The sequence below is a fragment of the Melospiza georgiana genome, chromosome 3 (genome assembly GCF_028018845.1).
Source record: "Melospiza georgiana isolate bMelGeo1 chromosome 3, bMelGeo1.pri, whole genome shotgun sequence".
Classification (NCBI taxonomy): Eukaryota; Metazoa; Chordata; class Aves; order Passeriformes; family Passerellidae; genus Melospiza; species Melospiza georgiana.
Window position 1 is genome coordinate 40,635,549 of NC_080432.1, and position 274,659 is coordinate 40,910,207.

The 274,659-nt window shown below is 42.2% G+C and overlaps 2 protein-coding genes and 1 long non-coding RNA gene across 8 annotated transcripts; 2 read left to right on the forward strand and 1 right to left on the reverse strand.

The window, feature by feature from the left end:
* Positions 1 to 26,400: 26,400 nt before the first annotated feature.
* LOC131082011 (uncharacterized) lies at positions 26,401 to 41,747 on the forward strand. Its single transcript, XR_009114307.1, has 3 exons — positions 26,401 to 26,492; positions 41,097 to 41,244; positions 41,364 to 41,747. It is a non-coding gene; the product is annotated as an uncharacterized LOC131082011 (long non-coding RNA).
* A 15,681-nt stretch (positions 41,748 to 57,428) lies between these two features.
* Positions 57,429 to 62,458, reverse strand: MCFD2 (multiple coagulation factor deficiency 2, ER cargo receptor complex subunit). Its single transcript, XM_058019561.1, has 4 exons — positions 62,348 to 62,458; positions 61,465 to 61,616; positions 60,638 to 60,797; positions 57,429 to 59,594 (listed from the first exon to the last, which is right to left on the reverse strand). The coding sequence occupies exons 1-4, from the start codon at positions 62,417 to 62,419 to the stop codon at positions 59,463 to 59,465; spliced, it is 516 nt and encodes a 171-aa protein (XP_057875544.1). The 5' UTR covers positions 62,420 to 62,458; the 3' UTR covers positions 57,429 to 59,462.
* Positions 62,459 to 64,045: 1,587 nt separating this feature from the next.
* TTC7A (tetratricopeptide repeat domain 7A) lies at positions 64,046 to 234,075 on the forward strand. 6 transcript variants are annotated; one of them, XM_058019555.1, is made up of 20 exons: positions 64,046 to 64,205; positions 66,687 to 66,850; positions 68,393 to 68,561; positions 84,900 to 85,030; positions 87,009 to 87,130; positions 93,514 to 93,592; positions 96,624 to 96,784; positions 97,215 to 97,278; positions 107,123 to 107,260; positions 108,331 to 108,414; positions 119,136 to 119,240; positions 128,007 to 128,124; positions 134,022 to 134,079; positions 137,466 to 137,538; positions 143,951 to 144,111; positions 175,269 to 175,385; positions 179,023 to 179,120; positions 184,036 to 184,170; positions 194,925 to 195,127; positions 230,298 to 234,075. In XM_058019555.1, exons 1-20 carry the CDS (start codon positions 64,046 to 64,048, stop codon positions 230,517 to 230,519), a joined length of 2,562 nt encoding a protein of 853 aa, XP_057875538.1. In that variant the 3' UTR covers positions 230,520 to 234,075. The 6 variants fall into 6 exon arrangements, with proteins under 6 accessions (XP_057875538.1, XP_057875539.1, XP_057875540.1 ...); XM_058019556.1 differs by lacking the exon at positions 119,136 to 119,240; XM_058019557.1 differs by lacking the exons at positions 64,046 to 64,205; positions 66,687 to 66,850; positions 68,393 to 68,561 and adding an exon at positions 69,296 to 69,348.
* The last annotated feature ends 40,584 nt before the right edge of the window (positions 234,076 to 274,659 follow it).

The window sequence follows — 274,659 nt, forward strand, 5'->3', positions numbered from 1 at the left end:
ACCTAATAAAACGGTTCACAATTTATTGGCAAGTTTGGGGCAAGTTCAATCATTCTTTTCTAGCTCCTTAAAAAAAAAAAGCAAATTACAATATAATTACATGCACAGCAATAGTTCAGTCTAAGAGACTTCTTGAATGCTATTGGGAGACATATCGTATCCAAATGCTGCCAGTGTTAACTAAAGCTTCAGAAGCCTGAGCCAAATGGAGAGACACAATTTTTCCTTCCTTCCTCCTTCTATTTTTCACTCTTTTCCTCATCACTGCAACTAAAAATAATGTGCCCTGCTTGCCTCATTTGCTAACTAAAACATGTATACCTGCTTGTTAAACTGTAATTTTAGCTTCACTTTGATTGATAGCTTGAGTAGGAAAGGTTTGAATTTTTGTCTTGTACAGACACATTCAAATTGCATGGCAAGGCTGTTAAATGCTTTGCTTTTGTAGTCATCATGCAGACTGGAGCTTCCCCAGCGACTGGAAAAAGTTTAAATGAATTTAATGAATTTGGGGTTCATTCTCTTTTTTCCTAGTTTTTTAGTTAGAGCTTTAATAAAGCTGTGGCTGTTTTGGAATGGGGAGTGCATACCTTCTGAGTGAAGCGTAGCCAGGGCTGCAGCTGCAGCTTTCTGCCTGTATGTGCTGCTCAATGGGCTTGTGGGAGCTGCTGGAGCAGACTGCTGGGACTGCCAGGTGGGACAGCTCCACTGTTGTTGCTGGCCTGGGCCCAGTTTAATACCTCGGAGCTGAATGGGGGAGAGATGTTGAAGAGGTGTTACTAGAAAAACGTTGCTTTAAAATGGGATCCCTGAAAACCAATGATTATGTTAATGTTTCTTCTAATTGTACACTCTGGAGCATCACGTTAATACCCAAGGAGGCAGAGACTTTCTATTTGTAATGGCTTCCTGCCCACTTATAGCCAGTGGGGCAAGTGCTTTGCCTATCTGCCAGTCCATAAAGGGTCTGGATACTTGGCCAACCCTGCACCTACTGTCTGCTCTGGGTTGGTGTACCAGGCATGGAAAGGACTTTTGTGACTTCTAATGAGGTACTAATAGTGCTGTGACAGATGGTGGTTTTTGTTTGGTAGAAGTGGCAGGAACTGGTTTTTGAGCTGGAGTTGCCTTGGGTGCAGTTCAGCCTGGATAGCTGTGGGGAACTATTTGGGTTCCTTTCTAAGGCGACTAGAAAACAGCAGAAAGAGATAAAAGGCAATAGCCAAGTGGTCCAGAGTGAGTCTGAAGCCTGTATTCACTTACTGCTGTTTCTGAATCACTGATGCAGAGCAGCACTGGCAGGACAAAAATGGCCTTACTGGGTCAGGGTAATGCCCTGTGGGTGACTGTGGCTAGCACTGAATGCTTCAAGGTGCATCTGCAGACATCCTTTCAGCATCTGGACCATCCAGCAAACAATGGATCTGCCATCCATCAGTGTACTTCATTTCAGGAACACAGTGTAAACTTCTCACCACCACAGCATTTTGTGGACAATGAGGATTAGAACTAATCCCATTTCATTAGTCAGATACAGGAATGAGTTGTATATTTTTATAGTTGATAGTGTGAAAAAATTTCTTTGGCTTTTTATTAGACTTGCAGACAGAAACTGTTACCATATACTCAGTGTTTGTTTTACCAGAGGGATGGTTTTTTAAAAATCAGCTTCTCCATTAGAGACAAACTTCTACCCAGTCCTGCTGTTGAAAAATATCAATCCACTTGAGATAAAATTAGCTAGGATATTGTTAGCAATGTGGATAGTAATGTCTTCAGATCTTAAAACCAGATTTGGAACAGAATATCTGTCCAAGCCTCATACTGTGAAAAACAGTTTTTAAAATTAAAAAAAGGTCTGAATGACTTTCACTGGACTGATACAGCTGAGCATCTCTCTGATATAAAAACTAATTTGTTGCATCCTTTTTTGTATTTGATTGGGCTTTGTCCTTTCTGGGTATGCTATTTTTTTTTGTCTTTTAGTACATTTTCATCCTCTCCAGCTGAACAGCTGATGTCTCCTTGAGTGTATCTTTAAATGCAACAATCATGCAAGAAATCCTGGTTATAAGTGGGCGAAATCACAAGTCAGTTCATTTCCCTGCCCCCACTTCTTTGTAATCAGAAGATAAAGTCACTCCAGAAAATGCAGAGGAGGCTCTGCTATCCACGGCATGTCGTGCCTACAGTTAGCACACATTTTAAATCACAGTTCTGGAGTTTATTTATACAGCTAAATGTCATATGTTTAAAAATAATGAGTTTATTCAGAAAGAAAAATATTCCTCTGAGTGATTAATTAATGGAGACTCATTCCCAGAGTAACAGCCAGCTAGAATTATTCCAGGCCTTCTCTTGAAGTCAATTACCTGTTGGAAAATCTATTCAATCCACCAAGTTGGTCCAAGTTCAACAGCTTGAAATAATGAATGGGATATAGAAAGAAGCAGTAAATTTTTCCTAATTGCTTATGCATCTCACTGTAGCATGTCAGTCACACTCAAGGGCAACAAACTGTTTTGGGAGTTTAAAGATAAAAATAATAGGGTTTAGACAAATAGTGGCATAGATGTTTTTCACAGTGAAGCAGGTTTTTCCTAACGTGTGTGAGCCTTCCTAAAAAAACATGTGACAGTGATGTTTTTAAAACATGTGATATTTGTTGACTCTTCAGCATCTTGCCTATACTGAATTTAACACAAAAGAAAATGGTTGTGCCATAGAACACTATCATAAAATTGCAATTGCTGCTCTTCAGAATCCTCACCTCAGTTTGCAGGGAGCTGTGAAGCAGTCAGGCTCACCTGGATGCTCTGGTCTCCCAAGAAAGCTTCTTTATTGGTTTTTTCCTGATCTTTCAGCTAATACATTTGTCTGGACTCCAAATGAGCAGGATCAGATGAACTGTAGCTACAGTGAACTGTTATGCTGGATGGTGACTACAGCCCAATATCCCTCCCAATTTAGGTTTGCTCTTTGGCCCCAGCTCTTAGAGTTTCCTAATGGAGTAAGGGAGATGTAAAAAAATATTTCACAGTGTAACTTGGCAAAGTGGCAGCCAAGAAATTATTTTCCCTAGTAATTTTAAAAGCATCAACACAGTCAGTGTTAAGATATTCTAAGAAACAGAGGATGGGGGAAATAACAGCATTTTAAAAGCTTGATGTCTCATGTTGATGTTCATAGGGAGATGTCATTTGTCTTTTGTTCATAAAAAGATCTGATATCTAATAATTTCAAAATATTAATGGCATACTACATAAGCAGCAAATGAATATATTGACTAAAGCTGGGACTGATCTTTTCCAGTGGACTCCTAACATGTCTAGTAAAAAGAAGAAATCTAATTGAAGGAATTTATGCAATTGATAGGCCAGAAGAGCTCTGGTGGAGATGCTCTTGTCTCTGAAGTAATAAAATGCATTTGTAAAACTTTTTAATTACAGACTTACACAATGAACTCTCCTGATTCTTAGGGTAAACATACAGGTTTGGGGCTTGTTTTGGTTTTTTTGGGTTTATTTTTTGGGGAGGTGGTTGTTTGGATTTGTTTGAGGGTGGTTTTTTTGGTATTTTTTTTCATTGTAAGTACTGAATTTCTGATAGAAGCTAGAAGGGTTCACCCAGGAAATTCAAAGCTATCCATGGCCACGAGCCATCAGCTATCAGTCCTTCTACTTAAAAAAGTAACATCTATGTCAGGCACAGAGTAACTTAAAATTGTTTGGAAGGAGCTGCTTTTGGTTGTACTGTCAGGTCATTTGAAAAATATTTTCGATATTTGGGGGCAGAGGCAAAGAGACCAGTTATATTTTCTAGTTTTCCTTTGGAGGAGAGTAGTCCATAGTGCTCTTGCACCCAGTTAAGATCTCTTTACTTGAGATCATGTGTGTGCCCAGGGAAGATGAGGTGAAAAGACACCAGAGAAGAGATGGCAGCTGAGAAGCAGCTGTTGGTTTGGAAAAGCAGAAAAGCATCAAAGCATCAGGTGGGAGCCAGTGGGGCCTGGGCCGGTGGTGGGGTAACACAGGGGAGAGGCATATGCTGTGGGAGGTTCAAATGTTTTTTATATATATATATATATATATATATATATATATATATATATATAATCTTCAGACAACTAAAGTTCTCCCTTCTTTTAGGGAATGTACAGAATACTTTTACTTTCTTTCTCTTCTGTGAACATACTCCTACTTCATGCTTTTCCTAAGATAAAAATTAATCCCTGTATGACAAAGAAGTTTGTTTTGAGATATTTTTAACTTGTGGTAAAAAAATAAACTGGTGCCATTTTTTGTTTTCTGTCTGTGCCTGTAAAATTAGAAGAACCCTATTGATTCACACAGCAGTGATGCATTTGTATTCTGAGGAGGGTGAAACACAGTCACCCATTCAAAGGAAAACATATTTAATGAATCCACTTATATTAATTTGCCACCAATAGAGATTCTTCATAACAAAATGGATGATTGCTCACACGAAGGCGATGACTAAAGCCAGCAAAATACATGTTCTATGCAGTAAGCACCAAGGGAGACAATGCTGTGTAGATTTTTGTGATTTATGGTGCTCTGTTCTATTGTCTTTTAGGCTTATACCTGATAAGAAAGGAAAATTCCAAGAGATGGCAACAACCTCCTTCTTTTTCAGCTGCCCAGTTTTTTAATATTGTTCAAAAGATGATTTCTCAGACAGATATTACTTAGTTTTCATTCATATCATTCTTAAAATATGCAATAAATATTTAGTGAAGGCCATCAATGAAAAGAAAAAGGACTACAGAACACTCTTGAATATGCAACTTATTATTTTTGATTGCTTTTCCAAAAGGACTGTACTTTAAATAATAGGCTGCTTTTGTAGAGCATCTCTCAGATGCAGACTTCAAAACGTGCTAGGCAAATTGTCTCAACATGTCTGTGGGCTAGGTAAGTACTATTAAACCCTTTTTACAGATGGAGAAAGCTGAACATCAGAGAGTCAAGAATATTGCTTTCCAGCTTTGGTGTTACAAAAGGACTGTCAGAGCAGAGAGTATTGTGTTAAATTCCACCCACTAGGTCCAATTTAGGCTTTTGCCTTTCCAGAAGAGGAGTCTGTTACAGCTCCATCTTTTCAAGTCACAGGTTATAAGGCAGGGATGGGTTGTTCTTTTCTGACACATACAACGTGTATCTGAAGTGAACTGAAAGCTTCTAAGTTAAAGGTTTCATAAATATGTCAGAATGCAGGTAGTCCCTCCTGCTTGAGGGACTTGCAAGTTCCTCAGCTTGAGACTGTACAAACCACCACCATGTTTCTTGTGTTCACAGTGTGAATATATGACCCTCCAATGTTAACAGTTAGTGGTTTTTAGTAGTTAGTGTAGTAGTTAGTGTTTTTTACATATCACAGGCAACCTGGGTATGGATTACTGGATGCATCTAATCAGCCACCTTACTTCATGTGGTTTCTCCAACAGATATTAAAAAAAAAGGCCAGAGACTAACAAGAAAGTTAAGTTCATGGTGGAAAGAGAAACCTAAAAGCACAGGAGTCTGTGAAGGCTAAAAGTCTAAAAGTAATTTTCAGTCCTCAGAATAAGTGTTTTTTCTACATAGAAGGGGAAATATTTTGAGGTAGACTTGCTTGGTGGGATGAAGATATACTTTGATTAACACTTCTATGATTGTCTCTTGCTGAAAAATGAAAAAAACCCTGTTGTTCTGGAAACCTTAGGCTTCAGTTAGGATGCATGCAGATGGATTTACCCTGGAGTGGGATGTCTGCAGCAAGGGCTATCTACAGCTTCAAGTTGCATTGTGTGTAAATCCAGCCAGACTGCAAGGCCTCTCCCTCTCTTCTGTCCCACAGGTATGTTGGGTGCTCTGTTAATGCCTATCAGGTTAAAACCAGCCTGTTTTTCACAGTATTTATGAGAGTATCCATGTGACCTGGGAGTTGCAGGCTTGCTCACCAGTGGCAGCAGCCATTGATAAAGGAGCCTGGAGGCTGCCCTGGCACGGAGAGGGTCGAGCCTTTCGGCGCACTGGCAAAGGGCAGGAGCAGGGAGCTGCGTGTGCAAGGCACTGGATCGTGCTGTTGTTTGCAGCTTGGTGCTGCCTCCAGGGTGCTGCCAGGTACCCTAAAGCAGCAGAGCTGGTGGGAAACAGCCCTGGCCTTTGCAACAAGTGTATTGCAGTGGTGATATTTAATCTCACTGGAGCAGAAAACAGTGCTTTCTCAGGCTTGTCTGGAACCATGGAAAAAAATTCCTGTAGGACTTCAGCCCTTTCCTGGACTTTGTATGCAAAGGTTTGCCTTTGCCCTGCCCATGCTAACACAAACCACACCACACATAAAGTTTATTCATGTAATAATTGTTCCACAGACAGTCAGCCCAGGGATAAGGTGCTTACCGTGCTGTGGGATGCTATCCAATATTGTGCATGGTTTGGGTAAGCTGTTAGGATGCAAGGAGGGTGGTTTAGACCTGACAAATTGAAAAGCACATTGAAAGCACAGGGTAGGTTGTGTGACAGAGGCTGGAAATGTCACTCCTTCTTTCAGAGCCTGTGAGACCCAGTCTTAGCGCTGGCAGAAAAGGAGAAAATCGCAGCAGGTTTTACAAAGAGCTTGTGCTTCAGAGTTCAAAGCTTTTCAAAAAGCCAAGTGGTGCAGGTGACAACAATGCAGTTTTCTGAAGGAATGGGATTTTGGAAATAGGCTTGTTGAAAATATTTGAAAATCTCATTTGTTGTCTTTTAGGTGTACTTTTGGACATCCACAATCTCCCGCTGAGAAGTTTTGTGAAGTTTGCATAGCCCAGAGGAGCTGCATGCAGAGAGGATTGCAGAGTTGGCTACAGGAGAGCTCACACTGGGGTATATTCTTCCTCTGGCTGATGGGGTGGGTGGTGGGACCCTCTAACCCTGGCCCATGAGGATATGTGAGCTTTAGCATGCCTCATCCAAAAGAAATGGTGGGATGAAAACTTAAACATTGCTAAGGATACAGAGAGTAGTAAAAACTTTGCCTGGTACAAGGATAGACAAAGGTGAAAAGAGCTGTCCTGTGTATTCTGTACATCCAAATTTTTTGAGGTAAAACTAAAAAATAAACAGAAAAAGTGGAAGTAGTCCCCAGAGTTGCCAAGAGAAAGAAACAAGATATTTGTTCATATATTCTGTGAACTGGTCTCCCTACTTTCACAATAATACCACAGCTCATGTGCAGCTGTGGGAAAGAAAGAGTTGAAAAGGATGAGAATATCTTTAAACACCTTCAACAATTATGCTGCAGTGAGGGCTAAAATGAAGGAAAAAGATCCCCTTCTTTCCCTCACCTGTTTTGTTTTTTTTTCATTCCTCATTTAACATAAACAAATGAAAAGTTGGGAATAATTACTCTCTAGAGGTAGGTTTTATTTTCATGATAGTTAGTAGATCTTAGTCCTTGTATAGAATTGGTTATACTAATAATTATTGTCTTCCTCACACTTCACACTTCATTTGAACAGAAGAATGAAGTGTGGGCAACAGGACATGGTAGTTTTGAGTGTTTGTTTCCCAATATTGGATCCCTAAAAAAGGGAGCTCAACATGTTGCAAGGTAGTGGGAGCAGTGGCGTTGTCTTCAGGGCTCACTGAAGAAGCTCTTAAGAGGCAAAGAAAGAGAAGCTGGTTTTGAGTTTTTTGTCTCTTTCATTACTTGTTTAGGTCTCTCTAACAATTTTTGGGACCTGTGTAGTTCCATCCAAAGTATGGTAATACAAAAGCACTAAAAATAAAAAGGTGAGCCATGAGCTCATTAATCCTGCCAGGAGAAAATAAAAGAATTAGCAAAGTCTGTGATGGGCAGAGACAGCCAAACCAAATGCCACTTCTATGAAGATAAATGTGCTGCAAACACCAAGAGCCTACAGTATTATGACCTTTAAAAAACATATGTTTCATAAATGGAAAAATGAACTGAAGAAGCTGCTGGTGAAGCTATTGAGAAGCTGGACTGTTCTTTTGTCCACTAGCATTACACAGGGTTTGCCAGCTGAGCCAGGAGGCAGAGCTGACAGGGCCTCCATGATTTCCTTTTCTTACAAACCTGCACCAAAGCTGGTAGCCATGGGGAACACGTACTGTAGGACATGATTTTTTGGTGCTTGTTAAAATTTTTTTTACAATATTACAATTGCCTTTGATGCCAGCCCCGACCATCAGTAGTGGGTCCAGTCACAGCATTGATATTTGCCACTGCAAGGTATGGAACTGTGTGGAAAAGCCCAACCAGGCAAACAGAGCTGTGCTGGTGGAGAATGGGCAGAAGGAGGGGAGAGCAGCCATCAGCCTTTGAGGTGAAGGGAGTTGTTTTAAGCAGGTGCATCTTGCCAAAGCTGGGGGCGAGAGCGATGGAACAAAGCGCAGGTGGCAGGTTCTGGGCTAGTGATAAATGAGCAGTGTGGCACTGTGCAATACTGAGTGTGTGCATTCACCATGCCTGCCTGCAGGGCCCAGGGCTTTTCATGCAGGAGCAGGGATCAGGAATACAGCAGCTGCAATGCTGCTCTGACAGGCCATGATAAATGCCAGCTTTGTTAGTGTGTGTGGCAAGTTACCAGGAGCTCAGTGAATTCCTGTGCTTGGAGAGCCTCGCACTGGGAAGAAAATATGAGCTGTGAAGTAATAATGATAATAACAGGATTCAATGAGGCAGATGTAATCCACATTTCTTCAGCTGATCCTGGCTTGCAGCACCAACTTTGCTTGACTAAATTGTATTCACAGGGATCATTTCAGAAGTTGGTTTCAACAGCTGAGCTATGGTGTGGCTCAGGTTAGTCTAGAGCTGAAATATAGCAATGTTTTTCTTGGAAGTCATATTCACAGAGTACTTAAGTGAGGCAAGTACCTTGAAACATTGTCCACAAGAATTAGTAGTCTGAGGAGAGGTTTCCCTCTTATTTTTAACACTGCTAAGTTAATTTTTGCTCTTTTAGCTTATCATCAAAAAGCCTCGGTAGTGCTGAACTTCATGCAAATATGTATTTATAGCAAGCACACAAGAGCCTGAGGACAGTGAATATTGACCCTCTTCTTTGTCAACAGAAAAGGAAGTGCAAAAACTGGCTGTGGGAAGATCAAATTTCATTTTCAAAATCAACATTTGATGTATTCTTTCTGCTTTCAGCGCGACTTGATACGTAGGTGCTAAGAGACTGGAATTCCTCCTGCTGCAGTTTGCCTCTGTGTGAGGCATTGGTGACATGTCAGATTCTCTGGGATGCTCAGGATCCTGACAGGCACCACACACATTCTTCTTCTGACCCACAATGCTATCTCTCCAGCTATCTCCTGCAATTCAGTTGAGACACCCTCCTGTAGCCTTTGCATACCCTGGAAAACGCCCTGCAGGGCTTGGGCACTTCCGAAGGTGAGCTTTCACATCTAGAGTTTTCAGGTCCACTACACCTCACTATCCTTTCTGGACAAGAAATGTCAGCTATCTGTGGTGAAAATCACTGTTATTTCAGTTAGACTGAAGTACAGCATAAGCAGAAGTAGTTATTTACAGTATGCACAGTAGGAAAATCAGTCACAGTTATTTGTGTGAGTCTTTAGTGGAAAAATCCAGCGCACATGCTTGGACCTTTGAGAATTCATCTTGTTGTGCCACCTGGCTGATGCCCTCCTGACTCATCCTTTGCTGGGGGCTTTGCTTTCCTTCCTTAACTGTGGCCACAGGTCACTACAAAGAACAACCTTACCCTCTTTCTGTGCTTACTCACAGAGTCTATCCCCCTTCTCTCTCCTCCTCTCTGGTGGCCTTGGACATGCTGTGGGGTCATGTACTGGTGGGGGCTAGACCACCCATCCATGTTGAGACTTACCTTATTTTTTGTTGCTTTGAGTTTATCTTTCACAGGATCACTTATTTTACCCTGTGGACTGTGAGGCTGTAGGAACACTTGGGGCAATACCAGTAAAGGGGCAGGTGAGGGGTAGGAATGAGAGGTGTTTGCTGGGCTGGGGTGGTTTAAGGTCTCTATGAAATTGTGGCCTCACTGTGTTTCTGCCTGAAGCATTTCCATGTTTGAAGCCAAATATTTGGTGTCAATCTCTCAGCAGAGATGTTTGATACAGTTGTCTAAATGACTTAGATGTGAGTAATCTCTGGCTCTTGATGGAGAAAGGACGTGACAGTGATTAGCCACTTTGGAACAGCTTGCATTTGGAGAAAGATGGATCTGATGTGATAGTTGGAAATCTCAGAGGTGTGGGAGCCATCCGCCAGGCAAGGTTCAAACTAAATATAGGGCTTGAACTCTTTCCTTAACTTCAGAGACCTTCCCCTCCAAATAAATCTGAAGCCCATTGGCAGCTGCTATACATAAAAGTTTGTGGTTATATTCCTGTCTGCTGGGCAGTAGATGTACAAACATGGCCAGCCATCAAATCTCTGCAATATACAAGCTACACTTCTCCAGGTATTATTGAATTGCCAGTCACTGACCAGCACACTTTTGTTCACTTTGTTGACAAAAGCACTGCGTTGTTTTTTTCTATGTAATTGTAAAAGGTCAAGGCAGGTTGTTTTTCTGCATCTTTTTAAAGGTAGCTGAAGCCACATGGGTTCCTAAAACTTGTTCTGGGGAAAATCTGGTAAATTCTGGAAAATCTGGTTTAGTTTTTTGCCATCTAGACAGTACCCACCAACATCATAGTCAAGATTTGCCAGTGAAGCCTAGGAAACTGGATGCGGACCACAGTTTTTCTTTTCTGATGTGAAAATATGTGTACTTTGAACCTGAGAGACAAAAATAAATTAGGAGTAATGTGAAGATTCCAATTTCCTCTAATTTCACTTAAAGTAATTGACCACATTAATGTTTGGTCAGAAAGAGAGTTGTCCTGGCATTTTGTTTCAAATGTGTTGGATTCACAGAGACCAGCAGGAAAGATCTGGGGAGAAGTTTTGCAGGAATCACGGGAGGCTTGTTCAGGTTGACAACACATTAGCAGACACACAGGTCTGCTGTGTTTCCCCAGAGCAGGCAGGCTGGGCAGGCAGTGGGGTGAGGGCTGGATATAAGGCAGTGCAATTCCAAAGTATAAACTAGGAACGACCTCTCAACAACTGCATTTGTAGGCACAGGGAGACAAATACATCTCGATCATGTGTGTGTTGTTGGGGCTTTGAAAAATAAAAATGAAACACCCAGAGCATGTGAAACGGAAGAAAAGGTTTCAAGAGAACCAATTTCACCTGGAAATGTATTGCCTGGCAACCCAAGTCTCAAGTCAGTTCAAGTGTCATAAGGATGCTGCTGTATGAAAGAAATGCTAAAAAGAAAAACAGGAAAGTCACAGGAAATTTAATAAAAATTCTGGTGAAGCCATAATCCATGTAGCTGTAACATAAAATAAAACCCGAGACTCGAGTATTGGAAAAAAGTCCCTGTTTTTTGGGGTTTTTTTTTCTTTCTTTGCAAAGGTTCAGCTAATGAGTGACTCAGCCTTATATAAGAAAAGTCTGGCTGGGACATAATAAATGTGAGTCACTACAACAAATTTTCAGATTTTGCTTGGGATTCTTCCTTACAGGATCCTTGTATTGGGAAAAGGAAAAAGATAGGGAAAAACTTGCATCAATATTCATATAGCTATGAATACAGATGAGATTATGCAACTGCAAGGGAATTACATTTGTCTCCCTTTGCATAAATGGGTGGTAAGAATACTTACAAGGCAGTTTTCACAGAAGAAGTGTAAGACTATGGTAAAAAAAGACCAGAAACACTATAGACATGAGATTTGAAGGTAGGAGAACTAGACAGGGAGTTTCATTGCTTCAGCTTTTTGGAAAAGGACTGACTCTGCAGCTGTTCAGTGTATGATGCACACAGAGATCAGGAGTTTTGAGGATGTTATTCCCCAGGTGAGCAGATGTTTGCTGAGTAACCTTTGCATACTGCTGGAATAGCCACCTGTGCCTGAAAGCTGGGTAGTAAAACTAATGCTCCCAATCCAGGCATATCTTATAGGGCCAGGATAGACATTGAATTTATATTGCTTTTGAGGTTTGTTTATCTGTCTGAAAGGTTTGTTAGATGACAACCCCCTTGGTTTTTGTTTTTTTTTTTCATTCTACTGCTCTCTCAGATTTTCTTTCCTGTCCCTACATTTAGGATTTGAAATACCTCTTTATGTTGGAAGATGATTGTAAAGAATGGATTGGGCCACAGCTGAGCCATAGTCTGAAGTTTATAGTTAAACCAAAACCAAAACCCAGCCCAAGAAGCAAAAACGAAGGGTAAACTTAGGGTCTGTCCTAGCTGTCCAGCCAACACAAACCTGTTAGCCTTGAGGTGATTCCCATTCATTTTAATGTGAAATGTATTTAATGAATTAATAGATGTTACTTTTATGTCTCAAAGTTGATACCAAGTTTGAGTTGTTTTCTACTGAAAATCATAGTCTCCTAGGGCCAAGTGGCTGGTGCTGTTGTCCTTTTCTGCCTCACATATTAAATATGATAGTCTCATTCTTCTAGGAGAGTTGGCCACACCCATAATGAGCACTTCTCAGAATCAGTCCTGCTGGAACTCTGCACAAGTCACCTCAAATTAAAATTCCTTGTCAGAAAACAGCTCTGGAAAGGTAACACCAAATCCATCCATTAGGAAGATAGATGCCTGGCAGCAAAATTAGTGATTAGAGTCCAGCAGTCGACTGGAAAGTACAGTTCAGAGGATCCTGGTGCATACTTGCTCTTAATTTTCACTTGCTTTCTAACTCTGAAGAGCAAATGAAAATGTAACTGGTAAAACAAAGTTCCTAGAGAGAAACTTAAATTCCAGATGGCTGATGCCACCCAGGCACCAGCTGTGAGGAGGTAATAAACTCTGCCTTTAAAAAGAAATGGGCAGTGCCAAGCTGCTATTTCTGCAGTTGGGGCATTTTTGTCTGCTGAATTCAGTTGGTTTTAAGGGCCACACACACCCAGGGATGGCACAGTCCCTGTAGGAGTATCCTCATCCCTATTGCCATCAGACTATGTAGCATGTACTGAAAGAAATGTTATTTTGGTAGGAGTGAAACTTTTGTCAAGCCATGCCAAGGAGTAGCAGCAAGTCATTTAGGCACTGGATACATTTTCCCTGGACACAAGCTCACAACACTTCAAAAGAATCCATAGCAGTCTCTGCAAGGTGAGAGATTGTCTTACCCAAATTTTGCCTCATTTTAAACAACTGCAATTGTTGCCTTTTTTTTTTAATATTGACAAACTGTATTGACCATGATGTGTATAGGGATATCCCATCCTTCAGATATTAGCTGTCAGAGGGAATGAGCAGGGAGGGGGAGGACTGGGGAGCAGACAGGAGCTGTTTTTGAAGAAGCATCTGGCTGTGTCCTGAGGAGGTACATGGTGAGGCAGGGAGGGAAAATGAGATGTATTGACTGTGGCACAGGGGAGAGGAGGCAGCAGAAACTGAGAGCACAGCACAGAGGCTGAATGAATGGCTGCAATTTTAACACACAGATTTTTCAAAGGCAGACTTGCTCAGGAACGGCACCTTATTTCTGGACATCAGGCATCAGAAAGAGCCAGGCATTCAGGTCCCTCTCAGCTAATAAATGGTTTGGGATAGCCTTTAGACAGACATAATGATCTGTTCCTGACACTACTGAACTAGAAGAAGCTGTGTTTTGATGCTGGACCTCCTGTGTTTGGACCTGCACATTCCAGGTGTGCAGACTGAGCCCCACTCCTGGTGCTGGCTGTACATCACTGTGCCGGGGCTGTTGCATCCTGAGCACTGTGTGCAAGGGCCTGAAGAAACAGGTGGTGATGTAAGGGGTGAGTGCAACAGCTAAGCACATGCGCTCCTGTGCAATTGCATGTGAACTGGTCTCTCCCTTGTGCCAAGCACAGCTCAGCAGTAGGAAACCAGGTCTCTCTAAATTCCTAGATTTGCTAATGTTAACTTGTACCAGATTATTCACATTAGAAAGTTATGAAGGTTTAGGGCAGACTCTGAAAAGAGAGAAGATATAAATGAGATTGTGAGGTTCCTATTCTGCTGCTGCTATTGTCACAGAAAGACAAACTAGCTACTGCTTGAAAGGACAGATTTCTGCTCCCCTGACCAGGTCATACAGAGCCAGAAAAAAAGTGAGATTTTGAAGAATTACGCATCATGTAGAGTAGAACTTGCCCTGTGTTCTTTAAAAAAAAAAGTTTTCTTTGTTGTTCCCTAAAAGAAATAATTCCAGTGTTTTTGACAGAAAACTGCCTCTCTGTTTTGACTCTCTACTGTGAAGCATAGATATTTGTGCCCCCTGCCCTGTATCCATTTGCTGGGGTGTTTTTGAAGAAAAGTTTTTAACTTTTGTTTGTCATTTGTAAGTCTAAACCTATTCATTTAATTTTAATTAAATGTTTCAAACTGACCTGAAATCATGTCTAGTTTTCCTTTTTGCATTGTTTAGAAAGAATATTTTCCATTTAGCTCACCTTTGCCTTTGGTTGGAAACTTAAAGCTATCAGTATTTGCCAGCTTTAAGTGAAAATGAGCAATTATTCCATAGCCACTGGGTGAGATCTGTAACTGGCTTGGAGCATTATAATCCTGGTGAAGTCAAAGGAATCAGTCTGATTTATACCAGATGGTTATCTAAACCTCCAGTGGAAATGAAATCAGTATCACAGATTAAATTTACCATAAGTGCAAGAAGACCTGTTTGCATTGCTAAGATTTCATCTGTGGTTCCTCAGAGATAAATTTTGTCCAAGTCTCCATTACCAATGTTGTCACCTTCATGCTGCAGACTGTGCTTCAAACCAGCAATAAAACCCCAAGAGGTTTTTGCTGGAGCAATACTTCAGCCTTTGGGCCCAAGATTTGCACCAGTGTTTATATGACCCTGGATTTTAAGTACTTTGCTATCATTTATTCATTGTGAGTGTTGGTGCCAGAAACAAATTTGAAAATCAGAATTAATCAAAATTCATGGGAAGATAATTGTTACAGTTGATTATTTTTTGGAGGGTAGATACAATAGTAAAGAAAAATAATTGGGCTTTGCCAAAGAAAGCTTAAATAACAGGGATAATTTGTTTTGACATGGATAGGAACAAACTGTGAGGAAAGACTTCCTGAGGTACTGCATTTGCATAGGTGAGGAAACTTGCGGCTTGAAAAATGAAACCTGCGATTTATGAGCACAAAGGACTTCAAGTCAATATTTTGTTCCCCTCAGTTATTCAGTAATGACTTTGACAGTTCCTCTGAGTTTGAAGAGATGCAGGTTTTTGGGCTGGCAGGATGTAATGTACTAGCTGATTTCCAAAGCTGTCACTGATCTTTGATTTATATCTTCTATATTTTCATTTTTGGACTAGCTAGTACCATCAAACTCTTCCCTTCCTTGGCTCTGAGCACAGCAGTCTCTTTCCAGGGTAATTCCAGGATGGTTTGTCCTACATCATCTCAAAGAGGCTGCAGTTCTCCTTCTGTCTTGCCCTGTCATGAGTCAGTTTTAAATCCAAAAAGAGCATTAGAATTGTGTCCGAACTTTGTGCTGGGGCACATGTTGAGCTCCAAGCACTGTTCCTAAATTTCCTTTAAATCTATGTTTTTAGCAGATGAGGCATCAAATTTGTGTCACTCACCATTGCTAATGGAGAGTCTTTGTCTGTTTGAGTAGCATGAGCATTTCTTTCTGTAGCATTCTGCCCTTTTTCTGGCTCTAATTTAGTTATATACATACTTGAAATTATTTAAAATTATAAGCGTGGTGGAAACTGTCTAGGATGTATAAATTGCTGTGAATTATTTCAAATTAGAGAAGAAAGTGAGGAATGATTACTCTTAGCTGTAGTATCAGCATGATCACCAATTTCATGGACAAATCCCTTCATAAACACAAAGTGCTGTACCAAGGCTTCCTTATTGCTTCCCCTCCAAGGAGCACAGTAAAATCCCTTTTAGCAGGGTTACAGGGGAGCATCCTCATGGTTTCAGGCATCCATGAAACAGGTGCAAATCAAACTTGCCTGTCTTCCAGGTAGATTCTTGAGCAAAAAGAACTGACTAGCATAGATAGCTATTTTGCTGACATAGAAAAGTGGGTGAATAGTTTTAAGGACCTTTTTATTTAAGCATTTTAGAGCAGTGTTTGTTAAAGTCAATGACAACTTTTTGAAGCATGCAGCAAAAGATAGAAGGATTTGGGGACCTTTTGTCAATGCAGTTCCTGCAGTGCTGTGACTTCCTTTATCAGAGAGAGAATATCAGATCCAGCTGGCATAAATATCCTTCATGTTTTTTCTTTCTGTTATTTTCTTCCCCATTTCCTCATTTCTCTATACCACCAATATACATTGTATAGATTGAATAATGAGATTTTGCTAGAGCAGGGTGTGAAGGGCAACTCTATAGGCCTTGGGATTATTTAGCATGAAGCTGCTATCAGGCCGTGTTTTTAAAGAAAAAGTTTTCCTCACAGGCCTGGTACATAAAGAATTTCTGGTTGAATCTGTAAGTTCCTGCAGGGACATGTTGATCCTTTGTCTAATGTTTGTTTTACCTGCTTCCCACTGGAGCATATTGCTAGTACATGAGTAGATTGCTGTCATCTGGCCCCAGACAAGTTGCTTCAGAGAGGAATTCTATAGCTGCTTGAGAGGGAAATTGTATTTATTTTTTACTAATAACATGTATGTTTCTTGTAATTTGAGAGAGGTTACTTTACCTATGAAGCCAATGACAGAGGTACTATTTTTTCACCACCCAAGTTTTTCAACTATATTAACAGTACCAAGGGAGCCAAATTTTCTCATTTTCACTCTTTCCTAAGTAAAGCACTTGCTCAGATGAAGACAATGAATCTAGACTGACATGAATCTAGACTAACTGGGGAATTTTTTCATAAAAATTTTGAGAACTAGATCTAGAAATGCTATATTACTATGCCCATTTCTTCTTCCCTGCTGGAAAGCCAGCAAGAAGACTAAGAGGAAGGAACACTGGATGGGAAGCAGAAGTGGGTGTGAATGACTCTGGGTCTGTAGCACTAGCATAGATATTGGGTGCAACTGACCTTTAGTTGTAAATACTCTCATAATTCCTGAAGCCCAGATGGGGTCATAACCCTGAATTTGGGAATGGCTGGACCAGTGCTCAGTGTCTAGGGATGGAAGTGTCTCACTCCATCCTAGGTCAACTCTTCTAGTGACATAAAGATGACCTGACAAAAGTCACTGAGGCTTTTTTGTTGGGATACTGACAGGGCTTGGAAACTTTTGTTCCTCTGCTCACAATGTTACAAAACCATTACTGGCCTGAAAAAGCTGACAGAGTGGGTGAAGGTGCTGTTCCTGACACAGACAGCCCATGATTTTAGAAACTGATGCTCAACCCTGACTTGTGCTCAAGAACATTCTCTGGAGTGTGTAGGCAAAACAACTCTTTTCTTCATCTCACCATTCTTCCAGCTTGTGTTATGGTCTCACCCTGTTAAGGGCAGAGTGTTCCTACAGGACTGGTGTATCTGCTATACCTCCAGAAGGTAGCTCTAGCATGTGGAACAGCAAGAGTGACAAAAGACAAGACACCCTCTATAAAATGCTTGTGAAGTCTCCAGTGGTGGCAGGGTGATTCTGGCCTAAAACAAATGTAGTATTTTGTTATGCCACTTCTCTGCCTCCTGGCTACCCAGGTCCCATGGGAAGCCACAGCTGTCACAGGAGCTCCCTGAACACATAGGCTGATCTTATTCTAAGGAGCAAGAGGAGCAAAAGGGCTTTGGAAGGTGTGCATCCTCTGGCCTCAAGGCTGCTGAGGTCAGGAAAAATTACACTAATGGCAGGAAGACTGAATATTAATGTGTTCCAGAGGGGCTATCTTGTACAATTATTTTCTTACAGAAGCTCTGGTCTTATTGGGCACTCTGCTGTGTGTGCCAGTTAACCTAAGGTTTGTTTGTGATGGAGCATGCTTGCTTGTATAAGTTCCACTACCTTTCTGCTCTAAATGGCTGATTTCACAAAGGAAACCTTTTTAAGCATTAATAACATTTCTTGTGATGAGCTCAACAAATGAAGGAGTCCCTTAAATATCTGCCTTCCCAACATCCAGCAGCAACGAGGGCATGACTTTGGGAGTTATTTAAAGTAATAGATTTTTAATTGCATCCTCTAGCTGGGATCTTCAGCACAATTCCTTTCAAGGTGACCTTTGCATAGCCGTGTGTTGTCTGGACAAGCCATGTTGTCACTGTTAATAAGGACACTCATTGGAAAAATAGCATCACCCATGTTAGGTCTGCTGGCATCCTGTAAAAATGCAGTGGCTGGTAGGTGTCAGTATAACTGCAATGAGACTCTCCTCCCATGGAAGGCAGTGGTAAAATTCCTACAGTGCCTAAATTAGCCAGGGCTTCCTTGCTTAGGCTTTCATTGAGGGGCGTGAGGTGAGCAGCACTAGGGGGGCAACAGTTCTACTGTCACAGACATATTTTATGAAAAATACTTTTGCTAAGATTTTTTCTCCTGAGAAGCTGAGAAGCCTCAGAGGAAAAGAAAAACAATAATTATCTGCTGCTGTGGAATGCATCAGGTGCATCTTTGATTGGTCTCATGTGGATTGTTTCTCCTTGGTGACCAATTACAGTCCAGCTGTCTCAGACTCTCTGGTCAGTCACAAGATTTTATTATCATTCTATTCCTTTCTTTGGTAGTCTTCTGATGAAATCCTTTCTTCTTTCTTTAGTATAGTTTTAATATATCACTTTCTTCTAATATAATATATATCATAAAATAATAAATCAGCCTTCTGAAACATGGAGTCAAGATTCTCATCTCTTCCCTCGTCCTGGGACCCCTGGGACCACAGTTTTACCCTTGTGTCATGCAGTTGAAATACTGTGCTTGTCACTACCCTCTTGTCCTTGACCAGAAAGTCAGGGACAAAGTTCCTCAGTGTAAAATGAATATGTTTGTTGCTTCAGAGTCTATCACACAGTCTTAAAGACCAATATGGAGGCAGAGCCAGTCTTTTCTCTTAACTGATTTTACATACCAGAACTGCCTCAAGGCTGGTGTGTGCCAGGTAGGGAGCCTGCTTTTCCTCAGCTGCTGGTTTTGACCAATGATTTACCTCTATGTAAGGCAAGTGGTTGTGGAGAGATAACTGAGTCAGAGTAGTACTTTTCCATGCTTTGCACTCCCATTGACCGAAAAAAACCACTCAGTTTTAGGAAAAGTTTTTGACCGATAGATTTCTGGCTCCTCTCTGAACTTGGCTGCCAGTTGATGGCTGCTTCAGGAGCTGCTGAGATTATAGTTCAGTTCCTGTTGACAGTCGTGCACCTTATAACCTCTGCAGCTGGCAGTACTGGTGGCAGGCACAGCAGAGATGTCCAGGACTGAAGGAGGAGGAAAAATAAACAGCACACTCAGAACAGGATGTGACTGTCCTGCTTCTATGACTCATGTTCTGAGCAGCATCCCTTGGACCAGTACAGCCCAGTGACCTGGTCCTTGGCCCACTGGTTTCTCTTTGAGGTCCAGGAGACTTTCTGATATTAGTGTTATTTACAAGGTGGCTGCTTTTGGCCTGTTTTTTCAGGAACTCCTGCTCTTGGCTTTGTTGTAAGGTGAAAATTTCTGCTTCAGCAAAGGCTCTCAAAGAGGCTTTGTAGAGCTGCAACATTACCTGGGATTTTGAGGTAAGAGTCATTTAAAATTAGAGGCTGCCTCATCTTACAGCATTTCCTGTAGAGCTGGTCCATGCATTCATGAGGGAGAAGTGTGGTGAGGTTTCTGGTGAAATCATCCAGTGTCGACTTCCATACAGTGCCAAGGTCTCCCTCCTCCCATGCTGTCTTCTGCTTCAGCTTTAGCATTTTCTGGCTGCTGAATAGTTACAGAGCTTTGTCAGGGAGCTTTTGGGATGGCACATCTCTGAGGGCACCAGGCTCCCCTCTTGCCCATTGCTACCTCTTGTTTTCCTGTCCAGCATCTGAGTCCTTCTAAGTAGATTTTGGTTCTTCTGAACAACCAGAAAATTTTCAGCTGCTGCTACACAAACTTGACTGCCATTTTCATGCTCTTCCTTAGTTACTATCCTTATTTACAACCCAGAGAACGAAAGAGGAAAGTTGAAGATAGTTATTTGTAAGGGATGCAAGAGGAAAATGAGTTTTTATGGTGTACTCACAGTGTCAAAACCCTCTAACTTTTTCTGATGAGTATCTACTCAAACAAGCCATGAAAACATACAGATGTCTTTTCTTCTGGTCTCTTCAACCTCTAAAATTAAGGACTCATCCATTTCCCTGAAAATAAATAATTTTATGGCTATTTTATAATTGTTTGCACACCTCCTTTTGGAAAGACCAAATCCTTATGACTCCCAAGAGGCTCTGCTGCACCTGACAACAGTTACAGTCTGTTTCCTTTTCCACAGCTAGATTTAGCTCTTGATTTTTGTTCATCTTATCTCCCAAGCAGATCTCACAAGTAGTTCAGGTGTTTGTGTTTTCTTCCTGCCTGTGTCACAAAGTTTGTAGAAATGAAGTGCAAAATTTTATATCAGATTGGTGTGACAAATATCAAAAGATAAAGGAAAACCAAAAATCCTCTCTGAAGTTTCCATGCCATTGAAATACTCACAGCAGAAGATGGCTTTGCTGAGATGGAATTTATCAATCATCATGGAAATCTCTGCCAGGACTTGAATTTTTCACGTATGTCATGTGAGTTCCTTTTCCAAAGAGTCCCATGTCACTAACTTGGCTGCTGACCTGTATTCATGTCATTGCAGTGTCTGTGTGCATTGAAGATCTGCAAATAACCAACAGGACAGGCCTGCCTTCAGATTTTCACAATGGAGATACATGGCTGGGGAAGCAGTCAAGGAAATGAGCGGCTGTGGAAAGGCTGAACTGTCAGTAACAGAGCAGGAGTGAGCAAGGGAGGAGAAGTAAAAGCTGTTGACTGTCAGTCACAGGCTGCCCTTGACATCTGTCTGTTCCTTTCCCATAGACAGTGTTTTGCAGGAGAAGCAGCAGAGAGACAGCTTTGAGGGATGTTGCTTTGAGGGCTGTGAGCTGGCACGTTGGAAGTGGATGTTGATGCTGGTGTATGGAAGGAGGAGGTGATTGCTTTCTTCTGGGTCATTTGGCAGGGTGCTAACCCAAACCAGTAAGGCTGCAGGGGTGAATCTCACAGTCTCTGTAGGGCTGTAGGGTCTGTCCATGCCCCTGGGGAAGGCTAGGGACCCTGTAAAGTGATTGAATCTGCAAAATCAAATAAGGGGAAAATTTTAGGATCACAAAATGTTCAAGAACTCCTCACCATGATTGCACTGCATGAGTTGAGAGAGAAAAAAAAGCCTGCCTGGAACAGAGCAGCAGATAAAAAAAGATCTGAACTCTCCCAACAGTATCCTATCTCAGATAATCTTTTTATATTACACTGATTTCCTTAGGCAGAAGATTTAAATGAATTGTAGTGATTTTAGTTTCTGCTCTCCTTGCATATTGCTGCAATTATCTGCATGGTCTCTTAGTTGCCCTGCTGCCATCACAGAGCTGAAAAATTTAATAATGGTTCAACCAAAACTTGCTCATTCTGTGTTTGTGTCTGATATGTCAGTATCCCATGGAATGGGCACCTCTGCTATTTAGATGGAATTAATTTCATACTCCTACCCAAAATGGGCGCCTCTGATATTTAGATGAAATAATTTCATACTCCTACCCAAACTTCTAGTTTGCACTTATCAAAGACCTTCCAAGGTGAACTTTAGATGGAACTTGTAGTGGCTTTCTCCTTCAGGTAAGTTCTACTTTATTTGGACCACTGTCTCTAACTCCCTAGATGACTCAAGTGTGTCATCTAGTAGTGTCCTAAAGGCTGTTTTAAATTAATGATGAAAAATGTATCTGATCTGGGGTCAAGGTGTTACAAATCAAAGGCAGCATTCAGAAAAAACATCCTAGCTACAGACTAGACTGAAAGGATAACTCAGGAACTTTAATCCCAAAATGAGAGATTGAGCAAAGAAGTATTTTTATTAGTTCTTAGGTGTTATGAGGGCATACCTTTTTAGCCTGTATCCCTCAAAAGAAGAGGTATCACAATCTGCACTAATGCTACAAACAGCTTTAAGAGCTATATTGCTGGAGGGCTTCTTCAGGTTAGCATGTCTGCAAGCCACTGCATCGTGCTGCTTGGATTTACTTTGCCAGGCCCCAGCACACAAAGGGTGGCCCAGCTCAGCTGCCTGGAGGACCTCAGTCACATGAGATGCTCTGATACTTTCTCACCAAGAGTTTCTACTCTCTATTAAGGCACTCCAAACTGATTGAATCTAATGAGAGTTTTTCCACTGACACCATGACTTTGATTTATTCCCTTAGTACATAACACATTGTTTCAAATGTGAGTCTTAATATCCTTATTCAGTCTGCAGCTCTTCCAAGTTAAATACCAATAAAGAGAGAGAAGGAAAAAAATCCACAAGACAAGTTTAAGAGGTTGCTCTGTGTCTGCTAGAGACAACCCTTGACTAATGTGAAGAAGCAGTAGGAAAGGATGTCTTTGGCCTAGGAATTCAGAGTCTGAGGGACTCTTTCCAAACAGAATGTTGCACAGCTGAGTTATTTTCTATCAGAAATGGCAACTAAACCTCTCATGCAATAGTTAGACCAGTAAGAATGCTAATGGCATAAAAACCTTGTATGTTTATGTTAATTAAATCTGTCAGCCACAGTATTTTTCTTCTATTTTTAGTGTGGTTTTCTGAAGAAATGAGGCTTGTACAGTTGCCATGGCTGTCTGTCCATCTGTTGGTCCCATCCCCCCCCCCCCCCCCCCAGCTCCTCCACATAACTTTTCAAACTGTCAGCAAATTTCAGCCAATCTGGAAAGAAAGAAAAACCTCTCAAAGACATTACCATTTTTATGATTTTCATGAAGTCTGGTGGAAATTTTCCAGAGGCTTGATTAATACCCCCTCAAGGTAAAGCTGTGGTTGTTCAGCCATTGTCCTTCCATTTTGTCACAAATGTACAAAAGCCATCTGCCCTCATTGTGTGAAAGATTTTAAACCAGCTAGAGCATAGGCTGTTGCTTGCTTGCCTCAAAGCAATGGAAAAGCAAAGGTTTTGTGGGAGCCAAAGATGTCACTGGAGACAGGTAACTACAGGGTGTCAGACAGGAAAGAGAAATAGGTGAGACCACCAGGATAAATAGGCGACAGCAGTAAGGGAGGGATGCCTATAAGGTATTATTCACTGTCAGTTTTTCAGGGACTATGACTATTTTTGAAGGATGAGTAAACATCAGAAAACTTGAGAATATTGTCACTGAGGGGTGCAGAGTAAACCCAAATGTGTAACAGGGTGGTAGGAAGCTGGTTTCAGCAGTTTTGTGGGGTTATGTAACAAATCCATAGGAAGCTGAGTTTCATTAGCTCAACTGCTGACAGAAAAACTTGTCTTAGTGAGCTTTTTGTTGGCAAGGTTAGACGAGGGAATGACTGAAGTTATTCAGAAAATATGTTCTCATGATTTCTTTGGGGCTGTGCAATTGCACTGATAGAGATAGCAACTCCTTTTCATGATAAATTATGGCCAGAAAGCATGACTACCCTCTGCTGCTGCCTTCCTGGCAGCGCCCACTGGCTTTCCTTGATTCCAGGACTTTCTTCTTCTCAAAAGGACAATTGTCTTGCTGTGCCACAAAGGTGGAGCTGCAGGGATTAAATGGCGTCTTTGTGAGCATCTCCTTGGATGGTGTGAGGCGGACCCTGCTTTAGAACTCTGGGGAAGCTTGTGTTGCTTGGATGGCAATCAGCATGCCTTGGTGGATGAAGCACTGGCTGGCTGTGCATGGTTAAGGAGCTCCAATAATTCAGTCCAGACAGTAAACAATGAATTGCTGACACTTTCAGCTCTGCAAGAGCTCAGAAATACCAGCATGCACATCTGAGCCGTATCAGTGGAAGCACACAAGGATTACATTCTTTTGGTGATGGCTGCATTTTTATGTGAGTAATCTGATGGGAGCCTGATGGTGTCCAACACATCCATTCTTGCCTTGTGGTTCTTTTGCCATCGCAAATGTTGTTAGTTTTAATGACACAATTATCCTTTATATATTCATTTAGACATGTGGGTTGCATCCTGCCCCCCCAACCCTTTTTTTGGAGTTATAATTAGTTTCCCTGAGAGGCAGCAGCTTTAATGCTTGGGTAGTTTTCTGAGAAGCTGGGACTGAAAGAAGCTTTTGGGAAATGACAATTATATGTCCATGGCTTTTATTTGATATGCTTTATTTCAGTCTTTGTCTAGGCTGAAAGCTCTTGTTGACTGGCAGAAGCTGCATTGAATCAGTGAAATTAGGCAATTTCGGTGTCATGACCCCCCAGTCATACAAAAGACTTGTATATTGACTGACAGTAAAATGCAATTTTTTGCTGAATTTATAAAAATTACTGGTGCAAAAAAAATTTATACTCCTTTCCCCCTATTCCCCAGGTCATTGATTGAATCCACATGAATTTTGCTGAACTTTTATAGAAGTTTCTATGCTATGAACAGAAATTTCATAATGTTTGTATCAAGATGTGACTATTTAATCAGTGTATCTTGGCAAGCAGAAAAAAAATTGCTAGTGGCTTGGAAATGACCTTGAAATCTTCTTTTATATTCCCCTTTCTGTTGTCAGCCCAAGGTGACCCATGTCTGTCTTGGGGATCTTGTGTTACCCCATAAAATCCACTCCAGGACTACCTATACGGATGCATAAAGACTCTGCAGTAGGTTTAAACAGTAGCAAAAGAAAATATCTGTAGAAACTTGTCAGAGATCATATAAGCTGTTATCTTTTGAAGCTTGATATTTGCAGTTAGTTGCCCTTTTGTGGTGTCTTGGTTTCATGGCATCATTGGGAAAAAACAAAAGAGAGCAATTTTCACAGTTTGTGAAGCTCCAGTGGGGATGCACTGAAGTGAGGGCTCCCAGCACCAAGGGAAAACCTGTGGGTTTACCTGTAGTTTATGGTGCCTCTTTGCACAACAAATCCAAGGAAGAAGTTTTAAGAGAGTATGAGAGGTCTTGTATGCTCTGCCTGAGTGGAAAGTTTTATTATTATACTGGGATGATTAAGAGAAGCATTTTATTTCCAAGACAGAATGGGGACACATCTCCCTCCATCTTCTCATAGTGCAGGGAGCAGCACTGACTCCTGCTGCACTGACTGAGGCAGCTTCCCTCCCTCCTTCCCTCCCTTCCATGGGACAGGCTGCTTCCTTGCCCACTGTGCTCCTTGCAAGAGATACACTGGGGATGATGTGAGGTTTTGCTTCTCCTCAGCAGCTGGTTTAGCCAGTGTGGAACCCCAGGGAAAGTCAAGCACTGCCCCCCACTCTGTTCTCTCCACTTATGTCTCTGCCTGGCCCTGGCTGCTGAGGAGCAGCAGAGGGCCCCTGTGGGCCAGCATATTAATTGAATTGACAGGGAGACCAATCAACCAATCAGTACTTCTTGTAAGTACTTCCCTTTTCACCTCTCCAGTTAAGCTCATCTTCAAGTCAGGACAAAGCCAAGGTTTCCATCACTTCTGGGAGCAACTATTTCTGTCTAAGAAAGCCCATAGCAGCTAGATGAAAAAAAAAAAAAAAAAAAAAAAAGCGCCTTTGTAGGTCCCTTGGTTAATCTCTGACTCTTGCTATTTTGTCTTTTTTTTTTTTTTTTTTTTTTTTTTTTTTTTTTTAGCTATTTTGGGAATGATGTGTCTATGCTAGTTTTACCTGTCTCTTGTGAAGGGTTTCTAATCCTTTATTTTAAATGAAGCAGTATTCCCAGATGAAAAGGCTAATCTACTGGCAAAGTCAATGATATCATTTGTTTATGTAGATTCTGTGCCACTAGAAGGTGGGGGTGGGAGAGAAGAAAATTCCTTCACCATCTTGTACTTTTTACTTGTCAGGTTGTATATGCTGTCAGTGAAGCTGTGCTCTGGAATGGTCAGGGATGGTGTGGCCCCAAAAGGCTGTTGGTAGGGAAAGGGGAGTCAGGGTATCTGCACTCTGGCTTGAAGGAGTGTACCACAGGGTTCTCATTTTCTGCAGGCATGATTAAAATTAAAGGAAAAAATAATCTGGGCTCTAGCAGTTGGAACCACACAGATGTAAACTGAATGCAACACTGATTTTATTTTTGCCTGTATGTCACCACTTCCTGTGACCTGAAGGATAGGTTTGTCTCAGAGTTTTCTACAGCACAGGCAAAGACATTAACTACCCTTTTTAGAAATAATGGAAGAAAAAACCCATATTCAGTATTTCATTATATACTTTCTGTGTTTTACTTTAGGTGAGTCTAACAGCTTTCCAAAATACCAGATCTGTTGGAGATTTTATCCATTCCTTTCTTGGAAGTTGAGGATCCCAAGCATTTTCCAAAACTGATTGATGTCACCTCTCATAAATCCTGGTAAGGCATGGGCACAGACCATGAGGAAAGCACACATGACCTTTTGTGCACTTATATATGTTGTATGACCCTGTTTGGTCATGAGATTCATAGATGCCAGCTTCCTCTGGTCATGAGATTCATAGATGCCAGCTTCCTCCCCAGTCAGGGGACTCCATCCATGCATGTGCATGGCCAGAAACATTTCTATTGTGTCATTAAACACACATCATCTCTCTCTCCTGAGAGTGTTTCCTGAGGATACATTCTCCCAGGGGCTCAAAAGCCCTGCCAGCTGGGTGGGTGCCTTGGGGGTGTATCATGGCACAGCAGAGGGATTTCCATTAGCTGTCCATGCCTCAATGGCCCACAGCCCCTTGTTATGTGTGTGGTATCCTGCTCTATACACATTCCCTGCCTTTTCACCTTCACACAGCATGTAGGTATCAGCAGGCATCAATCAGTCTGGTGCAAATTGCCTCCTTCCACTGGCTGAGCTGCAGCTCTACACCAGCAGAGGCAGAAAGCCTCAGCCTGGAAAGCCAGGCACTTCACATGGTGCCTTTACATGGGGTTACCAGGATGAATAGGCTCGAGTTTCACTTCCAAGGAAGTGAGTTCAAATTTTGGTTGCTGAGGGAGTTATGTTTAAAGATCTCTTAAGCCCCTGGGAAATTTTCCAGTTTCTGGGGTTATCAGGTTAATCATCCCCTCAGCCCAGTGCAGGGTTCTCTCTCAAGTTCTCTCTCAAGATGGGGCTTGTTCAGGGACTTTTATGGATTTTTTTTTTGTTTGCATGCTTGCTCTGTAAGTGGGACTCTTTCGCAATGAATTTGTTTGTTAAAGGTATCTGCTTTCAGAAGATTGCTGAGAGTTTCTTATGTAGAGAAACTTAAACATCTGTCCTCCTGGTTAGAAGATACATAACACCAGAAAATGTAACTGGGAGAGGGAGCAAGAAGCACAGAGGAGCATGGGGAACATGTTGGCATAAGACACAGTTGACATTTGACACTCAGAGGAACTTTTAAATTGACATTCTTTGGACTTTGCTTATTACATGAGTATTACATTTAGCTAGTGCAACGAGGGATGGAAATATCTGGTGCTGTAGGCCAGAGCTGGTATAGCCATCTTTTTGCTTGCTTTTGCCTATTTCCCATACTCAGAGGTATAGTTATGCTTTTGAAAGAGGAGTTCATCCAGAAATGTAAGGTATGACCAATGCATCAGCCCCTGCCTGCACCTTGACATGTAAGTTCTGGACTCAACAGTTCTCCATTTATGACACAACAGGAACATATTTTGTTCTGCTCTAGTAGCAACACTCAGTTGAATGTTACTGACTTGTTGGGAAATTAGATGATTTGTCTAAAGCTCTAGGCATGGGACACATTTTAAAAGGAAGAGTAGAGTGTTCAAGTGATGCCAACATTTAGAGTGTTCAAGTGATGCCAACATTTAGAGTGTTCAAGTGATGCCAACATTCGCAATCTGTAAATTACAGATGAGGTGCACTGAGCAAACAGTGTGTTATCTCTCCTAATACTTCAATTTCGGCACATTTTGGCAACTTCTTTAAAGAAGACGAGCTGGACTGTCAGCACTGATTTCAGTTTTGCATCGCTATGGCTTTCTATTTATAGTGGTCCTGAAAGAGGTCCTGAAGGCAGCATTTCTTGTCAGTGAATTAAAGATTCCCTCATATCTGCAGTGTTTGCTTTAATTTGAATATTTGTAATGGTTAATGAAAAATAGTCTGAGAAAGAGGGAGTAAACAAAGTTTTTCGGTTCTCATCAGCTTACTTGCATCTTCTTATTAGTGGCCAAAATTAGAGCCCTGTTTGAGTGGCTACCATGCTCTGTGGATGTTAATCTGGGAAGCCGCTCATTGCTGTGGGGATGTCACTTTGTGTGGTTATCTTACAGCCTGTTAATGTGTAGACTCTGTTAATGTTAATGTGTAGACTCTGGCCTGTCTTGCTTATAGCAACTGATCAAATATAAAGCACCATCCTCAAATCTGAGTTGGCTTCCTGATGTCACCCCAAAGTGGAGCAGGAGATAGCCCCAGCTAGAAAGAAGCAGTGCAGGGCTCTGGCTGTGCTCCAGCTGCAGAGCTGCCCACTGCTCTCTGGTGCAGGAGCTCTGTTCCTGCCAACCAGCCAAACTCAAGTCACTTAATAAGCATCACAGGCTTCTCATATTTAGTTGCCAATGTATACCTTTGGGCAACATTCACACTCTCCAGTGCCTGCTAATTAATTTGTTTTCTTACACTTTCCTGGGATTTGGATTGGCACCAAAGCCCCAAAAGGAAGATTCTAGCTGTCAAAAAGTGAATATTTATAATGAGCGTAAGGTGTAGATGGAAACCACACAGTTGTCAAACAGCAGCTATGACATAAAAGATGCTATTTCTTCCATGCTGTTTCCCATAAGGGAAAGAGATATTTTGGGAGGGCAGAAGATGTGATAACAGAAGACAGCTACATGGAAGCTGTCACTGAATGCTCCACATGATGAAATAGAGTAGTGTGCAGGAACAAGGCTCTGAGAAATATTTTAATAAATATTAAGTCCATGAATGACTAACAGAAATATCTAAGTATTGATTAAACATGACTGGCTAGCCATTGTCACATTGTCCAGTTGAGGAGCACAAGATTCAGAGTGGGAAGGTGATGTTGTCCTCCTGGACCTGAAACTACTGTTCTCTAAGGCCTCAAATTATATTTTCCTCTGATTTCATACCCTTCAGACCAGCAACAAGTGCTTCAGCTTCCTCATTTCATAAATGCTGCTGTTTGCTAACATACTCCCAGACCATTGATTGTAAGTTATATATAGGACCCAGGATTGAATATTATGGAAGTATGAGATATTAATTAACCATCATTGTTTTTAGGCTCCTGGTCCTTTGCTGAGTGATAGCAGACTTTGCAGCCCTGTGGGAGCTCTGCATAGAGACCAAGATTCCCTTTCTGTGTCTGGGACTTCTCCCATCAGCCTCAGAGCCCTGGTGCTCAGGGCTTGCCGGCCTGCTGTGATGCCACCCCTGTTCCCAGGCCCTGCACCCTCACACCTAGTGCCAGGATCCCACAGGCAGTGTCAGCTGTTGAAATGGCTTATTGATTAACTATAGGGCAGCACCTCTTCAAATCTGGAATTTATCTTCATGCAGCCTGATGACCATACAGAGTAATCATAGCATCTTTCTCTGTAATGGCACCACATCATGGGTCTGCATATCAAGGAACCCTTTGTGCTCCCTGTTGTCAGCAGATACAGTGAGCTCTACCCAGTTGCTCTTGCAACATCCTGTTTCCCTCATGATGCTTCAGAGAATCTCTGATATCTTCAGAAGTGCCCTTGAAATGGTTTAAGAGAAGTAAGCAAATCTGTTTTAAATATGCTGTACTACTGAAGATGGTCTGAATGATGAAACAAAAGACAAAAGTGTGCAGGTGACTAGTAAATGGCCAAGGACATAAAACAGAAGGCTGATGTACAGCTCATTTGGCACCTGCAAGTACTCTGTGTTGAGTGCAAACCCTTGTCAGGCAGGAACCAACACCTCAAGCCTCCTTGCAACGAGTGGAGTTGCAGGGAGGTGGTGGCAGTCATTTGTGTGACTGATTTTTCCTGTCCCCACTGTGTAACTGCAGAAATACCAAGCTGTAGTCTCTGGGCCTGCACTGGAAACACAGAGACAGCCCTTGCCTGGGATGCAGTGGGAGGTGTGGGGGCTGCCTCCTGCTCCGTTTTAGCAAGAGAACATCTCTACAGCTCCCCATACCACCTTCTGTAGAATGACAACCAACATATGACTTGGGATTGAAATCCTTGCAGCTGATGGAAAAACAATTAAGTCTCATTAAAATTCTACGTAGAGAGCCAAGAAAAGGAAGATAATGTCAGAGGAAAGGTGATACGTAGGACAGTACAGAGAATTCTCTTAAGTTAAGCCTGTCATTAGGCAGGAGCACAGAAGGTGCTAATTGTACAGTGCATTTCATTCATCCCACAAAGAATAATTAACACTTTCCCTTCTGCCTGCACTGAAAGGAATGGATTCAGTACATATGCTCTCTTGTTGTGGCAGGAGTCCATGCAGAAGAATTTTACTGCTGAGTTTCTTCACCTGCTGACTGTTGAAAAGGAAACATTATTAATCATGTGAGAGAATGCTGATTTCATTAATGTCTTTGTGTGTTTTTATCTCTTGCTGTTACAGAAATTCTTGACCCAAGAACAAGCATCAGAACTGGCCTTCAGGTAAACACAGGATTAAATATTTCCCTAAATAGGGAAGAGCTGACCAGAGATTGCTCCTACCCTGAAAATCTGCATAGATGTACTGGAAGGGATGGAGAACGGTGCAGACAAGGACTTCTTGGGCCCGTGTGGGCTTCCAGCAGCCTAGAAGGTTGCTGGGGATTTTTCTTAAGATTTATTTTCAGGCTGATTCAGTTATTGACAGAGAAACCAAAACTCTTAGAATGTGTAGACTGCCTTGCTACCCTGATCACTCCCAGTCCTGAGCAGTGTTGTTGTGACAGAGCGACAACTGCTCTGCAAAGCAAATTTGGTCCCACCAGGTCTAGTTTGAGTGTTTGCACACAGCTTCACTTTGAAGTTTCCTCTTGAGCCTCCCACACTCCTCATGAAAATGAACTACAAGCAATAAGTCTTCACTTCCTTTTGAACTTGAGAAGATGTCATTGCATCTTACTACCCAGCTGATGCTGTACTCCAGTGGTGAGTACGCTCCAAGGCTGGAGTGAAGTGATCAATGTCTATGTAGTCCTTCTATTTCACAGAAATAATTCAGATTGACTAGTTAAAGATTACAAAGCAGTCTGACATTTTTGGATGCAAATTCTACAAAGAATAAGATACTCTACACACTCTGATACTTTTGCCAGAGTCTTTGCAAGAGAAGGTATGTGTGTACAACCTCATGTACTTTGTGTTAACTGGAGTTGTCCATCCCAATTCCTGCCAGAGACAGCCCAAAGAACCACGAGCTGGTCTACCTGTGACTACATAGCCATTATTTGGACTTCAACCAGTTTCTTTTCATTCATAGACTGCTCACCATCCATCTGTGAAGCTTATTTTCCTCTGAATGCACCAGGAAGTAAAAAGGCGATGTAATGTGATAATCAGGCAGGGGAAGTAGGGAAGGAGGTGCCTTTGGTTCTTTGCTGAAAGTTAAAGTGGATGTGGTTACTGGTGGTGAGAGCAACTGAGTAGGTTCTGGTGGTAGAGTATTGATAGGCCTAGAGGGATGTCTGTGAGGTGTGAGCAGTGAGGTGTTCAGGGTGAAAGCATACAGACTGCCACTCTAGGAGATGCCCTGTCAAGCAATGAAGAAATCCCAGGTTTTTGGAGTCAAGGATCTGTTGGTTCATGGGATCAGGAAAGGTTTCAGGTATAGTTCAGCAACCCGGATGTCTCCAGACAGTCTTACAGAGGGACAGAAACAATTAGAGAATTTCTTAGGCAAATGCGGAGCAATTACCCATCCCAAACTCTCCAAGTGAGGTTCCTGTCTTGGTGTCATTTCCTTGTAAGTTGAAACATCAAAAAAAGTCAATGAAGCCAAAACCTAAAGGTTAATGATGCAAAAAACAGCATTACAGGTCATAGCATTACAAAAGGACATTGTGATTTTAGACCCTATTACCATGTGTCAAATGAGTATATTCCATAAGAGTTGTGCATGGAACTCAGTTGCCAGTGTAGGGGAAGGAGGATCACTGTTAGTTTAGGGACAGGAGACCACCAGCTTCCAAAATTTTGTAAGTATCAGTGATTTTTGCATGCTTAACAGTAAAAATGTCTCATGCTGGGCACCCAAATCCTGAGGACACTTCTAAACTTTGTTTTATTTTTCTGGTTGAAGTGGAAGAAACATATCTAACTTGTAGTCCTTTCCTACAGGCACATTGACTTGAAAGTTAATCATAGTTCTGGCCCCAGATGGTTACAGTGAGTCTGCTTCTCTGTCTGTGGGAGTCCTAAAGGATACTTGATAGCTGTCCAAGTAAGTGCTTAAAAATTGAATCATAAAGGCAAAGTAACTAGATAGCATAATCCAGAATGATCCCAAAGGAAATGGAGGTAGAATTCAGTGTTTCAAGCCCTCAGCAGTGTCCCGCAGATTTCACCTGAAATAGAGATAATTGTATGGCATGCATGAAGAGTTACTCATGGTGGATGTGCCCTGAAGATGTACCTTCATATTTTCATCAGGGAAATCCTGTAGAAAGATACTTCCTGCTTTACCATGGACAGGAATCTTAATACTACATGCTACATAAAGAAATATAAGCAAAATATTTTGCAGCCATATATCATATAATATATCATATCAGTCATCATCATATGTTATGTTATACTGTATGTGAACTTGGTGTGTCTGTCTGTATGTCTGTTTTGCAAATTCATTTACAAACAGCTAGCACTGTTTCCATACCAGAAGCCTTTGATAAGTCAAAGGGAATAGTGCAAGCTACTTACAGTCTCCTTATGTCCTCCCTGTAATCCCAGGCAAGATAAATATAGAAATCTCTAGGGCTGAGATGTGAGATGCAATATTGATGAGCAAATGTGGAATTGGCCTCAGTCAAAATATCATTAGGTCAACTGGTGAATTAAGATGGAGATGGAGCTAAGTGAAATCCTGCTGAGGTGAGGAGGGAGGAATGTGTGGTGTGTGTGTGTGCTGCTGGGTTCCTTGCAGGCTTGCAGAAAGGCCAAAACCAATGAGGTCTGAGACTGTGGAAAGTTTCAAGTTTTTATGAAGCTTAATCCAAAGCTCAGTGAAGCTGAAGAAAATCCCCTATGGTGCATGAATATTGCATGTGTTATGGGACTTTCTTTTTTTGAAGTGGAATTACCTCAAATTCAGAGACACAAGAATTCCACTAAACCTCAGTCTTACTCTGCATAAGGGTTACAATGGATAAGAAGGGAGGAAGGAGCTGCTTTTTCTCTCAAGGTGAAGATGATAGAGTTAATTTCTGGAACAATTTCTCAAGTCACATCCAAGTTCTACACTAAGTTACAAGAGTTGAAGAAGATAAGAAGTCCATATGCAATACCTGCCATGAGCAACCAGAGAGGGAAACAGGCATGACCCCTTGCCTCATCCTCACCACATCTGTTCAGGAGCAGCAAACCATCACAGACAGTCAGAAACTGCATGTCTGTCTTGGATGCAACACATTTTCTCTCTTCTGGAACAAAATGTAAGCATGAAATAGTGCAAAGTTAGTAAAACCTTTAGCAAATGTTGAGTTTTACAGCTACACATACTAATGCCCTGTAAACAGGAATCATGTGCTTTGCTTTGTCATTGTAATGACCAATGGTATTTGGAAGTTGTTCTATCAGCACAGAACCTCACTGCTGCAGCCTGGAAAACCCTCTCTTTCTGTTAAGGCTCCAAGAAGGACTGTTAGCCATGTCTGCCCATGACCACTGGGCAAATGACACAGCTCAAGTCGATTGGGCTAACAGGCCAAGTAGGTACATGGAAATTAGCAAGTTGTAATATACTACCCTGGGAATAAGTAACCTGGAATGTGACACCTCTGGGGACCAAATAGTAGTGCAAAATATGCATGCAGAACTGTGAGCAACCCAAAGGGATAAGCATCGGTACCTACAACATGCAATTAGTAATTTACAATTACTAATGCCACACTCAGCAATTATGTTTTAAAATTGGTATTTTTTGCTTAACATGTGGCTGAGGACTGATTTATTATTTGATTTCAACTCCTTAATGAATTGCAGTAATTCTGGCAGTTATTAATTGTGAAAATCGATGTGCAGGATTTTATCTCTCAGTATCCAGTCTGGTTTTTATAGCTGCTATTTTATTCCTCTGTGATTGCTCCAGGATTGACTTTGCTTGCCAATAGTTACAAGTTAAAACCAAGTTTTAATATATTTCTTGGCTTAAGTATAAGATTGAGGGCAGGGGTTGTTTCATTTGTGATTTGTGTGAGGTTTTTTTCTCTCCATCTTCTGGTTTTTTCCCTATTAATTTCTAATTCAGTTGCTCCAAGTCTTTGGTACATCGATCTGTTTCATATTAAAGGAATAATAGCAATTTTCCCTGAATAAGCAACATTTGGTGATATGTGTTCTATTTAGGCAAGAAGGAAGAATCCAAGCAGAAACTTGGGGAACAAGGGAAACAAGGGAAGAAATGTCACCAGTGAAACACCATAGCCCTGCTATAAGGATCTCAGCCTAATGGGGCTAGTGGACAGGAAAATATTGGCCTTTGCTGACACTGAATCTCTCTTCTTGAAGGGATGTCTCTGCTGCAGAGGGCAGCAGACAGAGCCAGAATCAATATCAGGGATTGAGGAATCCACAGGAAAAGAGGAATTTCTACTCTGCCTACAGCAGAGTGAGAAGATCACGATTAGCTGCCTAAATCAAGGTCAGATGCTCTCTAAGAGAATATTACAGGCATCATCTGTGGGGAAGAATCACAGCATGGGTAAAGTTGGAACAGACCACAGTGGGTCGCTTGGTCCAACCTCCCTGCACCAGACCTAATTAACAAAGAGCATAAACACGAAAGGAATACAAGAATGTTGACAAGTAGAAGGTCTCTAATTGCTGAAACAGTTACAAGCCAGTGGGAGAAATGGGAAGAAGAAATCTACCTGATTGGAAAGTGGAGGTGGAGGAGATTATCTCAAGTCTGTCTGGGTTTTGTGCCTCTGACAGATTCAGGGCTCAGCAGTTTGCCTGCACTACTACCTGAAGGCTGCCCTGTGGAATTATGAGGTCCTGATACTTTGTGCAGTTTCCCACCGCCCTCCTGATCTTCTAGTGCCAATGTCTGCAGAAGGCATTATGCAGATCCTGCCTTGTAAGGATCTTGGGACTTTCCAAAGGGCTCTGAACTGGTCAAGAGCAGACTGAATTGATAGTCAGCCCAAGCTGGGGTGAAGGGAGCCTGGACTTCAGATGCTGGAGATTTTCAGCTTCAAAGCACCCTTGTGTGCAGTCCAGCCAGCAGAGCCTGGACAGAGCCTGGGAGCCCCAGCCCTTTGTGAGCTTTGCAGTGGTTAGTTATGGTGAGTGGATGTTCTGGGTCCTGTGGGTTTCCATGTGCTTTCCAGTCTGATGAGTCTAAACTCAAGAATTCAGCAAAGAACATAAATGGGCTTTGCTGAAGTGGGAGAAGGCTCAGACTAGATTTCTGCAATGCCCTTGTACCTCTGTCCAGCCACCAGCCAAAAACTCCTTGTACTCCTTGTACCTCCATCCAGCCAAACTGTGTGAAATGGGTTCTTGATGTCAGTGTAGAGTGGCATGTGATTCCCTTATAATTTGGGGTGAGTTGAGGCTTTAATCATGGAACCTCATGGACTGGGACTCTGAGGAGAAGGGAGAACATGCAATATTCTTTCAAAAGGTTGTAAAGTTTCCTTAATATCTACTCCCTAGAGCCATATGGAAAATTCACTAAGCTACCTAAATGCTTTCCAGAACTTTTGCTGCATGGAAGCATCCTCATGACTGTAGTGCATGCTTTGACTTATATTCAAAATTGGTATTTCCAATAATAATAATAATAGGCTGGTTGATTACTGTCATCAATTCCTGGCTGCTAGAAATGACAAAACTTTTTTTCAAATATTTTTCTAATGACAGGGTAGAAAATAAAAAAGCCCTACCACTCTTGAACCAAAATATGAGTTAGGCTAATTCTAAAAATGAGAGAATGAAAAATTCTACTTTCAGCTCTTGAAAAATTGTTTTAAAAATATGAAGTCACTATGTAAAATGTAATAGAGTATGTGAACATAATCTTAGTGGCTCAGGGATACAAAGTAAAGCTGTGGTAGAGTGACTGGTAGCAGCCCTTTGGTAGCTATTGCTTATCTCAGTATATTGATGTCTCTAGTAGGCAACTTGTTAGACATGACACGCCAATCTCAGAGTAGATTACTGCAGTAGCTGTTTGCCTTAGGACATAGAAATTCGATCATTCTAACTTCACCACAGGTATATTTTTATGATACATATGAATTCCCTGTTGTGTACATCAAAACACAACCATGACAAGACTGTCAATACACAGAATATGAGGATGTTTTGTAGTTCTTTCATACTGCTGGGCTTGCTTTTCTTTCCCAGCATTTGTATATATATTTTTATAAGGAGAGGAAATGATAAGAGCCTCATATTATGTTGAAAGACAAGAAAACATGAGAGTATTTGTATTGGTCTAATGTGGTGCAGAATAGCCTTTCAGAATTGAATAGAACCATGCTCTTTTGTCTTGAACTGAGGCAGACTCAAAAAGGAATATTGGCATTGCAGAAATTATTTCCACATGCATGAGCTGCCTAGGAAACACAGGCTGAGGGAAAGTTTACAGAGATCACAAGAGAGAAAAGAGTGAATTTTAAATTTCTGGAGGAGAAAGTACCAAGAAAACAGTATGTCCTCTCCTGCTGAAGGCTTAATCAACTTTGGCCTGAGCCTTCTGGCTTGAGGAATTTTGGATCCTGCTACCTGAAGGATCCAAAATGTATTTGTTTCAGAAAGCCTTGCCTGGTTGTAGAGCGCTGCTGACTCTCTGACTTCTTTAAAAGAAGACAAGGGCTGGCTCTGTTTCAGCATTGAACTCATTCACTGGTCTAGGCAATGGAGTGGCTCCAAAGAGGGATGAAGGAAGACTGCAAATCATGAACAAGGATGGAGGCAAGGATGAATCTGCTCATCTTCACTGAATATTTTGGAGGGAGAGGTTTTTTCTGAGAATGAAGAATGTCAGGAGACTTGGTAGCAGTGAGAGAAAATAGCGTCTGTATAAAGTTGAATCCAAGTACTTCTAAGAGGAAAACAGTGATAGGACAGGACAGGAGACACCAAACACAATGTGGGAAATTCTCCCTTGTTATTAGGATGTTTTTTTCACTGGAAGGGTGATGTAGCACTGGAATTGATGGCAGGAGAGTCTGCAGCATCAGCCACCTTGGAGATAACCAGATACTGACTGAATGAAGCCCTGAACAAACATGACCTCAGCAGACCTTACTCTGAGCAAGTAGCTGTCCCAAATAACCTATGGAGGTCCCTTCCAGCCCAAATTATTCTGAGATTCTGGGTCCTACAGCTTGTGATAGAGGGACATTGGCTATCATGCTTGAGGATGGAGCAGTGTGAGTGTCTGACTCATGATTAGGTTGGAGTCACTCATGAATTCAGTGTATTTCATGACAGAATGTCAAATTCTGTGGGGAACACAACAGCTACAAACTCTCTGACTTTCCAAGGCAAGAGATTATTTGCTGACTCATATCACTAATAAATGCTGGTACTTATTCTATCCAGCACTGTCAGATGATCCCTTTGAACTTATGATGCTTTGGGCCAAGGCAAAGAGCCTAGCTCCTGTGAAAAGGCAAAGGTGTTCTTTGGCCCAAATTTTCAAGCCCTCTAGTTCTTCATCTAAAACTTGGTCTGCAGGGGAAGAGCATCAAGCAAATGGCAGTGGGATGGATCAAAGCAAATGCTCTTGGCTACACCCTGCTCTTGAGGGATGCTCTGGAGACAAAGATGTCTGCTGGTACTTCATCACAATGGTAATGCTCTAGGTTGCAGTGGATGAGTTGATGGATTGCTGTTTACATTAATATTTTCTGCTGAAAAGCAAAATTCAAGGAGCAGCTCTGATATTTTATCTTATTTTTGTGGGAACACAGCCAGTGTTGCCCATAATTCATACTATGGTAGGACTAGGACTCTGGTAAGTCACACAGCATTTCAAAACTGAGACTGACAACTTCTAAATTTAAGCTTAGTTATGCATGTGTTTTGTTAACCATATTATGCACTTATAGCAGCTTTTTATAAGTGAAGAACAAGATGACTTCTCATTTTCTAGCTAGATAAGTGTCACCAGTAAAAGAGCAAAAGAAGTTTAATTTGTTCAAAAATCTCTGTTTCAGTTATATTCAAAATACAAAATTTCATGGAGATGTGTTTTCATTTGCATTTCCATAGCATAGAAAGGAGGCTGGAGGCACCACCGGCAGCTGCCTCTGTGTTTGTACCCCAAAAACATTTCCTTGTTTTTCCTTGTGTTTCCTTGTGTTTCCTTGTCTTGTCATGAGTAAGTGCATGTGTGTGCCCTGTGTGCAGACAGTTTGATTACTCCTGTCATGCAAAGGCTGGCAGAGGTGTGGTGTTTCCTGCATGAACTGCCATATCTTCCCAGCTCACAAGTGAAAGGCTAAACATTGAGCAGAGCTAACAAGATTTCAGTTCTGCAGCACATTTTAATTTTCAGCAGTTTGTATTCTCCCATATACTCAACAGTCTTTCCTAAGGGAAAAAAGCAACATAATTAACATGGGATAGATTTCATTCAGTGTACTCTGTTTCCTTCCATTATTGTGTTTGCCAGAGGAACTATTTAGTGAGAAGCTTTCTCACGGTATTTTTGTACAATTCAAGTGGTTTTAGTTTGTCAGGGGATATTTTTTTGTTTCGTTGGGGTTTTTTTAATTTGTTTTCAAGAAAGCACTACTTTAGAGGTTACATTTTCTGAAGCCACTGGATTTCAGTCATTTTAGATACATAGTGAGAAGGGAGCAGACAGTAAGAACTAAATAAGATTATTTTTCCCATTACTGGTAAGAACATCCTCATCTGAGTCCCATTAGAGAGGTAACTACCCACATTAATAAAATAAACCAATATATAATTGCTACCAGTCTTAATTCTGGGGCTGAATGACCTAATTTAGTAACTCATTTATGATGTGTTTTAGTAGCGTGGCCTCTCTTGTGTTACCTGAGTAAATAGAACAGAAGCAGATGCTTGTCAGAGGTTCAGAGTCTCATAAATTTGTCTTACAGGCTAACCTGAATGTCCCTTATAGATTCACTGGTCCTCACTTGCTGGACTCAGTCTTCAAAGTGGGCATGAAAGCTAGAAATGCAATATTTATACTTACAGTTCCAATTGTTGTAACTCAGGGCAGCTGAACAGCAAGAATAAACTAGAGAAACAGGAGTAGCACATAAATCACCTCTTTTATTAATAATTTTCCACTGGCTTTAATGCAACTGTCTTCTTCATCATCTCAGACATGGTGAAAAGTTATTGCACTGTCTTTGTAGAGGCCTTTTCAGTCTCTTACAGATCTAATTACCTAATTGAGGGACAACTAGTTTAGAGATGAACAGAATTTTTGCTCTGTGGTTTGTTTCTTTCTGTGGTTCCCTCTGAGATTTCTGTATTTTTTCTTAATGACAGTATCCATCTTTCATGGAGTTGACTGTGTGCTTTGGAGTCCATTTGCTGAGGATAGTGAGCAAGAGCTGCTGTGTGTCAATAAAAGCACATCCAGTAGCCAATCCAGTTCTCCAAGAACAACCAATGAAAGTAAATGGATGTCACCCTTCAGCCCCTGTGCCACGAGTGTTCCCAGGTGAAGGCAGGCAGTGCTTGTCTTAAGCAAGCCCCTGAGTGTGCTGATGGCCGGTCCAGCCTCACAGCAAAGTTACTGGGCACAGTCCACCAGCAGTTTAGGCAGTATGGCACCTGTGTAAAAGGCAGCTGGGATGCTGGGGTGGGCAGAGACACCCCAACGTCCTTCTGTGCTTCAGAACAGTCACAAAAATTTCCAGGGGACTGGGACCCACCAAGGGTGACTGCTCTCACCACTGCTCAGCATCATCTCTTTGCCAGTGGAAGAAATTATGACATGTGTCTCAAGACTTGTCTTTTTAATGCCAGTAATGTAATTTCTTCCTCTTTCAAAATTGATTCATTTGAAGCCCTAACTTGAGGCTGGTTTTCCATGAACATGTTCATTTTTTTAGAATGAAGTCAGGTTTTCCAACTGCCTTCTTGATTAGTCTAATGAATTTTCCTCAAATGCACTTTCCTGGAGGATGGGACAGTTCATCTTTGAAGGAAAATTATTCTTCTGTGACAGACAAAGTTTTAAATGAAGATTTTGAAAATGCCTGATGATTATGGGGTTCTCAATATTTCAGGTACTCAGTTCAAAACATTGTAAAGTGACAGCAAATGCTGATTACCTGCCCTCTGTTCCCTGATGCTATTTACTTGAGGTGTCCTAAATTAGCAAACAAGACCATCATTCATTTTTGACCCAAAATATGTCTCAGACATTCAAGCTTCTAGTTCTCTCCCAGTTCAGAAGGCTGTCTGAATGTTGCCAAGCATGAAGTTTAAGCAAACAGATAAATAAATACTTGGCTCTTTTTAATTGCTTCTTGTTCTCTGAACTTTCCAGATTTGGAAAGAATTGAAAGAAATTTGGAAAGAATTTGAAAAGAATTCCAGAATTCTTTTTGGAGAGAGACTTCTGTCTCCCCTTGCTTTCTAATTAACTAGCTAGGCTAAGGTGCTAAAAAAACTTGCACAACAGAAGGAACTTCAGTAAATAAGTCTGTCTTCAGCCTTGGCCTCAGCACAGAGACCAGAGCCTACACTCACCTTGGCTCTGCATCCCAGCTAGCACCAACTAGTCACTGTACAAGTGAGCTGGCAGATACTCTTCTGTGCTTGCCTAATGCAAAGCTTCATCTTTCTGCACAGCATCTCCTGTGATCAAGACTCAGTCCCTGTGGTGCCCAGCCGCTCATTTTTGCCCAGACACTCTGCAGGTCTCCATCATTTGTCTCAAATGTCTCAAATTCCATGGGAAAGGGACTGGGGGAGGTAACTCCCATGCTTCACATATGAGGTACAAATTAAATTACTTTTTACCTGTCCTACTTAATATAAATCAAGTATTTCCTTTTTGTAGATTTATTATTTACTCTTGCTAGAAAATGGTGATGTTAATGCTCACTTCCTCCCTAGGCTTGGATACCCAAAGACACAGTGAGTTTTCACCAAATGTTCCTCAAAGAACAACTCAGTCTGAGAAATCCTCCCACAAATCCTGCACTTAGGCGCGTGATCAGCCCTGCCAATCCACTGCAGACTGCAAACAGCCTCAGACAGGACTCCAAACAGTTAATGTCAAATAGCTCATTTTCTCTCATCTCCATACAAATTCCTGTCATGTTGCATTACATGTAAACAACTGAGAAGCTTAATGGCATGCCTTTCAGTCAAAAATTCATATGGCTTTTCAGTCTGAGCAGATTAATTGCAGTTTGTAACAATATGAAGTAATTCAATTTGATTAGAATTTCTATTGTTCTTTGAGATAAAATATTTTATGTGAATGTAAAGCCAAGTTTTCTGCTGGCACAACTTTATTGACTTCTGTGGAAATATAAAATACTCATCTAAAATCCATAGTATATCATTGTTGGTGTGCTGTTACAGTAAATAAATTTTATAAGCTTCTGTAAATTCTATGTGCCAGATCAGATTCCAGGCCCCATGGAAATCTCATTGTCAATTAAGTGAGGCAGTAGGAATATTTGGCTTTGGAGGAGATAATTCTGAATGAATCTTTCAGGTTTTTATAATTTTGAAGGGTTTTTCTATTTCCATTTTTTCAGCATCCCTGTCTTCTTTTTGATGTCTTGCTCTTAAAATCTGCTTGCAATTCTCTTTAGTTTCATTCCTATGTACTCTAGGGTTGTTTCTCTGTTCTTGCTATGGACATTGCTCTGGTGTTCTGTAGTCATCCCACAGACCCAAGCCCAGAAGCCCTGCAACACAAGTTCTGCTTGCTGCCAATAGGGATAATGTGAAGAACTTCCATGAAACCTCTGTGAGTACATCCCTCACTGAACAGTATGTACCTCAACCCTTTAGGATGCTTTTTGTTTTTTAATTTCCAGCTCCTCTCCTCTTTTTTTAAAAGCAAACTATTACAGAAACGATATTTAAGTGGATAATGAATGCATGGTTTGCTTTGTTTGTTTGTCTGTTTTGGTTTTGTTGGTTTTTGGTTGTTTGTTTTTTTGGTTTTTTTTTTTTCTTTCTTTCATTTAATAATACCAGTTTTCCTTAGTTTAGTTTTTTTGTAAAGTTTTCCAGTTTGCAGAATAACACGTTTGGGGGTGATCATTGCTCAGAGAGGTCAGAAGTTGTTTCTGGTGTTTTGAGTCCCATGGAACTGCACTGGGAGGGGGATTGAAATTTTTTTTACAAGTTTGTGTGCTTGCCAATGCAATTTCACTCTGTCCATGCTGCTGGACTAAAAACAAAGTTTGCAAATATTCTGCAGAAACTGCCAATGTTTGGCCTCCTACAGAGTGATCAATATTCCAGCAGAGTTTCACTTCTACAGGACTAGCACATTCTATAGAGCAGGAGATGTTTTTTAGTGTAATATTAACAATATTACATTTAGCCGTTACAGTACTGCCTGACACAGGGGACCAAAGCAAAAACACTGTATGGAAAAGTACAAGCTGCTACACTTGGAGCTGAAGCTGTGTGTATTGGAAAGAGGAAGCATGTAGTTCATATCACCAGTGGGATGTGTTACATACAAATCACATTAAACCAGACTGCAGAATTGAAGATGTTTAAGTCAGCATGGTAAAATCCTAAAAATGTATTAATAAATGAGGAAAAAAAAATCATTATCGAAATACTAAGTCATTACTTTGGTATGTGTAGAAATCCTTTCTACATAGATTCTTCATCCATTTCTCAAAGACTTATTTTTTATATGTCCACTCAGTGCATAGAAGCTTTTAGTTTTGATGGGAGAGATTTTGAAATACACTATTTTCACACTGCATGTAATAGCGTGATTAGGAGGACAATTACTGCAAATTCTTTAATTTCTTGGTGTGAAGATCTCCAGAGGCAGCAGGAATCACTATTGTTACCCATGTGTTTTGTCACTTGGGGGGTGGGATTTTAAAATTTTATTTATCTAGCCTATCTGCTTGTAAGCCATCACTCCTTAAGAAGTACAGTTTTGATCTCAGATTTCAGTCTCAGATTTGGGTGACCTAATTACTTTGATGATTATTGAGGCTTCAAAGGCATGCAGCTCAAACTAATGAGAAGGTGGGTACAGGAGATCAGATTTACTGTCTAGTCTTGGAAAAATCAGAATAATTTTTTTTCTGTTTACATCAGGATTTTTTCTTTAAAATAGATAAGAATATTTTTTTATTTTTAATAAGAAACCTGAAAATTAATGCCTAAAATCAATAAGCTACAATCCCGATGAGAATGGCTGATCTGGAGTAGCTGGGTTTATATCCTCAAGGGAGAGGCTGGAGAAAGTTGAGGGAAAAACCAGGAGTACATGATTGTTTCTGTATTGATTCACAGATCCGTTTGCCATCAGTGCTGTCATTGTGGTGGTGACATGGGCTGTTACTGCTAAGAGCAAAGAATGCAGAAAGTGAGGGGGTTTGACCCTACAGCTTGAAATACTCAAAGGTTCAATGTTTTGAGTAAGGCGATAATCCAAAGCCTATAAAGGCAGAAGAAAAACAGCCTTTGGCTCCAGGGGGCATTGCATCAGGCCTTCAGATGACTGGCAATCAGCAGACTTCATACTGTGTAATTCTCTATGAAAGAAGCACTAGTTCTCCAACATACAGTCAGCTGAGGAGGAATAACATGCTGTGTCTTTGCAACTCACCCTTCTGGCCAGCAGACATCCCTGTCACTGCAGGCCATGTGGATGCTCTTGCACAGCTGGTGGAGAGACATCTAGCTCTGCTTTGCAACTGCTGCTTCCTGCTAAGCCATCTCCAGAGAAAGAATTAGCAGAGATTCCATTGTCACATACCTCAAATCTGAACCCTAGGTTATATTTAAACGAGCACAGGAAAGAGACTGAAGATTCTGTGACCCCTGTGAACTGGGGGATTGGTTTTTCTAAACTGGAGGGCAAATGTCAGAAGATCAGATTACAAGTGTCTACCCGTGTGTTTTCACTGTGTGGTGGGTCATCCGGAGTTCAGGCTCTGTACATTCCAAGGAGGTGGTTTCCAGAGCAGTTCAAGCACTTCAGCAAGTCCTAGCACTGGTGGTCTCAGTTTGGGAAGGATTTCCTAACATATCTGAAAGCCAAAAGCTTCTTTGCTAATTTAATAAAGAAGAGTGAACCAGTTGGTAAGTCCATAGAAGACAGAATAAATCAGGCTAATTTGTTATATAATCCCTTTTTAATGGGGAGAATTAAGGTGACAGCAAGATGACTACATGTTTAATTCTCCAAATAATTACTGGTGTGTATTGACATTAAAGGTGAGAGAGAGCAAGTCAATTTCTGCTTGTAGTTTTCAGCACGTGCCAAACTCTTACTTCACACCAGTGAGAAAAGGCTGGAAGTTGTATATTGCATATGCATGAAGTAACAGTTGGCACAAATCACCAAAAGGAGAAAATTAAAAACCACTAAAGCCCAGCAGCCCAAACTGTCACTTGCTGACAAGATTTTTAGTCTCAAAAAAAAAAAAAAAAAAAAAAAAAAAAAAAAAAAAAAAAAAAAAAAGAAGGCCTCAAACAAAGTATTCCACCTGAATAAACCTGGGTGTCTGTTTAGGTCCTCCTCAATGCAAATAAGGTGTGAGAAGGCAGCAATAGCCTCACTTTTCCAGCCTCCTCCTCCTCTACACCTTTCTGAAGCGGTGTCATGGGCAGCCCCAGACTGGGCAGGAGAGGGTGACAACACTTGCCTCAGGTTGGTCCTTTCTTCTGTTGGTATTCTTGGCCATGAAAAACCCATCCCATGAAAAACCATTGATAGGAATGGAGGAGCTTGGAGCTGCTCTGCCATGTAAATCAGAATAATGGAGTTTTATGTCTTCCCTTTGCTGGCATTATTAAATTTGACCCAAAACAGCTGGAGGTAGCTGTATCTGCACAACCTGCCTCTAACTCATGTGTCCTTACATAGGCCTTGGGATATCTTTGGCATTTATCTGTGTCTGCCAGTGCTTCAGAGGCACGAAGGGGTTCTAATGTCCCAGCCAGCCCCCTGCTCAAGCTGCCCAAGGACCTGCTGCCCCTGCCAGCTCCCTGAGCCCACCAACCTCAGTGGTGCTGCAGCAGGGCCAGGCTCCAGCTGCCCACAGCCCTGCCTGGCCAGGGCCCCACAGAGCCAGACCCACATCCCATCCTGCCACCACAGCACATATGGTGCCCTGGCAATGGCCATGGGTTACAGGAGTTTTCCCACATGTTTTCTGTTCAACATGATGTCCTTTGCTCACAGGATTCCATGACCATCTAAGTCTTTCTGTCACTTGCATAAGTACACATGTGAGTAAGTATACTTATTGAGAGTCAAGGCATGTGTATGAAATGTGGGATAAAGCACACAGAAGTATTATATATTGTGACTCTAAGGTTGCCTGCCTGTCCTGCAATGTCCCTTCCCCCTCTAGTTTGGTGTCTACAGGGAAGAAGAGAAGCTGGGGGTGAAGTGAGGCAGCTTGTAAAGCAAGGAATGACAGGCAAATCCATATCAGGAGTTAATTTCATTATATTTTATGTCAAATCACTCAGGAATCACAAAAATTTACTCCTTTATTCCTATTTTCTTGATGGCTAGAACATTACTTCTAAGCCAAAGCTTTCATGTTCAAATCACTCCCTTATTTTATTTTTAAAGAAAGAATCTGTGTCGCAGTTTGACATGTTTCTTGTTTTCAGACTTGATTTCCTGTTTGGTTAACTCTAGGCTTCCTACAACTGTCAGCTTCTGAAAATTATGCATGACTTCTGGGATTCATCTATCAAAAGGAGAGAGCCCTCAACACTCTGAGAAGTTGGTACCTTCTCTCTAGTTATCTGGGTTGATGGTTGTTCAGTGAACCTATTAACTGCCTGGGGTGACTTGCATCTTTACAGGTATGGGACTGTATTGTCTTTCTTTACTTTGCTTAAATGGCAGATGCTACCCCTGTGTAGTGTCCTGGTTTAACTTTATCTCTGGCCTGGTGGTTCCAAGTGCAGCTGGCTATGTTCTCATTGGACAGTAGACCCTTCATGTGCCTGCAGAAGTAATGGCTGTAGGGATGTTTCATCTTCCCCTTATCTCACATTCTCTGACAACTGTCTCAGTACAAGGTTTATGCCTTTCAGTGGAGCATTTAAATACACACTTAGCTCTAAGCACTTAATTCCTACAGTTTCATGGCACAGGGATGGATTTCAGTGCCTACTCATAGTCCATGGCTTGCCAGCACTTCAACAGTTTCTTTTTCAGTGGCCAGATAAAAGTGAGGAGTCAGCCCTGACAGTCCTGTTCCTGGGGGTATGGTTTGCTTTCTGGTAGTGATGGACAATGCCATCCAAGCCTTTCATGACAATCCCACATAGAGATTGATGGGGCCTGAGGTCCAGCTGCTCACTGAGGATTAAGGAAAGGTGCTCTCCAGAAACCGAGGTCTGACCTACAGGGAAATAGGAGAGGGAAATATTCCCCTACTTTCTCTAGTTGTGGCTACTGGTAGCACCATGCTCTCTGCTAGACCAGGTCACCCCACAGCACAGTAGGTGTCAAGCCTTTATGTTGTGGTCATAATATATCAATCTGCCAGCACATCCCTTCCAAATCCTATGCCATCATCTCTCTCTAGTCACCCACACCCACTCTTCTCCGCTGTGTCTCCTCCCAGGACCAGCTCACCCTTAAAAGTATGTTTAAGGGCAGCTCAGAAAGGGAAAAGAGAGGGAAAGCATAATTCATCTTATTTATGACGTGACTGAGCTAACAAAGTCTGAGCACCTTGTCCACACTGGGATAAGGTCATAAGAAATAACTGATCACAAGGATAAGAGAGAAATAAATAGGCCATATTCATCTGAATAGTAGAAATAATCTTTGTGGGTGATGCCAAAATGTAATGGGATGTGTTGAAGTGTGGCCAGTGATAGATTCCAGATTTTCACTCCGGTTACAACAGAGGGAAGTTCAGAAGCTGTACCTGTCCTGGGAGGAGGGGTTGTAAAGCGTTGTGAGGTAGTATGTAATAATCAGTATTAAACTGAGACTTTTCAGAGAGTTTTTAGCTGGAATATGGAAATATCTTTGGAAGCTTTATAATGATTTAATTTTATTGGAATTTGTATATGTTAACATTTTTTATTTTATGGCAATGCAGAAGGAGTTTGGCTTAAGACTAGCTGCCACTGGCTTCCCAAGAATTATAAAGCCAAGCAAATAAATGACCTTGATCAGATGGCACACCTCACTCTTGTCCCCCTGTGGTCCTGTTCCAGTCAGTTTCCAGCCCAAGCAGCTGCTGGGGCCAAGTGAACTGCCATCTCCAACTGGCAGAGCTGTGACCAGCTTTATTTATAAAGGCTTGTGATAGAGCACATTCTGCTCTCATTTATACCAGGTAAAAACATGATATGAGTTTTTAGCCCAGTTCTTGTCCTTTTGTGCTGCTGCAGCAAAAGAAAGGTGTCAGGAAATGCTCTCACCAATAATGTCTGAAGAAGTCATTCTGTAAAGGAGCAGCTTGGCTTGGGCAGCCCCAGGCCCCTGCTCTGCTCCTCATGCTGAGAGCATAGCTGAGTGCCTCTGAATGTGGTCACCCAAACACTCTGGGCTGCTGGCAGGGGCTAAGTGGCTTGGCTCTGCAGAGGAGCCCTGTGGCTGCTGTCTTACCAGCTGCTGGCAGTTTAGGACAAGCTGCACTTGTGCCCCTATGCCACCCTGGTTTTAAATGTCGCCACCTGGGATGGCTAAAACTGAGGTGAATAATTGGACTACTTTTTTGACATGTGACTTTTAAGTTGTGTAGGTAATGATGGACAAGGTAAGTCATGGAGGAAGGGCACTAGTCAGCCACCTTGGGAATCCCTCTTTCTGAGCATGGGTGGTATCTTTTGTGGCACTGCTTTGCTGTTTTGTGCAAATTCCCAGCTCTTTAGAGATCCAGTCGACTATCAGACAAAAGAACCCTTACATTGTATGCCAGTCTGGGTACGTACTTGATGTGAATGAATACAAAGACCTATTCATCACTCCTAGTGCTCACATAACTGACAGATTAAATCACTCTCTGGCTGTGAAGATGACAGTGGCCCAATAGCTAATGCTGTCTAACAGCCTCCATTAGAAGACCTTGTTTCTGATTGTTTATAATTTTGCCAGACTTCAGCTGCTTGAGCTGGATTTTCCCATGCCATATGTCACCAGAAACTGAAGGTTTGTATGTGGAAGGCCTAGATGAATAGTCAAGGCATTGCCAAGCTCATGTATCACTGAAAAGTCACTTGAACGCAAATTTTTAGGGAGTAACTGTACATTTCTCCTCTCTTGAGGGAGAAGGAAAAACATCTGGAGTTATATGCTCCCCAGTGGTTTGTGTTCAGGCTGAAGTTGGAGCTGCTGCTAAACAGCCCGAATGCAAGAAGTTCCGTGTCAAAGGCTGTCAACTTGCTAGATCTTGTTGACTCTTTTAACCTTTTGCAATGTCTTTTGAGGCTGTACTTTGTCCACTGACATACTTAGTTCCATATTGTACCCATGTTTTTGACAGGAGGTTATGCTACCAGGGAGCACATCTAATGGTTTAAGTTTGAGCACATCTCGGGTTTGTGTATGTGTGCTGGCTTTATAGCTCCCCTCTGCTCAACCTTTTTGTTCTTTACTGCTGTTCAGTTGTTGTATTTCAGATCAGCAATCCCTGTCATATAGGATTAAGAACAAATTTTCAAATCTCCATGCTACTCTGAGTACCAGGCTGAAGTTGCAAGTTACTAGACATGACTTAGCTCAGCAGTTTTTAGAATGACTTTTATTTGGTCCACTGAATCAATGTTGGTACATTTTCCTCTGCATTTCCAAACAGCGAAGGTCAACAGGAAGAGTTTTCAGGCTGAACAGTCCCTAGTGAGGTGGCTGTGTTGGGAGGACAGTTGGTCCCCAGAAATAAGTGGTATGGATGTGGGTCAGGGGTAGGATGGGGTTAGAGGACCTAAAATATCTTTGAGAATTGTGTGTAATATAATTTCTGTAATATTTGCACAGGACAGCTCAACTGCACACTGGGTGGAAATGTGCTGACTGGCCTGCAGCCTATATAACCCTTTCCCATTCCCCACAGAGAGTTTTATTAAGTGAACTTTACAAGGACCTAGAAACGGCCTGTCACAGAATCTGTCACAGAAATCTGCAAAGGACATTGTAAGGTCCCCAAGGGGAGTTTTCTCTTAAACATTACACAAACCAGAAAATTCCCAGATCTCCGTAAAAACTGTGTGGGCTATGTTTTCCCAAGCTGGGCAATTTGAATTGCAGAAGCTATTGCCTTGGAACTATCTAGAGGCAGACTTTATAACCACACAGAATATTTTCATTTAACTACCTGCACTACTGAACCATCATATCATTTAGAGCTCTGACAAACCTGAACTCCCATCAAACTAGATAGCTTGGGTCCATTATTCCAGGAAGACTGTTCAGGGTGGCCTGCCAACAGCAGCTGGCCATTGACTGAGCTCTGCTTTCAGAGTGGTTTTGCAGCATGCTGTGATGTGTAATGGCAGTACCTTGGCTAATTTAATGCTTTAGTTTGGTGTGTCAATGCCATGCTGCAGTTTAAATAAGGTCTGTGGTAGAGGCACATCTGCAGTCAGAAATTGTCATCATTCTGCACTGCCAGCATGGTGTAATGCACTGCACAGATCCTCAAGCCAAGATTTTAGAAAATTAATCTGGATCCTATAAACATTTTAATGGGCGGAAGCAAAAATACTTTCATGACCTGACAGGTCTTTCTGTCTCCTAGGCAGGACTTCATATGGAGGAAGTGGTCTTTTCCCTTATTGACAATAAAAGCACTTTGTATTTTTGCTGCAATGGAAAGATCATGTATTATACAGATCCCACTGAACAGTATTCAGCATGCTGCAAATGTCTTTAAGTTTCCATTATTAAACTTGACTTTTATTCCTCCCTTTGCCAAAATTAGCCCTATCCACCTACAGCTTCACAGGAATAATCTTATTATGGGACAGATTTTTTGGAAGAGTTGAAGGAAACTGGTCAAGGTGTTTAAAAGAGATGATGGCTAAAAAAAATGAGTTCATCTGCTTGGAGATTTTCCTAAAGACTTTTTGGCTTGTAACATCCAGAAAATTCATTTGCCTAGAGATTCAAAAAATATTTCAGATCTGTTGGTCTTGGCTAAAAATGGTGGCTTTGAATAGTTTTAGGCTGTCTGGTGACAGAATTATTTGGTTACTGAAAGTGGTCCCTGCCTCCATGTGTTATGCACTCTTTGGAGATCTTAATTCAACTAGTCAGTACCAATATGCTTATAAATTCATGGTAGCAATATAAGGTTTATAAACAACTCTGCATCTATCCTGAACAGACACATTCCTTATCTGAGGCTGCTCCCGTCTGCAAGTACTGTGGTCTAAAATCCTCAGGTGTATGTTTCCTGATTCCCACTGCAATCCAGGCTGAAACTGACAGCATGGTTTTACAGTCCCTTCTGCATACTCCCTGGAGGCCTTTTTGAAAGGGAGCAGAATTCAAAGTTCGGTCTACTCATCTTTGTGGTTTTTACTGGGTCAAAAAATTCATACCTACAATTATTTGTGCCAATATGGCTGCAAGCCACACATGATGAGACTTTAAGCCAGTATTATTTTTTAGCATAAGTGTTTTTGGACTTATTTGGGGTTTTATGACAAAGTAAGTTCTGAGGCATAATATTCTATTCTTCAAGAGAATTCATTGCATAATATGCACTTAGAACTTTCTCATAATTGGGAAATTTTTAAATATGGTTCTTGAAGTATGACCAAAACCATAGGCAAACATTCATTAGACTATTTTCAGCATCCCTCACATTAGGAAGAATGTGACATCTGCAAACAGTACAGCTCTGCTATAGCACTGCACTGATGTGGTCTCCCTGGATGATTCCCTTAGCTCGCACTGGAAGTTAGAGCAGAGCAATGTGAACAGTAAGGTCTGCCCAGCACGGACCACTGACAATGGGACATGGAACATGTTCCCTGAGACCTCGGCTTTGCTTAATAATGTTCCCAGACTTTGACATTTAAGCCTTGATCATTCTGAGCTCTGGACATCAGTTGGTTTCACTGTTGTTGAAGCCAAGTCCCAAATCTACAAATTGCTGGAGCCTTGTATGTATTTTGGAGAAGTATGACATCATTCTTTCTCTATTTATTATTCCATCAGCATCTATCATTGACCACTATTTGAAGCAAGCTCTAGGGCTAGATGGACCTTGATTTTGACTCAGTATGGATGTTCTTACACTATATTCTCAGCGTCAACAAAAATAGTTGACTATTTGTTGAAAATAGGTCTAGAGATTTACTTTGTCATTTTAAAGACCTAACAGTCTTTACTGTTTTGTTTGGGGGTTTCTGGTTTTTCTCTCTGTGCGCTGGAGCTAGGACTTGAATCCCAAATGAAGCATTCCTTGTAGTCAAAGTGTTCACTTCTGGCTCTTGACAGTCACATTTTGAATGTGCTCAGTAGAAACTGGGAAGGGTTTGGCACCTCGATGCCAGTGATTATACCCTGACATAACTGAGCAGGGGGCTGCTGCTTGCACACTGCTCTGCCATGCAGCACAGGAACTGACTGCAGCAGGATTGTCTCACTGGCCATTGTCTTCTGGGACTGAAAGAAAAGTGGCCTGACTGGAAGGCAGAAGTGCTGAGTAAGTTTACAGGAGAAACTTTTCAAGAAGGAAAACAGGTTATGATGGTAAGAAGAAGAGATGCAAAACTGGTATCCAGATGGATTAGTAGAAAACTAGAGTATGACTGGCTCCATGATAGTCTGCAGAGATGATAAACAGAAGAGGTAGGCCTTACAGCAGAGAGAGAGTGGGACAGTCTGTGTGATCTTGGGGAAGATTTCTCTGAGACCTGGAGCTGAGCACAGGCTCCCTCTGTTCGAGTCCTGTGTTCAGCTCTTAGCTGTGGATCCCATCATAAGGGATTTCTCCTCCCAAATAAGTCCACACAGATATTGAGTCATTGACTCACTCAGAGATAGGCTTTCACTGGAGGAAATCTGGAAAAATTAACTATACCTTTCTATCCCACAACCAAGTTGCAATCATGTCACCCCAAGCTGCAGTATCTTATTGTTGATACAGAAGTTTTGTCCAATGTCTAATCTAAATCTCCCAAGCTGTTTGGTTTGTGCTTCTTCGTGGTTTATTCTTCCTGATCTTTCCATCAGGAACATGTTAGTTCCTTATTCTTTGCAATAGCTTTTTAGTTGAAGAATATTAACCTTCTGTCTCTGTTGTTACTTCAGAGAAAAAAAAAGCCACATTTGAAGTCTTTCCTCATGTTTTCTGGACCCCTGACAATTTTTGCTGATCTCCCCTGATGACTCTTTCATCTCTTACTTGAAGTACAGTGCACTAAACAGGTTGTGGTCTTCCAGGTGAATCTTTTCCTATAGGAATCAGCCTGTTCCAACGTAGTCCCTGGTATTTTCTCTTGTGAACCTAGACAGTTTTGCAAGAACAGATGAGTATTTCTGTGTAAGCATTTTGCACTATTGTATTCCATCCATTTTAGATTATCTAAATCATATCAAGAACATTTTAGATTCTGATTTTTTTAGTACCTCTAACATCTGCAGTCCTTCCTTGTTCCATCTGCAGGATTCATATTCATACTTCATATTCAATCTTCTATGCCTTCACTGAAAACATAAAACCTTATACAGGACCAAGGCCCACAGAATTCCTTACAAAACATGCACATTTTGATGTTAGGATGGAATTACTCTGTGGATACAGAGTTATCCACAGAGAATTATCCAACTAGACTTGACCTCCTTCCCCTTCCCACAGCAGTTTCATTTAGAACACCATTCACTAGTGTGTCCATGAGGATATTATAGGATATATCACTAAAGGCCTTGCAAAAAATTATATAAAATAAATTCAAGCTTGTGACATCACCAGCTAGGTACTTCAACTTCCATTTAAAACTCCTAAAGTGAAATTGCTTAGGGAACTGGAAGACATGTAATGTGATATGTTATTCTCTAAGGCAAGTTTTGCATATTTTAGGCTGAAATTTTGCCCCCTAAATAACTGCACTCTCTAATTGCTTTTGATCTTTTAAGTAAGATTGATGAAAAAGGGAGAAAAAAATGGAATTAAACTCTTCCACTTCCTTAACATCCTCTGCACTTATCTGTCATAGAGTACTGGTCCAAACTTCTCTTTGTTTTTCTCTTCTTACCTGTAAAACTTATTTTACTTTTGGTAAGTTTTGCTAGTTGTATCTAGTCTATCTTTAGTAACCGTTTACACCCCCTCTACACCTTCCCATGAATGGAGTGTTGTGCTGGGTTCTCAACCAGCTGTACTAGTGTCTATTTACAGATATCTCTTACAACTGAGGTCTATTAAAAGGTTGTGAATTAGCTGACATCTGCTGCATTTCCTTACTTTCCTCTAAAATGCCATAGTTGCACTTGGCTTATTACTAGCATTTCTTGAATGAATTGAAGCTGTCCATAATCTTTTTCCTTTCTTATTAGATCTTCCCTTCCCATTCTCTGAGTTTATTGACATCAGCCTTCTTGAAATCCAGTGCTGTGGGTCACTTGGATGAGATGGCAGAAGGTGACACTAGGTTCGCTGCAGTGCTGATTTCTTGTAAAATGTCCTATGTGGCAGCAGACTTGGAGTTGTATGTTACACTGCCCTCTACCTACGTGCAAAGCTGCAGTGCAGCTGAGGAAGATTGTGACACTTACAGTGTGTACTAGGCCTTAAGATTTAGGCTGCTCTTCAGAATTTACAAGACAGAATGAGCAGAAAAAGGTAACTTCAGAGAAACTTCCTGTAAGGTATTAATAACTTCCCTTGTAATGAATCTCAATGTGGACAGAGGACCTGTGCTAATGAAGTGTTTAGAACACAAATTCCTTGTGATAACAAATATTCCAGGCTAAGGTATGCAAGGATGCTTGCCCTACCTAGTTTAGAAAAAACTTAGACAATTATGTGGTGATTTCATGTTGCAATGGACAGACAGTGAAACTTACATGCAATGGAGGAGAGGAGGAAAAAAGGCAATAAACTTCACCTTAAGCAGAAATGGCTGATCAGACCATACTGGACCTCTGCCTTGTACCAACTGTGACAAAAGCTCTTATGACTAATGCAAAAGCAGTAAAACTTCAGGTGCTACTAAAACCCTCCAATATTCTTTAACATTGGTTGAGACCACTGTAGATACATCATGGCTCCTCTCAGAGGTAAACTAGAGATGGTCAAGAAGTCAGACCAAGCTTGATGTTTATATTAGAAAGCCTTCCTATTACACAAATATTTTTACTGACAAAATTACAATGAGAGTTCCTTTACCACCACTTCAAGTTAATTTGGATTCCGTAAATAATGAAAATTAATTACCAGTAACCAGTCCCATCTGTAGTCAACTTTTATGACAATAAAAGTTAAAACCCAATAAAATTTGTAAACCAATAAAAATGCAGGCATCATGCAGTCAATGTGGTGGTGTAAGATAGAGCAGCAAGCTGTGCCTGCAGTCAGAGTGGTGGTTTAGGGAATTGCTTTAGGGAAATGCAGGTTGTTGGATCTCTGTTCCATACTGCAGGGAACTGATGTGCAGTGCCCATACGCTATCTAGTGGCTCTGTCGATTATGACATTGCCCCTGAATTACTCTTCTTTCACCTGTGAACTGCAGGATTAAAAAATACTTTAGACAAAATTGGAATTTGTGAGTCTGTAACCATTCCCTAATGAATCTAAGACATTTTGAGGTCATAAGTGATTAATGAAGAAACCCAAAAAGGTCATAAAGGTTGTGTGAATGTGCAGGCAAAACTCTTGATGGGAGGGCTTCTAGGGTGTCAGTCCTGTCATTAACAGAAGCCTGACAAGCAGTAGTCAAGTTGTTAAGATCTTTCTCTTTTCTGTACAGACTTCGTTCTAGACTTATTACTAAAAAACCCAGTCAGTTTAGGAGTACTTCAAGAAAAAGTTTATGTATCTTCTTTAGTTGCTAGATTCTGCAATATTTTGTGAGGTAAAAGCAGATAATCCAAACATTTTAAACTGAGCACACAGTAGACAGAAATGCAAGGCTAGATGGGGTCTCTCCAATGGGGAATGCTAATCTTTATCCCTTGAGGTCATGGGCTATGAAGACGTGAAGATCACACACAACAGCATTCTCCTGATCTTCTGTTTCTGCCAGGGATGTGATTGATCTTCAGCAAAACCAATACCCCTTCCGTTTTGTTATTTACCTGTGAAATGGAGATTGAACTGTTCTATGGAAGCTAGAACTGTTTTATAGATGAGTACTTCTGTTGTAAAGGCCCTCTTTTCTATATCTTATATATATGAAAGAGAAAATACTGTATTTATATACAGCCTGTGCCAGCACATTTAAGGGTATTATCTGAGCTACAACTAGCACACAAATCAGTTATATTTGAAATAAAAAGAAGTCTGATTCACCATCACTCTCAGCAATTTTGTGCTTTTCTACTTAATAACTGAGAAAGCTCCCTAGACAGCTCTTAAAACACTTATCTTTAATTGTACTAATTACACATGTGTATTTGTTTTAGGAGGCTGAGTAAAGACATGACAATGCAGGTTTCAGCTTGGGTAACTTTTCTTGAACTGTTCTTTATAGGAAAGCAGAAATTTTATTTTGTTCTTCATGCATATCAAAGGTACCAGTTTTGTTTTCCCCTTTCAGTAAATAATTTTTTGTATTTATACTTCTGGACCCTTAAAACAAATTTAAAATAGCTGGCAAATAATGTTCATATTACCAGCATTTATGATTTCCAATATGAAACTTCTATGGTGTATGTCTTTTGCCACATACAGTAATAGCAGTAAATAAATATTCACATGAATACAATAGAAGTACATAAATGGACTTACAGGTGGTTGCATGTGATGAGAAAACCATGTGTAAGAGTCATGCCCTTTCATCTCAAATAAACCCAAAACTCAGAGCCTTAAGTATTGTGCTAATTTTGGCTGGCAAAGAATTAATTTTCTTCACACTGGCTAGTATGGAGCTGTGTTTTGGATTTGTGCTGAAAATAGAGTTGGTAACACAGGGATTTTTCATTATTGCAGAACAGAGCTTACACAGATCTTTTTTTCTGCCTCTCATCCCACCACACCAGTGAGAGGTGCACAAGGAGCTGAGAGAGGACAGAGCCAGGATAGCTGACCCCAAATGACCAAAGGGCTGTTCCTGAGCACATGGTGTCATGCTCAGCACATAAAGCTAAGGATGAAGAAAGAGAAGGAGGGGTCTATTTGGAGTGGTGCCATTTGTCTTCCCAAGCAATCATTATATGTGATGGAGCCTTGCTCTCCTGACAATCACCTGCCCATGGACAGGAGTGAAGAAATTCCCTATTTTGCTTTGCTTGCACTCAGGGCTTTTGCTTTAAACTGTCTTCATTTCAACCCCCAAATTTTCTCACTTTTGCCCTTCTGATTCTCTCTGCCATCAGACCAGGGGGAGTGAGCGGCTCTGTGGTCCCTTGCTGCCAGCTGGGGTTCAACCACAAGAGCAATAAGCATATAAGAGTTGACAGGGCTACAGGCAACCTGCTTTAAGTGCTCAAGCTGAGCAGCTTAACCTCTTCTGCCCTTTTAGCCACTAGCATTTCCTACACTTTCTTCCGATTCAACATTCGCTCCAGACCATTCAGAGGCTCAGAAGAGATTAAAAAAAAACAAAACAACCAACCTTAAAACCCAAAAAAACCCTCTTAATGTAACTGAAAGAATTTTCTTTTAAATGACTGTGAGTAAGAGAGACAAGCTTAAAAACACATCAGCAAATGAGGTGCATTTCTTACTAGCACTTCCAGCCTTGTGTATCCTATCGCCATGCACAAACCCCAGCCTAATTTTATTGCTTGTACAACCAGCACAAACTTGGCCACAAAGGTTTCAAAATAAATAGTTAGTACAAAAAAAAAATCCAACACTCAGGCTTCATTGCACAAACATTTAAAGAGAGGAAATAATTTCTTTTACAATGTGTTTCTCTTGTATAAGAATAATTTTGTATAGAAAATAGCTCTTTATACATTTTACAGAAATAGGCTAACATTTAGATTCTTTATTAATGAAAAATCATTGAATGCAATTTAAGATTTCTATTATGTTTCAGTCACCAAACATCAATCACACAGCAATACATCACAGCTCTAATATTCTTAAACTGCTTGACTTATCAAGTATTGAGTCAAGACAGTGAAAACATTCCTAGAGCCATAATTTGAAAACACTCAAGTAGCTTGAAACTGTTAAATTATGAAATACTTCCTGAAAGTAATACCATCATTTAGGTGTCAAGGAATATGAACTTAAACCTTAACAAGGCAGCATTACTTGCTCTCTCCTGCTGGCTAATACTGCAAAACCCAAAATGAACAAAAGCTTTAATATTAAAACTGGTTTACTGTTAATGTGACCTTCAAAACAGTCCTGAAGGATAAGATGCTATCCAGAAGCTGGACAAGCTTGAGAAGTGGGCCCACAGGAATCTCATGAGGTTTAACAAGACCAAGTACAAGTTGCTGCACCTGGATGGAGCAGCCCTGGTATCAACACAGCTGGGGGATGATCAAGAGCAGCCCTGGGGACAAGGACTTGGGGGTGCTGCTGGGTGAGAGGCTGGACATGAGCTGGAAATGTGCCCTCACTGCCCAGAAAGCCAAACCTGTCCTGGGCTGCAGCCAAAGCAGCGTGGGCAGCAGGGCCAGGGAGGGGATTCTGCCCCTCTGCTCTGCTGAGACCCACCTGGAACCCTGCATCCAGCTCAGGAGAGACATGGACCTGCTGGAGAGAGCCCAGAGGAGGCCACCAAGGATGAAGCACCTCTCCTGTGAGGAAAGGCTGAGAGAATTGGAATTGTTCAGCCTGGAAAAGAAAAGGCTTTGGGGTGACTTAACTGCAGCCATCCAGTACCTGAAGGGAGCCTACAAAAAAGATGGAGTGGGACTCTTTACAAGAGTATGTAGTGACAGAGGCTAGGTTTAGATTAGATGTTAGGAAGAAATTCTTTACTGTGTGGGTGGAAAGGCACTGGAACAGGCTGCACAGAGAAGTTGTAGATGCCCTAACCCTAGGGAGGGAACATCTGAGCAATGTGGTCTAGTGGAAATGTGTCCCTGACTGTGGCAGGGGTGTTGGAACTGAATGATCTGTAAGGTCCCTTCCAACCGAGGCCATTCTATGGTTCAAAACCAGGTAGCAGAAGCTTTCTAGCAAATGCTATACAGCATTAACACAACATGTAATAAAATACTTCAATTTTCTTAAAAAATGGAAAGTAGATAAAAAACCCCACTAAATTAAGATATAAAAAGTAAATTTGTAGAGGACAAAAAATTGAAAAACACATGTATATATATTTATATGTAATGGTATGCTAGGAAGTACATATATTTAAAAATACTCAATTTATTCAAAGGCTGTTTAAGTTCATATGGTGTCATGTGGAACTCAAACATAACTCACACTCAAATGCTTTCCCTCTACAACTGCTGTTTCAAGCACCTGTACTTATCTACAGATTTTCTTGTAAATTAGAGAGAAGGTAAAGGCATTTCCCCTTGGAATAGAACTATTATGCAGTAATCATTTCATTCAGGTATAATTTTAAATAGGAGATGTAAGCAAATAAGAACTATAAAACCCAATGACTGAAAACCTGAAATTTAGATGCTAATGACTCTATTTAGTATTCATACAGAGCTGCTCAGGAGTTTGCCAGCTGTACCCTGTGTGAGTACTGCTGGCACTTCCATCTTCCATGCTTCACAAATCAAATGTGTAATATGTTTAGTCAAACATGGCTCTCACTCCAAGTTAGCAAAACTCTTGACTCATACAACTTTCAAATAAATTTAGGTGGAACTGGAACACCTCTACTTCTCACAGCACAGGGGTTGATACAAGACAGTAATGAATCACATTATACTGGTTCACATTTTCATGTGGTTAGAAGGAGAAACAAACCCTTATTCCAGTGATTTTGCAAATTCTGCATAGTCAATGTATCCATCATTGTTCTTGTCATCATCTCTCAAGACATCATCAATTAGACTAATCAGCTCTTCTTCCTTCATTGCTTGGCTATGTTCACCACCTTCCTACAAATACAAAACCACAGGGAACAGTTTAGCAGTCTTTCTCATCTAGTAGCACGTGTGACAGATTACTGACAACTAATTTTTTACAAAGCTGCTCATGTTTGGTGCCTAATTTGGAACTAAGATTTATGTAATCATTTATAACAATGTAAGCAAATTTCATCAGATGGAAGGTTTGAAGTCAAAGTTCTTTGGATTCAGAACAAGCATTCTGCAGTCAACATTCTTGGTCAGAAGTTCCAAAAGCTGAATACCACAATGTATAATGATGGACAATCATCTAATAAATGTATTCTTAATTAGGATCTTGATGTAGTATAGACACTGTAGTTTCTATTCACTACAGAAACACCTTACAGTAACACAGAAGTGAAAAAATTCAGCACTGTAGCTTCAAGTCAGTAAAATACTTAGTAACTCTCCTTATGGGAACACAAAGAGGTGCCTTTGCACAAGAAAGAGCCACTCATATTCTGTTCTTGGCTCACTATTTTTTACCACAGGTTATTACCAGGAAGTTATGCTATTCTGAATTGTAACTTCCAGAAGGTCAATATGAGATAATGTGTTTCTATTGTGTTCCTAATGACTGGAAAGAGAAATTGAGTGTAGGAAGAGGCAGACCATAGCAGGTTCTTCTAATATAAATTTTGTGCAAGAGGTTTTTTAGTTTGTGTACAAACAGCAGTTACAGTCTGAAGCTGAAAAGAGTGTCATATCATGATATTTCTACAAATTCGTATGCCTCATTTTGGATAATTTCCCTTTCTCCATCCCTACCTGCCTAAGTCCTCTGTAAAATGATTTTCACTCTGGAGCCCTTCCCGATTCTAGAGTTTAAATCAAAATGGAAACTTCCTAAAAACTGCAATGTGACACGAAAAGCAGTGATCATTTATAAATTCAACCAGAACTATCAAGAGAAAAATACTCTCATGTTCAGGAAAAACTGTAACCGCACCGAGGATGTGTTGCAACTGCTCTGCTGCTTTTAGAGTCAGAACTGTTTCCAAGCACATATGCCCTTACAAAACGACACCAACCTCTTTGTGGACATGTGAGATAGCAGTAGCAAGTTCTAACCCATCTAGCAAATTATTGCCATCATAATCATGCATTTTGAAGTAATGGAGCTGCAACTCTTGTGGAGACATCTCAGATTCCGGTTTCTCGATAACACCTTCCAGGTGTTCCATGATGTGTCTAAGAAAAACAAAACCCACAACATTTCCATCAGTTAAGATTTAATGCTCTGTTTACAGAAATTTAGTCTTTGATCAAATATTGTATGTCTAAAAGCACCCTGGACAACTAAAAGCTACAGTTTGATAAAGGGGACACAAAGGTTGTTTGTTAGAGAGGCTGTAGAGGCCTCTAATGCCTTAGATAACAATTTCTATTTCTTCTGGCCTACTTAACAGGCTATCAAAACAACTGAAGCAGAGCCCAAAATCTCTTTTTGGCTGTCTTCCAAGCACAGGAACTGGAGGAAGATCTTTCCCAGTCAACCATGAACTGTTCTAAGAAGTTTTACTTGCTGCTAGAACTGTTCCACATTTGTGAAGAAGCAAATGAAAAAATAAAGAATGTCTAAATTCTTTGTCTAAAGAATGCTGCTATGGGTAGGCAGGATTTCTGTAAGAAATTTTTTATAGCATAAGTTGGGCTAAAGGCTCCAGGGAAAGCCTTTCTAGGTCTCGTATCTCTACAAATGTATCAAGCAAGCATGTCTCATATCTGGCTTTAGCTAATCGTACAACATTCTGAAAAAACAGGGTGCTCTAGGCTTAAGTCCAACTCGCATAACACTTCAGAGATAAGAAAATAATTAAGAAGTAAAATTTACACTTTTAGAACATGGGAAACTTACTCTTTATCTTGTACCAAATTCTTATCAAGGCGAATATTTGGATGTTGACTCTCTCCTACGTGTTCCTCAGCTAGGGCAGAGATGAAGAATGCAGCCATAGCAAAGCAGAACAGCAAATGTGTTCTAAACATCCTTTGGGGCATTGTGATCTCCTGCAAAAAGGAAAACATACCCCCCAAAAAAACAGATGAAAAATGTGATCTACTTTCAACAGATTTAGATAGTGCTAAACAACCCCATTAAGTTTCAGAATAGAAAAACTTGTTGCATTGGAAACTTGGCAAGCAGAGAACCAGAGAGTTCCAATTAGGAGTTTTTATGAGGGCCCCTATTTTACTGAATTATGCAGTAATTTTCAGATATTTTTTTCCTCATAGCTAATGTGCACACCTTAGCCAGGCCTGGGTTTTCATATACCTTCCAGACAAACAAGCAACCATGCCCCCTGCCTCAGGCAGACCTGCCCCACTGCTATGGGAGCAAAGGTCGCTCAGGGCACGGAAGCGGCTCCATGTAATGAGCAGCTCTGTTAAGGCTGGCGTTCCCAGGGGCGCACAGCTGGGAAGCCGTCACGCAGCCGGGCATGTGCGCGCTGCACGGGCAGGTGACAGGGCACACAGCCGCACACGGGCCGGCCGCGCTGCCGAGGGCAGCCACGGCGCGGGCTGGCGCCTTCCGCTCCCGTTCTTCTCCCGGCCCCAGCTGCAGCTACCCCCGCTTGCACCCGCCAGGCTCCCACCCCGGGCTGGATCCCCGAGGACGCGCCCCCGCAGCGGGATGGGGCTGGGGCTGGGACTGGGCCCGCCGCCCAGGCCGCAGCACCCCCGCTCCAGCGGCAGCTGTCGGGGCGGGCGGAGAGGCCCCGCCGCCACAGACTACGTACCCTCGGGCGGGTCTCCGCCGTGCCGCGGGCTCCGGGCTGGCCGCGGGCTGCCCACCATTCCCGGGACACCATCCCGGGATCACCCCTGACCCGGCGCTGCCCCGCCCGCTCCACCGCCCATTGGCCGATCCGCTCGGCCCCGCCCCGCCCCGCCTCGCGGGCGATGTCACCGCTCCCGGAGCTCCACGTGGAGCCCTCGCGGCGGCGCAGGTGCGGCGGGGCCGCGCCCACCGCGGGGCGGGGCCCAGGTGGGTGATGAGCCGCCCGTGAGCCAGCAGCGTGTGGTGCGGGGCTGTAGGAAGAGCACTGACAGCAGGTGCAGGAGGTGATCCTGCCCCTCTGCTCAGCCCTGGTGAGGCACATCTGGAGTGCTGTGTCCAGTTCTGGGCTCCTCAGTACAAGAGAGACGTGGGGCTCCTGAGTGGGTCCAGTGGAGGGTAACAATGATTATAAAGGGACTGGAACATCTCTCTTACCAGGAAAGGCTGGAGGAGTTTGGCTCCTTCAGCCTCGAGAAGAGACAACTGAGAGGGGAGCTCATCAATGTGTACAAGTTCATATATATCTATATAGTGTACACAAGGGGGAGAGCGCCAAGAGGATGTAGCCAGGCTCTACTCAGCAGTGCTGAGGAAAAGGACAAGAAGCAATAGGCAGAAACTGATGCATAGAAAATTCTAGCTGAACATGACCAAGAACAAGTTTGCTGTGTAGGTGACTGAGTACAGGAGCAGATTGTCCAGAGACATTGTGGAGTCTCCATAAATGAAGATACTCAGAAATTGCCTAGACACAATCTTGTGCCATGTGCTCTAGGATGACCCTGCTTGAGCAGGGGAGCTTGGACCACTTGCAACCTGGCCCATTCTGGGCACTGTGGGGTCTCCACAACCCCAGCCTTTGATGCAGACAGCTCCTTCCCAGAGGACGCATTGGAGGGATCTCACTGGTGATACCCTGGGCAGAACCTAGAAGGACTGCAATGGTGGAGCTGCTGGCACTGAGGGTCAGCACGTGTCCCACTGCTAGGGCAGTCCCCTGCCCTGGGTGCTTCCCTCCACCCCCTTCCGTGAAGGACTGCCATGGTTCCTGCCCTGCTGCTCGAGTGGGAACTGCCATACCCTGTCCCCAGTGCCCACTGCTGACCGTGCTCTGTGCTTCCCCTCACGCCCCGGGTCTCGCTGTTTCCATACTCGACACCTACACACCACAGCTTCGGCCTCTCAAGGGCACAGCCCTCGAGCAAAGCCGGGCCCCGGGGCGGCTTTTGGCCCGTTCCTCACACGCCGCCCGCGGGTCTCGTGCGGGGGCGGCTGCTGGAGGGGGCGGCTGCTGGAGGGGGCCGGGGATCAACCGGCGGAGAGCCCTGGGCTTCGGGTGACTTCTGAGGGCGGCGGTGGGGGAACGGCCTTCCCGGCCGGTCTCGCCCAGGAAGGGAACGAGGGGCCACACCCGCGGTGCCGGGACAGCGGCCGCTGGTGCAGGACGCGGCTCCGTGCCCGGGTATCAGGCGAGAGGCGTCAGGGAGTGGCGGCCATGGCTGATACGCTGTCTCCGACCGCAGCCTTCGGACAGCACGTCCCGGCCGCGCCCGCCCTCCAGCACCTGGCGGATCTACGGCCCCGGCCGCCGAGCTCGGGAGGCGCCGCCGGGGACTCCCCGCGGGCCGGGGCGGGGCGGGTCTCTCCCGGCGCTAAGATGGCGGCCAAGGCCTCGCACTCGCACGTGAAGCTGGAGGCGGAGATCGAGCGGTGCCGGGCGGAGGGGCACTGGGGGCGGCTCCGCCACCTCGCACAGCAGCTGCTGCCGCCGCGGCCCCCGCGCAAGACGAAGGCGGCGAGGGGCGCGCAGGACGCGGGTAAGCGGCGGCGGGGGGCGGGCGGGGCGGCCGCCGGTACCGACCCGCGCGGGGCGGCGGCGGCGGGGCCGGCTGCTCGCTCCCTGCCGCCGCCGGTGTCGGCAGCCCCGCGCCGGTGGGCTGGCGTGGGCGGGAACTGCGGCCGCCCCGGCTTGCGGGGCGTCGTTTGCCGTCCCGTGCCGGCGTCCCGGCTCCGCAGCGCTCGGGAAGGAGGGATGCCTGGGAGAGGCGGCGGGGCTCAGGCAGCGGCGCTCGGAGGGATCACTGCGCTTCCTTTCCGTGTCAGCGCTGCCGAGCCCGCGGGGCAGCGAGGGGCGCAGGTGGCGGCCGCCGGTTCCGAGCCCGCCCCGGGTGCCGCCGGCCCGTTTGGGCTGCGGGCGGGCCGCCCCCGCTTGGAAAGGTTCAAATCAGCTTCTCGATACGTGCCATGCTGCTTCCCTCTTGCCCCTGCCCAGCGCTGTTCTTGGGTGGGTGCCCTTGTGTTACCTCTTTCTGTTTCCGAGGGGCACTGCTTTACTGGAAGGCTTTCACGTGTAAAGCAGGTTTCGTAAATAGCAAGTATATTAGTATTTTTTCCCTGTTACAACACACTGATTTGCTGCCTTTTTTATTTTTTTTAATGAAATCTTTTGTAACGAGGGAGGCAGCCTAACTCAGTCTGAGGTGAGCAAGTAAGTTGTGAGCAGGAGCTGAGTCTACCCGCGGTAGTGGTACAAAGGTTTTGCCACCGAAGTCAGAAGAGCTGCTTCTGGGAATAAACCCCTTCTTTAGGGGATCATGATCAGAATATGGCCCTAGCGTTGAAGCTTTTTGGGGTGCCCTAAACTTCACAATGGGAACCATGATAGGAGAGATGCTGGTAGTTTAATACATGTTTATTTTTGAGGCTTTCTTAGTGTTTACATGATACAGGTTGAACCCTGTGCTGAGAATCATACGGCCAACCTTTGAACTTCAGTCAGGTTTCAGCTGTGTTTTCCCAGGTGCAGAGATCACCATGCGCTTTGGGGGCATTAGTAGTTGAAGAGTTCACAGTAGTTTCTTCCCTTGTAATTAAGAGGTATAACAGCAGTATGATTGCTGTAAAAACATGATTTGTTAATTTGCTGCCATGTCATCATAACTTGGTAGTTACGAGAGTAATGCCTTGTTACTGCTACAGAACTTCTTTCAGCAGGTTTTGTGCTTTTAGAAATGATTGTGTGCTTGGATGGGATTTTTTTTTAACAGTAGTATTTGCTTTGTGAGGTTGTGTATATTTATTTCTTAATTGTCTATGTTCTTACCTAATTCCTTAAGTTTGATTAAGGGATTAATGACTACCTGAAAGCACTTTAGTGTGTAGAAATGACTGCATGCAAAATTCGGGGGGGAATATACTTGAACTCTTACACTTCTCATTTTATGTACCTGTACTTTGTTTAGTTGCAGACCTGCAAACAAGCAGGAAGAGCTTTGATTATAACTTGATATGTAGCTGAACACTTAGGCCACAGCAACAAAAAAAATCTAAACCACCATACAGTTATTACATGGTGTATAGGTAGAAAGTGGGCATAAGGTGTCTCCTGGACTGAAAATACAGAAATGGATGCACTACTGTGTTCCTCTCATTCTCAAACTTCAGCCTTTGAAACATGGAATATATATGAAATGTAGGGCTGGGCTTTTGGGTATTCAAAGATTTCCTTACCTGGCTTGACCCACTAGTCTGCTGATGGAGGTGCTGTTGTTGTGAATGAAGGAACTGCAGAAATGGGCCTGTCATGTAAGAGCTCTGAGTACTCTGGCAGATTAAACTTTTTTTTTAGCATGATTGCCACATTCCATGATGCTTCATGCTGTATCCATTGCTGCTACCTGTGTTTGAGTGTACACTTCTGTGGAACTGTGAACAGGGATGGATTTTAATGTAGAAAGAGTTTTATGTGGCGTTTTAATTGCAGCAGGGGGTCAGTCCTTGTGTGTCTTTAGTAATGGACATGTAGAATCTGTATAATTTATCTTTTAATTTTTTTTCCGTATGCTTTCAGGAAAATTGTTGAAATTTTTGATGCAGTTACTGCTATTACTTCTCTGTAGTCTAAAGCATTCATATCATGCTAGTACCTTTGTAAATAAAAAGCATCCTTTGAAATGTTTGCAGACTTTTTGTTCTTGCACTTTTGAAAGTGAGTTATGTGATGAAAATGCTTAACTGTTATATTAGTGACAATGTAAGAAGGAATGGTGCTGCCAAAATTAAGGGATTAAGGAGGGACAATCTTCAAGTTACAACAGTGTTGTTTCATTTTTCCATACAAAATGTACTGTTTCCACTAGATAAAAGTTAATGGAACTTTTTTTTTTGTGTACGAGTTCTTCCTTATCCCCTCATTTGAGTTTATCGTCTGTCTCCAAGGTGTGTTGTTTTGTTTTTTTAATTCTGTTTATCATCAGTATAGCAGTAAGCAATGTTTCTTGTTGGTTGGTTGTTTTCAGAGGACCATGGGAGTTTGCTGCTTGCAGAGGCTCTGCTGGAGGAATGCTTGAAAGAGAATTTTGCCAAACTGAAGGACTCCATTCCACTGTCAGAGAAGAGTGAGCCCAAACTGGGTGAAGCTAAACAGTATCTGACCAATGTCTTAAGCAGAGGGAAACTAAGAGTAAGTGGGCTCTATCATCCTAATTCCTGCCAGTTCCTGGATACTTCTTTGCTGTGATTATTAGTCTGATACAAGGTGTGGGTGTTGCCTGCTCGTGTCCATGGATATACAGTGCTGTATTGTAGGTGATACTGAGAGACTGGTAATTCCTCTAGGCAGGGTTTTATGTTGTGAGACTTGCTTTTCCATATGCAAAGAAATTATGTGCTACAAGGGCATATCCTCTTTATTTATTTTTTTAATTGGAAGGAAGCAGGATAAATACTTAGAATTGCTCTCAAGTGGTGGGGTGTGGGCCCATAAGGGTGCTGTCAGGCCAGCACAGTAGAGTGACCTCCTGCTGCTCCAGATCTGAGGGAATATTGCACAACTGGTAGCTCCTGATTGGAGAAAAATGTGCTACAAGCTGCTGTCAGGATCTTAGGGTTGTGTTGGGAGGACTATAGCCTTGCACTGCCTTTGGTATCTATTAGAGAAGTAATGCCTTTATTTTGTTTTATGATCTGGGTGTGTGGCCAGTAGCTGCTTGTTGACTCGGTTGCAGAGCTTCAGGAGGTTTTAAAACTCTGCTTTGATGGCTGCTGCTGCTGCATTGGTGTCCTTTGACACACAGTTGCATAACTGTGTTTAGATGTAAGTGAATTACACCAGTCTGCTCCAGACTCCTATTACTCCTGGTCCTGAAATTGCCAGGCTAGGTTAGTTAAGTTGAAAATGCATATTATACTTTCACCATGTTAATTTCCAATGAGCAAGGTCAGCCTACTTAGAGCATAAAATGGAGAGAGTAAGGAAGGGGGGGGGAATCTGTCCAACCCTCTTTATAGTTTAACCCCATTAACAGTCAGAACTACTGAATTCTTCCATTTCCTTGTGTTTAGTTTGGCTGCATGAATTGGCATTACTGTTTCTTAGCTAGTGGTGACTTAGCTACTGATGCAGTATTGACCCTGTATTGATTGCATGTATTTAAAACATGGCTATGAAGGCTTGGGAACCGTTTCATGCTTTCCAGAGGGTCTGAACAGATGTGTTTTACTGAGGTTCTGTAATATTTGTTTTAAATCCTTAAACAAAATGAGTCTGAGAAATAGCAGGTGTGCCTTCTGTTTTTTCACAGTTGCATGAAAATTCTTTGACAACTAAAGAAAATTTGAGACTTTTCTCACTCTTTAATTAAATATACAGACGAGAGGGGAGCTTACTTGTCTAAAAAGTCATGTTTACTGTCTAGTTCAAATGCAGGGGTTTTTCTTAGTGTGTGTAGGTAATTCTGACAGTGCCAGCCTTTTATGTGCTCTTTGTGGCTGGTGAATCGATAGAGCAGGTCAGCTGAGACCAAAGAGTTGGCTTACAAACTGTATTTCAAATCTGAGCTCCAAAGTGGTTGCCTGACCTTCATTGGCTACTGCTCTCATGAGGTTAACCTTTGCAGTTGTGAGAGGAAAGCATTCTGAACCTGCCTAATTTGCTGTACAACTTCATTCTTCCTGTCTGGTGTTTCACCCTGTGAACACTTTTTCTCTCTCTGCTCCATTTCAGCCGAAGTACATGACAGAAGCTATGCTGATCCTAGGAAAGCTGCATTATGTGGAGGGATGCTACAGAGATGCCATCAGCATGTATGCAAAAGCAGGAATTGATGACCTTTCCACCAAAGAGGAACCTCTGTACATGCTGCGTTTGATAACTGAAGCCTTTGTTATTAAAGGTAAAGGACCACGTGTGTATATTTGCAATATGCTGGTTTGAGGTTGTAGCTATTTCTCCAAGTGGTTTGGTTGGAGCAGGATTAGGGCAAGGATGTACGCTGTAGAAGATCCTACATGGTATGGTCTGTGTAGTTTCAAACTTGAAGGCATTATGGAGTCTTAGTCCATGGTTTTTAAACTTGGCTGGCTTGTAAAGAAAAGCTTGAAATTGGAAATCTTGTGGTAACTCTTGGCTGTAAGTCAGCGATGTACTTGAGCTTGTGTGTCCATTTTGGGAAAATCTAAATCAAGAATCAAGCTCTTGGCTGGATTGGGGCCTATGCTTTGGGTTAGAAAGAATTCATCTACTTGTACATATCAGTGATTTCTGTGAATTAAACAACAACGATGTCTCCAAGTTTTAAACTTTGGACTAACAGCGTATGTGCTTTCAAAGCAGGTAGTGTATTTTTGCAATGCATGTCACACAGTATCAGATCTTATGTACAAACAGGAATCTCTCCTCCCCCTTGTAACTCTGTAGACATTGCACTGTTTGAGAGATTCTAATTAAAACTACCTCTGTGGGTAGTGAAATTGCATTTCCTTTTTGAGTGGGGGAAAGACCCTTGTCAGTTTTTGACTTGAGGGGAGAAAAAGATCAGTAATCTTCTCCTTCATTTGCTTTTGGTTCCTTTATAAATGTTGCTCAAGTACTGCTACCTATCTACTGCTTTCTACTCTTTTCAGCATGTCCACCAGCTAATTAGGTGAATGAGAACTCTGATGATCAGATACCTTCAACTGGTATGTAAAAGAGTGAAACCAAATCAACCCAAAATACTGTTTGACTGGGCTGCTAGTATTACTGATAATAATTTGAGTCATTCTGCTTTTTTTGAAACCCTGTTTGTGCTGCTTTGCTTGCTTTGATTTTTGTTTCCTGTGGTACTGATCGAATCTGCTTCATTAATGAGCTTCTGTGGAGCAGGACTAATTTACTTGTGCCTCACACTGACACTTGCATGGCTCAGAGGTGGTTGCCAGTGCATTCTCAGCAGTGTATTTGAGAGCAACTCCTGGTGCACTCCAGAGTCTGAAGGAGATGCACTGTCCTTATTGGGAACCAGGTATGACCCTTGGTGAGGTGTGAGTGTAGTGATGATGTGTGTGTGGAAACTGATGGAATAACCCTGTTGTTGTAAGAGCCCTTGTGTTGTGTTGACTGCTAACTTACATATGGCAATGTTGGAGGCGTTTGCCTCAGAGTGTCAGGCAATGTTTTGGTTTCTTTCCCCGTGTGGTTTAACATGGAATGTAAATACTGTGTTGCCCTGTAAATCATATGGAGTCTCTGTCATTGCAGAGAAACCTCTGTGCTGTTATGGTTCCACAGTCTTTATACTCCATGATGATTATTTTCATATTAGCTGAGATATCAAGAGTGTAGTAAATCACTCAGTATTCTACCAAAGTTGGTGGTATAAAGCAGTCCAGCAGAGTGGAGCTTGTCCAGCTGAGTTTGGAGAGGGCACTCGCTGCTAGGATCACTGTTCCCTCATGCCATGTTCCCTCAGCTACTCTTGTGTTAGCACTTTGTGCAGGTAGCTATGGCAATAGCAGCGTAGATGTAAATTTTCATTTTATAACGTGTGTCCAGGCTGTTTCTGCAGGGCAAGTAACAATATGGAGTTGAATTATTTAAAATGTATTGATACTTTATGTCATAGATTTTTCTTATTCCCCTTTTTAATTTGGTATCTCTCCAGAAATTGTGTTCATTCATACTATGTTACTGCCTTTGGTTGAACTACTGGTTGTTTATGCAATTTGAAGCCTTGAATGTTGCTCGTAGTAATATTTTTGCAGGGGCCATTTAGGCAAATATCCAGAAAAGCCACAGTCCTGTCTATTTCAAGGCAGAAGTTAGGTTCCTCAGTCAATTTCTTGCTCACATTTTCAGAAATAGGAGAAAGCTGTTCGTTTAATAGAATACCCCTGTTCATCTAGCATTAGTTAAAAGCAGCAGAACTTTGTATCACCTCATATTGTGAAATTGTAACTGCCTCAGTTTTGTGTAGGTAATACTGCTGAGTAATGCCTGTATGCAGAATGGCAGCATAGGGTCTCAAGCACTCAGGATTAGGCTGGAAAGGTCATGGAACAAAGAACAGTCAGATAAAAGGCTTATTTTTTAAATGTTGACACCTGTCCTTTTAATGTTGGCAATTAACAAAAATGTAGCAAGGAACGTGGGATACAGTGGGAGGAGTTGCACAGATAAAACCAGTTGTAGAAATCCAGCAAAAACAATTTTCCTTCCTTAGAGCACCTGTTAACCTTTGCAACACTGAAGGTGGATGTTGAACTAAATCTCTGGAGGTCCAAAGCAGGTAGTGGGTTTATATTATGGCAAGAGGCAGTATGGATTTGTACCCTTATGTTTGGATTGAAGAAGTTGAGCAGGGAAAAGAATTCTTGCTTGCCTTCTCGCTAAACTTCACACAAGGTGAGTTTCAAGAAGTAAATTTTGAAGTTCTTTATCAGTATGAGGGGTTGTGCAATTGACAAGTCACAGGAGAAATGGGAGAGAGCAAGATTCTCCAGTGTCTCATCTGACTGCTGCTTCCTGTTCTGTTTCTAAATCCCTGCATTGTGAGGAGACGACAAGTTTTGTGGACGCTGTGAGTGGAGCTTTGACAATTGTTTGATTTTTCATTATGACTAATTTTAACCTCTCTGGTTAGTTAATAGGTGGTTGGTTTGTACTTGTGTCCTTCCTCCCCATCCTTCATGAAGTCAGTCCTTCCTTAAAATTTTACTTCTTGCTCAGTTCATATTACTGCTGGTAATCTCTGATGCAAGTAGCTCTGTTGTTGCATAAAACAGTATTGAGTAAGCAAACTTTGCTTCTAATTCAGTTGGGATATACTGTGGCTTTGTTACCTGATGGTGTCCATTTGAAACAGCAAGCAAAAAAGACTTCAGAACAAACTGTAGCTGTTAGAGCCCACTGGTTTCCCTCTGTTTGTGCTTGATGCAGAAACTCTGCAGATATCCCTCTTTGAAAGGAGTAAACCTTCCTGGTGCTAGGTTAGGCTACTACCTGACCCTCACAGAGCACTGTGTAGCTCTAGCCAGGGCTTCAGCATACCTGAGCTCCAAGAAGGAAGCTTCTGTGATGTTGCAATGTTTGCTGTGCTGCTGAGAGCAGGAGAGCTGCTTTACCTGAGGCCAGCCTGGGTGGTGAAGTCAGGCAGGGCCCATGTGTTGTGTGGGTCCTGTTTTGTACTGACTGAGAGGGGCTTTAGCTTATGCTCAGGGATGTGTCAGAGCTGCTGCAGTCAGGCCAGGCTCTGGACTTGTTCCACCTGAGTGGGGTAGCCTGGAGATGGCTACCTGTCTGTATTTGTGCAGCAATGCCATAGGATTGCACAGGCTATCTAGTTTCTAAATGGATTTCTAGGGAGTTAAAGCTTTAAAAGTCCCACTGCCTGCTTTTCTCCTTTTCTCCCAGTCCATCCTGTAATTTTTGTAACTTAGTCATTTTTTGTTATTATTGGCCATTTGGCATCTCAGGGTGGGTTTAATTTGTGCAGGTTCAGTCTGAACTCTCTGTAGAGTCAGAAGTTGGCTGTTCTGGGGTGATTCATCACATCTGACACAGCTGATGTGAATGGTGGTGTACATAGAGCCTCTTCTCTGGTGACTGTGAGAGAAGACTGCAGACCAAATAGAGATTTATTCCTTGTAATTTTGTTTCTAAGTGGTTTTGTTCTCGAGTTTTTGGGTTTTTTTAAGTTTAGAAAAGACATCCATTTTATCAAAAGGCTGCAATGTGAGCTTGGTCTTTTTTTAGATCTTCGGAAAGGTGTGGAAGAGAACAAGGTGATAATGTGCCTGTAAGAAACCTTGGTGTAGTCTGCATTTTATTGTAACAAATCCAACCACAAGCCGTATCTAGGAGGAAATGAGACTCTGCTAGTGGTTCAGAGCTATCTGTATTTTATCCTTGGACCCATTTTAGTCATTTAAGCATGCTTAAGATCTGTGGTGTGACACTTTTGAGAAAGCAAAGATAAAATCCTGAAACAAACATTGCTGGATTGAGCCACTGAGCTTTAGAGCTCTGCTAAGATCTGTGAGTGATATTTTTCAAAGTAAAACCTCAAAGCTACCACGTAGGGGTTTTTCCTGAGTTTGATAATGATAAACAGACTGGAACCTGCTTCCAGCATCCTGAGTTCAGCACATCTTGTTTTGGATTATTTTGTTTTTGTTCGGTCTTAGAACAAATTGCTGAGCTTATGTGTGTTCCTGTTTCTCTTGTGGTTGTATCTTTTAAGAATTCAGTGGTAATGAGGTCTGTATACTTTGAATTATATTGTTCTGCTTTCTGTCCATGTGAAATGATTGTCTTGGGTTTCCAATACTGGAAGTGGATTGTGGTTGTTTGGAGATTCTGGTGGTGTTCTGAAAGGAGAATGGTGATATCACACAGAGATAAACAAAAAACCTGACCTTTTACTCAGCAGGTTTGAAAACTATTTGCTTGGTTTTAATCATGTTTTTAAATTGACCAAGTGAAGCCTCAAAAATTCAATAAACTGTTTTAAACTTCTTAGTCATTCTTCTCTTAATTAGTTTCTCATTTTGTTGGCTTGTACTACTGTTGAAAACAGTAGGTTTGCATACAGCAAATGCAAACTTGGTATTAAAGTTGTTCATTCTAGCTAATCAGAGGATGTATCATGCACTTGTTTATATGCTTAATTGGAGTCTTTCATTTTGACATTTGCTTGTGTGTCATCCATTTTTCTAGTACAGTTTTCTACATGATGAATAATTTCCTAGGTGAGATTTGTATTCAGTTGCTAATTTTCAGTTTGAAAATGAGAATAAAATGTAGAGTTAAAGACAGCTTTATTGCAAAGCTATGTTCTGGTAAATCTACTTTTCCCTCCTCTCTAAAGAATTTGGTTAAGATTTTCAGTTCACTAAATGAATTTATTTAACTCAGTGTTTCTGATAAGCTTATAAATTTCTTGTCATGTGTGCACTTTCAAAAATTCATAGATTAAAATGGGAAAAATAAACTTTCCTGTTTGGTTTTATTTCATTCATTGTTGGTTTATTGAACTAAATAATTTAGAGAATTGAAAGGAGGAAGGTAAGGTTTGTGGGTTTGGCAATTTTTTATATTTTGTTGGTTTGATTTTTTTGTTTGTTTTGGTTCGGTTTTTTTGTGCTCTTCACAAGAGAATACCTCTGTTTTAAAGACTATTCCAGTACTTCATCAAACTCTTATTTCAGATCCTAAGCTACTAACTTTTCTAGTTCAGTTCTTTACTAAATGCTGCCAGTCCCATGATGCAAGGATTTATTCCTCTCAAGTAACATTAATGGGTTATTGTGTGTTATCCTCTTAACTTATGTAGCCTTACTTTTAATTAGAATTTCCTGTTAGCTTCTCTGGAATGAGATTTTGTCCAGTTAGTTTTTGGTCAGTGAGATCATAGTATCAAAACTGTGGAGGGTCCTAGAATACAGACTGTGTAGAATGATTTTGAGTACCAGTAGTTTGAACAATTTCAAGTGTAGATCAATTGAGTTTAGAAACATCATATAGTTTTGTAGGGTCATAATTTAATTCATAAGCTTATTTTGAAGGTGAGTTTACACTTCTAACTTCTTTTTTGCCAGAAGCATTTTTAATTCAGGCAATGTTTTATAAACCTCTTAATGGAGTATATAGTATATGTACTTTATGTGCTTTCTGAGTCTGACCCTCATTTCAGAGGGCATAGCACTTTTCAGGATGTCTTCTTTTTGCAGACAGTGTTTGGAATACTGTTCCACTTCTTGTATGCCAAAAACCCCCTCCCAGTGGTTATACATAGTCTTGTGCTTGAGATTTTTACTATAGGATAATTTTTAAGAGCTTTTGAAGTTCCTTAAGAAAAATTCGCTGTAATGCCTAAAAAGAGATGATGTGTGTGTATATCTTACAATGTAGGAAGAAAATACCTTGTCTAGTCCACTGAGTCAAGCACAGAAAATGGATTAATGGAAGGTTGAAGACATTCTTTCCATGTTCAACTAAGTAGTTTGCCTTATATTCTCTTGGCATTAATGGAGAAAAGTAAAAGCATGTTGCAATTGCCCATGTCAAGATAAAGATGATCCATTTCTGTATTGTTGTTTAGGAGCCGCATGGCTACAAGGAAAGTACTCAAATCTGAGAGTGATAAAAGCTGAGGGAACTCAGATCTTCACCTCCTTGCAGCACAGCTGGCCCCACCCTCCCCAGAAGCTGAGTTTTCATCCTGCCTGCGTTGCTGTTCCTGTCTGACCTGAGGGCAGTGTGCTATGATGGACCCATTGAGCAGAAATGGGCAGCAGGGTGTAAGGTACAGGGGAAAAATCCTGAGCCTGAATTTCCTCCCTGTCTCTGCCCATTAATTTCAGTGTCAAGTATCATGTTGCTTAGGACTAGTGACATTATGCCATAGGCTTGTACTTGGAGGTCTAAATCTTCTATACTTTAATAATCCCATTTAAACCAGAAGGGTTGTTACCTTGGTGTGTTCTGACTTCTCAGGGGTCCCAATCCACTACTGCCTGGAACCTGCCCACCTTGGAAGTGATGATGCTGACTGAGGCACTTGAGTTCATTGAAGTGTTGGGAAGGGTACCTAGAACCTTCCTAAAGACAGCACCACTGTTTTTCATTGGTTTTAGGGAAGCTTGTTGATCATGAAGAGCCAGCACTATACTGGGCACAAAGCTGAGATGGGAAGAGCATATTCCCCTGGGTGATAGTTCAGGGGAATGTTACCTAAAACTTTGATTTTACTTTTTCATACACAGATGTAGCTTTTCAGTGATAATGGGCTTCATGAGGATGATGAACACTTGCCAGCCTGCAACTGTTGACCTACATGCTCCTTTTAAGATTATGTATTTGCTTGCAGTTCTCTCTGTTACTTTACTGCTGTTTCCTCTACTAGCAGCTCCTTGGTGAGGTTACTGTTGTCAGTAATTTCAGCTGCTGATGTGACTAAGTAGAACTTAGTGGGACACAGTAGAAGAGTAGAATTTGTGTTGGGTTTTTTTGTTTTGGGGTAGGTTTTTTGGCGGGGTTTTTTTTGTGTGTTTGTGTATGTTTTTGGTTTTTTCTTTTTTGTTTTTTTTTTTTGTTTTGTTTTGCTTTGTTTTTTGTATGTGTTGTTTTGTTTGTTTTTGTTGTTTTTTTAAAGGATCTGGCAGGGGCAGGGCATGAATTCCTTTGTTGGAATCCTCTCATGACTACAAAAGGTTGAGATTTATCTGTCTGAGAACTGAGATCTGTGGGAGATGGGTTCCTTTAAATAGAACCTAAATAATAAAATTAGTTTCTTTGCCTGGCCATTAGAAAAACAGAGTCCCAGCCAAAAGGATGTATGATACAATAGGACATTATAATTTAAATAAAACATTTTGTTGGCAGAACTTGTTTTTACTTTTGCTTGGCAAAAGATGCTTCTTTTAAATGTTAATCCACATCAGAGGGGGAGAGAGAGACTTTTTTCTATACCTGGTATGCACCTCAAAGTGCTGGCTTTCACAATTCTGACAGCAAGACAGGAAGCATGCTGTTAATTCATGCTGGCATCACAGTAGCTGTCTGATAGGCAAAACCCCACTCTGTAGATGTTGATGTCTTGATAAAAGGACCTAGTGTTAGTATGCTTTATTTGGGGTTTCAGAAAACCATTTTTAAGAGTCTGGAGTTGCCCTTACATTGTCACAGTGCCTTTGAACCTATTGAGTGTTGGTGAATTGTGTGCCGTTGTGCCACTGCTTTCCTGCTTGGATGTGAAAGAGTTGCCAAGCCCAGCCTTGGTGTTCTTGGTGCACTTAGGCTTTTCTAAGCCTTTGATGGACAAAGACTTTTCCTTTGTGCTCCATGAGCTTTTCTCTGCTGTTGGTTCTGATGGTTTACTGTTCCAGAAGTAGTTTGCACCTCTAGCACAGAGGAGTTAGATGCAGGCCACTAAATGCAGATTACTGAAATTTGAGAAGTGACAAAAGGGAATAACTTCTGGTTCCTTTTGTTAATGTGACTTGGTTTCTGCAGTGGTAAAGTTTAGTTATTCTACTCCCTTCCCCACACACAGTTGAAGATGGTGATTGCACGCATGCATAAAACCTTCTCCACCTTCTGCACTATGGCTTAGTTCTCTGAAGGTGTGGGGTTAGCAGCATCAGGAGGTGGAAGAGTATTTGCCATGCTTTTCTGAGGAACTGGAACAATGTTTATGGGCTTAAATGAAACAACATGCTACACTTACTTTCACTAGAAGAGAACAAAGACAAACATACTCACAGATCGCCTAAGCTAGAGGTAGCTTTTAGATGGCTGTGTTGTGTAGCATGGGATGTGTCCAGTGGCTGTTGGAAGATTTCCATGTGATGGTTTGCCCTGGAGTAAGCTTCAAATGCCTCTGTCTTTCAAGTGACTGGGCAACAAGCCTGTTAGTCTTTGCAGGCTCTGTCCAGAATTGTGTTGAGTGCTTGATACAAATCAGCATAGTAAAACATGAATTACCCTTCCTTTCTCTCCCTTCTGCTCCCCAAATTCACATAGAATCATTTAGATTGGAAAAGACCTGTAAGATCATGAAGTGCAACCATTAACCCAGCGCTGCCAAATCCAGTAATAAACCATGTCCCTAAGCACTACATCTACACATCTTTGAAATACCTCCAAAGATGGTGACTCCTGGGCAGCCTGTTGCAGTGCCCAACTGCTCTTTCAGTGAATCAATTTTTCCTGATAGCCAATTGAGACCTGTCCTGGTGCAACTTGAGGCCATTTTCTCTTGTCCTGTTACTTGGTGTGTACTTGTAGAAGAGATTGACCTCCACCTTGCTATACCCTCCTTTCAGGTAATTGTAGAGAGACACCTTTTCCCTAGCCTAAGCACCCCCAGCTCCCTCAGCTGCTCCTCATAGCACTTGTACTCCAGACCCTTCACCCACGTTGTTGCCCTTCTCTGGACATGCTCCAGCACCTCAGGGTCTTTCTTGTAGTGAGGTGCCAAAAAAATTGAAAACAGGATTCTAGAGCTAGTCTGATTCAGTGACTCTGCAGCTAGAAGAGAACTTTCTTGCTGGTGATGTTGCTTAACTGTAGTGCAGGTGAACTCAAGCTGAATAAATTCCAGTGCTTAATCATCAGTACCATCTCTCCCCTGTGCCCCTTCAACTTAGCTTTTTTTCTCTTCTGCTTCTTCCTGTTGTAGTTAGACCATGGTAAAACAAGAGTAATTTCTGCAGTATGCCATGAAAATTTATAGATGTGGATCGTGCTGGCAAAGCCTTTAAATGTGGGGCTGTAAGAGATTGCTGATCACCCCTGTGTTTGCTGTGCCTCAGAGCATTGCTCTGTAGATGTATCTTGATGTCACAGAATGGAGGCAGCCTCTTGTACCTGGACAATCAGTATGTTATAGCAGTGGTCCCCAAAGTGGTGCTTGTGCCCCAGGGGTTGAGCAAGATAATCTACTGTGGTGCAGAAGAAAAGTATTATAGCTTATATTAATTTTTTTTCTTAAAAAATCCACCAGCAAAAAAAAAAAAAAAAGCATCTCACATTGAAATAAATCTTTAGTATTTTATTGAAAGTGGTTCCCTGACTTAGTCTGTATGTCAGAGGGTCTTGTGTCATGTAGAGCCTGCAAAAGTGTTTTAAAAACAGTATGTTTCACACTGCAGAAGGGCTTCCTCACTATTTAATTCACTTACAATGTTGCAGCTCACTTATGCCTACTTAAGTGGATTTATGTAGTATATTGTCTAGTTTTAATTAAACTAACCCTAATGAAATAGACATGTAGCTTAAAGATTCTCTTAAAAACCTGTGGATTTCAGGTAATACTAGAAAAAGGAGCACAAGTGAATGGTAAGAATGTCAGAGCTTACATTAATAGCACGAGCTCTTCAATCACATAAAAGCAGTGACAGTTGGATTGGATCTAATCAATGAAGTCTAATGACACTCAATTAAGTACTTTCATTTTTAGAAGCCTCTCTTGAGCTTTCTTATGTAAAAGCAAAATATGAAGAAAGTATACCATTGGGGAGACACCTGTTCTTCCTACTGTGGAAAAATGGCTGAAATAATGTGAAAAAAACCTATATGGCACCAAACTAAAATGCTTTCCTTTGAAAGAGACACAGAAGACATTGCCAAAGACTTGGAAAAAATAGGTATTAGAAGAAATTGGGCAGTGTGGGAGGCTTGGTATGTAATAGCAAGGAAGTATAAATGTTTCTAACATACCTCACCTAAAGGAAGTTGCCGCATTCTGGTTCAGTAATGAAATACATTAAGAGCTGCTTAGGAGCACAGTTTGGCCCAGAAATGCACAAAGTGCTGTAGGATGGTGTGAGTGAGGTTGACTTTATATAAACACAAGCCTCAAATGGAATCTAGTTTGTAATGAGATGGGGAATGACCGTGAAAATCTGTACATACTGCAACTCAGTGGTTATTTCATGGCAAAATGGTTAAAATACCTGTCAAACTTAAAGGTGAATTGCTGCCTTTTTGCTTTTTCAAAAAGTCAAGTGTTCTGAATTTGCAGGGCTTTTCTCTGCTGACAGGTAGCTGTCAATAGAATGTTATCTAGAAGGCATTTTTGAAAAAATAAACAAATATATAATATATAGTTTGTGAAGCAATGTCTTTATATAGCTATATGCATACATTGAGTACACATGCTCAGATTTTTTTTCTTAATATGGTCAAGGAATTTTGGAGACCACTGTATTATAGGCTAAAGCAAGGATTAAAAGCCATGCCATGGAGGTTAAGAACAGCCAGCTGAGCAGGTCTATGCTCCAAAGAATTAGTGTCAGTGGATTAAAGTTGCTGATTTCTGTATGCATAGGGTATGTGGTGTGATGCAGAGCCTGTGCAGTATTGACTGGGGGCAGGGCACTGAGATTGCGTCTCCGGGGAGTGCTTGCTGCCTTCTGCCTTCATAGCCGCTTGATCAAAAAGCTGTCCTAATTTTAGCAATAAACTTGAGCTGTAATTACAGGTCTAACCTGATAGAGTTCTTGCTTTGAAAATAATTGGAGTAACATTGTTAGCATTGGTTTATTGCATCTCGTAGGAAAGTGGGAGAAGGAGGTCTTGAGTTCTGTATTGACCAGCCTTTACAGGTTGCTTAAAGTTTAAGCTTCATTCCCAGCTTATAGTTAGGTCTTCAGATAATTGTACATGGGGTTACTGGAATTTTCTGCCTTTTTACCCTTGAGACTTTTACATGAAAGATATTTCAAGATTGTAACAGTTTGCCAGAAATGTACAATAATCCTGAACAATGGGAAGCATCAAAGAAGTATGCAGCTTTCTTGAACAGCAAAACTGGTCTCTTTGTCCCCACCTTTCATGGGCTGCAGTATGAATCAATGTGTTCAAAATCAAGGGCTCCTAGGCCTTTCTTCCCCCTCTTCTATTTCCACTGCAAATAAGTCCTGCTGAAAAAAAATAATGGTTTAGTTGCTGGGGAGAAAAGTGTCTAGACTAGGTTGTGAATTATTTAAACTGCTGTGGATTGTGGCAGAAATAATGCATGGTGCTGGGTCTTGCCTATGTATAACTAATCCCAAATCCTGCTTCTTGGGGTTTGGGCTATTTTGCTTTCCAAGACTCTGTAATGGAATAGGTTAGTTGGGGACTGTGCTCTTGAGTTCAGACCTTAGCTGGCAGGGCAAACTGGTAGTAATACCATCTCTAGAGTGGTGTGGTTGTGCTTTTGAATTTTGTCTCTGAAGAGTGTTTGGTATTCTGATGAATGTTGATTAGTCAGCATGCACATGGATATGTTTGAAGTCTTAAAAATAGTCTTGTTTCAATGCTAATTAATTTCCTAGAGCCACATTTGTGAACTAGCCTGAAGGCCACGTGGTAGAAGTGAAGTGCATCCTCTGCTTGGGGACAGTGACCCAGAATGACCTGGCATTCTCCAGGATGGGAATGTGCACACAACCAGTTTCCTTGCTGTTGCCGTGCAATACCATCATGCATGGCTTACCTCAAGACAAATGACTTACCTTCCTGTGCAGAGAGTAAAACTATTGCATGCACTTATCTTAGCATCACACCTGTCTTCTGGCCAGGCTGGCCTGTCTGTGTGGCCCAGGAGCACAGACAGTGGAACCTTGCTCTGCAGACTGGGGCTGGTGCTGTTGGCAGGGCTGTAAGTTCCACACTAAGATGTCTTTTGCTTCTGCTGTCCATAGGTGTGTTCAACACATAGCACTGGGATGCAACATATGAGTTTGGGTTCATGCTCTTCATGCTGTTGCTTTTCTTTGATCTCTTCTTCAGCTTGCAAGGCAGCTCTGATGCTCCTGGCCATGGGATTTTAGCAGCTGCAGGCTAGCACTGTTGGTGAAAGTGATGACCCCGAATTCTTGCAACTCTTCCCTGGCTGTCTAAAATCATCCAAGTATAGAAAGCTTGAAGTCTGTAAAAAGGAAAGGATTGGTACATTGTTCTTACTTGGAAGGAGGAGTGCTGCTGTTTGGTGAGCTACTTTATGAACCATAGAAATGTAAAGCCACTGTAGTCTCCTCCCTGGTCCAGTGCAGTCTCTGTCTGTGCACTGAGGTTTTCAAGACCAAGCTGGGTAACACCCTGAGCTGGCCCTTCTTTGTGTAGCAAGTCAGACCATGTACCTTCAAGGATTCCTTCTAACATGACTTTTCATCCCATTTATGTTGCTGAGACTCTGATATCACATGTCCATGTGCACAATAGATGTTCCAGTTCTGGTAATAATACCACCTCAGAGCATTGGAGCTATAGGATATCAATGTCTTCCCTTAGCCAGGCATGACTGAGATGAAAGTGGAAATACACCTTCATAAAATTTCCCCTTTCAGATTTCCATATATGAGAGCAGTGCATTTCAACTCAAGGAAGAGATTAATTACAAACCTTATGGATTTGAGTTTTTTCTTCCATAAATGCAGCCTAGAGTTGGGGGCAGGGAAGAAGGGGCAAAGATTATAGAATGGTGAAGAGCCAGAGATGAATCATTGGGAGAACTAGAGGAGGTGAATGGAAGCTTTGCCTTTATGCAGGAGAGAAAAGCAGCATTTTTATACATGGAAAGTTACTTCCTCTGAAGTGGGTAGAATTTGTTATTTTAAAGAATGATAATCTGGAAACAGATCTCAAAATCTTGAGCCTGAGCCATACTCTATTAGAAAACTGTCTGCACTGCATGATAAACTACTACAGTATATAGATATGTATCTATTTAAATTTGGGCACCTGATTCATAAAAGAAAAATCTTAGGATAGGTAAGCTTTAAGTTGGTATTCTCTTGCCACAGCTGATTATGAAAAATACCTGAGTCCCTTTACCTTAACCAGCTAACAAGAAAGCATGTTGCCTTATGATTTGCTTGGAACATGCACTTTAGTGACTTTCTGACACATTGTGGAAGCTGCGTTGAATTTAAATTGTGTGTTGTGCTGCAGAGTCTTTTCTGTGCTGGTAACTGGAGGATGGACAAGAGGATGGAATTTGTGCTCTTTGTGCTGGTGGGCTTGTCAAGTCTTACCCAACTGCATCCTGAGCAAATCTTTTTGTTGGGGCTTTGTACTGTGGGAACTGAATTGGTGGCTGCAAGAGTAAGGAACTTACGTTGTTTTTCTTCTGTTCTTCTCCTTGTATACTGGATTTGCAGTCTGCTTGCTCTAATTTTTCTTTTCATTGCATTTCTGTGGTAGGGAAGAATAGCCCTGTTTGGATTCTGTAGAAGATTTTGTACTAGAATGACATGAGGTCAGTGCATACAGTGACAGAGAGAGAACCATGACTAATGTCACATCATCTGGGTTGTTTTCCCCCCTAGCCCTTTACAAGTAGTGCAGTGTAGCATAGTATCTGTTTTAACACACTATGTGTTGCTGGATACTTAGTGTGGCAAGAATCCTTCTGGAGATGTTCCTTCCCCTGTCTCTGACCAGCCCCAGCTCTGTTTTTCTGCCTTGCATGGATGGGCATGTTTGTCAGTACCTGATGCTGGCAGAGGCTGCTTGCTTTCCTCCCCCATGTCAGAGCTCAGAGGTAGTAACTCCTTGCAGTGGGCTGTAGCATGTATGGAAATGGCTTTTCATCAACCTCTTCTATCTGTGTGACATCTCCCACGATAAACACCCCCAAACAGACTGTGTTAGGATAGCTCTTGCAGTTTGATTAAATGCTGCTTGTATATGAATGTCAGTGGATTGTACTGGATTTTTTTTGCAGGGCCTTCAACCCTACTTTGCACTTAAGGGAAATGGCTCTGAAATGCAGACTTCTTAAAATTTATTTTCACTTAAGGGAAATGACTAGAAATTCAGAGGTAGATAAAACTGAGACAGGTATAAGAAGAATATGCGTAGGTTATTTGTTCTGACTGTAGTGCTGGATACTTTTGGTTTGTTCTTTTCCTGTAGAGAGTTAATGAGCATTTTTTCCTTCACTCATTACAAAATTACAGGGTTGGAGAATGGAACCATCAAAATAATAGGAAAACAACCCATGATATAAAGACAGAGACATCACAGATGAACTAGAGACAAAATCTGTTATATCTGGATGCTGTACAAGGTGTTTTCTGGAAGGAAGAAGAAAACACAGATTGGGCATTAGTTAAAAGCAGCAAAATGATTGTCATCCCCATCCCACACACCCTGTCAGTCTGAAATCAATTCAGTCCTCCTGTTCTACTCTGGTCTGTATTTTCAGAGGTGAAAGGTATGAACGTGTGTTCCTTCAAGATATAGATCTTTGAGGGAGCACACTGTGTACTTGTGACTTGGGAGAGGACAGAAGGAGTGGGGAGCCACCTCCTGAGCTTGAACCGGGAGGCCTTTTCCCAACCCACTGAACTAACTGCTTATGTCTGGCTCAAATGTAAGACATGAGATAGGGAAACTCCTCATGGAGTAACCAAGGGGACAGAACAAATGTTGAACATCAGAAGTAAACAAAGCTAAGACTGCCTAGGAACCTCAGGCTCCTCCAGCAGGAGCACCCAGACTGTATCATACGTCATGGGGAAGCCTGGCTGCCCATTCTGCCTCACAGCAGGTTGTTGCCAAGACTCCTGGAATGAGCAGACTGAGGTGCTGTGCCTCTCAAACTGTGAAAGTCCAGGAAAGCATGGCTGGTGCCTGTGGTGGGTCCTCCCAAATCGCTTGCTACATGCTGCAGCAGTTGAAATGACTTCATTGGATAGCTGTCTGGACAGCTGAATTCTTTTCTTCTTTTGTTACCTCTGTGGATCTGTGTCAGAAACAGTAGAATTTTGTATTGCATCTTACATGTTTGTCATTGTTATTAGAGAATGCTGTTATATAAAAAATCAATTAGAAAGCATCTGCTGAACTTTTTGCAACACGTGTTGGGCTATGCGGTGTCGGTGCAGTTGTGGTTGGTGAAGATCCAAGTTTTCAAGCAGTGGTGTCTTGTAGAGATCCAGTGTGGCATAAGAACCTGTACCAATCAGAGTAAAACAGGGATAGGGATATGTAGCCCATCCAATTAGGTTTAAGAGTATAAAGGATGTTGTAGTATGATGCCAGACAAGGGTCTGATAGTAGAAATTTTTATTGTAGGGACCAGTAGCTGTGCATCTTCAATTAGCATACTCTGTGTTTATTGGTGGTGTTGGATAATGATACAAGAAAGAAGTTCAGTAGTACAAAACCCAGGGTTTTTTCCTTCCTTTGGAAAGGGAATGAGCTTGTGGTTAAGAGTCTCTTGTGCCTTGCCAAGAGCTTGCTGTGTGTCCATGAGCAATCTGCATGTGCTCAGATTTTCCAAGAGAGGCCTCAGAATTTCCAACTTTGTTTCTGTATAATTTTCCAGTTAGGAATTTTTTTGTTTGTTTTTCCCCTCAATACTGCTGCTTATTAAAAGCTTCACTTGAAGTAGCAGATGCCTAGAAATGATCAAATTCAGTGCATACTGGCACCCAAGATCTGTAGCTGTCTCTGAAAATATAGGCCTTAATTTCTCTGTTTGCTGATTCCTGCCAGAGGGATTGTGTATCCTGCCTTTATAAGTGTTTGAAAGGCATGGTAGGAGTGTGCAGTGGTACTGTGTGTTAGAGCAGCATGACAAAGATGCCTTGCATGTGTAGGAATGGTATTTTCATGGGGGTAGTGTCCTGAAAGTCATCAAATCAAGAGGGAAACCACATGTGGAAAAGCCTTTCTGTCAGCTGGTAAATTAAGAATAATATGGCCATACTGCTGTTGGTAGGCTTCAGTTAAAGATGATGTTGCCGTTTTGCAGGTTTGTCACTGGAGCGCTCAACCAACTCAATTGCCTCACGTGCTCGACTGTGTGAAAGGGAGGAGGAAGTCATGGCTTGTTTTGAGAGAGCCTGTGTTATTGCCCAGGTATACTTGCAGGAGCTGGAGAAGGTAAGAAGAAATGTGCTTAGTGTATGGCCTGGGTGAAATTTCTAGGGGTTTCTCAGCAAAAATGAAAAAATGGAGAAATGTCAAGTGATCATAGCAAGGAGTCTGAGAACAAATTGGAAGAAGTGAGGTGTCTCACTAAAATCATTTGCAAAACAGCAGTTTAGCTGGTCTCTACCTATTTCTTCTGAGAATGAGGTCTGGAAATAAGTTCTGCCGGGGGTAAAGCACCAAATACTTTGAGATGCACAAGTTGCATCTCAAGTTTAGCCTTACTAAAGAGGAACTATGAACTTTGCATGGCAGGTGCTGGTGTGAAGGAACTCAAGGCATTTTACATCCCTGCTGTATAAATTATGCACAGCAGTGGCTATTGAGATCACTAGTGAGCTGAAAGAAACCTTTTTGGGTCAGCCATAGCAGTTTAATTACCAGTGCTTCACCTTCTCCAAGTGAACCTTGAGGAATCCAGATCATTAGAACCTAGGTCCTCCATCCCTGGAAGTATTCAGTGCCAGGCTGGGTGGGGCTTGGAGCTGCCAGGTATAGTGGAAGGTGTCCCTGCCCATGGACAGGGACATGGTAGGGACAGGGAGGTTGAAGCTAGATGATCTTTTAAGGTCCCTTCCAAACCAAACCATTCTGTGATTAGTAGCAAGCAGCTGCTTAGTCACTGGTTGGTAGGATGGACACTGGGAGCCTTCCACTGAGCCGTGCAGATAATAGGTGCTGCTGATTTGCTGGGCACATGCAAACCTTGCCTAGCTGAGGGCATACCACGTGCTTCCATGCCCTTCCAATGCCACACATTATGCTTGGCATCAGCAGTACTGATTGTTACAGCATTGTTATCTGTCCTGTAACTGAAAGGCCTTTGACCTTCTGACCAGATACTTCTGCTCTTCTCAGTAGCAAAGGTGTGGTTTTGTGTCAGGTTTTGTTTTTAATTGTATTGAAACAAGAAAAAATAAGCTTAGTGCACGTATAAAAATTCATTTAAAAAGCCAACTGAGAAGAGGCCTGCTCTGTTTCTCTGCAGAAAAAAAAAAAAAAAGTGGAATAGTCTTTAAATTGAAATGATTACTGTCCTTCCATTGTGGAAGGATGAGTTCCTGCTGGTGCTGGACACTGTAAATTTCTTTTACTGACAGCTTGGGTCTGCAAAGAAGGAAAAGGATCTGACCTGTAATTCGCTTAGAATCATAGAATCAGTAAGGTTGGAAAAAACCTCTGAATTTACTGAGGCCAGCTATTGATTCAGCACTGCCATGTTTGTCACTAAACCATGTTGCCAGGTGCCAGCACCACATGCTTTTTGAACACTTCCAAGGATGATAATTCCACCACTTTCCTGGACAGCTTGTTCCAATGCTGGACCACTCTATCAGTGAAGAAATTTTTCCTTATGTTGCAACTTGAGGCCATTTCCTCTTGTTCTATCACTTGTTACTTGGAAGGAGACTGACCCTCCCCACCTCCCTACAACCTTCTTTCACATAGTTGTCTCTGACACAAAAATGCAGGGTTGATGACAGACACAGTGGTACCAGTAAGGAAGCACAACCAGGGAAGATTTGATAGGACAAATAGAGGAAAGATTAAGATTCTTTCATCAGGACTCCTGATGGCTTGCTAACTCTTTACAAATATTTATGTTATATTGAACTAGATAAACCTACTCAAACATTGTATTGTTATTTCTGTGCAACATACTGGATCTTTGTAATTTGTGTGGTATTTCCCAAGCTGTTGGTGTTAATATGCAGCTTTCTACTTACTTTATTAAAGGTTGGAAAGGTATCAAAACTCATATTGCATGCAGAATATCTCATGGAAGACATTGTATATTTTAACATTTATTTTATAACATTTTTGAATAGCTGATAAGTTTAATTGTTGAAGATGTTACTGGCTCACAAGAACCTGGCTAGTTCCAATAGTTACCTGTATTCCAAGATATTTCTTTTTTTTCCCCTTACAGACCTTAAACAACACACATTCAAGGAGTATCAAGGGCAGCAATGTGACTTACTCTGAGTTTGAACTTTCCTACTTTCTGGAAGCAGCTCTACAGAGTGCCTATGTGACTCAGTTAAAAAAAGGGTAGGTGGATGGAGGTATTAATAAAATTAGATAATATTGCATGTTTTGTCTCAAATGAAGACTTGGTTTTTTTCTTATGTTCTGTTATGACTTTTGGCTACTGGCTCACCTCAAGTCTCCTCAGTGTCCTTCCCTGTCTTCTGTTTGTGTCTCTCTGTCTTTCTTAAGAGTCGTTTTTCCAGACCTACAAGTAGGATGAGGTAGAACAGTATTCTTGTCTTGACTCAGCTCCCTGTGGAGACAAGGGGGGTTTGACTGTAGAGAGAGAGTGGAATTTACACTGCTTTGTGCCCTTAAAATTTTCAGCACCTGGTTTAGAGCTCAGTAAAATCTTACAGGTAGTTTCTTTCATTTATTTGTTTGTTTGTTTGTGTAAGGTCTTAAATATGCCAATCAATGCCGCAAATCTGTGTGGTTTTACTCTGGAGAATGTATGCAGGAACAGTGCTACTCCAGGGTATTTATTATGCCTCTGAAACACAGCTCCCAGTGAACTTCAAAAGGGCAGAAGGAGTTAATATCTACGAGCCTACAATGAATTTTATGAGCTTTCAGTGGAAAACCTTCTCAAGATCAGCAGAAAAGACTCTGGACACTTCCAAAGGCCATTGGTGAGGACATGCTGTTCCCTAAACCAGGCTGTGTCTTCAAAGCATAATTAACTCTGGTTATCCAATGGAGAGATTTTGTCATGTAGGAGAGTGTCTCTTCAGCATGTGTAAACAGCACTTGTAAGATTCTGTCCTTCCTTAGTCCTCTTCTTGTACCATATTAACCCATTTATTATCAAGGAGTCAGATTCTGGGTTTCTCACCACAAACTGTGTTCACAAATATTTAATTTTGTCTTTTTTTGCCTTCACCCCCAGCGAAAGATACTTTCCCTCGTTTTCTTCACTTCTTTTCCTGCTGAGTAGAATGGGAAAAGAAAGAAAAAAAACAAACCAAAACCAAAAAAACCCCAAAAACCTAGGAAAAAAACTCCCAGTAAAAATCAGTTTAAATCATTCTGTAGAAAACTGATACTATTCTTTGATTCTGCTGGAGGAGGAGCTTGCTTCTTGTTTAGGGCTTTTTTGCCACCTTTTTATCCCTGAGGATGACTTTAAATGCAACTGCGAATAGCTGCTGTTCTCCATGTGTGTAGAGCAAAGCTGTTCTCTAAGCATATCTGTGAGATGTGCCTTCAGGTAAGCCTTGTTTTCACCTGGAGGCTTACAAAAACACAAAGCTCAGATGTTGTAAAATGACCCCTTTAGTCAGGCAAGTACAAGTTTATGCATAAAGCAAAGTATGAACTTGTAAAGCATAGTCTCAGTATCTGCTTGGTGTGTGTTTTTCCCAGGTGAGCTGAGGGTTGGCCAGCTGTGGCACAGTATGTGCTTTCCTAACCTTCTGCCCTTCTCAGGGCAAACAAAAAGCCCAGGTCTTGCCAGTCAGCTCATTAACTATGTAGTAAAATAAAATCCCATTTAGAACATATGGCATGGATGTCCTCCAGGCACCTTTTGAATATCAACTCATGTTCATTTTATTCAGCAACATTGTAAATTCAGTCTTCATCAGTGATGAGTTCATTATATCTAGCAGGATATTTTGGCCATTACTGTGTTCATTATATCTAGCAGGATATTTTGGCCATTGGGAGCCCTGTGTGCTCCCTTCTCATATTATTTTAATGATAGCCTTAAAAACAAAAACCGAATCCCTAACAAACACAATCCACAAAAAATTACAGGAACACAATTTGAAGCAAAATACATGTGTGAATTAAACCATGCTTTGATTATAAGCTGAATTGCGGCAATAGCAGCAACATTTTCTCTGTAGCTGTCTCCTGATGAAAGAGCAATGGAGCTCCTGCAGCTGGGATGGGAGTGGAATCCCACGGGCTCCTGACCTCCAGCAGAGCAAGTGAGAAACGTCAGCCAGGTTTGCAAAGTCCGCTGGGATAAAAGGAGCCTGGTGGGACGTGGCAATTCCTCTGCCCTCGCAGCTGATACTAATGTGTGGTTTCTGCCACCAGAGGGCATAAGCAGCATTGGGATATGTTATGGGAAGGGGAGGGATATGAGAAGAAGCTTTTTAGGATGCTTCATGAGTATAGTAGATTACTCCACCTGATACTGAACAGCTCAAAGAAATGCTTTGGTTCCCCTTATTGCTTCCAGCGTGTTCAGGTAGGAAATAAGCCTTGGATGATGACTGCTCAAGCTCTCAGGGGGTAGGTCCTATCAGGTGGGATGTCCTTCCCCAGTGCTACATGTGTATAAAAGGAATAGTGAGTGTTTTATTATTGTCTCAATGGGCAGAAGAGCTCAGGGATACAAGTGCTGTTGTTATGCTTTTGTTCCTGCTGGCAGGATCAGATATGCTCTTCTCAGAGTGTGGTCAGGGATGCCCTTTCTCTTGCAGTGTGCAGTGAAAAGAAGACACCAATATAAAAGAAAGGTCCAGTCTCCCCTTCAGGTGTTGAACTGCCAGCTGTAAGGATCAGCAAGTCTTGCAGCTGTAGAAGTCACAGATGGTTTTAATGAGATGCCACATAAAAACATTGTGTTCCTGAAGATGCATTTCCTGCATTGTTTGCCATGCTGGAACCCAAGAAAGCTTTCTTTTGGTCCTCCAGTGAGGAATGTTGATGCTGTGGATGTAGAACATAGGAAGGCAGATGCTGTCATACCGTAAGAGGCAGCCAGTTGTCTTAAGGTTATCATCTCCACTAGATTTTGGGTTTTGGTTGATTTGTTTGTTTTGGTTTTTCTCTGATGCAGATGTGTGAGTATTAGGCTGATTTCTTTTTGCCTTTTCTTCTTGTGTCTATGTATGAACAGCTGTTTAAGGAGAGGATATGGTTTGTTAGAAACCTGGGTGAGGTGCAAAGGTGCAAAAGGAGATTGGCAAAGGCAGCGATGTAGCTGATGTTTCTGTGCTCTGGCTACTGCTTTACTCTGGAGGGGTGATGCTGCAAGCTACCAAGAATTACCTCAAGATATTCTTTTCTGTCTGTCAGCAACTGATTGTTTTAGCAGTAAATGAGTAGGGATAAGAACAGGATCTGCTGGTGACCATGTTGTTGGGGGACTGTCTTTGCAAACCTCTGTGCCCACAGTCCACTCCTTTATTGTCAGTACTTTTTTCCAGCAATTTGCATAGAAAATAGTGTACTTCTTTATTTTCTAAGTATATTAACATTTTATGTAATGATAACCGAACTGTGTGATATAACTCTGATATGACTGCTTGACTGCTTTGATTCATGGACTGGTAATTAATTTATATTGACATGGTACATGCATAAAACAAATTTTTATGCCAAGCTGGACTGACTGGACTCCAAAGTTGCTCTTTGTCACAGTTTGTGCCCATGATTGTTTGTGTTCATTTTTATTAGATTAACTGTAACTGAATCCTAAACTGCTCTTCATCATGTTTTTTTTCAAATGGTGCTCTAACCACTACTGTGGCTAAAACTAAAACCAATGCAATTTAATGATCATGTCCTTTTCCCTTCCTGTTTTTCCTCATTTCTTTTTCTGGCCTCTTAGCAATACAATAGGGGCCTATGGACTCTTCCAACTCATTTAATTTCCATGATCTAATGTTCACTTATGATGCCATGCCTGGAGGGAACATTACCTGGGATTTCCAGGTAGTCCTCTATCCAAGTCCTTCAGAGACTCAAGATTGTTTAGTTTCTGATCTAAGTAAGATCAAGTGTTTGCACCATGGATTGCCAGAGGCTTTATGACATCCTCATCCAGTCACCTCCATAGCATGTATTTCTGTTCCAAATACATACTTTTCTTTTTGTTAATTTCTTAAGGTCCTAATTAAAAAAAAAGTCCCTTCAATTGCACATTTAGTATAGAAAGGGCACATATTAATGGAACAGTGAGTTCATTATTGTTATGAACAGAGCAATTCATATGCTCAAAATGAAATGTGCTCAGATGTGCTCCTGGCTTGGAACAGTGGAGTGGAAAGACAAACTCCTGTGTTTGCAGGCAGGTGTGCTCTGTCTCCTGTCACAGCTCAGTTATGTTTGATAAAGTTCAAAATACAAAAGCTGCCAAGCCAAATCCTCAGTCCTGTAGAACTGGTATTGTTGAGAGCTCAGGGAATGGAGTGGGTGCTCTTTGATAGATCCTGACCACATGGGCAGCTGTCTGGGAGGTGGTGAGTGCTGGGTGCTCCTCCTGTGCCGCCCATTTTGCACTCCTGCCTTCTGTTAAAGGTGTTCCTAAGCATTTGTCATGTGCTGCATGGTTCCAGCCCTGACTACTGACAGATGAGCAGCAATTTGCCATTTAGTCTTTCATTCACTTCAGTGTATCTGTTCCTTGTTTTTCTTCTCCCCTTCCCCCCAGCCCAGAGCAAGGTGTTTCTGCCAGGAGGCTTAACTTGTTTTATGGCCTTGTGTAAAATGTTGGACTGTAATGGTGCCTTAGTTTTCTAGGAACAAAAAACTCATTTTATCTCCTTTGGTAGGTTTTTCTTCTCGAAAGTATGTGCCAAATATGAAATTAATTGGCTTTGCAAGTGGTCACTTGTCTTCTTCCTGATGTTGGTTAATGCAATTCATTGGCACCTTATTAAGACAAATATCATTATGCTAACAAGAGACCTAAATAAATGCATTTTTAAAAATGCTGTAGAACTGTTATACTCCATAACTCTTCTGTCCAGCCTCCTAAGGAGCCCATGGAAGAACAGAAAATGCTGCTTTTCAGTAATCAGGAAGAGCAATTGGGTAGCTGAATTGTTTTGATGGGGGAATTTATTAATTATTTCTATCTGGTAGTAAATACCATGTAGGTAGTTCTGTTGGATTTGGTCACTACTTGTGCATAAGGTCCAGAACCGCATCTTCATGAGTATATTCTATTCTAGAACCATGAAAAAGCTCCTGATGTCTTGGCCTTGTCATTGGAGTGCTTGCTGAAGTGTTTAAGTCCAACTGCAAAAAACATTCTTGACCTTTTTTCCTCTTGATAAACTCAAAGCACATTTTTTACTTGGGAGAAAGTGGAAGGAAAAAAGACAGCATCTGACTTTACAAGTCTTCAGCTTTTTTTCTCTTGTCTTACTTTCTTGCCTGCCTGTACACTGCCCGTGATTAGACAGGCTACAGATTACCTCACAATTTGAAACTGAGATGGGTATTGCTTGGCAGTAAGGCCATATGCATTTGCAGTCTGTGTCATGGTGACTACAAGCTTTAGGGTGGCATTTTATGTAGCCAGTGCTCATGGTAAACAGGATGACATTTTCATCTATGCACCTCCAAAATAATTACCTTTTTTTTTGTTGCTATCAAATGTTTGCTGTTGATTCTGGAGTGCAAGGAGGTTTGCAGTGCATGAAAGCAGGCACAAGTGAAATTTATACTGCTTACCTTCAAAATTTAATCAGTTTGACAGAAAAGGTTTTTATGGCTTTGTTTATAAATGAAATTTAGCTTTCGTCTGCACAGAAAATTCTCCTGGATAAGCTGAAGTGACAGTTAATGTACCAGTACAACTGCTTATTTTGTTGTCTTGTACAGCATTGCTTCTTTTCTGTTAGCTTGTATGTCTTTGGGTGGCTTTGACCCTGCAATGAATGTGCATTGAACCATTTTGCAGTTACTGTGGTGGTGGGGCCATGTCCTTAGCCTTGAACAGCTGATAGGCTGCCAGTGTGTTAACTGATATGTACAGTGCTTAATCTTTCCTCTCTGCATCTCCCTGAGTGCACAGGCACGATTAAGATAGCGTTTGGCAACTAGTCAGCTTTAATTGCTCATGGTGTATGTAAAATAATGATTTTTTAAAAAATTTGGTTTTTTTAGTCTAACCCTTTTACTGTGGGTTAAGTTGTGCTTGCAGACAGTTACTGCAACTTAGCTGCCTGATAATTAACTGTTTAAACCACTGTAATTTCATCATGTGCCTGCACCATCAGACACAAAGCATTTAAGCACCACCTAAAAGAAATCGTCACTTAAAAGCATCACGTAAGCTCAATATAATTCAAACAAGTACAATCTGTGTGTATGAAGAAGAGATGTGGATGCTTTTAAGGAGCAGCATCTGCTTTATAAATATGAGCTATGAAAGGCTTCCAAATGTCCCCTCTGTTCATCAAATGTGAATGTGATCTTCTCTTAGGAAGCCATCTGGAGTAGGCAATGCTGCAGTCGGTGCCTTGCTCTGTGCCATTGTCCTGTCTGTGCCTCAGAGTGACTTGTCTCACTATTGCACACTCAGTGTTAGTGATTGTTTCAAGGGTTGCTTGAACTTCAGGTGTGGTGCTGAGCTTTGGCACATCATAAAAATATTCTATCTCCATTGTGCTGATTTTTGGGGGTTTTTCATTATTTTTTTTCTGTCTTCCCTATAGAAATATTGTGAAAGGAATGAGGAGTCTGCGAGAAATACTACGGACTGTAGAAACAAAAGCTACTCAGACCTTCAAAATGGTAAGGGAATGGGAAATGGGAGGGTGGGGCAGTCGGGTATGCAGGACTTCTATTAATTGGCCAGTGTTGTAGCACAAAAGTGTATTTGTCCTCACTTGATTGATTGCTGGCTTTATTTTTTTACCTTTTTTTTCTATTTTTTTAACTTTTGGAAGTCATATGTCAAGTGATCCCCTTAATTCAAAGACCTGCCCAATTGAAACCTCCAGGCTTTCAGACCTAGGTGTGTAGGTTACTTTTGTTTGGTTTGTTTTTTGTTTGATTGTTTTGCTTTCTTGGTTTCAGTGTATTTTCTAGCCCTAGTAGAAACAGAGATGTTATTAGTTTGACAGTGCTGTGCTCAGGTGAAGCTGTCTTGTTTTCTTTCTCAGTTTCAGTGTGCATGCACACCTTTCTGCATTTGCATGTAAAGGATTAAGTACTTCTGTCTCTTGGAACAAGCAGTGCTTTTTTTAGACTGACATCTTTCAGTGTTCCTTCTGTAAAAACCCTCTTCAATACAATACAGAGTGATTTTAATTGTTTTAATTTTTTTTTTGGTCTTGGCATTCTGCTTCTTTGCATCCTTTTATCCTGAATGTCTCAGGTAAAGAAATATTTATGTGCCTGTTTACCTTCTTGGACCTTTCTGTCTCCCCTTGCAGAGATCTTGTACTGAAGTTACTCAAGAGGTGACAAGGTCAACAGCTTGCAGAGTAACAATCTTGGGAATAAAAGCTTTGCAGCTCCAAAAGCATTGATACTCTTACAGTTAAACTTGTACTCGATTCTGCTTTGTGTTTTGTGTCATTCCAGAGAACTTGGGCAGGGGAGGTGGGCGTGGGTTTGTGTAGTGTTTCTGAGTCTACCAATGCATGTGGAAGCTTGTCCAGCAAATTAGAAGAGATGACTTAAATAATTGTCCACTCCAATGGTTGTATCCTTTTCCAAGCTGAGATCGGGGCTCAGCAGTATTTTTGTGCTCGCCTGTTTTATCACTTTGCCAAAATGAGTCTGACCGTCTGCTGCTCCTAGACTGTGACAGAACGTGGCTCAATTGCTCCTGTCCCTGTGCAACTGGGGACAGCTGTACAACAGCCTGGGGGATTTGTCCCTTAGGGGAACTCTCAAGGTGGTTATTCAATAGCTTTTCCTGAGATTTAGAAATTGCATTTTCATCTTCTTATTTATTTTTAAAGAGCCATCAAGAGGGCAAAGGGAGGATTGTGCTTAATTAAACAAGTTTTTCAAGCATGAAAGTAAAAAACATGATTTTTTTTTTCCTCTAATTTGTGGGATCACATTGTTCTTCAAGCATAGTGATGCTTTTTTTAGCCAAAGGCAGAAATAACATTAATCAGAGTCTTAGCCTTTTCTGGTTTGTTTGGTCTTATTCAAAACAAGAGTGAAGCTAATTTACACAGCTACTGTACTGTATGTTAAAATTAAAGACACTAGAAGTGTTTGTTGCTGCCTTCTGAATGGCTTACCACAAACTGTACTCCTACTTCTGTGTGAACCAGTAGAGATCTTTGTATTGCTGGCAAATTATTTTCCCTCCCCTCTAAGACTATAGGAAAAAATATAGGAGAGTTGACTCCTCAGGGTAAAACTGACTAAATAATTACACACTGAGATGATGAAATGATACTGTCTAATGTTGCAGGGCCCTAGGCTATTTTGCTCATAGTTACTTGCTATAAAAAGCATAGAAAAGCTTAGTTAGAAACAGACAGCGTTCTGTAACTTGTCAGTAGCAGGGCAGGGAAGGTCTTGGGGTTTCCAGGGAGTTGTATGTGGTGACATTTCTTTGAGACACCATGGTACACTCAGCCCACTGCCATCAATGAAGCCTCCCTTTATGATGTTTAAGGGGTGGTACTGTGGTTATATTTTAGACTAATTCAGTGAATTCATGTGTGGTGAGGGGGTGAAAATCAGGAGCCTTGCATCAAAGCAAGTTATTTTGCTGTAATTGAGAATAGGAACTTTAATCTAAGTGTGGCTTATTTGATCCCATAGATTTTGAGGTATGACATCTATAACATATGTGTCCTGATATTTAAAAGAAAATTACTGTTGGTGGGCTCATAATACATCTCTAAGTGTACATTTCATATAAAATACATATCCAGTAGTCAGAGAAGTTGCAAAATACTATTTGCAATTATTAAGACAGAAGTGCTGAAGTGTCAGCCTGCCCTCTGTTTTGTGCAGGATTTACTTTACAGCAAAGAGTGGTGTGCTGCTTAGAATTCATAGAGGATACCACCCATTGTGATGTCTCTGAGCTTGTTTGCAGGCTCATCTATGTACAGTGCAAGAAATTATAGATTTGATGGGTATCAGGCCAGGGTAAATGCCAAAGATACTTCTGCTTAGTGAAGTTAACTTGCCTCCTTTTGGGCCCAGCTTGCCAGCTGTGCATATGAAGTGGAAAGCAACTATTGAAGGGTCTTTGGCTGCTTGATGGTAAAAAAAGTACATGTGATGTTGCTGTCCCGCTATAAAGTTCCTAAGCATCTTCTCTCCTCCCTCCTTTACTGCAAGAAGAAGAGAGAAGCAGTACCAAGATGAAACTATGAGTCTATAAGGGAGAGTGACATGAACAGATAAAAGGTTGATCTTTGAAAGCTAACACAAGTTGCCTCTGGTCCTGAGACTTGCATACAAAGTTCTGAGGCTGAGCACACGATGTCCTGTCATCCCACTCCTATATAGTAACTATTGTGAGATTCCCAGCAATCCATGTGGCAATCAGTTGTCCTTGTTCACCAAAGCATCCCTTGCTGTCAGGCCTTTTGGATAACTTTTTTCCTAGGGCATTGCAACAAGACCGTGTAAATGCAGAAGTTTGGTCTTTTCTCAGGAGGGAAGAAACTGTCCCTTTTGTAGACCTTAGCAGGTGATTTTGCTACTCCAACTTTCTGAAGAGTGGTGCTGTCACACTGGTACATCTCCTTCCCAAGATGGAAGGAACATAGTGAGGGGTGAATCTTTTGTGTTGGAGAAGGTTTCACTGATATGTGTCTTTTTCTGTACTGGTCTCTAGACTGCAGCCAAACAGTTAGCCCAAGTACTTCTGCATTCCCTCAGTGAGGAGTGTTACTGGAGCCCTTTATCTGATCCACTTCCTGAGTTCATGAACAAGGAATATCAGTCTTATGTTAGCAATCTTCTTTGTCGGAGGCCTGAGCTGTACTCAGAAGAGAAGTAAGTGTTCATTTTTATTTCAGTTCATTGGAAGGAGGAAGGAGTGTATTTGAACACTCCTCAGTACTATTAATTATGTCACAGATTCATGTAGTAGTTTTGTGCCTTCCTGTTTTTCAACTTCCCACTAAAATGTCTGCTGAAGAAATAAAACCTTAAACTTTGAGTGTTTCCCCCCCACCCCAGGAAGAAGCAAGTCCAGCCAAAGGGCTGTCTTTGCTATGAAATTGAAATAATCTATTTAGGGTTCAGCCCAACTCATCTAAGATATATTGCAGAGCTTTTAATTGTGTGAACCTGCAAAGACAGTATTACCTAGCAAATGAATTATGCATGAAATGCTTCAAGTTACTGCTTCTCTTGTGAAATGAGAAAGAGGCTGGCAGGATAATTCTTGATCTTCCTCAGAAAAATGTGTTCTGTCTTTCAGTGTGTACTGCCCTCAAGACAATGTAGAAGAGGCTCTTCTCCTCCTCCTAATCAGTGAATCCATGGTAAGCCAAAAATGAGTTTGTAGTATTAATAGTGCAAAGGGATATCTAGCATTTCCATGTCTCCTGGTTGGTTTTGTTTACAGAATCTTCCCTAGATAAACAGAAGCAAAGCTTCAGATGCTGAGTGGAAATGCTATCTATTATTTTATTAGTGGCACCCCCTTTTTTAAGTGGAATTTCAGTGAAGTGTTTTGGAATTGTGAATAAGAGACATTGATTGCATTCACCATAGCTGTATGCAGGTTCTGACATCCAGATACATTGTCAGTAGACAGACATTTCCATTCATAACATCTGTGTGGATTTATGGATCAAGAATGAGAGGAAGAGGCCTTGCCTAAAGCCAGGCATGATGGTGGTACCTGCTGTTTGGAATTGCAGGATGCAGTACTCTGCTTTTATGCCTTAGTCTGCAGTCGTTTGTTTTTTGACAGTTTCTGATGCAGTGATACAGGAAATCTTGTGCCATGCAGAAACATTCATAATAAACTGCAGTAAAATAATTAGATTTCTTCTATTTATAACATTGGTGGCTTTAAAATATCCATTTAAGAGGCAGGCAGAAAACTGGAGGAAAAATAATTGCATGGGGACTTTTGGTAATTTTCATGTTCTGAGAAGATGCAAATGCACAGAAAATGTGTAAGAAATATTTTCTGAAAATGTGTAAGTAATGTGTATTTTGCTTTAAATACAGAGTGGTCACTTGTACCTCAAAATGAGATTCAAAACCTTGGAACATCAACAACCTTCTTAGAAAATTTTTAATAACTTTCAGACAAATTGAAAAAAGATACTGTGGAAACTTTGTTTTTTGCTTTCTTCAGTTTTTCTTGTCTGGTTCTTCTGGCACAAGTTCTTTCCCTTTTCCACAAACTTCTATAGAAGAGGGCAATTTAATATCGTCTGCTTTTAAAATTCAGGGAAAAATTGAAGAGGTGGAACCACCCCAAAATATTAAATTGACTTCAAAATCATGTACTTCTGAGTGTTGCTATGTGTTCTTCAGTGCTTTCTAGATTAAACCTCTTCAGCACATCTGCTTTGTGTTTTCAAGGGTTTTTCTTTAGTCAGAAGGGCTTTTCATAATTAGAAGTGCAGACTACAGGAGTGAGGGCTTGTAGGATATCATGTGCACTTCTATTAAAATCAGAAGTACTCCTGTCAGTGAGGGCTTGTTGGGGCTGCTCCAAGCAGGAGGAGGATTGAGGTCTGGAGCAGTGACAGAATGGGCTGCTCCAGCCTTTCTGGGATTGGATTTGCTGTTATAGAGTCCATATGGAACCTCAAACTCCACAATCTTGTTCTGCTGAGGAGGAGAAAGTTATCCCTACCTAATAGCATTTAAAATGTTGAACTAACTGGTCTTGTAGCTAAATTATGGATGAAGTAGTGTGAAAATGGTATTGGTAGAAACAGGGCTGCTGTGGTGAGTTCCAGGTTAAGTAAGTAAGCTTGGTATATGCTTAAATGCTGCTTCTGATATATAGGAACTTCCTGGAGGAAGATGCAAGGCACTTTGATTTGCTACATATAAAACAAACAAGAGAAGCTCTTTTAGCAGAGCACTGTAGGAGCCACATAACTGTATTTCTGATTTTGGGGAAATGGAACGTCTGAGCCTTCATCTTGCATCAGCCTTGCCACAAGTTTGTTCTAACTAAAATTCAGGACAAGTGTATAGAAATACACTTAGGAATCACATGAATGTTCTTCCTAAGTGAAGGAACAGAGGGAGCAATCTAATTTTTACATATGTTTGTAATCCATAAATACTTTCGTGTACATTTTTATTATGGTACTTAGAAAGGGAAGTTTTGTTTAACTTACGACGTGACATGTTTCCCCAACAGCATTGCTGTAGGCTAGTGAGTTTTCTAATATACAAGTTTGTTGTTTGTTTAAAGTGTTGGTTTTTAGTTTTGTGTGTGGTTTTGTTTTTTTTTTCTTTAAAAAAGCAATTTATGGAAGCTCATGAAATGAGCTAACTGGAAGCAAATTTGTAATTGAGGGCTCTCCCTAATGATACAATGTTAACAGCTGAATAAAACATACTTTACTTCCTGGAGACAATGTCAATGACAATTGTTTCTGTGGGCCAGTAAGCAGCATAGTTAGTGTTCCTGGATTTTGACTGGATTAGGTGTTCTTCCAGTATTTACAATTGTGAACCCCTTAAAATGAAACAGAAGTATGCAATTACATTGGCTTCTGTGATGCTTCGGTCTGTCAGAGCAAAACTGACCAGAAAGGTGGTACTTCTCTCTGATTTTTAAAGAGACAAAAGCAGTCAGGCCATTGTAACTCTCTTGCAGGACTGTAAAGCCAAACAGCTTCTTCACGTACCTGTTCCTTAGTCCTGCCACTCTAAAATTACCTTGAAGAGGGACAGAATTAGGGGAAGGAGACACAGAAAGAAATTTCAGCTGGTGGAGGGGACACAGAGTAGAGATGAACTGGGGAGGAGCATAAATCATCAGAGAACTTCTAAGTAAATGTGTACTGAAAAGGAGATGTGGTACTTTTTCAAGAATTATACACCTGGAACACCTTTGCTGCTGAAATCCACTTTGTTTTTATGTTTGACTTGCCTTCCTAAGGTGAAGCTGACATCTGCTTTGCCAGAATCTGTGTGACTTCCAAGAAGATGTTATGGGGGGGTAAAACAGTTCCTGTGAAGGAGAAAGCAAGAAATTGCCTTGAGATTCTTGAAAGCCAGAGCCTATTTCTCACCAAACCTTCTCTGGCTCTTAATGGTGGACACTTCTGGCTTGTGGTTACTTATCCCTTTCCCTTGCATTGCAAGGGACTCAGTTTGCATATTCTGGTGGGATGGAATGAGAATATCTTCAAAAGAGGCAATTAACAGTTCCTTCACTATTTCACTCTGCCTTTGAGCTGAAGAATGTGAAAGGTTTTCAAATGGCCAAATAACATGGAATCCTCTTTCATGGCTCTGGAGATGTGTGGATATATTAACACTTTCACTGAAAGCTTGTAGCCTGCTTTGCCCTGGCATCTCACGAATTGCCTTCTGTGTTCTTTATGTCCTGTTAAAAATGGGAACCTATTTTCATAAGCTGAGGTATCTCAGTAAACAATGAGAAGAATCCTGGTTGTTGAGCTTGGCAAATGTTCCTTCTCTGTGCCAGCTGTTCTTTAGTCACAGCCTCATGAAGGAATCTAGTGAAACAAATCAGGCAGCCTGAAGATTGCCACAGTCAAAGCTGTTTTTATGGGTGTTTGTGGCCTCCTGGCTACTCTATCATTCCTTTTGTATAGCCTAAGTTATGGTGTGGATGGGCTGTGTTTCTGAGAGGACAAAAATGGTCTCCTTCAGACCAAGAAGGCCAGTTGGTGACAGCCTTTACAAGCTCAGGCTGTGGCAGAATGATGTGCTCCTATCACGTGTTGGAGAAACATGGCCTTGCCTGTTTTTAAACCACTAGTCCTCTCTTTTACTGTATTTAACCCATCTAAACCAGTGACACTGATTGTGAGGAGAACTGAGGACATATTGTCACTTGCTGCAGTGTGATTTTTCTGCTTCACCTACCAATGGGTGCAGGACTGGTTCTGCCATCAGAGACTTTGGTGCTTTGAGCTGCAGGGTGTAGACAGAGGAGGTTTGGCATGACTAACCCTTAGCTGCAGTTTTGTTTATTTTAATAGCTATTCCCAAGAGTGTGCAGAGTTGACTGCACTGCCCTTAAAGTTAGCCAGAAGCTTCTCAGAGCGAGGAATGGAACACTTAGTATTACTTTTCTGTGTTTACTTTTGAGGTTGAAAAAGAAAAGGAAAAGTTCTTTGTTTGCATTTAGAAACCTTCCCTTCTTTAATCTGAGGTCCAACATACAGTCTGAAATGCCTTTATTCAGTGCTGGCAATGCTGGCTCTTACAACTGGGGAATTTGGCTGATGTGGTCCACCAGACAAACTAGGTAATATGGTTTATTTTTTTTTTGGCTCTGTATATATAAAATAAAGCTCCTTGTATCCAAAACTAATAAATTCTGTGCCTGTGTAACGAAGATTAGAAATGTCATCCGCATCTTATCTCTGATTTGAATCCCTAAAGGCGATTTGACCTTGGAGGGCCTGAGAGCATGAAACAGATGGTGAGGGGGAAGAAAGATACTGGGACTTGTCCTGTTCTTTTTACTGGTGAGAACAAACTCATGGCTGAGAGCACGCCTTTAACAGAATCACGTTAAACCCGTGTATTTTTAGACACAGAAATAAATAAAACCTGTTAGCTCTTCAGTTCCTAGTTTTATAAAATGACGCTGTCCAATAAATGAGTTGGTGAAGAAGAATCTCTTGTTGCTTTTGTAGGCTGGTTTTTCCTTTTTCCCTTTTTTTTTTTTTAATGGCACCAAGCCCAGTGATGATACAACAGCTGGATGACCATCATGCCTATTTTACTGAGGGCCATTGGACTGTGGCCGCTGAGAGAAACAACTGGGGGCAGGGTTGCCTGCTCTGTTGGTTCCTGCCAAATCACACTTGTGCATTTACAGTAGCAAATCTGGCTGTGTCTTAACCGGTTTGCAAGGCAAAGCTATGTGTTTGGGACCTGCAAAGATGGACTGCAGAATGTTTCTAGTGGGAAATACACTACCTCTGCTAATTACCTCTTGAATAAATGTTTCTAATGTGAGTTGCTAGAGAGCAGGGTATGAGAGCTTTTTTCCTTCTGCTTTGCAAGTAAGTCTTGTTTCCAAACTTGCAAGGAGGATGTAAATTCTTGGAAGATAGCTTTCTAAATCCAGATAACTGTTAGCAAATGGATGACTTTGTTACCCAAGATAATATCCATAAACAAATTTGTTTACTTTCTGCTTCTCTGTCTTCATTTTGTGTAGGGTTGTGTGGCTGTTTTGGATGGGGCTGTATGTCTGTCTTACTTTCAGTGATGTTTCCAGAATTAGTTCTGCTACAGTACAAGGTGTTAGAATGCACCTGAAACATGTAAAATATATCTATGTGGTCATATTTAATAGGCAATTATAAGGGGCTGTTTTGATGAATTGACATCTGAATTGGACCCCAGAAACTTCTGGTCTGTTGCTTACCAGAAATGAGACAGATGCCATGTGGTTCACAAGGGGATAAGTTTTCATTTGCTGTGCTTCTGGTCTGAAGTGGAATGAATTGTACTATATCTGAGAGGAGTTTTGTGAGTTCCTGGGGCATGGTTTGTCCTCCCTGTTCTACCCACATGCCATTTTCACAGCAGCTGTGCAGTCAACCCTTAATATTTTCTTTGCATATGTTAGTGAGGGAAACTGTGCTGTGTAGAGATGATCAGTAACTTAGGCAAAAAGTCTGTAGCCTCTTGCATTGAACAGGTTCTTGCCATTGTGAAGAATTAATTTATTTTATTGGCAGTACAGGCAAAACAGCCAGAAAGGAGACCCAAAGGATATAGGCTAAATATTCCCCAGCTCTTAGCAGAAAAGGCATCAATTGCTTGATTTCAAAGGGCTGTTGTCAATCTTACACACACGGCATTTGTTTTTCTCTCTTAATGGTAGTATTGAATCACACCAATTACATTATTACAGTACACTGTGTAAAACATGCTGCTGTTCTGTATAGATGGGTTGCAGTGGATCTGGCAATTATGTCTATTATGAAAAGACACAAGTTGAACATTCGAATGCCCATGAATTAGGGGGCAGGCAGCAGGCACTCATTAAAGATTTTAATTGCTTTCTTTTTCTTCTTTGGAAAAAGCAGGGGAAGCCACGTTTCAAAGTGAGCAATTAAAGGATACTTCATAGCTAATTGCTGTGAGAAGGGGCTGCTACATGGAATATACTCTATTGTAATTCATATGATTACTTGACGTTTTATTAAGAAACACATCTTTGTACCGTGGTAAATTTAATTTTCTGCAGTGTAACTGTGTGCGTAATAACCGCTGAAGTAATGGCTGTTTGGATTTGCTGTGGCTCTTTTCCTTCCTTCCTGAAATAAACAAGCCATAAATAAATATCACTGATGTACAGCAAATCCTCTGTGGATGGGGGGGTTTATCTGGTTTGCAGGTGAGTGTCCTGTGTGTGTGGGTAGGAAGGCCCAAGCTGTGTGCAGCTCAGCACAGCGGCTGCTCGGAAAGGCAGAGCCAGCACAGGTCTCAAAGTCCCCTTTGGTGGCATTGCTGTGTTTGGAGCCAAAAGAGCGAAAAGCCCTGCTGACCCCAGGCTCTGTGCCCTGTCAGGTTCAGAGACACCACAGGGCCTGAATGCTGGGTTAGCTCAGGGCTGCCAGCCTGGGCTGGAGCCCCTTGGGGGCGTGTGGCCTGCAGACGGGCTGTGCCACTGGGCTGTGGAAAGAGGGGCTGAAGATTCTGAAGGTCCTAGGTCTGGGCTAACTGCAAAATATGTCCAATCTCCCCAGATAGGACTGGTGTCATGTCTGAGCCCCCTACATGCACAGCTAATTGTGCCTTATGCGTCCCAAAATTTCCAAGTGTGATGCATCTCCGGGTTGCTCAATTACCTTGGAATACTTCAAAAAAAGGAACATTTACTGTGTATTTTTGCCTTTATAATGCAAGTTATGCTAATTCCCAGTGGTGCAACTTGTGTTGGTAGCACTGGTGTCCTTCCCCATCCCACAAAACAGCCTTGAACAGAGCTTCTCTAGGTGTGACTTTTCCTCTCTCTCCATCCTGCTTGTATGCTGTGAATTATGTGTGTGTGACAGTGGGAACAGCTTAAAGGGAATAGTCACGGTGGGGATGTTGAAAATGTATTTGTAGCTATGTTTTACTGCTGCTAATAGTGGAGAGGGAGGAAATAATGCAGTAGGACAAATTGAAATTGCTGCTTATGTTATGAATACACTGCTTGACACCAGTGTTGTACAAATAACCTTTTTTCCAATTGTGTTCAGGAAAATTAGTGGTCTGAAACAACAGAAACACGAGTGCTGAAAAAATGTTGGTGTTAATAGCTTAGAATTTTTTGCATTCTCAATGCAAAATGAAGTGTCTCTCTGTGTACATTTCAATAGGTAAAATTCCCCATCCCACAGAATGGGGGTATTCTTTATTGCAGTAACTCTGCAACTGTTTTGCCCCTGTATTTGCCAGTGACTGTCAGGATTTCTCACTGACAGATTAATACTTACAAAAACTAAACAAAGGCAAAGAAAATAAAAAGGTTGATGATGATCTGAGGGACAGCAGCCTGCCTTCTATGAGAGGCAGGCCAGGCCACAGAGACGTGCCAGTTTCCTGAGTGGGTTTCAGGAAATAGTGATTCATATTCCCTTCTCTGAGCTCTGTATGGATACTGCAGTAGTACCTTGAGCCTTACTTAGAACAGTGATTTACCTTATTGTGTTAGACACAATCCATAATTCTTGCTACTGTTCAGTCAGTTTTTTTATGAGGTTTGTGCCTTTTGGTTTTGGGGTTTGTGGGGTTTTTATGTCTCTACTATAATGTGGGCTCTTGATTTATTTCTTTAGAGCAGCTGGAATTAGCAATTGGGAATAGATTCGGTATTAAAGAAATTGTTGAGATAGAAGTAACAATGAATTTGCTAGTGGCAACTTTTATGCTTTTATGGAAGCATAGAGAGTGATAGATTGCAAAGACCTTCTATAGCTTTTAGATTTAAAACCTTGAACAAAATCAGCAGGTTTATGACCTTCTTGGAAAGAATATTCATCATGCCTATGCATATGTTGCATTTAACTGCTGTCTGCTTGGGTAAAGTATGATATATACAATACATAATACTGCAATTTTAGAATGTTGCATCTATGCAGTATGCCCTGTATTCCTGCTTTTGCAGGACTGGGGTGTGTTCTTCATTCTAGTACCAGTATCTGTGGCAAAACGTGATGGACAGTCATAAGTTTTGATTAATTTTGTGTCTGTGCTAATGCATCCACTTAAAAATCATAGCTTGGTACTTGATGGATACTCAAAACAGCATCAGGCTGTAGCTGACTGTAAGGGGAGGTTGTTGATGAGATTAGAGAACTTGGGGGTGCTGTCTCAGTAGCTGTTTGCTACAAACGATTGTCATAACAATGTAACTGGTGCAGAAAAAGCTGTTAATGCTATTGTATATATGTGGGAGGATTCGCTTGGCCATAAGGACCATACAGTATATGGCTTTACTTAACTCCTTTTTTTTTTCATTTTAAAGTAGCAGTTTTATGTTAAATCCAAACAGAGCTTAAGCATGTATTTATTTTTTAATTTTTTTTTTAATTCTGCTAATAAAGATAGACAAGCTATGCCTCTATATTCTTGGCAGAATTTTTAAAGTATTTTTCATTCTGTCATGCATTCCGTTTTTCTGAACTATTTTTTTAATCACGAATTGCATCTTTTGCAGTAGCATGAAAAAGAAAAATGCCTTTGTGGCTGCAGGAGTTGCTGTAAGTTTATTTGTGCAAACACTGGACTGGGTCTGATCTGTCAGCTTGCCTTTAGCTGCAGTCACCATTTAGCTCTTGGTTGAGATTGTGTTAGTTGTCAGTAATTTTGTTTGCAGTCTCGGCTGGAGGTTGTGATGAAGAGTGCTTGGAACTGGGGCATTACACAGATAAAATCATGATGAAACAGCTGCAGCTTAATCGCAATGAAGTATGCGTGGGCTTTAAGGGCTGCATTTTCTGGAAATTTTTATTATGCTTAATTCCCATGTTTAACCTTTTTACAGAAAAAAATAATCTCACCACAATTAGAAAGAAATAGGTGTAAGATTATAGTTGTATTGTAAAATAAATCTCATAACCTTCCTGTTTCAAGGAGGGAACATTTTGTTTGCCTTTGCTCAAGGTGAATTTGCTGGCAGTTTTCTTGATTTTTCTGCTGTTTTAGATGTCTAGACTTGAGTGTCTGATGTTGCACCCCTTTTAGCTGAGAAGCCCAGGGCAGTATGTCTGTGCTATCAGATGGTGCTCAGGCTCAGTGGCGTCCAGCACTGCCTCTCCCAGAGGCTGGGTAGTCTCGGTGAGGCCCTCTGTGTTTGGAAACCAGAAGGAATTTTCCCTTTACTCTAGAATTGTAATCTCCCTTTTTGTGCTCAGAAAAGCACAAAGGGCTGGGATTCGGAGGTAAATCTGAGTCTGTGGCATGTGGTATTTTGGGATGTACTCAGAAACTGCTGAACTGATTGTTTCTGTCAAAAGTAATGTTTCTTCCCAATCTAGGCCCAGCAATGTACTGATAGATTAGCAAAATTAAGACATGTTTTATGTATTTGAAAAAACCAATTTGTTATTGCATTGCCCAAACCTTTAATTGCTTTAAGTTGATGACAGGCAAATCTGATTACTTAGGCAACCTGCTCAAATTAGACAATAAAAGGTCAGTAGCAAAAAAGAACAACAAAAATGGGTGCTATTGTGAAGAAATCTAGTGTAGACACGGAAGATAAATTATGAAACTTGGAAGCAGTTGTCACAGTTGCAGGCAATTGAAATAATAAGGAAGATGGTTTAAGGATGGCCTTGAATTTCTAATTAATGAGAAAATAAGGAAGATGGTTTAAGGATGGCCTTGAATTTCTAATTATTGAGGAAATGGGATCTGGTAGGTCTGTTTCATAATGCTCTAATTCTGTGACACAAATCCAGATGAGATATGTGTAGCAGTTCCTTCCTGTAGGTACACCTATCTTCTTGAGTTTCCTTCATGTGGGTAGAAAACAGCTCTGTGGAAGCACCTTCGTTACGGTGGGATAAACTTTTTAAAAAAAAATCTTGAGATGATTTTAAACAAAATGCAATGAGTGGTGGGTGTAGCTTCCTATGGAGGAGTCAGTTTTGTTGTTCTCTCCTGGTTTCTGATGGCTCTCTTGTGTGTGCGCAGGCGAACCGGGACGCAGTGATCAGCCGCGCCCCAGAGCAGCAGGATGACCGAGCCGTCAGCCTCCGGGACGCCTCTGCAGTCTACGACCTCCTCAGCATCACACTGGGCAGAAGAGGGCAGTATGTGATGCTGTCTGAGGTACCTCCCTCGGCCTCTGCCCCTCCAAACACGCTGGCAAAGCCCCTATTCATGGTGGCTTGTCAGGGAAGGTGAAAATGGAGCGTGCTGTCAGCAGAAACAGCTGCAGAGCTGTGGCTGCACAGGCTAGAAAGGCACACAGAATTGTTGGAGACATTAACATAGTTTATGTGTAGGCACTTGAAAAAAGTGGCTGCCTTTTGAAGCAATGGTGTACACTAGTAAGTCCCATTAGCTGAGAAGTGTAAATGTGTCTTGGTTTGGAAAGACAGGAGGCTGCTAAGGAAGGCAGGAACCTCCCCTGAAATGGAGAATGTAAACCCTCCCCACCCCTCTGAATTGCTATAAATTTTAAGTTAAGGGGCTCTCAGGCAAAAAATATGGGAGCAGGAAATAACAGTTCTTTAATAGGGAAGAAAATAAAAGGATGAAATAAACAATGAGGCACACTAGAACAGCCCTGACAGAGTCAGAACCCAACCTGACACCCTGTGGGTCAGGGTGCTGGTAGCAGTCCAATTGCAATTGTGGCTGCAGTCCTCCTGAGTGTCAGCTGTGGCTCTGTTGGAGCAGGGGGTCATGTAGAAAAGGATGTGTTCTTTCTCCAAAGATCCAGTGGAAGAAGAGGCAGCTGCTGTTCCTTTGGGGAATCCAGTGGAGAAGCCGTGCTGGTGTTCCAGAACCTCCGGATTATATCTGGGTAGCAGAGCTTGGCTCCTCCCTCTGGGCGGAGCATGTCACAATGGGGTGCTGTAGTTCTTATCAGACATGCAGTGACTTCAATAGTCTGTTATCAGCAGATGTCCCCTCCCCAGGGAGGAGTGATTGTGGTCACTCAGAGAGAGAGATAAGGCAAACTGCCCACTTGACACGAGACAACTGCCATACAGATGGGAATAGAATACGTCTTGCCTTGCAATCTGGAACAAAACGGTGTCATTAAAAAAAAAAATCACCTGGGTCTCCAGGGCCACAACAGATTTTTTCCTGACCCAAGCAGCAGTCTTGACAAAAGGTGTAAGGAAGAAAATAAATAAAGTCTGATATTCCTTTCATAATTTCTTTCTCAGTGCTTGGAGAGAGCCATGAAGTTTGCATTTGATGAATTTCACCTCTGGTACCAGCTTGCCCTGTCCATGGTAGCTTGTGGAAAGGTAAGGTTCAAACCAAAGGGCTCAGAAAGGGCACATTTTCCTCTGGAAGAGTGGATCTGGATTACTTGTTTGAATGTGTAGTGTCATGTGTGGGAGTAGGTGCCAGCAGGCAGGTCTGTGAAAGGACAAGTGCTCTCCTTTTAGTCTCTGATTGCACTTTGTGATGAGGGGTGTGCACTTGGTATTGAGTACTGTTCTTTCTGTGTAGTGTTTTTTTCTCATTACCGAGGAGAAAAATGGATTTTGTGCATAGCTGTGGGTTGAAAAGCATTATACAGCTGTCCATTGTCTGCATGTTCAACATAAATGGGCTTAGTATAAGAAAGGACTGATGTCTAAAACTGCCATCAGTTCTCTCTGTGTCTCTGGGCACTTGACTTCAGCTGTGGTTTCTCCATCTGTTAAAGGAAATTTAAATGTTTTTTCATAGAGACTTGTAAGGTTTAATATTTTTGAAGTGCTTGGTGTAAAATGTGGTCTAGAAAAAGAAAATGTGAATGTTGGCATGGCCATGTGTTTCAGCATAAGTGTTTTTTTAAAATTAGTGTGGTATTTTTGAAAGTCACAGTAAACCACTGAGATGGCTGAAATGTGGTTGTGAGAAGTAGGCAAAGGTAAGAGGAGCTGTTCTTTATTAGTCTTAAAAGAGTGGACTTCCTGTAGGAAATGTAGATGGTACAAAATGTAGCCAGTTCATTCTGGAGTCTCCACCTACATGTTTGGGAGGTATGAGCAAATTGATGTTGTGCAAAAGTGGACCACCTAATATGGTCCTCTATTCTGTGCCCATGGAGTGTACAGGAATCCATGTGGACCTGAGTGGTGACCACCAACTAGCACTCACTTGCCAAATTCCAGCTACTACTGGTCTTGCATGGCTATGGGCTGAGCTGGAAACAGTGGCCTTGGCATGGAAATAAGAGATGAACCTATGCCTTTGCAAAGAAATTGTCTTGTGATGTGTAAGTGGCTGCAAAGCTTGGAAGTGGTCTGAAGGAATACCTTCACTTTTGTGAGCATAGGTAAAGTCTTATCTTGGAAGACTGTCTGTTGTTAAGCATTCTATTTCCAAAAAATGGTAGAAGAAGGAGAGAAAGTCTAATAAAGAGCATCAGATGTGACTAAGGGTATAGTAAGCTGTACTATGAAAAGACTGAAATGATTTTTGCACCTTAAAGGGGAGGAAAAAAAGTCTGAGAGAAGTCTGCAAGAGCTTTTAAAAGGCGGGATTAATCTTGTCTGTGGTGGTTAGGACAAGATGTGATGGCATCTAATTGCAACAACACAAGTTCATGTTTCTTATTAAGAGGCAAAAAAATAAGGATAGCAGAACACTGGAAAAAGAGTCCCCCGTGAGATTGTGTGGAGCCCAAATGACTGGGGAGCTGTGGAACACCATAGGCAAAGCTGTAGTGACCCCTCTGTGAGGCACTGGGGGTGTCTTCTGTGGGACCTTGCAAACTCTGATTCTGTTCTGGGACTCCATCATTGTCTCCTTTTAAATATAACAGATCTGGCTGATTTATGAGATACCAAAGCTTTGGCAATGCATATTAGATCAGCAGGGAGCTGAACAGAGATCTTGAGTCAGAAGGAGCCTCAGAGATTGCTATGGAAGTTTAGTACAAGCATTTCAAAATCCAATTCCAAGCTTAAAAACCATGGCTAGACTCAGTCATGTGTAAGGAAACCTGAATGTACTGGTGGAATACTTTAACAATGAGCTTGGTGCCATGGTGCTAATACCTTGCACTGACCTATGTCAAGTGGGGGCTTACATGTCCTGTCCAGCTCACCTTGGAATTCAGCTGGAGTTAGGACAGTCCTGCCCTCTGTGTCTGTGCAAATCCTGCAGCTACCTGCACCCTTGATACTGAGGACAGCGATGATACGCAGGCCATGACAGAAAGGCTCAGAATCTTACCATGAACATGGGATTTATCTGGGAGTTCTGTAGGCTTTACAGGTTGTGTGACCTGGTTCTCAACAGCAGACAATGCTATAGCTCTTGTAATCTGCTGGAGAGCAAATGAAGATCTTTAACTGCTGATGTTTGAGTGAGTGTATGCAGAGAATAATTGTGCTTCAGTCTTAGGTTAGCATAGGTTAGGAGAAGTGGGACCTGATCTTTAGCTTCTAACAACTTGAATGGCAGTTCCATTCTTGTCCATTCTGTGTTTGTATATCTCTTCACCTTCCCTACCTGTTAAAAAATATTTGTCACTTAGATATTTGTGTTGCTCTTTATGTTTTTATCTCTGTAGCTGTCCTATCTTTTCAGATTTTCAAGTACATCATGTCTTTTTGCCTGTACTTTAAATATTTACAAGGTAAAATGTCCTGGTCTTGCTTATTGATGTAAAAGTGCTAAATGTTCTGAGCCCTATATGGGTCAGAGGGAATTCCCTTACCCAACAATCCCATCTGTGCAGTGTTTCACTTCTAATCCCAAAGTATTCCCTGAGGATTCCTGTCATATACTCTGCAATGCGTCATCTTGCTAATGGGAGATGTGGCATACATTTTATATTGCTTTGCAGCTTGATAGCAGGACAGAGTTCATTTACAAGCAAGTGCTCCAGTGTAGCAGAAAGAGCTGATGAGAAAACAGTATGGTCAGTCTAGACTGCAAAATGCAGAGTACACTTGAGCTTTTATAGGTGAAGATCTATTTTCACCTGTCTCAGTCACAGCCAATTCATGATCTCATTTCTTGGTAATGAAACCTCACATCCTGCAGCATTACTTGTTCTGCAGTACAGCAAATTGCACTCATAAATCCTAGGCATGACAGGAACAGTTTTATCAACCTGTAAATACTGGAAACTTTGGTTTCTCTTTTTTTTAAACATGTTTTTAGGCTTTTCAATTCTGACCTTCTTAAAAGTGCCATAAAATCCTATCTCACCCTCTATTCTATACTGAATTTAACTAGAGATATGTTTCATTTGTATATTCAGACTATGTCAATTAAGTCAAATTTGAGTGTAGTTTCTTCTTCTGCCAGACGAGAAATTGCCAAATGGTGATTGTCATTTTTCACAAGTGATCAGTCTGAATGTCAGGCCAGCCACCTTGGCTCATTACCACACGTAGGCTTGAGTTTACACATTATTCTGAAAAGCATGTGTCTTAACAAAAATAGGCACATTGCTTCAGTGAGTTCCTACAGGCCTTGGGGCTTTGTAAAACGGTAAATTAAAAAACTCAGAGAAGCATAACCTTTCTGTCTGTCTTTTATCCACTTAAGTGGTGGAAATAATGGAGTGGCAGCAATTTCACTTTCCTGTGTTTCTCAGAAACTTGCACCCTAAGAGAGATGGTGTGCTCTGGTTGTTTTTTAACCCATTTTTAGGAATGCCTTTTATATTGAGCTCTATTCACTGAACAAGAGGGGCATGTACATCTAAATGACAAAAATCCACCATTACATTTGAAATACTTTTGTAGACAAATTTAGATGGGAAAGGAAAGGAAGCACTGGGAAAACATAGACAATGGCAAGGACGTGGTGGGAGATGTCCTATGTCACCAAGTGCAGTTCTGAATAGGCCAAAGATGTTTAAATCATTCTAATGCAGTAGCCCTGTTCCTGTGGTGCTGAATGCTGAATTCTTCACAGATGCTTTGAGTTCCTTCTGCTGGTAATAACCTCAGCTGTGTGGCAGTATCAGCTGGAGGCTGAGTGGGCATTGCAGCTCCCTGCCTCGGCTGCCGTGTGTGGCCAGGCGGGAGGCTGAGGGGCAAGTGGTGTAATAGCTGGGTGCCATCTGGCAGGGTCCTCAGGCACTGAGACAAGCCACTGTCCTGCTGCCAGAATCAAACCAGTGCAGACAGTTGCATCTGCTCGTCTCAAGATTTTGAAAAAGTGACCAGTATTGAGCAACATGGGGGAAGGAAGGACCAAACTTGTTTTTACAGAGTGGAAAAGACTTGGTAGCGTTCACAGCAGAGAAGATAGGGAGCTGCTTGGGGTAGATTTGTTCTCTGCTGCTGCTTTCCATCTCAACAGTTTTCTCTGGAGGTTACCAGCACACAGCCCTCCTGCAGACTAGGATAGCTCTACTGGCATTTCTGAACTTGGAGGCAGAATTGTCATAGTGTCTAGATGATGTATTACAAGCACAAGGGATGTGTAATAGGGTCCTTGTGCACTCACAAGCATTTCCTTGGCCTTGGACCAGTTGGATCAGTTACATGCTCCATTTTCAGGTCCCTTTCCACACCTACTACCCTCACACAGGGCAGAGCCTGGGTGTCCCAAAGTGTTGCTGGAGCTCCCTGGGATAGAGAAGTGCATAGTGAGTAGGCTCTAGCTTAAGTTTATGGTACTTAAGAAAGTCTCCTAGATCTGCATTGTGAGTGTTAAAATACATGCCTTGGACAGCATGTTGCAGCATTGATGCCTGTCTTCTGCCTACCATACAAGGAGCAAGATTTGTGTTTAGTGATACCAACTTGCCATTTTCCTAATGGTAATGAGGGAGGGATTCTTCAAGGATAGCAGTGAAATTATTCTGTGAACACAACTGAGTCTGTGTAGTCTAAAAGTGCTGGGTGCCCTAGTTGAGCCGTTCAACTCTCATGAGTCTTAATCTTTAAGGTACAGTAGATGTTTATTGTTGTTAGTGTATGCAATGCATGGGAACATTTTCACAGTCATGTTCAATGTCTCTGCCTGAAAAAACCCCACAACACAACTTGGTTGGTGAATGAAGAACTTTAGGATGTGTGTTTCTGGAGAGGAGGAGTGAGCAGTAATATAGCCTTAGGCCAGCTGATGGAAGGCTGGAGTATCTGCTAGGAGAGGATAATTGCGCTCACCCCTCAGCTGTGTGCTCACTGAGAGGCTGAGGTACCTCAAGAGTGAGTAAAGGAAGAGCTTGGGAGCAACAGAGGGGTCTGTGGAGAAAAGCCTCTGTGAGAGCTCCGGGGAGCTGGAGGCAAGTACCTGGAGGCAAGGACTCCATGGGTTGCTCATGGGGGTTATGTTTCCTCTGGTGCCTGCCACACAGCTCTCCAGCCCTGCAGAACATGGCCAGCTCAGTGCTTGCCTTGAAGACAGCAATTGTGTGACCTCAGAGACTGCTGCATTGTTGCTGACCCTCCCCAGCCCCCTCAAGCCCATACTGAGGGCAGCACAGGAGCAATGGTCAGCACTGCCCTGTAGGTAGGTAGACCTGGCAGTAGGGGATGCTCCAAGCATGATACCTTGCAAAATGAGGCAGCTAAAGCTGCTTTCAGCTACACAAAATGCTCCTTTCTGCTTTTAGCCATTATGTTTGTTCTTCTTTAAGGCAACAGGGAAAAAAAAAATCATGCATGTCTACCTGAATGGTTTTCCTAATCATGTAATGCTTCAGGAGGTGTCTGGTGTTATACAAAGTAATTGAATCTTTTTTGGCATCTGTCATTCAGCTGTGTTTCTGAGGGACTCCAACTCTTCCTAGAGCCAGTCTTGCAGTGTCACTGTCCTCCCTGTGGCTGCTCAGCAATTGGAGATACTGCAGTCCTGCCCAAAGCTTGTGCTGGCAGCATTTTTAAGGTTTTGAAACCAGTATTACACAGACGTGAACTCTGATTTTGGAGCCCTTAGCAAGTTGCTGATACACACTGGTCATAGCCAAATAATGACAAGCTAATGCCTGAGATGCTCCTATCTGTGCTGCACCCAAAAAAAGGAATCCTTCACCTTATTTAAGCAGTGCAGCAAAAGCAGATGTCTCTAAGTGCTTCAAGGAGCTTCAAGTTTGACTCAGCCATGCCTGTATTGCCACACAGCTTTCCAGAAGGTTAGAAGGAAAGTTAAAAATATATTTAATACATAATTCTGCAGCAACAGCAGACAAATTTTATGATTTAGGCTCTTCCTTCTGTTGGTATCCTTGCAAAAGCTTAGGCTGGTTGCTAGGCAACTAACATTAAAAAAAAAAAAAGTACATTTCTCTTTGTATTGCAGGCAGGAACCTTGGGAGCAGCAGAGGCCTCGGATGGCTCCTTAAATAGCATTGCTGGGGAATGAAAGTTAAAATATTGAACATTCATTGGTTAAAGATCCTGTTACAAAGGTCAGCTATCTTGGGGATATTCAATAGTTTGGTTTCTTTTGGTGCAAAGGAAAGATTAGAAGGGAGTTTGTCTGTGTGCTGTAGATAGTACAAAAATGGAAATTTCCTAAGATGCCTGGCTGTTGAGCAGAATACCTAGGTGGGCTCTATAATTGCCTTCAGGCTTAACTCTCTTTTCTTGACAGAAAGTGTGAAGTGAGGTGTTTGTCACATTAGCAAGTACAAATGTGTGCTTATAGATCTTAGAATGTAAGAGGTGCTTTTAAGAGGGAGTATTTGAAGCTGCTTAACTCCAGTGCTCTAATTTGATAAACACAAAGCAAAAGAAAAGGGTTGGAATCAGTTCCTGTGTTAAGAGAAGTAAATGTCTTAGGGGAATAATGTTCATGCTGAGATTCACAGAAATCTCTAAATTCAGTGAAAGCTAACAGCAAAACTACAGGTTGCAGAGTTCTTAATTGCTTGCTCATTCTCTCATCTTTCTGTGTCAGTTCAAGGTCATTTATATCTAAATGGCTGTGAATCCCAGGACACAGGGAATAATAACTCTTGCATTGGGATGAAATATTTCCTCCAGTTCCCCACAATCCCTTTGAAATAGTGCAGTTTTTAGACAGGATGATGCAAGAAATACAGCAGCACTAGTTGTAGAAATTCATTTGTATACTAAACTGCCAGGTAAATTGGGAAGGAGGCTGTCTACCAACACACCATCTTGAGGAACATTTTTCCTTCTGGCTGAAAAGTAGCAAAGAAGCAAAAAACTAGGGAGGTTTATGGAACCTGTGCAAGAGAAGAGCAACTGTTCATGGCACGTCACAAGTCTGTCAGACATTATTTACTGTCTGGAAATTAATCTTCCTTTAACTTATGTCTGTGTTTTCTTTATCTTCTAAATATAAAATGGCTCTTTTATTTCCTTCTCTGATTGCTTTGGTATGGTGAGAGAGCAAAGGAGGGGAAAGAATGGGAATTGTGTTGGAGTAATCCAGAAAAACCATTTGGGCAGCATCTATGGGTTTACCATAACTGATGGCAAATTCACTTGAGCCATTTGGAAAAGGAAGAAAGCAGATTAACTGTAGGATGCTCTTGGTTCCCTTCTGCCAATGTGCAAACATGTTTGAGGAGTATGCCTCCATGCTTCATTATTGAATTAGTAAATAGGGAGTGGGAGTTGTGTTCTGTGTTTGGATAGTTATTTTTTCTTTACATTTTATTCACTTACAAAATTCAAAACCATGGCTACTATAATTATGCAGGAGGATGTGTCCTCTCCATCCTACCCCAATAGCTTCCTTGTGATTCCTTGCTCTAGATGAGAGGCCAAATGAGACCTAGCTTTCTGAAGTCCTAGGGAACTGATTCTAGTGCAGTCATTATAAGTCAGCAATTAGCAAGCTAAATAGAAACACCATAAATCCTGGCTTGAATCATTATGTGAGCCCCTGTGAAGCTCAGAATCATGAGTGGGAAGCATGTGCTCACTTGGAATTCAATTTCTGCTCTTCTCAAAACATGCCTCACCAATAAATCAAATTATTATTGCCTTGCAGTGAATCTCACAAACAATGCACTTGGCTGCCTGGTCCACCCACACTAAGTGGAAGAATATGTACATTTTAATTACCAGATTATTTCAATGTTGCACAAACACTGTTTCATATTAAATATTTTTACAAACCAATGATATTCAATAATGAATGCTTGATATTTTTTCCCTGGCTATTAATGTCTGTAATTAGTATCTTTAAGAAACCTTGATATTACATGTCATGCCAGTCTCCTCTAAGTAAGGTCACTGTGGGAGTGGGATATTATTTCTCCTGTCATTCCTTGACTCATGTTTTCATCATCTGTATAAAATATCTGCTGAGTAAATTTTTCAAGGTGAAATTATATAATATCTCTTGAATTTTTAAAATGCAGCTGGGGAGAAAGGCTTCATGTCACCCTGTTTCCAAAACCACTTCTGCTCCATATGTTTAGCTGCAAATTTTATAAACTTCTTTAAAATGACATAACTTTGTAAATGTTTTAGGAGCAGTGCAGAAGCTGTGCCTCTTGCTCTGTAAATCCCTGTTCAGAAGCTCTCAAGTGCATATGTAATGAAGTGACTCGACACCTGAGGTGTTTGTGTGTAGGCACAAGGTGGGACCTTCTCCTGTGCAGCACTCTGTAGTCACTGCTTTGCAGTGGCCTCCTGAGCAGGCCTGGGGCAGGACAGACATGGCAGGGCTCTGTGATGTGAGGTGTTGGAGGCTGTGGTGTTGGCTTGTCCTGCAGACAGAGAGGGAGCAGAGTTCAAGAGGAACTGGCAAGGAATGGCTTGTGTCACTTCTCTTCTGGTGTAGGTCCTGGAGCTGTGGCCCAAATTAGGACAGGCCTGTCACTGCTTTGGCTTGTGCTAGTGCTGATTGTGCTGATCACAGGAGAGCAGCCACCAGCTCCCAGGTGCCTCCTGCTTTCCCTGCAGCTGCAGTGCTGGAGGGGAGCTGAGAAATGACCTCTGGGTTGAGCTTGTGTCTGTTTTTGCAAGCGTTGGCTCTGGACAGTGTATGGCCTTTTACATATCTGGCCTTTGCAGTTCACTTTTGCATGGTGAGATGACAAGGGTTGGTGGGGTTCTGCTGCAGATATACTGGCTGTCACAGTGCATATTGTCCTGCTGTCACATTTATGTATTTTCTGGATACACCTGTGGATCTGGAATACAGGTAGGAGGGCAAGAAGATATCATCTGGTCTAGGTGCCTTATGGGATTATGCTTGGATTTCCAGCACATCCATCATGCTGCGGGGAATACCAGCTGCTTTCAGTGCATTTTGTGTGAGAGGGGAATAAGATGCCACTAAAACCTGGGACACCACTTGTTCTGAACAAACAGGTGTCAGGGAGGTTCATTCTGAGGGATGCTAGTCACCTCATGGCAACAGAGCACAGCAGTGTGTGTGTTCCTGTACCTCAGGGTTGAATTACACATCTTTGTTTCTCAGAGGGATGAAGTAATGGTTCAAACTCTAGGACAAAGTTTATTGATTTCCATCCTTGGTCTGAGACAAGCTTCCTTCTGGCTTTAGGCAAAGTGTGCATTTTGAATTTTAAATTAGCAAAGTGCTTCCTCACTTTTACTGATCCTGCCTGATGCTCTACACAAGTGTGAGCAACCTGAAGAATACAGGGTGTGCTGCTGCTCTTGTTCAGACCACAAGGTTGGTACCCAAGCTTTTCAAGCAGGAGGATTTGCGCCCTGCTGCATTGGTTATGAAACCCCACTTTGCTTTAAGGTGGGCATGGCTGGTGTACATCTGGTTTTCCATTTTTCCAGGTTCCCTTCCAAGCAAATTCCTAATCAAGCTTTTTAATTCAGTAGCAAGAAGTGGACCTTCAATCTGTGGAGGAAGAAGCTGGCAGGTGCAGCCCACTTTGATGTGGTGGCAAGGGGGAAAGTGCTGATGGACAGTGGGAATGTGAAGCTGTGGTGTTGCTGCACGGGATTGCAGCAGTCCCTAGAGTATATGTAGATCAGAGTTCTGGTAGGGAGAGCCCCTGGGAGTCAGGAGGAGACACCCAGGACCTGATAGGAATAGCAGATTGTTGGGCTTTGCAAGCTTCTGTTGCCACTCTTCTGTAATATTGAAAGGCCATGGTTATTTAACATTCTTCTGAGCAGGAACATTGTGTCTTGGGACTGTGTGGAAGACTTTGGGAGGAAACAGGCATGCAAGGAGAAATTCCAAGATACCCCTTGAGCTTAAGTGTGAGAAAATTTGGATTAGGGTCAGTAGTGGGGAAGGTTTAAACTGTGGTTTGGGTGAAATGGGCTTGGAGTCTCTGGTAGGGCAACTGCTGTCACCTTCTTACTGTCTGCAGTGGCCTTCTCATCACTGCCTCAGACCAGAGCTTTCTTCACTCCCCTTTAAAGCATCTGAAATGTGGCAGCCATGAATGTATGCTATAAAACACAATGTTTGCAGAGCACATCAGATCCAAAGGGCTGTGCAAGTGTTAATCTTGGAAAACATCCTCATTAATGGTAACCTAACACCAGAAAAACAGCAAGAGCTTTATGGGCTTTCTTTCTAACATGTGCTTGGGCCACCCAGTGAACAGTGTATTGATCTGCATCCACCCTTTGTATGGTGGGGTCCAGTTGCTTTCTTGTATGTTCTGGAACTGGAGAAGACACAAAACAACCTATTGAGCAGATTGCTTTAGCTGAACAAACCTCTCTTGAGTGAAGTCGGCCTAAAATATGAATGTACGGAGGATAAGCTCTTTTTGATCTCTTCTGGCTTACTGGAAGATGATTATATGCAAGGAAAGCTACAGCAGAATTCTTGTGTATTGGGAGGGCAGAGTTAAAATAACCAGTGCATTGATAGCTAAGAAAACTGTGTCTTGTGAAGTGCGCAGACAGGGCTGCCTGTTAGGCGTGTTTCCTCTGAGCGTGGGAAGAGTGTGTTTGTGTGCGTGTGTGTACGCACGGCTGCGTGTGGAGGTGGCAATAAAGTTGCTGACTTGTTGCTGACATGGGATTCTTTTCTCCACAGCATTTCTTTGTACATGTCACTGCAATGTTCTGCATGGACTCTCAACAGCATTGTCTAATCAGCCTTTTTTATTTCCTCCTCCTCTCTCCCACTCCCCCAGTCGGCATATGCCGTGTCAGTGCTCAGAGAGTGTGCTAAACTGCGACCTACAGATCCCACCGTGCCTCTGCTGGCTGCCAAGGTCTGCATTGGGTCACTGCACTGGGTAAGCAAGCTGATGCAATTCCTATTATGTAACGGATTAGGTGCTGCAGTGACAGTGCCACAGTCTAGTTGCAATGGGGAGAAAGGGAATCCCTGCTAAAATCATACACACATGTGTGCCCTTTATAAAAAATGAAAATCCCTGCAAGAAATTTTGTAGTGAGTCATTTAAATGTATTTTGCTGGCACATTGAAGAAAGGAGGAGGGGGGAAAGTCATAACAGCCATTCTGAGGACTGCTGCTTCAACTGAATGTCGCATCGATTCAGCCACTCTTGTAGCCCCTGCAGGACACAAGTTAATAGTTATAAGTGGACTGTTGGATAGTTCGGGTCTGCTGGACAACTCAGTCCTTTGTTCTTGAAGTTGCTGTGTCAATGTTTTGTGTTCTGGATGTGTTAATGTACGCCCCAGAAGCGGAGTGGGAGTGGAAGTTGTGTGCCCGTGAAATTCTGATTATCCAAAGGAACAGAAACATCTGTCACTCTTTCTCTACTTGGTTTAATTAACTGAATGGCAGCCTGCTGTTCTCACCTGTCCTCACCACGAGGTGTCCCTGCAGTCAGTGAAGGATTACAGTTGCTGAACAGAAGTAAAACAAGATGCAAGAAAACATGAAAGAAAATGCCAGAATAATCTGCACAGATCTTTGAGAAAAGTTGTAGAAGCCAATTTGCTTCTATTCCAATTTGCTTTTGTTTTGTTCCCTTACCCCACCTGCCCACCTTCTACATCCCTGTCTGATGAAAGCTGCTGTTCAGCTAAACTTGAGGTGTATCAGTTTACACCACTGTCAGGGAGGGTGTCTGGTTGTGTATGTTCTTGAATGAACTACACTGTTCAAACTATCGTGGTTAAGCTTATATGTGAGTCAGCAAAAGCTGGGCAGCATCTTTTTCTAGGAAAAATCTTCAAGTCTGAGGACCTTAAGGGAATCCTTGCTGAACTACCCAACCTACTTCTGCTCTACATTTGGAGCAATTTAACTCTCTTCTATCTGCAGCTCAGTCTCTAAATTTTGAAGGCTGAAAGTCATTCAGTGATATATAAAAAGATTCACAGTGAATGTTATTTTTTAAAATAAAGTAAAGAAGGGGAAAATGAGCTGGTTTTGATTATTTCAAAGCAAGAGGTTTTTTTTCTTCTATGTATTGCCTTTTTATTGTGTGAAATGCTTTTCAGTGTTATTCAAACAGACCCTGGCTCAGAACTGGGGGTATTATGAAATAAAATCATGATTTCACAAGAGGGCAATTTTAATGCAGTTATCTAGAGCACAGCCTTATGATCTAAAACCAAATTAAAAATATTCCCTCTCCCATTCTTTTCAGTCAGTGGCCTATGCTTTACCCTCATAGCAAACTTGATGATGGTACAGAAGGGTTTTAATTAAGGGGAGTCTGAGGGAAATCAGATCATCTTTTAAAAGAACTGAAATGATAGGTTCCCACATCTCTTAGTCAAAGGGGTGCTTTTGATATTACTGCCAGACTCCTGTGCCTAATAAAGACCTTCCTGCTTAGCAGAGCTGTTTTTCTAAATGTCATCCTTACAGTAATTATTTGCATTTAAATTACATGGCAATCAAATCAGAATTGAATAATTTAAACTGGAAGTTAACAAGCTGATCAATGCCAGTATAAATAGAAAGGAAGATAGACATGGGACAGGAACAGTCTAATGGACAAATATTAGCAGTTACAAATATTCAAATACATCTTCCTTTTCAAAATATATAAATTATTATTAATTTTTCAATTATGAAATATATCTGTGTACTTGATTTCTGGCTAGGCAGGAAAAGGGTGAAATCAGATCACCATTTATCCAAATGAAGCAGCTAATTTATATCCTGCATCTGTCTACTGTGTGGTGCAGTACTGTAGCCAGTTTGTTTATAGCCCATGGGCAAGCAGTACTTTAGTCTTCTTTCAGCTACTAGCAATAAAAAAACAGCCCAAAATACAACATTTATGCAGATGGATAATTACAGAATGTCATGAGAAGCACAGAACAGTTTCTTTCATGATTAATCTAGTGATCACTTAAGTCATTTTGCTGGCTTTGTACATGGTGTCTCAGCACACTTTAAGAGCAAGGAAAACAGAAAATTAATTGAAATATACTATAATGATTTACAACATTGAGGATGCTCTGATCACATCTATGAAATAATCTCTCAGTGCAGAACAAATCAAAGTGAAAACGTGGATGCATTCATACAGTGCCATGCAAATCAATATGTAGCAGAGCCTGATGCAGAAAAGAGCTGAGCCTTCCCCAGCTTCTGTTGTGGCAGTATGACTAGATCATTAACTGATGCAAGTTGGCAGTACTCTGCTGGCATGTTAGGGGTACCCTGCTGGCTTACATCAGATGATCTACCCCATCAACTGCTAGCTTCTAGGATTGGGCCTGCAGTAAACAACTGAGTGGCATAAGCACTGTTTTGGCTCCCTTTTTCAGAATTAGAGGTAATAAAAAAAATCCACTGTAAACAATAAATCAATACTTCATTAATTCTAAAGCTTGAGCCAGTAGACTTGGAGGACCAGAAAAGCTTCAAAATGAATGTACATATGTAAACCACATTTGTATGGTCAGGATGCAGTGAAACCTGTCCAGCAAAGTTGGAACCTCTGTATTGTATCTGAACTATTACACAGGTGTTTTAAATGCTTTTGTAGTAGGCTCAGAATTACTTTTGAGGTAACATGCTGCTAAACCTTCCAGCTTGCTGGGGTTTCAGCACAGCAGTTGGCTGGACTTGCACATGGATGATTCTATCAAGCAAACACAAAGCCCATTTGTGTTTAGCCAGCTGTCTTTTAACTTTCCAGAATGCACTGTGAAGTCTTTTACTATTGTAGGTCAGAGTATTGTTTTAAATTTCCGTAGAAGAGTTGAGGTAGCTTGCACTGGAACATGTCCATCCTGAGGTTGCTTTGCCTTGCTCCACTATAAATTCAAAGTTCTGCTCACTAAAAGGCTTGCTGCAATTTCCTCTTTCACTCAGCCTTCCCTGGCATGGTCTCAGCTGAATGCTCACTTGCCTATTTTGGCAATGACTTTGAGTTGCAGTATGAGTTGTTGTTTTTAATATTTTAATAGTACAGTTCTGTTAATTTCACTACTAATCTAGGTTCTCCAGGATGCTGTTATGGCAGGTATTGTGAAAATACTAAAAATGGAACTTCTTCCTACAGACAAGCATTAAATACTGAATTTCTCCATTTTTGGGAGCCATGTTTGAGGTGTTCAGGATTACCCTGATGCTTTCTTTTGCCTTTTACTCAGTTGATATCAATGGAGGCATGTTGAATATATTGTAAACACACATAGAGCGAAATGGACTGTAGTCCTAGGATAGGCTTGACTCTTCTAGAACTCTACTGTGACAAGAATCAGGAAGACATGAGGCCATGTCTATCATTTTAATTGCTCCACAGTTGATATAATAGCAATAGTGGTGGTGTGCTAAGCTTGTGTAGCATCAAATGATGCCTATATTATCAGCTAATAGAAGCTTTTTCAAAGGACTTTGTTCCATGGCAAAAGCTGCACAGGATGGTGCTGTATCTCATATTTCCCTTGTTTCTTTGAACTAGTATGCACAGCCAAGTGCTCTACTGCAGCACTTTGCTGGGAAGGCAGAGATCATGCCATCAGTCAGGGAAAGGGAGAAGTGGTGGTGTTGGGCCAGGGCAGGCTGTGCATGGAGTTATAAAAACTGAGTGGGACATGCCATGAGGTCGGGATGTCATGGTGTTTGTGTGTCAGGGGTGTTGGCAGGATGCAGATTTAGAGCTGCATACTCCTGAGGTGACAGCTTACCATTCATTACTTTCACAGGGCACTTCATCAGAGGGTGCTTCTCTCCCCTTCTGTCTGTTGTTGACCCTGCCACTGTAGATAATAAATGCTATGCATGTGCTGGTACCCAGTCACTTAGGAGCCCTGGAGTCACCTGGAAATGCTTAGGTCATAGTGCAGTATGAATAATATTAAAAGATGAAATCTAGTCCCATTACGGAGTTACTCTGCCTGCTGACAGACATCTGAGAGGATCAGCATCACCAGAGTGAGAGGCTGCTGAGAAAGCAGGGAAGGGCAAGGAGCTGCTAGGTATTTCTTCTGTCTTTTAGAAGACATTCTTGTTTACATCACCACTGCTATTCTGGGGCAATCCCGTGGGTTTTAGACATTAAAAATGACCAATAATTTTGTCTTCAATACATTGCCTTTGTGAACAAACCACTTTAGCTACAGTGGAGGAAAGGCCTGAGTATTCCTAAGGGCTGGGGGCTGAGTTTACACAGACTAAATTGGTGGGCTTAACAATGGTGACGCAGAGAGCAAATGCTGACTAGACCAGCAATAGAAAGCACAGGATTTTTTTTCTGACATACATAACATGATTGGCTTTGTGTGCTGTAAACAGCTGTGGGACAAAACCTTTTCATTAGACTATGCCTTATGGACCACTTTCTTCCTATGCATTTTTCTTCTTATCTTTCTCATTTCACTCTATTTATATTCTTCTCTTTGAATTAGTCTCTATAGCTACAACCCAGTGTAATTAAAATGCTAAGAGGTCAATTTAACTAGTTAACATCATGTGTAATTTTGTATACATACCCATTCTGTAGGATTTTGATCTTTTAAGTGCTTGGGTATTGTTCAGTGTCATGGGTGTCCAAATTCACCTGCTTCATTAACCTTGTCTGCTGTCCTAAGTCCAGTGTCATTTGATGCATTCCCTACCTCCTCCTTAGTGTGCTCCTCTTTTTTGGCACATTAAAATGCTGTTTTCATCCTGCTGTACGTCACTGATTTGTTTGTCCTTAGTTACTCTAAATGTATGCTGGTGAGAAGTGCAATTTCTACTTAGTCCTGCAAGCTGTTGATTCAGTGGGGTAGGGCTTGAGCTTTTCTAAAAACAATCTGGGTGGCAGTTGGACACCAGCTGGGTGGCATTAGGCCAGGGGACAGCACCTGCTGTTCTCCACTCCCTTGTCAGTATGCCTCCGGGCTTGGCTCGAGCACACACCAAAACCTGTGGCCAAATAACAGTGGTGGCTGGAACAGCCGCTCTCGGTACCAGGGGAAACATCCCTCGGGGTAGCACAGCTAGCAACTGTTCTTTTTCTTTCAAATATGAAGGAGGAAGTGAAAGGGGAAAAAAAGCCCAACCAGCCCCAGAGCATTACCATCTCGTTGGTGTCAGTTCACAGTTTGGCAGCCTGTCTCTCTCCAGGTGCCAGGTGTTTGCTTTCTGGTGTGATAGAGGGGTTGCTTAGCTAATGGTTCCAGGTGCCTCCTGACACTTTATATAGCTGGAGTTTAAAATGCAGAAAGTTCTTCTTAGGCTGTTTTTCCCCCATGTTGTCTTTCTTGCATGCAAGTTTTGGAGGCAGAGAGCTTCTCCCTGCAGCCTGGAATGCTGCCTTGCTCTCCACTTGCTTTTCAGTGCAAAGTATGTAGAAAAATGTTAGAACAGTAAGGACCAGATTGGAGGGAGGGCTTTGAGACTTCATTTTTTGTTGCTTCTAAGAGAATAACATGGTAGGCCTTCCCTCCTCCCTTTCTCATCTCCACAGTGCAGACTGAAGGCACCCCATATCTGTAAGGACCCCCCAGACACAGCTTTAGTGGCAGATCACAGCTCAGGCTCACTACTGGTCCCTCATTGGGTGCATGGAGAGGGAGCTTTTATCCAGACTGCAGTCTGGTGGTCCTTGCAGTTTAGTTGGTTACCCCAAATGTGTCCCAAGGGGGTTGTTCCTGTTTCAGGTAGTACTTGCCAGATTCGCTGTTAACTAGGCCATCTGCAAGACTGATGCACTGGAGAGTTGAAACATCACAGTGGGTGATGTGAGTGAAAGGTTTGGCTTTTCACACTTGCCCAGAATGACTGAAGAGTAGGAGAATGGGAGAAGAGGGGCAGATGGCTCCCACAGCAGGGCTGGCAGGGAGAAGTGTCTGAGTGCTGTAAGAAGGAAAAGTAAATGTTCTCATAAACAGAACCAGCTGTGCTGGAGTTTGTTGAGGCCACTTATTTTCAAAGCAGACTTCAGCTGACCCAGGTTTGCATTCATAAGAGTCTTTGTGGCTGGTCAAAGTGCCATTAGGGTTTAGTATGAATAAATGTTCACAAGAATGTGCTAGAAGTGCTGTTTCAGCCACTCTGAAAAGTTATGGTTTTAATTATTCATTCATTAGATTAATCTGATACTGACAGGTGGTCCTGGCTAACTGGCAGGCGGGAAGGCTGAATGGTGCACTACTGATTTGTGCAGTATAGGTATTTCCAGTCAGAAACTGGAATTACCATCAGGTGACCATTCAGAGAAACAATGGAACAAAATCTCTCCAATTTTACATGTCCTCATTTCAGCTTCAAACTTTTCATTCATTTTTTCCATGCACTCTCCCCCTTCTCTTGTTCACTAGTCATTTCAATACCTTGTAGAGCTCTTTTCTTTGTCTAATGGACACTTCTTGGATGAAAGTGTGTGTGGGGAGAAGAGGAAAAACAATAAAGAAAGAGAGTGAGAATATAGCTGTTTATGGTGGCAAAGAGGTGCATAATGAATTTTCAAGCTGCAGAGATTTCATGTCTTATGTAAAAGTTTCTGAGAGAGAAGAATTCAGTTATAATATAGGAGGGGCTTTTGTTGTTCATTTGTGGGTTTTGTTTTTGGGGTTTTTTCTATGTGGCAAGTTTTCATTGTCCTAGGCTGTGGTCCAGGACACATTTCAGTATGTGGCTGGAAAGCTGCTGGGGCTACTGACAGGTTAAGAAATCTGAAACAAATCTCAGTCTTCCTGATGTGATTAGAGTTTAAGGGTTCTACCTCAACATTGCTGAAGTAGGTGGGACTATTTCCAGTTGTTTTGGTAAGCTTTGGATTACACCCTCAAAGACAGGCCTTTCAGTTTACTTGGTGAGTCCCAGTATTCCTCAAGAGGTGTTCCTGTGTCAGTTAGTGGCTTCCACAGTCACAGCTGATGGGGCAATGAGGAGCACTAATGCTTTCAGGAAAGGGTTTGATGGTAACATAGGTGTTGGTTGTTGGACTGACTGATCTGAGGTTTCAGAAATTAGGGAATAATTGTTCTACATCTAGTTTGAATCCTGTGGCCTCAGGGAGTTGCACCAGTGGGAAGAAATTCAAGCAGTGGAGATTTGCTTCTTCACTTGCAGTTTTCAGCCTTTGTTCAGCTTTATGTTAAAAGTGATTTTCTTCTAATGTTTGCTATCATCTAATAAATCCAGGTGGTTTGTTTATGAAGCCATTAGTTAATGTTGTCACCTGAATGTTTTCAAGTGATGGGATTAGGAGGCTCATTGACAGGATGCTACATCAAGTCAAGTAGATTTAGTTCATAGGTAGTGTATTAACAGATCACTGCAGAAGGCAAATTTCTTGTCTGATGGTGCATTTTAATTCCAGGTTGTTATGAGTGAGCTGTTTTAGATGTTAAGGAGCCATGAGGTGCTGAAGTCTGACAATGCTGAGTATAGAGAGGGCACACATCCAGAGTACTTGCATCTAAACTAGGTGGATTTCCAACACAAAAAGTACTTTCTCAAAATTAAACAACCCCATCCCATAAAGTCAGTTGTGATGTAATTAAAGTTTCCAAAGGGAGGATTTGTCAGATAGTGTAATGGTGTCTGCTTCTTGATTAGGGATGACTCTGATTATGGGTGACAGGATCTGCATAATGTCTTGTACAGAAATGAGATCTTCCTGTAGGCTCTATCTTTCAGGTATTACTTACAAGTTTTGCCAGTGTCTCTCCAACCTACACCTTTCAATGTATATACAGTGTACAGGTCTTTGTCTTTTCTACTCAGAATGGGTGAGTGATATTAATAAGAGTTTAAAGTTAGAAATAAGAAACACTCCATTCTATAATAATATTTAACTTACTCTTTTTATTTAAAATTGCCAGTAACTTGGATTTTACAGATGCTGATAGATATGTGTTGAAAGGAAGGCTGTGGAGAGCAATCTGTGATGTAGTAGAAGAGACCAGCTTACATATTCCATCACTTTGGAGGCTGATCCTGAGAGATTGTGACTGCTCTCTCCTCCAAACTCTATCTATAATATAAAATACATTTTCAAGGAAATTGTGTCTTTGCAAAGGATGCAGAAAGCAGTTAGTGCAGCCAGAGCTGCCAGGGTAGTGTGTTAGTTCAGATCAAAATTTATGTTCTGAAATTTCTGCGTCCTTTTGGCAACAGAATTTCAAGCAGCAGCTGAGAGCTTTCAGTGAAGTTAGTGGTTTCTTGTTTTATTCTAATGTTTGAAAAGACAGTAAAATTTGCTAAGGTTTAAAAAAATCAGACAGCAAAACTGAATGGTTTTCTCTTGAAGGAAGAAACCTGTTAGACCTTTCAATGCCCTACTAGAATATCATATATGTAGTCCAGCTGATCCAGTGTTTGCATTTTAGGCTGCATGATTGAAGTGTGCCTGAGGGAAGCTATAAAAAAAGATCATGTCCTTGATTAATCTTAAACATCTGGAAAGAGTTTGGGGTGCAAACCCCAAACTTTTCTTAAAACTGTGCGTGTGCACCAAGGTCTGCTCATCTGACCTTCTACATTCTCCTTTTTATGAGTGTTCACTGGGATCACTGAAAGCCCTTGTGTGAATGGCTCTCAGATCACTTGCAGGTAAGGCAAATGGTGAATTTTATTGGAACAAATATAGAGGAAATGCCCATAAGACTCAACCTACCTCTTTTGCAGCTGGAAGAAGCAGAACACTTTGCTAAAATGGTGATAGACCTGGGGGAGGATGCTGGAGAGTCCCTGGCAAAGGGTTACCTGGCACTGGGCCTGACATACAGCCTTCAAGCTACTGATGGTGAGTTACTTCTTTGTCAAGTGTGTTACATGGAGAGCATTTGTTCCAAGTCTTCCGTGCAAGCAATTGGAATTTATTGGAAAATCTGCTTTCAGTGCTGACTAGACATTGAAAAGCAATCAGATCACAAGATAAATGGGAATTGTTCACATGCTCAGAGAGCTTCTTCTGTGGTAATTAAAATGAAGTTATTAGGTAAAGGGAGATATGCAGGTCATTACTTAGGGGGTGATTATCTGAGTGTAGCTGACAATGCTTGGTGTGTTTTACTTGAATATTTGTAATACATTTTTTTCACTTAATTTACACAACCAAAAGTCAATTTTTCCATCTGTTTTCATATTTTTGTCACCCACTCATAAATCATAAAGAAATACAATCCAAGAACTGGAGTCAGAAATGCCTCACTTCAGTTCCTGGCATGATACTGATTCCCCACAGAGATTCAACCTCTCTGTGATGGAGTTTCTTTTACTTAGAAGTAAACAAGATAAAAATATCTACCTCGCTGATACATGTGGATGTTGACTAGAAACAGACCACTGAATGTAAGAAGTATTTTATTTTAACTCTGCTTACTTGGATCTTGAATGAGTGGACAAGGGGCTTCTGCAGATTTAGTGCTTTGTAGGGCTTGAAGTGTTTGGGAGAGTTCTAGCTCTGACCTTCATCAAGCTCACAGGTGGGAACAGTCTTTGTTTATTCTGTGACTTCTAACATGGGTAGAATATATGTTCTAACACATTTTCTTTGAATAATGGCTGAGCTGGTTTGTTTCCTAATGATTTTGGCAGTCGTGCCCTCATGCAAGCAATGGCTTTTCTCTCATAGAGGTTCCACAGAAACAAACCAACTATTTCAAAGTTGATTCAGCAAAGAAGCCTGAATCAAAGCTAAAATTACTCTATCATGCTATCATGGAATATGCAGGCCTTGCAACTTACACCAGAATTCTGCAAGACATGTGTCTGAGAAAGTGTTCTTGTGCTCCTCAGTAGCACAGGCTGGTGTAGTTTTACAGCCAGCCATATCTGATCTGTTCTGGGAACTGCTTTTCATCATGGAGGCTTACAGGCACTGCAGCTCTCTCCAGTTCTCCATTTCTCTGCCTCAGAGTAGTTCTCCCTAGAAAGTTCATGTCAAAAAGTATGTCCTTCCTAGCCTGAACTTTGTCCTACATATATATTTTAACTCCACTAGGAATAGAGTTCTACTTAACAGCGTAGTTTTTAAGGCATTTTGCATAGACATCGTTTAAACTGTTGTAAAGCTATACAAGATCCCATAGACTATTTTCAGGGATAGAAGGTTTTCTATGTCAGCCCCTTATGATCTCTTTGTAAACTTCAGTATGAAAAGAAGGTGGTTTCTAAAGAATGAAGAGGCATGTACTGTACTCTAGCTCTAAAAATATTTTGGCGCAGCAAAATATGAGTTGGAAACTTTTTCTGGAAACCTCCTGAGTTTTCAAGAGACTAGCTCAATATTGTGTCCTTTTTAATGTAAAACAAACAGTCTTCACAACAGCTGCCTTGGATTATTTTCAGATTAGCCTCTCATTTATGTTTTGAAACAGTGGAATATATCTGCCTTCTCACTGTATCTCTAGCCTTTAAGACAACAGGACAAGTCACTCAGTATTGGAGGAGTGAAGAATAGGTTTCCATTTTGCAGATTATATTTTAATAAAATGGATTAAGTCCTTCAAAAGCATACATATGATGGTCATGAATATGGAACTGTGTTTCACTAGAAAATGTCAAATTTGCACTAGCAAGACATTTTTCATTAGCATTGTTAAAAAATAGCATATGACAGTGAGGAAGCAAAGCTAGAACATGCTGAAAGACAACAATTCTATGATGTAATCCTGTCTCATGTTGTCAATCTTGTTTACCATTGTATTTATACCAGTTCTTACTGCCATATGCAGACAAGTCAAACATCTATATGTGTGTGTATATATGAGATTCCTGTAACTTTCTAGTTGAGATGACTTTCAGTCAATCAGTATTTTCAATAGTAGCTAAGTGTTTGAGACATTTGACCGATTTCCTTCTAAAGCTTTCAGCCTTCCATCCAAGTTAGACTTTCTTATTTAATATAACCTTTTAGTAATTATTTCTCCTCCTGTGTGACAAAGGCACTGAGGAGTTGTATTAAAGGCTTTTTTTTTGTGATTTGCAAAAAGCTCCTGTAGGAAGTAAGATTTCCAGAAACTTATGCTGGAAAGCTTCCTTATTCTTAATGTTTAATTACATGTTTCTTGAAACAAGTCTCATTGAAGTAGCTAAAAGATGTGTCCTCAGAGGAAGTCATTGACACTTTTACTCTTTTTCCTCAGTCTTAGAAGCCCAAGTCTCCTTGTGCATAGTTAATGTTCATTTTCTGCAGATCACTTTCCAATGTCAGTTGTCAATGACAACAGCAAACCATTTCTCTTCCTCCCATACTTCCAGTTTTGTCATAAGCTGTATTGTCAACTTTTCCTCCCTTAGGTCTGGTGAAGAATTCACTGAAGACAGGGAAAGGTAACATGAATTTACCAAAGGCTGAAGAGGAAAGACTAGGTTGAGAATGTATTGTGAAATACAAGTGCTCTTCTTACCTCACATCACCATCTCACAAATTGTGAAATCTTTTTATATGTAACAGTCCCTCATTCTTTTTTCAGAGATTGTGCTGTATCTCTGTTTTCATTTAGAATTTTGGTAGAAGGTCATGGATCAGGGACTGAATCAGAAACTCGTTCTATCAGTCTCTGTGGATTTCACAGTCAGTGTACTGACAGCGCTGGTTAGTGTTAAGCCCCCCCCCCCCCCGAAGTCAATAAATTATTAGTGAACAAACTTGGTCTTTGCTTTTGGAAATAACAGTGCATGCCATTTTTAATTATAATTCTGGGTGCTTAAAATGTATGTTGTGCCATATTAGATGTCTTAACACAAGGGAATAATTTCTGAAACTCAGTCATATTTGCAAAAGGGTGCATATATGTAATTGTTTTAGTTTGGATTAGAAATTTATTTATGAAGTCCATTTATCTGTCATCCCCACTTCTTACATTGTGAGTCACATACAGGAACAGTTTTGCACATTACAAACTGAATCCTTTCTCACAAAACAAATGTTTTACATAAATAGACCTGAGTGTGCTTCAGCTGCTAATGGGTGCTCAATCCATTGGACAAGATTAGAACTAGATTCCTGTCCCCATGTTTGTAGAGTTGATTCTGATCCTTGGCACTGTGTTTCATTCCATACATTCACTACTCCTGCTGTGCTCTAACTGCTTTTACTAACACAGAGCTTGTCCTCCTTTGTTTTTAAATGTGATCCAGAGCTTTATGTGTAGGTACAAAATGCTGCTGAAGAGCCTATTGAATTTTAGTAAGGCTGAAGCTGCTTTAAAAACCCAGATTGCTTCAGAAAATAAATCTTGGGCTGCTCAAGTGGCATTTGCAAAAGTCTTACAGGTTTCAGAAGCCCTCCTGTGCCACTCTTCCATTGGTCAGACTGCTTTTGGAGCTTATTTTAATCTTAGTAATAAGTAATATTTTGTTTTAGTTGATGGAGCTGCAGCAGCCATGCTGGCAGGAAGTAAAGTTGGGTAGGGATTGAAGAATTCTTTGGTACCATTTACCTGGGAGAATAGAGCACAAATTTTAAAAGTTTAATCAGATGCACCAGGCTCTGTTTCCTTAGTGCAAACTTTTCTTTGTCTGAAGTGAGAGTTTCTCAGTGATACAAGTGGGTTGCAGATTTCTTTGAATAATTCAGGGGTAGGGTATCTGCAATATCTTGGGGCAGCCTGTTTCAGAGTCTTGCCACTCTCCTAGTAAAGAATTTCTTCCTGTATATAATCGAAATCTTTCCTCTTCTAGTTTAAAAGCATTGCCCCTTGTCCTGTCTTTATAGGACCTGGTAAAAAAATAACTGTCTTTCTTAAAAACCCCCTTGAAGTATTAAGAGATCCTCCCTTGACCCTTCTCCAGACTGAAAAATGACAACTCTCTCGACTTTTCTGTATAGGAGACGTCTTCCAGCCCTCCAACCATTTTCATGGCCCTTTTTTGGATTTGTTCCAGTGGAACCACGTCTTCTGTTGGGGATGCCAAGCTGCACGCAGCATTCCAACTTTGTGGTAGCTGAAGATGCAGTCCATATTGTGGGAGGTGGCAGTCACATGCTGTTTCCCAGTAATGCAGAGGCAAAGCTGACTAGTTGCAGAGTAATCACATCATTTCCACAACATATTTTGTGTTCTTTCTAACTACAAACTGAACATTAGTCAAATGTCTTAACAGGTGGAAGCTCGAAGTTCTAGTTTTTCCATTTGGTGTTTAATTTAAGGGACAAATGGCAATATTTCTTTCAGTCTTTCTTATTGTGTGACATCTTCAGAATTGCTCTGTAACTTAAAGAATGGTAGTTTCCATGAGAAACAGAATGTCAGATTTTTTTCTGTAGGGATGTTTATAGGTATGATCAAATCCTTTCCAATGTCTCCTCAAGCATTTTTGTTTACATCAATCTTGGTTCTTTAATTTATTTCCAAATTTTCTTCCTTTGTTACCTTTATCCAGTATTTTGCAGCCTGATTTAAGGCTACTGAGAGTGATATGTTTTTAATAGATGCTGCATTTTACATGAAAGTCCATGTCTTAAAATTTATTATTTGAAATACAAATTTTTGGATAAGTTTTTTATCTTAGAGTAGGTTTTGTGGCCTAAGCAAGTTCTGATCTTTATGATTAGGAAATCCTGAAGATTGCTGTTCCTCCCAAATGAACCTGGTATTCTGAAGAACTGTTGGAAGATGTAGAAGTACGAAAGGTCTGATCACTATAGCTACTGCAACAAATAATTTACTTACAAAATTTCACTTACTGGCATATTGCAAAATGCAAAGAAACTGGTTACATTTGCAGGTCTTGCAGAAGAACACATCTCTTTTCTTCTTAATAACTTTTAAGAATACTTGAATTTCACTGGGTTTGTTGCATAATTATATACTACTTAGTAACTTGCTATTTTGGAGCATGCAGTGACTTGATGTATCAATTCAGATACATTCATGGGTGAGGTTTGCTGATGGATTAACTACTCATCACTTCCTTATGCTGTTGATCAATAGCTCTCAATTTCAGGATAGGCAGAACAAGAAACAGCTGCCATGCAAGAACCAGAACAAGACAGCCAATGCATTTCTAAAAATCATCACTAGGTTTCCAGATGTTTTGCATCTGAGAAAGCCATCTTCCTCTGTTTCTGATGATCTTGATTCTTCTCTTCCTTTTCTGGTTTTAGGTAGGAATTAATTTATACAGTGATACATGTGTGTACTGGGCAGGATCCATTAATCAAGCAATTAGAGGCATGGAAGAAGGGCATTAGTGGCTAATGCCACATCTGAAGTAACCTGAAGTCTGTTGTGGTCTCAAAGATGGTGGTGTTTTGTCACAGAGCTGTAAGTTTGGCTGCTGGTGTTCCCAGTTACACCTGCAGCACCATCCTATGAAGATGGTGGTGAATGTGTACATTCTGTACACATACTGTACCTGAATCAGAATGTGATGCAGGTTACTGCTTGTAGCATTTGCAGCAGTCTGGCTGAGGACCTGTTATTTTCTTGGTATCTGGTTAGTGTTTGACCCCTTCTCCCAGCCCCCTTCAGTGGCATATATAAATAAAAAATGCTTCAGTATTTCAAACAAAGGACTTAAAATAATCTTTAATAAAAATGAATTTGAGAATTCATGTCAAAATGAGCACATGCACAAACACACAGAGATTTCCATACTGTTTATGCTCCCAGTTTGGATACTCTATATATTTATTTATTTGATCTGAGACATTGAATTAACACTTAAATGGTATTGTATCTTGTCCTACAGCTACTCTAAAGAGCACTCAGGATGAATTAAACAAGAAAGCACTTCAGTCTTTGGAGAGGTGAGTAGGAATTTTGCAGATACTTGCTTTGTGCATTTTTTTCATTAATTCAGAAATTTTTTTTCTTTTTATGTTTCTTTTTCCTCTGTGTAAGGCTTCTGTGCTGGAAGGTTTGAAAACAGTTCATTAGATTTCAGCAGTAGTCTGTCAAAACCATTTTTGTGATGGCTAAATGCAGTGATTATTTGATTGAATATCCAAGGTAAGAGTACTGTTCTGCCACCTTACAGAAAAAAACCTTAGCCCCAAATTAGCTGCAGTGAGATCTACAGTGCTGGGAGATGCAGCTTCCTCACATGATGCCAGCTGGCAGATGTGGAAAGCTAATTTTGTCTCAATTCCTGTGTGAAGCAGGCTTAAAATCCTATTTCCATCATGGTGGGAAAGTACCTCCACCATCAGGGTGTAAGCAGCTATGGGTGACCTGGCACCAGGGCACCTAGGGGAGAGAATAATTGCTGTCCTAATAAGTGTTTAAATCAGCTATTGTTGGAAGAGGAGGTTCTAGAGCTAGTGGAACAAAGCAGGCACCACTCACCTCTCCTTCATCCCTATATTTTTGGGGAAAACTGATACAATGGCTGCACTCTGGAAGCAACTGTGCACTCTTGTGCAACTACACTTGAGACCTCAAGTACAACTGCTTGATTTAAAACCTTTTTTTGTCCATTCTGTGGAGTAGAGTATTAATGTGTGAGCTTCCTGACTGTTATGATTAAATTACACCACCCAAAATACACTAGGTGGTGTTCAGGCAGTTACTTACATTTGTACAATTACATTCACAATTTACAACCCACTGTGAATGTAGATGCCTACAGACTATAGATTGCAATTAAATGGAAGCTTATGTGCCCCCAGTCTTGGGCTGAAGGATCTAATTCTGAGTTTATTGTTGTCATAATTACATAAGTGAAGAAAACGTGCGATCTCTGGAATCTCAAAGTACAGATTTAACAATTTGAACAATTTTAAAAGATCTTAGCTGTTTTGCTGATGCTGACCAAGAAGGAGCCCAGCATGTTTGTCTTACACTGGTTTTGTAGTGAGTGCAAGAACTGAAACCACAGATACAATTCTAGGTGTTTACCTTATGGAGATCTGAGAGAGAAAACTTCTAAAAGCCATTTATTCATTCACTATTTGGATGAGGAGTGTACTTTTACTTTTAAGTCACACTAGTTTGTGGACTCCAGTATCATACATAAACTGCTGACCAGTTTTAAGGAATTGTGGTGCTGCACTGCTTTTCAGCTTCCTTGTTTTTTATCCTGTGACCTTTCTCATTGGCTGTGACTTGTTTTCATGGTATCTTAACTCTGCCTAGGAGGCAGACAAGCTTCTAGCCAAACATTAGTTACTCAAACGTGAGCCAACACGAATGTGACAGTGAGCTGATTACTAGTGTTTTCTAAATGCCTAAGTTTGGTTTCCTTCCTTTTTGTACCTTCCTTGCTTTTTGTCTTTTTTTGAAGAGCCTGTATGATCTCTCAGGCCATAGTTTGGCCTGTAGTCATCTCAGTAAGGGGCCTTTTCAGCTGGAAGATTGCACCAAATGTTTTTCTAATTCCTTCTGAGGAAAATGAGCAGTAAAGTAACAATCCTTTGTTTCTTTTCAAAAGCACCATTAATTTCATCTGCTATATTCTTGTGAACTTTCCCCTGTTACTCGTTGCTGGAGAGGCTACTGAAGGTTTCACAAGAGACACTTTGTAAAGAGGTGACTCACCCTGTCTAACACCTTAGGGCAAAGCTGGGTTCTACCTTGTGGAGTTTTGTTGTTTGTTGCAATCTTGGAGGGGGTTGGGGATTTTTTTTGGTTGGGGGGGTGGTGACTATTTGGGTTTGGGAGTTTTTTTGTATTTTCTGAAGTGGAAGGAGAAATTAGTGACTCACCTGTACTAATTGCACATTGATGTCTTTGGCATTGCTTCAGAACACTTGAGTGCCACCTTGACTTATAGAGTTACAGGACATATTCAGTCCATACTAAATTAATTTGTTCTAGAGCTTTTAGTTATAAAAATAAGCTTCAAAATCTTCTTGCTCACAGGCCAAGATGGTATTTGAAAAGTGACTGCCATTAAAATGGTGTGTGGTTTGTTTCCTGAAGGAATTATTTTATTGCTACTTGTTTATTATTAGCAAATCAATAGTTTTGGCATGGGTTTTAACCACCAGTGTTGTCAGCCTGTCGTTTCTCCCCTCATAAGGACATTAATTGTGCTCACTTTGGGCCTGGCAGTGCAGGTGCAGGTTTCCCTGGTGTCCTGGAATGCAGCCCAGAAAGAGGTCAGGAAATGTTAATTGGCTATGAGGGACCTTCCTCTTCCCCATTTCTCCCATGTGAAATGGTTTCCCTGTGCTGCAGAGCCGTGAGTGAGCTCTGTGAGTCACAAGGGGAGAATCCACTGGCTCCTGGAGTGGGCTGCCAGGTGGCATCAGCTGCTGCCCCACCTTTCCTCCTACATTGGGTTCCCTCAGACACTGTCCCAGCATTGCCTTGGTTAATGGCTTCTCCACAGGCTAGCAAATTCACACTGCAGTTTTGTGCCTAGCATAGTCTGAGAGGGGACAGTTCTGCCTAGGCTGTCCATCCCTGTTCCCTTGTTCCCTGCCTTGTACACAACTTTGTTAAAGGCCTGCACATCTGGTTCTGGAGACACTGCAGCCTTCTCTAGCCAAGGCTTCAGTGTATGCCTGCTGTGGGCTGGAAGGGGTATCTCAGAGTCCAAGCTTGACCAGTAAGGGCCTTGGTGTTGGTCCAGGCACAGCTCCTGTCATCAAATCATTCCTCCCTCAGTGTCTTCCCTTTCCAAATTAGGAGTCTGCTAATTAACTAGGAGTCAAAAATTAAACTAGAAGCTGCAGGGTGGAGAATGTTTTGTATGTTTGAGCACCAGTTTGTGTCACAGGCTCCTGATCTTTAGTCCTCTACATGCTCATAGTGATTACTTTTTCAGTGTTAATCCAACCCTCTCTTAATGTTTGAAAAGTGGCAGTATAGGAACAACTTAGACAACTGTGTCTATCACCTGAATTACTTAAAATGATGCTTTGATAGGTTTGTTATGTGCTCAGAGCTGCTTTTTCCATATTAGTTATCCAAGTTCCAAAATATTAAGTGGCATTTAATAAAGGAGCATGTAAGTTGTAGAACATCCTGGCAGCTGTGTTTCTCATATGTTTTCCTGGGATTCTGGCTTAGCCAGAGCAGCACTGTTCTGCTTTTTGTCTAGTTTCAGTGTGCTCCCCATTACTGGACTAGTTTTCTGTGGGGGAAGACTGGGTTTTGTTCTGTGCTAATGTGACTCATGGTGAAGGAGTTCTGCAAAGTGCAATCTAACAGTCACTTTTCTTTCTGTCTTATGTGGTTGTCCTTAAAGAGCACATGACCTGGCCCCTGAAGATCACCAGATTATCCTCTACCTGTCACTGCAGCTGGCTCTTGTCAGACAGGTATGTGAAATATTTGGAAATCACTGGGTCATGGGAGGATGGAAGGACAGTCCAGTTGAACAAGACCCAGGCTTGCTAAACAGGGTCCCTTCCTTCCTGCGTTGTAACCGGTGACAAGCAGTCAGAATATGTTTATGTAAAATATTTTTTAATTCTTACTCTAAAAATAATAATTCTGTGGCACATGGAATGGCCTTCCCTGGGGAATGTGTTCCGCTCTAACTCCTGAGCAGTCTTGGAGCAGCCTTGTGTGTGTGGGATGAGGAGGTGTGTTTGTTGCTGCTCCCTGGTGTCACTGTCCCGCACGGGCCGCTCCAGAGGCTGTCCCGTTGTGCCCGGCTCCGTGCAGTGCCAGATCGCGCGCTGAGATCGCTTTATTCCAAACTTGGGCACGTTTGACGCCAGGCTCTGACGCGTACTGGAGCTCTGCAGAGAGTGGGATTAGTTGGCATTTGAATGCTGCTGCAGGTGTTAACTCATAAAAGTGAAGCTGATCAGAAAATGCTCTGCACTGCCTTTCAAAAAAAAAACCCAACCACTTGGGCTGTGCTTTATTTTTCTGCCCCTTTTTCTTAAAACTGGGGTGTTGTATTTCTCTGTCCTTTCTGTTTAAAAGCTAAAGTCTTTATTGGAGCAGCTTCTGTTTTTTAAATACCTCTCTAGCTAGATTTGAAATTTCATCATTGTAGTTTCTTTCTTTGGCAGGCCTTCTGATTGCTGCAGTTTGCTCTCCCTAGTCTACACTATGGAGTTGAACAGTTGGGTATTTCTTACTTTCCTGAGCTAATTAGGGGAGCTGTGTGTTCATTAGGTTAAACTAATTGTTCCAAGAGAGCACCCTCTTGATAATGTCACTTTTGTAACCCTTTCATAATGAGAGCAGTGTGCTGTGAGCCTGCAATAAGAAAGGATAATTAAAATGGCTTATTTAACTTTCTCATCTGCCTACTGGCTGCTTTATGATGCAGTTTGCTCAGGGTCTTTCATTAAAAAACACCCAGCTACCCTTTTTTCTCTCCCAGCTTTTGCCTCATAGGGAGATGGTCTGATTTGCTACCTCTTCTGCTTGCCATGAGTAAAGAATTACAGCTTTTCAGCTGAAATGTCCTGAAAAATAAAATGAAGATTTTTGTGGTCATTGATTTTTTGTTGTTTTCACCGTTACTGGCATTTTAACTCATTACTTTTTTTTTTTTCTGGTTGTAGCCTGTCTTTGCCATGTTGTTTCATCTCTCTTGTTGCTTCATTTCCCTTCCCTCCTGTTCTTTCCATTCAGTCTCTTGTCCCCATGTTCACTTTCCTCGTTTGTCTAGTTCACCTGTGTGTTTTCATCCCTGATGTTATGCCAGTCGCCTCTGCTCCCACAGCTGTGTGATCTCAGTGTATTGTGTAGTGTCAGCCTGACCCCTGCCACGGTGCTCCTGCTCTTCTCCCATCAAGTGTGATATAAATCTTTAATGCATGCTTGGACAGAGAGGAGATACCTGAGACTTCTGTATTTTTAAACTGCTGTAAAATACCCTACTCTTCTTTTGCCAGTTTACTTAATGATAAACATTTGGTAATGCATTTTTAATATACTTAATTATTTAAAGTATCTAATATATTCTCTTTCTGATTAACTGAAAGATAAATGATACCTTTTTTGATAGATTGCATTAACTATTGAACATCACAGTTAGGGCTTTCATCAGGCAATGCTATAATACCAATAAATCAGGCCTCTTCTACATAGTAGGTTATAATATAATATAATACCTCAGTGTTTTTCTCAACAAATAGACCTTTTTGTTTCCATAGTCAGGGTCAATAAATAAGGTAACTGTACCCAGCATTGAAAAATATAGGTATCAGCTTGCATAGATAAGACAGTGTTTTCATGGAACAAAGCAAGAGAGGCAGCTGACCAGTAGAGTGCCAAGCAAAGCTGGAGCAATTCATCTTCCTTGGAAGGCTGTAAAATATTTCCAATAGCACTTGTCTCTGTCACCACTGGGGGAGGCAAAGGGGAAATGGAAAAACATAGGCATCCCTCTGACATGAGATGAGGATGTGACAGAGGAGGAATGGTTATAAAAGGTTCATGCAGAGTTGGCATTTGAAACCACCAGCAACCAAGATAAAAAATGATGATAATGAGCGTTGTATGTGTGCATGTATGTCTTAAAGACCACTGGAATCACTGGGAAGACTGGGAGGGTCTACATCAGCCCCAGAGTGTTGTAGTGGCTTTTTCAGCCAAACACAGTGTAGAATAACCTGTTCTGTAAGGAGGGTCTCTCAGTCTGGTTTTCCCCCTGAGCTGAAGTGCCTGGTCTGTGCTTGCTGCAGTGGATATCTCCACCTGCAGTGGGCTGGCAGAGCCCAGTGACAAATGAGACTTGCAGCTCCCCACTCCCAGTGCCTGGTTCGGCTGCTTCTCCTGTTTCTGTGGTAACAGCACTTGGATCAGCAAAAACAAGGTAGAATGAACATTTTAAAGCTCACTGGTTTTAATGCATTGCCTTGTTTTTTAAAAAGCAGACCGGTTTCTATGGAAATTACTCGCTAGAGTCAGCAGCACTCTTGTTAATTTTTTAGTGTTGAATCCGGATTTTTTGGGGGTGGTGGTGTTTGTGACCTTGACTGCCATGTAAATCAGTACTGAATATGTAAAAACAACTTATATAGGCATCATGCCATTTTAATACTTGATTAGATCTAACCTTTCTTTTCATGAAAATGGGAGAGGGAAAGGTGGCTAAGGGTCAGCAGCTGAGCACTGTAAGTCTCACCAGTTTCCTGTGGACTTCCAAGAGACCTCAAGTTTCAAGTGGCACTATCCAGAAAGCACCTACTTCCTTCCCAAGTGTCTGGATGTACAGTTAAGATAAACATCACTTAAGAGAGCAGAGAAAATATTTCAGCTGTTTTGCCCAGTTTTTGTTTGGTTTCAAGGAGGAGAGGCTGCTGTCTGCCCAAGAGAGGAGCTCTGTTTTAGGAGGTATTCAAGAGGTGGTTCTTTCAGTGACTCCTTGAGTGTAGGTAGTTCTGTTCTGTCTTTTTCCCAGATTACCAACTGCCTCCTCTGCTGAAAAGCAACATACTGCTTTTCTGCCTACATCCTAGCCTAGATTGTTCTGGTGATCAAGAATGGCTTGTAGGAAGAACTAAGTAATAACCCATAGGTGTATACCTACTTTCCTGAGGTTCTGGTGAACTGTAGCAAGTCAGTTTTCAATGGAAACTCTTGCCAGTCAGTAAAGCTTTCTCCTTTCCATGCTATAAAAAGAGATGGAGTGGGTAGTTGTAATGGTTAATTAAGTGTAACTGTCAACTGACATGAAATTATAAGGCCTGAAAATCCCTTTTAAGGGTTCTTGTTTCATTTACCATTTAAAATACCCAAGTTCATTCTACTGTTAGGAAGTATTTTTTACACTTACTCTGTTTTCCTTTTTATACCTGTAATTGTGACATATCAACATTGTTTTTAAGGAGACACATAGCATTATTGAAATAAATCCTACTATATAAAAGGCAGCCTAAACAATCCATATTGTGGCATTATTTTGGTAATGCTGCAGGATGCTATTTCTGGCCTACTGCAGCATCTTTTCTCCCTAATCAGCGTGATGTGAAGATACCTGTGTGCCATGTAAAACATGTGGTATATTTGTTAACAGAATGATAAATCAGGGAACTGTAGCTTCTTCTAATTGTAGGCCCTACTTAGACTTGCAGTCCAGCTGAAATAAGATTATTTTAAAGTCCAGTACTGGTAGGGAATTTTAAACTGGCAGCCTGCCTCTGATAAAGCCCTGACATTTCAGGGTGCCATCTGGGGTGACACCAGCTTCCATCTTTCTCAAATTATATAGTTACTTAAATAAAAATACATCTTTCAGAAGAAGTTTTGTGTTGACTGCTGCCAAATATCTTGCTTTTGTTGATGTAGAAATGTAGTTTGTATTTCATTGCATCTAGTCTGTTGCAGGTTGTTGTTTCACATAATGCTTTCTGTACAGGCAGAGAGTTCATGTTATTTTTGTCCACTGTTTCTAATTATGCAGCAGTACTGTGTAGGCTAGTAATGGTGTTACAGCACTAAGGAGTCTTTTTGGACTCAAGTTAATAAATGAGGTGCCAGGGAAGCATGATTAATTTTTAAGGCCAGCTATTGCCTGTGACTCTGATGATTCTAGAGGGAAGCACTGAAATGAGATGTAACCATTGCAGGCCCCATACTACAGAACAGAATTACTTTAGATGACATTTCTTCCAGCAATATATGGCTGCCTCTCCAGCAGACACAGGTTTGCAGGAGTGACCACAACTCACTTTTTTGCTGCTCTATTTCATGGATGTTGCAACAGAGTCAGAGAGCTCCTTGGATGGCCAGCTTCTCTTAGGGGTGTGGACCTACCTGCAGTTTGATCCTAAGTCATTTTCAACACGTAAAGCCAGGTGTCAGTTTGCATATTCTCACATGAGTAAGGTCAAGCACCCCTACAGTTTTGAAGTCCCTCAGTAAAGGCATTAGTTGCAAGTGTTATTCTTTGCCTGATTCATACTAGTAAATTAGGATCCCCCTCCCAAGTCTTAATCATAGAATAGTTTGAAGAGGACCTTTAGAGATCACCCAGTTCAATCCTTGCTCAAAGCAGGATCATCTGGAACAGGTTGCTCCAAGTCTTCTCCAGTTGTTTGATTTGCAGGTTTTCTTCTAATTAACTTTTCCCCAAACTTGTATTTTCTTTATGGGTATTTGTGCAGCTCTGAGACAGAGAAATAGAAAGAAATAGAAGGGTTTTTAGTCCTGAGTGCAAGAAGTCTTGACAGCAGCTTTGTTTTAGCAAGTCAAATTTATATACCTCTGGTATATCTATGAACAACTTTGTGAACAAGCAAATCTGGGCCTACCACTGTCTGGTCCTGGCTCCAAGTTGTATTGTCATTGCTAGAATTTTTATATTGTATGAAAATGTGTTCTAGTAAACTGCTGAGGGAACGTGAGTGATTAGGTCAACGTGTTTACCCTTGCAGTAGGCTTTAATAACACATGTAGTTAAAGTAGCTCCACTGACAAGCAGTAATTCACTAAAGCTGAGCAGTCAGTCATGTATCCCAGTCTGAATCCAAGCCAGGACATTCAGCAGTTTTGATGCTGTGGGCCAAGTGCCAGTTTGGGGTTATGTCTGGAGCAGTCACACTGATCTCCAGGCTTGCATGGAGTCACCAGTAATACAGAGTTAAGTACCATGGCTCATGTGTGCACAGCAACAGAGAAATGTCACTTGGACATTTTGATGAAGTTGTCCTATGAACAGAATATGCACTGCTCCCAGAAGGATACCTGGACTTTAGGTAATCAACAACCTCTGTAGTAGCTGCAGGTGGTGTGATTGTTGCTTTCCTTAGTTATGTGCTTCTTGTTTTTGTGAGAGGTCTGTGGAGGCGGTGGGAATTTGACACTGGTGGTTTGCCCGGGTAGAATGTCTGTAAGGCTATGCTAGGTGGGAAGTTCTCATAGTAGAAAAGAAGGAACTGCATTCTCCATCCGTTAAGAGAAGGAGCAGGAAAGCATACATGAGGAGAAGCAATTTATACACTTTTATGCTTTGTTTTCGGCAGCTTTTCAGAGCCACAGAAATGCAATAATTTATGTAACAGTAATTTGAGACACTAAAGAATCTTAAAGAAAATCCTCTACATAAAACTTACCAGTAAACAAACTAAAGAAAATCTGCTAAGAAGTTCCCTTTTGACCAGATAGTCTAAAATAGTGTACTGGATCACAAAGAGCATGTGATAGACTTGCATTCATTATAGATGTTAAGTTTTCTGCCAAGCGAGACTTGGTTCTAATAACGTGCTGCTGCTGTGACTGTCAGGACTGCTCTTTACATCACTGCTTGCAAATATATTTCTTTTTTTGACAGCATTTTAAATCTTGACTCTTTTACCCTTGAACATTCAAATTTAATTTTTATGTTCTTGATCCAAATCATGAAAGACTTTCTTGGGCCATTATGAGAGACAAAATGCAGCAGAGATGTGCAGTGTTCACCCCCAGCTGAAGAGCCAGCCACTCATCCTAGAAAATGGAGCTGAGATTTGGGCATCTGTGGTGGATATGTTTACATCATAGAATCACCATGCCAAAGGATGAGGGAGTTGATGGGATCAGGTCTGCTGCTCTTGTTTATAAGCAGTGATTTAGTAATGCTGCGGACTTCTTTCTCTAGAATGTGTGGGTTTTTTTTCAAGCAGTGCAGTCTGTTAATTTTGGCAGCCGGTTTTGATAATAAAGGTGCCTAAGCAAAACTTCTTCAGAATTTCTGTTTACTCTATTTGTTCTTATTTTTGAGGTATAATGTAGGACTGAAAGAGTGATGTGTTCTCTTGTAATTTCTACGCCATCTCCTTCTAGATTTCAGATGCTATAGACCATCTTCAAGAAGCCCTGCAACTGTGCAAAGATGACATGAATTCACTTCATCTACTGGCCCTCCTCTTTTCAGCTCAGAAGCACTATCAGCATGCACTGGATGTTATCAACATGGCTGTTGTTGAATACCCAGAAAGCTTTAGGTAAGAGCTGTTGCCTGGTGCCAAGCATCCAGTCAGGAATGAGCTGCTCACCAGCTGTTGTTCTCAGTTGTACACAAGGAGCCTGTTAAATCACAAGTGTTACAGGTGTGTCACTCCCCTCCTGGGGAGGGTATTCTTTTACTTTCTGTCTTCACAGTCTTTCTGTAATCCTTACACTTGCTTTCTTTTCCAGTATTTGTTCTTCTGTATTGTGATGAGGGTGTTGTTTCCTGTAGTTTTTTGTATTTCACTTTAGATGTGGAGAAACGAGGGTGAGACAACTATGACAGTGTCTGTATCACAAGTAATTTTATATTTGGTGACTCCCTGGTTAAAAACAAATTTTTCTTGCAATGACCATTATTTTGATGATCATCTATGACACAATTTGCTACAATATGACATCTGGGGGAAAAGATCAGTTGAAAATCACAAGCTGTGATAATGTATAGCTGAGAGGAAGGACGATTTGCCTGCCTAGGAGTAGGTTTGAATCAGCACAGACTTCCTGGAGCCAAAGGCTTCCACTGTTCTCTGTTTGAGTCAGACCCTCATCCATCTGAGGGAGGTAAATTGAATTCCTTGCAATTTACTGTCATGACCTTTCAAAACAACGAATTTGTCTGTTCTGTGCAAAAATTAAAGCTACTCTAGTGTCATCTGGTGATTTCATACTAGCTGAGTTTCTCAGCCAAACTGCAGAAAATCCTATTGCATTGCTGGAAAACCAACTTTCATTTGCAGTTGCCTGTGCTTAAATAGTGTTCTACCTTTAGATAGCCTGCGTTCTCAGTAGCAAGAGAGAGCAGCCTCCACAGGTTTAGTCCAGAAGCTGAGTGGAATGTTGTCTAAACAGAGCAAAGGCAGGTCATAGGAAGATTGAGGCTGTGTAAATGTGAGCTTGAATGCTTTAGGATCTTTCAGTGCTGTATCAGCATATAATGTTTTTATTGCAAACTACATGTTGCCATTTAAAATAGCTTTGCTGCCTGTGCTTTTGAGGTTAGTTGTTTGTGTATGTGAGTAGCTAAGACTGTGCTTCTTTGAGAATGAAGTGGAAACTAGTAATGGAAACACTTAAAATGAAGCCAGCTCTGCTCTTTAGATTGTGAACATAGGTATGACTGAAGCAGGAAATATCCCAGTGGCTGCTGAATTGTGATTTAGGGTTTTAAAGTAATAAACAAAGTAAAAACCCCTCATACAGTGAAAGGTCACATTGTACTGTTGGAGATTAGATGTTTGTTGAAGACTACCAAAAACACCTAAAGATACACAAGACAGAGGAAGAGGTTGTTTATGTCAGGAGAAGAGTGTTTGCCTTGTCCAATTGACCAACTGGTCCATCACGTCCTGGATCTTTCCCCCAGCAGTTACTGATTATTTATGTTTCCGGGGAGGACAAAACATAGCGAGCATTGTATGCGAAGTAGCTTGGAGGGCTGCTGGGTGGGTTCCTTTGTGCTGTCTGGTAATCTGATTTCCCCAAAGCTGATAAGACTGTTATCTCTTACGTTTCTGTGGGTGTGAATTTTGATGTGCACAAAGACCTTTGCCAAGGAGTAGCAGAATTGGAGAATTGGTTGTTTTTGGTAGAAGCAATTTAGTATTGGTAGTGAAGGCCCAGGTTCATGCTTGCCCCTAGACACAGCCTTGCTAAAGTGTGTGCCCTTGGAAGGGCCCCTCTTTGCTCCCTCCACGCACAGGGGAGTGTACCAAGGCTGACAGGGAGACTCATTCACAGGTACACATGGATGGAGGAGTGGGGGCTGGCTTCTTGCCTCTGCTGTGTGACTGCCCTGTGTCTCCATGTGGGTCTTTTTCTTAACCAGCCAGCAAATAACTCATGAGTGAGGGAATGGAGAAAGAATGTCAGAGTTCCAAGGCAAGAAAAAAAAAAAGCTAAAAGATAGAATTAAACAAGCGTTTCTGAAAAAAAGGAATGAGAATCCAATAAAGAGGGAGAAAGCAAAAATAAGAGTACATCTATAGTTTGTACCAAATTTGGAACCATTTTAGGCTTTCTAGTGCAGTTTGTGCTAGAAGGGCTTTACTGCTTTGTGAAACCTCTTTGAAGGGACAAAGACCTGATGCTATTGTGTGTCTCCACTTGCTACTGCCTTATAGAAAAATGCTAATTTTACTACTGTATGGAATGACTACAAGATGTTTCATGTAAATAGTGTAGGCAAGTTCAACTGCATGATTTTAAAGCTGTATTTAAAAGTGGTTGATTATTTTTCCCAATTCACATTTATATGAACCAGGCAACTGTGTAATGTGGTGCCTAGGGGCTCCCTTCCTAATGACATCTCTTTTTGGAAGCAGTTTGATGGCATGTATTGAGAAAAGATGATGAAAGCTACATTAAAGAACCTTAGGGCTCTGTAGATGGCAGAAAAAAAAAACCAGAAGCATTACCTAGATGGATATCCTAAATAAAAGAAAGTGTAAGATGTAAAAAATTAAGGACTTAGCTGACCCAAACTACAGCCATCTCATACTGTTTCCCTAGTCTCTGTATGTAATTAAAATGAGTTAGTTGCTGCTTTTTTTTGTTTTTTATTAAATCCTTTTATTACAAATTTTAAAGAAAAAAAATTTTTAGGGTAGTTCATGTGGTTGGCTGAAGCAGTTGGAAAAAATGTACTGCATTGCTCAGCTAACACACAACATCCTTTGGCATGAACTTCATACACTGACCCAAATATGTCTGAAAGTGCCCCTTGTTCGTGTGTTTAAACATTTACTGTACATTTCAGAGGTTGATGTGGTGCTCAGGGAGGAGGGATGTGAAGTGTAGGCACTGAATACAGTGAAAGGTGCAGTGGTTTGGACTGAGCTATTGAAGAGCTGGATATCCAAAAGGCACAAAACGAACTTGGGAAGATGAGTTCTTGAAAGGTGGCCTGTAGTAACAAATCCATTACATTCCAGTCACTGAATCACTGACTGAATTTGAGCACTTGAATATACTGTCAAACAATGACAAAGGAAGACTTCATAAAAGAAGAATGAGAGCCAACTCTGCTGAACATATTGCAAGCTGGGCTGAGCCAGAAGAAATACACTGTCTTGCCCTGTCTGTAAAAGATAGAAATAGCAACCTTTACATGGAAGGTATCATCTGAAAAGTGGCTGACACTTCTCTATGGGGTGAGACTGCCCAGGATGAAACTTAGTGATTTTACATTCTGTCCATGATGGTATGCTTTTAAAAGAAGCAAATGAATGGTGTACCAACAGTTGGCTTTGGTATATATTTTCAAAAGGACTGTATTCAGCACATTTGGGTAAGAAGACTCCTGTAAGCATCAGGTGTCTCCCCTCCAGGTCAGTAATGCTAATCATAAGCCTTTCTGAAGATGGGTTCCTGTAATTTTTTTCCAGCTCAAAGGCCAGCCTTTGGGCGGTGTTCTACCTGAGTCGGGCAGTGATTACCTTCACAGGCTTGTCTCAGGGAAGAAATAATCTTAGTGAACACTCCTTTGCCCTCCAGATGATCTTCTTAAAGTAGTTCATTGTTTATTTAGAAAGAATTTTGCTTTTTAAAGTCTGTATCCATCTCACAATGTTCCATGCAGAAGTCCCATGGGTCTAGCAGCCTGCAGAATCTACCACAGAGCTTAACATGCTCCTTTATTGTCAGCTAGTAATATTTCCTCCTTCCAGTTTTGCTTGTATAAAAGTGTTTTTGCCTTCCTAATTCAGCCTCTCTTCCAGATTACTGTTTTGCTTTCTGGTCATCTTTTAGCTTTAATTGGTTAGCTTCCAGCAGAGGAAAAAAAATGAATGTCTATACCAAGTATGAAGCTGGAAATAGCATATCCATTTTATGGATACTCTATTGCTCCCAGACTGCTTATCCAAACCTATTCTGTTGTTCACTGGGTAGTTTCATGTCTCCTGGATGGCTCCCCTTCATGTTAGAACAATGCAGTCCTCTGGCATAACATGTCACACCATCTAACTGCTGCCCAATGTGATGGTGAATATTTTGTTAAATTGTCATGTCTCTGTGGCAGTTGTGCTTGTTGCACAGGGGTAGTAACTCTCTTAAATGAACACATGTTAATATTCCTTCTCTTTCTAGACTGTAAGTCACTATTCTGTTGCTCTCAGAGTTTGTAAACTAGTTACAAAGAGAAATAACAAAACTTCTGGGAAGTACTGCTGTTCTACACATAAAGACTCAAAAAGAAACATGTGGGTTGGTATTCTGGAGCAATGTAGGTGTCAAATGCAGGTGCTTTTGTTCTACAAAAAGCTAGCACAAGAGTAATTACTTTAAATGGAGTGAAAAAAAGGCTCAAAATGCCAATAAATATTAAATGTGTATCTTGGAAAGTGTTTATAAAAAAAGGAAGTAAATTCTGCTTGAGGAACTGTGCATGTTGTGTTGATGTTGTTTTAGCAGAAATGGTTTATTTGTTACAGCCAGCCCTCAAAATATTAAGTTCTCTTCTAGACTAGAAGCGGTTTACTGACAGAAAATGTCCTTGATTTCATCACTGCTACATTAATTTCATTAAGGCCATGTGAAATAATTGTCTGGCAAGATTTATTTGTCATAGTCTGGTGCCGACTTACTGTGGGGAGAGCTATTCTGTGGAATACAAGCAATGTCATTTACCAGGTGCTTCCATTTGCCTCAAAAAAACCTCTCCAACCCTGATGTAAAATCAGGATCTCAAAATGCAGGATTAAACTAATTTCTAGTTTGAATTCACTTTCCATTGCTTGTCAAGCTCTTTCTTGTGTGTTGAAAATAAACAACTCGTGCCTTCTTTGAGCCGTATCTTTTTGGGCAGTGGTAGAGTCCAGCAGTGCTGTCGACAGCAGTAAAGTAGGTCTGTGTTCTTGCCTGTAGTCTTCATGGAGAACACAGAGCCAGTTGTCCCTCAGTCAGTGGTTTGCCCACCTTTGTGTTGTGGCTGATCCACACTGTCACTGTTAAGTGAGGATAGTTGTGGCCCCTACCCCTCCCACCTCACCCCCAGGAATGACAGCTGTGCATGCCCTGCAATGGTTTTACCACTTTTCTCATGGAAGTGGTGGTGGCCTCAGCCTTAGAGAATCAGATCAGCCCATTTTTTATGATTCCAGTTTATCATTAGGCAGGAGGCAAGGAAGTCAGTACATCTTGGTGAGAGAGCAGCTTGTTAAAATTCTCAGAATACTGTTTTGTTTGAATTCCTCAAGGATGTAAGATCTAAAGCAAGGACAGATTAATATTTTGTCTGTAGCATTTGATCATGCTAGACAACTTTTATAAATAGGATAATGAAAACTCTTAAGGGTGGAGCTTTTGTAATCTGACTTCTTGTAGTGATGTGTTCACACCCTGGCTGGCGAGAGTGACCCAAAAATGTTTTTATTTCTTTATTGATGCCCCAGACAATAATACAAAGTAATAAAAAATGGAAGAATGTACTTGATATAACAGTACTGTGCTACAAGAATACAAAATGTGTTAGGCTTCTGTGATTCACTAAAGGAGATGTGGAGATGGTAGGATTGAGCTGAGGTTTTTGCTGTAGTAACCATGAATGTTTGCTTCTGCTGGCATGTTACAGTTCTCTGTTTTTTACAGAATTAACCTTTCAAAACCTTGGTGATATATTGCAATAATTGGGACTATACTCTGTGGAACTAGTAATGATATTGAATGTTTTTATGGCAAATATATGAAAGAAGAACTTTAATGTAGTCTCCTGACTTCTATTAAAGATAACACAGATACCTAGAGCTAAAAAAAAAAAAAATTAGGAAGTTTTAGGGTGCTTTTTTCTGGTTTGGATTTATTTTCACACTTCTGGCACTGCCCCCTTCACCCCCCATGATGAAGAAAGAAGATGAAATTTTGAGTTACAGTATCCAAAATTGGATTCCTCTTTTGGCAGATTCTAGTTGGCATATGCATGCTTCTCTAAGGGTCATAGTCTGATCGAAGACAAAAATTCAGCAGGTGAGCATGATAGCCTTTTATTTGCCAGCTTGAGGTGGTGGAAAGAAATATTCCCCCAGATAATGTCTGTTCCGGGAATGGATTTGTGTTATCAATCCATTAAGATATCAATCCATCTTAAAATTACAGGACTGAATTCAAAGGTAACTGGAGAGAATTCCATTCCCTCATAGCACCGGGTTCAGGATATGAATAAAAGGAGTTAAGTGGAGCTTAGAGAGGAAACCTACTGCAGACTAATTTTCTTAGTATGGTATGAGAGGAAGGAAAAGATAAACAGTTTTCCAGCCTTTACAGTAATGGTTAAAATTTTTCCTCTGGATGAAAAGTCAATTTTATTTCATAATAACTTTTTCTCTAGTATCTGAGTAAATGGCTGCTGCCTTCATGCATTTAAGGCCTTTATAGTGAGCAGCAGTGCTTCTAGATGTTTGTTTTGGCATTGCAGAGGTAACACTAGTTATGCAAATGCAGACATAAGGAATTTAAGAATAGATTCAAAAATGCAGGACAAGCATGGTTCATTTGAGCTGGAAGCCACAGGGTTCTGTTCTTCAGAGCTCTGTATATCTCCCTTTCCACTGAGTTAGTCCCCCCAACACACTCTTCTCCCTAGTAGGGACCATTTTCTTTTGAACAGCAGAACAGTCTGTTCTGCTTTATATTCAAAGGAAGTGTTAAGGAGCCCTGACTGTCTACCCTGGATACCAGAGTATGTTGAAAAATAGCATGTGTGTATTATCTGGGCAGCAGAGTCACTGTCAGTAGGAACTTTTAGAAATGGAGTTTAGCCATGGTATGTGCATGTAGGGGTTATCCAAGGTAAGAAGAGACTTAGTGATTGAGATCCCTGTGTTTCTACTGGGTGGTTTTGTGACCTCCAAAGGTAGACCTGGTTCATGGAGATCCAAGGAGAACCTAAGGCATGCTTGCTGCCTGGAAATTAAAAAGAGAACCAAAGAAGAAAAGTGGTGTTGGTGTGGGAAGCCCAGCTCTAAATTTCCTCTCCTGCTGTGGGGCTACACAGGTATTCAGTGAGGCTGAATGGGGTGCCAGCTTTTGTTAGCAAATTCAGACAGAAAACAGGATTTTGGAGCCTTCCTGAACTCCTTCAAGGCACTGTCAATAAACAAAATACCCAACTTGTCTTGTTTTTTCATTGCTTCATATCTGGTGAAGGTGAAGGCTTCAAAAAGTTTGCTGTCAAACATACAGATACAATAATCTGAAATTGTTTCCTGAGGCTCTCAGAAACTGATTACCATTGAAGTATGGGAAAATATTTTCTGAATTTTCTGAAACTTTTTAAAAGTCTTAAGTGCAAGGATGATCAAGAGTGGTTTTTTGTTGTTGTTGTTGGGAATTGGTTTTTGAGATTAAAAATTAGAATTCACTGAGAATTACTGTTGATAATCATTACTGAAAATCGGATCCTGAAATACGAAGAGGCACGGACGTTATGCTTAGCAAATTGTTTTTCAGTGCAGGAAATGACTTTCCAAGAAGTCTGCAGTGTTGTCAAGCTATGTTGTCTTGAGATGGGTAGAGTATAATGTTCTGATCACTCAGTGAAAGGGGTGGCTTTTTTATTTCCAGCTGGAAATTTCAGACTTGAGTGACTTCTGCTCTAATGTCCTAGGAGTATTTATTTATCTAATGAGAAGAGCACAAAATGTTTTGATTTGTATTTTCTTCAAAAAGAAGAGGGAGGCGGATTTATTCAGATGTTCTGAAGAATTCACCAGGGAACACAAACTAAGTATGGTAATTTTTCAGCCACAGATGTGATTTTTACCTTCTGAAAACAGGGAAAGCCCTTGCTCTTCACTGTCTTAGAAATATTTGCAGTAATTGCATCTTAGATGGTAAGTCAGCTTCTGTTTCCATTGTCATTAATTTCTGCAGAACCAAATATGTAAGCAGGCACAGTCATACTATTTGATATTAGTCAGTGTTGATGTAACTTAATATTTTAGTCTCTGTTTGTAAAGGAAAGATAGTGAAGAATGCAGGTCTTATCATGGAGAGAAAGATTGTAACCTAGAAGTTCTGTGTTACCAACACGTCTTAGAAGATATCATGACATATTTCCTATTATGCTAACATTTTTACAACAGGAAAGAGATAATCTGAATAATTTTACTTTCCCTTATTCACTTTTACCTTGAATTGAAGCTTTCTGTTATGTATGTAGTTTGGCACTGAATTAGTTATAAGGCTGTATTTTAGGAGGAAGAGAGAATATCAGGATGGAGTGCTAAATGGCCTAATCAAGTGGCACAGTCATTAGCAGAGGTTTTTCCTACATGTGCCAACAGAAAATTCAACCCAGAATGATGCAAGTATGACATAGAATTGTGGTTTTGAGCACTGTGGCTGGACATGTGAACTGTTGGAAATTAATGCAGTGAACTCTATTCCATATGTTTGTATCAGCTGGAGAAGTGGCAGGAGGTTGGTATCTAGCACCTCAAGTCAAGTTCATACCAGTAAGCAGTTGAATTGAAATTCATAGGGAGTAAACTCGTGGACATTTTTAATACTATTTTTTTCATTTATTTTTTCCTTCTGCAATCTGGCCATTTGTATCTGTGATGTGGGTGCTTGTGATGACTTGAGATTTTCCTGTAGTTTTTCTTGTATTTTCTCAGGACAAGGTAAATGTCTTTCCATTGATGGTAGGGTATGTAGTGCAGTGGGGGTCTGAACCCATCTGGGAATATACATGTCTCTGCAGTGTGTATAATGAACAGGAGAGATGACCAGTTGGCAAGGAGCTGTGGTGCTGAGTGAAAGGAAGCCCTGCCTCCTGCCCCATGAGTTTCATCAGTCAGCCATTTTGTATGATCTTCAAAATGTAGGCACTTTCTGTGTTGGGAAGAAAAAGGGAAACTCTTCCTCTTGTCATTTCAGTCATGTTTAAGTAGGAGTGATGTAATCCAGCATGATCCGAAGGGATACACCAATACAGCTGTGAGGAGCAGCTTTAGGTCTCCTCCAGCCCTGCACAGACCACTGCAGCAGAAGTGCTTTGAGAGGCCAGCGTGATGCAGCATTGCAGAATGGCACTTGAGGAGAAGAATATAGAGCATCTCCCTCCCCCAGGTGCCAGGGCCCCCACCAGGATTGGGACTCCCTGCCAGACAAACATGCAGAAATGACAGATGGGCACTGAGTAGCCTGGGTCTTGGAGCTTTTTCAAGGCAGGTGTTAAGAATGAGTACTTGAGACAGCTTAAAAAAGCAGTAGCAAGGGCATCAGTAAAACCCAGATTTCTCAGATGCACTCTGATTTCAGTCAGATTTCGCAGTGCAGCCTCGAAAAGAGGTGGGGATGCTCCACCACAGCAGGCAAAGCACTGGTGGTAAATAGCACTGCATAGCAGCCAAGGACTCTGAGAGCTGGAGTGTCAGGGATTTTCCTGGCCTGCACAAAGCAGTCTCCAAGGCTTAGATGCCCTATGTACTGTATTAAAATAAAGCTAGCTGTGGGATCTCAGCACAGCAGTCCTGATGTGCAGAGTCACCGAGACAACCCTTGGGGGGCTCGGAGGTCCTGGAATGTTGCCAGAAGTGTCTGGTGGCTGGACTTTGATCCTGCACAGGAGACGACACCTGTATGAGGATGGGAGGATCACCCGGGGATAAATGGTGAAGGGATAGATTAATTATAGTGTAAAACACAGGTTCTAGAATTTCGGTACAGGGGTGTTCTAGGGAGACAAGATGGAGGAATTAGGGCGTGTCCTGTCCTTCTTCTTCTTCTTCTAGTCGTCCATCTTCTGTGGTGATGGTGGCACTTTGGGATTGGTTCTTACTAAAAGTGCACTTGTCAATAAGGGTGAAAGGTATTGGGGAAAATAGGTAAATATCTTATACGTAGTTTTGGGTATAAAGATAAGTGACCGCCCCGAGGGCACGCAGTGTGCTCATGGCTGGCATGCTGTGCGGACCTCTGTCGGGCCGAGAGAAAATCTTGTAGATAAAAATTAATAAACACTGAAGACCGAGAAAAAACCTGAAGACTCCTTTCATCCTTTGGAGCGCGGGCTGTCCCAAGGCCATCCCGAGCCTTTCCAGGCCATCAAAAACAGCCGAGAACGGGACAGCTAGCAGTAATATGTGCCTCAGGAAGCTGCTGGTAGGTGGCATGGGGCCAGTGTTCATTTAGGGTAGATCATTTGCTGCCATCCAGCTGTGCTGATCTCACCCCTGGAGGATTTTTAATCTATGTGGGATTGCTTTAATCTGTGCTCTTCCTACATCTCCAGAAAGAATGGCTCCTGAGAGGGGGAGCACTGAGACTTTGGCTGCCTTTGAGCCACCACTATAGTGCTGTTCTGTAGCAGGATTTGTTGAAAGCTGTGCACAATAATATTGGGAGTTTATTGTTTGGAAGGATTTGTGGTTGTTTGGTTTTCTTTGCATACAGAGTGCTTATATGAATTAGTGTTACTTCATATACATTTATATGTAAAAGTCAGGATGCATGTACTAAATTATCTTTTCATGAAAAACATTCTCCTGAAACTAAACTGGATGCTACATTTTCTTGTTCATTGCTCTGCTGTTAAAGCAGATGGAAATGTCTGGAGTCTCCTTTGTTGCCAGGGGTATAAACTATGTCCCATCTTAATCAAGAGGCTGCACATTGTCAGTTTGGAAATGCCAGCTGAAACAAGGTTTTTGTTTTTCAAGTCCACTTAAGGAAAAAAAAGATTCAGTATATATGGTCTCTTTGGAGCCTTCACGCCAGATGATTTTCAAACATAATAGGGATTGAAGCCTGCTCTACTAGCAACTCTCGAATTATGTTGCTTCTTTTTCTGTGGCAACCAACAATTGCCTGCTGGTTCACTGGCCACCTAGTCAGGGTTTCCACAGCAGGGGCATGGTCCTGTGCAAAATGCCTGTGGGGAAGAGGAAGGGAGATCCTGCAGGATAATGATGTCCTAATGTGTATTGTGCAGGGCAGGAAAACTGGCATTTAAAAGCCTGTGATCTTTGGTGTTATTCCCCTCTCCATACTGCCCTAGACAGGGTGTATTTCTTAGTTTTGGCAGACAGATTTTATCCTGCATGTGTAAGACCACTACATTTCTTACAATTGGGGAAAAAAAAGAAAAAGCAAAAGGCATCTGGATCAAGACATTGTTTTAAAAGGTTTGACTGATATATAGGGAAAGAAGGACAGTAAAGCAAGCTTGACTTAAGGCTTACCCTTTCACTTAATTTCTGGGGTGATTTAGAAACAAACGTGTTAAACTTCTGCAATATTAGTTTATTATTTAAGCCCTGTGATGATACTGTGAAGGACAGTATCTAAATAAGCTGCTGCAGTGGGATTTTATTCAGCTCATTAGCTGTGATAGCAACACTGAAAAGTGTATAGGGAATTCTAGTACAGATTTTTGATGTTCTAGAGGTCAGTCTAGTCTTAAAAGAAAAATACAACTTCTTCAGATGCCTCACTGGCTCAAAACATGCCTAATCCTTGCAAGTTTTTTTTTAATTGATATTCATCAGTTATTAACTTAGACTTTACTCATTTCTCCACGTAGATCTCCTGCAAAGTTCTGGTGCAAAAGCTGTATTTGAGATAAGGCAGTATCTACTTCTGATCTCATTTAATTGGCCTCTGCACATGGCAGAGCAAATGTCTCATTTTATATGGTTTAGTAACTTGCACCCTGAGCCCCGGAGTTCTGGGCATAAAAAATATTGTAGCTGAACTATAATTCATTTTTTCTCTAAGACAGTCTAAGCAACAGTACAGTGCAAAGTTGCAGTGCCACGAAAAGATAGAAGCAGTACTCACAAATTATGTATTCCAGCAGGTACTCATTATTTGCCTACTTAGACATGACCATTAGTCTGGGATTAGTTGCCAGACATAGGAGAGACAGAAATCATGGTTTTAGGTGTCACTGTAAGCACTGTTATTATAGGGAAGAACCAATGAAGCAATTCTGTATCTAAACAGCACCTTAAGGAAATCATGTTTCTTACAGGGTAGGGCAGATTTGCCCTTAAGCACTTATGAGGCTGTAATAAGCTGTAAGACTGGTAGCAAATAATGTCACAGCTGAAAAAAAAATGTGTTGCTCAGTCATTAAGGACAAAGCCCTGTAGAGGTTCTCACAAATGAATGAATAAATTTGAAATGCTTCCTCTGATGTGTGAACTCTGAAATTAACACCACACTAAGAATAGTACAGGGTGTCAGCTCTGAGGGCGGAAGGGAAAGAGAAGATACTCTCTTCCAGTCTTCTGTAGCATTTAAATTGCTTAAAGCTTAAGCTAAGTAGCATAAATGGCTACATCTGGCATTTCAGAAGTTAACTAAATAGTGCTGTAGTAGAAATATCCCTGATCATTGGCTTGACCCAAACCTTGAGCAATGCTTACTGCAGGAAAGCAAGTGTACAAGCGGATGTATTTTCTGACCTTGGCACTCGTTTAGTGCTTGCAGTCACTGGCAAGCAGGTTCTGTGTGGGCTGTTGGCCTTTTAAGAAAATGCTTAGTGTCTGGATTTCGAGCTGAAGAGAAGGAAAGCCAAGCTGTTTTACCCTACCCAAGTAGGGGAAAAAAGCACAGCTGAGAATGGTGCAGATGGCCTGAAGCAGACTGGCACATTGTGCTGGAGTATCAGCATCAGATGACTACCTTAAAAAGTGAGGTTCTGTCATCTCCCTGTTTTCACTGGGGATCTCATAAGCTGCTTTTCCAAGATTATCCATAATAGCGGTTTGTCTAGCTGAAAATATCCCCCACAAGAACAAGAAGAAAATTATGTGAAACCTGAATATATTAAAGACCAAGAAAGAGAGCATATTTATTTTTTTTTTCTTATGGATGTTAAACCTCATCAAACTAAGCTGATGAAAATATAATGAAATAAAAAAATTGCAGTGCTGCAGGATGTGTTTTCTACATGGTGCGCTTCCTGGCTCCAGGCATTTTTTCCCATCAAATTCAATGGTCAGTCAGCAAATTTTATTAAGGTTGATTGCCTGTTTCTCTTGTACCTCATAGCCACTGCTAAGAGCATTAATTTTCCAGGGAGGAAGTCACTGCTCCCTTGCACAGTGCGCAGTCCATCTAAATTCCCTCACAGTTGTAGTGTGTATCGTGAACAATGTTGATTATGTTCTCAGCACTTAAATAGTGCTGGTAAACTGCTGCTCAAGAGTGTGCCCTATTTGGCACAAAAACATTTTGAGTTTGGGCTTGGAATAGAATTTGCAAAGGGGACTGAGCACAGAGCTGGTACTTTCTGAAGTTTAAGGCTGCAGTTGCGTCGAGGTTTTATATAACAAATACTTCATGCCTTAGTCAGGGCCACTTGTAGTGACAGTAACTATAGTAACAAAACAAAGTTTCTAGCTAGTGAAGAAGCATTTCCAATGAGCAGGACATCAGTTTCTGATCCAGCCCCTGAAATATGCTTATTTATCAGTTTTGTGTGCAATGCTATTTTAATAGCTACTACTGTATTTTCAAACATATTGAGAAATTTTCACTTGTTTGCTCTTGGTGTAGGATTTTTTTCCCTCTTTTTCCTAAAACCTATGGAGGGACTTGCTCCTTTTGCCTTCAAATGGAAGTGTTCTAATTATATTCCTGCTTTTTTAACTTGTTTTCCTAAAGAAATGGGGATTATGCAGTTGGGCTTTTTATACCTTGAACACTTTTGGAAATACTGGCTGATTTAAAACAAGTTTTGACAGTGTGTTGGAAGTCCTGAAGATAAGTTTCTGCAAGTTTTCTAAAAGCAGCCTGCTGAGTCAAGGCTGGAGGGGGCAGGCAGAGCCGAGCCCTGTGGTACCAGGGTTAGCAGCAGCCAGCAGGACAGTGGGGACAGCACACGGGGACATGGCAGCAGCACTGCCAGGGGCTGGTGGCTCTGGGAGAAGGCATGGCTGGGGCAAACAGAGACAGATTGCACTGGGGACAGGTGCAGAGGATGCAAATCTGTAGGAAGTTGCACACCACCTGGGAAAGGACAGTTTGTGGCATTTAAGTGAAGACTATATAAATGCATACTGTTTGTGTCTAATCTGCTCATTTGCATGTGTAACAAATCATAGCAGAATGAGTAAGGAAGGAAAGGAGGGATGCTGCAAGTGGTAATCAGCACATCCTAACAAAATTTCTACACATTGGAGGTGAGGTAAAAGTGGTAAAATAATGATACTCTTTAGGTTTTCACAGAAATTCTAGCCTGAAAGAGGCAGTCTGCTTAATTAACAGCAGAAATAATTATTATTCTGTTAAGAAAAAGGTCTTGTAAAACTTCAGTGGAGAGCTTTTCTGTAGCCAAACAGTTGTTTTATGAGGAGCAGAAAGATGTTTTTAAAGAAAGCATGGCATTTGCTGAAGCAAGCTGAAAGCACAGGAATGGCCCAAAGCTGTGATTGCTTGGACAGTCTGCCTGTGGGTTTCCTTATGCTGGCTTCATAAATTAAGGAGTGTTCTTTTTTTTTAAGTGATCCCTAACCCTCTCTTCTGTTGTTTGTGAATTGTCTTTTCTAAATTTTGGTCCCTTTCTGTTCAAATGGCTCGTGAAACACCAATTTACATTATGAGCCTCCAATAAAACGAAATGTGTTACTGCTCTGTATTTCCTCCTTCCAGCAACAGCTACTAGCTCCTACCAATTCTTTAGGCATTTGGTGGCAGAGTGTTTGGAGCACCAGGCAAGGAAATGGAGGTGAGAAAAATGGAAGGGAAAGAAGTAAAACTAAAAATCTCTTTGGAGTTGAGGGAAAGTAGAAAAATCCATCTAAAGCCTTTATGTAGTTTTTTGTTGCTGTTCCTGTAACTGGGTAATTCACCTTTTCTGCATAGTGAGAGGTTGATTTTCCAACAGCAGAGAGGGAGCAAAAAGCTTTTCTTTTGCAAAAGCACATTTCCTGGATGGTGTATAACTGTAGTAAACCATTTCAGCTCCAGACTCCTTGCAGTAATACTCTATGAATTTCCCAGGAGCCCTGTGACGCAGCAAACATTTTGTAATCAATCTGTACAGCAGTGAAATGCAGCTGTGGTTGGGGAACAGCTGGGTAACAGGGACCAATAGTATGTATCTGATTAGACTGTGAAGTTAGGAAGAATAATCTGTAAATTGAAGTTGACAAGATGGTTGTAGAAAGGCAGAATATGGAGAACAGAGCTGGAGTTTTACCATGTCATATAAGCTAGCACCTGTGTGAGAGACGTGACTTAGGTTCCTTAATATCATCAATTAATTAAGACTTCAGTTTTACATTTCATTTATAATAATGTCCTAACAGGGGACGGGATGAGTATTAAGATGTTGGAATATTTAGGGCACAAATGTAATCTTAAAAGCTCCAAATAAAAGCAATTTAGTTCAAAGTGTTAAGGAAAGCTGGCCTTATATAAATGAATCTACCTCTTTCATTTGACTATTGGAAAGAAATTTTTTGGCTTCCTTTAAATGAGCTGCAGCACTAAATCCCATAATAAAACATTGTAAAATTAGTAGAACTGGCTGGCTTTTCTGTCTCTGCTGCACAGTTCTCTTTAGGGTTATTAATGAAGAACTTTTGCTTTTCTCTCTGTTTTAATAAATTAATTATTGGATGAGTTCATGCCGGCAGTAAGTTTCAGGCTTCATTCTAATGTTTTGTTTTCTCAAGAGCATTTAACTTTATGTTGTTGTATAGTAGCTCAGTTTCTGCATGGTGTCTTCTGCATAAGTGTTCTTGTGATCAGTGGTCAAAAAACTAATGTTTATGGATTGGACATCCCTTGGGTTTTTCTAGAACAAAATTCCCAAAGCTGTAGGTCACAGTTCCTGGCAGGATGGTGGTAGTGTTGAAAATAGATGGCAATACAGTAGTTGGTGTGGCTCCGTTCTCTGGGTACAAATGCTGAAATCACTGCTTTTAGGGTTGTTCCTTTCTCCTTCTGCCAGTCCACCATGCTCATAAAAAATGTATTCCTACATTCATCATACCAGGGGTCTGGGCTGTGCTGTAAAACTGAAGCAAAATTGTCTGAGGATCCAAGCGGAGACACAATTTAGTGCAGTCATAGTATTTCTTCCACTCTTGTAATTTAGGCCTGCTTCCTGAGTAGCAATAATAAAGCATGGAATGACTCATTTGACAAGGTAAGTTTAACTTTTATTTATGGCAGCAGAAGAAAAATTTGACAAGTGGATGTGTCCTGATGCCCTGCCCGTGGGAGAGGAGAGGAAGAGATGAGTCCAGTGCCCTGGCTGGTTTTTCACACTTGTACAGGGAGTGTCACAGTTGTGTTATTTATCCAGGGAGGGCTTGTATCTGTGAGCAGAGCCTCTGTGTGCTGCTGCAGATGCTGCCCACAGTGGAATGTGGTGTCTTTAATTGGAATGGAGCTGTACCAAGCCACATCAGGCTGCCCTGTCAGTGCAATTAGCAGCTTTAACAAGAGGGAACACACAGCTTACATGGAGGCAAAATGTTTCAGTGGTTTAATCCATTTCCCACGGTGGTCTTTGCTGGGTTATCTCCTATAGAACTGTGTTATGAAGCTAGCCATGTAGATGATGTGTTTTACAACATTAATAGTGTCTCCATGGTAGCTTGTATGGACTTGGGCATTATATGCTCTGTGGTGGTTACGATGCAGCAGCTTTGCAAAAGTGGTATTTTTGTACTTGAGGCTCCAGTTGTCCATTGGTTGTAGTCCTGAACATAAATACCAGAATCTGTATCCTTTGGAAAGAGCAAACTGCTCAGAAGAGATGGCAATTTAAAGTACATAAATCTGCAGGGATTACTGAGGCAGCCTTCTGCAGATTTGGGTCAATCAAGCACATCACATTATTATTTAGTTTTCAGTGGTGAGATGAAATTGTTTGGGTATCTGGAATCACATGAAAAACCCTGCATTGACACTGATTGAATGGCAGGTACTACATGAAAAATAAACTTGGACCTGGAGAGACCTGACAGATAGACCTGTGATCTTGGCCTAGAACAGGAGGAGAAAGACATTGGGGAAAATTTAATGACAAAGCCAGTATCTCTATCAAATCTGCCAAATGGCACTACTGTGAATATAGAACCTCATTGTAAGTAAGGAACAAAATGGAAGAAAAACACAGAGAAAAATATAAGCAGTCACAAATCTGATGCATTAGGAATCTGTCAGCTTCCAACAGAGCTGGTGTTTCTCCAAAGTAATTCCCTCTCTGTCTCATCTGTGCTAAAAGTGCCCTGCAACTCACATGTCTCTACTTTTACTAATGTCTCTAGGGTCTCCAGGAAAAAGATGTCCAAGAAGTTTGAGTGTTGTTCTGAATACTCTGTACAGGAATTGACCTTAAGGATGTCATTTGCAGTACTATTTCATCAGCATGTCGGGTTTTATATTGCCATTTCTGTTGGAAAGAACCATTGATGCAAGCTGGTGCAGGGTATCCTTGAGCTGTGGGTAGGAAGTGCTGCAGTTAAGGATCCAGTTGTGGTGTGCTGTGGAATTGCACAAGTAGGGTACTTGTGTGTGCCTCCCGAGGCAGAGCAGCAGTAAGCTATCCTAGCTCTTGGTGTCAGCCACTAACTCTCCCTTTTCTGCATGTGGCTTCACTTTCCTGGGTAGCCACACAGCACAGCTCTTGTCTGGGCCAAAACCACAGGTTTTGTGTGTGAAAGCAGTAATTCACTGTAGCTGCCTCATTCATTTGGCATACCTATCCACCCTTCCTACATTTTCTTCTTCAAAGACCCTTTTATATGGCAGATGGGCTTGATACTTTCATATGCTCTTCCCTCCCAGTTCTAATTTTAGCCCAGTTTGGACCTGTGACTTGACAAACACTTGGAAAGTGCTCTCATTGCCATTCAGCTTGGTATGTGTATATACTGAGGCTTTCATAGTCAGTCTTGCCATTTTACTTCTTGAAGTCATCTTGTGCTGAAGCCTGATGAACAGGGTACTTATTTGAAAAAGGATTACAGCTCTGAAGCTTTTTGACTAAGGCTGAAGGAAGCTGTTACTTCATTGTATATTGAATGGCACATGGTGATTTTAAACACCTTCTGTATTTCTAAGGAATTAAATCAAATCTGTTCAAGAGCAAATAACACCAATTTTTATCTGTATTGTTCAACAGTTTTTCAGTCAGTCTTTTTATGACAAGATTTAGTTTATGCCATATATCTACCAGCCAAGGAAAATAAAAATATTGGCTCTTCCATGGGTGCATCTTGGTGTTGGTAGTCTGTTTCAAAATGTCACATTTCTGGTGCATGCTATGTATTTGAGCCATGCTTCCTCTGGATGTCATTCCCTGAGGGAATTAATTATGGTAGGATATATCACATACATAATGACAGGTTCTGTTAAGCTTTCTGGAGGAAAAACTGTCAGTCAGGTCAGCAGAGAGCCTGAGCACTTTCAGTTGCCTTGGAGTACTGAGTTCTGCACAGTGGCTTTTGGATGCCCTTTCAGTGAGGTACTTAGGGAAGGGTGTGGACATATTAATGAAAATACCGTGCCTTCAGTGTGGTGTGAATGCAGAAGAGCACTCTACCTGTATTTTGGATATATTGGCTTAGAAAAGAAAAGAAACAGAAATTAGATTGTGAGCTCTGAATTGCAGCTGGTTTGCATGGTGGCTTTAAGAGGGGGAAAAAAGCATACATAAATACATAGCAGTTTTTATGCCTAGTGGTAAATGGTAAACAGGACAATTATAATATTCTTAGTGCTTTTAGGTTGATATCTGTTCTTTCCCTTCTGATTTACTTCAGTAAAAATCTGGTACATGCTGCTAACTTATCAGAAGGCACAGATTATAAATATACCCTTCTGATTTATCCTAGAGTGCTGCAATTCTGCAGAGAGCTCTGCACTGAGTTAACAGAATATGTAACGCTGGATAAACATGGAGATTTCATTGTGTTCAGATTTCAATGAGTTCTGTGCAGCCTCATTCTCTCCCTCCTTGGCTGAGTTGTTGAGGTGCAGGGTTTGGCCTCAGGCTGCTGTGCTCTCCACGGTCAGCACTGGCAGCTCCTGCCAGCCCATTTTGCCCATTTTGTGTGGGCTTTCTCCCCAGACAGGAGAAAGGAAAGCATAGGACTCTTCTCTTTGAAAGGCTGGAGCTTGCTATGCATCATCACTTCTGTTCCTTTCTTTTTTTCAGTTGCAGAATCCTTGTGGATGTATGGGAGGCTAGAATTCTGCAAATGAACCATTTATTTAAAGGCATAAAGTAGGGAGTCGGCTGATACAAGCTGATCAAACTGCACTAACCCTGCACTTCATTTCTGTGTTTATCTGATGCATGCTCATTTCTGGGGAGTTAAAGCTGCCTGAGCTTCTCTGACTTGAAGCTTGAGTGCCAGATCCTCAGCTCGTTTAAAAGACAAAAATCCATTCATTTCAGTTGAACAGAGCTTCAGCTGACTGTCAGACCCTGAATGTTTAGTTCTTTTTACCTGTTTCATTACAGCTGTTAGCTCTAAATTTTGGAACAGAGTTCAGTTTTAAAAGCACTGTTGTGTAAAAATTTGTAAAGGTCAATGGTTGCTAAGTGCTGGACTGTGTGTCAAAAAAACCCCGCCTTCTGTGGGTGGGTGAAGAACACAAAAGTAAACCAAAAACCAGTAATCCTGTCACCTGCACTGTGCTGTAAAATGGAACCTGTTTTTCAGCAGTCAGACTGGGTTAATTCCAGCCAGCCTTTAAATTGTATTTGCAGTTTTACACTGAGGTGTTTTTCTCAGGCTGTTATTGAAAGAAGGCCAAATATTTTTGAATGTTTAAAATGTAATTACTATGCATGTTTTCTCAAAGGATTTTCTCTAATCACATATGCAGTGCTTTAGATGTATAATATTGTGTCATCTTCTCTCAGCACATCTGGAAGATCTGTCACACTGGGGTGTACTATATTGCAGAAAAATAATGCATTAATCTGATTTTAGGTTCAATCTGCTGTGGATTCTCTTGTTACTTTTGATTTGTTTTGGTTTTTTTTTTTCTTTAATATGCATATATATTTTTCACCTTTCTCTCAAGGCTTTTATTTTTTGTTGGCAGCTCTAATTGAAATCTATTAGGTATCTCTGACAGGTTGAGACTGCTGATTGTTACACGTGAGCAGTGACTCAGCTTACTTACACAGTGTAAGGTGTACCTGCTGCAGTCATGTGTGCAACAGTGCAGTTCAAATTTACAGCAAAGCTAAGGAATAAAGCCTCACATTTAATATACAGCCTGCAAGATCCTGAATTATGTTCATGTTCAGCTGAACTGTGCACAGCTTTCTGCTGGCAAAACCTGACACTGGAATAGTAGTCAAGGATGCAAGCTGTGGAACTGGGTTCTGTAAGTCAGCAATGTCCTTGGGTTGATGTGTGTAGTTGGGGAATTATTAGGAAGAAAATGCCTGGGAACAAACCTAGCTGTTCACAGTTGTATTCTGAGTTTTTATCTCAGAGTAATGATCAAGGAGAGCTATCACAGCATCAGTTGAGCTGTCTGGCCTGACATCTGTGGGGAATCTTTACTGGTGGAGAGGCAACAAGGTGACAAAACGTGCCACCATTGCCAAAGCCAATCTACATGGTCTCAAACCTGTCAGGGATTAGGGGCTACAAGTCCTGACTCTGCAATTAGCCTTGTACAAAGTGAAAAGGAATTATGAAGTAAGAAGTTAATAAGGAAATTTAATGTATCTTCAAAACACTCTCTGTGGTGAAAATGCAGCCCAGCACTACCATGAGTACAGTTTTGTCTGCCTGATTTTTCTAAGTCAGTGTGCTGTCGAGCGGGATGGTAACACAGGTTTTGCTAGGTTAGCTCAATTGTGCCAGTGAAGGACTGAGTGAAACTGCTGTAGCTGGTCCTCAGCACATCTGTTGAAGTGCAGACCTGGGTCTGTGTGCTGGTCCCTAGCTCTGCATTAAAGGTTCTGCTCCTGTGTCTCCCTGCTGCTATTCCTGCACTAACCATGTTCAGCTGGTGCTGACACAGGCTGCAGTTACATCGTGGTTTTGCTTTGCAGGCCTAGACAAATAGAACTCCTGATGGTAGCAGTAGCAAAATAGCCATTTCTTTCTCTGGAATTTTCTTTGGTGAAGCCAGCAGTTTTCTGTCTATTTACCAAAATGCAGATTTGTTCTAGATACTGTAGATTTGTTTGGGATTTTGGATTTTTCTTGGAGGTTGTTTTTGGGGTTGTGCTTGTTAGGAGTTTTTCATAAATGAAGGCGCTTTTGTCTGTCTTCATTTCTGTCACTTCTTCCACCTTTTAACCATGTGTTTCCCTATATTTTTTCAGGCTGGCATATAAACCTGCTCCTTCATATCCTGCAGAACAAACTCATCTTGTAAAAAGCACTGCCTCTGAACTGTCATAAGTGTATGGTGGGTTGTCTTAGCCAGAACCTAGGTTGCAACATGCCCACATGTGCCCCAGAACCAGTATTCTATAGTGAAATTCAGTGGTGTTTGACTGATTGATTTCCACCTTTTCAGCTCTGCTTAAATGTTCAGTCAGTGTGCGCTAAATATCAGCACACTCTGGCCCTTCTTGTGTTACTTATGTTAATACTTTGTCCTCTGCACTTAGGAGAGAATCTCATAGATCATTCTCCTCATAAAGAGCTGGATCTACCAAGGTTCTTAAGCACATACTAAGTTTTAAAGAGAGGAATAATTGGTTTCTTATTGACTTCAGCAGGATTTCTGCTTAAAGAAGACTTCTTATATGGGTGTTACTGAAGTAGTGCCAAGGTGGCATAAATTATATTGCTCCAGATTAAAATGATGAAGAGTGAGGTCTGCTTACCAATATTGCATAATGCAGTTTGAAAAAGAAAAGCTTATTTTAAGACCTATTGTCTATATAACAAAGCCAAATTTTGTGTGGTTCTAACTTACTAATACAATGGGGGCATGATGCAGTTTCGGAGTTTTGGCTCCAAGTATCTCTAACATTCAAGATTTCATAAATATGTCAAGTTGGGTAGAAATGTTTATTAATCCGTTATGGGGTTCTGCTTTACGGTATTTTGTTGCACAATTTATAGATCCATAGTAAGAGTATACTGTCACTTTTTATTACCTTGACTCTAAGTTAATTAGGAGGTATTTCACTCTATTCTAAATACATGGATCAGGATGCAGACATACATTTCCAAAAGGAAGCTATGTTATTGGTTGTACTGAGGTGACTTAGAGGTTGATGTTGAGTGTTACTTTACTAGCCAGAGTCCTGGTATCCTTTCCTCTAAAAGCAGCCTAAACTACACATAATAGAAGCTTTTATGAAAATGCAGCAGTTTAGAAGAGTAAGTGAAGCATACAGTTCTGCAGTCTTTGGGGACAGGAAGAATTGGCAGCATGTTAAATATTCAGCTTGGTCTGTTAATGCTCTTCTCTCATCTGGAAGGATCTCTGCTCAGCAATCAAAGACCCTAGTCTTGGTTTCTTTTTTCATTTCTGTAAATCAAGAGTTGATCCAGTGGTTGTGGCAGCCTGATAGTTCTCAACTCTGCCATTCCAAATGAATTCCAGTTTAATCAAGGCTGGCTGAATTTATTCAGGAGGCACATCTAATGAAGTTCTGAAGAATCAGGCCCAGCTGATGAGAGAATGTTTTAAAAGTGATGTCAGTTACAGAGGAACCGAACCTGCTTTCCTTCCTGTCCACAAATAACTCTGAAGTTGAGAGGCACCCGTATTAAGAGATTAAATGTAAAGGATATGAGGCAGGCAGTGATGAAGGCCCTAGTTCTCTGAATGCTTTGCAAAGGTCATTCCCCTTATCTGCTCTGCCTTTGGAAGAGTTAAAGCACAGCAGCCTGGATTGGCGTGCCCAAAACTGGCCAAGAAGCCATGAGAGACAGCAAGGCATGCAGTGGGGCTCTCCCAGGCCCCCAGCCCAAGCCATAGGATATTAGCCGCGCTGCCCCATGGGTGGAATACAGTGGACTGTGTTCCCAGAACACCTCTGAGATCACACTGGCATTTGGTGTTGCCACATAGGGATCTGTTTCCACCCAGAAAATGAGATTCTGCACCACAGAGTCACCTGAGTTCAAGTGTGAGGGCTTGGGTCTGCTGCATGGGGAAGCTGTGCATGCAACTCCTACTGAATTCATGGTTGAAATTAAGTAGGAGGTGGACCTCTAAGCTCCTAGCCTTGAATGCCCAAGATCTGGCTCTGTTTTTTCAAATGTGTTCATAACAGTGTCCAGCAAAATGGGGGCTATTTCAGTGGAGACTGTCAGAGAAGAAAAAATTCACAAAACAATGCTGGGGGAGACTTGCAGAATAAACCTTAGCCTAACATCCTCTGAAGTGTTACAACATAAAATTTAATTCATTCTTCGTACAAAGGATACCTATTTTTATACTGCAAATAAAAACTTGATGAAAACACACTTCATAGAAAAACTAGGAACTTTTTCCCCAAGTTTTGCTGTAAAACTTTAAACTGTGAAATTATTTTTTGCATTTTTATTCAGGCAAAATATGGACTGAAATACAGATGATTTGTGATAGTACAAAATTGTTTTGTCGGCAATTCCTCATCAGGGTGAGAAGAAGATAAAAACTCTTTTCAGGTGTATCACCCAAAGGATTCTATGAACTGGGTGAGACAAGTGTTTTTATCAGCTCTATTAACAATGTGCTTCCTACATTCTTAATAAAAAGCAAAATACCACAAGCCTGGCATTCAAAAATAATGACTTAAATAAAAGGAATGCAGACAATTATTCTTATCACCCTTTTTTTTTCCTTCTTTTCTTGGGTATGACTAGATATGGTTTGATACTGAAGACAGGTGAAGATAAAGAAGCATTTCAGTGTCTTTTGGGTATTTTTTCCTTTCCAAGAAAATCAGCTTGGCTTTTTACAGACCATTAGTTAATTGTTGCTTTTCCTTTAAGTGACAACCAGCCTGGGTTTAGTAGATAACGGAGGTTTGCTACAAAATGCCCTTTTGATGTAAGGGGCACTTTCTGAATGGACCACATAAATATACATGGTATCATATTTGGTCTCTGTATCAGAAGTGAATCTGGTGGACCTGAATGCTGAAATAAGGGCATGAGGTTGCTGGACTGGCTGGACACCCGTGTTTGTCTTAGGAAGAGGCATTTGGGTCTGTGCAGAGTTAGGCAGCATAGTCCACGGGCAGGACCTGCCCCTGACAGACAGGAGGCCCTTCTGCCATCAGGTGTAAGCTGCAGCTGGCAGGAGGAGGCAGTCCAAGAAAAAACATCCAGGGCTTGAGCCATGCCGGTGGCTGCTCCCTTGCTTTTGCTTTGCAGTCTCCTCCTACAGTTTGAGCTGCCATCTTGGCTTTCCTGATCACCTCTTTTTGTGTTTCCCTCCTTCTCTATATGCAAGAACCTTCTAGGTGCCTTGTGCCAAGAGGCTGAATATAGCAAATTGTCTCCATTGTGTTAACTTTTAAATAGCCTAGAATCTACCACCCTGGAAGTTGTTTTCACCCTGTGCTGTAGCTGTCATTGTTTGTGGAGCAGCATTGGCCGAATCGCCACTGTCACGCAGGACTGGTGTCAGAGCAGGGCGTTCTTATTAAGGAGGAGATGGCATCTCTGAGTTTGCTAGTTTCCCTGGCTTAGGAAGATGAAGTCAGTAATTTTTGGGCATGGTGACAGATTTCTTGTTTTTATTTTTTTGTTCATATTGGGGGCTAACTGGGCCAGGAGCCATAAAAATTAGGACCGTATGTCTGCAAAAGTATATGATCAATTTATTTTTGTTGGCAAAGTGATAGATAACATGGCACAGCATGAAGTTATAAAAGGAGGTAGCAGTCAGAGTTGCTGGCATTAATTTAACTAGAGAATGTGCCCTTAAATGTCAGGAGACTGCAAGAAGCACAGAGTTATTTGAGATGACAGCAACTTTGATGTTGATTTTTATCAACAAAAATACAGGAGATTAAAAGCAGCTCCCCAATTTTGCTTCCTTTTTTTCTTATTCATAATTTGACTAGGGTATTAGCAGGTATTGTAGGAAGGCTAATGAAACCATAACAGTTATGGTGAAGGAGTATCCATTATCTAATTGAGTTGTTTGGGTGACTCACCACTGAAGCTAAACTCAATAACTGGGAAACTGAGTAACTCATTTTCTGTGAAGATACTACAGTTCCACTGGCAGATAAAATAAGACTAGACAGTCTGGGTTATAAGAAGAATATGAGCTTGCAGTCATGTTCCTGCCATATCAAAATGTAAGAGTGGCCATTCTTGATCAAGCTTGTCTGGCTTCAGCAGGGCATCTGGTGAATGCACAGGGAAAAGTGTATAGAAACCTAGCAGTAGGATGATCCTACCCCTCATACGTGATCCCTGCTTCTCTCAGCAGATTGGCTCAGAGGCTTTTGGAGCCAGAGGTTGCATTAGATTGTCTTTAATGCCCCTCATGGGCCTGTCATCTGTGAATTCCTCTAATCCCTTTTTGAACATATTTGTGTCTGCTCCAGAACATCCTGCAGCAATGAGTTTTGCACTTTAGTTTTGTGTTGTATGAAAAAGCACTTTGTTTGCCCATTTTAAGTCCACTGTTTGATTGCTTTATTGGATATTCTTTTTTTCATTGAAACAACACAGATTGCTTTGACTTCCTGATATTCTTCATGCTATTAATGATTTTATAAATCTGTCGTCTCTTCTCTCAGTCTCTTTTTCAGGCTGGGAAGTCTGTTTACTATCTCTGTATATCAAAAGAGTTCCAAAACTTTGATAATTTTTCTTCTCTTTCATCCTCTTTCCAGCTCTGTTAGATCAGTTTGTGTTCTGTATTCACCTGTATCCTCCCCATGTATCCCTTACCTTAAAGGAGAAGAAACTGGTTCAAGAAGATCCTAGTGTCAGGGGTTTGAATCCACACCTTGCAGTTTATCAGAGGACATACTTGGGTCCTCCACCCATCCAGGTTGTGGCATTGTTGTTTTCGTTGTCTCTGGCATGGAATATGCATCTGGACTTCAGAGAGGTGATAGGGTGAGCTGGTCTCTGTTGTTCTGTGGCACTTTGCTGTCCCACCCCCATCACCCAGACACTGGAATTGTGTTTGCTGCTCTTGGAGCTGTCACTGGTTTCCATCTCCAAGCAAATGTCCGTACAAACCAGCAGGCACAGGCATCCTTTAACAGAGGAGCAAAGCACACATGTATTAGCTGCAGAAGGTCAGGAGCTTCATGCTTATGTACACAGTTGTCTGGTGAATTAAGATACACTGCTGCATGTTTTGGTGGTTTGTTTTGTTTCTTTTGCATTCAGAATCCAAAATAACCCAGCAGCTGTGTGTGTAGGAGACAGATCTGGGTGAATAATGAAAGACTTTGGGGAATGACAGCACCGATCTGGTAAAGCTCAAAGACATGTAGATCTTTGAGAAGCTGCTGACAAGCTCTCAAAAACTGGAGGGGTTTTAAGCAGACAGTGGATGGCAAAATATATAGACAAATGACTACATAATACTCATTAGTCCTAATTTAGTCTCTCAACCTTGAAATGAGTGGAAGGTGTTCTTGTTTGTTATAGTACTGGCATTATTTATTGCTTGTCAAGTGATAAGACACAGATCCCACTGTGATGCTGTATAAATCTGTACTACAAGTGCTACATTTGATGCTAAGAGCTCCATTTTAAAGCAGGTTTTAAAAGTCCCAATAATTAACTGATTATTAAATCTTTTAAAGTCCTAGAGTATCCATAAAGTCTTCAATTGATTATTGCTATACACAGCAACTTACAACTTCACAGATGTTCTCATAAGCATTTATGATATACAGATGCACTTGTGAGATCTTCTGATAATAAATATTAGCTATTAAACTTCAGTAATTAAATTTTCAGGGATGGGAAAGAATTGCCTCTTTTCTTCATGGATGGTAATATTAAAGAACTTAAAGGCTGAGCATTTAGCCATGTAACATTAGAAGACTCTTGGAAGTGCTAGATAGATGTATTTGACCAGGCCTTGAGATATCATTAGTATAAGCAATTGAAATCAGTCTTTATGAAAACAAATGTCAAATGCCTTCTGAAATCCACCAAAGTAGTTTGCTTGCTTCTGAAAATTTTTGTAGGTCTTCCAAGATTCCAGTCTCTCCCTTTTTTGTCAAGGTGTGACCTATTACAGTGATATGGTAATTTGTACTGCTGAAGTTTTGATGCTTAGGAAACCTCATTATGGATTCATTTTGAATTTTCAGAACTTAAGGTCTCACCAAATTTGGCTGTATCCGGATTTTAATTTGCCAGAGTTAATGTGCTAGAATGAGAGATGGGTGTGTTTGCTTGTGGCAATAACCTGATGTTCCATTAGAGAAAAAAAACCTTTGCATACTGTCCACATGCACCACAAAAGAAAACCTCTTCTGAGAGGGAGCTTAGAGTCTTGTATCAAGACTAAGTACTGGTTGTACTGGTTATTTTCCATTGGTACTGTCCCTGAAGTCACACACATTACAAGAATGATTTGTGGGTTTTTTTGCTCTGTTTTCCTATGCTTGTGTAGTAGCAATTTATATACTTGCTTTAGCCCAAATCTGTTTTCATATTCACAGGCTAATAGAATTACCAATGACTATATTGATAATCTTGGGGCTATTCTTGTATGTTGAATCCTTTTAAAAGTCTACACTGCTTAATACTAGAAGCATCATACAAATGCACAATGATATTAAGAAATACAATAAGGTGAAATCTGTACGTAAGTAATTTTTATTTATGCCCCTGAAATTGGGTGCAGACACTAATAGGACACAATGCTCATTAGATTTATGTGTAGTTAGAGTGCTAGCTAAGTAATAAATTTATAAGCTTGGGATAGTGAAACTACCTCACTGTTTTCTCTATGTATTTACTTATCTGGTTTCACTGTTACAAAGCTTATTAGAAGCTGAGAAATACTAAGAGTGTATAGCAAGCACGTGCAGCCTGATACCCTGTTTGTATTTCCACCTTTTACTTAGCATGTTTAATTGCATAGTTTGCTACTGCCACTGGTATGGTTTGATTCCTTTTGCTTCTTACATTTCTCCTATTTATCTTTTGGTTTGGTTCATTATAAGACTACACAATAACATGGATAACACTATTCCCAAGGTGAACTTCTGCAACAGCTAGTAGGGCATGGTATCTCCAAGATCCTGTAGTGTGCCTGTGCCTTACAACTCCTGATAGTATTGTGCTGAGACTTCATTATGTTTTTGTGAGAGACTTGTTTTTTTCCTTGGTTTCATTAGTTGTTCTCGCTCCTGAGATAGAACATTGCATCTTCATCCAGAGCAGATGACATATACTCACTGTAAGCAGTAAACAGCAGAGTGATGAAATGATTCCTTTGTCTTTTTAATGTTTAACTGCAATGTGTAAAGATATTATGTAGTGATTTTACTTCCCTGCTGGTAAGCCATCTATGTTCCTGCTAATGGAAGAAGAAGGAGCCTTTAATAGAGCCATCTTGTCCTGGAGTTTGACTGTTAATAGGTTTGTTTATTTAATTAATACTGAGTGGTATCTTACCATGTTGAGAAGTGTGGCTTTGTTCTGGGATGAAATACAGCTGGTCTCTGAGCCTTGATCTTCTTGACCACTGTTCTTCTGCTGCAAGGAGGGCTGGGCTGTACAGTGCTTTAGAAGGTCTTTAATTTTGAAAGTTTGTAGTGGTTTAAAAATTATTCTGCTTGTTTAAAATAGCATGGATTGTTCAGTGTGCTTGCTTCTGGGACTGGAAGAATATTTTAATAGATTAACTTCTGGAAGGAGGGTGACGTAGTCTCGCCCCTCTGCACATTGCAGCCCAAAGAACTCACTCATGAGCCTATGCATCAAACCCACAGCTTCTGTTTGTACACTGCCATTGCTTTCCAGATGTTATCCTGCCTTGCTGAAAAGGCTTTAATGACTACAGAATTTACTGTTCTCACAAGGTAGTTGGTGCAAAGATTATTTTCCTTGATAGTTACGTGAATGCATTTACTTAGAAATTTCCATTTGACTGATTTCAGCTTCTAACAAATTCTTAGATTTTGTGTATCTTTTCTTTTACATCAAAGACTCACAATGAGAGACTTCATGTAGGTGCTTGCAGGCTGGGGCAGAACAATTTCTTTGCTGCTTCTTGGTTAAAGCAAATAAACTGAACTTATCAAGCTTCTGATGAAGTGCATTTTTCTAGCCCTCACTTCATCATGCATAACCATTTTCTGAACCATATCCCATTTTTAGTCATCTTGTGGAATGAAAGGGCAAGAACTAGAAACAGGATTCTAATAAATGTCTTGCTGATGCTCTGATCAAGAATAGCCATGTCTTCCAGTTCCTACCTGATTATATTTCTATATATGGATGCTAAGGGTTGTTTGACCTTTTAACTTCATTGTTGCTCAGGAACTTGATGTGTTTTTTAATACCATTGCACTCCATGATGTAACTTCCCACCTTTCTAGTGTGATATGTATTCCTTATACCCAAGTGATTGATTCTATATCCTGTTGTGTTGATACAGGCTTTTTTCTTATGAGCCCTGTTCACAGGGAGTACAGAGCAGCAAGCATCACTGACCAGTTCCATTGCTAACCACTCCTTTGAATTCAGACTTATTTTTTAACAGTGCATCCATCCACTGTTACATCTTTGTCCCAGCAAAATTTTGATCAGTCTGTTTTAGACTCAAATACCTGAATCATAAAGGCATTTCCTCCTAGTTAGGGCATCAGCATGCCTAATAGCAGATTATGTTCTTACCAATATTTGTTTTGCTCACACCAGTAACAAGAAAATCAAAGATACAGAGTAGGGATGTTAAATTGTAAAGGGTAAAGACAAATTCCCTTGATTATGAGTCTTGATCTACCTTTGCTAGTCAAAGTTTGTACCTAAGGAATTTCATGGAATGCTTGTTCTACCAGGTCAAATTGTAGCAGCCGTGAGCAGACTTTACTATAGCAGTTGATACAGTTGGGCTACATTTTGGTAACTACCATCCCTGCCTCCCAAGGAAAAACCAACCAATCAAACAAGAAATCCAAACCAAAAATGCCCACCCTGATGTTTGTTAGTACCAAATGAAACTCCCATTTTAGCACACTCCTGTAGATATGCACTACACAGTCTTGGCAATAGAGTTCTAATTATTCCAAGTGAAGGATCTCTTACTCAGCTGTGAATTCTTCTCTAACATGGTATATGCAGTTGCTCTTGTCTCTTTCTGAAGTAGTTTGGATTCCTCAGGAGCCTGCAGGTCACATTCACAAACCCATTTTTAGGATTTTTAACATTCAACTGTTGTATTCATGTATGTTCACATATGTGCTTCCAGTGGATTAATTACTACCATATCAAGTGAATTAAAATTGTGTTGATATTGGACTTAATGAAAACATTTAAAGTTTTTCATTAATATAAAAGAAATAAATTATATCATCTTCACAATTTAGATAAAATGGGTGTAGTGAAGGATGGTATTAAAAGCCATGCTGGCAGCAAGTGGTAGCTTGTGTCATTGCCAAATCTGTCTTGTAACCTCTGTGTGACCCAATTCTGCTGAATTCCAGCGGTCTGTGCAAGTACGTCTTCTCTAGGTATAAGAATAGTAGCAGCAGTTCCACTACCTAGAACAAGAATGTACAAGGCTATCAGCTGTCTTGCCTGGGGGCATGAGATGGTTGCCAGCTGGGGTTAAGAAAAAGTGTTTCCTTCCTGTGAGGCATTACATAATTATCTGTGTATGTTAAGTGTGCTGGGGTTTTTGTCTGAAATTCATTATATAAGCCAGTGCTATAAGGAGATGCCAGACTAAGAAAACAGCCTGGGCATATGTATTACAGCAATTCTGTTTTCTCCTGGTTTTAATATTGTCCAAAATAAAATGAGATTCAGTTTATGTTTCACCTTGTTAGCTTTGCAATGCTTTGCTTTTAACACTGTCCTGCCAGCTTTGTGACGCAGATTTGACTGCAGCTGAGGAATATTGTTAATCCTCTCATCTCCTTGTGGGGAATCAAACTTGAGCCAAATGAAATGTTTTGTGCTATGGTGTTTTCTTTTATTACTGCACGTACAAAGCAAGTGAAAATGCTGCCTGCCAGGATCTTGCCAGAATGATACTGATTCTCTACTTTTATGAGATGCCAATAAAATAGGAGTTATTCTTTTTCATCTTGCAGCTTACTTTTCACCAAAGTAAAACTGGAATGGATACATAAAGGACCTGAAGAGGCTCTGGTGACATGCAGACATATGTTGCAGATGTGGCAGATGGTATACAGTGTTTTACAGCACAGGTAGGCTTTCTCCACTGTAGCAAGTTCAGATTTGTAATTGGTAATGTGGTTATCTTTTTCAGTTTTCTAGATACTTGAGTTATTTTGCAAGAAGGGTGATAAACAGTACTGTTTAAAAGATAAGTAATATTTCTAGCAGTGATTTAAAAAAAAAAGGAAGATTTTAATGGCCATTATTTAAAAAAAATAAAAACCAACAAAACCTCAATGTTTTACTATTGAAGAAGCAGTTTGAACCCCAGGTTTCTGAAACAAATGTCTAAACATCTCTATCCGTATTTGGATGACAAGAATGGAGGACAGATTTTCTTTCTCCCCAATAGTGCTGAGCTTTCATCAGCTATTGTTCACAGTCTGCAGTAGCTGGCACCACCCAGGAATGTGTGGGGGTGACACAGTCCTGAAGTGAGTAAGCCAAGGAAAGGCACAGTGCCAAACTCATATGCTGCAGTTGCACGCTGGTTGCACAGCCTGGTGCTAACTGGGCAAGGAAAGGAAGAAAGGATGTACCATCTTTCACCCTTCCCTTGTCCTACTAAATCTGCATTCACACAATGCTACCTTCCCTGTTTCCTCCCTTTCATCTGCTGCCCCACTGAAAGGTAAAGTTGAGAAAATGTGGAAGATACTGAGTTGGGTTTTCTTCCTTCCCACACCCTTGGCATATTGCCCTAGTCAAGGTATCAGTGTAGCTTGAGTTGTTCCCCAATTTCTGTATGCATTTGCATGGGTGTTATAAACACCAGCAGTATATGTACAGAATGGTGCATGTCTGTGTACAAGTTGTCCTTGAGGGGTTCTTAGTAATTCTTGTTGGTTTAGCTAATGAGCAGCAAACCAAAGACAAAGCATCAAGGTATTTACATAGCAGCAGTGGTCTTTTACAGATTTGAATAATTTATTTCCTTAGGCCTTAGTATCTTTAGCTAAGGATTCAATCCTGTACCTCTCACATGAATAATCTTTATACCCATGAGTAGTCCTCATGAAGCTGATCAAATCCACACTGAGCAATTATGACTGAGGAAGATTTACTCTTGTAAGGGGGGGCTGCAAGCCTGAGACTGTAGAGAGTACATTGGAAAACAGACAAATAACTAGTTCAGCCATTTGGACTGCATTTGGATCCCAAGCTGTGCTTTGGCTCTTATACTTAAAAACCCAAGATGTGATAGCCTTAGAGGTTTTTGATAAGCTTTAGCCATAGAATCTTAAACAAAACAAATTGCTTTGCTTTTGCTTTTAAAAACTCTAGTATGTATTTCACTGCTATTCCCAGCAGGGCTTTTTTTTTCTTTTTTCAAAAAACACATAATAAGGTATTTTTTATTATGGAATGCTGCTGGAAAGGTAACAAGAATCAACTTGGTACCTGCAGTTTTAGACTGGATTCAGTGACCCAGGAAGCCCCTTGTATTTAGCAAATTGCAGCAGTATCAGCTAACAAATATGTAAAGTATTCTGGGTAGGGCTGGCAGAGGAACTTAAGGGGAATTCTTATCAGTGAGACTTGGACAAAGGCATTTTTAGGGCCTCTTGCAAAAGAGAAGGTTGCTTTTACACAAAGTTGAGAGCTGTTGCACCCAGTACCCCTTACTGGTTCAATCAGTAGATAATTGCCTACACAATTAAATGGCACTTCAGTTGCATTTGTCTGGCCCGGTTGCTGGCTTTACAATCTTACTGTGACTTACAGACCAAAAAGTCTCTCAAGGCCCAGTATTTTATCCCCAGCAGCTATTCATATGGCCTGTTCAAGTCCCCTGTCTTCTCTCTGACAAACTGGTGCCTCTGCAGTCTCACAACCAAGTGTCCCACTCAGCCTTTTTGTCACCAATTTGTCCACTGTCTCAACTACTTTTCAAAAAGGTGGGCAGTAGATGTCCTGCTGTCCTGCTGTCAACCTTTCCAGAGCCGTATGATTTGCCGTAGAAAGCAAATCCTCTGTCTCCTGTCTCTTCCATGGTGCATCAAAAAGCTTTCCTGGCTGAAGACTTTGTACTGCAGCTTTCAAAGGGTAGTTCTATTTCAGCCCTTCTCTGGGATAACAGAGCTTTGGGAGTGGCTGTTTTGCACAATGTATTACACTGGGTTTTTACCCTGGGATTTTCCAATCTCTTCACCTGTCCCTAGAGGAGGAGTACAGTGTATTAGCCAGAGTTTCAGAGTTTCAGCATGTGCCTGAGCAGTGATTCCATGGTAGTGCTGCTGCATTAAGCTCATGGCAGTAATATATGGAAGTGCAGCTGCCTTATTCCTGCATCCACAGCAGTAAGACTGTGCTGTCCATCCAGTTCCAGCAGCTTCTGGCCAGGGCACTTTCATTTGGGTCAGTCCTGTCTAGGTAAGGCTGAGGCATAGGACAGAGAATTTAATTTTCCCTTCTCTCTGTCACTATGTGATAGGCTCAAATGAATTATCAGTGTGGAAACCAGTATGGAAGATAAGGGAGGCCTATTCAAGGACAGAGATTGGTGCAGTCCAGTGCCCAAGAATTCAGAGTGCATTAACAGAAACCATTATGCTTGATCCCAAAGCCCAAGTAAAAGGTTATTTAGCTACTGTAAATATGATTGCTATTATGATGAATGACAGTAAGTGGCTTTCAGTCTTAGATTGTTAGCTGGGAAGGGCAAGACTTGGTTTGTCTTTTGCTGTTGTTTTCTGTGATAATAGAATAATTGTGTTTAAAAACAAACAGCGGTCCCAAGCTAATTCTTCTACTAGATCAATTCAAGAGAATTCTGTGCAATCCTTACCAAAGCCTCCTCAGACTGAAAGATGGGGGCATCCACACCAATCATGTCTCTCTGACAGCTTGCTTCCTGGAAGGAATATTGTCCAAAGGCTGAGCTGCAGGCTTGGAAGTGTGCCAGAAAAAGTAGCCAGGGCAGTCACTTTTCCTTTTGGTATTTCATCCCTTAATGGATGATGAGAGGAGATATCATCACCACTGATCCTTGGGGGGTGGCAGACTATGTGGTGACAGGAAGGCTCAAGAGATCTGTGTTAAGTGACTTTTTGTTAGCCACATGATTTTTTTTGGGTGTGTTTCTCTTTGTAAGGCCTCTCCTGTGAGGACAGAAGTCCAGTAGAAGAACAGACCAGAAGTTTCATAAGCAGACCTGTTTCACAAAGCAGTGCTTTCTGGTAGTTTTTATCTTCTTCCTCTTTTTGAACAGAACAAAGGAGGAAGGGGAGAAAATAAGCCCTTTGAAATGAAAATATGAACAAATTAGCACCCAGGTGGAAGGTGGTAATTGGTCTATTTCAAAAGGATCAGCACAGTAGACCTGTGAACAAATTGTTCTGCAGAAAAGCCCAAGAAGTGGTGGGTTTTGCTGGGTCTGGGTCTGCTAGTGGGCCTCCTCTGGTCTGACTTCTAGCTGCCAACATGTTTCTTGTCCAGTGGTTTGTAAAGACTCCTTATAGCCAAATAAAGTAAATACCAATGTGTGCCCTAGAGCCCCTGCTGGGCAGTCTCTGAACTTTCTGTCCAGTGGCAGTGGGGCAGATGTTAATACATCCAAAAAACCTTGATTTTTCACTTCCCATGGCAGCTAAACTATTGCCTGCTTTGAGGGGAACGTTTCTCCACTGGGAGATGTCCAGGTTACACAGTTTTGTTTCTTTACAGTGGCTCTGAGAAAGGAAGTAGTGTGACTGAAACACCAGTAATCAAAAAGCATAATGGACTGCATCTCACTCTCCCAGATGCTCATGACACTGACTCTGGTAAGGAAACAAGGTTTGTGCTTTCCTGTCCTAAACACATGCTTATGTGAGAAATGAATGTTTCATTTTCTTTGGAGAGGGTGATGGGCCTGTGCACATCCGTGTTGCTGGTCAGGAGGTCAGAGCTTCCATGGCCAGCTCTGCTGTAGAATGTGTCCCTGTGGTTTGCCTGTACCTTGGCTCCCCCATGCATAACACAGAGAGGGGTTCCTGCTTTCTTTCACAAAGCTCTCTGAGATGTATAATTCTGTCATTCTTTTTATTTTTTATTCCTTCCCTTCCTCAGCCTGCCTCCTCATTTAATTTTTTGTAGATGTCCTAAACAAGCCAGCTGCTATTGTTGGTTTTGGAAAGCAGAGTGAGAGTGTCAATTCCTATTAGATGGTGATTTGCTTTGGGATTTGTGCATAAACCTTGTGATGCTTTATTGTATTGTAAATACATATTCACAGTACCAGATAGAGTTAGATGGAAGTAACTGAGATATCAAAGCTGATCTTGGCAGTAAAGGGGAAAGAAAGCTTTCAGAGAGTGCTGCTGACTTGTGATTTTTGTTGTAAGTCTCGTGATACTTGGTACTTCTTTAAAACCCTAGCTCAAAATCAGATGATAATGTGAGAAACTTGCATTTTAATTTGGAGGGTTTTTTAGGGAATCAAATGCCTATGCTTGTGAATGTAGGTGAAACACTTGCAAAGAAAGTGAACCTCAAACTCAGAAAATGGACAAGAAAAAAAACCTAACACATAAATCTCATGGATCTGTAGGGAATTAGGGTTTGTCTGAGTCTTAATTGTGCTGTATGCCATGGTGCTGCCTGCCAGAAAGGGCAAATTAATGTAAAGTACAAGCTTTGAATCAGCTTTTCATACACCTAAAGTGATTTGCACTGAATGCAGTTTGGTTTTAGCCAAGAAATATATTCCTCCTCCACTCTGAGAATCCAGGTTTCCATGCTAACGTGGTTGCCCCCACAATGAATGCAAGAAAGGAGCTGGAACTGAAATTACACCACCCACATAAGTGTGGGGCTGGCACTGGCTGGTTTCAGCAGGGCTCTGTGCTCGTTTCTCTGCAGGCTCTGGGTGCGGCTGTTCTCCATCTGCAGGAGGGAAGCACCTGGGTCTGCTCTCCTGTTGGGAGCCTCTTTGGAGAGAATAGTGGGTGAGACTGGAGGGTACAGCTCTACTCCCTCTTGCCCTTGTGCTTCCCCAGAGCTGCCTGCTTGGAAGGAGGGAGCAGTCTGATGTTTCTGCATGGCTGTGGAGCAGGCAGTGCTGTCTGCTGTGCAATCCCCCGGGAGCGTGCAGCAGCATTGCTGCGCTGCACAGGCGCTCTGCCATCTCTGGGCTCATCACTGTGGGCTGGCTTTGACACTGGCCTCTCCCTCAGCTAGACCACAGTAAGATTATTTGCTGTGCCAGAATTTTAGGTTTGCTGCCAGAAAGATTAATTCCTCTTTATTTTCTTCATCTTCTCCTAACTGAAGCAGTGTTCCTAACTGAATTCACTGATATCAGTCAGCTGCCTTGCCATTTCATTCTTTCTCTGATTTAGTCTTATCTTATAATGTTTTTGCCTGAAGTGATTTAGGCTTGGGAGTTCTGTGTTTCTTATAAGCCTAGTAAATCTAATGAGCTACATTTCTATTTTGGTAGCAATTTTCACATAAATGTAAAATATTAAACTTGGTCTTTTTGGTCTTAAAACATCCTAGAACAGTGCTTTAAAATTATTTGGATAGATTTTGTAGGGCTTATGTGTAGAGCTCATCACAACAAAATTAGTTTGTTATTTCATGAGTTATTTCCAAAATGTTTGGAGGCTTTTATTGTAAGATGTGAAGTTTATATTCTGTCTGGTAGAGCAGTTAAATAGAGAAAGAGGCTGCACTAAAATAACAAATTGATATGATATCTTCGTATGCCAACATTTGCATGTATTTTGAGGCATGACATTAAAGTTCTGCGAGACAGGTTTTGTGGGGAGGTTTTTTTAGCACGTTTCTTTAGGAGTAGATAGCTTATAATGAGACATTCAGATAATTTTTTTAATGTTGCTTGAAGTTTTTCCATCTCCCCCCCTCCCAGAGGCCAGAGTCCTGCCAGGGACATGCTGATCTCCCCTCTCAGGATAGTATGTTTTGTGGCTGCAGTAGCCATCAGCCCACCCCCAGGGGCACTGTACTGCTTGCCTGAGATTCAGAGATGTGGCTGAGCCCCTTTCAGTCCAAAAGGGCCAGGCTGGCAAAATCCTTCTCTTACAGAGTTTATTTGGTCAGGCAAGCTTTAAGGAGAACTGCTGTGAGCATCCCAGCAGAGATGGACAAGAACAGTGGTGGCAAAAGTGGAGGATGGGCTGGTTTAGGAGAGAGCCTGATCATCTGGCATGTCCCGAGCAAGGAGTGTATCTGTGTCTGAGGCCAAGCAGGGATGGCATGGTCTCTGCCTAAAATATTCTGCTTCCTCTTGTAGGCTGGAAAAGAAGGAAAAGAAAGTAAACATCAAAGGATTGGATTGCCAAGAGATAAAAGAAAAGAGCCTCCATGTAAATTGCTAAGTAACTTGGGTCTCATTTGTCCAGCTGTGCAGATGCCCACTGCACTGAGCAGGATCAGTCTCAAATTCCCCTCTTGGCAGGGAACTACTGGACTAATGAAGATAAGATGAGGAGCAGCTAACTTGGGTTTCTTTGAGAGGAACTGTGCTGTTATATTCCTGTGAAGTCTGCTTTGTGAGGGAAGGATGCTTTAGTAGATTCTAAGTGGGTCTGCTTAGGCAGCATGTGAACCTCTCCAAAATGCACAAAGGTGATTTAGTTTTCTTGGATTGATTTGCAAGGAAAAGAGGATTTCCCTGAGCCCTGTGAGGATGAGAATAACACACCAGCCTATCTGCCCACCCAGTGCAAACAGCCCAGCATTACATTTGGATGCTTGCAAGAAACACAGCTCCACAAATCTTCTCTGGGAGGGCAGCCTTGGCAGGAAAATGTGGTACTGAAAGTTGTATTAAAACATGCTAATATAAGAATCTTGTTAGCCTGACTGCACAATCCACAAAATGCATGTAATTTTTTCTAGATTTGCCAATCTAGAAGGCAAGAGGTCTGCCCTAGCTTCAGAGCTCTGCTGATAACATCACTAGCTGTTCATGTGTCCATTTTCTTGTCTCTGCAGTGCAGAGAAGCTGTCTGTGTTTTAGATGGCTGGGCATAAATGCTTGGTAGTTTTTGTCTGTGTCAAACAGCTCTAGTCTGACTTAAATTTCTGGGAGTTTCAGTGAAATTCTCACTAGTGGAGATAGGGATGGGGGAGAGGAGTGTGAGTGGGCAAGGCAGGGGAGGAATCTCGTGCAGTGAAACAGGTTGAAGGTGGATCAGTTAAATTGGTAAATACAATAAATTCTTCCTGCAAAGCTGAATGGCTTTTGCCCATACCCTTAAAGCTGTAATTGCTACATTACTGCACTGTCATCTCTTGGAACATTAGATCAGGAATGTCTTTGCAAATATGTAGGAATTTAAGAAATGCATCTGGGAAGAACACATTTGCATTTTCCAAGGGAGCCGTGGGAGGCGCCTGCTGCAGGGCTGTTTTGAAGTCCTCCTGCTTGAAATGAATGACATTAGTTAGCGATGAGGTAATAGGACAAATATTTCCCATTGCAGCTCCAAGCCTGGGGTTGCACTTGTGGTCCCTACCAAGCCCTGACACGCTCACCTCGGGTTAAGTAGAAGCTGCAGCCATGTCCTGCCAGGAAAGCAAAGCCTCCCCTGTGCCTGCCTGAGGCTGGGTCCCTGCTCAGCATCCAGAGATGGCCAGGAGACCGTGGCCGGGGACCACAGGATGATGTGTTGGTCTGCTGGTGAGGAGGTGTGGTTTGGCAGCCCTCTCTCTCTTGAGCACACTCCAGCTGGAAAAGCATGCTGTCCCTCTCAGAGAGACCATTAAGTGCATGTGCCCCGTGGCTGCGGGAGAGAAAAAGCGGGATTTTAGCTCTAGGATCTTGTGGTTTATGAGGTCAGCCTGTAAGGGTAGATTCAAGAGGAATGCTAATCAACACAAGTGCTTCAGTCACAGCAGCTGTCCAGAGAAAGAGCTTATCAACCGTGAAATCACATTAAAACCTATGTATACTAAAATATTTATTTCTCACAGCCAACTCTGAAATCTCAATTTGTAGCTTCTTATTTTGTTACTACCATGTTGATACCCTTTTGAGAGGTTGGCTCACCAGGATAGTCCCACTTGCTGTACTGGAGAATGTGATTTCTGCCCATGCAGCCCTCCTGGGATAAGCTTTTGATGTGATGTTTTGTCCCAGAGGTGGGGGAGCCAAATACTTTATTCTTGCGTAAATGTTACAGTGCATACTAAAGGTTAATACAGTCAAAGCTCTGAACTCTGTGCTCCCCAAGGTTAAATGAAAAACCACCCTGCCTCTAAATCAGTAGAACAATGTTGATGTCACTTGAAATGTGTGTGTTGTGTGAATGGGGCTAAGCTACCTTGTAATGCTGTATGAATTTTTTACCTTAGTGGGCACATTTTGTAATTGTATGGTGACTGTGCTTATAAAATGGGTATTTGTGGAAAATATTTGATGCTAGACTTCTGCTTTCCAAACGAGCAAAATATGGTTGCTTCCTTGATGAATGCTAAGCAGACCTTTATAAAATTACTGTCTCTTAATTTGCTTGTTTGAGCTGCAGCTCTTGGATAATTTAGTGGGGTTTTTTTCAGTAAATTAACCTTTTATAAAACATACTTCTCCAGTTTGTCATGCCAAAATTCACCAGAGTTCTTATTACATAAAACCAATGCAGTGAGTGGAGGATCAGACCTGCTGCCTTAACAAGTCAAGGAAATATCATAAATAAGTATAAAATACATAATAGTTTGTTTGGTTTGTAGGTTCACAACGAGCCTCTTCCCTTGCTGCATCAAGACTGGAACAGGCCATGTCTGAAATAACTATGCAGAGCAGCACAATGAAGCAGGGACCTGTGAAGCTCTGGACAACTCTTGAACAAATTTGGCTACAAGCTGGTAAGTCCTGAGCTACCTGGAGTTCCTCTTTCCCCCCAGTGATGAATCAGATGACATAAGTATTAACAGAGTAGTTGAAGACATGAGTTGAAAATTACTCCATTCCAGCAGCAAATCTGCTATTCTATCCCAGATGGTTTTTGAAACACCACTTATTTAATTATGACCCAAAAAAATACTGTAGTAGTGTGATTTCTCAGCTCACTTTTGTTTTTCCAAAACACACAGAAAACTTTAGTCATCACTATAATATGCTTTTTGAAAAAGAGGGTAGGTAGTTCTTCACTAACAAATGGTAGTTCATAAGGACAATTATTTTCATTCTCCTTTTAGTAAATGCCTCCCTGTAATAAGACTGGGTAAACCATGTCTTAAATGTGATTTAAGCATTCCAATCTTTGCTGAGGTTTAAGTGAAAATTATTAGAGCATGTTCTCCACTGTCCTTGACTGTTTGAACCTCCCAGGGTCTTGTAGGTTGAGTAGCAGTTTGAGACACTAATGCAAAGATGCTGCAACCGAGCACATAACGGGAAAACAGTGAAGGGAGACTCTACCCACAAGTAATCTCCAAACCCATGGAGGGGTTTTATGTAGGACATTTGTTGAGGAACAGAGTTACCCAGCACATTCTGCTGCTTGCATTCCAGCATTTCAGAACTGATACAGTTCCAAGCCTGTAATTTTGTTTTTAGGAGACACAGTTTTTCTTCCATAACTGGGCCCACAGTTGCGCACTTGAAATTACCTTTGAGTGCTGTGATTGCTTATTAGATGTCTCACCATTTGCAATGCAGAAAGAAAAGCAGAACCCCCTGGAAAGCTGCTGATAGATTTCTATTCTTCGTGCAGGGGAACCTTTCAAATTCTCATTTCACTAATCTATGCAATTGACAGCTCTCACATAAGACCTGGCAATCTCACCCTACTTTGCAGCAAAGATTTTCATAGCTGTTTTTGTGGGTAATTTCCTACCAATTAGCCTTTAGTTCTAGAACAAAATATATGACATTGTTTTTGCTACACTTTGATTAATATTAACAAAGAAGTCACCTTATAGAATGCATCATCCTTTAAGTTAATCACATGTGTTCTCCTTAATGACTTGTGTGGATGTAAATTTTAGTGATGTGCTGTGGGCTTCAAAATCACCAGCAAGATCATGCTTTATTCAGTTTATATTCCTGATTTAAGGCTGCAGAGAGGGCTGGTGGGGAGCAAAATAAATGGAGTTTATTATGATGAGAAGTCAGGTGTCTGTTGTCCATCATCCTACAGCTAGCTCTAGGCAGTTTACATTCTTGCTGCTGTCTGAAAGACAAAAGCAATAAAGACCTAGTGCTTGCTGTGAATTGCTGTGATTGCTTTTCAGTGTGAATAGAGTACCTTTCTGAAAGGTGTTAATTAATTCCTTTAGATAGAATTTATTTTTATATGCTGTAACTTTTCCCTCTTATCACTTTGTAAGCCTTTGTTTTGCTTCATGCTTAGTTTTAGCTGGACTCGATTCAGGATTGATATTTTGAAAATATGTACTCTGGCTGCTTTGTAATTTCATTACTGAAGTCTGTTATTGTTATGGATGCAGCTTAATGAGCTCCTGCTGAGGTACTGGCCATTCTCTTCTCATGGTAGTGTGGAAGCTGCTGGATTCTGGTATCCTGAGGGATGAACAGAGGTGCAGATATTTGGGGTAGTCTTTAGTCTCTGTGGAGAAGGGCACAGTGCCTGAATAATTGGAGGATTTAGTGGAAGTGGATTGGCTTTATGCTGGGATTAGTGAATGGAATAATCTGAAGGGTGTCACTGCCCTTCACTATTAGGATCTTTCCCATCTAAAAGGAGGAACAAGTGTACTTGTAAGAAGTACCTTCCAAACCAGATATTTCATAGATGACAAATTAAACAGATATGCATGGTTAGAGGAAGTTGAGGTAGTCAGGTGGTTTTACATTCCAGCTCACCCCAAAATGAATGGCTGTGGAAAGCAGCAGGCAATTAGTGTAACATTCTGATGCCTGCCTATGGAGCCAGTTGATATTCATGGAAGGTCTGCATCAGTATGCTGTAGATTTTCATCAGGTTTAGCTTGGACTTGTCCTTTTTCAATCAGTGACTCATCTTGTGACTCCAGGCAAGTTGCCTAACTTTTTCATACCTCAGTGTCCTATCTCCACAGGGAAAAAACATTAATGTGCCTTTGGGAAATGACTCGTGTGTTGTTGTTTTTGTTGTCATTAACACTTGGACCTTTTTAGTGTGACTCATAAATCCTTAGATAAAGTGATTACAGTTTCCTAACCTCATACTACAGTGAATTTATAATGAAGCATCCGTCCTTCCCAGACACTCACAGGACACACTGGCCGTGCCTCTGTGCACGGGCAGGGATTGAGAGTGCCAGCTTGCAGTGGTGTCTGGGTGCCATCAGAGCCATTGCAGCCACCATGCCTTCTCACACCCAGGGCATGAGGAGTAATGGTACCAACCAGCTGGTCCAGTAGAACTTTGTGCAGTGGGGTTGGGAAGAGGCACACAAACCCAGCCATTCCACAGCTATAGGGGGCTGCTCTTACAGCCCTCCAGCAGCCAGGCCAGGCCACAGCACCAGCACATATACTTGCAAAAGGGACTCTTAGGGGGTGGTACCTATCCAGTGCTGCTTACGTAGGGGAATCCTTGGTGTATCATCCTCCAGCTGCAGTAGGAGTTCCTGCCTTGTGCAGAAGTGTCCCCAGTCCCTCTGAGCTGGAGACCCCTTGTTCTCTTAACAGGTTTCACAATTAGCTTTATGAGAATATGTGTGTTCCCTTAAGAGTGGCTGAAGGGAAGGCTGTGAACCCTGTGCAAATAGTTAATCCCTTTTATGCTGTGATAAAGGTACCTCTTTCCCCCACAAGAGAGCATACACTTAGTGGTTTTATCTGTCATTTTTCTGGGTTTGTGACCAGCATAGTTTTGTAGGGAAGACAATAAAGCACCATCTTTGGACGTGCAGCTGCTAAATCAAAATGCATTGCACTATAACAGAGGCTGTACCTTGTCTTTCCCTGCAGCAATGCCTAGTGATCTTTGGCAAGGTAATTTTTTGTAGCCTCCTGTAAACAAAGAGCTGCTTGATGGATCTGTGGTCTCTAGAAAGAGTCCTCTCTCTTTCAAGCATCAAAATAAAACTGTGAATTCTCACTGTTAATCTTACATCCAGCCATCTCTTACAGGACCACCTGGGAGTACAGTCATCTGCAGCATGGAACTTGGCACACTGCCTTAGTGGGCTTCCACATCTTCCTGTTTTCTGCACAGGTAGTCACAGCTTTAGAAGAGCAGCGTGCTTTTCTCAAAGACTAGAGACGTCCCCTGCAGCAGGCATGCTTGGAATACTAATGGATATATTCTATTTCCAAGTGTTCTGCAGCAGAGATTGTTAGCACAGCTTGTCTGGTCCCTTTTAACAATAACCCCCCTAGTCCTCTTGAATATAATGGCTGCTTAAAAAGAGTCATCTCGGAACACTTTAACATTTATGAGCCTAAACATTATTCTTGGCCCCATGTCTGAGAAACAGCTCATTTCAGGGAGTACTTAGGAACAGTGCTACAGTGCACATGCTGTGGTGGTGCAGCTCCAGGAGAGGTGTTCATTATGCAATCCTTATGCTCATTTCTCCTTTTTGTTCTGCTTTTCATGGCTAAGAGCATGAATTCAAGTTTGAGAAGACGCAAGGAACTTTGGTGGCCCTGGTAAAGCTTGTTAACTCCTCCCTCTTCCTTTAGGAAGAGCTGCAAGGAGAATCCTAGAGATTACTAGAGCTAGTACTTCTAACAGTCATGCCAGTACTCCTCCTTTTTGTTTAGAAAATAGAGTCATGCTGTTTGGCTAAGAAAATATACTTGAAATTGTTCAAATTTATGACCAAAATTTACCTTCGTTCAGCATTTTTATAAGATCACTTTTGACCCAGAGAGCAAAGCATGTCAGTATTGGAAAGAAATAGTGTTCATAGTTCTAGGCTCTCGGTAACTGGAATGATTTTTTATCTGAAGTATGTGTGATTATACTTCCAGGCAGTAATAACCATATGCTCTATTTATACAGAGCATTTTAGAATGCTACAAGCCAGTTTTAATAAAAGTTCTAATATTCTAGCTCCTGTTATTGTATTATTTTAAGCTTTAATTTTAACTACAAGGTCCACTTTGTTTGTCTTTACTAGTAGTTTATATCTGACAATTTAGCTTCTTGACTAACCCAATACTTTACCAAATATGGCCACTCACAGCAAAGTAGGTCTGGTAATTTGATCTAAGTTTGGCTAAATGCCTGCTAAGCTCAGCCTGTGAACCTCACCAGGTACACCCTAAGGCTAATTTGAAGGAGGATTTAGAGAAAAATGACAAGGATACTATTCCATGTACTCACAGTGGGGCTGGAACGGGCTACCTGCTGTCTCAGTAACGTGCTAAAGTTTAACCTAGGAAAAATAGTTTATACTGAACATGCTACAAACAAGAAATGCAAAGAGAGCCAGTGCAGCAGAGAACAGTGAGCTAATGGAAAAACATCTGCTCCCCCGAGTTATGTACAGCAGGAACTTTTTTTTCCCTTTCGCAAAACACTTGTGATTTATTTATTTTATTCCATATGGGCCAGTTCCTGGGAAAAAGCTGTGTTAGAGGAGATGGGCTTTGTTCCACAAGAAAGTGTTGCTGGAGCCAGTGGGCTGAAGTCTCCAACGTGCTGGTCTGCAGCCATGGAGCCAGATCCTGGCAGCAGCCAGGGGTGCAGCCAGGCCCTCCCCTGCTGCCCCCTGCTCACCCAGCACAGCCTGTGTTTGCACAGCCTGCACATGGGCACTGCAGTGTTTGTCCTGCTCCAAGCTTTTAGCAGTCCTAAGCCCCCACAAGTTATTAGCTCTGATATTAAAGCTGTTAATCAGGTGGCGGAGACATCTTTATTGATATTGCCAGAATGGCTGGGTCAGATACTCAGATACTGTCCTGTAATGCAGCACTGGTTGTTGAACCAATTCTAATTTTTTAATTTATTTTTTTAAGCACTTCCAAATTTTAGAATTTCAAGTTTAGAATATCCCCATTCACTGCTTGAGTTCTTGAGCTCCATAAAGGCTGCTAATTTTTGTGTCTCTTTACAGTGACACAAAGCACTGTGAAAAGCTGGAGCCTGGTGAGGGGGAACAGGAGAGAGTCCTTGCACCTCCATTTCTGAGGAGAATAAAGGTGTCTGCAAAGATGGCTCCTCTGCAGTATTTATTTACTAGGAGCACTTCAACTGGTGATAGAAATGGTAAAGTGAGCTGCTTTTGTCCCCTTCAAAATGAAGTTAAGAAACCAGCAGTAGTTCTGCTGAGCCTCCTGGTTCAGCAAGGTCTGTTCTAGACTTGTGGTAGAGACTAAAGATCACCAAATTCCCCCATTTCTCTTCATCTGAACATTCTCAAGCGGGATTAATAAGTTTTGTTCTACACTTTCAAGTTTGATTTATGTTATTTTCTGTCAAAAATAAATCTAAAAAGTCAAAAGGTCTTGCAGCCTTATGTCAGTACAGGGCATTTGGGATTGCTTCCTCCATTTCTGAGCCTTCTGGATGTTTCTCATTTCTGGAGCAGGATGTGAAACTTTGTGGACTGGTAATTCTTTGGCATGGACAATCTTCAAAGAGCTTTTCTCAAAATCTGGGACATGCAAACATTCTCATGTGTCTTGAAGGCTCACTTGTGATGGAAACAGGCAGCAGCTACCAATGCCTTTTGTTTAGCATTCTGTAGAAAATTTGCCAAGAGATGGAGAGAAACCTGTTGCACTGCCAGAGAATGACTGAGGGTACCGAAAAGTAGCATTTCCTCAGCTGCTCAGTAAGTTTGGACAGGTGATAAAATGTACACAGTCATGAAAGAGGCAGGACATTTGCTCATACCAGAGACAGAAAATAGGAATTTATACTTAACTGGGCTGTTAGTCATGTTTTGATTGCACCATTTAGTATAGAAGGTAGCTTGTGGCACTTATGTGCTGCTTCCAAAAACCTTCACTCTAATGCTGCATTTGTAAATAAAGAAGCTTGGTGGTCATTTGTGAGACCTGAAGCTTGGAAATTTGAAGCCAGTCCGTGGAGTTCAATTTGCAGGCAAAGAAAGGGTATAAATCTATTGCCTCATTCAAAAGAGCAAGTGGCTGATCTCAGGTGTATGGGACCATGTTGCAATTTCTGTGCTTCATTTCTGTATCAAACGTTTGCATCAAATGGAATTATTGTAGTGAGGATATGCCTGGAGGAATCTTCTGCCTAATCTGCCACGAATTGTCAAGCTACTGCATGCAGGGTGGTGTCAGAGCATGGAACAATGACTAAACCTCACCTGCCAGCAAGGAGAGGCAGTGGGGGACCCTTTGTCATGGTAATAGCTCAGTATTAGCTCTGCTGATGGCAGAGTGGGTCTTTCCAGCTGGCTAAGGGCTCCTGCAGTAACAAGCATTAATAACTCCTGAAGGCAGATGATGTGGAACAAAAATCACCTTCCAACACCCTCACAGATGTGTTCACCTTCTTGAGTGTGAAGGGCTGCTCTGCACTGTCCCATCCTGCTGGGCATTTGGCTGTTACCCTGGCCATGTCACTCTGCAGTAACATTTTTGAGGTGGACAAGAGTAGAGTGCTTTAGATGCACCAGGCACACACAACAAGGGATGTGGAGCAGTCCCCTTTGTGGGAGTTCAGTGCTGCCTCTTGGATAACACCAAACGTGATTCACAAGTAACAAAATTTTAACTCTTTCACATTGCAGAAAAGCATTTCAAATCTGTTTAAATTCTTTTGGCTAGAATTAAAATAGTTGCTGCAGTGACAAGCACTATCACTTCTGACACTGCTTTGAAATGGGGAATAGAGTCAGTGTTTAAGGTGATGTTGAACAGCTCTGTTTCTCAGACAGTAGTGTGATGCAGACATGACTGGGTTACACTGTTGTTTCACCCCTGATGGACTCCCTAACAGAGCTCTGCAAATAATTTTATCTTGGACAGAATAAAGGTGCTGACTGTAGGACACCCAGCTTTGTCAGTGTTCTGGGAACTGCTCTTGATTTGTGCATTTGTTAGGGGTCTTTGGAGAGCAAGTAGATTATATGCTTCTGGCAATTTTCACTTGATTAAGGATCTTCACTGTAGTGAGCTTAAATGCTAGCAGAAATAGCTGAAAGAACTAGGAGCTTGTAATAGAAGTTAATAATATTCTCAGTGCTGCTGAGGCATGCTGCTCTCAGGGACTGGGCCCAGCATTAAAACGGGTCCATCAGTCCAGACAGAAGAGGCCATAGCCACAGGACAGCAGTTGTTTGGAAGAACAGCAGAATAGTTTGGACAGTATTGCAAGAGAGCACAAATGGGCAACAAAAAGTGGATCTGAGAAAGGAATGAATCGTGCTAGGCTGAACCTTGAAGTCAGCTGTGGTGTCAGGGCAGGTGCTGGCTTCAAAAACTGAATACAAGGAGAGATTGAACCTGTCTTGGCCCATCCATGCAGTGCACTGACTCTTTCCTGCAGGTGAGAGTGCTGAAATATTCCCTAATTTCAGTCATTACTCCAGAGAATAATAGAAGAGTGGTACATGCAGGATCATCATCTCTCTGCTCAGTAGCATTCAGAGAGCTTTTAGGTCAAAACAGAATGTAGATTTATTGAAGTTTTTATGGAGATGGTGTTAAGTGAGAGAGAGCAAGGAAGCTTGGTTTTAGATTCAAAGCTCTGAAGAAAGTCAGTACCAAGAACACTCCAGTACAATGATGAGAGGTTCACAAATGGTTTCCCTGAAGCATTGACCCTTTCACAGGATAAGAATTATAGATACTAGAAACCTGTGTCAGCATGAGAAGGCATTCTCTGCTTTGAAGTGGAACTGGATGCCAAGTCTCTGTAACAGAACTGCCTCACAAGGGCTGCAAATTTGGTTAGATGTTATTTACAGCAAAATTAGCTCATATAAGGAGATAGGCTGATTAATCCAGTGGACAGGAAGCTGCTGACCCAGGTAACATGAAAGCAGGTGTTTCAGTACCACTGAGGGTTTTACCATGGTAAATTTAATGGGTCCTTGTTTTTTGAGTTTGATTTCTGCCTCTAGCTGTGTTTTTATTCCATGTTACATAAGCATATCTTGTTAATCTGTAAATAAAATGAGTGTGTAATAGAAGTAAAAAATGAGTTTACAGAAAACACATTTTAATGCAGACCTAAATGATGTCCTTTAATGTCTATTTTTAGCTGGGTAGCTAAAAATTTTAGCACTTCTTTCCTTTCATAACCAAAAGGCACCCCTCTCATTCTTTTTTATGCAAATTAGGACTCCCACACCATTAAATCATTTTTATTGACTATTGAGCCTGCAAAGAAATGGACTGAACTTTTATATACTACATTACCATACCATAAAATACAGTTTGTAGTTCTTATTTAGATTCTGTGTTGCTGTACTTCCTCTAAATAATTGTTGTTACTGAAGAAGACTTACAGGCACCATAGAAAGAATAAATACTCTCTATTTTGCATGCATTGAAGCACCGTGCATGATTTCACATCTAAACCCACTTGCTCCCAGTTAGTTCTCTTCTGAAATGAAACAAGTCACATGATGCTCTTAGTTGCTAATAGAGCTTGAAGTATGGCAGTATCCAGAACTTCTGCTGACTTCAAACAGTTCCAGGATTTCACCCCTTCTTTTGTGCTGCTAAGTTTGTGCAAACTTTGGGGAGGGAGTGTTCATCTTCAGGCTGTGAAGTGTCGCTCTGCACATCCCCAGGCTCATTAATGCCACATGCATGGCGTCAGCTGCTGTGCAGCACTTGGCAGGAAAACACTCTGTTCCTTGGAAGTGCAAGGAAAATACTGTCCTCCCACCAATTTTTGCATAAGGCTGTGCACATATTCAGCTTGACAAGGTACATGGCCTTGCCTTCTGTTATTATAGGTAGCTGCAGCCTCTTGGAGCCAAGGGAAGGGATGCATGCAGAGATTTTATGATTAACCAGGAAGAAATGTGTATGAGTCATTCTGAAAGAATATAACTCTTCTGAAGGAGCTAATATTTTGCTCATGTTGACAGCCTTGGAGAATGACATTTATCTTGTACCACAACCTAGGGATGGCTGAGAAATATTCAAGCATTTTCTCAACAATGTCTCACCCTTCTTCTGGAAAGGTCACCTCAGAAGCGCAAGGGTGTTCAGCCATGCTGTTATTTCACTACAGAATCATTTTTGGTGTGCCAGTAGTAATGCCATTTATAATCCCAGTCTCATAGGCCAAGGTGGATCCTTCCTGTGGTCAGGCAGGGGACTGCCTTTGAGCTGCTTCCCTGCTCACCTCTAGCAAGCTCCACATGACCGAGCCAAGTCCCCACTGTCATCTGGGTCTCCCAGTGTTTCAAAATTGCACAGTTTCAAAGATATTCAAGAGGAATTTTCACTCTAATTTCCCCCCTCACAGACACTTCCTAAGAATATTCACTGCCTTAAAAAGTCAGGACATTTAAGGTTGTGTCTAATTTCAGAATTGTTATTCTAAATCTAGAGCCTGAATTAGTAATTTTGAATTGGACTCTTGAACTGTCAATACTTACTGCATTACATCAGTTAAAAAAAAAATAAGAGAGAGACTGAGTTTTTGCAGTGAGTGCATGTTGAACACAGGTTATGGACCAAAGAGCAATTCCTGCCTGTATGAAGAGTATTTCATCTACATACATGCTTACATGTGTGTGTATGTGTATATATATTTTAAAACAGTTTCCCTTTTCAATTACATGTGGCAGTGAAAACTGAGTATCACTTTTTGACCTTTTGAAAGAATTAGAATTCCAATTTCAGTTGGAAGGGATCTACAACAATTATCCAGTCCAACACCACAATTATCTAGTCCAAAACCTGAGAAATGTTAAAGTTCAGCCATGAGATATGTTATGAAATTTATCATGAGACATTGTTTTATTAACAAGTTGACATTCAAACATGTAAATATGCCTGTTTCATGTTTTTTCTAAGCAAACCACTAAGATAGTTGCTGATAGTTCAAGAAAGTGAGCAGTCTCTTCCAAGAGCTGTATTTTGTTTTTCTGTAATGTATGAAGATGTAAATAGATGAATACACAATATAAATAAGTCTATATTATAAGGGCCTTTTGATTTTAACAGTCTCTGAAAAATTAAGAGACAGTTGTCCCATAAACTTGCCAAATAAGAAGAGAAAAACATTTTAAATCATCTTTTTAAATGGGAAAGTACTCTCCTAAGTAAGTTATCCAGCTCAGATGTGTCCTATTACTCTGACATTTTTGAAGTTCTCAGTAGACAGTGATAGCTAACTCTGTTCTTTTTTCTCCCCCAGATTATTTGGAAATACCTCTGATGACTCCAAGTAGCCTCCTTAGGACTCAGTTCAGCACCATTTATCTTCCCAGTGGAGGAATCCTTAAGGTCTTTGTCAGGACACCACCCAAAGGTGTCCATGAACATCTGGATAGATTCCTTAGCATTAGGAAAAGATACATTCAGTGAATCCAGTCATGATAATAAGCACTAACCATAGTACAAAGCATTGTGCAGGATTATGGCCTCATGTTTTAATATGCTTAAGTAAGTCAGATGATATATAATTAATACGAAGAAAGGTCTCTGCTTCATTTCATCTAATGGCAGGGTGTTCTTTGCTTTATTTTTATGGCTTGGTGTTTTGTTTTTCCTTCAGCTGAACTCTTCCTGGAACAGCAGCATCTCAAAGAAGCAGGCTTTTGTACCCAGGAGGCAGCTAGTCTTTTCCCCACATCTCATGCTGTACTGTACATGCGTGGGAGGCTTGCAGAGATGAAAGGCAATTTGGAGGAGGCTAAGCAATTGTATGATGAAGCGCTCACCGTGAATCCAGCTGGAGTGGAAATTATGCACAGCCTGGTGAGTTTGCAGGGGCTCAGCTCCATTATAGTATTTATGTTCCTGATTACCTGTAATAAAAGGGGAGAGGGCTTATGCTTGCTCTGGATGCCATTGTCTTCCTAATCCTGAGAGCAAGTGACCGTTCCAAGAATAAATTGGGTAGTTTGAACCTCTCTTTTAAGACTGGATTGAATTTTTGACTAATTAGGACTTGTGTCAAAAGTAAATATTTTAATTGACAAAGGCTGATACTTTTGGGAGTCAACTCACTTACATTGTCTTTGCTGCTTTTCCTACTAACTGTTATGCATTTTAAATAAGCAGTACACTGATTGAAGGATCTAAAGAACTAAATCACTAAAGATGGATGGATGGATGGATGGATGGATGGATGGATGGATGGATGGATGGATAGATAGATAGATAGATAGATAGATAGATAGATAGATAGATAGATATGGGATTTGTAAAACTTGGGCTGGTTTCTTTTATCTGTTAAAATCAAGATAAACTATGAGGTTACAATAAAACGAATCTGTTACTGTTACAAGCTGCAGCTTGTTTCCAGCCTTGTGTAGGGGCAGGGACTCCACACTTGTGGGTTTTTTTTTGGTAACACTCCTACCCAGCAAGTATTCTTTTTCTCTGTGGCACCAAGCCCAAAGCTGTTTTCCAGACACTGGGCCCAGAGCTTAATAACAATAGTAATTATACAGGGAGCTTTGTGGAAGACCAAAAGCCAGTTCTCGTGTGAAATCAGAGCAGTTAATCATGTTTCATCAATGCTGTGTCTTGTTAACTGTAGCCCTTACCAGGTCTCTCTTAGTAATTTTAGAAGTTTGTCCTGACTAACTTAATTTTTACAGGAATTCTGTGTCCATGTGACTGCTTAGTGTCTTTGCTAGCATATTTGTATCTCCTGGCATAAATATGGTCCTGATGAGGTTTGCTGGCAACTCCAAAACTGAAGGGGTATCAGTGTACAAGACATCAAATGTTAAGTGAAGTTACAATTAACAGAAATAGTAGAACCTACAGGCACAGGGCAAGATATTTGATAATAATAACTGTTCAGTACAAAAATAGCAAATGAATAGCTGGTGCATGTCAGGAGAACATTACAAGGCTGCTGTACACATGTCAGGCTTATATGGGGCAATAATATAACTTGTTGTTGTGATACAGCCTTCACAAATTCACTCAGTAAAAACTAAGCTAGATGAAATGATGTTCCTTGCTCTGTCATAATTTAAGAGAAGTTGTTGATACCAGAGAAGCCATCAAATTAGGTGCCAACATGATACTAATAGCTCTCATTTTTGTCTTATTTTATGGACATAACCACATTCTGAGTCTTCACATTTCAGTTGCTTGCAATTTTCTGAAACTATAGTAACTTGGAATAAAAGTTTCCAAGGTGCATATCTCAGATGTTCTGGCCCAGTTTACTTCAGAAAATGTCATTCCAACATGGCTTTGCTGTTTCTGAAAAGGAGGCTAAAGAGGAGACCTTAAAAGCTTCTGCAATATCTTCTTTATGGTGCCTTGTTATCTCCAGGTTTTGTCAGGAATGGGTAGCATATGAATGTGCTTTTCACCGTAATATTTCCTAGGTTATCCAAGTTGTAACCTTTAAAAATCACATATATGCTTAGTAGGTAAGTATTTCTGAAAGTTTTAAGGAGCCTGTGAATGCTTATTCCCCTCAAACTCCAGTAATTTTCAAGAAGGGCAAGAGAATAACTCTTGTAACTACAGGCCTGTCTGTGGTTACCAGTCTCTCTTCAGTGACTGGTAAAATGATAGACATTATTCCAGGAGGTATTGAAAAACACCAGAAAGGCAGTGCCAGCATTGGGCACAGCCAGCATGGGCTCATGAGGGCCCCTGTGCCAGGGCCACCCTGGGTGTACGTGCAGCATGGGGCATGAGGGGCTGGCAAGCTGCTTCACAGAAAGGGTCCTGGGCTCCTCGTCAGTGATGAGGTGAACCTGAGCCAGCAGGGCCCTGGCAGCCAGGAGGGCCAGCCCTGTCCTGGGGGGCATCAGGGACAGCATCACAGCTGGGCAAGGGAGAGGATTGTCCTGCTCTGCTCTGAGCCGGGGCAGCCTCACCTCCTGTGCTGGGGGAAGTTTGGGGTGCCCCAGTGTAAGAAGGGAATGAAACTCTCAGAGAGTGTCCAAAGGAGGGCAGCCAAAACAGGGAAGGTCTTGAGGGAAGCCATATGAGGAGCAGCTGGGGTCACTTAGTCTGTTCAGCCTGGAGAAGAGGAGACTGGGGACAGCATTTACAACTTCCTCGTGAGAGCAAGAGGAGGGGCAGGCACTGATCTCTCTCTGTGGTGACAGTGACAGGACCTGAGGGAATGGCCTGAAGTTGTGTCAAGGAGGGTTAGGTTGGATATAAGGGAAAGATTCTTCACCCAGAGGATGATTTGGCCCTGGAATGGCATCCCAGAGAAGTGGTCACAGCCCTGAGCCTGCCAGAGTTCAGGAAGCAGTTGGACAATGCTCTCAGACACATGGAATGACTCTTGGGGCTGCCTTGTGTGAGACCAAGAGATGGTGTCAGTGATTCCTGTGGGTCTCTTCCAGTTCAGAATATTCCATGATGATGTTTTAGTCAAGGGATGGATGTAAAATTCAGAAGAGCTGAAAAAGAGAGTAAGATGAGAAATTTGAGGGCAGAGACTCAGTCTGTAAGCAAGTATGGAAGAGGAAAGAAACTCCAAAAGTGAGAAAAATACAGATAGATAGAAAATAGGATAAGATAGATAATGCCAGATAGGACTGGATAGATAAGAAGACGTGGATGGAGGTGTGGGCATGCTGGAAAGAGTGAATTAAAGAGGTCAATCTGGAGAATGACAAAGAGGCAGGAACCTGTGAGAGTACTTCCTTTCCATGCTCTTCAGTCTCCTTAAGATTCTGAATCTTCCCATCCTGGTGCCAGCAAATATCAGTGAAAACCACTTGCTTAAGATGTACCTCACCTCCTTTAGCTTGGCCCTGCTGCAGACTGTGGTTCACACCTGTTAGCTAAGATAGCAGAGGTCTGGTCTATCCCTGCTGACATGAATCATGGCAGTAGTTATATGGTGCCACATAATGGCATTCCTTTATGTGCTTTTCCAAAAGCTAGGAAATTGCACATAACAAGTTAGAAGCATCTGATGAGCAGTATAGAAATGTCTGTAAAGAAATTAATCATTCTGCCTTCAGAATAGAGCTGGAATAATGTGCAGTAAACAAGGCTTTTAGGGCTATACATCAAATAAAAAGGGTGAAAATAAAATATTGAATGGCTGCTGGCTAAGTGATTTTGTCCTGTGTTCTGAATGAGGCACTGTCCCCATGGAGAACTTAAGACTGGGTTTATGCAATTGAGGATGTAATGTGACAAGTGGTAAATTCTGAATGTCCTCGAGGCCATCAGAAGAAAACTGAATGTATTTCTGAAATGTATGTATTAGCCAAGTACTAGCTGTACTTTTATTAAAAATACAAGTTCTTGAGCACAGTATGTTCAGTCCCCTACCAGAGAGAAATATATGTCTTGGATTATGCAAGAGGGCAGACTAGATTATGAACTAGATCCACAGGGTTTGAAATGATGCAAAACATGTCCACAGGCAGATGTAATTGAATTCACACATGTTTCTGTGCTGGTCCCTCCAGTTTGAATACATTGTTCTCCCACTCTAGTAGTACTGTTGCGGATATGTAATAATTTAGAGAAAGAGGATCTGCTTGTGAGAATTGCTGTTTGACTTGGTACAATTGCCATCCAACTGACCTAGTCCCCTTTAAGGGAGAGCTCTGCTGTAGACAGTGCTGAGCCTCCCTGGTGTACCAGCATCAATTAGCAAAGTAGTCATGTCTCTTCCCCTGGGCTCTTGGAACTGGGTTGTCAAAGCTAAATTTGGAAAATTCCAACCTGAAGAGCGTTGCTGGCTTTAAATGAAGGGCACAGATCTAGCAATGAATGAGTCCATTGGGTGTCAGTAACTTCACCTTTACCCAGTGTAGAGTCACCACCATAATACACACAAGCTGTCTCTGCACAGCTGAAATGGCTGTGTTGTGCTGAGACTGTAGGGTGTTTACAATAGCAATCAAATTAGCGTGTTTTCCATATAAAGCACGCTGCAGCATGGCAGAGCAGCACCATACAGCAGCACTGCAGCACCAGGAGTGTCCCCGGGGGTGGGTGCCATGCTCTGCTTCATCCCAGGGGCCTTTGGCACTTTGTGTCCAGTGCTGTGGTTGGGAAACCACAGGCACTTGGAAAATCCCACACACAGCAGCTGTGCTGCTTCCTGTAACATTTGCAGTTTCTGAGTGATGTCACAGGATCCTTAAGCCTGGATCAGGAATCCACCATTGGCCTTTACAGAGTAAGTACTACTGGCTAATACCTAAACTAAGGAAGTATATTTGTTGAGGAATTCTGTTTTCGTTTGAAAAAGACACACAGAATCAGTTTTCAGGGCTATTTGAAGCATAATCCTGGTGAGGTGAGCAGCTACTCCTTTGGTTAGATAGCTGTTGGCTGCCAGAAACAGCTTGGGTTGGTCCCTAAGAGTTGTAAATCGTGTGAGACCATGGTTTCTTTAATAAATACAACTTGCTGGGGTTCTTTTTCCACATTTCTCCTGATGCCATCTCAAAAATTTCTGTCATCCCTACCTTTAGTAGAAAAGCTCTGTTTCCTTCTTCCCTTTCACGGGCTCCTTCTGGGGCCTGCTTGCACGGGTCATAGAGCATTTCTCCCTCCTGGGGACTGATGGAGTTTCTACTGAGCAGGTATCTTTGCTGCTCTGGAAACAAGGGCTTAGTCCATATCTCCTTCTCTTACACTGTGACCTGTGACAGCACATTTCTACAACCAAATAACTATGGCTTTCTTCAGTATGTACCAAATTTGGTTGTATAACATCATGCAATACATGGCTTTGGGATGGTGATAACAAAACTGACATGTGCCCAACAAAGCCAGAAAATATAAGCTGGGGCAGATGACACCTCCTTTTAAAGCAATACACAAATCCACCTACCTGTATGTAACTAGAGAAAGACACTGAAATTTGTTAGTTCCCAGCCACTGTGCATTCAGTACCATTCTCACTTTTGATTCAGAGGAGGAGAAAACCAATGCCAGCATGTTGCATTTGTGTCCGAAAGCTCTGTGTGTGATATTTCAAGTTAAACTAAGCTTGTACTGAGATATTTGGAAGACTTCTGCCCAGCATGCATTTCACACAGCACTTTGTCAAGTCACAGCAATTCTCAACATGTTTTAGTTCAGGGAAGAGAAAGAATTGTCAATTTAAGGGAAGGAAATGGGCACCCTCATCTCCATCACTGTTCCAGATTTAATGAGAACAATAAAAAATACCATCAAAACAAAGCAAAAAATTGCTTGACTCATACTTGGATATTACTAAATGCAAGGGAAGGCTGTAATGATTTCTTGTTTCTCTTGAAGGCTGGGGCAAGGGCAATAAGGTTGGTATCAGAATGTGGTGTAGCTGTCTGCACTACCTCATCTCTATCCTTGATAGCAAAATAAAGCTGCTATGTATTGGGTTTTGTTCATAATGTGTCCCTGTTCATAATGTGGTCTGTTGTGATCATGTGGATGGGTGGAAAACACAATCTTGTGATCACATTTGATTTGCTCCATAACGAAATCAAAGAGAATACACAGCTAACAGAGGTTGTGCTAATCATGAGTTGTTCTTTGGCTGTCATCTGCACCACGAAACGTAAGATTGGCAGCCATGCAGGAAGGGTTCACAGTCACTGGGTACTCTCCAACTGAAAACAAACTGGATTTAAGTCACCTAAGCTGGGCCAACAAATTGACTGTTGGCTGTTTGGTGACCATCATTTTCCAAGATTAGTGTAGATTGTGGCCTTGCCACAGGAAGACCTGGTTATTGTCTGGGAGAAGTTCTTTGTGGTAAATGCAGCTGGGGACATAGTACCCACATACCAGAATCACAGGATGGTTGAGGTTGGAAGGGATCTTGAGAGATCCTGTAGTCCAACTCCAGCTCCCTGGTTAACAGGTTCAGCTAGAGTAGGATACCAGGACCATATCCAGCTGGGCAAGTTGCTCCAAGGATGGAGCAACCTCTGTGTGTTCTCTTCCAGTGTTTGATCACCCTTACAGTAAACAAACCTTTGAGTAATGTTTAAATGGAATTTCTCGTGTTTCTGTTTCTGCTCTTTCAGTCATGAGATATCCCTGAGAAGTTCTAAGAGGTTTCACTTCTTTGCACCTTACCATCAGGCATTTAACTGTACTGATAAGATCTCCCCTCTCTCCTACAAGGCTGAGCAGTGCCAGCTCTCAGCTTCTCCTTGATGCTCCAGTCCCTTGCTGATCTCGATGCCCCTTTGCCTGGACTCTCTCCAGTGTGTCCATGCCTTGTACTGGAGAGCCCAGAACTGGACACAGTGCTCTGGGTGTGGCCTCACCAGTGCTGCGTGGAGGCGCAGGATGAACTCCCTCAACCTTTGGCAACACTCTTTCCAGTGCAGCCCAGGATACTGTGAGCTGCCTTTGCTGCAAGGGCACACTGCTGGCCCATGGCCAGCTGCTTGTTCTCCAAGTCCTTTTCTACAAAGCTGTACTTCATCCAGCCATCACCCCCCTCCCCAGAGTGAATCTGAAGCTATTACCAGGAATTTTTTCTGCAAGTAGATACTAAACATAACATTGGCATGACTATCAGGTCAGGCCAAAGGTTCAAGTACTCCTTCTCACCAGCAGCAGCAAAGTGCCTAGGAAAGAATGAGGCCAGGGCAGGCATACATGCTACTTCTGAGGTTAGGACTTAGCTTGGGGACATCCCAAAGTAGAGGTGGATTGTACTTGCATAGTAATTCCCAGTGGATTTTTCCTTCATGAGCTTGTCTTGAGCCTGTGTTAGAGCTTTCATCATCCACAATACCCTTTGGCAAGGAGACCCACAGGTCTCTTTTCTGCTGTACAAAGAACTGCCAAATTCTCTATGTTCTTGATGCAGCTCTTCTTAGCCACACTGATGCACCCTATTCTCACTTTGGAAGACATAACTTACTCATCATTTTTATTCATCCCCTTCCCATTACTGATTTTGCAGGTATCTGTCACTGAGCCAGTTCCATTCCTTTCATTATTTCTGTTACCTCTGAACTTCTTACTGTTCTTTTTAAGATAAGCAGGCTAGAGCAAATAATGGATTTACAGAAAAATAGCTTAGCTTCAAAGGCAGTGGTTTAGATTCAGTGTTTAAAAAAACCTTGTCCACCTCTTAGTCTGTTACTCATGTAATTATATGTATATCCATTTTCATAGAAGTACTAGAAATAGTGTTCTATTTCAGCTGGTTTGTATTAACCTGATTTTTTTATCAAAGCTCTGTTTCTATCTCCTCATGCCTGTAGGGGCAGGATTTTGTTTTCTGAGTGGTCAGCATCTCTGATAAATGTGTGGTTATAAATAATAGCAGTAAGCAGTGTAACACCTGTCTCAGGTCCTTGCAGAGATGTCAGTGTCCCAGTCTGTGAGTACAACACAGCCAGCAAGTGTGCAGTTCTAGTCTTTGCTAGGTAGATATATATATACACACACTTCATTTTGCTTGCCAGAGACATCCTTTTAGCTGGCAGAATACAAATCTTGCTCTGCTGGTAATGCTAGAAGCTGAAGAGCTTGATTGAGAACAGATTTTTTTATAGATTATGTTCCTTTTGCCCAAGATAAGTGCATGGCTCTTGATTAGATTTGAGTGTTTAAAAACTATATGATGCTTTATTTAAATCGTCTGCTCTTATTTATTCAGTGGGGTGCAAGGGCTGAATAAAAACAAAAAGACTTTGCAAAGTCTTGGACTGTTTAATTTGGCATTCATCATGTACTTAGGATGCAATTTCATGTTCATTTTAGTAGAAGAGTCAACCTATTGTCTCCAGACTCGCATTTGGTAGCATCAGGGTAATTTGAAGACTACAGTTTCTACTGATTAGTACATGGAAATGAATTATTTCTGTTCATTTATTTCGTTTTACCTCACAGTATGGTGCATGCATCCTTGTTTTCAAAGGCATCCATTCATGTAATAAAACATGGCTTGATTGCTTAATATTTTCAAGGATGACATGTGTTACTTCCTTGGGGATTTGTTTCATACTGCCATGCAGTAATGGTATAAATCACAGGGCAGATTCTCTGCATGGGTAGATTATCATGGCTCCATCATACCAAGGTCTGTATGTCTTGTAAGGTAGCTAGGATGCTAATTAAAACCATTTTTACCTTGAATACTGAAATTGGAATGCATTCTATGTTTAAATGTGAGAACAAAAGAGCTTAGTTGTCACATTAATGGAGTTATTTATCTTCTAAGGAGCTGTTTTGTGGGTGTAGTTTACCCAATTTGTTGCCTATTTTGTAGATAGGTGTGCTGTGGTCTGTTTCCATTTCCTAGCGACATTTCTTGCTCAGTTTTTTGTATTTATGTACAGAGAATTGAACATGACAATTAAAATGCATGCCCCAGTCGCTAGGACAACTGTGCATTTGTCTTGAGTGTAATTAGGTGGATAATTGTGTCTGGAGAGACACAGTGAATGACCTGTTTTTGTCTCTTCTGGAGAGGCTTCTTCCTGCTGCTCCCCTTGCTCCTGCTTAGGCAAAGGTAGTAAGCAGAGTCAAGGACTGAGCAATTTTGAGGAATTGGACAGTTGTACAACTCTTGTGATACTGAAAAATAGTTTTCATTATCACAGCTACTACTTAAGAGGAATCTTTGAGAAACTGCTGTCATAAGAGCTTGAATTGCAGTAGGTAATGCCTGCAAAATATTTTTTTAGCTATTCTTTGGCATACAAAACCACCAAAGATTTACTCATAATACTGTTTAAGGGTCTGGGTTTTTTTCCTTAATACACATATACTTTACATTCATTACTTTAAATATTTTTGTGTGGTGTCAGATGTAAAATGTAAAACAGAATGTAACACCTGCTTCAAGAGACAGCTATTTTAAGGTTTGAAGGTATGTATTGACTACAGTTTTTTTATTGCATGCTGTTTGTGTGATCCTAGGTTGATGTGGCTTATGAGTTGTAGCAAAAATGCATAGAAACAGAAATATACCAACCAATACTGCATGTTAAAGTACCTCAGGTACTCCCTAGAGCATATCCTCCAGGTCTGAGCTGTGCTGCTGGGGCTGTGTGGGGGTGCTGCCACAGAGGGCATCGCTTGGTGTCTCAGAGAGACACACAGCACCCAAAGCAAGTGTTTGAGAGCAGGCGAGCTCCAGCTTTCTCTTCCCAAGCTAAGCACCGTTTCCTGGTGTTTATCAAAGCACTTCAGGCGGGGGCTTTGCTACTGTTGTGCAACAGGGTGTGCCTTTCTCTTGCAGGGAGCAAAGAGCTGCAACTCCGTCATTTTCCATTGAAGGCAATTCAGTGGAGAGGCTGGAGAGGAGGTGGAGCCCTGGCTCTCACCACCGCTGGCACGGCCAGCCCTGCTGCACTTCCAGCTCTGATTATGTGTCACACTTTACTCTAAACCTCTGTAAAACAGGGATGAAGCTACTAATCTACTTCATCTGGGGTTTGTGGAGCTTAATTAATATCTGCACATACTTTCAGATGACAGACACACTGTAAGCGCAAAATCTTATTTATTCTAATTATATGTCTAGATGCCTTTATTCATGGAGGATTTTGGACCACAAATTATTTTAGACAAAGTACTGCAACTGTTCAGCACAAATGATGTGCTTTACAGCTTTGAGTACCCTTATGTCCCTAACATAAAGTAGTGGTGAAAACGTCATTGTGGTGGGAGTGGGGTTTAGGAGACAGATCTGCAAACTCTTTCTTCCTCTAGCAAGTATTTGTTTTCATTAGAGGAATCTGCTGTGCCTGTGCGTTGTGCCTTGCCCTCAACTGTATGGATACATTGTTAGAGTGGTGCTGTGGAGGACAGAGTAAAACAGAAGCAAATGTGACTCTGAGGACTTTGTAGCACAGCCCTCTCCTCTTCCTGGGGATAAGATATGACAACGCCTGCAAAAAATAGCTTTTTGCAGGGGGAGGGAGGGTGCTTCCTTTCTCTGGCAGTGAATGGATCCTCCTGCTCTGCAAATTCAGTACAAGCAGACCATCCTTGTACCAGTACAGCTCTTGCAGTTTTTCCCTGGTGAGAAAGGGGTTGGATTTTTTAAGGCAGAGATGATAGACCTAAAGGTAGAAGCCACATTAGAATAACAGTCATTACAAGCAATTCCAAAAATGGAGCAACCTTGAATGAAGTGCCTTTTTTTTTCCTTTTCCTTCCTTAAGTAAGTAATAGTGACAGTCAACAGGAGATTTGAGCCACCCAGAGGAAGACCAGTGACGTCTTCTGCCCTGCAGCTCTGAGAGCTGCAGACACTGGGACTCTCTTAGGTCTACCTAATATGGAGAGCACAAGAAAACACTGCAAGGGTGAATTTGCTAAGTCCTAATATCCAGCAGGATATTTTTGGACTGCTCTGATAGTACAGAACATTTAAACATTTCAGCCCACCCCATAAGTTTTCCCTCCATGTGGGTAAGTCCCTATATGCCGTGAAGAATTTTTCTCACTGCTTTTATTTCTGTTCAATGCACTGCATTTCTCCAGTACATTTGGAGAACAGGCAGATGGTGATATATAGGTGCATAAGGGAGAAGGGGAGGGGAAAGAATTGGAAGGAACAGAAGAGACAGAAAAAAACATAGACTGCTGCTTACTTTAAAAATACCAGGATAAGGCATTGACCATTCAGAGACAGTTAAAATCACTTTCTTCTTCTTCCATTAGCTGTTCCATAGGATGTTTCTTCCTTTTTTGTCTCTCTCGACCTTGTAGATCTCTGCAGGACATGAACCCAACCTTGATTTGCCCCAGATGGCATTTTCAATGCTATTTATTTGTTATTTTATCAAAGAAAGGTAAAATTCACTAAGAATCTTAAGTGAACTTAGGTCAGAAGCTTGTTCCAGTGGTGTGGAGGGAGTATCTGAAAGCAACAGAAGAGACAATCCAGGACCAAGAAATTGGGAGGAAGTCCTCAGCCCTTTGGAAAACTCAACTCCTGAGTCAGGAACTTACTATACGTTTCCTGTTTGCTCTTTGCAACATGTAAAATGGTGTATTTTTTAACATTTTTTAAACATTTTTTAAACATTTTCCCTCTTGCTTCTTTCCTCTTGTCCTTCCTCATGCTTCTGTAAAGCTCTAGTCTATCAATGAGCTACTGTTTAATATTGCTAATGAGACTTTTGCCTATGTTTTCCCCAAAATAGTCAAGAGAATCCCTGGCTGGAAAAAGATGGAGTGCAGGGGGGAAGCCACAGAGAATGAAAGGCCTTGTGATCATCAGGGATGGGCAAGAGAGAGCTTGACTTGTCAGGATAGTAAAACAAAGGCTGGGAAGGGATTCATCTGCTCTCTGCAGATCCATGTGGGAACAAAGAGGGAATGCTGTGGGGAGAGGAAAGCTGCATCAGAGGAGGCAGCTTTGTCTGCTCTAAGTTTCTGCTCTAAGTCTCACCCCTCTGATGCTGGAACTTGATCAAGATATGAAAGAGAGATGGATCACCCCAAAAGTAGGGCTTTACCAAACCCAAATTAGTGGTTGCCTATTCAGGCTGCCCAGCCCACCAGTGACTGAATAATGTACCTGTGACCTGAAATGAAGAATATCCAGCTAAAAGTGTTTTACAGGCCTGCCTGCCTTCCTGTTTTCATTTTCTGCTGAAGAACTTCTATTCCCAGAAGCATTTTGTCATTATTTTGCTGTTTATTATTTTTTAAATTAGAGGTGGAGTTTGAATGTTAGTAGGGCTTCCCTGGGATGCAGCCCTGACTTCCATTCTTTATATATATTTTTAATGAGTTGTCAAGTGTCTAGTGTGTTGTGAAGTGGAATGATGGATGTAGCTGGACTCAGGAGAGTTGCATGGAAATTCTCTTAAATAGCATTGTGGTAGCCAAGCTCTATTGACAATAACATCAAGTTGGGTTTAATAGTGTAGTTCTTTATTGAATGAATCCACCCTGAAGGAAACAGTATGACCTTGCTGTGTGTGCTCAAGACAAAACAAAAATCAATGTTAATCCCTTGGGAGGAGAAATACAACATTAATGGAACAGTTGAGTGAGTCTAATGAGAATTAGATGGCAAGAATGGTAATTTGGAAAGAGATACTCGTATGAGCTGTCTGAAGGTACAATGTGGTACTTTCCATGTATCACCAAATGCCAGGTATTCTTAGATGTGTGTCTGCCAGATGTAATTTAATGGATTTGCACCTCTCCTCTATGGCTTCCTGACAGAACAACAGGGGATTTTCAAACTAATCACCTTTCAGTGGGGAGATTTATGACTAGTTAGCCGAGCCTTTCTTCCATCTGGAAGGGCATGGCCTGGAGACAGTCATTGGGCACAGCATAACAACTGGGAGCTTCTTAATCAGAAGCAGGCTGGAGCATCTCTGCCTTGTGGTTACTCTCTGGAGTCCTGCAGTTCACTGGCATTGCCAAATACAACATTTGCCTAAGTCAGTCCACATTACTAGTAATGGATGAGATGGGTAATGCTTCACTTAATAGCCATTGGCTGTGTAAGGAATAAACTAAACAGCAGACTTTTGTACTTCTTTGCTTCTGAGAGTCTGAAGTGCTAATTTTGATTTATATGGGGAAAATTCATATTGCCTAGTCCTCAGCCTTTGGCTCAGATAGCTGAGTTGGTCACTCTTTCTACCTGTTGTCTAGAGAGAGGGATTCTCCAGCACTGGGGCAGAGCCCCTTTTGTTAGGCTGCTGCTCTGCATTGCCTTGTGGAAATCTCCCTTTGTTCTTCCCTGAAGGTACAGAGAGAGATTTGTGCAATTAAAGAGGGTTTGTGTAGATCACATACCTCTTTAAACTATATGAGGCAGTTGAGTATCTCCTAGTGCATGGCCTAAGGCAGGAAATGAGGTAAAATACATGGACTTGTTTCAGAGAAATTACTGCTTTGATGTTTTCATAATTAGCCCAGTTCTCCCTTTGCTTGTGTTCACCTGCTCAGCATTTGAGTAAAAAGGGCAGACTCATAAAAACATCCGTTTGCAGTTGCTTCACTCACCAGGCTGCACCTGCTTTCCAAGGTTGTCACCAGCATAAGAGACTGCAAATAAAAATCAACTGGAACACAAGTGGCAGCATCTCAGTACTGCCAGGCTGTAGAGTGGAGATTATTTGTTTATGCTTTTATTTGCCAGCATTGACTAAACAAAGATAAGAATGTAAATGCTGTAGCAGAACTTCCCAGACAAAATTCCAGGAGTGATAGGAGCTAGCACTTAGTGTTACAATAATAGATACCAAAGTGGAAAGACATCACTGCCCTGTTGCTCCTCTTTCATCCTAAGAGCAGAGCAATAAAAGAATCAGCTCTGTGGAGCTGTGTGTGAGGTTTGCTGCTTTATGCAGGCACATCAATCTTTCAGGGTTTGATTTGTTAGGTTTGCACTGTGTGAGCTTTGCTCTGATCCCTCAAAATCTAAACTGTGGTTAATATGAGTGGGGAACAGACCCCCAGCTCAGCTGATCTTGAATGTCAGTGTGCATGGTGCAAGGCTAATTGAGATACACAAAGTGCCATGTGCCTTTTTTAATTGCATTTAGACAAGATGTACAGTATTTGAGTCAGCTCGGCAGCATTCCAGCTGATGAAAGTGTTGCTGATACTGGACACCAGTGATGATATATTAAGTGCTCTTAATATCTTAGCACACATGTCATGAGGCACGTTAGAATCACAGAAGAATTCAGGTGAGGAAGGACCTTTGCTATGGAGGTCATCTGGTCCCACCTCCTGCTCACAGTGGGGTCAGCTTCAAATATCTGTATTTGATATAGGTAGCTCAGGGCTGTGTCCAGTGAGCCTTGAGTATTTTCAAGGATAGCAATTCCACCACCTGTCTGGGCCCAAGTTCTGGTGCTGCATACTCCTTGAGAAGAATTTTTTTCTTAATAGTTGCTCAACCAGAGTTTTCCTTTCCATAACCTTAATCTGTTGCAACTGAGCACCTCTCAGAAAAGTTTAGACCTGTCTTTCTTTCAGTCACCCATTAGATAGCGGAAGGTGGTGTTTGCTTCTCTCCTTAGCCTGGCGAGGGAAAGGCTGAATAAATGTTCCTCTCTCAAAATTTTATAGTATCATGGCTCCCCAGCCATCTCAGTGGCCCTTCACCTATCCTTCTCCAGTTTGTCATCTTCTTTTCTTCACTGGGGAACCCAAAACTGGTGAGAGCACTCCAGATGTGATCCCAATAGAAAGAAATACTTAATTTCAGTCTGCTGTGGTGCATTACCTAATTCAGCAACAGTAAGCCATTAGCCTTGGGCACTGGATGGGTGCCATGCTGGCTCATGCTCACTTGTCTGCCAGCATCCCCAAGTCCTTTTCTGCAGAGCTACTTCTCCCCAGGTGGTGTCTAGCCTGTACAATTGCATGAGGTTATTACATCCCATGTGCAAAACTTCACTGTCCAGCAAATGCTGTTCCTCCTAAAGCTGCAGGGAGACTGGGGCATGGAAATGATAAGCAAGACCTGTGTTCTTAAGGGCCAGAGACAAATCACACATAATGACCACTTACAGCAAGTAAAACCTTTACACTCAGAATAAGTAGAAAATTAAATTTGTTCAATGCTTAAATAAGATATAGAGCTGCCATCTCTGAGTTATGCTGAGTTTGTGGTATCACAACTGAATTTCTCAGTAACTCACAGTGCCCTTCCTACCAGAAACCACATAGTGATTAGGTTTGGGGTTTTTTTACAAGTTAGGCCTTTTGGGAATTCATCGGTTATTGTAAAGCTGTTGGACAAAGACACCTTTGGTAGGAGGCTCCCTGACTTTATGCTTTTGTTGTTTGTTCATAAACAGGTGAACTGCTAGAATGGTTCTGTCATCCTCTGTGGCCTACAGCAGGGCCATAACTTATGTGGTGTCATTGTACGGTGTCTCTGTGTACATACATGTATTTGTGTACATCACAGCTACATGAAGCATAATATCAGCTGCTTTTAGCAGGCTCAGATTTGGTTATGAAACCGTAAATGGAAGGTCCTGCATCACCTCAAAAAACTTGAGTGTCTGGGGTCTGGTGCTTTCAAAAGGGGACAGGACCCCAGGGCTGTTTGGGAAGTGGGCTGTGCTCCATCATAGTGCAAAGTAAGAAAGTATGAGCCAGATTCCAAAGACTTTCCTTGCAGAACTAGCCAGTTGAGGGCAGGAGGGAGGAGTCTCATTTGTTGAAAGAGTGAAGCTTTGTTTGTAAACAGTTTATGATCTTGAAGTGAGTGGAGCAGGAGCTGAGTGAGGGCAGTGCTGGGTACCTGAAATGGAGCGTGATGAGTTGACCTTGGCCACCCCTTTAGCCCCCACACTACCAAAACCTCACCATGTAACCCAAATACTGAGAGGCACTGTGAGACTGCCATCCTTGCTTTGGCTCTCATGTGTCTGGGCTGTTACCCTGATGATCAGGAGAAGCTGCTGTTCCATGTCTTAGCACAGCACATGCTGTTGCTGTTCAGTGGTAAACTTACTCTTGTGGTCTGTCTCTCTTTGTGTTACAAGCAACAGGTAGGTCCCTGTCCTTCTCCACAACCTGCCCAAGTCTGTCTGTGTCTGTGTCTTGCAGACTTTAGCACCTGCATTGAACATGCCATGAACCAGCACTAAAGAGGCAGAATACAGCTGAAGCATGGAATTGTTTAAGTTGGAAAAGACCTCTGATATCCCTGTGTCCATCTGTTATCCCAGCACTGCCAAGTCTCCATTCCTAAACCCTGTCCCTGAGTAGCTACATCCAGACATCCTTTAAAAATATCCAGGGATGGTGACTCCAGTGCTTCCCTGGACAGACTCTCCCAATGCTTGGCAATCCTTTTGTTGAAGAATTTCTTCCTGATATCTGACCCAAACCTGCCCTGGCCCAACTTGATGCCACCTTTCCTGTCCTATCACTTGTTACTCAGGAGAAGGGACACCTGGCTACATCCTTCTTTCAGGTAGTTGTTGAGAGTGATAAGGTCTTATCTGAACCTCCATTTCTCCAGCCTGAATAACCCCAGGAATCTTACTGCAGGAACTCCTAGACTGCTTCCTGTCTGCTGTGTTGTATTTCCAGGGGACATCTGGTAAGTTGAAGTCCCCCACAAGAACAACATTGTGATTGTAAGACTTAATCTTCCAGTTGCTTATAGAATATAAGCATCATCCTGATTGGTCCATAACAGACTCCCACCAGGATATCTGCCATGCTGGCCTTCCTCCTGACTCTCACCCTCAACACTCAACCCTACCATCACCATCATTCAACTCTAGGCACTTAGACCTCTCCCTAATGTACAGGTCCCCCCACTGCCTCTCTTGCCTTGCAAAGCAAAATACAGCACTTTTTCAGAGCATTTGGCATAATATACCAACCTGGCTAAACCAAATTGGTAGTGAAGGAAAACTATGATAAAATAAATTCTCTAAAACTATGATAAAATAAATTCATCTAAAATAAATTCTCAAGCTGCTCTAACATTGTGGCAGGTTTTTTTTTTTTTTAAACCTGGAGAAATATTAGCTTCATCCTTGTGTAAATACTCCCATGGCCAGTGTTTCCCAAAGCAGCTAATGGTGAGCAGGTTTGGCACTTCTAATGGGATTGAGAGCAGTATTTGCATCTAGCAAAATATATAGAGCTTCTGAAGATGTCACTGTACTTCATATAATTACTTTTTATAGTAATTTTTGTGGCAGATTGGCCAGCAGAGGTGTTTTGTCTTTGAGGCTGTCACTTGCAGCTCAGCAGAGCACAGGAGTGACTAATACAGACAAATGAAGCTAGGTCACATTAAACAAATGCCACAGTGAAGCATTTCTAAAGTCCTGTATAATCCCTCACTGCATTGTGAGGCTCAAAGCTTGATGTTGTAGGAGAGCTTATAGATTTGCTAACACACAACCAGACCCCACAGCATTTAAATCTTTTCTGAACTGAGATTATTTATGTGAGGATAGTTCAGGACAGGCTTCTGCAGTACAAGCAGATACCAATTCTCCTTGTGACTTCAGTGAGAGTAAGAGATGCCACACATATTTCATGCACATTAAGAGCAAAATTGCCTGCAGTGTTGTCAGCCCTAGGTTCATGGACCATTTGGTATCTTGTTTGCCTGAAAACTGTCTTGCCTTGAGAGCAAGAAAAGTAAATAAACGTAGAGAGAGACCAGTAAAATGCACAAGCCATGGAGAATTCTGGGCTTCAGGAGCAGAAACCCTCACCTTGCTGTTTCTGAAATACAGCAAATATGTTTACCAAGCAACCTTGGAAGCTCAAGACTGCTTTCCACTAATGATAAATGACTGTGAAATATTTGAGATAGGTGTTAATTTCACATTTCTTCAACTTGAAATTATTTTTTAACCTCACCATAGAAACCAGTAATTAGAAAACTTTCTTAGCTCATAGGTTTTGTGTTCTCTGAAAAATTCTATATTATATATTATTTGCTGGCTGACACAGCAAGTCAGACTAACTTGAAGCATGTATCATTTTAACTTATCTCTTACTTTGAATAGTGAAAGAAGAACAATCAAAGGAAGTGGTTTGCAAGTAACCCATTGTTTGAAATTAGCTTTCCCAAGCCAGAAAATATAAAATAGAAGCATCAAAAATAGCTGCATCACAAAGTAAAAATGGTGTATATGTGAGATCCTTGAGCCAAAATACAGCCTGTTTTTTATGTATTTATTTTTAGCTTGGTCAGCTGTACTAAGTGATTGTATCAATGCAGCTAGTCTCTGGAATAAGAATGCTCACATAATGTAGTGTCAGTGCAGGCAGCAATGACTAGTCATGATATATAGATGTAGCACAAATCCTTTCAAATCAAATTCGTACAACTGAAACTCTACAATCAATTAAGTCTCTATAGTCTTGCACCACTCATTTTCACTCTCACCAGCTGTCATCAAACAGGGACAGAAGAGCAGCCTTATTGGAATTGCAGCCCTGCTATTTTTGCATACTTTGAACTAGACAGTTTGCAAACTTTTTCCATCTCAGTGGTCATAGAGCCTGTCACAGTTTGAGAAGAACCAGCACTGCTTCTCCCCATCTCCTATTAGAAGAGAGCTCCCTTTAAGAGAGACTTCCTTTGCTCAGATACCATAGATGGTGAAAGGTGAAACCTTTCAAATAAAAGGAATTAGGATGGCTTTTAGGCACCTGTGGCAGAATATCCCAATGCTTGGGGCAGGGAATAAAAGTCTATAGCGTCCTTTAACACTTACCTGGGCTTGAGATGTTTTTCTCAAGGACAGGAGTGAGAGAAACATCTGTGGGTGTGGATGCCACCCCCTTCCCCAGGTGACTAGGACTGCTGCACAGAGCTTTGACAAGCCTAAATAACCTTGCTTGAACATTGCTGTCCCTCACTGCATGCAACACAAAGATCTGATGCTTCCACAACTCTCTCAGTATGCTGGGAAAACTTTAAGAGGTAAACCAGGGACAAAATAAAACTAACTCTGCCAAACCAAAGCCACTGTGCTCCCAGTAATCCCCAAGTAGAAGAGGTAAAGAAGCCTTGAAAGTACCTGCCTCTCTGCAGTGCTGTACATCTAAAATGCTGCTGGTAGTGCTTTTACTCCACAAGCAGCCAACTTACAGCAGCACTGGGCTCACAGCAAAGCACAGGGGATGGCCAAGGTTAACAAACACAGACAAGCACCAGTCTAATGCCTTGAAGAGGGTGAGAGAGGGCCATGTGGGGGATTCTTTATATTACTGTCCAAAAACATGAGGGGGCCTTCAACACCCAGACAGCATACAGACTGAAAAGCAAAGGAATTTCAACTGCAGTAAAGAAGGTAGGCAGTGCATAGCAGGTATAAGGTTAATTTAGAAATAAATGAGGGATTTTCTAAAAATGCAATGAAAGTCTGGAGTAGGTATAATCTGACCATGACCTGTTGTGTGCTCCTTTCTGTGTATTGTGATACACTGCATTGTGGGGCTGTTTATCATCAAGAGATCATGGTTTTATATTCAGCATTATTTCTGTTATTCTCCATACCACAAACACCCCTAAATCAATATTCATGTACTCAACTTCATGTGTTTGGCCCAAACATCTTAGGTTAGTTCCATCAGGAGTTATTTTGCTTCACAGTGATCTTGTGAATGATTTTGTCCAGCCATTGAAAACCAAACCCTCAAGTATACCTTGGCAAAGTGCTTTCCATTCTGAGCAAGGCAGTGCAGAAGCAGGAGTAAAGAAAAAAGCCTGTTTTCAGACTTTCCTAAGTGCAGCAGTGCCACATAGATTTCTCCTTAAGAAATTCCTGCAACTGTCCATCAGAGATAGCCCCCAGCAAAAGCTGGAAGCAGAACAGGGGCTGGGGGTGGGATTTCATTCTTGTACTGGGCCAGATCCTCAGAACAATGAAGCCAAGTGGGTAAAAGCAAAAGACATGTTAACTGAAGCGAGCTGAACTGTTCCTCCATCAGTGCCTGAGGCCCTCTCAGTTCACACTGCATTTAATTCAGTCATTTTGGGCCCCAGTCCTGCACTGATGTGAAGAGGGTGACTTTCTCCACCCTTGCCATAGTCCATCAAAACCCCCGGACTTTGACATCATGAAAACCAACCTGGTTACTCTGAATTTTTGTTTAAACCAAGCCTGAACAAAGGTGGTGTTATTTAACTTGAAGCTCCAGTTTAAAAAATAATGAAAATCCAGTGTTGCATGTGATAAACTCTGGATCTTAGTTAAGCTATACCCTAAAAACCACAAAATGGAGGTGTTGAAAATCCTCTACCGGCCTCACTCTGTTAAAGCTACTGAAGTTGTGCCTGCATGTCCTCACTGGAGCTGTAGTTAAGGATTTAGTAGGTCTCTGTATGTTTAAAATTGTCTCCAGACTACTTGAAACTGGAGGCCCAGGATCTCTTCAGAGCCACTGGGCATTGTTTTTATTTGTTTTCATCTGTGCATGAATTTCTTTGAAAATACCCAGCAGAGCAATAAGAAGGGATTGTTTTTAATCTTTGGAGATGATAGCATGCTGTTATGCATCAAGGACGCTCAAAAACAAAGCATGAGATAAACTGTACCAGGAGATTTTATTTTTTTCTACCTCCAGGCTTTTCCAAAAATAAAATGCATTCTGCATGGGGCTCGCTGATGATGAGACATCTATGGGTTCAGTCTGCCATCCCAGAAGCATTAACACCACCATGTTCAGACAATTTACATGTGTGCATGTGTGAAAATGCAGCTGGATTCTGCCTGCGCCCTGCACCCTGGGGGAGAGTGGTCATTATCACTGCAGGGACAGCTGGGACCTGGCCTTGAGCCAAGACCTTGCTTAATGCAGGCAGAAGATTTCAGTGATACAGAGTGGATTTTACATCCCCTTCTCTGGGAGAGGGTAGCTGAAGTCACAGTTCCACACCCTACAGCCACCTGAGTTCAAAACCAATGTGTGCATTTTTTGTGTGACTCTGGGCAGCACGGTGGACAAAAGAGAGCCTTCTGCCATCTGGGATTCAAATCACATTAACAACAGTTATTTCCAGAGCTGCAGATTGATGATTTCTCTTGTTTGAGCTCTCTTCAGCAGTATCCTTCCCTGCCTGAATGAACGAGGTTATAAAACACAGTAATTATAAATCTCATTGACTGCCTTGCATTCAAGGGCGTGTTCCCCCCAAGCATTGCTGTGAAGCGTGTTACCCAGGAGACTGTCCTGTACAATCCAAAACAGAATTATTCTGACCCAGTGAGCTTGTTGGAGGGGAGAACATTTGGGATGCTGACCTGCTGCCTCAGCACAGTAAATGCATTTTTCTCATTTCACAGCAGGGCAATGCCGCAATACAACAAGGCCATTACATTCAAGTATTCTTTTGAGGTATGACTTACATCTCACTGACAACTGCTGGCTCCCCAAACATGCAGAAAGGGAGCCTAGGACAGCAGTGATAAGCCAGAAGTCCTGCTGACTGTCCACAGTTTTAGCAGCTTTCTCTGAAGGTTTGGTTGTCTCAGACCTGTCTGGGCAAAACCATAAATGCCTCAGACAATATAACACAGTATCAATAAAACCTTTTCTTAAAATGTTTGAGTCAGGCTGTGCTCATAAAACAGGTTAAGAGGAGTTTAGTGACAGCTGGCTGTTCTGTCTTGCACTACTGATCATGGTGTGCTTCAGTACCATCCTCTGCCTTGTGATCTGATTGTAGTCAGGATCTGTATGGGTACCTTCCTTGGACCTGAGGGGTTTAATGCCAGCATCAATCCTCATATCCTGCAGTCAGGAAACTGCACAAAGCCCTGTCAGATACCCACTCTTGTAAACAGCTGTAAAACCTCTGATGCTCTGGAGGGGGAAAAAAAATAACAATAAAGCACTTCCTAGAACAGTAGCAAACACAAAACAGGCTGTTGCCATCCATTTTCTCAATTACTGTCTGCACAAAAGGAGCACAGTGCTGTGTGGTAGCCTCAGCAGTTGCATCCTCTGTGCTCAAGTAGAAGTGGGAGATGAGGTGCAGAGCAGTCACTCCCAGCAGGTGTGCAAACCAATTGAATTTAATTAGAAACATCCTGCTGAAAATGTAAATGTTTTACAAGTACATCATCCCCATCAGGGGCTGCTGCTGCTGGAGTCTGTGTTTTGTTGAGCCTTTGACACAGCAGCAACTGAAGATGCCCCTTTCCTCATTTTCTGTCTCCTGTGCTCCCCAGATACCACGGGTCTTTTCCATGTTGCTGCTTCCCTGGGTACCTCAAAAATGCAGGCTGGTTCATTTTATATACCCATGGCTATTCCTCCTGGGACAAAGGCAAACCAAGCTCATTAAAATGAAATGGCTTTGCTAGACTAGGGAATGGATACTGTGCTGGAGGTTTTATTGCTCTGTAAATGTTCTCTTCACTCTGTACTGGTAAAAAAGATTTCATGGTGTTTGTAATTTTGTTTTTCTTGCTTAGGACTCTGGGCAGTGCTAAAATGTATCTTATCTTATGGTTCCGTGTGATTGCAGCTTATGTTTAGGCAGTCGGGTTTTTTTTACTGATTTGCTGAAAATCATGAGAGATTGGTATTACCCACTTCACTGATGTTCAAGCAGTTCTCTGGCAGCTCTGAAGAAAATTTGTTCCAAATACAGTATCCATCATTAGACTAGTGCCAAACTATGTAACCACCAAACCAGCCCGTCTGTAGTGCGGGCAGCTTGGGTGCCATCTAACAAGAGATACAGCAAAGAAGTTCTTGGTGGGTTCAAACCTGGTTCAGTCATTAAAGACATCCCCTTACCTATTGTTCCTGGAGAGGTTTCAGATATTTTTTCCCTTCTCTTCAATGAAGGGATGGGCTGATGAGCCCATGCCTGCAAGGGAGGCGTGCAGATGCTTTAGGAAATGACGTGTATGGATTCTATAGTTGGCAGGCTGTCTGGAGTCAATCCTTTCATACAAAGAGAATTAGCTATTCCTCCCCTCACATGGCTTTTAGACAGCATTGTGCTGCTTTAACATTGCTCAGAGCTCATGTAGAGCCCTGTAGCTGCCAAACTGACAGCTCCTACAGTGCTTCTGTGGGAGCAAGGACTCCTCTGAATGAAGTGCAACTGAATAGTTCTGCTGTGAACCAATTCTCTACAAATCCCACGTGCTTGTATTTATGTGAGATACCAGCACCTCTTCTCGCTACACCTACATTGCTTCTAAAACTAAAATGCAAATATTAGAATATAAAGCTAGATAACTTAACCACATGTCAACAAAAACCGATTGCTTTATTTTGGCTAAGTATTTTGATCTCAAGTATCTGTCTATAAAAAAGCGTTGTATCACTTTGGAGTTTTAAACAGTTGCAGAAATGCAGCCAGATTCAGACGAAATATGCTTAGTGCTTGGATGAGTAACATTTTTTTCATGCTTGACTTCCAAAAAGATGACTGCTATGGAAGTGTCTGGTGTGCTTATTACATGACAATTAGCAGTTGTTTCTCTGCTGACAGCTGTCCACATCAAAAAGCACTGATTGTCTCTTTTGTTTGCAATTTTAGAGATACCATAATCAAGTAGCTTATTTCTTCTCCAGGAGATGTTGTCCTTTGTACCACAAGCACAGCCTCATTGCCTAGGCTCATGCCAGGGAAAATCAGATTGTGAAATATAACAGCAGATGATTTATGTGGAAGTTTATTTTGCCCTTTCTCCCTGTGCAGAATTAAAAATTGCAGTTATTTCTCTGGGTAGATCTCTTACCCAAGATAGATGAGCAAGCTGTATTTCTGCATTTTTGTACTAAGGAACTGTTTGAACAGTGGAGCAACATAGAGTATGCACACATCATACTGTGGTATTGCTCATCTGGGACTAAGAAGCAAGAGAAGGGAAGGGAATAATTTTAAAGAGGGTAAGAACGACTTCACATGAGCAGATTCCAGTGAACAAAGTTCACAAATTCTCTCTGTGCAGCTGTAGCATGGAACGTGTCTCAAAAGAAAGCTTCTTAGAATGTCACAGACAAAATAGTATTATTCAGATAATTCAGGGGGAAAATAGCTGTTTCACATTAGTGCTGAAAGGAATGCAGTGCAAGCTATGACCTAAATTAATATTTCTGCCTGTTATCTAGAGGCCTCTCCTCTAGCCTTTCCCTTCTGCAGCCCACTGAAGTTAAAAGGAGACCTTGCATGAGGGTTTTTGCCTGGGGTAGGATTGTAGAATGATGTGCTGTGCCTGGCACTGTGATTTTGAAACATTTGCTAACAGGCAAAGGTCTTTGGGAGCAGACATGAGACTGGCAGGTGGGATTTAATAGCAGAGATTTTGTGCAGCTGCCAAAAAATCACAACCCAGATGCTGGAGCTGAACACATGCTGCCTGATAGGAATGATGTTCTGGGTAAAAGAGGAAGCCAGCAAGTGTCTGTCAGACACTGATTCTGCGTCCAGCCCTGCCTTGCCTTGTCCTTTTCACAGCACTGTCTGTGCATCAGTAACTGGCTGGCCTGGAGATGTTCTGCATTTTTTCATCATGCTGCACGCAGAAAGTACCTCACCAGAGGCAAATTCCCTGTTTACCATCTGCTTCTCTCTCTCTCTGTCTCTGTTTCTTCTCTGCATGAGATATCTTCTCTGAGCTCCTTATTCCCCTCACACATTCATTCTGAAAGGTACATTTTTATTGTTCCTCCTCAGGGACCATCGTCTTCCCAAGACATTGATCTTCCTTACCTTTTCCTTTGTCCCTGCTCTGCTGGAGATCAGTTCCCTCTCTGAAAGCACCAGCAAAGAGACAGCAAGCATGCATGCATTGAAACAAAGAAAAGCACAGCCCCAGAGCAGTCATCTTTTACCCTTTCAGAGCCACCCTGATCAGCAGGTAGCAGGACTAGCACTGTATCCAGGCTCTAGGAGCCTCCACAGACTGACTGGTGAGTGACATGCTCCCACATTCTAGAATGAAGGATCTGGGCAAAGCCAGCAGCCTGCAAACCAGGCCAAGCTTTTCACCCTTTCTGCCCAAAGGAGGAATTTCCTAAAAATACATGTCCTGACATACCACTGAGCCACATGGCACAGTGAGTGCAATCCTATTTTCAGCCTGCTCTGCGGGGTGACATAGCTGGTTACACCTCCTTCCAAAAATGGCACATCAGCAGCACAGCACTGGCTGGTGGACCATCAGCACAGTCTCCTGTGGGATGGTGCTCTCCACTGGAATTCCCCAGCAGGTGACTGCAGCTCATTGTATGTAAGGCTGTGGTGGCAGGAAGCATCCCCAGTCATGCAGAGGGAAGTCAGGACAGCTGCCCTATGCCTGACAGTGCACCAGGAGTACACTGCAAAATCACACAGGTGGGTTATGGGCTGGGCTGCTGGGAGCCACCAAAACTAATCTGATCCAAAGAGGAGCTCACCTGATGGATATGATGCCTGTCTAGCACATACCTTTTGCATCTCCACCAAGAAGGACAACAGTAGAGCAACATTTGGCTTTTGGAGGTGATTGGTAGTCTCCCTCCAAGCCCCATGGCTGGTTAACAAATTCTGTTTTCCCAGCTCTGAAGCTTATTGCAGAATCCCAGGAATGTTCCTGTGCTTCAGATTTCCCAAAATAACTGCTCTAAGCTCTCCCTGGGGAAAATCAATCCTTAGAGCAGCCTCTTAACTCAAATTTTTTGTGTTGAAGCCGCTGAGCTTGAGGGAGAGAACTTGGCTTTGCCTCTAGTCACTGGTTCCCAGAGGAGAAATGAGCATTTTGCATGTTCACGTTAAGAAATTTGTGTGTCAGCTCCCTCACTGTCCAAGGAATTGCAAACACTTTGTTCTCCTCATTTCTGCTTGCTGCAGAAATCGCCCTCCCCCACTGCCATCCTCGCAGCAAACCCATTTGTTCGCTGGCAGCTCCTGCAGCCCAGCCATGGGCGCGGATCCCTGGCCGTGCAGCAGGATCAGGGCTCCCGAGCACCACTCAGGAGTGACTGCGTTGTTTGGCTGCTTTGTTGCCCCTTCTCTTCCTCTGCACTTCCCAGGCTTCCTTCCTCCGTGCAGGGAGACAGCAAAGCCGTCACAAGGAGGTGATAAGTGATGCCCTGACACCGCAGCCATCGCTGAGACACTGAGTGGCCATTTCCTCTCGGGGGAACTGCGCAGTTCCCACCAGGAAAGGCAGCCCTGCTGGGGCATTTGGGGTCGCTGCAAGGAGCACATCTGATCCAGTGCACAGCGCACAGATTTCAGTCCATTAGCGGGAGGGCTGGCACTCTGCTTCTCAGAGGTGGATTATCCCCGTTTCCAGGGAATCTGGAGCTCCGGTTTATCTGTGCCAATCACTTGCTTTTCTGTTATGGTAAGTTATTCTCCATGTCCCTGAGGTGCTCATTATCACTTTCAGGCTCTGTTTATATAACTTTAGAAACAACAGTAAAATCCTGCAAGACAGAACTCCCCAGCTCTTCTCTGATCTCTTCTCCAAAGTGTGTGTAACACCTTCTGAGAGAAGAACCTAATACATTTCTTAAAACCATTGAGATCCTGGGGTGGTTCAGTCATCTCTGGAGAATAAAACTTGCATGCAGGTCTAAAGACATTATCCTTGGCCTGATCTGCAGCAGATGCTTCTCAACTGAGCTCCAACCTGATCTTCCAGGTGATTTCTAGCTTCAGTTATGGTTTCCTATAGACAGGCCACTGCAGTTATAGTAAGCAGTATTGTCCTCCTATTGTACTTTGCTCCAAGATCAAATGAAAGCCTAGAAATTGTAGTAGTCAGGTTGGTCTGCAGCTGAACTCATAAATGGTATTTCAGAGAGTGCTCAGGGAACTGTCACAAGGGAAAAGGGATGGAATGACTATCCCCTTTATACTTGAGCCTTCAAAAACTATTTTTCATAAACAAGGAAACTGGTTATAATTAGTTTAATTCTGTGTGATTTAGACTGCTTATTATCACAGGACAGGACCGAGTCATAGACTGTGGTGATGCAGTAAATAAAATAGTGTGCAGCACAATAGCAGAGTGTGCTGCCTCCTGGTACACAAGACACAGCTGCACAAACAGGGGTGTGGGAATTAGCAAGACTTCCAGGTTTTCAGCAAGCTGTCCTGATACACACCAAGCTGGCCACAGTCAAGAGAAGGAAGCAGAGATCCCTTCTTGCCAAACAAATGGGAAACATGAAAACATCACAGCTCTCGGTGTTGCTGGAGCTTCCATTCACACTAATGTTATGTGTGTTATGTGCAGTACTTATCGAGTCTTTACTTTCTCAAGGAGTGTCTTCATTAATTCTCCTTTGAGCATGTAACAGAAAACGCAAACTGTAATTCAGCAAAATCTCTTTGTACACGGAGGTTTGTGACTTAGGAGAGATTCTGTGTTGAGAGACGATCAGGGCACACACTCCTTGTGGGATCAGAGGCACTGGAGCAGAGTCTGGAGGCACTGGCTGGACCACAGCAGTGTGTTTCTGCCCAGCTCACTGTGTTTCCCAGCAGCTCAGCTAAGCTTAGTGCTCAGCTGTGACACTGCACACAGGGCTCTGGCTGTAGCTGTGTGCAGGATATCATTAATCACATGCTTTCCCAGAGACTGCCAGTAGTGGAAAACTAAGCAAATTAAGATATTTTAAATACCTCGGCTCTCCTTTCAGAGACATTGGCGTGCTGTGTGCTTCTGTCAGCGTGTGTTGGCTGCACTGTGCCCCTCCCCAGTGCCATACCAAATGCAGCACTTGCTCTGGCCATAAGTTCTGTGGCACTGAGGCTGAGACCCTCAGCAGAGCTGAAGCTGTTGCCTGTGAGAAGCTGTTCGTGACTCACACATTCAGACAAGATGTACTCTGCATGCAGAGGGGAAGATAACGTGCATGGGAGGTATGTGCATCAGCCCCTCCTTTGTTGCAAGGCAGTGCATTAAAAACTGGGGAAAGATCCAGCACTGGCACTGGAGGGATACCTAAGATAGCAGAAATTCCCTGTTCCTCAGCCACAGCACACTGTGGACACATTCAGATTAATTTGGTATCCAATGCTTAAGCCTAGACATTCCCCAGCTATCTGCAGCAACATCTTGTTAGGTGCAACAAAACATAGGCATCTGCTTACTATCAAAATAAAGGCAGAGTTTTTACCCCCCTGGAGCAATGGGGGTGCTTAACAGCTGCCCTACCCTCTTGAAAACATTTGCTAGAAGTTACCATGTGCTCCCTGGGCACAGGAGAGGCAAGTTCTCAAGCTTCCTTAGCCTGAGAGCACTTAAACCCAGGACTTCTGCTTCCCAAAGCTTGTCCCTTGACTCTGTCCCTGCTGTTGGAATTGTTCCTGAGTAATGACAAATTATTCAATGTGAAATGTATTAGCAGCCGATGGAGCACAGCTACTGCTTTCTAATTGAGTGCTTTAGCCAGCAGGTTACCTGCCACTCTTCAACACCCTGCATGTGTGTTACATGCCTTTTCTCTCTTTGCTGATGGTTATCAGTTTCAATTCTGCACAGATTTTGAAATACTCGGATATATTTGGCTGAATCTCACTCATTTCAATGAGACTTTCTGGCAGGGAAGCTGGTACAGTGCAGAACTGGGACCTTATTATATGATCTAAATTATAAATTATATGATGTAAATTGTTATTTATGATTAGTTTGGGACCTTCTTTGGTGCATATTTTTACAGACGACACCATGAGCCTGAGTCGTAGTTGAATCTCCTGTGTTCTCTATTGCAACATTACTGTGACAACTGCTAAGATCAGGGCTGGGAAGAATCTTTCCTTCCCTAGGAAAAGAGACTGTGAAACAAATACTCAATTTAGTTACTCTCAGATACGTGGTTGAGGCATCCTGTTAGGTTTTCTCGCTTTCTGCTTCATCTCCATGTAGGTCTCAGCAAAGGAAGAACTGTCTAGAGAATATTCAGCATGCAGCAGATGATTCTGCTTTGCATGAAGCTTAAGTGACGACAATCCAACAAGGCAGAAAAACTCTTCATTCTCCCTAGGCTTGTATGAGCCTCCCTGTGAAGAGATCAGAGCCTCCTGGTTTGAAATGCTGCCTTAGGGTTTGCTTTTTATGTCAATAAATGTTTTATCACATTTAAGCTTCAAACACAGTAGAAACATCCCTGCTAACATTTGATGAACTCAGTGGAGACAGCAGGCCTGGGCAGAGGGCAGTGTGCAGCATGGCACAGTGCTTCCCTTCTGCAGGGCAGGGGGTGCCTTGGCCTCACAGGGGGCCTGGGCAAGATGCTGCCTTTGCAATTACTCACTGCCTAGGAAAACACGCTGGCAAGCTAAGGGAGGGGATGTTCCTCTCTTCAGGACTTCACCACTTTTGGTCTTTTCTTCCTTCTGCTTTTTCTTCTCTCCCTGCAAGCTGACTGTGATTGATAAAGCATATCCATGTGCCCAGGTCTCTGGTGGGCTTTAGTTGTCACTGTTTTCACACTCAGGTGGTCTGTCTCTCCTGATACCTCCTTGCAGTCTCATTTCTTCCCTTCTCTCACCCTCCTGTGTAGCACACAAAGAGGCTGCCGTGAAGTTTAAACAGCCAAGGCTAGGCTGCCTTTTGGTGCCTGCAGTACTGGAGCTTAAGTCTCCAGGCTGAGCCTACCGAGTTAAAACCCACAGGCTGTGTACAAGTGCCACAAATCATGATGCAGTCTCAGGTTGTTTGCTTTTCCCAGTGGTTGCCAGTTCCCCCCCATCAGTGCTGTTCCTTCGTTTCTCCTCTCAACATTCTGTGTTTTGCAGTGGCCCTGCCTGCCTTCCCTCTCCTCCCTTCTCCTTCCCCTCCTCTGCTTTATCAAATGCAGCACTTCAGCGTCACTGACTGACAGGGGATGCAGCAGCTTGGGCAGAGGAGATGGAGGGGGGGAAGGAAGAGGAGGAAAAGCTGCTCTCAACAAAGGAGGCAGCAGAAACACTGAAAGACAAGCTTTCTCCCAGAAGTGAATCCCAGTCATCCTTTGTTAGGGCAACAAATGATGATATGGTCTCTAACTCAGTTCAGTGAGAGGACCCTGATTGCTCCCTGTACTCCTACAGTCTTTTCAGAAACAGAGCTCAAATGTATAGCTCAGGTTCACCGTAACCTGGACTGAATCAGCAAAATGGGTGATCAGCTACCCCCACGCTGCCAGGCACTGCATGACTAAGTGACAGCGCCACAAAAACTCACTTCATTGCTCACAACTAAAAAAAATCCTAGCTTTTCAGAGATGTAAAGGTCATGAATGTAGGGGGAAAGAATCACAGAGCAATTGGCTACTTATATGTTTTTCTTTATTCTAGAAGACCTAGGATTTCCGGGGTTAATCTTTGCCATTTTCTAAGAGGACACTGATATTTCATGGTTAATGCAACAGATTTTGCTTACAACTTGCTCTGATTGCTAAATAATTGCAGAAGCGTGTGCTGCCCTGTAGCAGTGCGGATTTTCTGTTACATGAGACTGTTATCACCAAATGCCAAATGCATCTTGAAAGGCTTTTTGTAGGGTTCTGCTGAATAAGCACACTTCTGAATGATCACTTTCCTGCAGCATGCCCTTCTTTTGCCAGCTGCTGATTACTCTCCTACTAACCACAAGGGACATGTCCACATTACAGACTGGAGTAAACAGTAAGGATACTGCATTTACCTTGAAATTAATTAAATAATGCACTTAAGGAAGCCCAGCAGCAAAGTCTGATTAATTCTGGAAACTTCTTGGGGTAGTCAGACAATAATAGGCAGAAATGCTGTGCTAAATAGAGACAAGCATCAGAGACAACCTCACTTTGGAATTAGAGTCTTAGGCAAAGAGACAGTGAGAATTTGCATTTAATGTGATTATTAAAATCCATTTGTAAAGGGTAGAGTCTAGTCCACCTATACAAATTCTCCAAAAATGAGATGACCTTGCAAACACAACAAAAAGCAACCTTCCAGGAATGAAATGACATGTTTTTCTGGACATCTCTTTCCAATACAAGCCCTAAAGGAAAGAACAAGCTAATCTGTGCCTCCTATTTGGAAGGAGACAAATCCCTGCAGCTCATCAGGTGTTTGAACTAAATATTTGCAAAGGAAGTTTTGATTTTCTTTACTAAAAATAAATTCCAGCTTGCACATGAGGCTTATTTTGCAGTCTTCCACAATGTCTTTCCTGCACTATTTTCTGGGAATTTTAAGAGCTAACATTTGAACAGGTTTTGTCAAACTCTAAGGAAATAAAGGCACAGGTAGAAATTTCATGACCTTCTAAAACTGGGACTTGAAGTGTGGCTTATGTTCACTTTCTTTATTAGTGAAAATTGAAAATAAGTCACTTTTTTCTCATCTAACTTAAATTGAAATATGGTTCTCCTATTCTAAAACAAAAATAGCCTCACTCAAGTATCAGTTACTAAGTATCACATCACTGAAGGCAAGGCAGTCCAGTCCAGTGTCACCATAGAAGTGGTTTAGGTTTTGTTTGTTTTGCATGCAGACGAGGTCAAAAATACTTTTGAAAAAGCTTCCCATGGACACCCTCTGTTCCCTGAAATTAAAAACCATCAATTCAGGAGTCCAGCTGTCAGCATAAGGCACACTAAATCAGCAGACCAGATTCGCTGTCCCCTCCCAGCCCTCGTCCCCTGCTAGACTGTCCCTGTGTGGCTGTGCCGAGCCCTTCACCTCAGCTGAGCTTCTGCCAGAGCTCTCAGCCCTTTTACAGTCTGCCTTCAGCCCTGCCCTCAGCACTCTGCCTCTGGTTACAAGAGCCAAGGTACATCTTCAGACTTTTAGAAGAAATCAAATTCATTTGTGGAGGTTACCCTCAGACCTTCTCCAGTGAGTGAGTGAGTGAACTCACACCCCAGCACTGTGCAGCTGTGTTGGTGCAAGCAGGACATTAAATGCCTCTGTGTGGTTGACAAGGGGGCTGGGCTGCCCACAGGAGCTTGAAGGAAAAATTATTCCCACTCACCTTTGGAGTTGGTTTGGATTTTTTTACTATTTATAATACACTTGAGTTTTAAAAATAAGCCTGTCCTCATTGCTCCTTAGAGTCTGACTCAGTACCAACACCACTGACAGAGAGGGCCATACTTAGAGGTACTTGTCATCTCTGGGAGGAAAATCACTGGGCAAAACCAGAAGTGCCAGTGCTAGCCAGGAGGTGGCAGAGGAGTCAGGCTACCTTGTACACCAGTTTCTGCATTGTTTTGGCAAAAAGACAAATAGAAACTGAGGAAAGACAACAAAACCCGGTCCCACCCTCCATCTTCAGGAATAAGAGGATGAAACCCTTAATCACATTCCTGCTTGTATTTATACTAATTGCTCCTCTTCCTGAGATCTGACTTTATGAAATTATGCATGCACACCAAGCAGATGAGTTTCCATAGAAACTCAGGAGCTGAACTTTCATTAGAAAAATCTTTTTTAAAAAAAACCTTCCAGATAAAAATGCAAATTGCCTGTCAGTGGGTGGCTTTCTGAATTTAGATATAATTTTTTTCTTTTGCACTGTAGGCAGATTCCAGCTGGACCTACATAGCAACAACATGCAGGCATTGTTTATAGCAAGCCAGACTCCATGGGGAAATGAGAAATTCAGTAGCAAGGAGAAGCTCTCAAGTGCAAATACCTCAGAGAAACAAAAACTCAAGTGCTCAGTGCTGCATCTTCCTGAGGCTTTGAGGTTTGTTCAGCCTCCAGCTCTCAAAATGCTTGTGGTTTGCAAGGAGCAGTGTGGGGAGGAGGGGAGAGAGGAAATGCAAAACCAGAAACTCTCCTGCACACAGAATTAATGATGTTCAACCTGTCCTTTAAACATCAGCAGCGTATTTGTGCCGCTTCAGTTAAGCCTCGCTAAAAGGCTGACACCATCTGTCACTGCTCACTCTGGGCACAGGACGGGCTCTGTGCTGGGCTGGGGAGCCTTGGCAGACCTGGCTTGGCCAAACCCCAAACTTGGGCTGAGTCCTGGAGCCCAGGGTCATGTGCCCACACTGCCTGCAAGTCCAGGCATGCGTGCAGGAACAGGGCATGGGGCTGTTCCTCATCAGAAGGGGGAAGCAGGATGGTGGCATGCCTGGGAAGGGCCACGGGCCTGGGCAGCATTTGGCACCAGCAGTTGTGCATGCAAGCAAGGAGGAGGTGAAAATCTCAAACTCCTTCAGCAAATGTTTCCTCCAAAATCATTGCAGTGTTTCACCTGTGCAGTATATTGCAGCATCAACAGGAGGCCTTCCCCTGGCTTTGGGGAGCCTGGAACAGCTCTCTCTGTGGGTTCACAGATGTTTTCTCAGCCAAACTGGCAAGCTTGAAAGCACTGGATACCAAAGAGGAAATGTTTACCTGAGCTGTGCTTGCTGGTGGGCGCCCACTCCCCGTGGGCACAGCAGAGCACAGTGCTGCTCCTGGGCCTCCAGCACAGCACAGCAAACCCTGGGGAGCACAGCAGGGAAGCCACACCAGGCTGTGGTTCTTGACCAGCAAGGCTGCTGGGGCATGCAAGGGAGCTGAGCTGCACGAGCGGTTTACGACGAGGCGGATTTCAGTGCAGCATTGTTGAGAGGCGCGAGATGTCAGCCGGGCAGGGAATTCCCCTCCTCGTTGGAGAGGGATGACAGGCAGCAGCTGCTCGGGCTCCTGGCCCCTGTGCCTCCAGGGCCAGCAGCCCTCTGAGAGATGGAGAGGCTGGATGCTGCTCAGTGTCAGGGTGAGGACAGCGCTGGCTCCCCCGCCACCAGAGAGCACAGTCGGCTCTGCTCGGTCAGCACAACAGGAAGGGATTTTAGGAAGAGTGGGTTTGTGGTCAAAGACAAACTTGAGCTGAGATAGCTCCTGTCTATTCTTGGCTCAGCAGCAGATTTGCTACGGCCACACTTCTTGCCCTTTCTATGCCTCATTATCCCTGTCAAGCGGGTGACTCAAATTATAATTGCACAAATTCCTTGCAGTCTGCCATTACGTGTCTGCAGCCATCTCCAGGCAGCCACCTCCAGGGGAACCAGCCTCTCCCACCAGGAACCTCTGTGCCACCTATGCCTGCACTCAAGGGGATCCTAAGATAACACCCTGTTGCCTTGTAGTTTTCCTGCATAGAGAGGAACCTAAAGAAAAAACAACCCCACTGCATCTCTAAATGATCACATTTGATACTGAGTTGATTATTCAGGTCAAGGTTATGGGCAAGAAGGAGTCAGTGAAGTTTTTCATAGCACTGCCAATATTTGATTAAATGGCTGTTTCCTAATATTTCTCTCAGGCAAATGAATGTGTTTCTGTTGGGATTAGTACTATCACTGGCCTTAAGGATGCTGATGCACCCTGTGTTTAATGGTACTTTTGTAAAAGCAAATGAAACAAAACAGAGCAAAAACCTTCACTATTTCTAAAAGCATCACCATTCTTTCATCAGTAATTTACTTGGGTTCTAGTTGTGAGAGATTTCAGGTTTCTTACATCTTTTCATATGCACTAAAGACAATTAGACAGATTAAAGATTAAGCTAATGCTTTTCCTTATATATAGGCATCCACCTACTATGTTGTCCCAGGAAAAGCATGAAGTCAGGCAGTCATCTCACTTGCCAGCATTTCCAGGGGTGAATGTGGGCAGAGGCCATGCAGAGCTTGGCAGGTGACATGGCAGTGCTGGCTGCTTCTTCCAGAGGCCACACCTGGATGAAGCTGCTGGAAAGTTCATCCTGGTGTGTGCACCTTCAGGAGGAAGCAGAGAAATGCCAGGATATGTTGTGGCCTGTGACAAAGCCCATGTGACCATCTGGGCTCAGTGGTTGACTGCTGTGTAATTAACAGGGAGCCTGGCTCATTAGGTGCCTTGTGGGTTCAGACACATCCATGAGAGCCCTATAGGAAAACATGTTCTTCCTAACACTTCTTTCATCCTCCCCCTCCCGTTCCTTCCAGATGGTTACACCCACTTGTGTCTTTTCTTACCCTAAGGACAGCTTTTTAAACAAGGTTCCTCCATCCTTCTCCTCCCCCACGCTGCTTTAGGATCTATTGAAGTGCAGGAGGACAGAACTGTTACATCCCATGCTGTTACATCCAGCCTGCCCATGCAAGGCTGGGAGGAGACCACATCCCTCTGCCCCCTGTTTGCTGGGAAGGAAGATCTCAATGTAATCAGGATGCAGGAGATGAGAGACTTTACCTCAGGCTCAGCTGGGTGTTGCAGATGTGCAGGAATGAATTCTGATGCTGGCTGTAGTCAAACCTGTGTATATTTTCTGGGCAAGGAGAGAGGGATGCTTAAAGGGCCTGTAGCTTTTCTTCTGTATAGCACCAATAAATGCTCTCCCAGTAACACACAGCAGCAGCACTTGCAGAGCTGAATCTGAATCTGCTTTTAAAAACAATTATTTTCACAGTTGCTTTTTAAAGAGCGCATCACTATCAAAAACCACAGAACTTAACAACTGATCACTTTTATTCCTCAGAAACAGGTGGAGATGCCCCCTCCCTAGGAGTCCTGTGCCTGCTCTCATGTGGCAGCTTGGTGGGAGCTTGGGGTGCTCCATTTCTTCCTCTCCTGAGCGCTGTTGTTAACTGCCCACCACTTGTTTGTTGGCAGGGCCTGGTGCTGAGCAGACTTGGGCGGAGGGAGCTGGCCCAGAAGGTCCTCAGAGACGCCATCCGGATCCAGACCACCAGCCACACTGCCTGGAACAGCCTTGGAGAGGTCTTGCAGGCTCAGGGCAAAAACGAAGCAGCCATTGAATGTTTCCTCACTGCCCTGGACCTTGAATCCAGCAGTCCTGTCATTCCATTCACCGTCATACCCAGGGAGCTCTGAAGCTGCTCCCCGCAGCTCTAAGCACTTGCATTGCCTGGACAGACACCGAAACCAAGCAGATAAACAAAGAGGCCCAACAAAAAGTGCCATTGTAACCTGGAACTGGGCTAAGTAATTCCAGGACGGGGCTCAGGTCTACAGGCTTAGCTTAGACAAGCCAAACTGAAGAAGAAATTGCAACAGGCAGGAACAGAGAATGCCTTTTTCTTCACATGTGCCTGGCTAACCTCCTGTTCAAGTTAATAGCAAGGCTTAGTTCAAAGTGCTGGTTCAAGGCGACTGTAGAAAAAGTCATGCTAGGGTACAGCTGTTCAAAGCACTTGCACCTTTCAGTGTTGGTTGAAAATAAAACCCCCAAGCCCTGAATTAAAGCCCAGAAATGCTCTAAATAGGAGTAAATTCACCAACTTGAGCAAGTTGTGTTTAAGTATGTGGCTGTCTCCCCACAGATCTGACAGGACAAGAATGACACTCGCACCAAACAGACATACAATATATGCTGTTTACAAAATTATTTCATCTATTTTGATAATGCTTTTTCCTGCCTTGCTTTTATATACTGTATATGCTCACTATATTTAGTGTAGCACTCGCCTAGATAAATTTAAAATTAAATTTTAGTTTTAAATTAAAAATACTTTTTTAAAAATAAAGCTGCTATTGCAGTATAACTCACAAAAGCAGTAAGACCAAAGACCAAATCAGTTCACACTTGAACTAGTATTAAAAACACATAAATATCTCCACTTACATATTTATTGAAAGGCCTTACATGAAGTAACTAATTATAAGCTCTGAGCTTCATTCTTACTAATCACCTATTGCATCAGTTTAGCAAGGAATATAGTGTTTACCAGTATATAGTAACTGAACTCTGTGCTCTACCACATTACCAATCCTGGCACAAAACATTTTCATATCCTTCTTCTGATGATGCAAAAGAAGGCAGCAGTCTTTTAAGGGGAAGTGTGCCGAAGGCAGTATGTGTGTATATGAGCTGCTTCTTCCTTAAAACTAAATCATTGGATTGTCCATAGAAGTTTCACAGTAGAGGTACGGAGTGGAGCCTTCAGTGGCATCATTTTGCATCTCCTGTCAGGTGTAATAGTGAGGAGCTTCTGATGCACACAGCCTCCCCATGGCTGGGACAGCCAGGGAGGGGACACAGCTGGCACAGCCCCTGCTGAGCTGCTGCTCCGCTCTGTGTGACCTCCCCAGGGCCTGGCAGGGAGGTGGTGCTGGACTGTGCTGTCACACAAGAGCCAACCCTGACCAGACCAGTCCCAAGATAAAGAAGATGCAACAATTTGCTGCACTTTTCTACAAAAAATAAAAAAAGGTTGGGGCTTTGCGCCCATTTTTGTCCAAAGATTTGTGACTATTTACTAAGTAAGTTTGCACTAAAGCACACTTTGTACTATAATTCTGCCCAGTATTGTGATCCACAACTAGTTCACTCTGGAAATAGTAATATCCTCAGGCAATAAATAAGATGGCATGTTTCTTACAGAGCCTGAGGCTCTGGCAGCAGACTTGAAGTCATTGTTGTTTACAGTTATTTGGAAATCTGCAGGCTAATGGAGAGCTGGGCCCTTGTGCTGCTCCCAGCCCACACCATCAGAGAGCTCCCGCCCCCAGCCTTCCCTCAGGGTGCTTGCACCAGGGGAAGCACACTGCTCTCAGGTTCCTTGCAGCAGCCTGGTGCACTCCAGGCCAATATTTTTATTTTTTCCCCTTAAATGATGCAGATGCAATAGCCCAGCTTATTTATCTGTTCACTGAGGGATTCCAGATCTGATGTAGGCTGATTTCACTGCAGGTGAAAGCAGCCCAGCCATGAAAGGTGCTCAGCCCATGAGTCCTCTGGCTTTGCAGTGCCACACAGGTACCCAAAAGGACTTTTTTAGGCCAGGGGCAGGTTTCCTAGGAGACAGTGTTCCCCAGCCACATTCCTTTTTGCAATAGCACCAGCAGCAGAGGAAGGAGTAGGTGTTAAAGTAGCAGAATTAAAGGAGTTTCAAGAAGACAAAAAGATGCAGCAAGACACGTTTTGCTGCAAAGGGTGCTCTGAAGTCAGCTCACTGTGTACTGCAGGGGGAAAGAGGGAAGGGGAGGGGAAAGATGCTGTTGTTGACATAATATGTAGATTGTTACCCAGGTGTTTTAAGCCCAGTTTCACAGTCAGATGCAATCTGACAATAGACTTAAACAGAGATATATATAAATAGATGTTCTGTTCGGGTGTTTGTCCTGCCCCACAGTTGCTGGGGTGGGAGCGAGCCCTCTGTGTGAGGCACAGAGCCGGAGTCGCCGCTCCCTTGTGCCATGAGTGTTTGCACAGCACTGCCATAGCAACTTCTGTGCACTGGGCAGCCGCTGGAGAACAAGCTGTGCAACCACCTCTGCCACCCAGGAGCTGCTTGAAGAGGTCTGTAACGAGGCTGGGCTGTGACCTGGCAGGAGGGTGCCTGTTTCCCAGCAGCAGCTGAAAAGCAAACACTCACAGATCCATTTGCTCCTGCACATATAGCTTGTGAGCAGCCAGCAGCCCATCACGTTTGTTGTGATCAGGCAAACTTCATCCTGATGATAATCACACTTGCCACAGCACTCATCTTCCTGGAAGAGGGGCAAGCATTAATGAATACAGTGAGTGCATCAGCAAGTCAGGTGTTGCCAGGGTGGTCCCATCTTGTGTGCATTAATGAGCGTTGCTGGCATTGGAATCTCAGTCCTAAGAGCCTCTGCTCCACGTGTGGCAGGGAAGGTGTGCCTGAGTAAAGACCATCATCACCAGCAATCAGAGGGCTGTGGTACCCGCTACCAGCTCACCACACCACAGCACTCACAACAACTGCAGACAAAGTACTTTGCATACATACTGGACTCAATCCTGAGATTTCCTGCCTGCTTCCCAGAGGATGCAAAGTGTCTCTTGGCTGGAAGGGTATTGTATTGGCTTGAAATGCTCTGTACAATGCAGGAAAGAGAGTGGTTGTTGCAGACTTACAAGTACTTTGAGGGTGAATCCTCCAGCTATATTTGATAATCAAGCTCAGCAAAACAGAAGTCTTCCCAAACTTACATGCTACCTCTCTCACTCAGCATGGATTTTGTTCACACTTCCAGATACAGAAAAACAAAGACAACTGCTTCAGACAATCCTATGTATTGTAGTATTTATTTAGATAGCAATGTTGATAAATCTGATAGACTTACCTCCCTGAGCTCAGTAAGAGGCGTGGCAGGGAATCCTGGCATGCTTAATGCTCAGGGTTTGAGATTTAAGAACAGAAGATTTACATCCCTGTCTCGTATGATCATTACAGATCATAAGTAATGGGAGTTCGGGGAACAATAACTTTGGGGAGCCAAATATGCAAGTTTTAGCATTGACTTGAGTCTTAGCAGAGTTTTCTCATTCATTCGTTTTGAAAGAGGAAGATAAAAAGCCCATATCATTGCCTAAAGTATTGTGGTCCTCTTGTTCCACCACAAGATTCTTTTCCATTTTTTGGCAGAGTGCATGCAAAAAGAAAAAATAATTACCTTCTGTTTTCCTGTTGTGCGGTAAAGGAGTGGTATGTGCCGTTGCCTTTGGCCAACAAGGAGGATTGCATATTGTAACAAAAGTGACTCTACTTCCAGGATAACAGAAGGAGAAGCCCAGCAGGCCAGGGAACAGCTCCCCTCCCTGCCTCATCCCCTGTGCAGTGTCATTGGTGCCCCTGGAGCAGTTGGGTCCGGGCGTTCCCAGCTGGGCTCTGCCCAGCCCGCGCTCATTCCGCACAGGGAGCGCGGCCGATCCCGCGCCGCGCACGGACCCCGTCCGTTTCTATTGGAAACACTTCGTGCTCCTGATTATCACAATGCTTCACAAGTGCTAATTATCTTTTCTTGGTAATGACTAATAAATCCAAATGGAGAACAGTCCTGGAGGATGTTTACTGGAAAATTCACTGGCTGGGTACCAAAGCAGGCGCAGCACTGGCTGCTGCAGTTGGAATTACAGTTATTTTGTCCAAAAAATGTTCCATTTTCAGAGAGTCTTGGTAAAGAATGAGTTTGGCTAGTTTGTATTTCTTTTTAATGACAGCAAAGTGGGAAACAATCCTTTTTAGTGAAAAGGCATCACTGCCATGATCTTTTTTCAGCCAAACCAACAGAGATTTGATAGTTGCAGTTGAGCCTACAAGAGGAAGGCTTCCCAAAGCAACTGTGCTGCAGCAATAATTCCCTCTGACTCTTTTGTATTACAGGCATATTTGACAATTATGCAATGGGCATGTGGAGCTGAGATGCCTCTCCCTCCTTATTTGGCTGAGGGGAGCTGCTTTGTGCCCACAGGGACAGCTGTGGCACACATCTGGGTGCTGTCAGCACTGCCCTGGCGCCTGCCACCTGCAGGGTGGCTGCTGGCTCGGTGACCCTCAGACTGCTCCCCAAGCCTGGCGCCCAGGGATGCTTTCCTTGCTGCTGAGTTGTTGCTCAGAGCTGCAGGATGTCAGTGCATGCTCAGACAGAAGGTTGTTTTCCCAGAAATGGAAAGCTGAGTCGTCCATCAGTCAGTGACACTGGCAGGAGGGGAGGTAACCACTGACCCAGCTTTGCTTCCAATGAACTGGCTTGTGCCTTCAGCTCCAGGACACCAAGGCAGGTTCCCAGGTGACTGGGTACTAAAAGATCCAGCTGGTTTTCTCACAGAATCACATGCCTGTCAGTGTCACAAACCTCTGATAGGGATGCAATGCTGCAACCACTGCGTAGCAGCCCATGATGATTCAAGTAAAGAACCTCCCTGAGCCAGTGCACAGAGAGGTGCTCAGCCTTTGCACATCCAAGCATGTCCGCCATGCCACTCTGATAGTGTTGTCACAGGTGGCAGAATCAGTTTTCCATGTAATTTCTTTGGTCACTGTATTTCCACCGAATTTAATAAAATTGACCCTGTGGAAAACAAAAATTGCTCCTTATATTTCCTGCTGATCTTATTCATGCCACGGATGCTTCAAGCATTATGAAATGTCCAGTTGTTATATTAACTGGAACCCAGTGTGCCTAGGAGTTACCAGTTGCAAAGGGTATTTTGGCCTACACCCTGTAGTTCATGGGAAAAACGAGAGTGAGCATGCAAGCAGCGTGCCTTCAGAGAGGAACAGAGCCAGGAAAATGGAGCAATGTAGCTTCAGATGTTTGGATTTGTGGAGATTTAAGTGAGCATCATGCTTTTCTTGTGCTTCATCCAGTAAAAATAAACAAAGGTAGTGTGAGAAACTCTAACATCGAGGTAATATGCAAATACTATGCTGTCAAGTTTAGGGACTTACCTTACTTTGGCCACAATGCCATTAATCATCTTTTTTGCTACAAACAGTTACTCCTGTGATTGTTTGGAAATAAAATATCTCCATTCAAGAGTTTCTGGAGCATTCTGTGCATTTACACATTAATCTTTTGGGCAGGTTTCAAGAAGGCCTGCTTAAAAAGTCCGTCCCTTAGTTTCATACTCAAATGAGATTAAGGATGAGGTTTTTGAAGAACATTTCTTCATAACTGTGGCTGCTTTGGTTTATGAGTGTACTCAGCATAAATCAAGCAGAATGAGGTTCCTCTGTGGCAATAACAGATTTAAGTCCTTCAGCTGCTCATACAGTCTTAAAAATTGAAAATTGAAGTGAATAAAATACTGGCTCTAACTTTTTCTTCATTTTTCTCTTGATGTGGAGAGGGAGCAAAACACTGGTGTGGGGCAGGGAGGGAAGGAGGGAGGGAAAGAGGGAGAAGGGTTCCATGTCCCCTCCAAGCAGGAGCCCAACTGGAGGCCTGCAACTGAGCCCCAGCCAAAGCTGGAGAATTTCATTGTTCAGTGCCCTCTGAGGAGACCACTCATCTTTGCTGCTACCTAATGCTGGCACATTGCCTGCTACCTGCTCTGCATCACACAGACATTCAATATTCCCTTTCTGTTTAAATGGGAAGAAAATAAGTCCTTTTGCCCCTCATTTTTGCTGGAACGAGCTCCAGTTGGTTTGGGAGTTCCACCTTTAATACAGAATCATTTCTTCCCTTGCAGAGAACCAAGTTGCATTTCAATGATCCTCTTGAAAGGTCATTAAGAATAATTTAATAAATTTTAATATTTTATTATATATTTTATCTAATTTTTAATAATTGATTCATATCTCCCCTTCTTTCTGCACCAGAATGTTCAGATACATATAATATATTCCTGCTTCATGTGAGGTCCAGATATTTGGCAGTTCTGAAATTTAGCAGTCCCATAAACTTCCCAAGGGAAGAGCGGAGAAGCATTGCTGCTTCCCAGATGCTCTCTTCCATGACAGTCTCAGGCAATCAGATTTTTGTGGAGTCACCAAAGCACCAGAGTTTACTTTGTCTTTAACCACATCCCTCAGGAAATGTCACATCCCAGTCAGACGTGCCTGAACCAGTCTTTGCAACAAAGGGAAAATAACCTCCTGCTCTTTAAAGGCTGGTGTTAGAGAAAACAGACTTGGGCAACACTGGCTTACTGTGTTGCCATGAGCAGCCACGAGAGCACTGAAGGGAGCTGTGGCTGTCAGGCCAGTTCCCTGTGCTGCGCTGTCTCCACAACAAAGAGCAACACCTCACAGCCAAAACATCCCTGCAGATCCACCAGCTGAAGGGCGAGATTCAAGGGCTTCCTCAGTGCTCCAACTTAAGCGAGTGTTAAACAGTGGAGGAAAAAATCCTTGCAGGTCATTGCCCTGAGTGGCAGGGCCGCAACTTCCAGGTCTGGTCCCGTTTAGAGCTGATGTAGCTGCTGTGGTCATCTGGCTAATGGAGGAGGAGATGCAGGCAGGCAGAACACCTGAATTTTATACAGCAAAAGTGGCAAGCATTGTATCATGGTCTAAAAAAGCAGAAGAGCAATAAAAACTGTAAAACAGGAGATGTTTTCCTTGCTGAGGAGCTCTCACAGAGGCAAAGCCCACCTTCACCAGCTGTTCTAACAGAAACATGTAAAAACCTGAGTCTGTGAGAGTAAGAGCAGATGCCAAGCAGCCTCCTGACTGCAAAGACCTCTCTGAACCTCAGTTCTGCCCCTGCCCTGCAGCAGAGTCCCCAGCCCAGCCAGAGAGCAGGGGACCCAGACCCCTCCATGGTGTGCTTGGGGCAGATGCCAGTCCTGTGCCTGTCAAACAGCACAGTCCTCAAAGCAAACACTTCATTACATTATGCATGACAAGTCAAACATCTTTATTTATAATGCAGTTGTTTATGATATTGCAATTATGTCTGGAAAGCAGGATGAATGAATCAGCAATAATTATCCCTGTATTTTGTTGTCCAGGGAGAGGGGCTGACACAGGCAGTCCAGGTTTGCAGTGCTGGGTGCTGTTTCAAAAGGATGGGAGTTAAGGATACAGCGATTTTCTGGTCACTGGAGGTTGGAGGTGATTTTGTGCCCAGTGTAAATGGCATTGTCTGGCAGAGACAATTAGCAAATGAAGCGCTGCCTCACCAGAGGCTTTGCAGCCTCTGAGTCTCTTCTTCCAGCCTGACAACAAACAGAAATTTGAGATGGTATCTCGGGTTTCCAAAACAGGAAGCTGCTAAATCCAGCAAGAGAGCAATTCATTTCCCACTTATAATGATGCTGCTTTTAAATCCCCTTTGAGGATACTGAAGTGTTTTCCGAAGGGTAGCAAGGGAGGCATTTCATCCCCATTTTTCACCAGACCAGCTCTGCCAGGAGAGGAGCCGACAGAGGGTGTTTTCCTGTGCAGAACTGGTTGCTTCACTGTGACTCAGGCTCTGTTCCTTTCTGCAGTCTGCCTCCCACCCCTGACTGCCATACCCGAGTCGCAGCGTGGCACAGCCCTCCCTCAAACCCCTTTTTCTTTCAAGGTCTCTTCTGTGGAGGAGGAGTTAATGGAAGTTTCCACTCACTTGTTATATTAATTCACTATAAATGACTTCTATAAATCATCAGAGTGGCCCACATCAGAAACAGGTTGGTTAAATTACAAGGTACAGGAACGTACCTTGGACACCAGGTTCCTCTGAACAAGTGCTCCAGGTCTGGCCTTGGATTAGTGCTGTGCTAAGGGGATGAGATATCACAGCCAAACCTTTTCTCTTTTGTTTTATTTTCTCTGTTCTCCCATCATCCCCTCTTGGGTACTTGCAAAGTCCTTTCTGTTCAGCTGGCCAACAGAGAAGTAATAAGCTGAAAAATATAAAATTATTTCAAGCTACATTCTGAAGAAAAACTTCAGAGATTTTCAACTAAATAAAGAGCTTTAAAAAGCTTCCAATTAAACAAAATATTGTTCTGACAGGACTCCTCAAGCAGTATCTTCAGTAACTGAGATTTATATGACCAGAAGTTTTGAGAGAATTGCCAGAAGGGAGAGCATTTTGAAACAAAACTTCAAGATGTTTAATCCTGAAACAATCAACACAGAACATTTGAGTTTTTCTTTTTGTCTTCCAGTCAAGAACTAACGATTCATCAAAGTTATCTCAAGTTCTATGTGTGGCTTGAGTTTTCTGGAACTTTACTTTCCAGCCAATGCCATGCTTGCAAGAGTTCAGAAGTGTTTTCCAGTTCCACTTTTGTTCTCCTGCGTGTCTAACGCTGAAGTTCCTGGCGTGAAAATGTTCTCAAGTGCTTCTGCACAACATTGCCAAACAGTGCATCCACAGTCCAGCAGGCACAGGTGGTTTCCTGGAGAACAGTACCAACTGCTGAGTAAACAGCAGCATGTGCTGCTCTGCACACCTGTGCACACAAGCTGGGATTGGCCCCACTGAGGTAAACAGAGACCAGTCCCGAGCAGCTTTGGAAATCACACCTCTGCAGTGCCAGTGACGGCGATTCAAATCTGCAGCTGGTTTTTTCTGGGTAGAAAATGGTTCTTAAATAGGCTGAGTCCTGTTGCCAAAGCAAGTGCACTTTTACATGTAGCAAAGCACAGCCAAGGTCAGTGGGTGCAGCACCTGCACTCCCCTGTGCTGCAGCACTGGCAGTGAGGCTCAGCTCCTCACACGGGCTGAGCACAAACTGCAGCTGGAATTTCATAGAAAGACATTTCTGTGCACACCTGCTTCCATCTCACCTCTCTCTTGGTCACTACCCACTGCTCAACAGCAGCCTGCTATAGGAGTGTTCAGCTCTGTGTGATCCCCAGGAATTTTCCGTGGGATGCCTACATCTCTAAGATTCACTAACACAAATTTCTGCACAGAATATGACCTTTCCACAAAGGACATGCTCAGGGTCTCGTACTAGTTGGCCACAGACACCCCTGGGATCTGTAGCTCACAGCCTGAAGACTGGGGACTCTAGAACTTTTCTCTGAGATTCTATTAGAGCTTCTTAATTAAAAGACCTCTTTGGGGACCTGAATTGAATTGGAAACCATGGTGATCACTTAGGTCAATCACGCACAGAGATGATTGCATTTGGGAGAGCGAGGTGGAAGATGGGAATGTGTGCATGTTGAAGAGCTTTAAGGAAAAAAAAAAAAAAAAAAAAAAGAAACCCCCAAACATTTGTAAAAATTAGCATGAATAATTTGCAATAAAACAATTAGAGGATTTGTCATATAGGGGTCACCATTCACTACTGATTTAGAGACTTAACAGCTGTCTGTCTTATTGCATTGAGAAGTGTCTTCAACTTTTATCTCTCTGAACATTTGATCAATGGATTTGACAGTCTGTCCATTTTCTCAAACCTGTGTATGCACAGTTGCAGTCATGGTGATAACTGTACCAGGAAAACCAAAATGCTGAGAGCTGTGCTTCCATCATCCTACATGAGAGAAACATGGTACAACCTACTGCAAAACCAGAAATTTTCATCCTCATCCAGTGGGTCCTGTAATTTCAATATGCAATGTATAAAGAAATGCCCAATTTCCAGCAAGTGTTTTTGTTCAAGAGTAGAATTTCACTGTTATAGTTAGAAAACATTCATTTGTAATCAGATCATGTCAGTAAGATTATCAGTTATGTCAGTTAAAACACAACTAAAACAATGTTTTGTTTCAACTTAAAAATCCTTGTACTCTAGCTCTAGGACAATGAAGTTGCTTTCAAAATCAGAGCAGTTTTGGTTTCACTAGAAAGAACTGTTTTAAAATTCACTGGCTTTTCTTACAGGAAAGGACAACTTACCTCTCACTGACTTTAGCATCACCTTCTCCCTTTGCTCCTAGAGTAGAAAAATCTAAATAGTTACAAGGGATGTTCTTCTTGTAAGTCTCCACCAGAAATGTGTAACCTTGCTTCACTTGTCTTTGCAAATTAATGTGTTTAGATGAGGACCTTTTATAGACTTGGCACTTCAGTTGTTCAGCCCTTGTGTGAAATGCTTTGTATTGCTCTTGAGAATTCTTACAGCCCCAATATGCAGGGGTAACCTCCTGCAAGCTCCAGCAATAAATGGGACTGTTCATGTAATTCCTGGGAGACTGAAGGCTGTTGATCCATAATCTATCTTGCATTAGCAGCTCCTTACAAGCTGCTTCCTTTTCTATGGTGGATGTGGAGCACCAGCGCACAGAGGCCGCAGGAGTTTGGGTCTTCCTCTCTCCATCACATCCCTCCCTCCCCCTGCCACCTTCCAGGGCTCCTCCTTACTTTGCAGGCAGCATCTGCAGCACCTTCCACATCCACTCTGCTCATGGGCAGAGGCACATTTCTTTTTTTTTTTATTATTTTTTTTATTTACTAATTTCTTACTCCTCAGTTACCAAACTGCAGGACTCAGATGCGCTGTCAGATGGAGCATACACGGCTTTGGGACCAACCTGCAGCCCACCCCAAAGCCTTTGATTTCCAGGGCTTCCAACCTGTAAGGAGGCTGGAGTTTCAGTCAGGTTAACACTGCTTGCCAGCTCATTGCAGAATGCCATGGCTTGTATGATAGGTGCAATTATTCCAAGTAGCCTTGTGCTGCAGCTTTCCCCTGAAGGCCAAAGTTTTTTTTTTTTTGTATTATATACAAATATCACCTGGAAGCTCTCAGTGAAAGTGAGGAATCTTTGTTCTCTACTGACTTAGCCAGCAGGGTTATAATTATAGCTGTACAAGATACAAGGATGATGCAGCAAGCACACAATGCCAGGCCTTCTCACAGCAAAGGCAGAAGCAGCTTTGTGCCACAGAAGCAGGATCAAACCCCAAACCACAACAGGATTGAAGGAATAACAGATCTGCTCCAACACACAACAGCATCAGCACCTGCTTTCATTTCCATGGTTTGTCCCTGAAATAAGGCTACACACTTAAACCCCACTGAACCAAATTTTTCCATCGCCTTCATTCTGTAGTCTCATATGTCTGTGCAGTCAGAAACATGATGGCAAGTGAGTCACCCTGATAGGCATCTGCAACAGCTTCTCCTCACTTACCTGGCAACTCTACCACTGTAGAAGATGGGCCACAGAATGACTCAGCAGTCAGGTTACCAAGGTCACTTGAATTTTCAGTGACTAATTGTTGGCTTCTTTTGTCACAAAAATACTACGTAAAGCCTCAGCGAAGCTTTGGCACTGAAAATATCTCCAGGTGCAGCTCTCTGCACACCCAGCTTCCTGCAGCCAAGCACTTCTGTGTGGGGTACCCTGTACCCAGCCTGATGCTCCTGAGACATCCTGGTTTTGCTGCTTGAGAAATTACTAGATTGCCATGTTCCTGCTAGCTGCCTTCCTGACAGAAACATGTGCATGTTGAGCATTGTTTTTCTAACTGAAGCAGACCTTTTGCCAAACAGTTAGCCTGATATTTTCCTCCATCTCCATTTGCTGTTGGAGAAATATTTTCCACAGCAGAACGTTGGCCAGTGAGCCCAGTGGACAAATCCTGATAAAGGCTATTCAGAGAAGCCTTCCGCTTGCAATTAATGTTTGCCCATGGAAACCAAAGCCTTGCTATTATTTTCCTTTTCCTCCTCTGAGGGATTTTAGCTCTGTATTGCCTAGTTTTGTTTTCAAAAGCCTTTGAACAGGAATGTGTATGAACACATCCATACTCTTCTGTGCTTGGAGACAGGAGTGCAGAATGAGACCTCACTTTTTGTTTTCAATACAATTAGTATGTTTATAGGAAACCTTTATGCTCTATGTCAATTTTCAAATCTGAAGCATGTTTTCAGGCAACACAGAGATACTATTTCAAAATAAAGCAAAGGCATTAATAAACACAGTACCAGGAAATCCACAAAGGTTAAGTGACTTTGTACAGAGTAACTCATTCTCCTAATGAGTTTGCTGCAGACAATGCTCTCTGCAAGCAGTTACTGCATATGTATCTTTAATTTGTGTGTTTATACAATTCATGGTAGTGCAAAATAAATTTCTATGTAAAGTGTCCTAATAGATGGAGTGAGGCCATAATATTCTTCCAGAGCTTGTTCATTACAATATGCCCTGGCACAGAGTCCAGAGGGAGAGGAAGCCATTAAACATTAAGCAAAACAATTGCTGTCATCCTCCAGAGGGACTGGCTTTGTAAATGCTTATGTTAATGCTGTACAAAAGAGTTGAGTATTCTGGAAAAATTAGAGTGGTAAAAGAAGGCAAGCACCTTGTCCTGAATTTTGTGAGATTTCGTTAGATAGCTAGTGATATTTAGATCTTTGTTCTAGGAGAGCAGAGCTCATCCTCTCCTAGCCATGGACTGGGCACTCCTCAGAGTTAATTGTTACCAGCAAACAGAAAAGATGAGACAAAAAAGCCCCTGACGTTTCCAGTGTTTTCTGTCCTCAAAGCTGAAACTCTCCCCTGTGTGTGTTTTCAATTTAACTAAAATAGATCGCTGTGTGTAAACAGCCACTCTATCTGCATCATTCATATTTGATGGACTAGTCAGTACAACAGATACTTTTATCCATCCTGTAAGTGATGAGAAACCAGACACTTCAGTGTCCTGTGCTCCTCTCAGTTAACATGAGTGGCAGCAGCTGTTATTCGAGGCTCCCTCACATGTAACGTTTGATGTAGGGACAGGAAAATTGGAGATATATTAAGTGGAATTGGATATAACAAAAGTAACTTCCATGATCAACCCTCCCAGGAGAACATGCAGAAAGCTCTGGCCATGTTTGTTAACAGCAACCCAGACACTGGTGGTGTTGGGCTTCAGAGGCTGTGTAATAATTGTATTCTTAGCAGGTTAACAAGTTACTTGCAGGAAAGGTAGGGCATGATTTCAAGATGACTTGAAATTGGCATCAAAGTGTGAAGGTGCTCCAGAGACTGTAGAGCACACACCAAGTAGATGAACTTGTGTTTTAAATTATGTTCTGCACATACAATTTTACATACCTGTAAGAACCATGTAAGCAGACTTTTAAATCCATTGGAAACTAAGAGGAAATATTGCCATCTCCTTCTGCTTGGGAGAGATGAGGGTAGGTGGTTGACAAGGGAACAAATGTAGCAAACCAGAAGCAGCAGAAAAAGGAGGGCAATCCTTCTTTGAGCAGATACGTGAAGGCAGGAGCTCCCAGCCCAGCTCACACAAGGGTGTGTTGGTGGCAGCAGTAAATACCAGAAATTCCATTTGAAAATGAAACCAGGTTTTGTTCGGTGAGGGTGGTGAAGCACGTGAATGGGTTCCCCAGAGGGGCTGTGGGCCATACACCCTTGGGAACAGACAAAACCCCTCCAGATCTGCTCTGGTGGAGAAGGGGATAGGACTAGGTGGTTTCCAGACATAAAATCTCTACCATGCTATGATTCTGTGAAAAGGAAGCTTGCCAAGCAAGGCCATGGGCAGAAAATTATGGTGGTGGTGTTTGGCAACAGCTTTTGGAGGAACCATGTGGATATACCAAAAGAAAATATTTCCTTTTCCTTTATCCCAGCTGCATGCCCACCCCTCTGCAATCCACACCTCCTGTGCCAGCACAGGGGGAGAGAGGAGAGGAAAAGGCAATCCCATGGCCAGGGTTTCAGAGTCTCAGACCTGGAAAGAGCAGATGAGAGGAAAACCTTTCACCTGCTTAGGACGTATTGCAGGGAAGCTCACTAGACCTCTTACCAGCTGGCATTGTAGAGACCCACCCTGCAGACGGAGGGGTTAAAATCTCCTGAGCTTAAGTGCAGTTGCTCCATTGTGGCCTCACTGGAGAGGGCAGCTGCAGCCCAGCCTTTGAATCTCTGCTCTGAATCAAGAGCCAATGAAAGGAAATGGGAACTTCTGTCTTCACTGGGAAGGAGCTGGAGAAAGTTTGTGTGAAGGTCATTTTAATATTAAGCCAAAGGTCCAAGAAGCACCAGACAAACAGCTCTTTTTTCCCAAATAAAGAGTTAGTAACTGCATGGATATACAGTTTTCTCCTCTCAGTTTAGCCAGGCTGGCCCTTCCTTATTCCCGAGGGAACACAGTCATTTCTTGGGCATGTTTTTATATTTGCAGCTGGGAGACAGGCACGGGAGATGGCATGTGCCCACTTGTGGGTTTATGGCACAGGGCAGGGCTGCAGGGCAAGGCTGGCCATGGGGGATGGGGCCCATGCATGCACAGCCAGGCTCTGAGGGGTTCTGCAGCCAGTATTGCAGCCAGCACTGCAGCCAGTATTGCAGCCAGCACTGCAGCCAGCACTTCAGCCAGTATTGCAGCCAGCATTGCAGCCAGCACTGCAGCCAGCACTGCAGCCAGTATTGCAGCCAGCATTGCAGCCAGCACTGCAGCCAGTATTGCAGCCAGTACTGCAGCCAGTATTGCAGCCAGCCCTGCAGCCAGTATTGCAGCCAGTATTGCAACCAGCACTGCAGCCAGTATTGCAGCCAGCACTGCAGGCAGTATTGCAGCCAGTATTGCAGCCAGCACTTCAGCCAGTATTGCAGCCAGCACTGCAGCCAGCACTGCAGCCAGCACTGCAGCCAGTATTGCAGCCAGCATTGCAGCCAGCACTGCAGCCAGTATTGCAGCCAGTACTGCAGCCAGCATTGCAGCCAGTATTGCAGCCAGCACTGCAGCCAGTATTGCAGCCAGCATTGCAGCCAGCATTGCAGCCAGTATTGCAGCCAGCACTGCAGCCAGCACTGCAGCCAGTATTGCACCCAGTATTGCACCCAGTATTGCAGCCAGCATTGCAGCCAGCACTGCAGCCAGTATTGCAGCCAGTATTGCAGCCAGCACTCCTCACCAGTATTGCAGCCAGCACTGCAGCCAGCATTGCAGCCAGCACTGCAGCCAGTATTGCAGCCAGTATTGCAGCCAGCATTGCAGCCAGCACTGCAGCCAGCATTGCAGCCAGTATTGCACCCAGTATTGCAGCCAGCATTGCAGCCAGCACTGCAGCCAGTACTGCAGCCAGCATTGCAGCCAGCACTGCAGCCAGTATTGCAGCCAACACTGCAGCCAGTATTGCAGCCAGCATTGCAGCCAGCACTGCAGCCAGTATTGCAGCCAGCACTGCAGCCAGTATTGCAGCCAGGCTCTGAGAGCCTCTGGCAGCCTCTGAGCCGGCGTGGTAACGTGCCTGCAGCGAAGGTGGGAAGATCACTTCTCTCTGTTACTAAGAATATAGTCAGGGAAACATTACCCTGCAAATTGCTTTAATATGCATCACACTGCCACTTATACTTTATGACTCTATTTGCACCCTGGGTGTCAGCTCAGCTCCTGCCCACTGCTGCTGCTGCCAAGCTCCTGCTGCTCCTCGCTTTTCCCTCGCATGCATGGAGAAATGGGCAGAGCAGAGCACAAGAAGGTTTTCCATAAGGCTTCTGCTGAAAGGCAGGGATGGGCCTGACTTCCTACCAACAGCTCTGCTTGGATCCACCAACAAAAAGCAGAGAAAACTGTTCAGGGGGCATGAGGAAAACTGAGTGACTCAAAGCTGTGGGCAGGTGGAGAATGCAGAAGCAGGTTCAGTTTCAGATGCACTCAGCCCAAGTTTGTGACACAGCCCATGAGATGTGAGCAGCACAGACCCACCTTGGAGCAGTTCCCCTTGCTGATCAAGCGACTCACTGGCTGAGGGGATCAAGGCAATGAGGGTGACAGACACACTACTGAGGCCACCTGTAGCTACAAGGGCCACATGCACAGCATGCAGAGGAGCAGAGAGAGAGAGAGAGAGAGAAGTGAAAGGCTCTGGCTCCTCCCTGTCATTTGGTGGATGAAATGTTGGGCATGACCTGGCCATGTGCACTGGTGGCCCAGAAAGCCAGTTGTATTTTGGGCTGCATCAAACTCAGTGTGGGCAGCAGGACAAGAGAGGTGATTCTGCCCCTCTGCTCTGCTCTGGTGAGAGCCCACCTGGAGTGCCTGGAGCCCCCAGCACAAGGAAGATGTTGATCCAACAGAACAAGTCCAGAGCAGGGCCACAAAGGTGCTCAGAGGGCTGGAGCACCTCTCCTATGAAAACATGCTGAGAGAGTTGGAGTTGTTGAGCCTGGAGAAGGCTCCAGGGAGACCTTGCATCACTTCCAGGGTACAAGAGAGCTGGGGGGACACTCTTTACAAGGGCATGGAGTAACAGGACAAAGGGAATGGCTTTAAACTGAAGGAGAGATGGGATAGATTAGATATCAGGAAGAAGGTTATTTACAACGGGGATGGTAAAACATTGAACAGGTTGCCCAGAGAGGTTGTGGATGCCCCATCCCTGGAACCATTCAAGGTCAGGCTGAAGGGACTTTGATCAGCCTGATCCAGTTGATGTCCCTGCTCCCTGCAGGAGGGGTTGGATTAGAAGGGACCTTTTAAAGGTCCCTATCAACCCAAATTATTCTGTGATTCTATGATCTCCATGTGCAAAAGTATGCCACAAATAAAGGCACAGGGAGAAGGAGCTGTCCCTTGTCACCTCAGGTGAGAGGTACAGCTGGTTACTCATCTGACCTGTTTATTCTGCTGTGCACTGCAGCTGGCTGCAGGAGGGGGAACACAAAGCAGATCCTTACCATGTAATGCTGTGCCCAGGCTAATAAAGATGAACATTCCTTTTGGGGGCTGTGGAAAAAGGCAAGATGCTGCTATGCCTCTCTCCTATGAGTACCTAAAGCCTTAAAATTTGAACATTTGGGAATTTGTATATATTCCTTATCTTAAACTATTGCTTAGCAACAGACTTTAGCCAAGGGCATGTTTGTGCAACTGTGAGGCATATCCCTGGCTGCTAAGTGCAAAGCAATAAACACACCTTTCCAGGTTATCTCTGCTGGGATCACAAATGCAGCAGATGATCAAACCAAGCAGAAGGGTATCTGCTGTGTAGGCTCTCAGCACCTTTGCCATGCCGATAAAGTGATCTGGACCTGGGTGAATCAAAGCCTTTTCACTGCAGGAAAGGTGTCTTTGCATACCAAGTGGGCTGCAGATGGAGGAGCACCCAGCAGGGCTCGGTGTGATGCAGTTCTGTGGCTGCTCCTCCCACGTGGAGAGGAGTGATGTGTTTATCTAGAGAGCCCTAGGTGTTCCCCTGACACACTGCTGCATGTGCACACACTGATCAACAGCCCTGCTTTGGAAAAAGCCCCACACAGTCTCATACACGGTTTTAGATACCATCTGGGTATCTATCAGCCCACTGTTTTATCAAGCACTTAACAGAGCAAAGCTTAACCCCAGTGTTGTAGCTCAGACTGGGTTGCACCTGACAGTCCAAGGTTTTACTCCCCGCCTATCTCACAGAGGAATGATTTCCCTTCCCATCACCAGGCTGTACTTTGCCACAGTGAGCCACAGTCAGTGTAACACACTTCTATGTGATAACTGGGCCTGGAAATGGATGTGAGCACATGGGCCCTTCTCTCCTCCTTGCCCCCCTGAGCCCCAGCAGCTGTGGCTGCTTTGCAGGAGGGTCCCCTGGAGAGCTCACAGCAGCTTTCTGCACCCAAAGGAGCCTTTCCTTGGCTGTTAGAGAGATGAATTTCCCTTCATGGCTGGACTCGGGGGAGAGGAATGCCTTTGCTGCTCAGAGCAGGGGTGGGATGCGCGGGATAAAGGGGGCGCAGCAGCTGTGCAAACCCGGCACTGGCGGGGGGAGGCTGCAGCCCCTCCTCTCACTCGCTCTGTGCAGCCGGGGGTGCCCCTGCAGCTCTTCCCAAGGCAGCAATGCACCCTTGGCTCTGCTCCCTGCCCCTGTGCCTGCCCTGCTCCCTGTGCCCAGCATTGCCTGGGCCTCACCAGAGGGGCGGCTTGGGCAGCAGAGGCAGCCTGAGTGCAGGCTCTGCCCCAGCTGGGTGTTGTGGTGTTATAAGAGCTCACATTGTCACTGGAGGGTTTGGGGAGGCAGAAGGGAAACCTTACATGGTCCCTGTCTCTGTCAGACACAGCCCATAAGGCCAGCATTGAGGCAAAGGCCAAAACTGATGCTCCAGCTGCTGCAGTGCCCCCTCCTTCCAAAGGCACAATAAAACTCTCAATTGCCCACACAGAGATACAGCAAAGGAAGAGAAGACCTTCAGACTGAAGGAAATATGAGGCACTGAGCAGTGATCAGCAGACAGCAAGTTAAGGAAGTCCCTGTGGACAGACCTGTTGTAAAGAGTATCGAGCCCTGTAATCTCAGTGCTGACTTAAAACTGAGCAGTGTACCAGGCCCTTGGCAGATTTTGAGGTTTTAAACCAGGTTTTGACAATACATTTGAAACCCTTCATAAGTCATAAGCGTTTAGAACAAAACCTGCCATCACATCCACATCATCTTAAGACAAGCTCACATTAATGGCCAGGCTGGCAAGAGGGAAATCATTGCTCATTGCTGGGAGGTGCTGGACACCTACATCTCACACTGGAGTCAAGACTTGTGCATCCTCCAGCTTCACTCAATTTCTCACCAGCTCAAAGGGGGAAGTGGAGGAACACAGGGGAAAAAAGAGGAGAATGAGCAGGAGCCCCTATTAGCTCTCACTCATCGTACCCTGTGGCTCAGAAAAGCACATTCAGTCAAGTTCCCAAAACTTTCCCTCTGTGTTGCTCAGTCTGTCAAGTCCAAGCACATCCCTGCTGGGGGCCATCCTGGGCTAGTCCTGTACCAGCAGCATCAAGCCACTTTTGTCAGGGCTCCACAAGCAGCAGGAGCACAGGGCATTAAAATCCTTTCTGAAATTCTGACGCCAAGAGGAAACACATCTCTCCCATTATCCTCCTGCAGATAAATATTTGAAAGCAGCCATAAAGAAAACTCAGCCATGCATCCCCTGCTGCCTGCCCAGCAGCCACGCCGGTACAATGGGAGCCACCTCCAGACAAGCAGCCACACAAGGAGTTCATTGTGCCAAGCTCACAGGCATCAATCTCTATCAATTCCTACCCAACAACATTTGAGAGAGGTATCTGTTTATTTTAAACCCACCGGAGGATGTATTTTCCCTGCACAGTGGGAATTCCAGTATCAGAGACCACAAGGGCTGTTTGCAGAGGGCAGATGAGGGAACAGCAGAACCACCTCGAAGGGGAACCCCTGGGTTACAGCAGCAGAAAACATAATTGGTGGCAACAGACCTGCAGATCAGGTTGCAGGTTTGAGTTATCCATCGGTCTTTTCCTTCCATCAGGGGAGGAGAGGGCAGTGTAAGCTCTTCTCACCGACACTCATTAAATCAGGCACGGCAGATCCTCTCTCATGGAGGTAACCTGAGAGCAAAGGCCAGCCCTTCACCTGGCTCGAGTCAAGAGCTCTCTTCAGCTGACAATAGCTGAAGTGTTGGTGGCAACACTCAAGCACTTCACTTATTGACTTCTCCACCCGGGGGCAAGCAGGTTGGAGGGGGGGAAGGGGGCTTCAGAACTGGGATCTTGGGATCTTCCCTAGAAAACAAAGGCCAAGGACACTTATGAGGAAGGACAGCAGCTCCCTGGGCCATGGAATGTGCCACCAAGCAGGGCTGTTGCTGACTCTGTGGTGGTAACACCCTGCTGACCTCAGGGGCCACACTGAATTGACAGTGCTGCAAACACGGAAAGGATCAGGCTGTCTGCAGCATCCTCACTTAATTTCCTTTTCTGGACTAGCATTTCTGAATGCCTCTTGAAAGATCTCCCAGGTTCTCCATGTACTAGAAGAGCGAAAGGTCTGCCAGGCAGATGTGTCCTGACAGCAGCTGGCAGCTCTGGCGGCAGAGCAAGTCAGGAAACCTTTGCACTCCCTGACACTGAGGAGTGGCACACAGTTTGTAGGCATAACCGGACTCTCCTGCATACACTTTGTCCCAGACATTTACATGGAGCACAAAGGCATCTTTTACTCACAGGGACTGACAGAAAAGGTGGTCTTGGGCAGGCTCCCTGCTACAAGTGCTCACAACACAGCACATGCCTGCCTAAGCTGTCCTCTTCTTTTGGGAACAAGTTTCTCCCAGCCTCAACAAGAGAAATGACCTTCAGAATTATTCAAATTTCAAGACAGTCTAAAGTCTGATTCAGGGTTGGATTCACCCTGAACTAGGTGCTGCCACAAGGACCTTTCTCTCAGTGTTTACAGCCTAAGCAGAAAATGCCTGGGCTTGCTAACAGAGGATGGGAATGCAATTTGTCCACAGATCGGCACCAGGGCACAGGGGGCTGAAATACAAGTTGCATTTCCTTAACACCAAGGCAGAACTGGAGGCAAGCACACAGAGCCCAGCAGCCAGTCCCTTCCCTTGCCCCTTGGGGAACACCACATTGCAGAAGTGGGAGGCAGGGCATGGGCAGAAGTGGTTGGTAAGTGCTCAGCCACACTACAGCCGGTGTCTGAAATGGCTCCCACTAAATGCTAAGTGCAGTGAGCCACTCTATTTTATCTCATAGCCTGAGCTAGTTACTGATTACCAGAGCCAATTACATCACTACACGTTCTTAACGGGATGCAAAGGCATCCTTCATCCTTCATCCTTCATCCCAGGGACAGGAACAGATACCAGTCCCACCTCATGCTGGGGGAACTCTGCTCAGGATTGCCCCAACTCTTCTGGAGCCTTCCTGTAGCAAGAAATACCAGGAGATATCAAAGCTTTCTGCTTTGATGTGCCACAATGAAAGCCATTTATGGTGCTTGATAAGGGTGGCTCTCCCACCCCCGTATTTCTTCACTTGGCCTTGCTCTCTTTCGAGGCAGGTCACACCCACCTGCCCCACCCTCCTTCTCCTGTGCCTTTCCATATGGAAAAGCAATGACACACAGCAGCATCTCTTTTCCTTTGGGTGTACCAGGGGAACCCACCTCCTCTCCTGGCTAGGTGGAAAGCATCACACCAGCCAAGAGAAACTCCACAGGGAGGAGGATTTAGGGCAGCTGTGAGAGACAAAAGAAATGAGGGGGAGGTGTTTCTGTGTTGCTGTAACTTGTTCACAGAGGTTCCCTGTGCAGGGTGACAACTCCTGGCCTAAGGCGACACCTAAGGAAGCACCACCCTCTGGATGGTGGCCTGAGCACATGGCACACGTCAGCATCCACTCTTCTTTTCTTTCCATCCCACCCAGAGCACCAGGGTGACCCTTTTCACTGCTGCTAAGGAAACTGTTCCACCAGAGAAGGATGTGAAGCATCAGCTGAAACAAGCAGGGATTTTCCCTCTCTCAGCAGCTGGACCTTCCTGGCCCAGGAGCTGAGCAGGGCACAGGTGCTGTAACACTGCTCAGCACATGAGGCCTCCAAAGCAGATTCCACTGCCAAATTAAGAGCAGAATATCTGACTGTCTGTTAAAAGCAGTTCAGTGTTTCCTGAGTGAGTCTGAGCCATGACACTGTGTAGAAAGCTTTTCCTGCCTGAGGATCACCAGGAACCACATAAATAAAACACCTTCAGGAAGGTTCTTGCTTGCTTTTCCTTGTCATTGGCAAACACATACCCTGTCTCACCAACCCCTCTCTGTTAATGCAAAGTTTTCCAAGACTTTGCTCACCTTCCCATAGAGGAGAACTACATTAATGTACCATTTTGTAACTTCAAAAGCTTATTCTACTGTTTTCTTTGACCATGTCCAACTTCACTTGGAGTCTTAGGACCCAGTTATTTATTTCACTCACTTGAGCAGAAATCTAAAACTGCACCTACAATGGGACACTGCATCAGCTTATGAACAAGGCATCCTGCATTTTTAGGGCTACTTCAAGAAAATTATTAAAAACAAACAAAAAAACCCCAAATCAAATAAAGGTAAACTTTACATCTGTGAAGTGCTCAGTTTTTCAGGTTTAGGAAAGAAGATTCTTACACCTTGCAAGTCTGACCTTAATTGGAAACAACTGTATGGATTAGAAGGTATTTCTCAACTATTTAAAACCAGTGCATGGAAATAAAGGCCATTCCTGATTTTAAATGGCTGAACTGGTTTTTCTCTTGCCCACATGCATGAAACCAGTTTCAAAAGGAAACCATCTGGAAGAGTTCAGTTCAGTACATAAAATTTCAGAAAGCTGCAAGCAATAGTAAGCACCAGAGAAAGAGCAAAAATAGCATTAAAAACACTTTAGCAACCTTAACCAGCACAGAAAGCACTGCTCCCACCAGAGCCCTTGGCTCCAACAGACACATAACACACACGCAGGGCTCTCAGAACACAACTATTCCCACTGAAGTCAAAACTTTAAATTATACATAGGCTGAAGTACAATTCAAGAATCAGGCCAGAAAATAAAATGTGCAGAGTTTTCACCTTCTTCTATTGCCATCAATAAGTACATTACCTTAAGTTCAGAGCCTTCTTTTCTGATTAACATTTACCTAATTGTAGTTTCTTACTATTTCTTTTCAGGTTTATTTCTACTTGTTCTGCCAGAGGGCTGTTCAGGTTTTTTAGAAAAACTGTTCAATTGCCTTTCCTCCCACACCCCTGAATATTTTTTTCTTCCTCTGAGTTGCACGGCCTACAACTCCCTCTAACCCCCTCTTCATTTGCAGTTCCTCTGAGCCCCCTCTGGGGTTCCCCCAGGTGGGAAATCGTGTCTGGAGAGAGGTGGCATTGCCCTCCTCCTTGCATTCCTGATGCTGGTCTGCAAGCTGATGAGGATGACAGGTTCCCAAGCAGCCTGCAAGAGTTCATGCTTGGGAAACCACCTTGTGGGTGCACAGCATCCGGGCCCCATTGTTGCCCTCACAAATACCAAGAAACCAAGAAACACCACATATAGGAGGGGATAATGAGTGGTCAACTTCCAGGGCTGTTAGAAAAGAACTTCCTTTAAGAATGCTGTGTTGCAAAAGGTCTGAAAGACCAAAATAAGAGCCCAGCCTCTCTTGTGCCACGTCTAGACCCATGACTAATGCCTTGAGTAGCCATTGGCATTGTCACCTCCAAAGCAGCCACCAGAGGCCAGAGGTCATTATCTCTGCTGATGTGCAGGGAAGTCAAAACAACATAAAGATGAAATTACTTGCCCATGGTCTCCGCAGCTCTTCAGTCCCCACCGAGTGCACTGCTGAGCCATGCTGCCTCCAACAAACAGCAAGTCCAGTAAACATGTGCAGGAGGATCTCTGGATGTTGCTCATTGACAAGCACACACAACCCTGTTTTGAGCTCACCAACTCGCGTTCTTAGAGGGAAGCGTGGGCCCCAACCTCTGCAAAAGGCTCAGTATGAGACACGGGCTGAGAGTGAACTCATCTTGAAAAGCAAGCAGCCTTTGTCAGCTCCCTGGTGGAGCTAGTGGCCAGGCCATGGTGTGCTGTGTGCCAACAGGACCCAATCCATCCCCTGAACATGAGCCAGTGTGGGATTCCCTGGCTCTTGGCTGAGTCACTGCACCCAAACTCTTGCTTCAGTTTTAAACTTTTTAACCTTTTTAACCTTACTCTCTTTTACTTATTCCTCACTCCGGGCACTCAGTGGGTTGGGGATTTAATTAATTTGGCATTACAGGGATTTCCAAGCCAGATCTGAGGTTTGCCACAGAATCCATACCATCCAAAGTATCAGGGCCGACATGTTAATGAGTCTCTGATAAAGTCCAGGACTGATCAGCAGGCAGCAGCAATTTAAACAAATTCCAAACTAAATTTTATCTTTCAACAAAGAAATATCTTTTCTCCCCACAGGATCTGCAACCAGTGAACCACTGAAGAGCTGTGCTGGTGCAGAGGGAGCCTGCAGTGAAATTCAGTGTGAAATAATCATAAACCATCTAATTGGTATTATTCAAGCTGAAAAGTAATGCAAGTAAGCAAGCACAAACAAATTACACTGGATGTCTTTTTAAACTTTTTGGCTCTAAACACACAAAGTTTTACATATAACACAATATAGGCATCTAAGGATTTTTTATGTTATTTTGAATTTTATAGGATTGTAAAGCAGGATGTAATAGTTGGAATAGGACATTGAAATAAGATAATTATCTCCTGCTGCTTCAGAAATAAGGAATAAAAAAGAGCTGTGTATATATTTTCTTCTCCAGAGAAGAACTAAATGTACTGTGATGATTCTTGTTTCTGGAGAAAGAATCATTGGGTTGTGATTTGCAGTTATCTGAATACATTCCTCAAAGGAAGGGCTATTCAGAGGTGTGGGTGGAGTACAGCACACACTAATTGGTCCCAGGGCTACCTTAAGCATCCAGACACTGGTGATAATTTAAGTCACAGCTGGAAAGGAAGTCTTGGTTGTGCTCATCCTTGGCTAGGCTGAAAATGGTCTCATCCTCGTTCATGTTTCCTTCTCAAGGCTGGCTAAGTAGACTAAGTCCATGGTCACTGAGATCTGGATACACATCCAGATCCATCTCTGGATCTACATCCCCATGGTCATCATGTTACTCAAGTTGTTTGTCCAGATGCTTCACAAAGAAGGAGTGAAAGCAGAGGAAATAGAGAAATAGAGATCTTTTTTTCTCCAAATCCAGGCAGACAAGAGCAACTGATTACAGGACTCACAAGTAACAACCAGGTCACATACTATTCCACCATTCTGTTGAGGCATTCTTCATTCACTAAAAGCAGTAAACACTTTCCTGGCAGACAGAAATTTCAAGATGTTGTGATATTGTAAACCTAAGCCAGCAAAAATCTTCACACAAGGAACAGGGGCTAATGCCCTCTTGGCCTTTGCACTTTATGATGAGTGTCAATGATGTTTTTGCTTCTCATATGTCTGAATTTTATCACTTCCCCAGCACTCTAGTTGTGTGTCTTTCCCAATGCAGTGATAGACCTGGAGGATGAGTGATTGTTTCTTCTGACTAATACAGCATCAGCATAAAAACCAACCCAGTGTTCTCTGACACATTTTAGAAAGCTATTATCCCCACTTTGGAGGAGACAAAGCTGTTGTGCAATATGCTCACCTTTATGCATTTTGACCAGAGGAAGAACACACCCATTACTCAAACTGATGAGCACATGTCCTGCCTTCTGTATTCTGGTGTCAGCTGACCTTGGCAAATTGTAGTGACATTTCCTCACATGTGATTTTGCTTTTTACAGTTTTTTTTTTAATCTCTCACCATCATAATTGTTTACTTGAAGTGTTAGGTCTTAATTACAGTAAACATTTTTCCATTTCTGTACAGACAGGAAATGCACTGGAATAGAACTGGATGGTTTAAGTTCATCATCTGTTCATCTCTTGATAGAGATCAATATAGATTAGAGGTAAGTCTCTTTATACATATTCATTTTCAAAACCCAAAATTACATGCAACAGATTTATAATTAAGCAGAAGTGATGATGTTTTTGTACAGCTTACTTAAGTGGATTTGCCATGATGCATTAGAGTAGAAGCTGTAAAACCCCACCAGATGTTGTGCTTCCCCCCGCCCCCACTCTGTGCTGCAATTTGCGTGAGAGTCCTACATTGTAAACAAAACTTGAGGTCAAAGTTTTCTAACCTGAGGATCCATTCTAAAACCATGCTGACTACCCAAGTAACATGTCTTCATTTACAGAGGGGTTGAACAACCCCAGCTAGGAGTAAAATCTGAATTAAACTCAGGGACTTGTGCACCTGAACAGCACGGCAGCCTTGCGTTCCTGAGCTTGCTGGACAAAGTTTTTTGTGTAGCAGCTGCCTTGTAGCCCAGACATTTACATTTCTGCCAGGAATAAAACCAGCTGAGTCACAACACTGTGAGGCCAATTTTACAAGTGAGCTGCAGCAGAGATCCTGCCCCCGGTGTTGCTGTGCCCCGGATCAATGCCAGCCCTGCCAGGAGGAGCACACAGCCCCCTCAGTGTCCAGGGACAGTCAGCCAGGCAAAACTTGGCACCTCTGCACACCAGCAAAGTGATTGCAAGATTTGCTTCTTGCATTGACAGATTTGAAGCAGGGATTGGAACTCACACTGATCTGTGGAAACAGTTGGTTGAAAGCAGGATTCAGCCTGAGACACAAAAATTACAGATTACATAAAAGTGAATACAAAGCACCTGAGACTCAAAGAGATAAAAGAGAACCCCTGAGTCCAGGGCTGGTACCGGCAGGGCTGGGAGGCATTTCACCCTCTTCACCCAGTGAGGTCACGAGAGGACACTGGGCCCATGACTCTCATCCCTCAGCTGGCAGAGCTGAGCAGAGCTGGGCCTTGCAGGTGGGATCTTGTCCTCCCGCACGCAGGGCGGGTTTTGCTGCTGGCTTTGGTGGAGCCAGGCTTTCACAATGCTCCATACTCCACTCACAGTGAAGTCACTGGGGTTATTCATGTGGCAGAGTTACTAGGTGCCCTCACTCACGTTATGCAAAAGGGTAGGCTTGAGCAAGGAGCTATTAAAATCAACATTACACAACAGCTTCCATAGGGAGCTCCTTTTCGCCAATTATTAGCCATGGTGATGAAGTGTGGTGGGTGACTCACAGACCTTGCATTGCCCATCAACAACAGAAGACTTTTGGTGTTAGATAAATGCCTTTAAAGTGTATTCTTTACCATATGTAGCTCACAGTATTTTGAGCACCAGTAGTTGTGATGTGAATCATCTCAATGCACTCAAAGTTTGTTGCTGCTTTGATTTTTTTAAACAAACAGCATGCATGATAGCACTTGGGAAGCACAAGCAATTGCCATCAAGCAATGAAGAATGAGCAGTGATGCTGATGAGACACATCCACTTCACACAGGGGTTTCTAGCAGCCTGGCTTTACAGTGTGCCACACATTCTGCAAGTCGTTGGTGCAGCCCATACAATGAGCACGTAACCCAGGAAAAACTTTCTGCAGTGTATATGCCAAATTATCAGTTCCTACAGTAAAAGGAGACAGTTATTTCTCAGTTCAGAGGTCTTCCCCATTTTCAAAGAGCTCTTTAAAAAACTGTCTTAATTTTTGAGTCCTCCATACTATTTATGCATTTATATATAAATATATATTCCTATTTTCATCGATGCAAGCACTTTTAAGGAAAACAATGCACAAGGAAGAAACTTCTTATGAATACTTGTTTCAAACTAAGTGAGTATTTTGAAGAAACACCAGAAAAAAAGAAATGCTTAAAAACATCATTAGCACTTGTAGGCAGCTAATTTTTTTTTTTTAAACCCTGCCCTTTAGTCTCTTGGATTGATTAATGGAACATTTCTTGTTGTGAATAACTCATTGCCATGGAACAGGATTCCAATCACAGATGATTATAAATTAACACTCATTTTAATTGATGCAGATAATCATGTCAATGCCACAGCAAATACATTATCAAACATTACATATGGATGCTGTAATACAAACAAGAAGTTGAGAATTTCATTATCTTCCAGTGCATCACTACTAACTAATTCCTAAATTTTTCATCATTGTTTAGACTGCAGTCAGATTTCACAGAATAATTTGCTGCTTATAAACAGTAGATGCAACTCTTTTCTTAGGTACAATTGGCAACAAAAAGGAGAAAGATTTTCTTTTGCTCACTCAGGGCTTTGCAAAGAAAATGTCTTCCCTGAAATGCCATGATAGGCCATACTTCCCTCCTAACAGGCAAAGAGGGGAGGGCAAAGAACTAACAGAAGAGTGCTAAATAAGCTCCTTTTTTAATATGGAATGAAAGGAAAACGCAGCTGCTGACAGCTCTGCAGGCCACAACCCTTTGCCTCAGTTTCCCCTGCCTGGTGTGAATGCCTGGTAGGTATATAACCCCTTCTTTCTTGCTTTTCTCTCTCCAGGGAGTCACACTCACATTTTGTGAGTTAACACAGTCCCAGACTAAGGCAGCACATCCAGGTACCTTATTTTCCAGTCCTCATAGCAAACGCTGCCTGGCATATTTTATTTTTTACCATGGTCCTCCTTCCTTTGATTGCTGGACAGCTCGAGCTTCTGCAGGGTTTAGCCAGGGATTTCTGCTCCTTTCACTGGAGCTTTTTAACAGTGGGCTTTAGGTGTGCAAATGAGAGCTACACTTTCCAGAGCAGAGCTGCAAACAGAGATTTCATTCCTGAGATACTCTGATCCCCCTCTTCATTCACAGAAATAACTGCAAGGTTTAAAATAAATGTAGACTCATCCTATTGAGCTAAAGTGCTTTGGTGTATATAACAAGATTCTGGCCTCACTTTTATCTTTTTTTTTTTTTTGTCAGTGACACATTAAAGGCTTATTTCTGATTAGATTAGACTTGATAGACACTGGTATAAAATCCTCATGTTATTTTAGCATCTCCTGTCATTTCAGGGTTAGAGGAGATCTAACAAGGAACATTATTTAGGGAAGTTCCTCTTAATATGAAACTGAAGTCCTACCCATACCACTTGTTTGTAGACATTGACAGCAAACTACACCATAACTCAAGCTTCCCTCTACATATTCTTACCTCATTCTAAGCCCAAACTTGAAGTTGTTGCAATCAAAGCAATCAAAAGCAATCCAGAAAAGGCATTCCTAGCTATACTTGGAAGTTGATCTCTGCCATTAAGAAAATACATAGCAACTCTGTGAAGAGGAAAAGCACACTAAAATCGCCTTAGCATATTATGCAATACATTTACTTTGTATTTAAATATTTCTTTCTAATGGCTATGCTATTTTTTTAACTGGGAAATGAGCTGAAGCCTACATTTTTGAACAGATAATTCAATTCTCAACCCCATTCCAAACCAAACTCAAATAATAATTTTGTAGACATAGATGATATAGGTAATGCTGGTCAGTTATTACAGTCATGTCTGCTTTTCCAGAAGTTTCAGTAATTAGTCCCATCTTGAATGAAAACATACATTTGTTGAATATGAGCAGATTTTTGAATACTCATCTGAAAAAAACCCCAACAACTTCCACCAGCCAATTCTGAATTATAATCTTCCATAAAAGGATTTTATATTTATCTCCAGAAAAAAACCACAACTTGGTCTTTAACAGCTGAAGTCCATCCTGAGCCTGGTCATAACCATTAGGTAGGGAGGGCAATGTATATTTATTTATTCTCCCCGCTCCCCTCCCTTATTTTTTGATTGTCAGGTTTAGTCAGGCATAAAAATGAAGCTTTTGTGCAGTCACAATGTCTCGTGATTTTTCATGTAGCACTTAATTTTGTTTGTCTGCAGAAATTGATTGTTAAGTTAGGGTTTGCTCAGATAACAGGACATTTCACTCAGCCATCACATTTTGACATTTGATAAGTAATTAACTAAAGGAAAGAACAGCTGTTAAGAAAATGCTTAGTGACAGCATGTAGATGATTTAAGGCCAATTCAAGAACCACATAAGTCCCATTTAAATATAAAATGTCATGAGATGCACAGTAAAAAATCTGCATGATGTCTTTCCATTGCAGTCTAACAAAGAATTAGCCTTCATCATCCTGAATAAATGAATGTGCCATCAAATACTCCTGTCATCTAGGATGGGAAGCTTAGAATCCTGTATTCTAAAGATCAACCTTATGACAAATAGTAAACACAAAATACAGTAAGTACTTATAAAAGAAGGAAGCTTACTGGATTTCTTTCTTAAACCTCAGCAGCATTTTCCTTAAGTTTTGTGCCATAATTCTTGTTGTGTTGGTCAGCTAGAATAAAAGATCAGATAGATCAAAGTTGGCATGTTTGAAATAAAAGTGAGTAGGATGCCAAGTATAATCCTATGGACAAGACAGAGAAGAAGAAAAAAGAATGAGCAACAAGGGAAAAGCATGACAGAGGTTGCAGATCACTAAAGAAAGCAGGTTCATGAATGAAAAGAATTCTGAAAAGTCAGCTGTCCAAAGCAGACCACAGTTTTGGCAGGTCTCACATCCACCATTACTGTTACTTGCACAGCATATAAACCACACTGATTACTGATTCATCATTCATTTAATGACTAGCCATAAAAGCAGATTATTAGTTGTCATAATATAGATGGGAAACAGAGAATTTTGCTTGTCTAAAGATACCTTCTCGAGGCTCTCCTTACCTGGACCTTAGCCACGACACTTAGAATGATATTAATAGATTTCTCTTGGCTCTTGAAGCATTTTGACCTTAGATGGCTGTGGAAGTAGGTAGAGTACGTGCCAGCCTACAAGCTAGTGAGCATCTGTTGCATCCTGCCATTACAAATACTGCTTCATTGATGGGATTCCAGGACAAGGGTTCAATTGCTGCTGGTTAGTTATAGCTGTAATGTGTGCTTCAAAAGAGGAGTAAGAAAGAAGGTGCAAGCACTTTAATACCATACCCAATAGGCACCAATTGCAACCAGCTTGCAGCAGCCTCCCAGAGAAGTGGCAAGGCTTGCCATACTTCTCTAACACTCACAGAGACATTTCTATATGCATATTTGGCATATTCAAATATACTGCTCGCCTGAGGGAGATAGGAACAAATCCTTTTAGAGGATGTTTTTACACCACATGGGAATGGTTTGTAAATTATCCCTCTTCTCCTTCATCAAAGAAAAGGCCAAATGGTCAGGCAAGGTCATGGGGGAGATTACTTTCGGCTGTTGGGACAAGGAAGAGTAAGGTTTCCTGCTAAACTCAAGTTTCTGGTGTGCTGGGAAAAGCAAGCAGCAGAGCTACTGAGGGAAGACAGCCATGGACATAATCCACAGGCCACGATGCCACTCAAGAGGTGAAACAAACACTGCAGTGAGCAAGCACTGCTAAAACAAGTTTCAGAGGCTTGCAGAAGGGGCTGGAGTGCTTGAGGCAGGAGCCTGTCAAGCAAGACAGTCGTAGCTGAGTGTCCAAGCTCCAGGCTGTCCCTGCTGCATGGTGGCAGCCTGAGCCCCTGGGGCAGCACCCATCTGACCTCAGCAGCAGCTGCAGGGCTGGCCTGGGTCTACATGGCAGCTTCAGGGACCTGGTGATGCCTTCAGTGATGAGCAGGAGGGAGGGGGAAAATCATAATCAGACTGGTCTTTGGAGGCCCATGATCCTTCTCACTGAACTGAGACTTTCTTGAGTAAGAGCTAACAGAAGATTGGGGCCTTAATTTTTAAGTCCAGCAAATTTGACTTGGGGATGATTAAGTAAAGGTGATTGGTGAGAAAGGTCCTTTCAGACACAGGACCTGAGAAAGAAATCCCAGGAGCCCTTAATCCTGAGTCACAGACCCTTGGGATCATGACTGTTAAAAGACTGTTTTGGAGGGAGGGGTTAATTAAAAGAATATTGGAAATGTTGAAGTGACAAAGAAAAATTCTTACATGTGGAGCAGCTGACATTTAGCAATAGACCTGAGATTGCTTATAGTACAGAGCTTTCTCCTAACAGTTAATACCAGGATAAGGAAAACATCTGGAAAGTAGGACTTGTGTATATTCTGCTATGTTTATAATTCAGAATTAATATAGAACACAGAGCTATTGCTTTTACCAAATCCTTTTACTGACCGTAACTGTATTTTAAGCCAGTCTCAGGATGTTGATATGCATTTATGAAATTGAAAAGCCAGCCCCCACACACAGTGGCACTGCACTAGTGCATCAGTTTGTGCCATTATGGTGATGATGATGAAATTTAAAAGGGGAGCAGTTGCTTATGAGATTACTTAGGGTATACCACGAAAAACCTCAGCACAGATGCCATTTATAACTGGTTGTTAGTTTGAGGTCAGACAAGAACATTTCTGGCACAAAACAGCTACACAGCAAAATAAACACAAAGTGCAAATGTGTTCTCCAAATCAGCAGCCAAGCAGCTCTAGTTTGCCCATGAAGCACTCCAGATTCAGGCTGAAATTCCAAGGCTACAAGTACAACATTAGAAGTGTTAGAGATAGTTTGCTGCAAATTATTCTATAATAGCAGTATCTGTAACTCATTTAGGAAGTTGCTGTTTACTCAGAACAGCTTTCCTACCAAAATAGGTTGCCTGGCATGGAGCAGTTAATGAGATCCTAAAGGATTTTCAAATAAAAGTTTAGATTTTACTTAAATGAGAACGTCTGGTATTGGTATTAATACAATCCTTTGCTATACTTTCAAACAAACACTGAAGAACTGTAGTGATGCTTATTCATTTCTTAAAAGTACTATTTTATCATAAATAAATATGGCAAGGCATAAATAACTCAGGACAAAAAAACCTTTTTCTCATTTTCATCAGATATCTAGAAATTAGTGGCACCTTAAGATTGTTGATCAGCAAGTTGATTTAGCCCAAAAAGATAAAAGGGCTCTCTGTCTACTGTAAGAAGTACAGCCAAGACCATGGCTGAGCTAGGTCAGGCACAAGCACTATCACTGCTGATTCTGGTTTAAAAAAGTATATTAGCAGCTGTAATAAATTGTGCATGTTTCTGTGCTAATTGTTGTATGTATGTTTTCCCAGAGTCTTTCCCAAGTACATGGAACCTCTCAGCATGCATGTTAATAACTATTCTGTTTATAAATTGTAAGAGGGACGACATAGCTATAGCTCCAGTGCACCCTGTCTTGTAACTCTAAACTTCTCTTAATCAAAGATGACAGATCCTCAGACCTCATAAAAAAACCTCGGAAGGAGCACGTTGTCCTTGAGACATACCTAGTCATGCCAAGCTTGAGGAGGTCCCAAAAATTCAAAAAGGCTTGTTGAGGGAAGCAACACCCACATTTTCATATTTCAGCTGACATCCAGCTGAGTGCTCTCAGCAGTGTTGTTTTCATTTTTTTGTTGTGCTGGGGGAAGAGCAATCTGCCAGGGCTCAGCCTACTCACTGCCTTCTCTCTGCCAAGTTTGTTCCACAGGGAATATGTGGGCAGGGGAGCAGGGCTGCAGTCCAGCCAATCCCTTACATGCCCCTGTCCTCAACAGGCGGCTGCACAGAGGGCACTATGCCACAGACACACCATAATAAGTATCAGGGACTGGTTCTCATCAGACCATATCGATTTTTGAAGCACAGTGAGTCTTTTCAGTTTCAGAGCAAAGACTGCCACTGTGGGCTGCCTGCTTGTAAAGTTAATTAGGAGAAAATGTCCAGTTAATGTTGATATTTTACTTGCTCCATGAATTATCACCTTCCTTTATTTCAAGCAGCCAGCCGGAATCACTTGCTGTTAAACTGATGGTTTTCCTTTTATGGTTTACAGATTTTGTGGCTAATTGTGAAGAAAACCATTTTTGGAATGCCTGGGCAGTACAAGCGTGAATCACAGCAGCAAGCCACTGCTTCTGTCTCCCAACATGTATCATGGAACTATTTTCTTCCATCCCTTTTGTAGTACAGTGCATTCTACATAATGAATCATTTTCATGCAGAAATAGAAACAAGTGATGACTATGTTCACTTCACAACAGAGAAGAAAGGACTGGCATCCCATAATTAAATTTCCAGGTTTAGTGGCATTGTAACCAATCGCTGCACACATGGCCTTGAGTGTCAGCTGTAGGGAGCTTAATAGACCCCTAACACATGTTTCCTAACAAAATATGATTTTTTTAAAATTTCAAATTCTGGTCCTTGGGGAAGATCCAAAGTAACACATTGATATTTAGTGCCATTTTGGATGTTGTAACACTGATCATGCCATACCTAAAAGCAAAATGAAATGCTGCTGTTCATGACACGGAGCTACGTGCCTACCATCCCTCTGAAGGGAATGAGGGGAACAAAGCACCTGGGAATTGGATGTACAATCTACAGCATTCTGGGGTGTGGGAGGTGAGATGTTTGTTCAGGCACTTTGTTCATCTCTTCCATCAATCCTATGTCACACATGGATGCTGCTGAGCTGTGTCTCCCAGACATGAGCTGCTTGGAGCCAGGAGTTCTCAGGAGTAAAGGGCCAAACCTGACCTAGTAGCCCTGCTGGGAGGCTGGCAATATTTACTCACACTTACTGCCCTCCTAACATGGCTGCTCAGGTTCTCTCCAGTCTGCAGCACTCACCTGCTTGGGATGTGGGCAGGCAATGCCTAATCCTTCCTGCAGAAGATCCCATAGGGATTCCATTAGGTGCCTAGCTCAGCCCACAGCAGGTGTCATTTTGTGGAGCATAGTAATGACTGAAGACTTTGCCATTTTCCAGTGCTCAGCATGGCCCATCATCTGGTTCTGCTGGAAGAAGAGACTGCAGTCACACCTGCATTTTCAACCTAGCAAATTCAGTCAGGTAAACTGAAGACACCAGCTTTCAAATCCCAGTCTCTCTGTCTGAAGTGACTGCCCCTTCTGGAATACTCCAGTGGTAGGACAACATGAGCATTCTTCAGTGAGAATACATCAAGCTGCAGGTTTGGGGGCCCTTTAGTTTTTTGCTTTTTTTTGCTTTACTGGGAGGAGTGTGACTAGAGGGCTATTCAGTGGGTGCCAAACCCACAGATGGGAATTATAGTTACACAGTTGATATTCTCTGTGCAGTGAGAGTTGACAATTTAATAAACAACATACACAATATATTGACTGGAGTAGTAAAATGGAGTTGCCTTGAGCTTGATCTCTTGCAGTAAATCAGGGATTGTATTACAGAGGCCAGAGAAGTCATGCTACTACTGAAGAGATTAGAGGTGGCCTCAATACTGAAAGGGCTGAAGGCATTTTAATTTTATGGAATTGTGATTTAAGCAAGAAGGAAATTTTACAGATTTTTTTCTGCCGCATGGACATGATATGCATCCAATGCACTCACTCCTGTTTTCAGCAGCAGAAATATTCATCCTTTGGGCTCATCTACAATCTGAATTCATCTTAGCCACACCACCAAAACACACCTCCTTGTCAATCTGGCAGATACTCTTAGTTCTTTTAAACCCTTAGAAGGGAAGAAGTAAAACACTGTTTATCTTGTCTGTTTTTTAGAGGATGGTTAACAAATATTGCTTTTCCCTATGCACACCAGAAACAACCTTCAAGGCTGAATAGTCACAAAAAGAAAGACTAAAGTGTTTTAGTAGCCATCTGCAGATATTTTGGCTGTAAATCCCATAAACATGAGCTGATGAGTTTTTTCAGCAGCCCCCTTTTTCAGCAGCCATCTCATTGCAATTAAAATACAATTCCTGCAATACAGTTCTTTGCAAGCTGTGCTTAAAAGACCAATGTCCTTGTGTGCCATAGAGCACAAAAGCCACAGGTCTAAGTCATGGGGGTAACAGGACCTCCCACATCAGCTGAGATGAAGTTGCTATTGATTGTCAGGGTATTAACAGATGAACTTATCACACCTTTTTTGCAACAATTTAAGGAGTTACTATCACCATATTTGTGGTTGCCATGCTCACAGTGATGTCAAGAGAAAGAGCTCTGTGCCTCAACAGCTTCAGTGTCAAGTCTGTTGGTTTAGGTAGAATTTCACTTCACCTGCAGTTTAAAGCAAGAAGCAGGCTCTGGCAGTAAAGCAGCTGGGGTGGGGCACACCTCCTGTTTTGCTGGTTTTGCTGTGGAAAGGAGCAACTTCCAAGACTGTCAGGAAGTGGAGGACATAACTCCCTAGGCCACCACAGAGCTATCCACTGGATCTCATTTAGCAGTGCCTCTCTGGCAAGTTGGAGTTTATTTAAATAAGGCAGCCCCCCATAGCTCTCTGGATTGCCAGCTCAGCTAGTGCTAAGCTGATTTGAATTACTTCTCATGTGCTCAGGTCACACATAGAGCTCCTATGCCTCAGCAAACACACGGCAATTTATGTACATGTTTTGCATTTCAGATGTCCATGAATATTTTATTGGTGGAAATATTCATTTGCATAGTACTTACTGAAGTAAATTTTTGAGGTCCTTGGGACTGCAGAACAAAACAAACTACCTGGACTGAAAAAGAAGCAATTATAGAGAGTTAAGGCTCTGTTGACGTGGTTTCTGTTTTATCAATAATGTCTACCAGTCTTTACTTTGAAATAACTGGCTGTCATTATGAGTACACTCAGGCAGTGTAGCCAAATTTACTGTAAAATGAAGGACCTGTGTACGTGACAAGGCACAAACAAGCCAGAGTGTTTTTCTTCAAAATGGTTGGATTTTAGATAGCTCTGGTCTGAAAAGATCTGTATGCACAGTGATATCTACCAGGGCTGTGTGTCTGCAGAAGCCTTATTTTCCAGCTGCTGAGTGAGGACAGCCTCTAAAGTAAATTAGTATTTATGTCCCAGTACAGCAAAGTTCATGCTTGATTTTTAGCATAGGCTTCACCTCTTACTTAAGTTAATCACACACTTAATTGCTTTAATAAATGGGGATGAAATGAAGCATATCCTTAAGAACATACTCTATCAGGACCTACCCCACAGATGGTCGAGACTGAGGGCTTGATCCAGATACCTCTTAAATCAAGAAGCACATAAATGGGAATCACAGGTGTGCTTCAATGTTGTAGCACATAAATCAGTTTTCCTATCCCATAATTTTCATCTGATTTACTTGCATGCAAACCTAGGAGCTGGAAGAGAGCTGAGGGTTTAATGCCCTGATATACTGTTAATACCTTGGAAGCAAGTCAGCAGGGACAGCACAATGACAGGACCCTCAAGCTACCAATACTTCCCAGACTTCCACATGACAGAGAAGAACAATATGGTGGAACTGAAGGTAGAGATTGACTCCTGGTTATGGCCCATCCTCTTGCATAGGTATTTTTCAGGGTTCTGTTCTTGCTTAAGCACAGCTCCCCATAAAGCTAATGCTTCACTGATTTTCTAAAGCACTTTTTATAATTAAGTCATTGCATAAAACTGCTCTACTATAATAGAGAATGTTTTGGGGAAAAATAAAACAGCTTTAAGATGAAAATTAAGACGTACGTCTTCAAACAAAAATAAAAGAATTATAAATGGCGAATAGCCAAAAACCTCTTTGGCAAGTTAATTCAAATTGAGCTGAGAATGTCAGATTTATCACTGTGGGTAGCTTGACTGAGTGGCTCAAAATTCATATGCCACTTTTGTTTTCATCTCCATATTACTGAGATTGCTGCACTGTGCCAAACAAGTAAGCCTGGAAAAGAATTTCCTTGCTAGGATCTACTTTGAGGATGCAAGTTAGCAGAGGAGATAGACCCTTCCCATGATGAGTGAATTAGAATACACACATACCCTGAGCACAACAGTAAGGATCTGAAATGGGACTGTTTTCTGCATGGCCACAGGTTCATGTAGGCTGTATTCAGTAGTCTTCTGTAGGTGCCCAGAACAGTCTTCTAAGCTTCGCTGAAGAGGAAAATAAAATCTCTGTTCAAGAGGTGAAAAGCCTTTTTGCTGTGTACCTGTCACACTAGACAGTCTCCTGTTCCCTATGCTGTCTCAAGCACAAAGATTCAGGACAGAGTACTGCCCACAGGGATAGAGAACTTTTAAACAGTGAAGTTAAAATGAAGTTATCTCACAAGAATGACTGGGTACCCAAAAAGTCAGAATAGCTGGAGTTCACCAAACAATTAAACACACCAGCTCTGTATTTTAAATAGAAAATAAGACCAAGAGGAGGGAGGAGCAGCAGTGCCTGTGATTTTCACAAAAACTCAAAAAGTAAATAAGTAGATTTATTTGGAGATTTCTTGCATCCACAAAAGGGAGACTGGTGGTGAGAACTGAAGAAATAGGACTAATATGAAAAAAAAAAGTGAACGCTTAACTACAGCACTCAAATGTCTCCCTGGGGGAATTAAAAAAACCCAACCAACCTACTTCTGTACATGAAAATTGTGAAAACACGAAAGCAAAATATTCTGAGCAATGTATTTGAAATCTCAGATAGTATCCTCCACTTGAGTTGGGCCTTTTTTCCTCAAAGAGGAAAGGCAGCTTTTCACTTGCCAATCATCCTAAAGGGGAAATTTCATTGCTGATCTAGTTCAACTCCAGCAGACATTACAGGTCATGTTTAGCTACAAAATAACAATTCCTAGAACCTCCACCCTTAAACTCTGAAAATGAGGCACAGCTACTGTTTCTCATCTGTGCATAAATCTTTACCTTGTCTTCACAACACAAGGTGCTGGGATTTCTTCAGGGTGCTTTTAAGCCAGTATGTTGCTAACATTGTCCCTGTCATGCCTCCAGAAATAGGAAGAGAGCACACAGTAGCACTTAGTAGCAAGCTGCAAATTTGTGGTTTACAGATAGATAGACAACCTTCCTCTGCCTTCTCCTTTGAAACTGTGTGTGGGCTTCACTTGTTGACTTGGGCTTCTTGCAGGCAATGGCACATGGCATAACTACCATTAGCACTGGCTGATGGAACAGGTGAGCTTCTTGTGCAGTTTATTCTCTAAAGGAAGATTGGAAATGGAAACTCTCTATTTGTCGCTATTTTAATTAGTGAAAAGCTGATGAAAGCACAAACCAATGTGGCATCCTAATTGCTTCATCAGTGAAATTATAAATAGATTCTTACAAAAATTATTGAAATAGCAAAACAATCCAGAGCGGTGAGAAGCTGACCCAAGCCTCTTCTCCGAACAGGCTAGAGTATTCTTCAGAGTTGTAGTAGATTGGAAGTGAAATTTTGCCTTTTGGGATGATTGGCAAGTTAAAATCTGCCTTTCACCTTTGAAGAAAAAAGGCTCAACTCAAGTGAGGATACCATTTACATGACTCCTTTCATCCTACTAAACAAACAGTGAATGGATGTAACTCTCAGCATTTTTGCTGAAAACAGGCTGCTTTGGCTTGGTGCAAAAGAGAGGGCTGAAGACATAAACATACACATTTGAATAGAGGATGCATTTCCCCCTTGCTTCTGATAGAAAATGTAATTGCATCAGATGTTCTCTGAAAACTGCCAGTTTGCTTAAGACCGTTCAGCATGTCACCTCAATGACTGCTTGCCTACACTTCAAAGACAGAATGCAAGGAGGTACTTTTCTCTCAAATGCAGATGAGAAATAAGGTCTCAGGCTTGATAATACTTCCAATCCGCTTCACAAGCAAATGACTGATTTTAATTATCTTTCAACTGCTAACATGGAAGCGGACTTCTCTTTAGATAGAGGCGGCCAAGAAAGCAAGGACAATGCATATGAACCCCTTTCCCTGTTTTCCCCAGTTTCATTGCTTGTGTAGTAAGGATTACTTTTTAAGAAGAGAAAAACAGCAAAAGCATTTTTTACATCTCTTCAGTAGCCAAAGAGAATTTATCAGAATCTTGGCAATAACACCCATGTTCAAGTGTAATTTATGCCAGGTAAATGATGAATCTACATCATGGCAATTTAGGGACCTCCAGCTTGGACCACATGAAGATTTCTTCAGGGTATGTGGAGATGGGTCTCCTTAGCTAATGCTTCCTTGGGCAAAGGCAAAACCAGGGAAATTCAAGGGAAAGCAAAAGCTCCTCCTGACAGAGGAGATTACTTTGTAGCATTCCTTCCAAGGCCCAGCAAAGAACCACAAAAGGATTTTAAAGGTTTTAGGGAAGCTACTGCCTGCAGAAACCCCCACAGCATCAATCCAGTTATGCTGCTATGCTGGAAGGGGAAAAACTAGCAGAGAGGTGTAACTTCATGATTAGCCTGGGCATCACAGTCCATTTCAAAAATGAAGGAACTTGTCCTGCTGGTAGAATAATGAATCATTAAAACTACAAGAAGAATTGCTAAAGTGCTCCTTTGCTCTTGGCTTTCAGATGAACTTCCAAACTGGCTTTTAATCTGCCTGGTGGGGATGACTTCCTCAGAGAGTCAACAGAAGACAATCCTCTAATACTTTTTATCTTGGCAGCCTTTTAAAGTGCAATGCATGTATAAATAAATGCCATTATTAACTCTATGGAAAAATGCCTAGCATTCTCAGAGTTGAAAATGCAAATCAATTATGCAGTGTCTTAATTCTAGCATCTTTAAAAAAGGAAAAATTCTAATGACATGTTACATTGCTTTGTGAATCAATTCCAAATTATTGGAAATTGTCACACATCCCCATTCATTAAGAAGCTTTATTTTTAAGCATATTCAAGACATTTTAGATCAATGTAAAGACTACACTGACCATAGAGCTTTAGAGTAGACCTTCAATTATGATTTTCCTAGTCTGTCTGACTAATTTGGCAGCAATAAAAGACTCTGCATTTCCACTTCAGACACAGGGAGTTTCACAGGTCTTTCAAAGGCCTCAGGTTTAATTAGTCCTTGAAAAACAGTGGTCATTTAATAGGAAAAAAATTATGGTAGTCAGAGTCTTAAAGACCTTAAAAATAGAGGGAACTGTGAAACCCCACAGCCTTCCTGGGGTTGCAAATCTTCTAATGGTTCAGGAATCACAACAGAGTGGGAAGATGGGAGAGAGCTGATCCTCTTTTGCCCATTTTATTTCAAGAGTTGTATATCTTAGCAGGGTGAAAAAACCTCTATTTAGTAAAAAAAATAAACTACCTGTCACTCCAGAAAGAGACAACTTCTCTGCCATTCTAGACACATAAAAAGCTGGCAAAAATTCCTTCTCTCAAGAGCCATTAGTAGCACTTTTCTGGCTGCCAAAAAGCATGTGCCTTTTAAGAAGGTACCACAGGACCAGGGATGTGCTGTTGTCATGATGCAGTCAGCAACTATCCAAATTTCAAGCCTGTCAGACAGAAATACCTGTCTGACCTCTGAGGGGTTGCCTTGTCCCAAGGAACCAGGCAGCACAAGATGGTGATACCTAAATGACTTCAGGGAGAGGTACTGAATGGGGAGCTGCTATTGCTTGCTGCTCAGGGTGTCAATACAAAACCAGTACTGATAAAAGTACTGGTTTACTAATAGGGAAGTTTAACTCCTGAGCAAGTACATGCCTACCCGAAGGTCTGATCTGCAAGATGAAGATCATGCAATTGGAACAATCTAAAATTCCAACTTTGGGGGCCATTAGAAATGTATAAACCCAGCTACCACCCTTGCCATTTGAGAACACCCTGCAGGAACAAGGCAGGGCTTCCAGCCCTAGAGTGTTGCTATTATGCAGAAAATAGTGGTGGATTCATCTTGCACCAATTATTAGATATTTGCATCAAGCTTTTGTCTTCCTCTCATGCTATTCTCCTAATTTTATATTCTTTCATCCCCTTACTTTTCCATCTCCTTTTCTTCACTATAATTTTCTGTTCAGCTCTTCCTGAAGAAGCCAAGTACCAGTGTGCAGTCACTGCAGAACACTGCACGACATCCTGTTTGAATGGCAAGATCTTGGAGCAGGAACTATCTGCTACTCTGCAGACACAGGAAAAAGCAGACCCATTCTTCAACAGCTTGAAGCTGAAACTCTCAATAATGTCATCAGGAGCTATTGTGTCACATCACCCAAGTTGTGCAGGGAATATACCTCATCTTCAGGCTATTACTGCTTAAGTCATCTTTACTAAATCTTCTTTGTCAAAGGTGTCCCAGTTGATCTTTGCACAATCTCTTGAACTGTATCTCAGGACTCTCAAGTTCAGGACACTGAAATAAATGCTCTCTTCTCCATAGTTCATATTTGAAAACACATAGGAATTATTCTTCTAATGAGCAGGTAGAAGGGAATCAACCATTTCAATATGCTATTTTACATCATTTAAAGATGACACTATGACATCAGCCTTGCCCTTAGAGGATACTGGACAACTAAGGTCCTCATGGCTACTCCAGTAATTTCTGTATTTTCTTCACAAACTTAGTGTAAGTCCTAAAACTCCTTTTTTAGTGTATACTTAGCTATCAACAACTGAATTCTTCAAAAACAGAATAAATAGATAACCTGACAAGCCATCTATTCTTGTAGGAGAGAACTTTTTTCCAAAGCCAGAAACTGGAACAGATATAAGCTAGTTCTCCTCATTCCAATCACAAACATGTACTAAATTATAAAGGGAGTTATAAATAGAAAAGAGAACTCTCAAATTCTCCATCATCTCTTTCTCCATCCCAAAGACAATTCAACCTCCTTTTCAAGGTTCTGTGAAGCATAGGCATAAAATGTAGTACACAAATTTCAGAATTGTCCCTTTTGATTAAGATGACATTTTTTTCTTTATACTCACATTGCATCCCCCAGAATATCAATATACATTGCCATCTCAAATACCTACTATTCTCATTGGTAAAAAAAGATTACTTTTCAAGACTCAATTTTACAGAAGTTTTGCAGAGCTGAATGCTTTTAACTGAAAAGTCTGATTTAAAAAACCGAGTTAAACTTCCTTAATCGTCTATTACGGCATGAAGACTTCCACAGAAAAGCCACTTCTAAAAGCAGCACTTGAAGGAGAAATTTTCAAGTGTCTCTAGTATTTCCCACCCACCACCACTGGAAATGGCCAGCAAGGAGATTATGGGAACTCCTCTTAGTTGCTCAACAGTTAGCAAACCAGTTTTTCTCTAAACTGGCCTGAGTCCAATAGACACAGCATAGTCCCAGAAGTGACACACACAAATGCAGGAAAGCAGTAAATGTATTACTCGTGGTGCCCAGGTGGTTGGTGAACAATCTCCAAGAGTGGCCCACTCTGCCAGAGCAGCAGACACGGCTGCCTGAGCCCTGAGAGCCCAGAACACCCAGGGTGCATTGCCTGCAGCAGGGCCAGCAGCAGCACTCCTGCATCACCTGCTTGTCTACCTTCTAAGCTATAGTATCACCCAAATAATAAGACTGATCTGATTAGCAGGCCCTTAATCCTCACTAACCTTCTCCTTTAGCCATTAGCTATCATTAATTTATTAAATGTTATCCTCACAGACTGCAAATTGTCCAGCTACCACAATTACTCATCCAGCCATGCATTTCCCCCATCAAAACTCCACAGCCACAAGTGATTATGAGCAGCTTTTTCAGGATGGCTCACCTACAACCCTGAGGTAGTGTCTTACTCCTGCCTGGTGATTCCTAAAGCTACTAGGGTGAGTTAGAGACCAACTCTAAAACTTACCAGGCTGTGCCATGCAACTGTGGATGCTCTTTCACTGGAAGGGTCACCAGATGAAGGTAGGGTTAGACACAACAGTTAAGCCCAGGAAGCTAGCAGGAGCACTTCTGGGAATCATTTAGCTTGGCACAAACCTCTTGAGATCACCTAGCCCAACTCCCTGCTCAAAGCAGGAGCTGCTGGAGACATTTGCCCAGCATGTCATCAACTGGGTTTTGAATCTGCACAGATTCCACATCTGTGTTTTACCCCTTACTGTAAAAGAAGTAATTTGTCCTGTTCAAAGAGAGTATTTTCAAATCAATGCCCATCTCCCCTTGTCAGCGGTGCTACTAAGATTAATCTGGCTGTCTTCATTCCCTCCTCTCAGGGATCACTAGGATATCCCCCTAGGCCTACACAGGGAGGCATCTTCGGGCCTAAGATCTCCCACCTCCATGTTCAGCTTGGACTAAAACACCACCAGCTGTTTTACTGCAGTGCTGTGCCACAAAGGCTTTTGTTTGAGCTGGAACAGAACATGAGAACCTCCACACTATTTGACAGGATGATGGATTGTCTCTTGTAAAGCTATCAGAAACTGAACTTGAAATGTCAGAGTGTTCCTACACACACACATGCACAAACATCCAGAAACTGCCTAGTGACCCAAGGCCTGTTTCACAATTGCAAAAGCACCTGCAAGTGCACCTCAGCCAAAAGGTTCGTGACCCATGCCATTAGCTTCCACCACACTTGACTTACTCTGTCTCACAAGACATTCTTCCATTAGCAGAAAGTACTGAAATCTACCACTCCCATCCTGCAGGTAAAGAGTTAAGTAAACAGGGCTGTAAGACTTCAATTACTGACCTAGAAATGAGACATTTCCTTTACATAACAGCAACATGGACACTCACCCTAAACAAAACCAGAAGCTTTAATTCCTGACACTAGAACACCCCAAGCAGGGAACAGCTAAAGTGACTGTAAATAAAAGTGGCCTTCTCACACATTCATCTTGACAAAGGCCATTCTCTTGGCTAAGGCAGTCTTTCATCATCCTTGTGGGTCCCCCTTCTAACT

Excerpts from the sequence above, each read along its gene's own strand:
- TTC7A (XM_058019555.1), top strand. The coding sequence starts at position 64,046 with ATGGCGGCCAAGGCCTCGCACTCGCACGTGAAGCTGGAGGCGGAGATC. Across the intron at positions 64,206-66,686 it reads GAGGGGCGCGCAGGACGCGG|AGGACCATGGGAGTTTGCTG; the intron begins GTAAGCGGCGGC and ends GGTTGTTTTCAG. Across the intron at positions 107,261-108,330 it reads AGTATGTGATGCTGTCTGAG|TGCTTGGAGAGAGCCATGAA; the intron begins GTACCTCCCTCG and ends TTTCTTTCTCAG.
- MCFD2 (XM_058019561.1), bottom strand. The coding sequence starts at position 62,419 with ATGGTGTCCCGGGAATGGTGGGCAGCCCGCGGCCAGCCCGGAGCCCGC. Across the intron at positions 60,798-61,464 it reads AATTTGGTACAAGATAAAGA|ACACATCATGGAACACCTGG; the intron begins GTAAGTTTCCCA and ends TGTTTTTCTTAG. Across the intron at positions 59,595-60,637 it reads TCTCACATGTCCACAAAGAG|GAAGGTGGTGAACATAGCCA; the intron begins GTTGGTGTCGTT and ends TTGTATTTGTAG.